The sequence below is a fragment of the Arachis hypogaea genome, chromosome 14 (genome assembly GCF_003086295.3).
Source record: "Arachis hypogaea cultivar Tifrunner chromosome 14, arahy.Tifrunner.gnm2.J5K5, whole genome shotgun sequence".
Taxonomy (NCBI): Eukaryota; Viridiplantae; Streptophyta; class Magnoliopsida; order Fabales; family Fabaceae; genus Arachis; species Arachis hypogaea.
The window spans coordinates 12,214,330-12,454,700 of record NC_092049.1 but is presented as its reverse complement, the minus strand read 5'-3'; the positions used below and the strand labels follow the sequence as shown (position 1 = coordinate 12,454,700).

Below are 240,371 nucleotides of genomic sequence, written 5' to 3'. Positions count from 1 at the left end.
ACCATTTACCAATTTTTCGATCCTCGGCCCAAACCCACCATGACCAGGGGTGGTAGTATGCACCATACCCGCGGGTACCCGACCCTACTCAACCCGATCTGCTGCAGGTAGGGTTGAGTGCAGAGCGGATTTGAACGCGTCTTAGGTAGGGTGCGGGTTGAGTCTCAACCCTACCCGACCAACCTGCACCCTATATATGTATATGTTATAAAAATATGTTATAGAATGGTGTTGAAACAAGGACCTCTTAGTACAAAAGATCTTTACCATTAAGCCAAGATCATCAATTGATAATTTAACTTTTTTGTTTATATAAAAATTAATTCTATTTTAGTGTTATAAAATTAAACATTATATCACAATATTTTATTTATTTATATTATTAATTTAAGCAAAGATTTTTATGTAGAATTGAATATTTAATGGTTATGTAGTTTATGGAACAATTGTGTTGTTTGTGGTATTATTGTGTTGTTTGTATTGAATTTTTAATTTGTATGCTCATTAGGATATATAATAATATTGCATATTTGTGAAAACCTGCAGATAGGTTCTAATACCCTCGAATAAGGTAGAATTAAGTTTTAATAACAAATTTAACTTGTGGGTAGAGCTAACGTTGGGTTTAAACCCTATCCTATCCATTGCCAGTTTGCCATCCCTAACCATGACAATGGCTACTTTGCCGCCGTCAAATTGAAGGTGATTGACAAGTTGAGGGAGAAGCGCCAACCAAGATTTGGAGAAATTTTCTGTGGATACTTTTTTCTCAAAATATGTTATTCATATATTCATAAGTAAAACTTGCACTCATTGAATTTTAGAAAAAAAAAAGATTAACAAGTACATTAATGTAAATGCAACAATACATTGTATAACTTTTTATGGCTAAACGGTCAAAATAGTTTATCAAATTATAATTGTAAAAATTAACTTGGATTAGTTGAGTGTTTAGCTCCCTCGTTTGCTTAAATAAGTGTTAAGAATTTGAATTTTGCCTTGTGTTTGCAGTGATCTGTTGACCAGTGACAAACCTTGAAATAAAGCTCAAATCTATAACGAATTAATCCTTAATTAGTTTGCTGAATTAGAGGATATCGTAGAAAAAAAATTTACGTATAAATCAAATTGAACTCCCAAAATTTTGTTGAATCGAACTAGTACATCAAATTTGCTAATGTGACTTACATTAATTATTCCAACCCCAATTTTTTCCTGAATTTTGTTTGCAATACCTTGAAAAATGAAAGAAATTGGGGGGTCGTTGGCTGAAGAAAGAAAAATAAAATAATATTAAATGTGGAGTCTAAATAATAATAATAATAATAATAATAATAATAATAATAATAATAACACATGTGTGGCTTCACCACTAAAAAAAATTATTTTTAGTGGTCATTTATTTGTTTTTAATGATAATAAATTAAATATAAATAATTTTATAAAAAGAAGAATAAATTAATTGTTAATAGCCTTGTTAAGAGATACTTTCTATTAAGTACCAATTACGATTCAAATCGGATCATGATATCGTTAGTCTCTCTAAATTTGATTACGATATATATATATAACTATAACAATTCATATTTCGTAAAATTAAAAAAAGTATATACATTTTTGTTTTTTATTTCTATTCATATTTCATAAAATTAAAAAAAGTATATACATTTTTGTTTTTTATTTCTATTCATACACTATAGTTAGCAGTCTCATTGCCATCTTTGCCTCATCATTAGTAGTGTCGCTGCCATCAACTTTTAGTACGCTATCTCATCAGAAATGCTATTAGGGGAACATAAGATTTTATATATGTGACGGCTATTTGAATAGATGCAATAGGTAGTTTGGAATCACTTATTGCTTCATTAGTACCATTTATCCATGTCATGTTGAAATCTTTTCCAAACAAAAATGTTCGTGTGTTGCTTATTAATTAACTAGTACTTATTATATATTTATCAGTGGTCCTATCCTTTTTTATATAAATTTCATTATTGAAATTGAACATGTTAGTTTGATCGGGTGTATAAGGAGTTTGGTGGATGACAATGGATCGGAGTCTACCACCATATATGAGTCTGGTATTAATTAAGGGTTATGTTAGGTAATTAATGACTTTCTTGAACAATATGAATAATAGATCCTAAATTTGGTTACTATTAGATATTAATTACTCATGTCACTAATTAAATTTGGAATTACTTTACTTTTTTAATTTCATTGTTCACATTGTTCAACAATATTGTTATCTACCTATACTTTTTCATTAATTAATTAATTAGCCTTGCTTGACCAAATTAAACAAATAACATAATTGACTATATTATTTTATATTTATTATTAGATAGATGTTTTATAATAAAATATAAATTAATAAAAAATTACAAAAAGAGTAAAGAATTAGAAGACGTTGCAACTCTATTCGAGATAAGTTATTAATATCCAAAGAGTTTTAAGAAATTCACCAATTCATTAATTTTTTTCATATTCAATAATATAATGACTCAATACTTTTATTTATATTTCTAACAAATTCTAATGTACTAACCAACTAATTAAGCGACCAAATATTAATTGGGTCTTAACAATACTCCCCCTATTTAAACAATTTTGTCCTCAAGATTAGTTAAAAAAAAAAAAACTCTTTAAATCTCAATTATACATTGGTTTAAAATAAGAAAAAAGGAAGCGCTATAATCAAGCTGGATTTTCAAAAGGCATATGATAGGATTAAGTGGAGTTTTGTGGACTTGTTCTGCAGAAGATGGGTTTTGGGCGTAGGTAGAAAAAGTAGGTTATGGTGTGTGTCAGCACATCTTCTATGTTAGTGTTGATAAATGTTTCACCAGCAAAGCCGTTCAAAATGGAAAGAGGTTTGAGACAAGGTGATCCTCTATCTCCTTTCTTGTTTGTACTTGTTGATGTCCTACATAGAATTATTGAAGTGGTAGTTAGAAATGGCCGGATATCTCCATTATTCGTTGATAGAGACAATATAGAATTGTCACATCTTCAGTTTGCCGATGATACTATGTTGTTCTATCCGCCAGAGGAGGAGACTATAAAGAACTACAAGAGGCTTCTACGGTGCTTCGAATTGATGTCGGAGTTAAATATCAATTTTGACAAATCCAGTTTGATTTCAATCAATTGTGAGCAACAGTGGGTTCGAAGTATGTGCAGTTTGTTAGGGTGCAAGGAAGCTAATCTTTCAGTCAGATACCTTGGAATCCCTCTAGGAGCTAACCTGAGATCGGTCAAGACTTGGAAGCCAATTATTGATAAAGTGGAGTAGAAGCTCAGTTTATGAAAATTTAAGGTACTCAATAAAGCGGAAAAGTTGGTGCTCATCAAAGCAGTATTAAATAGCCTGCCGGTATATTATTTAAACTTATATAAGATGCCAAAGGCTGTTGCAGAGAAACTGATTTATTTACAGAGAAGATTCTTATGGAGTAAGGAGGATGGAAGGAATGGTATGGCATTGGTTAGCATGATAAGTGGTCCAAGCTCCAAAAAAGTTAGGTGGATTAGCGGTCGAAAATGCGATGCTTCGTAACACAGCACTCTTATTTAAGTGGCGGTGGAGATTTTCAAATGAGGAGTGTTCGTTGTGGAAGAAGGTGGTATGCTCATGTAATAACGTTTTCCCTAATAAGCTATTATCCACCCAAACATTACCTACTAGAGGGGGTCCATGGAAGGATATCTATCAGCTACAGATAAAAGAGCAACATATAAGAGACAAGATGATAACTGACTTGTCCATGGAGATTGGTGATGGTAGAAAAACACACTTCTGGGAAGATGTCTGGCTAAGTTGTGGTCCTCTAAAGGATAGGTTTCTAAGACTCTTCTTGGTTTCAATCCAAAAAGGATCTATCATAGGTGTTTGTGGGTTTTGGGATGGGTTAAAGTGGATTTGAAGTTTCCAATGGAGGCGTGAGCTATTCCAATGGGAGTTGAAACTTGTGAATCAATTACACGACACTTTGAGGCCGGTTAAACTAGCTTTTGACAGAGAGGATAGAGTTGTTTGGAAGTTTGACAGGAAAGGTGTATTTTCTACTAACTCTTTTTTGCAGGTGCTACAATCAGAAACGCTTTCGGATGACATAACAATCTATAGCTTTACTAAGACTATTGGAAAGGTTTAGTCCCTCCAAGAGTAGAGCTATTTGTCTGGTTTTTCTTGATAGGCAGGGTGAATACAAAGGAAAGGTTGTGCTGACTCGGAATTCTTAATCAAGGTGATAATGTGTGTGTTTTATGTAATAAGGATGTTGAATATGTTCACTACTTGTTTCTTGGCTATAAATTTACTTGGCAGGTGTGGTGCGCTTGATTATCTTATTTTGGCAGACAATGGTCCTTTCCGGGTACTTTGAAGGAACACTTTCAAAGATGGACAGGTGCTACAAGTAGGAAGAAGGAGCATAAGAAGTGGTTCATAAGTTTTTTCGCGGTTATTTGGAACGTCTGGTTGAAAAGGAACAGGAGGTTGTTTCAGAATACAGGAAAATGCGTTGAAGAAATCATCAACATGACTCTGCTTAATTACAAGGAGTGGAGGTGTGAGGATCCTTTTCGTTATTGATGGCAATACTGGAGATGACATTGGGATAAATTATTGGTTTGAAAAAGTACTAGGTGTTTACAATAGGTGTTGTTTTATTGTTTTTCTGGCTTGTTTGCTCCATTTTTGTGTTGAGCTTCTTTTGTTTCAAAAAAAATTATTAAAGAAATTAAAAAATAAGTAATTTTCAAACAATGATTTCTATCCTACTACATGTAAAACTAAAATTTTTTTATGAGTCCTAAAGTTTAAATGGGTTAACAAAAAATTTATTTGAGCCTTTAAAAAATCCAACAAACTGCTGCCCACATATTTTAAGAAATTAAGTGAAATATAAAATATTGGAGACATCTTAATTTTGCTGGTTTTGTAATTGAAATTGGCCCACTGCATTAGTTCAAATTTGATCAAGGTCCATTAAGAGTTGAGAAAAGTTAGGGTATTTTGCTCCAGCTCTCATTCCCACACTGTATCCACCAAAGAAAAACAAAGAGACTTTATAGTAGTGATGTTGCGCTGGTCGTCGGATGCAAGTCAAAAACAGTGGCAATTTGAGCTCAACCCTCTCATTCCCTTGGGTCATTCCCCATCTGTTCTCTCACCTAACTTCATTCTCGCCGGAATCTCATTCTGTTGATTCCAAGGAAGCACTGCCACGAGTGGTCAAACATGACAGCGAAGGTTTCTGATGCCGCTCACTCCATATTGGGTTGGCCTTGTGATTAGCTCACTAGTTCGCTTAAACAAGTGTCAGGGGTTCGAATTTCGCCTTGTGCATGTAGTAACCCATTGGCTAATGACACACCCTTAAATGGAGCTCCGATCCAAGACGGATTAGTCCTTAACCTGCCGGGTTAGAGGATACTGTTAAAAACAAAAAAAAATCGTAATAGTTATAGAGAAACTCTTGGGGGCTAGTATTTTTAGTATTTTTGGCCATCATTTGACCAGCATAAATACTAAATTGTCTTTAACAAATAAACTTTACTAATTCATGTGTGTAAATTCTGAAAAATATGGGTACAAACTATATTGATTCAAGTGTACAAAATTCTAGTAAATATAAGTATAAACTATATATATGCTTTTTGTGTGTAAAACTCCTATAAATATAGATACAAATTTTCGCTGGCTAAATACTGACAAAAAATGATAAATTTTGTTGGCTATGTAGCATTATTCATAATTAAAATAGGGAGTTAAAATCTGATAGGTGTTAGTTTCTTAAAAAATTGGAAACTTGGTTTAATAAAATTAATGTAATTGATTTATTACATTTAAAGACTAGTTAAAAATTGCTAACTTATTGGTTAAATAACATATTTCTAATTTTACAATGCTTTTAAACAATAATATTACAATAATAAATTTGTTTAAGATATTCCAGTACTTGTTTCCATATCAGCATGCATGCTATAATATGTCCCCTCTAGTTTATGTAAAAGGCAGAGGTCGTACGTCTTCATTGGCAACGATATAACTATTATGTTGCTCTTTTCTTAATATATAAAAATATAATATACCCATTTGTTAAGAATTATGACAGATAAATGAATAAAACCATAATTGAATAAAAAAATAACTTGAGCAATAAAACACATTCACCATTTCGTTTTTTACTACAACGTTAGATCCCCATTTAGTTGACATTATTTCTAATAAAGTATTTAGAAGAGATATAGAGATTAAGCAATATATATTATAAGACAAAAACCGAAAGATAAAGACTAAATTAAGTTTTTTGTATTATGTTTAGCGTGAAGTATTTAATATTCTATTTAGTTGGAATAAGTGCAGTGGTGACTGGTGAGGAGAAGGATTAGTGATAGAATGGAGGTGAGGTTTGAGAAATGAGAATGGTAGAAAGAGTATAATGAAAATTTGAAAACTTAAATGATGGTATTTTCGAAAATAAATGTTAAAAAAAAGTTGTTGTCCCTATTTTTAGGGATTTCAGTCTCCTCTGTCTCTACTTTTTAAGGTACCGAAGGAACTGAAATTTTGTATTATGAAACTGAAATCACTACAAGAATATGGGTGATTAGCTACCACAAAAAGAGTCATAAAATAATCTCTAATTTGACGCAAAATATAATTTGTGACGGATCAGCTACTGCCTAGCAACTAATTCTTTCCTCGTTAATTACAAGTCGCAGATCAGTGAGGCAAACACAATAGTTGCTAATTCATCGGAAAGTTTTTTAGCTACCGAAAAGATAGTCGCAAATCCGTTACTAAAGTAAAAACTAATTCCGTAGAAGAAATAGACTAAAAGGTAGTCGCTAATTAGTGACAAACTCTACTGCAGCAGAATCATCGCTAATTCCAAGCTAACTTCGTAGACAAAATGGAATGCTTAGTTGACGCTAAGCAAGGAATTTTTCGAACCTAATTCGTCACAAGTTGTCCGCTAATATGATCGCAAATCTGTCACATTTTGTAGCAAATCTATAACTAATCTTTGAAAATCCTTAATCAAATTTGTAGGAATTTTTTCGCTAAACCGAAGCTATTCTAAATCAGAAATTAGAGTTATGAAGTAGTCACTAATTTGCTAGGAAATAATTTGTATTTAATTAGTTGAACTACTATCGCAAATGTCATCGCAAATTCTTTTTAACCTAGTAACAAATCAATAAGTATCTCACACTACAAGAAAAATTGAATTTTGTCACGCTTTTAAAGCGTGCCAAAAATGCAAAAAAAATGTAGCGACGAAATAGTGACAATAATATCTCTCACTACTTTACTTTTATTCGATTGAACCCCTAAGTGACTGATTTGCTAGAACATTATCACTCGCTAATTAATTAATTTGTGACAAATAAGCGAGGAAATTTTCCTCACTCTTTTTTTAGCGATAAAAGTCAATTTGCGAGAAACAAACTTACTCGTAAATCTCTCGCTAATCAGTCGCTTTTCTCAAGTTCGGATATTTTATGACCGCTTATTAATTTTGTCATTAGTGCGTCACTAATTTCCGCGAGTTAGTGACGGATTGAGACAAAAATATTTCACGCACAAATTCGTCGCTAATTTATCAAATTCTTGTAGTGAATTTTAGTTCCAATCTTTAACCATCAAACACAAAATTGAGTACTAATCTTTCAATTTCAATTCCACACTCTTAAAACAAACACTACCTAAAAGATCATTTCAAATAAATTATTATTTTGTATCCATGAATATTTAGAACGTTGATAAATCTTCTAAAAAAATAAAACTAACATTTTTACTCAAGAAAAATAAACTCTAGTGAACAAAATTATTTGTACCCTAAAATATTATCCAAAATTTTTATATTATCCTTTTTTAATTATCAATTTTTTATTGAATTTTTACATCTAGACCATCAAATATTGAAAAACCATCAACACAAAAACCTACACCTTAACACATAAGAGCCAACCTATAAAAGATATATCTCAAATAACATAACACACTACTTAACCAATAACCAAAATAACTCATCAATTCAATATCATAGACAATAACAATAATAAGTAAACAACATTCTCGAATTATTAATTACATCATTTAAAGTCTATTAACTAACTAGCATCACAACTACAATGAAATAATCATTCTTCAGACGTACGTTCACCATCTTCATTCTCTTCTATATTTGTTTCTCCACCTTCTAGTTGAGGAATCACAATTTTAAAATTAAGCTTTTTCATCATTTGTTGAAGCAAACGGTTATTGAGTTCAAATCTTTTTTCTGTCTTTTTCAACCTAGTTTTCAAGTCATCGTTCTCTTCTTGCATTTTCTTTATTATTTCTTCATGTTCTGACCTTCGCAACCAATCGGATGGTTGATTACTGGAGTCACGATAACTAGGTCTTTTCTCAACTGTAGTGGATTCTATTCCAAGTCCATAAATTCTTCCTTTTTTAACTTCAGCTATTTCACACCACACATCCATCTTATTTGCTGTTGTATTACTTCCTTTTTCATATGTTTTTTGCGTAGCCCGTTTTATAGCATTCTTAAATTCATCCTGCCAATATCAAAATCAGATTAATTATTACACGAGACAATTAAAAGAATAAACATTATCATTATGCAGACAAAAACCACGCACGTTATACATCACATAATATGATATATAAACACAATCTTATCCTTTTTTTTTTCAATAACAACGGTACTAGCTAGTGAAACCATACACGCAGTAAATTAAAGTATATGTGAAGTGTTTCTTTAAAAACTAAAAATAAAGCATGTTAAGTAACAAAAGAAAAAATAAACCCAAAACTTCACTCATCCTAAATTTAATAAAATGATGATGTAAGGGAGATAATAATTTAATAAGTACCAAAAATAGAACAAGAAAAAAAAGGTAGAATGTAAAAAAAGAAATGGAGAATAGATTCTGCATAATTCTAGACTAACTGGTTTACTTATTAGGCAAATTCTAAGGTATAGATTCAAAAAATTGTCTATATGTATAGATTTTCCGTGTCTCATTTAGATAGGAACACGTATTGTTCTGCTATCTCTATATTTTTTTATTTGACCAATTCGACCTGACCTGATCGAATAAGCAAGGTAGGCTACTTGACCCGGCTACCTGACCCGTTGCGAATAGAGTAGAGATAGGTTCGGGTTTGCTTACGGGTAGGGTCGGGTGTACCCTACCTTACTCTATCCGCACCAGTGAAGGAGGTAAGAGTTGAATCCATAATCTCCCTCATATAATAGCTCCACTAAGCTAATTAGTTAAATTAGTAATTTAAACCATTTGTATATTTATAAAATTAACATAAAATAAAAATAAAACAAAAATAAAATTCATATATCATTTAAAAATCCTAAGACCTAAGTGTCGTTTCTTAAGAACTTGATGATTATGGTATTTGTAATTTTATGTTGGATTTTTTAAGATTTTATTATTATTAATTTTAATTTAAACTTAATTTTTTATTTTATTAATATGTATAAGATTTGGAATGATTGAAATTTATATTTGCTAGAAAAAAATTAATTTTTCTGCAGGTAGGATAAAATAGAGTTTAGAACTTTAGGGTGCGGGTAGAGTTAGGGTTGAGAGATTCTCGATCCACAAGTAAGATAGAGTAGAATTTTAAAAAAGTTTTCAACCTACAAATAGAATTAAGATAGAGTCCAAACCCTTGTTTAACCTACTCATTGTCAGCCCTATCTAGAATTAATAGGAAGAAGAACCTTGACCAAAAGGAATTCTAGCAGTGTCTAATGGAGTTTGGCAAAAATACACTAAAATAAAATTTGTTACATCAATATATTTATAATTTAAAATACCCGAAAAAATATTTATAATTTAAAACTAAAATATTATATATATATATATATATATATATATATATATATATATATATATATATATATATATGGAACACAAAATTTGAGAATTTTCTTTAAAGATAGAAAAAATATTTTTGTTCATTAAAAAAAATATAGAACTTAGAATTTAAAATATAAAAAATAAAAATAAAAAATTCTCAAATTTCACAATATAAGAGTACAAGTGTAACACCCTACCATACAAAGTCTTATGCTTAAGTCATAATTCAGAGATGGCAAGGTATTACGACCTCTAAAACAAAAATTTAGTACGTATAGTAGTATGAATAATTGATTATAACTAGGAGCCTTTGTAGAAAAAGGGGGTAAACAAAAACCGTAACTCGAACGGGCAACACTCCGATCGACAACGTAACGAACCGGGATAAGCTAACGCGAGATCATATATATAAAGAGTGTCAAAAACAAGAATATCAAGACTCAAAACCCAGCTGCGAAGAGAACCGGTCCGGGCATAGCAATATATACATATGATAAAATAAGGAAACCCCAAAGGAAACCCAAAGGGACACAAATACAGAAAACCTATTCTCCAAAAATCCCCTCTAGAAGGAGTCATCATAGTTTGTATTATTTAATGGAGATAAAAGTATCTAAACAAGATATATAACCCAAAACAGAGTCCCGAGAACAAAGGATCTTTGCTAATCCAGAAGTCTCCAGCATGCCTCAACGAGAAGCCTCGCGTCCTGCATCTGAAAACCACAAAATCCGCATGGGTGAGAACCAGAGGTCCCCAGCACGGTAACAGCTTCCACATATATAATACATAATAATAGAGAAAAGCCGAAGGCAATCCTAGAACTTCCTTCAGATAATATCAAAGCTTATAAACAAGCTAAACCGTAAGTGGCAACTGACTAAAGATTCTTCAGTCTAACTAATACTTCCCTTTCCAATTCCTTCAGACCTCCCAACCACCAGCAGGAGTATAATATAGCAAACACAGTTATATCAGACAAGAGATTTACAAATAGGAACAGATAAGGCATTTAGGCAATTAGCAAGTAATATGCAGTCAAATAGGCAATCTCAAACAATTCATGTAGTATGCTTATGATGCATGCCTGTCCCTAGTGGCTGATGATATCATCTGTCGGTTATAGAGCCAACCCGACAAGTCCTGGTAGCTAGCCATTGGACTGTCCCTCTGTCGTGCATCCCCAACTCGAGTTATACTCATCATAAACTTGATCATAATCATGATCCATATCCATCACCCTCACTGGTGAATATTTATCCATCACCATCACTGGTGAATATTTATGGGGGCGAGCTCATCCGGGCCTTTCACAGTGCCCGGCCACACTTACGACATTGGGTTAACAGAGCTTCGAGTCTCAACCTGGAGCACATGGTGGCTAGCCATTGCTACTACCCAGGGAAACCCTCATCTCCAATGGTGGAAGTGCAAACCTTTACAATTCAATCAACATCATATATGCATTTATACTTGGCCATAAACATGGCTCCGCCGTAACACGGCAATAATCTAGCCATCCGGCTCACGGTTAAATCCATAACCAGCCAATTCATTAACAATTACGGCCCTTCGGCCCATGGCACAACAAGCACTTCCACCGCCATTCTCCGCATCTCACATAATCATCTTTGATCCTCAATGATCATTCATTTTTCCCTTGCTTCACTCGCAAGTTACCACATTCACTAGCCCTTTTTCTCATGCTAGGCATATCATAATGATTTAAGACATAAGTGGTGAGATTGGAGGCTTAGAAGTATGAAGTTTGGCTTTTAAAACTCAAAAATCAACTTTGGGATGAAAACAGGGCCACGCGTACGCGCACGCGTGGATGATGCTTTCTCGAAGAACGGCGCATACGCGCCAAGTGCGCCTACGCGCGAGGGGTCATTCTGCTAAAAATTTTCTAAGTTAAAAGCTGCAGAATTCACAGATTCAACCCCCAATCTTCCGACGGTCATAACTCTCTCATTTTAAATCATTTTTCACCCGTTCTTCGAACGGCATGGACATCCCGGATCCAATTTCATTTCTAAACAGAATTGGCATAAATCAAAGATCCGTAGTCCAAGTTATGTCCCGTCAAAGTATGCCCAAAAACCATATTTTCATTCAAAACCACAAAGTGCCATTTTCAAAACAAGCCACTTTCAACTCTTTTCAAAATCAATTAAAACATGCCAATTTCATCCCTTTTCTTTGAAATCAATCAAAGTGTACCAAATTCAACAACAAGCCATCCTCAACTCACGCATTGACATTTTACCAAAATTCTCAAAACTACCTCCAACCATTTTAACACTTCTCAATCAAAAGGCCAAAGGATAAACACAATATTATGTCATACATCCTTCTCATCCCAATTTCTAACAATATCAATTTCCAATCAACCATCATTATACATAATCATCATACTCACCAACAATATGGCACCACCCATCAATTCAACCTCAATCATTCATCAAGCATATATCACAACATGCATTTTCTCACATATCACACAATCAAGGCATCAATATTCATAATCACACATATGATCACATCATATATCTCAACCATTCCACAACATCATCAATTCAATGCCTATCTTAGGGCCTCTAGCCTAAGTATTTCCTACCACATTACATATTAGATACGGGAAACCGAAACCATACCTTAGCCGATTCCCCAAGCTCAACCGGAGCACTTCCAAACCACTTGTCCACAAGCTCTCAAGGTATCAACACCTCCAAGAACAGATTTTATCACACAAAACCCTCTTCCAAGCTTTCCAAAATCACCAATCAAGCTCCAATATTCACATATACACAACCTAAGCCACAATCATCATACCCATACACAACATCTCAATACCCAAACATCATAGAACAACAAATTATACTAGGGTTGAGAATCTTACCACACCCAAGGTCCAAGGAGACAAGATTAACCTTCTCCTTCAAGAGAGTTGGGTCCTATAACATCAAAGAACCCAAAATCTCAACATTTTTGCTCATGAAACTCGAAATCAAGGGCTGGAATTTCGAACAGTAAAACGTGGCTTACCTCAAGATTGATTGTATGGGTTTTGTAGAGCTCTCCGTGGTGAACGCGTGGCCGCAAACGGAGCGGCAATCGGAGCTCTAGATCAAAAGTTATGGTGGTTTGAAGATCAAATGAGAGATAGAACTTGAGAGAGTGTTCTTCCCTCCATGGCCTCCATTTCAGCGTGTTTAGTGTCTCAAATGAGGAGAGAGAGTACTGAAAACTAGGGTTTTGGTTTAGTTATGTTGGGCCAAGGGCCCACTTTGGGTCCGGTTGGCCCGGTTTGGCCCGTTCGGTCCAATCTTGGTCCGATTTCTATAAAATTGGTACCAAAATTCTCGTCTCAATTTCCTCTATCATATTAAGCCATAAAAATAACATTTTTGGATTTCTAGAATAAATTCTCATTTATGGGTTAATTAGCCGTTAATTAACCGGATCTTACAACAAGGAGTACGTACTTTTTTGGGATGTAATATATATAAAAGAATAAAATAGAAACTGACTTTAGGAAGTAAAAATTGTAAGTTAAGTAAAAATTTCTTGATTTTCACTAACGTGAGCTATTTTGTTAGAAGCAAATTCATTGGACATTTTGTGGAAAAAAACCTGTGGGTAGTATTTTTAGCAAAAATGTCTATAATTCTTTTTTTAATCTTTAGTTAAGTTATTCAATCACAAACACAGAATAAAATTAAAACAACTCAACAAAACAAAATAAGTTGAGCTAATAAAATAACATCTAATCATATAAGAGATTTTCTAAAATCACATTCCGGTACACACTAAACTAAATCAAAGCCATGCATTCTCCCTGACCAAACAAAATAAAGCCAAAATTCTAGTTCACAAGCAAGAAATACAAATAAAACACCATATAAGATTATTATCAAAATTCGATCTTGCTAAGACTACTCCACATGCCCATGTATATGAAGACAAGATAAGAAAAAATCATAACATATAAGTTGACACCGAAATGGTACAGAAACAGCAAATATCTTGTTCAACGTAAACCGCTACTACCTCCAACGGTTTGTGCACACTTCCCCACACACAGTAGCGGTTTATGGCCAAACATCAATAAACAGAAACCACGACAGCCTCTAGCGGTTTCTGTGTTCTCCCATTTGCATGTAATCCGCGGCTGGCTATAGCGGATTATGTGTTTTCGTAAATCGCTACTGCCAGTAGCGGTTTCTATAGATATATGAAATAATGTATTTGCGTCTTCATATTTGAAAGAATGTAATTGCATAAATTTGAAGGGCAAACAATTTATTTATGTAAATTGCCCTTAAAATAAAGAATATGAATTAGAAGTCAATTAAAAAGTTAATTTTTTTCAACTAATTTCAATCAATATCAGTCAATTTTTTTAAAATTATATTATTTATCTTAAAAGTTAAACCCTTAAGTCTCTAAAAAATTGAGAATTTTATAATTAAAAATAATTAATGTTAAATAACTAAAAATCAAATTTTTATTATTTTTTATTATTTAATATATAAACAATATTATTTTATCTCAACTAATTTTTTAAGATAAAAATAAAAATTTTATTTATATTTAAAAAACTAAACATCAGTTTAATAATTAATTAATTGACTATTTTAAAAAGAACATTATCACTATTTTTTATTTTTTTTTAGTTTTGATACTAAATTAAATTTAATGCGATATATATAATTGCATATTAAATTTAACAAAATATTTTTTTAACATAATTCTCAAAAAAATAATTTATAATTTAATATAAAAATAAAGATAATATAATAATAGAATCAAATATATTCATTTATATATAATTATTATTAATTTTTCATTACTCAGGAGGCAAATGTCCCCTCTCTTCCTAATCTAGGTTCATCCCTCGTTGGTGGATCTTGTTTTTTCGAGTCACAAATAAAGAGGTTTGGTCTAATCTAAAATTCTATTCGATCGGGGCTAAATTTTGATTAGTGTATGAATTGAAATAAGGATTTAAATCTACTTCTAATTGATAATGCAACATTGTTTATTTTTATGGCCATAGTCTAATATCAGTTGACTGTAGTAGTTTAATTTTGAATTTAAGATTATCTAAATAAAGTTACTATTCCTAGTCATAATAAAATCAGTGCTAATTAATTCATGAGAACTACCCACATCAATGTTTAAGAATTTTTTTTTAAATATTTTAGTTTTCAATAAATTCTGATTATTAATTTATTCTTTAAATTTTTATTTTGTTAGAAAAAATAATCTTTATTTTAAATTATTTATTTATATAAAAATTCATAATTTTATTAAATAACAACAGAAATTAGTTTGATGAATTTTAAAAAAATTACATCATAATTAATTTTTTTGAAAAAATAAAATTAAATATTAGTAATTGACATATAATAATTAAAATTTGTTGATTTAAATATTAGTAACTGACATAGTAATTCAAATTCAACTTTTTTTTTAACATCGAAATGGTCAAATAAAAAATAATTAAGCATATTGAATCAATTAGTTTTTTAAAAATAAAATAAAAATAATTAAATTTGTAACTTTTTGTTTAAATATTTAAAGTTAGTCAAATGAAGTTTGACCAACAATAAAAAATATTATATATCATTTTTTTTATTATTTGATCATAAAAATTTTTTCATGATTTATTTATAATAACTGTTTTTTAATCTTAAAAGAAAGCCGGATAAAAAAAAATCTTAAGAAAAAACATATAATTAACATCAACGGACATACATTTTTTTGTCCAAAAAAACAATAATCTCAACAAAATTTAATAAGGTAATTAACATCACATCACATTACATTATTTTTAAGAGTGAATAGTCAATTTTGTCCCTGAAAGTGTCCTCGATCTCCATTTTCGTCCCCGAAAGTCAAAATTAATCAAAAACGTCCTCGAAAGATACCTCAGTTGTTCACGTTCGTCCTTCCGTCATCTCCGTAGCTGAGATGGCAAACGGTCGCTTACGTGGCTCGTTAAGTGCCAAGGTGGCAGAGAAGCAGAACGACGTCGTTTTGGTTGAATGCGCTACTAGCGTTGAAACGTCGCTATTTTGTCTTCTAAAGAGGGATTCAAACGTTGCGATGCGTTACCCTTGTCTCATATCAACCATCGCTCTGTCTTTCGCTCCAAAACGTGTCGTCTCCCACAAGGTATGCCCTAAGCGTTTGACCGAAGCTCTGCACCTCCCCGACAAGGATCGTTAGTGCTGCTGGACGATTACAGTGGAAAGGCTTTGGCCGTTGAATGCAGAGTTGATGTTATACTGGAGCAGCATTGCTAGTAAAAGAAGGCATTGAGACGTTGAGAGGTAAGGATTGAACTCATAATATGATTTCTAACTTATTCTGTAATGTGGTATATTGTTACTGTAGTGGTGTTAATGTTCGTCTGATTTAAGGTAGGGTTTGGGGTATTAGTGTTGTTTTAGCATTTTCGTGTATGAGATTGTGTTACTTTGTATGGCTCTGTGATGGTAGTCAGGGATGTATGAATTTAGTGATGGTTCTGTTGCATGTTTTTTTTGGGTTAATGGTTGATTGGTACCAACTGGGTGTACTAGGTGGTGATACAGACAGAGTAGTTGTTGCTGGTCATGTTTGTTTATGATGTTTTCGTCTTTGTCATTGTAGATGGAGGGTCCTCCCATGACGTTTGTTTTTCACCATTGTGGGTTGTTTAAGACGTGTGAGGATGGAGACATGGTTTATGAACCTGATAATACAGAGGTATTGATGGATGTTGAGGGAGACACACTTGATGTGTTTTTTGTACGGGGTTACTATAAGGAGTTGGGATACATTGAGGCTGGAAACTGTTCGTGGAAAGTTCCTGGAGTTCCGATTGCATCTGGGTTGAAGAAGTTGGTGACAAATGCTGACTTGATTGCAATGTGCAAGGATTGTAGGAGGAACCAACATTTGATCAACCTATACTTTGAGGACTGCATCTCACAGCCCTGTGTAGTGGACAACATAGGGGAAGGTGTAGCTCTTCTGGAAGCAGGAAGTATTAAGAAGAAGAAGTTCAGTTCCCAGGCCAAGATGCACCACTTCCAACCTGTGAAGACTCCCACAGTGAAGCACCCTCAGCCCAAAAAACCAACCTCTCAGCCCACTAAGGCAGCCTCAAAGCCCAGTAAGCCCAAATCTCAGCCCAGTAAGCCCAATTCTCAGCCCACTAAGCCATCCTCACAGCCCAGTAAGCCCAACAAACCTTACTCTCAGCCCACCAAACCAACACATCAGGCCTCAAAGACCACCTCGAAGCCCATAAAGACTCCCTTGCAGTCAACAAAATTCCACCCTCAACAAACCAAAACCAACACTTAGGGGAAGACAGCCCCACATCATTCCAAAACATCCTCTCAACCAGCCAAGAACCCAGAAAGTAATAAGAAGAAAGGAAATACCAGTGCATGCAGAGTGGCAAAATCTGGAAGATGTGTAAGAGAAGGTCCCATCCAGGAAGAAGATTCTGACTTTCATGACTTGTATGAGAGTACTGAAGATGAGTTGTACAAGCCTCCGTAAGTTCTAGGAGGCAATTTATACAACAGTGACAGTGATAGTGACAGTGGAAAAGCTTCACCAAGAAAGCAAAAGAAAGCTGAAGTCAGGGAGAAGCATGATAAACCACTATTTTATGGTTTATCTTGTGTTTAATTGAGTGGTTTTTATCAACTCTTTACTCACTTATTCATATGATTTGCATGGTTTTACATTTTCCTTCCTAATTTTGTGCTTTGATTGAAAACATGCTTCTTCGGTCTTAAATTTCCTATGTTTAATCCTCTCTTATTACCATTCGATGCCTTGATATGTGTGTTAAGTGTTTTCAGAGATTACAGGACAGGAATGGCTTAGAGGATGGAAAGGAAGCATGCAAAAGTGGAAGGAATACAAGAAACTGAAGGAACTGCTAAAGCTGTCCAGCCTGACCTCTTCGCACTCAAACGGTCATAACTTGAGCTACATAGGCCCAAATGACGCGGTTCTAGTTGCGTTGGAAAGCTAACGTCCGGGGCTTCAAAATAATATATAATTTGCTATAGTGGCCGTACATCTAAGCGACGCGAACACGTGCTCCACGTGGACGCATCGCAGTGACAAAAATCAGCGTGACAGAATTCGCAATCAGCGATTTCTGGACTGTTTCTGGCCCAGTTTTCGGCCCAGAAAACACAGATTAGAGGCTATAAAGTGGGGGAATGCATCCATTTATTCAGAGAACATTCAATATACATAATTTTAGGTTTTATATGTAGTTTTTAGTGAGAGAGGTTCTCTCCTCTCTCTTAGGATTAGGATTTAGAATTTCCATTATGTTTAGGCTACTTTTCTTCATTCCAGGTTCAATGTTCCTTTAATTTAATTTCTCTTCTACTTTTGTTTACTTTATCACTTAGTTATTTATTTTCCCAATGTAATTTATGAATTTTCATGTTAGATTTGATTTCTTTTATTTAATATAATTTGAGGTATTTCATACTTATGATTGTTTTCTTTAATTTATTAATGCTTTCGATTTATCCAAATTATTTTCATTTAATTTAGATTTATTTTCTCCCTTTGGCTTTGGTTAAGTAATTGGTAACGCTTGAGTTATCAAACTCAATAGTTGATTGGAAATTAGGATTGCTGATTGATTTGGATCCCTCTAAAGCTAATCTTTCCATATGAGTTGACTAGGACCGAGGAATCAAGTTAATTAGTCCACTTGACATTCTTTTGTTTAGTAAGGGTTAACTAAGTGGGAGCAAAAATCCAATTCTCATGATACCGGATAAGGATAAATAGGATGGGATTTCCAGTTCTTATACCTTGCCAAGGGTTTTCTTTATAATTATTAATTTATTTTTCTTGCCATTTAAATTACTTGTTCCCTATTTCAAAAACCCAAAAATATACCTTTTTCATAACCAATAATAAATCATACTTCCCTGCAATTCCTTGAGAGACGACCCGAGGTTTAAATACTTCGGTTACAAATTTTATCGGGTTTTCTTACTTGTGACAACCAAATTTTTGTACGAAAGGATTTCTTGCTGGTTCGGAAACTATAGTTACAACGCGATTATATTTTATAAAAATTCTTTACTGGCAAGGAATCAGTTCGTCAAAATGGCGCCGTTGCCGGGAAATTGCAAACATGTGCCTTATTATTGGTTATTGTAAATATTTTTCTTGGTTGTTTTCTTCGTTTTGATCTAAAAATTTTAAGTTTGGTGTCATTTTATTGTTTTTCTCTTTCCTCATTAAATTCAAAAATATATTTTTTTCTTTATTTTAATTGATTTTTTTTTCGAAAATTACAAAAAAAAATTCAGATTTTTATTTTAAAATTTTTTATCTTATCTTATCTTAGTTTTAAATTTCATAATTCAAATCTTTTTCAAAATTCATATCTTTTTCAAAATCTTATCTTATCTTATTTCAAATTCAAATTTCAACTAAATTCCAAACTTTGAAATTCAAAATTCAAAATTTAAATTTTAAATTTTAAAAATCAAACTTTTTCAAAATTTAAATCTTCTTCAAATCTTTATCTTATATAGTTGACTTTTTTCAAAATTTAAATTTCAAAATTTAAAATTCAAATTTCAAATTTCAAATTTCAAAATTCAAATTTCAAAATTTAAAATTCAAAATTTAATTTTCAAATTCAAAAATTTAAATTTTAAAACCTTTTAATTTAAAAACTTATCTTCTCTTACCTAACTTATCTTTTTTTTAATCTTAAAAATCTTTTTCAAACCTTTTCTCTTATTTATTTTATTTTCCTTTGCTTGTTTATTTGTTTTTGTTTTTAATTTTTATTAGTTACTATGAGTTCTCACCCCCGTCGCTTTGAGTTTGGTTCTAATGTTATCAAAAGGAATGGAAGCTATAACAGGAACATGCATCAAGGTCAAAACAATCAAAGATGGAAAGGAGCCACGAGGATCTGGTCAACCCTTTAGGCAACAACACCCTCCAAGATACCATGGACCACGACCATTCCACAATGCATGTCAAGACAATAGTTATGGTGGACCCTTTCATGACAACCAACACCCACCAAACTACTATGGTCAAGAGCCATTCCGAGGTGCATACCAAGATGATAGATATGGTGGACTCCCTTGTAGTTACCAACAAGTCCCATCATATGCTTATGAACCACCTCCACAACATACCTTTGAACCACCAAACTCACAAGCCCCCTTACACCATTCACCTCCATATGACCCTAACCACCCCAACCTCCACTGGATGACAACACCCTTGGTGTTATTCACCAAGGGCAAACAGAGATTCATACCACCCTTGCCTTTATCACTAGTCTCACCTCTACTCTTCAAGCTCTTATATCCCGCATGGACCAATCCTCTACCTCGAATACTCAGCCCTCAAGCTCTGGTGCACCACCACCCTCTATGGAAGACATCAAGGAGGAGTTTGATTTTGTACTAGAACAACTGGAGGAAGCCGTTATTATTAAAGAGGAAGAAGTGGTTGAAGACTTAGGAAATGTTGAACCTCCATGAGAAAGTCAAGTCCTAGAGCCTCCTTCCAAGACGTTTGAAATTGATGTTGAGGAGGGTGTACAACCTCCAAGGTATATCATGGTTGAAAACTTCGAAGGAGATGATCAAGAGATGGATTCAATCATTGAGGAATTCTTATCTACAATTAAACCCTCTCCCATTGGACTAGACATGGAGATCAAAGAAGAAGAAGCACAACCTCCCATGCCTTTGGTAAGTAATGAAGAAGAGATTGAATTGGAAGAAAGTTACCAAGAGGAAGAGGTTGAAATTGAAGAAGTTTGCAAAGAGGTGGAAGTTGTCAAAGAGCACAATGGAGTGGGTAAAATTCATATCCCTTAGCTTTCTCATCCCACTTGAATATGGTTTACTTGAGACAGATGGTCAACTTAGAGCTCTTTGTGGCATTAAAAGTAAGAGGAAAATGCTTAGTGGTAGGAGTTGCCCTGCAAGGTACAATACGGTTGCACACTCCAAGTTGAAGTGCAAGTATTGGTGTAGAGCGCGATTGAATGGGTCTAGGAAGCTGTTTGGATGCCGTAGTGAGAATTCGGATTGCTTACCACCCGGATGGAATCATCATATTCCACTTGAAGACGGGTGTAGAAACAAGATTTGGGATCCAGGCATACATGAGGATCAAATTTGGGAGCTCAAAGCTTATGAAGAACTCTATCAAAGCTTGAGGAATTTACTTGGTATTGATAGAGCTTATTGGAAGTCCAAGCATTGGTGGAAGTTTCAAGACGAGTTCAAGCACAAGCCACCATGACAAGGAGCTCACCAAATGTCCAACTTAAGGACTTTAACTAAAAGTGCTAGGAGGGAGACAACCCACCATGGTATATTCTTTTCTTTTTGTTCTTAGTTTTATTTTATTTTATTTTCATTCGTGTTCAATCATAATTTCTGCATAGTTATCTGCATATAGCCTGCATTTGCATTTGCATACTGCATATAAAAAAAAAGAGAGAAGGGCACGCGATGCGAAAGCGTCGCTGACGCGTCCGCGTCATAAGGTGCATTTGGAAGAAAAGAAAATTGAACAGAAAGTCACGCGAAAGCATGGCTGGAGGCGTGCCTTAGGCACAAACATGCCCACGCGACCGCGTCGCTGACGCGGCCGCGTCATTTTGAAAATATGCCTCCCACGCGAACGCGTGCCTTGCAAAATCGACGTAAAAATATGTTTGGCAGTAAGTTATGATGGAGCTGGGCTAGAATCGTGCTAGAAGCACAAGCCCTATCACGCGAACGAGTGCCCTACGCGTCCGTGTCGTTTTTAAAAATATGGCCACTCACGCGATCACGTCAACCACGCGAACGCGTCACCCTAAATTTTGGCAAAATGAATTTAAAACAGAGAGTTGCGCGAACGCACGGCTGCACTCGCGCCAATCGCACAAATCAGGCCACGCGATCGCGTGACTCACGCGTCCGCGTCACCTGAAAAATATCGCACACCACGCGAACGCGTGACCCATGCGTCCACGTCACATGCGGCGCACAGCTTATCCAAATCAGCCAGATATCATATCTTTTCTTCCCTAATCCTAATTTTTTCTTTTCCCTTCTTATTTCTTTCTTCTTCCTTTTTCCTTATTTATTCTTTCTTACTTTCTTTCTTTTTTCTTCATCTCTTTAACCTTTCATCCCTCTTCACTTCCATTCTATTTTATTTATTTGCATACTTTCATTGATTGCATTTTAATTTTGTGCATATTTTTTTTTTCTAAATTTATTATTTTTCTGTTGGTGTTAAATTTTCTTATTTAACTGTTGCATCTTCTCTTGAATTATCCTGGTGCTTCATGACTTGTTTTATTCTGATTGGGTAATATTATTTAAATCAATGCTAATCTTTTATGATACTTGTACTCCTTTTGCATTGATATGAACTTACACAGACTTTCATTACCCACACTCTCTTCCCCATTGTTGCAAATTTTTGCACCCTTGATTTGCCATGTGCTTCTACTGTTTTCTCATTGCATGTTGTAGCTACCATGTAATTGAGACTCTTATTATTTGGCATTACCCATTCATATTTTATTTGTTTTCTATCATTGTTTTTGGGTTCCTGTTCTTCTTTTTCTCTTCTTTCAGGCTGGCCACCGAAGAAGAAAAAAGGGAGAAACTTCTATATGGAGCTACAGACAAGTCCATCTGCACATTCTTTGGAAAAGCGTCAGTTGGAGCAACCCGTCCACTTGCACATCTTAGCATGCACCGAGGATGGTGCAATCTTTAAGTGTGGGGAGGTCGATACCGATCTCCATGGGTTAGTTATTTCCTTCCCAACACCAATGTTTTATTTTCTTTGTTTGTTCATTGTTGTATTTGCATGTTTGATTGCATATTTGATTGATTTTGTGCATATTTTACCACCACTTGGTTAAAGTAATATTTTCTTTTTCAAGAAACTTTTTATAACATTTCACTAATTTGAATAAATTTTTTAGAAAACTTGTTTGAAGAAATTTTATTTTGGAACATAGTTTAGAGCTCGAACACACAAAATCAGTGAGATTTTGAGCCTATTTGATTGGTTGCATTTTACCAACCAATATTTTATTTTTGCTGTGTGTTGTTCTCTCTAAAATTGTGATCTTTTTCTTACTTAATTCTATATTTCCATGGTTTGATGTATGGATGCACTTATATGATTGATGCCTTGTTTCACTGAGCTTACATACCCATATGGCCTTACCCTTTCATTATCCTTTGCAAACAAATGTTGAGCCTATTATACCCTTTTATTCTTTACTTTAGCACATCATTAACTCTAAGTGGAAAATAATAATATCCTTAATTTGAATCCTTAGTTAGCTTAGACTAGTGAGAGTGCTCATGAATTAAGTGTGGAGAAATTGGGATTGAAAACAGTTGGTTTGAGAATTGGGTGTTGTATATTCTTGAGAAAATGTGAAAAAGAATGTTGAGGACATGTTTATGCATTCAATACTTTAATCATATGCATTGAGAAAAACAAAAGAAAGGAAAAGAAAAATAGAATAAAAAAGAGAGAAAAATAAAAGAAAAAGAGCAAATAAATAAAAGGGGACAAAATGCCCCAAAGTAAAAGCGGTGAAAGCAATGCATATGTACTGTACTTGAAATTAGAATGCATGAATATGTGGAAAACATGGTTAATGGATAGTTAGGTTTTGTACTTTGATTACATGGATTGTCTTCAGTTAGGTGGGAAAAGTTTAAGTTAATTAAGGATTCAGATTTTAGTCCACTTGACCAAATACATTCCTACCTTGACCCTAACCCCATTACAACCCTTAAAAGACCTCTTGATATGTGTATTTTTGCATTAAATTTTTTGTTGATTGTTAGATGAAGAGCAAGCCTTAGAAAGCAAGATTAGTAGAGAATTGAGAGAATCGAACCTTAAACACTTGAATGATTAGAGTGTATACACTTCCGGTGAGGGTTCGACGCTCGATTCCTTGTTCCCGGCTTTCATAAGCTATTTTCTTCTGCAAGTTTACTTGTACTTTATTTTATGATTTGAATTAGTGAAATCCAGTTCATATTTGTTCTTAAAAGATTTGTTTACTTTTAACCAAGTAGGTAGAAACATTTTGCATGTAGTTGCATTCATATAGATATGTTGCATTACATACTATCTACCATTCCTCTTCACTCTCTTATAGCTTCTCTTGAGCTTAGCATGAGGACATGCTAATGTTTAAGTGTGGGGAGGTTGATAAACCACTATTTTATGGTTTATCTTGTGTTTAATTGAGTGGTTTTTATCAACTCTTTACTCACTTATTCATATGATTTGCATGGTTTTACATTTTCCTTCCTAATTATGTGCTTTAATTAAAAACATGCTTCTTCGGTCTTAAATTTCCTATGTTTAATCCTCTCTTATTACCATTCGATGCCTTGATATGTGCGTTAAGTGTTTTCAGAGATTACAGGACAGGAATGGCTTAGAAGATGGAAAGAAAGCATGCAAAAGTAGAAGGAATACAAGAAACTGAAGGAACTGCTAAAGCTGTCCAACCTGACCTCTTCACACTCAAACAGTCATAACTTGAGCTACAGAGATCCAAATGATGCGGTTCCAGTCGGAAAGCTAACGTCCGGGGCTTCGAAATAATATATAATTTGCTATAGTGTCCGTACATCTAAGCGACGGGAACGCGTGCTCCACGCGGACGCGTTGCAGTGACGAAAATTAGCATGACGGAATTCGCAATCAGCGATTTTTGGACTGTTTCTGGCCCAGTTTTCGGCCCAGAAAATACATATTAGAGGCTATAAAGTGGAGAAATACATCCATTCTTTCAGGGAACATTCAATATACATAATTTTAGGTTTTAGATGTAGTTTTTAGAGAGAGAGTTTCTCTCCTCTCTCTTAGGATTAGGATTTAGAATTTCTATTATGTTTAGGCTACTTTTCTTAATTCCAGGTTCAATGTTCCTTTAATTTAATTTCTCTTCTACTTTTGTTTACTTTATCACTTAGTTATTTATTTTTCCAATTTAATTTATAAATTTCCATGTTAGATTTGATTTCTTTTATTTAATATAATTTGAGGTATTTCAGACTTATGATTGTTTTCTTTAATTTATTAATGTTTTTGATTTATCCAAATTATTTTCATTTAATTTAGATTTATTTTCTCCCTTTGGCTTTGGTTAAGTAATTGGTAACGCTTGAGTTATCAAACTCAATAGTTGATTGGAAATTAGGATTGCTGATTGATTTGGATCCCTCTAAAGCTAGTTTTTCCATAGGAGTTGACTAGGACCGAGGAATCAAGTTAATTAGTCCACTTGACTTTCCTTTGTTTAGTAAGGGTTAACTAAGTGGGAGCAAAAATCCAATTCTCATCACACCGGATAAGGATAACTAGGATGGGATTTTCAGTTCTTATACCTTGCAAAGAGTTTTCTTTATAATTATTAATTTATTTTTCTTGCCATTTAAATTACTTGTTCCCTATTTCAAAAACCCAAAAATATACATTTTCCATAACCAATAATAAATCATACTTCCCTGCAATTTCTTGAGAGACGACCCGAGGTATAAATACGTCGGTTACAATTTTTATTGGGTTTTGTTACTTGTGACAACCAAATTTTTATACGAAAGGATTTCTTGCTGGTTCGGAAACTATACTTACAACGCGATTATATTTTATAAAAATTCTTTACTGGCAAGGAATCCGAACGTCAAAGCATAGGCCTCCTAAGTCTAGACTAGGGGATAAAGAAATTGACACTGATGACTCAAGTTATGAGGGTTTCGAAGATGAAGAAATCTCTGAATCTGGTAAGTTCAGGGGGTTTTAGTTGTGCTACTGCTTTAATATTTCATTTGGCCAAATTTTAATGTCTTCCATGTTATGATTTGGTAGATGTAGACGAAGATGATGATGATCTTGGAAGTTTCTCAGATGCTGACTCATGGCATTCAGAGGACTCTAGCAAGGAGTTAGACTCTGATGAGGAGACACCAACTATTTATCCCAAATATAATGAAAAAACCAAATTTGGAAACCTGGAGTTTGAGGTTAGTATGACATTCAAATCAAAAGCTGACTTTATACAAGCCACTAGGGATTACACTATCCAGTGGGGCAGAAATATTTTATTTACAAAGAATGATAGAGTTAGGGTTATAGCTGTTTGTAAGTCAGACGATTGTCCATGGGTGGTTTATTGTGCATGTAACAGTGAAGACTTGTCTTGGCAAATTAAAATGCTAGTTGATAATCACACCTACCCTAGAAAGAGGAAAAATAGAGCTGCCACCCAAACCTGAACACTTAGCAAGCTAGTACCCAAGCTTAGAAAGCACCCCACTATGAAGCATCGAGAGGTGTATGATTGGTTTGTCCGAAAGTGTAATGTGTACCTCAATAGCACATGCATCACCAGGGCACTAAAAGCTGCTAGGAAAATTGTAGAGGGTGATGAGATAGCCCAGTATGGTTTGGTGTGGGATTATGCAAATGAGTTACTTACTAGCAATCCAGGATCTAGAGTGCAAGTTGGTGTCATCCCTATGCCTGAGGGTCCTCCGCTTTTTGATCGGTTCTATGTGTGTCTTGATGCTTGCAAGCGGGGGTTTAAGGCGGGTTGTAGACCTCTAATTGGACTAGATGGAGCGTTTCTGAAGACACTACATGGAGGACAAATACTTACTGCTTGCGGACAAGATGCTAACAATCACATCTTTGTGATTGCTTATGCAATTGTTAGCGTGAAAAAAAGGATAATTGGCAATGGTTTCTTGAACTACTTCATAGTGATCTTGGAGACTACAGAGAGAACAAATGGTGCTTCATCTCAGATATGCAGAAGGTAATGAATTCTGTAAGGACTAATTTGATTTATTTAATATTCTTTAAAGGACTAGTTTGATTTAATGATTACTTTGTTGGGGACTGAAATGATTTAATATCTTTTTGGGTTTGGAATTTTGGTGCAAGGTTTAATCCCTGCTGTGCAGGAAGTGTTTCCAAGAGTTCACCACCGCTTCTGCATGTGGCATTTGTGGCGCAATTTCTCGAAACAGTGGGGTAGTTGTGAGTTAAAAGACCTTGTGTGGGAATGTGCAAGGTCAAGGACAACAGCTGAATTTGATAGAAACATGAAGAGAGTTAAGTTGATCAACGAAAAAGCTTGACAGTATCTTGATAAATGGCCAAAAGAGGCATGGACGAAGGCGCATTTCAGTGAGGTTTCAAAAGTGGATAATATATGCAACAATGCTTGTGAGTCATTCAATGCAAAGATCAAACATGAAAGGAGTAAGCCTATCCTAACCCTGGCTGAGGAAGTTAGAAGAATCATCATGAAGAGTATGGTTGATAACAGGAAGAAGTTGCAGAACTATCAAGGAATTCTCCCTCCTGTTCAGCAAAGAAGGTTGGAAGCTATGACAGTGCTGTCCCACCATTGGGCTCCTCAGTGGTCCGGTGATGAAAAAGAGGAGTTGTACGAAGTCCATGGCTGGCCGACCAATATGGTGGTTGACCTGGGCAAGCACACATGCACCTGCAGGTTTTGGCAACTTACAGGTAACAACTTTCTTCTCTTAATTAATTAACAATGTCTTCATTCATGATAGTATGTTTAGTGTATCAATTTGTTGGCTTGAAAGGAATGCCGTGTATGCATGCAATATCGGCAATACAAGATAAGAATGACAAGAGACCAGAAGAATATTGCCATGAGTGGTTGAGGATGGAAGCGTATAAGCGTACTTACTGTTTCAATGTCAATCCGGTTAAGGGGCAGGATCTATGGGAAAAAATACCACATCCAGCACCAGTCCCACCCCCAGTGAGGCCTAAACCTGGAAGGCCTACAAAGAAGCGAAGAAGGGACAAAAAAGAACAACCGAGTGGGTCAAAGACAAAAATGAAAAGAAAATACAACCCAATCCGGTGCATGTACTGTGGTGAGGTAGGACACAACAAAAGAGGGTGCGCAAAGAAAAAGGTTTTGGATGCTGAGGAACATGCCAAGCAGATGCAGCTACAACTCGCAGTTGTTACCCTGCTACACAAGGTGCTGAACCCGACCTAAATTTTGCCCCTACTGATACTGATATTGGTACAGAAGCTGAGGCACCTTTGCCTTCACTTCCATCACCCACTCAGCCTGACTCAGAGATTGACAGCAGTGAATCGGAATGCATCCCACCAACCCAGGAAACCCTACAGGTAGTATCATCACTCCTCACTCCTAAAAAAAGTTCACAGTAGCCTAATCATGTAACAACTCATTTGGTACTGGATCATACATGATCAATTGATAGGTAGGCCACCTAAGTTGCAAGTGATCAAAAGAAAAGCAAGGGTACCGTCCTCCCCTAAGCATATTGCAACTAGATCTGTGGTTGTTTCTGCTGAGACCATTAAGGGGACAAGTTCTGGAACTGCTAAGCGGCTGGCCAACTTCATGACCTTTGTGCCTACTCCAGGCTTCAAGGCTCCAAGGAAGACTGATGACAAAGTTTGATTTGTTAGGAATGTGTTATGGTTGACTCATTTTGTGTATGGTACAACATTCTGTTTGTTGCTTTTGTGTATGGTAATTTAGTCTACAGACAATGTATTTGTCACTTAAGAACCTTATGACTTTGTTGTGGTATTTCTCTATTTAGACAATGTGACAATTAGCCTTCAATGACAAGTTACTACTAAGATTACTTACTATCTTCATTTTGTTTATGCCTCAACATAATTCATACAAACAGAGACAGAATTAATTGCCAAATTTTATAAAATTAACCACATTTGACATGGAATTGCTTCCAACTACAAATAACTACTCCCATTCAAGTCAACAAATTCAATACACCATTACATGTTCATAGAGGATAACTGGGTTTATTTAGAAGTACATAACAAACAACAAAGTATCATAACTACTACAAACAGGAAAATCATTAGCAGTTTCAACGCTCTAACTTCAGCTACCAAAGTGCCCAACTTCCATGCCACCTTCACCCTCCATTCATCATACTCACCTTCAACCTCCATATCAGCTCCTGCATCTTTCTTTGTACCACATACATCCACTGCATCAAATTCATCATCATCAACCCACTTAAAATAATTACAGTGACTGCCCTTCTGCAATTTCAGATGGGAGCAAACAAAAAAATCAGACAACACCCAACAGCATATAACAACATGAAAAAGCTTTAACTTCTTTTACAATCACTCACCCGATACCTTGGACATCATGGAACAACCTATTCAGATTCTCTGCTGTCCCATATTTCTTAATCACAGTCTTCAACCCACAGAAACATGATCCATCAAGAGAATTCACCCTCCTCCTTCGCATCGAAACACTAGATCCATGACTGTCGTGCGATGCATGTGACAAACCGCCACCACAACCACCATTTCCTATCTCCATCCACTCAGCCAGTCAGGGATTACGACTCCTACTTACCTCTATTGCCACCGAAAGTGATCACGGTGATGTATTTATTGTTCAAATTGGGATTAGGGTTTATACACTCGAAGGACTAATTTGACGTCTTAAACATAACTTATCTTGTCAGCAACAACATGCTACAGCCTGGCGTTTGCCAGCTTCGCACTTAATGGGCCATGTAAGCGGCCGTTTGCCATCTTAGCTACGGAGATAACGGAAGGACGAACGTGAACAACTGAGGTATCTTTTGAGGACGTTTTTGATTAATTTTGACTTTCGGGGACGAAAATGAAGATCGAGGACACTTTCAGGGACGAAATTGACTATTAACTCTTATTTTTAATTAGTGGAAACAAATTTATACTATTTTTGATACTCATCATAATGACAACTACTTCATCTGACAAATACAGAAATAACAGAACAATACGTGTTCCTATTTAAATGAGACACCAAAAATCTATACATATAGACAATTTTCTGAATCTATACCTTAGAATTTACCTACTTATTATCATCATCATACAATAAAAAATGTGTCAGCAAGATCACACCTTGCATTAAGTCATTAACTTCAATAACCAATTTTTTAACTTACAAAAAGCTTAACCTCAATTTGCACAGCAATACAACGTAGATAAAAAGACCAAATTAGACACAGCATACATACTACTAAAATACAACATCTAAAACTTTATTTTACAAATTTAAATGTTTTAAATAATTGCAGAATCAAAGTAAAGTGAGAATTTTAAGATGGATGAAAGTAAATTTTTTAAAAAGGATTAAATATTACAAATTAGATTTAAGTATTATTAATTTTTATTTTTTAAATAAATCAATTATATTAATAAAAGCATGCCCCCATAAACTCTTATTATAAAAACACTACAGTATTGAAGCTAATTACATTTATTTGTCTATCAAATGTAATATTGTTTAATACATACGGAAGAATTTTTTTGTATTTTTTATTCACTATGTTTGCATGATACTGTGGTGCACCACAAAACTTACATTCCTTTAAGTCTTTGCAATTTTTAGCATAAAACAACGTGCAACCATTAACGCAACAATCAATATTTACTGAAGTTAACCTGAGTTTAGAAACTATTTTTTTAGTTTTATAGAAGTTTTTTTTGGATTATATTATCTCTCATGAGTTGAAGCCGTTGATCAATAGATCGCTAAGAAATATTTCCTTCAGATTTAATTGTCATTAATCTAACAGTAAATGAAAGTTTAGTGTGGTTTTCTTCATTAAGATTGTTTAATTTGTATTATAAAATAGAAATCTAAATTTAGTTTTAAAAGGCTAACATATACCATGTAAGTTAATTTTAAAAAGATGAAAAATTTCTTTTAGAATTAGGATTGTTTAATTGTACTAGACATTTGAAATTTGAGTTTGATTATAAAGAGTTTAAAATACAAGTTTGGTGAATTTCATTTCAAAAGTAGTAGATACCGGCAGTTCCGAGAAATGCTGCTGTTTTCTAAACGTATTATGCTTGTAGAGGTATAAAATCATATAACCTGACACTGGATATATTTGAACTACTATATATGCTACTTTAATGTGGGTAACACAAGTTATAACTAGAACAATACACATGATTACATGAGTTTTCTATATATCAAATTGAATTTTATTACGTATTTGCTACAACACAAGATTACATGAGTCTTCTATAAGATTAATTTATTATATTCAAGCTTGTATAATAACGTAACATATTAAAAATTACACAAGAAAGTAACATTATATTATTATATCATTGCATGAGATACTTCAAACAAACAATAATATAAAAAACTACAAACATGATACCCCCAAGCCTTGTACTATCATAACTAATATATACCTTTTGACTTTTTCTTAAATGGAACCTCATGAAGGTGGTTATAGCTGTATTTATAGATGAAAATGCAACCCAAATATTGGTATATGTCATGTTGCTCAATTGAAAAGAATTTGATATATTTTTTACTAACAGTTACAAACTTTGATATTGAATTCTTAAGCATAAAGAATTAACTTTAGACATCTTTATCTAAGTTTTCACTCATCTAATATTCTATATATATGGGCCAATCCGGCCCATATTTTGGAGTAAAAGAAATTATTAAAAAATAACATAGTCGTATACATGCAGAGACATATAACTACACACATCATATGGCCACGCTGCGGAGAACAACGGTTTCAATAGTAAGACCAGGACCAAACCCAAAAAGCACACCCCAATCAAGTCCTTCTCCGGTGGTTTTAAGCCCTCTTTCAAGGGACTGCTTCCTCATCAAATCCATAATGAAGAACACACATGCACTTGACATGTTACCATAATTGCTAAGCACATCTCTAGTGGCTTTCATCTTCTCTGGTTTCAAATTCACCTTCTGTTCAACCTGGTCCAGAATTGCACGTCCACCAGGGTGTGCAATCCAAAATATTGAGTTATAATCAGATATACCCAACGGATCAAAAGCTTTACTGAGTGCTTCGTTGATGTTCTGCGAAATAATATCAGGAACACTCTTGTTAAGATAGAATGTAAGCCCAACTTCACGAAGGAGACCACCGATGGCTCCATGGCTACCAGGGACAAGTTTTTGATCGGTCGAAACAAGCTCAAAGATAGGCTTCTCAACCTCTGGCACAGGATCAGAACCAATGATAATTGCAGCAGCTCCATCCGCAAACAATGCTTGTCCTACAAGACTATCCATGTCTGTCTCACTAGGACCACGGAAAGTGACTGCGGTATTCTCAGAACAAACGATAAGAACACGAGCATCCTTGTTGTTTTCAGCCAAGTCCTTAGCCAAACGAAGAACAGTACCGCCAGCGAAGCAGCCTTGGTGGTACATCATGTACCTCTTGACACATGGGTCGAGCCCTAAGAGTACAATGAGTTCGTAATCAACGCCGGGCAATGCAACGCCGCTGGTAGTGCAGAAGATCAAATGTGTGATCTTAGACATTGGCTGGCCCCATTCCTTGATGGCCTTGGTTGCAGCCTCTTTTCCAACTCTTGGTACCTCCCTGATCATCATGTCTTCCCTTGCATCCAACGACGGTGCCTTGTATGCACACATGTTGGGGTTCTCTTTTAATATCTCTTCTGTTAAGTACATATGTCTGGTCTTGATCATTGTCCTCTCACCTAAAATGATATGTAATTCACATCCATCAATACTCTTTTTCAAGTTTAAAACATCATCCACTTATATTAAAAAAAATATTGAGTTTTGACATTTTAAATTCCGATCAGTTCGCGTATCAAACCTTTCAAATTATTCATGTAGTGATTTAATTTAATTCAGGTTTGATTTTAATAGTTTATCCAAATTTAATTATAGATATAATGTATTAAATCTAATTATATATGAGTAAATAAATAAGTGTGTGAAAGATCAAGAAAGTATATATGACCAAAATAAATTTGTTTATGTTTAGAAACATAGGAAAATAGTAACTTGTTAAGTAGTTATTGTTATTACTATGAGTTGGATACATATCATATTATGGTGCACGGTATAATATGTTAATTGTTGTGTATCAATAATTAATATCAAAGTAAAATGATGAATTTTAGGTTGATAAATAGTTAATTAAACAACATCAAAATATTTGATAACAATACTTACAAATATGTTGGAACTTTTTCTTTAGGTCGGTCATGTGTTCGCTATTAGTTACTCTGAAATAATAATCTGCATATGTACTCTGATCAACACAATTTGGTGGATTCGCTGTACCAATCGCTAACACGGTTGCTGGGCCTTCTGCCCTTTGTTGAACCTTGCGGATGTCATTCACAGCCACCATGTTTTCTTAGCTAAGTTCTTTGGGATAGCTATAAGCTCAGATATGTTCTTTGGAAAAACAAATGTATTTTGATTTGATGAAGACTTAGGCAGGGGGTGGGGGATATTTATATGCTTGAGAGTAGGGACATATGTGGAATTAAATGGATATAGAAAACGTGCTCAACTCAAAAGTGTCGTGATAGTGACAACGATTATTATTTATTTAGTTAACTTCAAAAATGATGTTCTCAAAGAATAACTTCGAAAACGATGTTCTCTGACTTTGAAAGGATAAACCCGCTGCAATTCTGGACCAATAATTTGGAGGCTCGGGGAGGAAATTTCTATTAGGGGACATCACTCTCTTATTCAGTGATTTATTGGAGAAATTTTTTATTGCCTTCTATTTTTTATATTTTAATTTTATTTGTATATTATTTATGCTTTCAATTATCTATTATTTATTATCTGTTATCTATTTTTTATTATATATAATATAAATGTAAACATATTTAGTGTATAATCTTTTATTCTTAAAATATCTTTAGTATATAAATTTATTAAAAGAAAGTTGTGCTTTCTAAATTTTACTTCTATGTTTTATTTTCTAAGATATCTTTTATTATATATAATGTATATAAAATAATATTTTGTTAATTCTAAAACTAAAATATAAGACCTCTTAAAATTTAGAGAGTGTAAAACACTTAATTACCATCTAGGCTAATATATATCATATTTATTGTTAGAAAGTCACTCAAATAAAGACGCTTAAAATATCTTTTTTTTTTAAGATATTTTTAAGTAATTAAAATTCAATACATATAATTTATTAAATCAGGTTATTTTTATCAAAATTAGATCAGATATTTTGATTTGGCCAAAAAATCGATAAACTATACTTTGAACCGGTCTAAATTAATTTTTCTTTTTATAAAAATAACTACAATATCCCTATTATAAAAAATGACTAAAATACTCTTAATATTATTATTATTATTTTATATTTATATAAATTTTAAAAATCTAAATTCTAATCCTTTTCTTTTCTTTATGCCGTTATAAGGTTAGATTTAGGATTTTAAAAATTAATATATTTACATATATAATAAGAATATTTTAGTCATTTTCTATAATAGGATTATTGTAGTCATTTTCTAAAATAAAAGAATATTAATTTAGGTCGGTTCAAGGTTTAGTTTATCGATTTTTTGGCCAAATCAATTTGTTTGATCTAAATTTGACAAAAATAATACAGTTTAATCGATTATATGTATTAAATTTTAATTATTAAAAAATATTTAAAAAAAAAAGATATTATAAGTATCTTTGTCTGAGTGGCTTCCTTATTGTTATTCTATATATTTAATGAATAACACATTAATTAATACACTAATGATTACATATATAATATTAATATTTAGGTATTTTCTCGAATATTAATTTTTATCAATTATTTAGCGAATGGAAAATGTTTACAATATACTTATACGGGTTTATTTCTTTATATATTTATAGTACCTATTCACAAAACTATGTTATTATTTTTTTCCGATCCAAAAATAAATGACCATTTGTATCCATAAAAGATGAAAACGCTAACATATGTACCTGTACTAAATCAAACTAAATTTGTACCCACGCAAAATATCCTCCATGTAATAAAAGTATCCTGTCTTTATAAGTGATGTTATCACTTTTAAATAAATTTCATTATTAAAATTAAACATGATGTAGTTGGACTGGGTGTGTGAGGAGTTTGGTGAATGAGAGTGGAGTCTACCACCATATATGAGTCTGCTGGTCTTATTTAATTGACTATATTAGATGAGTTTAGTAGATGAATTTACTAAGATGGCGGTAACCATATTTGATTAAGATATATAGCATGTCACGCAAAACATAATTGAATATAGAAGACTCATAAAATACTCTTTAAATTTTAAAAGAAATAAAATACTCTCTTTAAGATTAAGGTTCTGTATTCAAAATTAAAATTTGATTATAAAAGACTAAAATACCCTTTTAAAATTAAAGTTATTTAATTTATATTATAAAATAGAAATTTAAATTTAACTTTAAAAGGACTAAAATACCATGTTTGAGCTAATTTTGAAAAGATAAAATTTTTTTTTTAGAATTAGGGTTCTTTAATTGTACTGGACATTAGTAATTTGAATTTGATTATAAAATTAAAAGTCTAAAATATAAGTTTGGTTAATTTATAAATATTAATAAAATACCTCTTTTAAGATTAATTATAAAAGACTAAAATACAATTTTAGAACGAATATACTTTAAATGATTTAGAAAGTGAAACTTTGAATTTTATTTTAAAAAAAAAAACTAAAATACCCCTTTAGGATTAATTTTAAGGATAAACCACGTTGATATTCTACTAAATTTGGTCACTATTCCAAAAGCTTCTTTTAGTGTTAACTTGAATGAGAATAACCCTGATCCCTTCGTTGACATCATCACTACACTACAAGAAATTTAGTCTTTTCCATGCTTTTAAAGCATGTCAAAAAGTGCAAAAAAGCGTAGCGATAGCTTTTCGCCACGCTTTTTGAACTATCGGCACGTTTTTAAAAGGATCACATCTGCAAACGTGTTGGTTGCTCTATCGTCACATTTTTGTTGATTTATCGGCAAGCTTTATTTTTTGCCACGCTTTTATCTATTGGCATGTTTAAAAACGTGGCCGTATGTATAATTCTATAGCCACTCTTTTAAAACGTACCGAAAAGTGTACATACATATAGCCACGCTTTTAGAAGCATGCCCATTGGTTTGGCTTTGGTTACACTTTAAAAGCGTGCCGATAAGAGACATACAGCCACGCTTTTAAATCATGGCTACATCCATATCAAATTTAAAAAAAAAATACTAGTATGGGTAGAATTTTTTTTTAGATTTTTCTAATACAAAATAAACCTGCTTTCATACAAAAGAGATGTTAAAAGATTCATTTTTCATTGATTTGATTTACATGGTATGTACATGTTACAAACATTTGAAAAAGAAGAAAAGAAAAGCCATGACTATGATCAACTTCCAGCAAGCTTTTGCTATTCGAGGTGACACCTTAAGAAATAAGTACTCAGAATTAGTAAAAGGAAAATTTACAATTCCATCACAAAAAGCTAATAACCTAATTCTTAGATATTAGTATCACAAAATTGTCCATCCATTCTGTTGTGAACAGCTTTCACCGCGCGACTACTCTAGCCACCATAGCAGCCCTGTTATCGCTTATTTCCATGTTCAAAAGTGGTTTTTTCATGCAACCTTCAATTTTCCTAAAACACCCCCTCAAAAGCTTATGAAGATGCTAGGGGAAGCCTAAAGAAAATCTTAGTTCCACCTGCAAATGCATATCCAGCAAGGCAGAATTAAATAAATAGAATCAATCATCATAACGTCATGCAAAACATATTTAAAAACAATGTATGAAAAGGAAGTATTTTTTAATTGAGTTTGAACTTGATTATCCATAACCAAAGCACTGTTTATATGAAATCCAACATAAAACCAACTACCTTACCATTTTTCCTTTTTGCTTTTGTGCATTTCAAATGATATAGGTAACTAACTCCTTAATAAAATTAACTATTAAAAATAATGAAAGAGAGGAAACCAGGTTCAATCTTAAAGCATGTATGGCTTGCATCCATATTCGAATGCTGCCAGAGCTGGGAAAGACCTATTCAACCTATTCTATGTAAGTTTTTCACGTTTACCTTTTTTACACCTCATCTCTTCACTTTCAGCATTTGTGGCGGAAAAAGAATGACAGATATTTCAAGCGAACTTTTCCATCTTTGGACAACATATGATATTGAGTAGTTTTTTCGTACTTAGATATTCTAGTAGTGCATTCTTTTGGGGCATTTTCGTGCCTAGATATGCAAAAATATGAACATATCTTGTTACCTGGCTAATCTCTAAGGCTAGGACCTATGTATTTATTCTTTTCCTAAAACATATTCGGGTGCCCTGTAACATGAACCATGGCTCAATCTCTAAGGTTAGACCTATGTTTTAAATTTTGCTCTCTCCTTCTTGAGATTTCTTATCCTCTTCCTTTCATACTCTCTTCTTTCACTGCATTAGGTTTCTTTCCTTTTTACTGTAAAGCTAAATATGAAGTCACCAAACTTAGAGTGATAATTAATAATCACCATGATAAAGTTAGTTTATTCATGTCCAAGGTAATGAATTATCTGAATAAGTTTGATATATGATAAAAGTAAGCCACTTTTTCTCCCTTTAAAGTGATATAAAGAAGACTATTGATTGCCTACTATTCATATATGAGTATTAAGTTCATCAGACTGATATTAAAGTGAATTGTAAATAGCTATACTATGAGAGATTACCTCGCTTACACATGTTGCTGAGGGAACATGATGATATACTATATCACTAGTTATAGAAGCAACAGGAGCTTACTGAAAGGACAAGAATTAAAGAAAAATGAAAAACTGAAAATACATGAATAAATAGAGCATTTTCACCATGAAACATCAGCACCTGAATGAATTGAAGAGGAAGTTATCGGGATAGAACAAACCTTTACAAGAGTTAGACTATAACCAACTCCATAATGATGCTTCAAGAAAGTAAGCTATAAAAAAAACTATAAATAAGAGGAGAAAAAAATGCATAATACAATCATGATACCTAGATGTGCATTCAAAAGTTAAAACTAAATTTCCACCAATTTTGCCACTAGAAATCAAGTCATCATAGGAAAATAACAAAAAAACTGGAAATTTAGAAAGTAACTGCTCATAAAATTTAATGAGTTGCCTAATATGAAATTTAAAATAGGCAAACAGTGCACACACATGGGTGTCGGTGCACATGCACGCGTATGCGCACCATGAGAGGATAGTAGAAAAAGAAATTAACCTAGTTGAGAAAGGAAAGTACAAAGTGGATAAAGGCATATAATAAAATATATACATATATACACAACTTAATCTGCATATATAAATTTTGTCATTGATCCTCATGTTCCATTTCAATCACTAGCTTTCAAATGGACGGTGTAATTGGAGAAAGTGAGAAGTAAATTAAACCTTCCTCGGCATTTCAGAAAACCATTGGCCATGATAGCTATCCGATTATCTAGTTCATCTAATTCATCCATTGAATGAGTTGTTAGTAAGATTATCCTTCCCTTCTTAAATTTTTGTATTAACTATGAAGTCAAACGCATTGAGTATGGATCCATTCCGCTGGGAGGTTCATCAAGAATTATAACATGCCAGGTAAGACCAGGGGATTCCAATTTTTTGTCAATATATGAATACAAAAATAGAGCAAGTGTTTTTTATATGCATACTACTTTATTGTTCCCTATTAATGCAACTCCAAGAGACAATTTCCTCTTCATGCCACCAGAAAGAACTCGCACAACACTGTTAATTTTATCATCCAGGACCACCTGGTCATGCAATAACCATTATTTAGAATCCCATATTGATTTATAATTGAACAGAGTAAGGATAAAAGACAAAAACTTAGGGATAGGAGATGCAGGACAATGTCTACATTGCAAAAGGTTCATCAAAACGTGATCAGAAACTCCTGAAAAATTTAAGATTATATTAATTTCAAATACAGTAGCATTTAGCTAAAAATAAGTCCCACGATAACCTTATAACTTTGAATATTGGGCATAAAACAACCAATTTCCCATAACGTTATTGTAGAATGTAAAACATTTGCAAGAAACATTCCTTTGTCTCCTAACCAACCCCTTTAGCATAGTTGGGGAAATTTTATATGACTTCAAAAAGAAAAGAACTGTTAATATCACCAAACTCACCTCATCAGTCATATGGTGATTATTTTTAAATGCTCTCTGACCTACATAAATTCAATGGTTCACAAATTTAGCATAATGAGTGTAAAAATATAAATAAATTTAAAAAAGTAACTAATGCAACAATAATAAAAAATCAACTCTGGGCATATAGCTATATTTAGATGATGATACTGATTAATAAGGAAAAACTAGAAAAGAGAACAAGTACAAGAGAGAATTTTACTACCTTTGAGTGTTTTCATCTTCACTAAGACCTTTTAATCTTTCTCGCATCTCATTGTAATAAAGATTAAGCATTAGTTAAAAAGATAGCAGACAAGTATGACAAATGTTTAGGGTTTAGTAGAATCAGCAGAGGACACTGAAACCTTATTTGCTCGTCTAACTGGTGCTCCTTATTTATAAGATTTTCTACTTTAGCCTATAGATTTAAAAGAAAAAAATAAAAAATAAAGACAAAAAAATAGTGAGCCAATGATAATAGAAAGTTCCTGGAGGAGAAGTACTGAACATATATTTTTTGCGTGAACAAGGGCGCATGGAGAACGGTGGTGAGGTGGGTGAAGGAGGCAGTGATCGGCGGTAAGTCAGAAAGTGTTTGAGTGTATGTTGAGAGTGAGAGGGAGAGCTTTGGTAAGGGAGGGAGGCGCAATAAGGATGAGAAAAATTAGGGTATTCTAACTTTATATAGGAGGGGTAATAAAGTCCTTTCGGCCACGCTTTTGAAGCATGGCCAAATCTTTAATAAACCGACATCCTCATAAAAGCGTGGCAGTTGATCCTTTTTAGCCACGTTTTTAAAGCTTGACAAAAAAAAGCATGGCTAAATCTCTAAATCAATTGCCACCTTCATAAAAGTGTGACCATTGACCTCTTTTGACTACGTTTTTAAAGCATGACAAGAAAAAAAGTGAGGCGACAAGCCTTTTTTCTTGTAGTGCTAACCCACTCACCTGTGTTGACTACTTCCGCAATCATCACTCTCTTTTTCAACCACAACTTAAAAACTCCTTGCACCATCTACCAATTTTTCGATCCTTGGCCCAAACCCACCATGACCAAGGGTGGCAGTATGCACCATACCCGCGGGTACCCGACCCTACCCAACTCGATCCGCTGCAGGTAGGGTTGAATGCAGAGTGGATTTGAACGCGGGTTAGGTAGGGTGCGGGTTGAGTCTCAACCCTACCCGACCAACCCGCACCCTATATATGTATATGTTATAAAAATATGTTATAGAATGGTGTTAAAACAAGAACCTCTTAGTACAAAAGATCTTTACCATTAAGCCAAGATCATCAATTGATAATTTAAGTTTTTGTTTTTATAAAAATTAATTCTATTTTAGTGATATATAAATAAAACATTATATCACAATATTTTATTTGTTTATATTATTAATTTAAGCAAAGATTTTTATGTAGAATTGAATATTTAATGGTTATGTTGTTTATGGGACAATTGTATTGTTTGTTGTATTATTGTGTTGTTTGTATTGAATTTTTAATTTGTATGTTCATTAGGTTATATAATAATATTGCATATTTGTGAAAACCTGCAGATAGGTTCTAATACCCTCGAATAAGGTAGAATTGAGTTTTAATAACAAATTTAACTTGTGGGTAGAGTTAACGTTGGGTTTAAACCCTATTCTATCCATTGCCAGTTTGCCATCCCTAACCATGACAATGTCTACTTTGCCGCCGTCAAATTGAAGGTGATTGACAAGTTGAGGGAGAAGTGCCAACCAAGATTTGGAGAAATCTTTCTTTCCAATAATGAAAAATGAGACGGCTTTGCTAAATTGGTTCTAAATCGTCATTGTAACGACGAGTGTTGATACTTTGAGGGCCGATTAGAAATTTAAATTGATATTTCTTGAGTTTAAGTATCATTATAAATGTGGAGATCCTGAGGAACTAGAGTATGTCACTTCTCCTTCGCCATGATCCACTTCTGTGTGATGTCAAATAGTTTAAGTTGATGCTGCTACAAGGGTGTTGTTGTTGCCCATGTTGAATTTTGGAAAAAAAAAACGGATTAATAAAAACATTACACTAATATATACATATATATAAAAGGATGGTGAAAATTTTCTGTGGATACTTTTTTCTCAAAATATGTTATTCATATATTCATAAGTAAAACTTGCACACGTTGAATTTTAGAAAAAAAAATAGATTAACAAGTACATTAATGTAAATGCAACAATACATTGTATAACTTTTTATGGCTAAACGGTCAAAATAGTTTATCAAATTATAATTGTAAAAATCAACTTGGATTAATGGAGTGTTTAGCTCCCTCATTTGCTTAAATAAATGTTAAGAATTTGAATTTCGCCTTGTGCTTGCAGTGATCTGTTGACCAGTGACAAAATTTAAATAAAGCTCAAATCTATAACGAATTAATCCTTAATTAGTTTGCTGAATTAGAGGATATTGTAGAAAAAAAATTCACGTATAAATCAAATTGATCTCCCAAAATTTTGTTGAATCGAACTAGTACATCAAATTTGCTAATGTGACTTACATTAATTATTCCAACCCCAATTTTTTCCTGAATTTTGTTTGCAATACCTTGAAAAATGAAAGAAATTGGGGGGTCGTTGGCTGAAGAAAGAAAAATAAAATAATATTAAATGTGGAGTCTAAATAATAATAATAATAATAATAATAATAATAATAATAATATAATAATAATAATAATAATAATAATAATAATAATAATAATAATAACACATGTGTGGCTTCACCACTAAAAAAAATTATTTTTAGTGATCATTTATTTGTTTTTAATGATAATAAATTAAATATAAATAATTTTAATTTTACCTCTTGTTATTTTATAAAAAGAAGAATAAATTAATTGTTAATAGCCTTGTTAAGAGATACTTTCTATTAAGTACCAATTACGATTCAAATCGGATCATTTTTGTTTTTTATTTCTATTCATATTTCATAAAATTAAAAAAAGTATATACATTTTTGTTTTTTATTTCTATTCATACACTATAGTTAGCAGTCTCATTGCCATCTTTGCCTCATCATTAGAACTTTAGAAGTGTCGCTGCCATCAACCCCACCATAGCCACTAGCAGCAACAATAACAACCAATAACAATAATGTCTTCCAAATTAAAGACAACATCGTCAATCTGCGAATTTGCGGCTTTGCAATAACTAGGGATGACAAAATGCAAAATGAGTTCGGTGTATGTAAGGGTAAGAGAAGATGGAGTAGAGGCAAGGGTTGGGGGTAATACTATCATAGCTAATACTTTTTTACTTTATTATAAATGGATCCTCATACGAAGGTGCTTATAATTGTTTTAGATGAAAATGCAACCCAAATATATATTGGAATGTGACATGTTGCTCAAAAGAAAAGAATTTGATTTATACTTTACTAACAGTTACAAGTTTTGATGTTGAATCTTCGCATAAACAAATAACTATAAACAACTTTGTCTAACTTTTCTCTCAATTAATAATATAAGGGCCAATCAAGACCTTATTTTGGAGCCAAAAAAACTATTAAAAAATAATGCAATAATATATTTTCAGAGATAGATATATAATTAAGTGTATTAGATGGCCACACTGCGAAGAACAACGGTTTCAATGGTGAGACCAGGACCAAAACCAAAAAGTACACCCCAATCAAGTCCTTCACCTGTGGTTTTAAGTCCTTCTTCAAGAGACTTCTTCCTCATCAAATCCATGATGAAGAACACACATGCACTTGACATATTACCATAATTGCTAAGCACATCTCTAGTAGCTTTCATTTTTTCTGGTTTCAAGTTCACCTTCTGTTCAACCTGGTCTAAAATTGCACGTCCACCAGGGTGTGCAATCCAAAATATTGAGTTATAATCAGATATGCCCAGTGGATCAAAAGCTTTACTGAGTGCGTCGTTGATATTTTGCGAAATAATATCTGGAACACTCTTGTTAAGATAGAATGTAAGCCCAACTTCACGAAGGAGACCACCGATAGCTCCATGGCTACCAGGGACGAGCTTTTGATCGGTCGAAACAATCTCAAAGATAGGCTTCTCAACCTCTGGCACAGGATCAGAACCAATGATAATCGCAGCAGCTCCATCCGCAAACAATGCTTGTCCTACAAGACTATCCATGTCTGTCTCACTAGGACCACGGAAAGTGACTGCGGTATTCTCAGAACAAACGATAAGAACACGAGCATCCTTATTGTTTTCAGCCAAGTCCTTAGCCAAACGAAGAACAGTACCGCCAGCGAAGCAACCTTGGTGGTACATCATGTACCTCTTGACGCATGGGTCGAGCCCTAAGAGTACGATGAGTTCGTAATCAACGCCAGGCAATGCAACACCGCTGGTGGTGCAGAAGATCAAATGTGTGATTTTAGACATTGGCTGTCCCCATTCTTTGATGGCCTTGGTTGCAGCCTCTTTTCCAACCCTTGGTACCTCCCTGATCATCATATCTTCCCTTGCATCCAACGACGGTGCCTTGTATGCACACATGTTAGGATTCTCTTTCAGTATCTCTTCCGTTAAGTACATATGTCTATTCTTAATCTGTGTTCTTTCACCTGAAATAATAATGTGTAATTCGTATCCATCATTACCTTTGATAAAGTCTAGAAAATGAAATATATAGCAATAATATTATTCTTGAGTTATTTTCGAAGTGACTTAAATCTTTAAGTACCATTTGAATATATAATTTATCCAAATTTGTAATTATAAAAGTAATATTATTATTGAGTAGTTATTACTGTTAATATCAAACGGTGAATATGATATATTGTATAATATGTTAATTTTGCATTTTAATTAATATAAAAGTAAAATGATAATTTTTTTCTTAATAAATATTAAATAAAATAAAGCTAAAACAGTTAATAAAAATACATACAAATGCGCTGAAATTTCTTCTTGAGATCAGTCATGTGCTCGCTATTAGTTACTCTGAAATAGTAATCAGCATATGTACTCTGATCAACACAATTTGATGGATTTGCTGTGCCAATTGCCAATACAGTTGCAGGGCCTTCTGCTCTTTGAACGTTGCGGATCTCACTCACAGACACCATCTTTTCTTAGATGTGTTTTTTGGATAGCAAAGCTTCGCTATGTTCTTTGGGATAGCAAAGCTTATTAGCTATGTGTTTGGTATTTTGGTGAAGAATTAGGCACGGAGAGGGGGGATATTTATATGCATCGATCAGATTAGGGGCATAAGTGGAATTAAATGGAGGAATTATTGGAACATATATATAAAACGTGCTCAACAACTAAAAGTATAGTAAACTCGTAATAATGCTCCTGGATTCAAACCGTCAGCAGATGTATTCTGACTTCTTCGTTGTTTTATTGTCTTACTTTGACTATGATCATGTATCATGGTACATATATATTTGTGTACTTTTAGTATAATTCATGATATTGTCATTATTGTATGTGGATGGCGGCTCAGATTGTTGGCTTAATTCTTTAGTGATTTATGTAGTATCTATTTTTTTTTCTTGCCAAAATATAATATTTTTTATGATATCATTTTTTTTAAATTTAAGTTCATAAAAAAATATAAATAATTATATTTCTAATAATATTTGTTATTTGTTTGTACGTGGTAGAATATAGTATTTGTTATTTAATGTGTGTTTTATTTTTTTTTATTTGTTTGTGAAAATTTTCCTTTAATTTTTTATTGTATCATACTATAGCAACTTTTAGTACGCTATCTCATCAGAAATGCTATTAGGGGAACATAAGATTTTATATATGTGACGGCTATTTGAATAGATGCAATAGGTAGTTTGGAATCACTTATTGCTTCATTAGTACCATTTATCCATGTCATGTTGAAATCTTTTCCAAACAAAAATGTTCGTGTGTTGCTTATTAATTAACTAGTACTTATTATATATTTATCAGTGGTCCTATCATTTTTTTTTATATAAATTTCATTATTGAAATTGAACATGTTAGTTATAAGGATTTTGGTGGATGACAATGGATCGGAGTCTACCACCATATATGAGTCTGGTATTAATTAAGGGTTATGTTACATAATTAATGACTTTCTTGAACAATATGAATAAAGAAAAGTATATGGAATCAAGAGGTGATCAGCCAAAAGTAAACAATTTAATTAATTTATAATTAATTTTATTTATTTTTAATTTATAATATTTGATATTAATTGTTTCTCACCCCAAATTAAAATTCTGAATGATACGTTGGAGAAATAGGGGTAGGGATCACGGAACTTCCAACAATCCTGATTCTTAGTGTATAAAAAAATTTATAAAATATATAAAAGAACATCCATTTAGTATGAAAAAGAAACATTCTGATACTTAGCAGAAGAAACATCCTAATGCCTAGCATAAGTACCATCCACGTAGAGGTTTTAGATTCACCCAAAGGCATTTGGCTGGTACCCTCTTGGTTCCCTAGTATTGTTGTATGAATAATAGATCCTAAATTTGGTTACTATTAGATATTAATTACTCGTGCCACTAATTAAATTTTGGATTAATTTACTTTTTTAACCTCATTGTTTACATTGTTCAACAATATTATTGTTTACCCATACTTTTTTATTAATTAATTAATTAGTCTTGCTTGACCAAATTAAACAAATAACATAATTGACTATATTATTTTATATTTATTATTAGATAGATGTTTTATAATAAAATATAAATTAATAAAAAATTACAAAAAAGTAAAGAATTAGAAAACGTTGCAACTCTATTCGAGATAAGTTAGTACTATCCAAAGAGTTTTAAGAAATTCACCAATTCATTAATTTTTTTCATATACAATAATATAATGACTCAATACTTTTATATATATTTCTAACAAATTCTAATGTACTAATCAACTAATTAAGCGACCAAATATTAATTGGGTCGTAACAATACTCCCCCTATTTAAAGAATTTTGTCCTCAAGGTTAGTAAAAAAAGAAAAGCATTCTTTAAATCTCAATTGTACATTGGCTTAAAATAATAAAAAAAAAGAAGCGCTATAATCAAGCTGAATTTTCAAAAGGCATATGATAGGATCAAGTGGAGTTTTGTGAACATTGTTCTGTAGAAAATGGGTTTTGGATATAGGTGGAGAAAGTGGGTTATGGAGTGAGTCAGCACATCTTCTATGACAGTGTTGATAAATGTTTCACCAGCAAAACCGTTCAAAATGGAAAGAGGTTTGAGATAAGATGATCATCTATCTCCTTTCTTGTTTGTACTTGTTGATGTCCTACATAGATTATTGAAGTGGCAGTTAGAAACGACGGATATCTCCATTATTCATTAGGAGAGACAATATAGAATTGTCATATCTCTAGTTTGCCGATGACACTATGTTGTTCTATTCGCCAGAGGAGGAGACTATTAAAAACTACAAGAGGCTTCTACGGTGCTTCAAATTGATGTCGGGGTTAAATATCAATTTTGACAAATCCAGTTTGATCTCAATTGTAAGACCCGGTTAATTAACGGCTAATTAACCCATATATGAGAATTTATTCTAGAAAGCCAAAAATGATATTTTTATGGCTTAATATGATAGAGGAAATTGAGACGAGAATTTCGGTACCAATTTTATGGAAATCGGACCAAGATTGGACCGAACGGGCCAAACCGGTCCAACCGGACCCAAAGTGGGCCCTTGGCCCAACATAACTAAACCAAAACCCTAGTTTTCAGCACTCTCTCTCCTCACACAACACTAATACACGCTGAAAGAGAGAGGTCATGGAGGGAAGAACACTCTCTCAAGTTCTATCTCTCACTTGATCTTCAAACCACCATAACTTTTGATCTAGAGCTCCGATTGCCGCTCCGTTTGCGGCCACGCGTTCACCGCGGAGAGCTCTACAAAACCCATACAATTAATCTTGAGGTAAGCCACGTTTTACTGTTCGAAATTCCAGCCCTTGATTTCGAGTTTCATGAGTAAAAATGTTGAGATTTTGGGTTCTTTGATGTTATAGGACCCAACTCTCTTGAAAGAGAAGGTTAATCTTGTCTCTTTGGACCTTGGGTGTGGTAATATTCTCAACCCTAGTGTAATTTGTTGTTCTATGAGGTTTGGGCATTGAGATGTTGTGTATGGGTATGATGATTGTGGCTTAGGTTGTGTATATGTGAATATTGGAGCTTGATTGGTAATTTTGGAAAGCTTGGAAGAGGGTTTTGTGTGATAAAATCTGCTCTTGGAGGTGTTGATACCTTGAGAGCTTGTGGACAAGTGGTTTGGAAGTGCTCCGGTTGAGCTTGGGAAATTGGCTAAGGTATGGTTTCGGTTTCCCGTATCTAATATGTAATGTGGTAGGAAATACTTAGGCTAGAGGCCCTAAGATAGGCATTGAATTGATGATGTTGTGGAATGGTTGAGATATATGATGTGATCATATGTGTGATTATGAATATTGATGCCTTGATTGTGTGATATGTGAGAAAATGCATGTTGTGATATATGCTTGATGAATGATTGAGGTTGAATTGATGGGTGGTGCCATATTGTTGGTGAGTATGATGATTATGTATAATGATGGTTGATTGGAAATTGATATTGTTAGAAATTGGGATGAGAAGGATGTATGACATAATATTGTGTTTATCCTTTGGCCTTTTGATTGAGAAGTGTTAAAATGGTTGGAGGTAGTTTTGAGAATTTTGGTAAAATGTCAATGCGTGAGTTGAGGATGGCTTGTTGTTGAATTTGGTACACTTTTATTGATTTCAAAGAAAAGGGATGAAATTGGCATGTTTTAATTGATTTTGAAAAGAGTTGAAAGTGGCTTGTTTTGAAAATGGCACTTTGTGGTTTTGAATGAAAATATGGTTTTTGGGCATACTTTGACGGGACATAACTTGAACTACGGATCTTTGATTTGTGCCAAATCTGTTTAGAAATGAAATTGGATCCGGGATGTCCATGCCGTTCGAAGAACGGGTGAAAAATGATTTAAAATGAGAGAGTTATGACCGTCGGAAGATTGGGGGTTGAATCTGTGAATTCTGCAGCTTTTAACTTAGAAAATTTTTAGCAGAATGACCCCTCGCGCGTAGGCGCACTTGGCGCGTATGCGCCGTTCTTCGAGAAAGCATCATCCACGCGTGCGCGTGGAGTGCGCGTACGCGTGGCCCTGTTTTCATCCCAAAGTTGATTTTTGAGTTTTAAAAGCCAAACTTCATACTTCTAAGCCTCCAATCTCACCACTTATGTCTTAAATCATTATGATATGCCTAGCATGAGGAAAAGGGCTAGTGAATGTGGTAACTTGCGAGTGAAGCAAGGGAAAAATGAATGATCCATGAGGATCAAAGATGATTATGTGAGATATGGAGGATGGCGGTGGAAGTGCTTGTTATGCCATGGGCCGAATGGCCATAATTGTTAATGAATTGGCTGGTTATGGATTTAACCGTGAGCCGGATGGCTGGATTATGCCGTGTGGCGGCGGAGCCATGTTTATGGCTAAGTATAAATGCATATATGCTGTTGAATGAATTGTGAATGTTGGCACTTCCACCATTGGAGATGAGGGTTTCCCTGGGTAGTAGCAGTGGCTAGCCACCACGTGCTCCAGGTTGAGACTCGAAGCTCTTTTGACCCTATGTCGTAAGTGTGGCCGGGCACTGTGAAAGGCCCGGATGAGCTCGCCCCCGTAAATATTCACCAGTGAGGGTGATGGATATGGATCATGATTATGATCAAGTTTATGATGAGTATAACTCGAGTTGGGGATGCACGACAAAGGGACAGTCCAATGGTTAGCTACCAGGACTTGTCGGGTTGGCTCTATAACCAACAGATGATATCATCAGCCACTAGGGACAGGCATGCATCATAAGCATACTACATGAATTGTTTGAGATTGCCTATTTGACTGCATATTACTTGCTAATTGTCTAAATGCCTTATCTGTTCCTATTTGTAAATCTCTTGTCTGATATAACTGTGTTTGCTATATTATACTCCTGCTGGTGGTTGGGAGGTCTGAAGGAATTGAAAAGGGAAGTATTAGTTAGACTGAAGAATCTTTAGTCAGTTGCCACTTACGGTTTAGCTTGTTTATAAGCTTTGATATTATCTGGAGGAAGCTCTAGGATTGCCTTCGGCTTTCCTCTATTATTATGTATTATATATGTGGAAGCTGTTACTGTGCTAGGGACCTCTGGTTCTCACCTATGCGGATTTCGTGGTTTTCAGATGCAGGACGCGAGGCTTCTTGTTGAGGCATGCTGGAGACTTCTGGATTAGCGAAGATCCTTTGTTCTCGGGACTCTGTTTTGGGTTATATATCTTGTTTAGATACTTTTATCTCCATTAAATAATACAAACTGTGATGACTCCTTCTAGAGGGGATTTTTGGAGAATAGGTTTTCTGTATTTGTGTCCCTTTGGGTTTCCTTTGGGGTTTCCTTATTTTATCATATGTATATATTGCTATGCTCGGACCGGTTCTCTGCGCAGCCAGGTTTTGAGTCTTGATATTCTTGTTTTTGACACTCTTTATATATATGATCTCGCGTTAGCTTATCCCGGTTCGTTACGTTATCGATCGGAGTGTTGCCCGTTCGAGTTACGGTTTTTGTTTACCCCCTTTTTCTACAAAGGCTCCTAGTTATAATTAATTATTCATACTACTATACGTACTAAATTTTTGTTTTAGAGGTCGTAATACCTTGCCATCTCTGAATTATGACTTAAGCATAAGACTTTGTATGGTAGGGTGTTACATTATGGTATCAGAGCAGTTCGTTCCTGTAGAGCCTGAGGAATGGACTGACTATGCTTCTGTGCATTCTCTGTGTGTGTGTTATGTGCTACTAGTATATCTGCTTGATATAATTGGCATAAACGTTCATGAGCATGCATTTGGGACTTTGAAGCACTAGACTTCCGATATTGAGACTGATCAACTTAATATTGATTGTTTGGTGTGTATAGGTACCAGATGGCGCCTCGTGGACGCGGTAGAGGCCGTGGGAGAGGACATACGATTGCTCGTGCACCGGAGACTAATCCTAATGACCCGGTGAACTTTATGACTGCGTTGGAGAACATGGCTGCTGCTATGCAAGCCACTGCTGAGGCTCTTGGTCAACAGATGAACAACCATGGTAATGACGGAGGTGGAGTTCAGGGTCCGATGACACTGGCGAACTTTTTGAAGGTTAATCCACCGAAGTTCAAGGGAACTACTAGCCCGACTGAAGCCGATACATGGTTTCAAGCCATGGAACGAGCACTGCAAGCGCAGGTGGTACCTGAAGGGCAGCGTGTAGAGTTCGCTACCTATTTGCTCACTGGGGAAGCGTCGCATTGGTGGCAAGAAATCCGACGCCTCCTGCAGCAGGGTGATGATTATATCACCTGGAATGTCTTCCAAGAGGAGTTCTATAAGAAGTACTTTCCGACTTCTTCTAGGACGGCCAAGGAGCTTGAATTGTTGCAGCTGAAGCAGGGTACTATGTCCGTATCTGAGTATACTGACAAGTTTGAGGAGCTGTTCAGATTCTCTCGTATGTGTCAAGGGACTCCGGTGGAATATGAGGAATGGAAGTGTGTTAAGTTAAGTACGAAGGAGGACTCCGGAGCGATATTTTCAGTTCAGTGGGACCAATGGAGATTAGGACTTTCTCCGAGTTGGTGAACAAGTGTAGGGTTGCTGAAGAGTGTGTGAAGAGGGCAACCGCTGAGAAAGGAAGTCACAAAGGATCATTTTTACAGAACCGAGGGAAGAGCTTTGCACCTAGAGGTCCGCCTTTCAAGAGGGGAGGTTCTTTTAGGAGGCCCAACAACAACTACTCCCAAGGGAAAAGGTTTGGGAAGCAGCCTCAGAATGATCAAGCTTGTACTAGGTGTGGGAGTCACCATCCGGGAGTACCATGCAAGGCCGGATGGGGTTTGTGCTACAATTGTGGAAAGGCGGGGCATAAAGCCGCAAGTTGTCCAGAGAAGCAAAAGCAAGGTGCTGGGAAAGCACAACAGACTGGTCGGGTGTTCACCACCTCAGCTGTGGGTGCAGAGGGATCCGAGACACTCATTCGAGGTAACTGTGAAATGGCTGGTCAAACTTTAAATGCTTTATTTGATTCGGGAGCATCGCATTCATTCATTGCATTTGAGAAAGCCCATGAGTTAGGGTTGAAGATCGTAACCTTAGGTTATGACTTAAAAGTGTATAATGCTACCCATGAAGCCATGGTAACTAGACTAGGATGCCCGAAAGTTTCGTTTAGGTTCAAGCAGCGTGATTTTGTCCATAATCTAATCTGCTTACCGATGATCGGTCTTGATCTTATCTTGGGATTGGACTGGTTATCCGAAAACCATGTCCTGCTTGATTGTTCTACCAAGTCGGTGTACTTTATGCCGGAGGATACAGAAGGGCCGGTTGTGGTGAATAATTATTACTTGAATTCAATGATGGTGAATTGTTCTGGAACCGAATGTCAGGGTATCCTGTTGTTAACTGCGGGTGTTTCGGGTGATGATCAAAGGTTGGATCAGATTCCGGTAATGTGTGAGTTTTCGGAAGTGTTTCCCGATGATGTTGAGGAATTTCCACCTAACCGAGAGGTCGAGTTTGCTATTGAATTGGTGCCTGGGGCGGGACCAATCTCAAGTGCTCCTTATAGGATGTCACCGTTAGAGATGGCCGAGCTAAAGTCTCAGTTAGAGGAATTGTTGGGTAAGAACTTTATCCGACCAAGTGTTTCCCCGTGGGGTGCTCCAGTGTTACTGGTAAAGAAGAAAGATGGAAGTATGCGACTCTGTGTGGATTACAGGCAGCTGAACAAGGTCACCATAAAGAATAAGTACCCATTGCCGAGGATTGATGATCTCATGGATCAATTACAAGGAGCTGGGGTTTTCTCTAAGATCGATTTGCGATCCGGTTATCACCAGATAAGGGTGAGGGGTGAGGATATCCCTAAGACCGCTTTCAGGACTCGTTATGGTCATTACGAGTACACTGTAATGTCCTTTGGGTTGACGAACGCTCCTGCAGTATTCATGGATTACATGAATAGAGTGTTCCGTCCGTTTCTGGATAAATTCGTGGTTGTCTTCATTGACGATATACTAATTTACTCCAAGACTGAAGAAGAGCATGCGGAACACTTGCGGACCGTGTTGCAGATTTTAAAGGAGAAGAAACTCTATGCGAAACTGTCTAAGTGTGAGTTCTGGAAGAGTGAGGTGAAGTTTTTAGGTCACGTGGTGAGTAAGAAGGGAATAGCCATAGATCCAACCAAGGTAGAAGCTGTGATGGATTGGAAGCAACCAACCACAGTAACTGAGATAAGGAGTTTTCTGGGTTTAGCTGGCTATTACCGAAGGTTCATCAAAGGCTTTTCGCAATTAGCTTTGCCGTTGACAAAGTTAACTCGCAAAGACATTCCATTTGTTTGGACTCCTGAGTGCGAGGAGAGCTTTCAGACATTGAAGAAAAAGTTGACCACTGCACCTGTGTTAGTGTTACCTGAGCCGAACGAGCCTTTTGAGGTGTACTGTGATGCATCGTTAAAGGGCCTAGGGTGCGTGCTGATGCAGCATCATAATGTGGTGGCGTATGCCTCACGACAGTTGAGACCTCACGAAGTTAGTTATCCTACGCACGATTTGGAACTCGCTGCGGTTGTGTTTGCCTTGAAGGTGTTGAGGCATTATCTCTATGGGGTTAAGTTCCAAGTCTTCTCCGATCACAAGAGCTTGAAATACCTCTTTGATCAGAAAGAGCTTAATATGAGGCAAAGGAGGTGGATGGAATTGTTGAAAGACTATGACTTTGAGTTAAATTACCATCCTGGAAAGGCAAATATAGTGGCGGATGCGTTAAGTCGAAAGTCGTTATATGCGTCTTGGATGATGCTTCAAGAGGAGAAGTTGCTCAAGGGATTCAAGAGTCTAAAAATTGGTGCTCGAGAAGTATCTGGAACCTTGTGTTTGAGCCGATTAGAAATCTCGAGTGACTTTAAGTCCGAACTCCTAAAGGCTCATGAAAATGATGAAGCGTTATGGAAGGTGTTACCGGCTATCGAGCAAGGAAAACAGTGGAGAGTGTCGGAAGAAAAAGATGGATTATGGAGATTCAAGGGTAGGATCATTGTGCCGGATGTTGGCACTTTGAGGCAAGATATCTTAAAGGAGGCACACAAAAGCGGATTCTCCATTCACCCGGGGAGTACTAATATGTACCATGATTTAAAGGCGATGTTTTGGTGGCCGGGTATGAAGAATGATGTGGCGGAATATGTTTCAAAGTGCTTAACTTGTCAAAAGGTAAAGATTGAACATCAAAGACCTTCCGGGATGTTGCAACCCTTAGAGGTTCCGCAATGGAAGTGGGAAAGTATTGCAATGGACTTTGTGTCGGGATTGCCAAGGACTAGGACTGGTTTTGATGCTATCTGGGTGATCGTGGACCGACTGACGAAGTCAGCTCACTTTTTACCCGTTCGGATGACTTACACCCTTGAGGAGCTAGCTCGGTTATACATAAAGGAGATTGTGAGACTCCATGGTGTACCTGCTACTATAATCTCTGATAGAGATCCTCGTTTCACTTCGAGGTTCTGGGGTGCATTTCAGAAAGCTTTTGGAACTCGATTAAGCTTGAGTACAGCGTACCATCCTCAAACAGATGGTCAATCCGAGAGGACGATCCAAACACTAGAGGATATGTTGAGAGCTTGTGTTTTGGACCAACCGGCGAGTTGGGATCGGTATATGCCGTTAGTAGAGTTTGCATACAATAATAGTTACCATGCGAGCATCGGAATGGCTCCGTATGAGGCTTTGTATGGGAGAAAATGTCAATCTCCACTATATTGGTATGAAGCTGGAGAGAAAGGCTTGTTGGGGCCGGAAATGATAGCTGAGACCACTGAACAAGTCAAGAAAATCCGAGATAGGATGCTTACGGCGCAGAGTCGTCAAAAGAGTTACGCCGATCAAAGGCGGAAGCCCTTAGAATTTGAGGCAGGAGATCATGTTTTCCTGAAAGTTACTCCGACCACAGGAGTAGGTAGAGCGATTAAAGCAAAGAAGTTGAATCCTCGATACATTGGTCCATTTCAGATCTTGGAGAGGATTGGGCCGGTGGCGTATCGGGTGGCTCTACCACCCCATCTTTCAAACCTGCACGACGTATTTCACATGTCGCAGTTTCGAAAGTACACTCCTGATGCTAGCCATGTGTTAGAACCCGAATCGGTTCAGTTAAGAGAAGATTTGACGCTTCCAGTGGCTCCAGTCAGAATTGATGATAATAGAATCAAACGATTGCGTGGAAAAGAGGTTTCATTAGTCAAAGTGGCTTGGAGTCGAGGCGGTGTTGAGGAACACACTTGGGAACTTGAGTCGGAGATGCGAACGGATTATCCGCACTTATTCTCAGGTAATTGAATTTGAATTTGAATTTTGTGGGCAAAATTCCCAATTAGGTGGGTAGAATGTAAGACCCGGTTAATTAACGGCTAATTAACCCATATATGAGAATTTATTCTAGAAAGCCAAAAATGATATTTTTATGGCTTAATATGATAGAGGAAATTGAGACGAGAATTTCGGTACCAATTTTATGGAAATTGGACCAAGATTGGACCGAACGGGCCAAACCGGTCCAACCGGACCCAAAGTGGGCCCTTGGCCCAACATAACTAAACCAAAACCCTAGTTTTCAGCACTCTCTCTCCTCACACAACACTAATACACGCTGAAAAAGAGAGGCCATGGAGGGAAGAACACTCTCTCAAGTTCTATCTCTCACTTGATCTTCAAACCACCATAACTTTTGATCTAGAGCTCCGATTGCCGCTCCGTTTGCGGCCACGCGTTCACCGCAGAGAGCTCTACAAAACCCATACAATTAATCTTGAGGTAAGCCACGTTTTACTGTTCGAAATTCCAGCCCTTGATTTCGAGTTTCATGAGTAAAAATGTTGAGATTTTGGGTTCTTTGATGTTATAGGACCCAACTCTCTTGAAAGAGAAGGTTAATCTTGTCTCTTTGGACCTTGGGTGTGGTAAGATTCTCAACCCTAGTGTAATTTGTTGTTCTATGAGGTTTGGGCATTGAGATGTTGTGTATGGGTATGATGATTGTGGCTTAGGTTGTGTATATGTGAATATTGGAGCTTGATTGGTAATTTTGGAAAGCTTGGAAGAGGGTTTTGTGTGATAAAATCTGCTCTTGGAGGTGTTGATACCTTGAGAGCTTGTGGACAAGTGGTTTGGAAGTGCTCCGGTTGAGCTTGGGAAATTGGCTAAGGTATGGTTTCGGTTTCCCGTATCTAATATGTAATGTGGTAGGAAATACTTAGGCTAGAGGCCCTAAGATAGGCATTGAATTGATGATGTTGTGGAATGGTTGAGATATATGATGTGATCATATGTGTGATTATGAATATTGATGCCTTGATTGTGTGATATGTGAGAAAATGCATGTTGTGATATATGCTTGATGAATGATTGAGGTTGAATTGATGGGTGGTGCCATATTGTTGGTGAGTATGATGATTATGTATAATGATGGTTGATTGGAAATTGATATTGTTAGAAATTGGGATGAGAAGGATGTATGACATAATATTGTGTTTATCCTTTGGCCTTTTGATTGAGAAGTGTTAAAATGGTTGGAGGTAGTTTTGAGAATTTTGGTAAAATGTCAATGCGTGAGTTGAGGATGGCTTGTTGTTGAATTTGGTACACTTTGATTGATTTCAAAGAAAAGGGATGAAATTGGCATGTTTTAATTGATTTTGAAAAGAGTTGAAAGTGGCTTGTTTTGAAAATGGCACTTTGTGGTTTTGAATGAAAATATGGTTTTTGGGCATACTTTGACGGGACATAACTTGAACTACGGATCTTTGATTTGTGCCAAATCTGTTTAGAAATGAAATTGGATTCGGGATGTCCATGCCGTTCGAAGAACGGGTGAAAAATAATTTAAAATGAGAGAGTTATGACCGTCGGAAGATTGGGGGTTGAATCTGTGAATTCTGCAGCTTTTAACTTAGAAAATTTTTAGCAGAATGACCCCTCGCGCGTAGGCGCACTTGGCGCGTATGCGCCGTTCTTCGAGAAAGCATCATCCACGCGTGCGCGTGGAGTGCGCGTACGCGTGGCCCTGTTTTCATCCCAAAGTTGATTTTTGAGTTTTAAAAGCCAAACTTCATACTTCTAAGCCTCCAATCTCACCACTTATGTCTTAAATCATTATGATATGCCTAGCATGAGGAAAAGGGCTAGTGAATGTGGTAACTTGCGAGTGAAGCAAGGGAAAAATGAATGATCCATGAGGATCAAAGATGATTATGTGAGATGTGGAAGATGGCGGTGGAAGTGCTTGTTATGCCATGGGCCGAATGGCCGTAATTGTTAATGAATTGGCTGGTTATGGATTTAACCGTGAGCCGGATGGCTGGATTATGCCGTGTGGCGGCGGAGCCATGTTTATGGCTAAGTATAAATGCATATATGCTGTTGAATGAATTGTGAATGTTGGCACTTCCACCATTGGAGATGAGGGTTTCCCTGGGTAGTAGCAGTGGCTAGCCACCACGTGCTCCAGGTTGAGACTCGAAGCTCTTTTGACCCTATGTCGTAAGTGTGGCCGGGCACTGTGAAAGGCCCGGATGAGCTCGCCCCCGTAAATATTCACCAGTGAGGGTGATGGATATGGATCATGTTTATGATCAAGTTTATGATGAGTATAACTCGAGTTGGGGATGCACGACAGAGGGACAGTCCAATGATTAGCTACCAGGACTTGTCGGGTTGGCTCTATAACCGACAGATGATATCATCAGCTACTAGGGACAGGCATGCATCATAAGCATACTACATGAATTGTTTGAGATTGCCTATTTGACTGCATATTACTTGCTAATTGTCTAAATGCCTTATCTGTTCCTATTTGTAAATCTCTTGTCTGATATAACTGTGTTTGCTATATTATACTCCTGCTGGTGGTTGGGAGGTCTGAAGGAATTGGAAAGGGAAGTATTAGTTAGACTGAAGAATCTTTAGTCAGTTGCCACTTACGGTTTAGCTTGTTTATAAGCTTTGATATTATCTGGAGGAAGCTCTAGGATTGCCTTCGGCTTTCCTCTATTATTATGTATTATATATGTGGAAGCTGTTACTGTGCTGGGGACCTCTGGTTCTCACCCATGCGGATTTCGTGGTTTTCAGATGCAGGACGCGAGGCTTCTCGTTGAGGCATGCTGGAGACTTCTGGATTAGCGAAGATCCTTTGTTCTCGGGACTCTGTTTTGGGTTATATATCTTGTTTAGATACTTTTATCTCCATTAAATAATACAAACTGTGATGACTCCTTCTAGAGGGGATTTTTGGAGAATAGGTTTTCTGTATTTGTGTCCCTTTGGGTTTCCTTTGGGGTTTCCTTATTTTATCATATGTATATATTGCTATGCTCGGACCGGTTCTCTGCGCAGCCGGGTTTTGAGTCTTGATATTCTTGTTTTTGACACTCTTTATATATATGATCTCGCGTTAGCTTATCCCGGTTCGTTACGTTATCGATCGGAGTGTTGCCCGTTCGAGTTACGGTTTTTGTTTACCCCCTTTTTCTACAAAGGCTCCTAGTTATAATTAATTATTCATACTACTATACGTACTAAATTTTTGTTTTAGAGGTCGTAATACCTTGCCATCTCTGAATTATGACTTAAGCATAAGACTTTGTATGGTAGGGTGTTACATCAATCAATTGTGAGCAACAATGGGTTCGAAGTATGTGCAGTTTGATGGGATGCAAGGAAGCTAATCTTTCGGTCAGATATCTTAGAATCCCTCTAGGAGTTAATCCAATATTGGTCAAGACCTGGAAGCCAATTATTGACAAAGTGGAGTAGAAGCTCAGTTTATGAAAATTTAAGGTACTCAATAAAGCGGGAAAGTTGGTGCTCATCAAAGCAGTATTAAATAGCCTGCCGGTATATTATTTAAACTTATATAAGATGCCAAAGGTTGTTGCAGAGAAACTGATTCTTGTGGAGTAAGGAGGATGGAAGGAATGGTATGGCGTTGGTTAGATGAGAAGTGGTCCAAGCTCCAAAAAAGTTAGGTGGATTAGTGGTCGAAAATGCAATGTTTCGTAACACAGCACTCTTATTTAAGTGGTGGTGGAGATTTTCAAAGGAGGAGTGTCCATTGTGAAAGAAGGTGGTATACTCATGTAATAACCTTTTCCCTAATAAGCTATTATCCACCCAAACATTACCTACTAGAGGGGGTCCATCGAAGGATATCTGTCAGCTACAGATAAAAGAGCAACATATAAGAGACAAGATGATAACTGGCTTGTCCATGGAGATTGGTGATGGCAGAAAAACTCACTTCTGGAAAAATGTTTGGCTAAGTTGTGGTCCTCTGAAGGATAGGTTTCTAAGCCTCTTCTTGGTTTCAATCCAAAAAGGATCTATCATAGGTGTTTGTGAGTTTTGGGATGGGTTAGAGTGGATTTGAAATTTCCAATGGAGGCGTGAGCTATTCCAATGGGAGTTGAAACTTGTGAATCAATTACACGACACTTTGAGGCCGGTTAAACTAGCTTCTGACAAAGAGGATAGAGTTGTTTGGAAGTTTGACAGGCAAGGTGTATTTTCTACTAAGTCTTTTTTGCAGGTGCTACAATCAGAAACGCTTTCGGATGACATAACAAGCTTTAGCTTCACTAAGACTATTTGGAAAGGTTTAGTCCCTCCAAGAGTAGAGCTGTTTGTCTGGTTTGTCCTGATAGGCAGGGTGAATACAAAGAAAAGGTTGTGTTGACTCGGAATTGTTAATCAAGGTAATAATGTGTGTGTACTATGTAATAAGGATGTTGAATATGTTCACCACTTGTTTCTTGGCTATAAATTTACTTGGCAGGTGTGGTGCGCTTGATTATCTGATTTTGGCAGACAATGGTCCTTTCCGGGTACTTTGAAGGAACACTTTCAAAACTGGACAGGTGCTACAAGTAGGAAGAAGGAGCATAAGAAGTGGTTCATAAGTTTTTTCGCAGTTATTTGGAACGTCTGGTTCAAAAGGAACAGGAGGTTGTTTTAGAATACAGAAAAATGTGTTGAAGAAATTATCAACATGACTCTGCTTAATTACAAGGAGTGGAGGTGTGAGGATCCCTTTTGTTATTGATGGGAATACTAGAGATGACATTGGGATAAATTATTGGTTTGAAAAAGTACTAGGTGTTTACAACAGGTGTTGTTTTATTATTTTTCTGGCTTGTTTGCTCTATTTTTGTGTTGAGCTTCTTTTGTTTTAAAAAAAAATTATTAAAGAAATTAAAAAGTAAGTAATTTTCAAACAATGATTTCTATCCTACTACATGTAAAACTAAAATTTTTTTCTGAGTCCTAAAGTTTAAATGGGTTAACAAAAAATTTTTTTGAGCCTTTAAAAAATCCTACAAATTGCTGCCCACATATTTTAAGAAATTAAGTGAAACATAAAATATTGGAGACATCCTAATTTTGCTAGTTTTGTAATTGAAATTGGCCCACTGCATTAGTTCAAATTTGATCAAGGTCCATTAAGAGTTGAGGAAAGTTAGGGTATTTTGCTCGAGCTCTCATTCCCACACTGTATCCATCAAAGAAAAACAGAGAGACTCCATAGTAGTGATGTTGCACTGGTCGTCGGATATGAGTCAGAAACAGTGGCAGTTTGAGCTCAACCCTCTCATTCCTTTGTGTCATTCCCCATCTGTTGTCTCACCTAACTTCATTCTCGCCGGAATCTCACTCTGTTGATTCCAAGGAACCACTGCCACGAGTGGTCAAACATGACAGCGAAGGTTTCTGATGCCGCTCGCTCCATGTTGGGTTGGCCACGTGATTAGCTCACTAGTTCGCTTAAACAAGTGTCGGGAGTTCGAATTTCGCCTTGTGCATGTAGTAACCCATTGGCTAGCGGCACACCCTTAAATGGAGCTCCGATCCAAGACGGATTAGTCCTTAACCTACCGGGTTAGAAGATATCGTGAAAAACAAAAAAAAATCGTAATAGTTACAGAGAAACTCTTGGGGGCTAGTATTTTTAGTATTTTTGGCCATCATTTGACCAGCACAAATACTAAATTGTCTTTAACAAATAAACTTTACTAATTCATGTGTGTAAATTCTAAAAAATATGGGTGCAAACTATATTAATTCAAGTGTACAAAACTCTAGTAAATATAGGTATAAACTATATATATGCTTTTTGTAACACCTAACTTTTAGCACCTCATGATCGTACCAAAAGTAAGGCATTACTAACCCATTTTTCTTTATTATCTATTTAATATTGAACCTTTACGTCGGTATCGCGTTTCAGTTTTTAAGAAAATCCCACAAAATTTTGTTTCTATTAATTAAAGCCACATATCAAAGATCTTCAAATAATAATAATCACATAAATACTATTAATAATAAGTTCTATACAAATAAATTCAATATAAAGCTTGAATACAATACCTATCCCTCTAGATAAACTAGAAACTAAAGCAACAAGGGCAAGGGAACTCTATAAAAGTGACAGGAATCATAGGTAAACCTACTAATTGTCCGCAGCTTCATACTGAGTCTTCGAACTTGTGCCACTGAAAGGGTGGAAGATTTTGGGGTGAGAACAAACCACACGTTTTCAGTAGGGACAGAGAATGCCGTGAGTAGAGAAATAAGTTGCAAATAATCACTTTTTAACTTTAAATAATGACCTTTAGAACTCTTTAACACTCACTTTAAAAACTTTGGTTAGTTCTTAGTAAGTTAAGTCATTTAAGAAAATCCCAGTCAACAGTAACAACCGAAACCCGCAACAAACATAATAAGTCGGTTTGTGCAAAAAACACAATCACAGAAAAATACAACAAGCAAGCACAACCAAATGCAAATGTGCAAACATCATGATGCATGTCTATATCTAACGCAGGCCATGAGCTCATTTGTCGGTTGCCTACCCGCTCCCAACATTACCCGGGCACAAGTCCCAGATATGGCTTTTCAGATGCATACATTGTACTTATAAGTCGTACGGCTAGGCCGCATACAGTGTGACTTTCCAAATCAATAAGCGTACATCTGGAAAACAGTTCTCATAGTGTGGGCGTCCCCACTTTACATTTGGCACTAAGGCCCAAACAATGTCACATATGCTCTCCTGTGGCAAACAGTCCCTTAAAGTTTTCCTTTATCTTTGTTTTCTGCTCTCCTGTGGCAGAGATTCCTTTGATTATCTCTCTTTCCTTTACTTTTCATTCTCCTTCTTCTCTTTCTTATCAAGCCAAACTCATATCATAATTTAAACGAAATCTCTTCTCAAAATATTGGATTTAAAACATTATTCTTTTCTTGATAAATTGAATTCAAATAGAATAAATCTTTTCTTAACTAAATAAATCTCAAATAATCTAATTTTCCAAAACCAAATCTTTTAAAATAGCATTTCAAACAAAGTCTCAAAGATTATAAAATTTCGGTAGTATGTCCTGTAAACCCCGCTAAAATCGGTATATAATTAGTCAATAAATCGAATTTTCAATAGGAAAATTAAATATGCAAAACTAATATCAAAATAGGATAGAGCTCGGCAAAACGAGAATTTTGATATCACTTTCGAAAAATTTGGCCCAAAATTGAGCCGAATGGGCGAGCCGGTTGAACCGGGCCCAAACCAGGCCCGCGGGCCCAACCAGCCCAGTATATAAATGAGCTAAAGCTCATTTTCTGCCTTAGAGCACAACAGAAGCAGCGTAAATGCATGGAGAAGAAGAGAATGATTCCAAAACCTAGCTTGATCTTCTTTCTTTGATAACTTTTGATCCGGAGCTCCGATTGATGAGCCGTTTGCGGCCACGCGTCGGGCTCGTTGAGTTCTTCAATTCTATTTAAATAAAACAGTAAGTGAATCGCTTTTTCCTAGCTCCATTTCTGCTGGTATATGAATTTCGGGTTTAAGGGTTGAGAAACTCAATTCCTTGATGATTTTCATGTTTTAGGGGTCCACTAGACTTGATTTCTTGTGGGTATTGCCCAAGGATCAGTGGGTAAAGCTAAGAGATCTTAAACCCTAATGAAATTTCTGAATTTAGGAATTTGGGTATTGAGTTGTTATGTTTGGATGTGTTAATTGTGGTTTAGGTAGTGTGTATGTGAATGTTGATGCTTGTTGGAGGCTTGTTGGTGATCAAGCTTGGTTTGGGGCTGTTTGATTGAGCTTGGAGGGGCTGTAATTTTGAGTTGTGAGGCTGCCTTGGGTGAATTAAGTGATCGGCCAAGGTATGGTTTAAGTTTCGCACGTTTAATATTTACGGTGTTGTGAAAACTTAGGTTAGAGGAACTATAGAATAAGTTGGATTGTTTGTTGTATTTAATGATTAGCCTTGTAATGTTGTTAGAATAGATTTGTTAGTGAATTTATATATTAGAATTATGAGGTGTGAAAGTTATTAATGGTGTGCTCTTATATTTATTTATGATGGATTAGAATTGGTGTTTGTTAATAAGGATGTAGAGTTGTGTTGTGGTGGTATTGTATATGCTGTAACTAATTATGTAATGATCAGAATTGCATGAGACTAAGTTTGGGCTAAACTTGGGAATATAAGGAACTAAAATGGAAAATTTGGGACCTTTTTGTTAAATATACAATTTATGGCAAATTTTTAAAGTTAGGTTGTTAAATCTGTCCAGCAGCAGAAAAGATCAAACAATGCAGCAACTTGTTTGTCTTGCTGCGACTTCTACGAGTTGAGTTTTGGAGCGAAACCAATTTTGTTATAAAATTTGATTAACTTGCTTTATTTCTCTAAAATTTCAGAATTTTAAGAGTTGAGGATTGGGAGCTGTGAATGTTTTAATATTGGTGGTCAAAACTGAAAAGAAACAGATTTCAGCAAGCTATGCATCAACTTCCAATGCTTGTAACTCTTAGAATTAAATAGAAATTAGGTTGCAACTAAGACACACTAGTTTCTGGACGAGCTAGGGGTTCTCAAATCAAAATTTAGCTTAATTGGAGTTTTGTAATAAAAGTTATTCCAATTGAAAGGTACTAAGCTTGTTGGTTTTTAAAACAGATTTTGTCTCATTTTTACTTAACTTCCAGGTAATGTAACTTTTTCATTAAAAATGGTATTGACTCAGAACCAATTGAGAAAGAAACCTGGATGAGTAAAGTTTAACTACATTAATTTTCAAAGTCATTGGACTTAATTTGGATTTTATATTGAATTTTGAATATCACATGCTGCTGTTGTTTTTCTGGTTTTATGCACTACAGAGCAGTCACGGTTTTTCCTTTATTCTTGAAAATCAGAAAATTATGATATTTAGTTTTTTAGAAATCTTATTTCAATATGAACGCCTGGACATAAAGTTTGTACAATTCTGAGTTCATTTACTATATTAGAAACAGAAAAGAAAATAGAGTGTCGAGGATGTCTTAGTGATAGTCATGAGTTCGAGAAGTTAAAGTTCAATCCTCGTGTGATGTGATTGATTTAATGTTAGAGTGGGGTTGATTTTAAGATTGTTTGATATTAAGAAGGATGAGAAGAGTTTGATAAAAAGTTTGGTCAGGACCCGGAAAGGGTAATCAAGATGAATTATAAGGGAATGACGATGAAAAATGTGAAAGGGAGGTTGTTAATAAAAGGAGTTAATATGCCATGGCTTGATGAATGATTAAATAATGATTATGACTATGAAATGGCTTATGAATAATGCTATCTGAGATACGAGTTCCCTAGGTAAGAGCCGTGGCTCGCCATCACGTGTTCCAGGTTGAATCTCGATACTCTGTTGACCCTACGTCGTAAGGGTGACCGGGCACGTATAAATTCCCGGGTATGGATAGCCCCCATTGAGTGATTTTATGAAATATGAATGTGAACTCTTTGCATAGACTCTTGGGGATGCGCGACGGGGGACAGTCTAAGGTTTTCAGACTTGTCGGGTTGGCTGGATAACCGACAGATTGGCCCCATCAGCCATAGGACAGGCATGCATCATATGCATTTGTTTGTATTAATTGCTATGCATTTTCTGGGTATGCCTAATTGATATATATTACCCGCTATTTGTTATACTTGCTATTTGTACTATTTGATCATTACTTGTGCGTGAACTTGTTTGGTTGCTTGTTTCTGTTGCATTCTGAATGATGAAAGGATGGAGGAAACGGAGGAAATGGTTTGGTGTTAGGTTAAGCTTGAACTTGAGTAAGTTAGGCAGATTTAGAATACCTACCCCTGTTTATGGCTTCTGTTTAGTACTTAAGTTGGATAATTGAATAACGGAGTTCTAGGATTGCCTATGGCATTCTCAGGACCGTATTTCTTATGCGCGTGGCACTTTTACCATGCTGAGAACCTCCGGTTCTCATTCCATATTGTATTGTTGTTTTTCAGATGCAGGTCGAGAGGCTCCTCGCTAGACGTCTGGATCTTGGGAAGCGAAGTAGTCCTTGGGTATATTTTGGTTTTTGGTTGTATATATGTATATATTTGTTTAGCTTACTCTCCAAGTAACTTGTGTATGCTGCTCCTCTTAGAGGTTGAGGGAGAGATAGGAGTTTATTTTGGTATTTTGGTATATTTTGGGGATACCTATGTATGTTATATATATATATATATATATATATATATATATATATATATATATATATATATATATATATATATTCTCTGGCCAGCCTTAGCTTCGCAGGCTAAGTCAGGGGCTAGTTATGCTGCTTCCTTGGCTTTCCTTTATTCTTTTGCTTAACTTTATCATGTTCCTATTAGGTTTCTTAGCACGCAAGTAATCCTTTCCTGAGCGTTGCGCTTTTTGTTTTGTGATTTTTGTTTTACCCATTTTTCAAGGCTCCTAGTTAAGTATCTTTTCTCTATTATTATATATATATATTACTATTTTTAGAGGTCGTAATACCTTACTATCTCAGTCTTATGACTTAAGCATAAGATTAAGAATAGTAGGGTGTTACATTATGGTATCAGAGCAGTTCGTTCCTATAGAGCCTGAGGGACGGACTGATTATGCCTCTGGGCATACTCTAAGTGTCTATACATGCTATTTAGGGTATCTAACTGATATATGAGGCATGAATTCTCATGAGCATGCATTTGGGACTTTGAAATGCTAAACTAGAGATATTGAGACTGATCACCTTGATATCACTTGTTTGGTGTGAACAGGAACCAAATGGCATCTCGTGGGCGCAGTCGTGAGCGTAATCGGGATCAAGGACGGAGAGCTAATGAGGTAACCATACCAATAGATAGTTTGACCGATATCGTGACCGCAATGACGAGTGTTGCTGCTGCCATTGGTATTGTTGCGGCCGCGACCATCCGAGTAATGGGTGGAATGGAACCACAAGCTGGAACTGGCAACAATGATGATAATGAATATGAAGGTGGACATAATGCTCTGAATACAGGGGTACCACTTAGTTATCTGGAGCAGGTTAATGTGGGTCAGACAATGGGAGAAAGCTCAAGGAGGGCTGAGGTAGCAAGAAGTAATCACCGAGAACCCTTCACAAAGAAAAAGGGAAAGATTACACCGAGGAGCTAAACTTTCAAAAAGAATCGCTTTGTCGCTTCACATTCTCAGCACTGGAGCAATGACCGAAGGAACGATAACTGTTCGGATCCGAATACTAAAGGGAAAACTAGTACTCAACTGGATGATTTAAGGTGCCCAAGGTGCAAGAAGTACCATCCAAACATACCGTGCAGGGCCGGATTAGGCGTATGTTACAAGTACGAGAAGTCGGGGCATATAGCTCGAGACTGTCCACACAAGAAACGCCAGGATACAGTCGAATCCGATCTTCAAACCCGAGGTAATCATAAGCTAGCAGTTGAGTTTTTAACTACCTTGCGTATCATTAATATATGTATGATCCATTTGTGAAGCACGACAAGTTTTGATGATCGTGGAGTCCGAACTGATGGTTAGTCGAAGACTACTAGTTGTTAAGATAGAGCGATACTTAACTAACTTAGATGAGTGACTAGATTCTTAAAGGATGAGAGTCAGAATGACGCAGTGGAATCAGGGTGGTTAGACTTTTGAAGGTTAAGGATTAAGTGACGTAGTGGAAGCAGGTTGGACCATATCTAAGGAATTAGGAGTGTTGAGGGTTATGCGGAGTTATTGTTTGGAATTTAGTGACGGTGAAACTTTGAGGAAGAGGAGTAGAGCGAACACAACCTTTAGATGTTAATTGTTCAGAGGTAAGTGGAGATGAAACCAAATCTCTATATGAGAGAGTTTCTAAGACAATTCTTGAAGGTATGTCAAAACTTCCATTCCAGAGAGAAGCGAGTTTGCGATAGGCTTAGTACCGGAAATCGGATTAACTTCAATCGCACCACAAGTGAAGACATCATTATAACCGGTAGAATTTAGGATTGAGTGGAAGGGAGTACTAGAAGAGGGAATCACCTAACCAACTATTTCTTTGTGGGAAGCATCGGTTATGCTGGAGAAGAAGGAAGAGAACGGTAGGAAACCTTATGCAGAGAGAGTGTGCTAACGAACCTTCGTGACTCGATCTAATCCTTCTTTTGAAACCTACATTGACATTCGATCCGGAGCTCTTCCTAAATAGCTTGACTACCTTTCTAACTTTACTCCTTGTGCACATGAATATTATTTCTTCCAGGATGAGTCTGAGCTTGTCTTGGTATAAGCGCGTAATCCTTGAATCTTGTGTGCTCGCTATGACTAGAGTTGCCCCTATTCGCAAACCATGTTCTTCAGAATCAGCTGAGACTTCTTTGACTCTGTACGCTCTGTTCTTCCTACCAAAGGTCTCTAATTTGAACTCTTTTCTTGAGATGCACCTAGGTTCCTCTCCTTGTGTATTCCATCATTTCGGTATAATCCTGAACAACCGTGTACAAAATTTCCTTTTTGACTTATTACGAACACCGTTTGTATTGCTCATTCATTTTTCGAGCTTAATGTCCTTTTGAAAATCAACTCGAGCCTATATTAGTATCACGTATAAAATATAGTTGTGACTGTGGAGATGTTGATTCCTTAAGAGCATGACTTTTGGATACGGAAGATGAAGCAGGTAAGCGTGCACCGTCAAAAAGAGTTTTGGAGTTTTAAATTCTTGTCGACCACAAAGCTTATGATTAGTTTAATGCGCTAAAAATACACCGGTTACATAGATACCCGAATATGAAGAGAGCTTTCAAACTCCAAGAGAAGGATTAACCCCAAATCCAGTAATTAGAATACCCGAACTTATTTAACAACTCGGAATTAGTGCGATACATTACCAGAGGGGTTTAGGATACGTGTAAATACAACATCGTGAAGTGGTAACAGATGCCCTGAGTAAGAAATTTTTGGGGAAATGCTTGGATATAAATTTCGGAGAATGGAAGGCTAGATAAGTTGGAACTTTAAATTGGATATTAAGGGTATAGATAAAGGAGTCAAACTAAATCTATTGCGGTTTTAAAACATAGCAAAGACGAAATGCAGGAAGCGTGAGGGGACGATAAAGACCTACCGAGGATGTCGAAGTCTGGCAAACGAAAGGGAACTAAGAAAGGATTTATATGTTTAATGTCGAAATAGAGATTGTAAAGTCAAAGACTTAAGGAGTGCAATAACGGTGATAAGGGGCTACTAAGAGTACTGAAACCGGTTGAATCCAGAAGACACCAAGAGAGCGTTATGTGTTGAGGTCGGAAGTTGAAATAAGAAACTGTTGTTCGAAGCTTACAGGAGAAAATTTTTGAAGTTACCTTGAGATTTCTAAAACCTACCACGAATCAAAGAAGATATTTTGAGCAGACAGAAATGAAGAACGAGGTGGAAATCTATGTGATTACAAGTTTGACGTATGAGAAAGAAATGAAAGACCACCAGAAACTGTTTGAAATGCCACAACCGTCGAAGGTTCTACATTAAAGATAAAAGGGAATAGCCATTGATTTCATAATAGGTTACCGAAGACTAGGACAAAAGGTGATACTGTTAGGGAACTGTGGATCAAGCGACCAAGCCCGTTTTGCCCATCGGAGTAAACCACTTATTGGGGATATCAAAGAGACTATACATCGGGGAGAAGGTGAGACTTCACAGTATGCTAAACACCTTTGAATTAACCGAAAACTGAAATATCAAACGTCTTAGTTCCTGAATTTGACAGCCGAAACAACAGAGGAAGAGTTACGCAAATCTAAGTTAGAATTCTCACTATGAAAGCCGACAAAAAAGTTAGGTGGATCTAAGAAGAAGACTTCTCAAGTTGGAAGAAAGGGGATACCTATTTCTGAAGATCACTTCAATGAACTAGAATCGGATGATCAATCAAAAAAAACTAAAAAGCTAAATCCCTATCACATCGGACCAGTGGCGTATAGGATTGCTTTACTACCACATTGTTCGAACCTGCATGACGTGTTTCATGTATCGCAGCTTCGTAAATACAATTTTGATCCTAGTCATGTCCTAAAGCCGGAATTAATTCAAGTGAGAGAAGATCTGACGTTTCCAATAACTCTCGTTAGAATTGATGATACCAGCATTAAGCGTTTACACGGGAAAGAGACTTTCTTAGTGAAAGTAGCTTGGTGTTGGGCTAGTATTGAAGAATATACCTAGGAGCTTGAGACAGAGATGCGGAAGGACTACCCACACCTCTATTCAGGTAACGCACTCTGAATTTTGAGGACAAAATTCCTAATTAGGTGGGTAGGATGTAAACCCCGCTAAAATCGGTATATAATTAGTCAATAAATCAAATTTTCAATAGGAAAATTAAATATGCAAAACTAATATCAAAATAGGATAGAGCTCGGCAAAACGAGAATTTTGATATCACTTTCGAAAAATTTGGCCCAAAATTGAGCCGAATAGGCGAGCCGGTTGAACCGGACCCAAACCAGGCCCGTGGGCCCAACCAACCCAGTATATAAATGAGCTAAAGCTCATTTTCTGCCTTAGAACATAACAGAAGCAGCGTAAATACATGGAGAAGAAGAGAATGATTCGAAAACCTAGCTTGATCTTCTTACTTTGATAACTTTTGATCCGGAGCTCCGATTGATGAGCCGTTTGCGGCCACGCGTCGGGCTCGTTGAGTTCTTCAATTCTATTCAAATAAAACAGTAAGTGAATCGCTTTTCCCTAGCTCCATTTCTGCTGGTATATGAATTTTGGGTTTAAGGTTTGAGAAACTCAATTCCTTCATGATTTTCATGTTTTAGGGGTCCACTAGACTTGATTTCTTGTGGGTATTGCCCAAGGATCAGTGGGTAAAGGTAAGAGATCTTAAACCCTAATGAAATTTTTGAATTTAGGAATTTGGGTATTGAGTTGTTATGTTTGGATGTGTTAATTGTGGTTTAGGTAGTGTGTATGTGAATGCTGATGCTTGTTGGAGGCTTGTTGGTGATCAAGCTTGGCTTGGGGCTGTTTGATTGAGCTTGGAGGGGCTGTAATTTTGAGTTGTGAGGCTGCCTTGGGTGAATTAAGTGATCGGCCAAGGTATGGTTTAAGTTTCGCACGTTTAATATTTACGGTGTTGTGAAAACTTAGGTTAGAGGAACTATAGAATAAGTTGGATTGTTTTTTGTATTTAATGATTAGCCTTGTAATATTGTTAGAATAGATTTGTTAGTGAATTTATATATTAGAATTATGAGGTGTGAAAGTTATTAATGGTGTGCTCTTATATTTATTTATGATGGATTAGAATTGGTGTTTGTTAATAAGGATGTAGAGTTGTGTTGTGGTGGTATTGTATATGCTGTAACTAATTATGTAATGATCGGAATTGCATGAGACCAAATTTGGGCTAAACTTGGGAATATAAGGAACTAAACTGGAAAATTTGGGACCTTTTTGTTAAATATACAATTTATGGCAAATTTTTAAAGTTAGGTTGTTAAATCTGTCCAGCAGCAGAAAAGATCAAACAGGGCAGCAACTTGTTTGTCTTTCTGCGACTTCTACGAGTTGAGTTTTGGAGCGAAACTAATTTTGTTATAAAATTTGATTAACTCGCTTTATTTCTCTAAAATTTCAGAATTTTAAGAGTTGAGGATTGGGAGCTGTGAATTTTTGAATATTGGTGGTCAAAACTGAAAAGAAACAGATTTCAGCAAGCTATGCATCAACTTCCAATGCTTGTAACTCTTAGAATTAAATAGAAATTGGGTTGCAACCAAGACAAACTTGTTTCTGGATGAGCTAGGGGTTATCAAATCAAAATTTAGCTTAATTGGAGTTTTGTAATAAAAGTTATTCCAATTGAAAGGTACTAAGCTTGTTGGTTTTTAAAACAGATTTTGTCTCATTTTTACTTAACTTCCAGGTAATGTAACTTTTTCATTAAAAATGGTATTGACTCAGAACCAATTGAGAAAGAAACCTGGATGAGTAAATTTTAACTACATTAATTTTCAAAGTCATTGGATTTAATTTGGATTTTATATTAAATTTTGAATATCACATGCTGCTGCTGTTTTTCTGGTTTTATGCACTACAGAGCAGTCACGGTTTTTCCTTTATTCCTGAGGCGAGAAAAATCAGAAAATTATGATATTTAGTTTGTTAGAAAGCTTATTTCAATATGAAGGCCTGGACATAAAGTTTGTGCAATTCCGAATTCATTTACTATATTAGAAACAGAAAAGAAAATAGAGTGTCGAGGATGTCTTAGTGATAGTCATGAGTTCGAGAAGTTAAAGTTCAATCCTCGTGTGATGTGATTGATTTAATGTTAGAGTGGGGTTAATTTTAAGATTGTTTGATATTAAGAAGGATGAGAAGAGTTTGATAAAAAGTTTGGTCAGGACCCGGAAAGGGTAATCAAGATGAATTATAAGGGAATGACGATGAAAAATGTGAAAGGGAGGTTGTTAATAAAAGGAGTTAATATGCCATGGCTTGATGAATGATTAAATAATGATTATGACTATGAAATGGCTTATGAATAATGCTATCTGAGATACGAGTTCCCTAGGTAAGAGCCGTGGCTCGCCATCACGTGTTCCAGGTTGAATCTCGATACTCTGTTGACCCTACGTCGTAAGGGTGACCGGGCACGTATAAATTCCCGGGTATGGATAGCCCCCATTGAGTGATTTTATGAAATATGAATGTGAACTCTATGCATAGACTCTTGAGGATGTGCGACGGGGGACAGTCTAAGGTTTTCAGACTTGTCGGGTTGGCTGGATAACCGACAGATGGGCCTCATCAGCCATAGGACAGGCATGCATCATATGCATTTGTTTGTATTGATTGCTATGCATTTTCTGGGTATGCCTAATTGATATATATTACCTTCTATTTGTTATACTTGCTATTTGTACTATTTGATCATTACTTGTGCGTGAACTTGTTTGGTTGCTTGTTTCTGTTGCATTCTGAATGATGAAAGGATGGAGGAAACGGAGGAAATGGTTTGGTGTTAGGTTAAACTTGAACTTGAGTAAGTTAGGCAGATTTAGAATACCTACCCCTGTTTATGGCTTCTGTTTAGTACTTAAGTTGGATAATTGAATAACGGAGTTCTAGGATTGCCTATGGCATTCTCAGGACCGTATTTCTTATGCGCGTGGCACTTTTACCATGCTGAGAACCTCCGGTTCTCATTCCATATTGTATTGTTGTTTTTCAGATGCACGTCGAGAGGCTCCTCGCTAGACGTCTGGATCTTGGGAAGCGAAGTAGTCCTTGGGTATATTTTGGTTTTTGGTTGTATATATGTATATATTTGTTTAGCTTACTCTCCAAGTAACTTGTGTATGCTGCTCCTCTTAGAGGTTGAGGGAGAGATAGGAGTTTATTTTGGTATATTTTGGGGATACCTATGTATGTTCATATATATATATATATATATATATATATATCCTCTGGCCAGCCTTAGCTTCGCAGGCTAAGTCAGGGGCTAGTTATGCTGTTTCCTTGGCTTTCCTTTATTCTTTTGCTTAACTTTATCATGTTCCTATTAGGTTTCTTAGCACGCAAGTAATCCTTTCCTGAGCGTTGCGCTTTTTGTTTTGCGATTTTTGTTTTACCCATTTTTCAAGGCTCCTAGTTAAGTATCTTTTCTCTATTATTATATATATATTACTATTTTTAGAGGTCGTAATACCTTACTATCTCAGTCTTATGACTTAAGCATAAGATTAAGTATAGTAGGGTGTTACATGTCCTCTAAAATTCAGACTATACCACCTTTCCAGGGTCCCAATCAAACAATCTCTCAATCATTTTGAATATCAAATCCTTTTCAATAATCAGTCTATTTTCAAATATCAAATAATTTTAAATAATCAAATCGTTTTCTTTAAAGCTAAGCCTCTTTTTGTTTCAATAAAATTCAGCTCTCTTTCAAATCTTTTGCTATTAAGACTAAAGGAACAAGCTGCACGTTCATTCAAACCTTACAAAACCTCCCGATCATATTCCTTTTACATTTAACATTAACCAAAACCACCTTTTCATTTATGGTTACAAGAACCCGGACATAACCTCCCTCACTTTCATAACTCCTTAATTCATATGTCATTTAATCAAAGCATAAACATAACGTATTTTCAGCCACAATTCAAACAATCAAGAATTCAGATACGTTCATCAAACTCAATCATTCTCACAGTCAATACTTATTCATCAAATTCAATTAGTCTAGACAAACACAATTTATTTGCAATTACTCAATAAACCTTTTGGCATTCTTAACTTAAAAACTATTAATTATTTTAAGAAATAAAACCCCCTACCTCGATTGTCGAACCTGAAGGTATCAGCAACTAAGGCTGTAGGAAACAGAAGCAGCTTAGCTGAAGAGTAGAATGAGAGACATGAAGAATGGTGAAGAGTGAGAGATAGAGAGAAGAAGGTTCTGTTATTGAACAGAGTGATCAATCAAAATCAAGAGTTAAGATACAAGGGAAGTGCAGCAGCTATTTGTAGCTGGGGGTGGTTCTTCTAGAAGCTTCAGTAACAACTAGTTAGCTAGAAGTAACTGACTAACTGAAACACTAACTACACTAACTAATTGCAACTGACACTAACTAATTGCAGCTGATCATAACTACACAATATACACGTGCTCCTATCATCATCTCTAGTTTTCTTTTCTCTTGTTTTCTGGAACATATACTTCTTGCTCCCTGGACATTTGTATGACTTCAGTTACTCTCAATCTGTCTCTGAAGTGTAGGAACGCCTCAGAAGGGATTGGCTTTTTGAGGATATCAGCTACTTGGACTGTTCCAGGGATATGGTGTACTGTTATATCCTTGCTGTTGACATGATCTCTCACAAAGTGGAGATCAATTTCGAAATGTTTTGACTTGGAGTGCAGGATGGGGTTTGCAGCTAGTAGCACTGCGCTTTGGTTGTCACAGTACAGCAAGGGAGCCTCCTCTGGTGGGAATTGTAGTTCACACAGCAAGTTCTTCACCCAAATCAGTTCGGCTGTCAAGTCTGCCATGCTTCTGTATTTTGCCTCAGTGCTGGATCTTGCCACTGCCGTTTGCTTCTTTGAGGCCCAGGACACTAAGTTTGATCCTAGAAAGACACAGTATCCACTGGTAGATTTCCTATCGTCAGGATCTCCAGCCCAATCCGAATCACAATAGGCAGTGATTCTCATTGAGCTCTGACTTCCATGTTCCTTCTTTAGTTGCAGTGCAAAGTTTGCTGTTCCATTTAAGTATCGAAGCACTCTCTTCACCATTTTCCAGTGACTTTCCAAAGGGGATTGGACAAACTGAGCTAGTTTGTGCACACTATAGGATATCTCAGGCCTTGTTACAGTCAAGTATTGTAGGCTGCCTATTATAGACCTGTAGAGTGCAGGATCATCGAACTTGGCACCTCCACAAGCTGATAATTTGACAGTGGATGGCAGAGCAGTGTGGCAGGGGCTGCAGCCTACCATGTTGGCCTTTCCCATTAGCTCTTTTATATACTTCTGTTGGGTGAGTATTAGATCACCATTGGTTGTTTTTGATACTTGAATTCCAAGAAAATAGTGCAGGCTTCCCATGTCTTTTAGAGAGAACTTGGCATTCAGCTGCTTTATAACCTGTTTGATTGTATCTTCAGATTCTCCTGTGACTATTATGTCATCTACATAAACCAGCACAAACGTTTTTGCTCCATTGAGATTGCTCACGAATACAGACACATTAGACTTGATGGATTTGAAACCAATATCTCTCAGCCCAGTGGCCAGTTTGCAATACCATTCCCTTGGTGCTTGCTTTAGGCCATAAAGGGCTTTTGTCAGTTTGCACACTAGAGAGTCACCCTTTTCATATCCTTGAGGCTGTTTCATGTACACCTCTTCCATCAAATCACCATGTAGGAAGGCATTGTTAACATCAAGTTGCCTTATTAGCCAAGAGTTTGCCAAGGCAATGGACAGAATTATTCTTATTGAGGTAGCTTTCACTACAGGGCTATAGGTTTCTGTGAAGTCAAAGCCTGGCCTTTGAGAATAGCCCTGAGCAACTAACCTTGCTTTGTATCTTTGGAGGGATCCATCAGAGTTATATTTTGCTCTGAAGACCCACTTACTTCCTATGGCTTTTCTGTTTGGTGGTACCGCTTACTTCCTATGGCTTTTCTGAAGACCCACTTACTTCCATGTGTTGTTCTTCATCAAGGCCTCATATTCTAGATCCATTGCTGCTTTCCATTCTGGTCTGCTGAGAGCTTGTTTCACACTCCTTGGTTCCACACTTGCTTGAAAGACTCTTGGCTTAACTATGCCTGCCTTGCTTCTGGTTGTCATGGGATGAGTATTTGTTGTTGCTAGTATTGGAGGAGGTGGTTCAGAACTTGTGAGTACAGTTTCTATGTCATTGATTGGAATTAGAGTTCGGGTTGAGGACACTGCTACTGGCATTTGAGGACTGCTTACTGGTTGTGGTTGAGGAATTGTTGGCTGCTGTGTAGCAGCTGCCACTGTTGATTGCTGAACACTTAAGGGCAATGATCTTGATGAGTTGGTTGGACTTAATTGAGGTGTTGAGATTGGTGACACAGTTGTTGGTGTGGATACTGGTGTTGGCTGAATTATTGAGGCTGAGGCTGGAAGTTTTGGAATGATTGGTAGCTGTGATGTTGTTTGATTAGCTGACTCTACTGATGACTGTCTTTGTTGATTGAGCTCTTTGAAAGGGAATCTGTTTTCAATGAATACCACATCTCTAGTGATTATTGTCTTTCCAGCCTGAGTTAGGCATTTGTAGCCCTTGTGAGTAGTGCTGTAGCCAATGAAAGTGCAAGGTGAGGATCTGAACTCCAATTTGTGTTTGTTATAAGGCCTTTGATGAGGAAAACAAAGGCATCCAAAGACTTTGAGGTCTGTATAAGGTGGCTTTTTGCCAAACAGCTTTTCTGTTGGGGACATTCCATCAAGCACTGGTGTTGGCAACACATTGATTAATTTTGCAGCTGTACTGAATGCTTCTCCCCAGAATTTGGTTGGCATGGAGGCACCAGCCAAGAGTGTGAGGCCCATTTCAACTATATGTCTGTGCTTTCTTTCTGCAGATCCATTTTGTTGATGTACATGGGGACAGGAGAATCTGTGTTGAACCCCTCTTTCTCTTAGGACCTTTGCTAAGCTAACATATTCAGCAGCATTGTCAGATTGTAACATCTTTAGTTTTGTGTTTAATTGCAATTCAATCATTTGTTGGAAGTGATCAAAAACTAATTTTAGTTGAGCTCGAGATTTAATGAGATATAGCCAGGTAAACCTTGAAAATGCATCAATGAAAATTATAAAATACCAATTTCCAGAGCTATCTGCCTGGGGTGCAGGTCCCCAAATATAAGAGTAGACAACTTCTAAGGGTGAGTTGTATATTGTATATGAAGGGGAGAAGGGTAATTGGTGTGACTTTCCAATACAACAAGCTTCACATGTTTCTTTATTAGATGGAAAAGAGAGATTACAGGACTTTAATACTTTTGACACTACATTTTGATTTGCATGTCCTAATCTTGCATGCCAAATCAGAAAATTATTAGACTGCATTAAGGAAGAAGTATAAGCAGAAGGAAGTGTGTTTGCAGCTGTGATGTTTCCAAATTTATAGAGGCCTCTATCAACATTCCCTTGAAGCAACAATTCTCTAGTTCCCTGTGATTTGATGCAGCATTTGTCAGCATAGAATTCAAAAAAGACTCTATTGTCACAACAGAATTGATTAACACTCATCAAATTCTTTGTGATTTCTGGAACATGAAGCAGTTTAGTTAATGTAAGTAACCTGGAGCTCAAATCAGTTTTAAAGCACATTTTACCAACATTATGAATATGCAAACCTGATCCATCTCCAATGACAACTTGCTCATTCCCAGTGTATGCTTCTTTTTCCATGAGATTTTGTGCATCATGAGTAATGTGATGTGTGGCTCCAGAGTCAGGATACCAATTTGGATCTTGTACAGTGGAGGGTGTTGCCAGAACGTTAGTGTAGTTAGCCTTTGGTTGAGTAATCTGACTGCTGCTTCCCTGCACATCATCCTTGTCATACCTATACCAGCAAAATCTTGCTGTGTGGCCAATTCTATCGCATACTTGGCATTGTGGTCTTCTACTTCCCTGCATCATTCTTCCTTGATTGTACTGTCCTCTATTGTAGTCACCATGATTATTGTATTCTTGTGTGAACCTTCCTGCATCTTGAGTCATTCTTTCTGAGTCATATGTGCCTCTGCCGTTTCCTCTGAATGTTCTTCCTGATCTGCCTCGAAAATTGCCTCTAAAGTTTCCTCTTGCAGTTGAATTTTGGGGATAGAGTTGGTTCTGGTTGAATTGTGAGTGCTGAGCTATATTGGCTTGTACAAAGGGTTCCGACTTTCTGAATTTTGCTAACATGCTTTCATGAGCTAGCAATAGAGCTTCTAATTCTCCTACTGTTATGCTGGTTGATCTTGCTAGAACTGAGGTCATCACGTTTCCATATTCTTCAGTTAGACCGTGTAGAATTGTATTGACATGATCGCTCTCTTTCATTGACTCTCCTACAGAAGCCAATGCATCCATAGTGCTCTTTATTGCTAAAACATACTCAGTGACAGAGCTACCTATCTGAATCGTGCTTAACTGGTTCTTCAATTGCATTACTTTGGCCTTGATTTGGGATGAGAAATGATCTTCTAACCTTCTCCAGATCTGATGTGTGAGTGTACACCCAACCATTCTTGTGGTGAATGGTGTTGACATGGAAGCCAGCAGCCATGATTTCAGAAGCGCATCCTGCCGCTTCCACTTCTGAAATTCTGGATTTATAGCACCATTGGGAAGATGAATTTGGGGAATGTCTTCTCCAGTGAGATGGCTCAGCATGTTGTTTCCTTCAATTGTTGACTCTGCTTGATCCTTCCACTGCAAGTAGTTGTTTTCATCCAGCTTCATGGATATGGGAGTCACTACAAAGTTTTGAGCCATGATTCTTGCCTGATCTATGATTCTTGACTGATCTTGATTCTGATTTGGTTGTTCACGGAAGCTATGGAGCCAAGAGCTCTGATACCATGAAGGTATCAGCAACTAAGGCTGTAGGAAACAGAAGCAACTTAGCTGAAGAGTAGAATGAGAGACATGAAGAATGGTGAAGAGTGAGAGATAGAGAGAAGAAGGTTCTGTTATTGAACAGAGTGATCAATCAAAATCAAGAGTTAAGATACAAGGGAAGTGCAGCAGCTATTTGTAGCTGGGGGTGGTTCTTCTAGAAGCTTCAATAACAGCTAGTTAGCTAAAAGTAACTGACTAACTGAAACACTAACTACACTAACTAATTGCAACTGACACTAACTAATTGCAGCTGATCATAACTACACAATATACACGTGCTCCTATCAGAACCCATAAACTAAACGCCTCAAAGAAATCCTTTTCTCTCGACTCGCACCCAGCGGCAGCCGCAACCACAGGTTTATCCACTATCCGCAGCAACAATCGAAACTCTTAATCGCGACATGCAACAACTCTAGTAGTTTGGATAACGGTGACAATGTCAACAATTACAATAACCATTCACTTATCCAACACAAGTTTAATCGGTGAGAATTTACAGAAATCTTACCTTTGTACGAAATCAAAATACTTGAAGCTTCAGAGAAATTTTTTGACCGAGCTGCCGAAGAAGAAAACGTCCGGAATCGTCTGTGCTTTCTAGAATTCTAGTTGGCCAAACTCAAGGAGTAGGGAAACTACGTCATCATCAGCTTCCACCAAACAAAAGTAACACCAACGTGTAGAGGAGGAGGATACAAATATTTTTACCAGATTAAATTTTTTATTGGAGTTACGGATCATAAAAAATCAAAAGTAAAATTTTTGGTGTGGGTCACGGTTCCATGGAAACTCACGTTCTCTCCCTCTGTTCTTTTCTTTCTTTCGGTGGTGATGATAAGAATGAAATGAAGAATGATAATATGGAATAAAAGAAAGGCCAATTCTCCCATGCCTATAACTTGAATGCCGAAATTGCCTAAGTTACTCCTTATAGCAAGATTTAAAAGACACACTTAAAACCGTAACTCTTCTAAAAGCGTCACCTAATGGAAAAAAGTAAATTAGAAGATTTAAGAGAAGAAATAATTAAATTATCAAAATTAATAGATCAAAAATTAATGATTTTAACTAATGTTAATTGTAATGACACCGAATTCTTAAAATCAATACAAAATGATTTTTCTCAAAATCTTAATTTTACTATAAGTTTTATTGAAGGACTTCAAAAACCTGAAAAAACCTATTTTTCACACGGAATTTCTAAAAAATGTTACCATGGAAATGATTCCCCACATCTTTATCATACTTTTAACCCACAATTAAATTCTATAGTAGATATGCTTGAAGAAATATTAGTATCCATAAAATTTCAAAGAAATAAGGAAAAAGAGAATCCCAAAGAAGAAAAATTTCAAAATATAATCAACATAACAGATTTAAAAGTAAAACCACCATTGAAATTATGAATATTGAAGAAAAATTAGAAGAAGTTACAATGCTTTTTAAACAATTAAAAATGGCTCAAGAAAATAATATTATGGAACATGGTTTTCAAATAGAAGAAGAATTAGTAAATTCTGAAAATATAGAAAATAAAGAACACATTCTAGATTATTCAAGTGACGAAGAACCAGCAATTCCAATACAAGTAAAAAATGAAGCTGGAACATCTAGGGATAATCAATCTCAATTTAAATGGGAAACAGGTTTTGATAATTATGCTTTTAAAAAAGGGTTTATAAATAAAGATTCAAAATATACAAAAATACCATCAAAATACGTTCCTAAAATCCAGGAAATGGAAGGAGAAAGAATGCTCGATTTAGACTGTAAAACGAATGAAAAAGAAATTTTCGAAAACTGGTTGAATTCCTTCTTATTAGAAGCCTTTACTAATCCAAAACTTAATGAATTATCTGGAAGAGACATTTGGAATTACATAGGGTTTCATACTAAAGGAGCTATAAGAGATTATATGACATCAATAGAAAACCAAATAATAGAAGAATTAGCAACAAAAATAACAGCTTATGATAAGATATTATATATAATGATGATTCTATATAAAGAATTTTTTGGGAAAAATATTATAGATCATAAACAAGAAGTCTATAATAAAGAATATCAAGAAGCAAAAAACCATTTAGCTAACATTCACATATATGATCTATGTAATGTGGAGTCTTATATATGTGAATATAGAATACATTATTACAAATTAAAAGAGGTATTTTAGAAAAAGAAATAACAATAAAAACAAGAGACAAAAAAGTGATTATTGCCCAAATAAAAAAGAAAATTGTAAGTGTTGGTATTGCCAAGAAGAAGGACACTATGCAAATGAATGTCCGAAAAAGAAGGATAAAAAGGATCTTACTAAACAAATAGAAATTGCTAAGTCTTGTTTCATGGAACCTTTAGAAGAATCTGATGATAACTTAGACTATATTTTTGAATATGTCTCGGAAACAGACTCAGAGACTGAGTAATAATGCTACATTTATTACTATAAAAATAACAGAAAAATTTATAAATGCTTTCATAGATTCTGGAGCAACACAATGCTTTGCTAGTTCAAATATAAAACTTGATTGGAAAAAATTAAAGAAACCATTAAGAGTTAGAATAGCTGACAAATCAATACATAAAATTGATCAAAAAGCAGAGATGGTTGAAATTTTTATTCAAAATTATAGGTTCATTGTTCCATCTATATACATGTTAGATTCTGGAATGGATTTTATCATAGGAAATAACTTTTTAAAGCTATATCATCCATTCATTCAAGAACTAACATATATAGTTTTAAAAGCTCCACACGATTCTTCAATAAATCAAAAATCAAAACGTATAAAAATACCGACTACTACTATAGATAAGATCTTAAAATTTAAAATATTTTCTATATTAGAGATATGTTATTTAAATTTATACTTTCAAATAAATATCCCAAAAAATAATCTTGAAATAAAGATAGTATGCAAATTCAAAAGATTAAAGAATTATGTGAAAAACTTCCAGAACTTTATATTCCAGAAGAAAATGACTACTTAATAGTAGAAACAGATGCTTCAAACATAACCTGGTCAGGATGTCTAAAAGCTAAGAAAGCTATAAAAAGTTTGGAGCAAGGAAAAGAATCACTAGATTCTAAAAATTCCCCAAAGGAATTACTTTGCAGGTATATTTCAGGGACTTTTACTCCAACAGAACAGAGATATACCACTCATGAAAAGGAAACTCTAGCAGCAATTAAATCTCTTAAGAAATGGAAAATTGATTTACTACCCAGAGAATTTACATTAAGGACAGATTCAAGCTACCTAACAGGTTTCATACGATATAATTTAAAAGTTGATTATAATCATGGACGATTGGTAAGATGGCAATTATTTTTGTTACAATATCCAATAAAAATTGAATATATTAAGGGTGACAAAAATGTTATTGCAGATACATTAACAAGAGAATGGAGTTCGTCTACAACGCATTAGATCAGGAAATTCAGAAATACGAACAAGAACTCGAAAAATGCAAGCATTGTCAGCAAATAAGGACACAGATCCAATCCCTCAAGAAGGCCATCGAAGCAATGAAATCAACACAACAACCAAAACCATCAGAGCTCAGCCAACTAAGCGTGGTGGACAAATCAGGTGAAGAAAAAATTCCAGAAAATAAAACAATTGCTGAAATTATCAAAAAATCTACCCAAGATAAAAAATATTATGTAATTTATAATGGCCCCATGAAAGGAGTATATGATGCCTGGGAAAAAGCAGCACCATTTACACATCAATCAAGGATAATTCATAAAGGAGGGTTTTTAACACTGGAAGAAGCAAAGGAATCTTTCAGGGAATATGAAGCTCTTCATCCAGAGCAAACCCTAAAAAGAGCAGAAAAAGCTCCAATTCAAACCCAGAGAACAGGGATAATAAGAAACATTCCTACAAGGGCTGAAATCAAAGAAAAGAAAAGGGTCTGTAGATCAAATCTCAGAGAAACCCTTAATATAGTCCTGAACTGGACTGAAGAAAAAAGAGCAATTTTGGGATATTATCCTATTGCCAAAGAACAGCTAACAAAGCTGGTTATATTTCCAGATGCATCCCCATCGGACACCTATCAGTTTTTCCAGTATGGATTAATTGATACAATTTTAATTTTTAATGATCTAAAAATTATTAGTGAGTTTCCTGCAGGATTCGTTGATGCAGTAAAGAGATTTAAAAATATGATTGACAACGTAAATCCAAGGGATATATCCCTAAAATTTACGAACAGTCAACCTATTTTTAATGAAGAAGAAGAATGCTTGGTTCCAGCACACCAAGTAATATTCATGTCCGTCTTCCCAGGAAATTTTCAACCAATTGATCAAGTTCAAGATTTAACAATCTACAGTCATGAAGGAAGGCTAGCCAGCACACTAGCAAGGGTCTTCGAAAGAACTCAAAAGATAACAAGGGAATCTCACACAAGAATTAATTATAAAAGCAGAAATACTTTGCTTGTGTCTAGTAAAAGGAATGAAATTGAAGAAAGAGAGATGAGACTCTTAGTGGAATTTGAATCAGCATTCTACAACTTATCTGGACTCTTAGAAAAGCTCCCTGAAAGGATAAAGAGGAATCTCTGCTATTTGATAAAAGACAGAGAAGACCACAAGTGCCAGCTATGCGTCTCAGAGTTATCTGAAGAAAGCAATAATAAAACGGAATCAACCCACATGATAAAGGAAGAAGACAACGCATCTGAAGGTCACATAATGAAAGAGGAAGACAGCACATCTGAAGCATCTCTCAACATTATTGCATAGTGACGTAAGCGCTTAGGTCATAGAGCACCAACAATGTAGCTGGTGCAAGATAATAAACAATGACGTAAGCAATGACGTCATAAGAAGGGTAAGGATGGGAATTGTCCATCAGACCCAACCATTATAAATAGGTTGCTTAGGCAATTGTAGAAGGCATCAGACAATAGAAAGCAGAAGGCTAAGAGTACTCATATGCTAGGAGAGCAAGGAGGAAGCTGCCAAGGCGATTCTATAGTCTGAGGAAGAATTCCCTTAGGGGAAAAAAATAGTTCTAAACTCCCCTCTGGAGTTAGTATCTACAATCTCCCCTCTGGAGATAAAAACACCTCATGTAAAATATACTAAATAAAGGAAGTTTTTCTCCAGAAAGGTACATCTTCATCCTAGTCTTTCAATTATGAATTATTTAGAAAGTTTAGAATTAACAGAAGAATCTGATTATTATAGATTAACTGCTTTATTAGATAATGAAAAACAGGCTGTTCTAAAAACAGAATTAAATCTCAAATCAAATGAAAATTTTAATAAACAAAACCTATTAAAAGAAGTTTTTAATAGAAAAAATGTAATATACTATGGAAAAATTCAACTTGAAGCCCTTATAAAGATAAAATCCGCCAATGGAGAACTTGAAATAGCTCTGATAAATGATGAAGAATTGAGTAAACAGATTGAGAAAATTAAGGATCAACAAAAAGATCTAAAATCGGATGGATTCATATTAGTACTATACAAGTCTTAATCAAATCTACATATATGAAAGGAATTAATTCACCAATAAGCTTAGCAATCTGTGACAAAAGAATTACTGATGACCCAATAGATCAAATAATTGGAATTGTTCATGGAAACTTGGCAAACGTAAATGTTAAATTCAATGCCCATCTTGGATACGCCATACCTTTATCAACTAAAAATCTTGGAAGATCTATAAGTTTGGCTTATAAATTTCATAGAAAGAATTTAATGGAACAAGATGATGAACCATTTTCAATTACATATGCAATAAATTATGCTTTAACAAATAGCCATCATAGTATAATATTTAAAAATAGAGAAAGAATTTATGTTGATGAATTATTTCAGAAAATTGTAAAAAAAGAAATACCAAAATATAAAGCTATTGAAAACTCGGTTCTATTATTAAAAGAACCGTCAGGAAAATTAGTTTCATCGAATTTTCAAATAAGAGAATCTAAAATTAATAGCCCTTTAAGTTTATCTAAGTTAAAAATTAAAGAAGAAAATTCTAAAATAAAAGAACTAACAAAAAAGGTCGAAAAATTAAATGAAACCTTAAACACTAAATTATGACAATAAATAAAGAAGAAATATATATCACTTATCAAGATAAGAAACAAGAACTTTTTGAAAGAGAAAACCGTTTGAATTATTTACAGTTTTCTGAAATAAACCAAAGAGCATTTGAAGCTCTAAAAATAATATATGACAAGTTGAAAAGAGAAGTGGAAGAGCTAGAAAAATTAATGAATCTCTAGAAAATAGTGATGAATCGATGATAGAGTTTGCAGAAATTCTAAAATAAATAATGAAGCATATAAAGATTGAAAAACCAGAGAATAAAATAAAAAGAAAAAGGGCGGAAAAATTAAAAAGTAAAATAAAGGAGTATAAAAGGGAATTAAATAATCTTCAGATCGAAATTGATGACCTTATAATAAAAAGAATAGAAATAAGAATAAATATAAACAAGTTGAAATTAAACCTAAGAAATTTATAAATGCCTGGAAAACCATATTATGACTTAAATGAATTAAAGCTGCTGAAAGAAAAAATGGAAAATGAAGTCGATAAATTAAAAAGATATTTAGAAACAACAGAAAGTGTAGAAATAAAAGAAGTTCTTGAGGATTTGAGAAATTATATTAAAGAAAAAGACAAACAGATAAAAGATTTTATATATAATTCATGCAAAAAAGAATATTATAAATTAAAACAAGATTGAAAAACTATAAGGACTAGTAATAAATAATCATACAAAAGAAATAGTAAAAATGGTCAATACTTTAGATTATAAAAATTGCAAATTGTTTAATCGAAGTTTAAAAATTGGTATCAGAGCCAAGTTAACGATTTAGGGTAACACTTTCTCTTTAAGCAACACTTTTAGTGATACGCTTTTAAATCATAACAACCACAAAATAAAAGTGACATCCTTACTATTGCATTCCCCATTTAGTAAGTTAGGCAAGTGTATATAGGCACCATAGCACTCACCTAAAAGAAATGCATCACATTATGTTTATATATGTTTTTATATAAACGAGCCACGTTTCCATTTCTCTACCTTTGATTATATATACATATATATATTTATTTATACCTAGGGATATAAGTATAAAGCATGTTTCAATTTTTTATATATATAAATATATATGTAATGCATATGACTAAAGGCTTCGGCCACTTCTTCTTTTTCTTTTAAATAATAATAATAATAATAATAATAATAATAATAATAATAATAATAATTCTTTCATTTTTTTTAAAATATATTATTATAATAATAAAAATAATTTTAAAATCTTAATAGATTTTAAACTCAAAGTATCATAAAATTTAATTTAATTACTTTTAGAAAAATAATTTTCTTTAAATAAAATAATACATTACTATTTAATTTTTCAAAAATTCGGAGTGTTATATTTTTTGTGTGTAAAACTCCTATAAATATAGATATAATTTTTTGCTAGCTAAATACTGACAAAAAATGATAAATTTTGTTGGCTATGTAGCATTATTCATAATTAGATTAATCTCTACATACAAGTATTTTGTACTTACAAGCTTTACAAGTCTGAAGAGAATGAACCCCTAAACGCGCTGCTTATGTTACGGGCCTTGTTAACAAACTTTTAAATCAATTCAAATCAATTAACGCACAAATATATAACTTCCATTTTTCAAAAGATTTCGTTTCTTTTTTCGAATTTCTCGCTAAATTTGTTGGATCTCCTTCGTGCGTTCTCTCTTTGCTTCGTTTTTTTTCGATTTTCATGGTTTCTGAAATCAAGCTTTGAAATCGTTTTAAAGATAATGGAACTTAAGAAATACACCCAAACGATTACAGAAATACACCCAAACGGTTACAGAGATACATCCAAACAGTTACAGAAAAGATTACAAAAATACACCCAAACAGTTACAGAAATACACCCAAAAAATTACAAAAATACCCCCAAAGGATTTAAGAAATACACCTAAAACAGTGGGAGACAGTATATTTCTTCTTGAAATCTTTTAATGTTTTGCTGGTTAAGGATGAAGCACATGGCAGAGACAATCGAGAAGAAAAACCTAGAAGAACAGTAAAACAGTACCTTGAATAATGTTTCTTCGTTTTTTCTGGTGATTTTTTTATGGAGATTTGTATCTTTTCTTCTTGATTTCTTCTACTCTTCGCGAGGAGTTGGAACGTGTCTGCAGAATCGTAGTTTGTTTCGAATGTCTCTTGAATTTGCATTTTAATTGAGGAAGAAGAGGAAGAGTGAACGTGTTGTGGAAGGTGATTAAGGTGCGTGTTTTTTCTTGGACTTGGAGCAACTTGTATAGCTTGTAAGCCAAAAAAACTTGTACGTATAGTAGACCTCTTCGTAATTAAATAGGGAGTTAAAATCTGATAGGTGTTAGTTTCTTAAAAAATTGGAAAGTGGGTTTAATAAAATTAATGTAATTGATTTATTACATTTAAAAACTAGTTAAAAATTGCTAACTTATTAGTTAAATAACATATTTCTAATTTTACAATTCTTTTAAAAAATAATATTACAATAATAAATTTGTTTAAGATATTCCAGTACTTGTTTCCATATCAGCATGCATGCCATAATATGTCCCCTCTAGTTTATGTAAAAGGCAGAGGTCGTACGTCTTCATTGGCAACGATATAACTATTATGTTTCTCTTTTCTTAATATATAAAAATATAATATATACCCATTTGTTAAGAATTATGACAGATAAATGAATAAAATCATAATTGAATAAAAAAATAACTTGAGCAATAGAACACATTCACCATTTCGTTTTTTTACTACAACGTTAGATCACCATTTAGTTGACCTTATTTCTAATAAAGTATTTAGAAGAGATATAGAGATTAAGCAATATAAATTATAAGACAAAAACTAAAAGATAAAGACTAAATTAAATTTTTTGTATTATGTTTAGCGTGAAGTATTTAATATTCTATTTAGTGGGAATAGGTGCAGTGGTGAGGAGAAGGAGTAGTGATAGAATGGAGGTGAGGTTTGAGAAATGAGAATGGTAGAAAGTGTAGAATTAAAATTTGAAAATTTAGATTGATGATGGTATTTTTGAAAATAAATGTTAAAAAAAGTTTTTGTCCATTATTAGGGATTTCAGTCTCCTCTATCTCTACTTTTTGAGGTACTGAAAGAACTGAAATTTTGTATTATGAAACTGAAATCACTACAAAAATATGGGTGATTAGCTACCACAAAAAGAGTCGTAAAATAATCGCTAATTTGACACAAAATATAATTTGTGACGGATTAGCTACCGCCTAGCAACTAATTCTTTCCTCACTAATTACAAGTCGCAGATCAGTGAGGCAAACACAATAGTCGTTAATTCATCGGAAAGTTTTTTAGCTACCGAAAAGATAGTCGCAAATCCGTCACTAAAGTAAAAGCTAATTCCATAGAAGAAATAGACTAAAAGGTAGTCGCTAATTAGCAACAAACTCTACTGCAACAGAATCATCGCTAATTCCAAGCTAACTTCGTAGACAAAATGGAATGTTTAGTTGACGCTAATTAGCAAGGAATTTTCCGAACCTAATTCGTCACAAGTTGTCCGCTAATATGATCGTAAATCTGTCACATTTTGTAGCAAATCTATAACTAATCTTTGAAAATTCTTAATCAAATTTGTAGGAATTTTGTCGCTAAACCGAAGCTATTCTAAATGAGAAAGTGTAACACCCTAACTATCAAAGTTTACGCTTCCGGCTGCGCTACTCTGATAGCTTTGGTGTTACGACGACTCTAAAAGTATTTAATACTAAAATATGAGCCTGTTTAAAACTTTAAACCGTATAACCGCTCCAAAATACTTTTTGATAGGTAATATACATCCATACATGCAATACAACTTACAAAACTCACAAAGAATACATACATACATATATATATATATATATATATATATATATATATATAGTTTTACAAGCATTAACTAATACAATTCCTATCCCTCTTACAGAATGTATAAAGATAAAGGCGAGGGAACAATAAATAATAACTAAAGCAATACAAAACATCACAACAACAATAACTAGGTAAACTCTTCGTGACTTCTGCGTCCATATCCTAAAAAGGGAAATTTGTAGGGGGATGAGAACATCATCCTCGAAAGGGTTCTCAGTAGAGGGTTTTTGAGAATTACTATAATAGGATACGTGAAGGTAAACCGTTATAGTGATTAATAATAGTCTTATGCATCTTTCCGAAACCAAAGGTTTAATATCAAAATCTAAAATCCTCTCTGAAAGAGAAAGCTATTAATTCCTCAATAAAATAAACCAAAAGCCTTTTTGAAAGTTTTCCTTACACAGTATGAATGACCAAGCTGTTCCACGCATAGGTTCATTAAGTCTATGTTAAACCAATTTAGTTTTTCATACTTTTCTAAGCCAAAAATACAAACCAAACACGGCCTTCGGCCCATCTCATGATCAGTCACGGTCCTAGGCCCAAATAAATCAATCCACAACCAATCCATCACAATCCAACAAAGTTTTAGTCGCAAACACAAGTAGGAAAGCTCAAGCACAAACAAGCAGTTACATCAAGTAGAACAATTAACAGTTGAACACAATTAATCACATAGGCAAACCAAGTACAATATGCACACCCACACACAATGTCACATAGATGCATATGATGAATGCCTGTTCTAGTGGCTGATGAGTCTCATCTGTTGGTTATAAAGCCAACCCGACAAGTCCTGGTAGCTAACCATTGGACTGTCCCTCTGTCGTGCATCCCCAACTCGAGTTATTCACAATCATAATTATAATCACACAACACCCACACTGGTGTTTATCCACGGGGGCGAGCTCATCCGGAACTTTCACAGTGTCCGGCCACACTTACGACATAAGGTCAGCAGAGTATCGAGTCTCAACCTGGAGCACGTGGTGGCTAGCCACTGCTTCTACCCAGGGAAACTCGTATCTCAGATAATTGGAAGGGCAACAATCACTTTATCAACTCAATAATCATCCATATTCATACTCAGCCATCCGGCTCATAAGATATTCCACGATCAGCCATAATTCATTATCATATACGGTCATTCTGGCTCATAACATATTCCATTTCCACTCTCCAACATCATAAAACTCATAAAATCATCATTCAAGCCATAAATCACTTTTCTCAAATCACTTTTCTTTGAAATCAAACTCGCTTCATCCCAGCCTTAACTTCAAAAATACACATTTCTCAAATCACTTCAAACTTATAAGCCATCTTTCTCAAAAGAAATTTTCTCCTTCAAAACAAGTCACATTTCCACAACATCCTTCTAAAACTTCCAAACAATTCAGCAACTAGGCCAAATTAAAATCTCTTTTGAAAGATCAAAAAATCAGTCATCCTAAAACTGAATTCGGTAATAGAAATTTCTCAGCAGAGTCTTAATACTTTAGGGAAGGACAACCTATCTCAATTTCTTAAAATATTCATTGAAACTCTTAAAATCATAGATTCTTGGTTTAATTAAAAAGAAACATAACTTATTATAAAACCGAATCATATAAAGTCACAAGTCCCAATCCAATCCAAAACCAATTCACTTGAAATGGAACCAATCCATTTAAATCAAAACCACTTTCAGGTTCCTTCTTAAAACCAATTCTCTGACTTCCTCCAAAATGTCACAAACGCAATTATTCAATCAAAAGTCCAATTTCCTTTAAAATCACTAAAAGCTCCTTTGGACAAAATCCTTAGGTATAACTGAAAGCATAAGCCCTTTTTATATTTAAAATCAATATTAGAACATAGTACTTTTCTTCAGTGATTCAAAATGGTAAAGTAATTCCTTTCTAATTAAATCGAAATCAAGACATATAGTTTTCTTAAATAAATTAAACTCGAAAACATAACTATTTTCTTAATAAATCAAATTATACAATTTCTCAAATCCAAGCCTTTCTAAATAACTTTTCAGACAAAGTCTAAGATTTTTATAGAAATTTTGGCAGCACCTCCCCCAAAACTTGGACTTTGCCACCCTTTTCGAGTCCCAACCAAAGCATTCCACAATCCTTTTCAACGATTCAAAACCCAAAATCAGTTCAAAATCAAGCTGGATCCAAAAGTGCATTTCCATTTTCATATTTCAAGAAAACCAAATTAAACTCAAATCAATTTCCAACGGATTAAACTTTATTTCAAAGCTTTAAAGAAGCAACTTTAAAGAAACATTTCAAAACCGTCCGTTTCACAAAACCAAATAATGATCGAACCAACCAAGCATTCATATTCATCCAAGACAATCAACATTACATAAGACTTATTTCAATCACTCAAAGATACATTTTTACCACATAATATCCATATATAATAATTCCAATTTATAAAATATGCTTTTCTAAAAAGGCCCCTACCTCGACACATTGAAACCATAACCCAAGCGTGTCAACTGAACTCTTTTCGCTTAGCCCAAAATCTGCGGCAACCGAAGCCTCAGCTCCGCTTGCTTTCACAATAGCAGAAACAGCCTCAATCGCTACATGTACGCTCGGTTACTAATTCCTAACACATTAATATCGCAAAGACTTTAATAGATATAACAAGACATTAACGCGAAGGTTTTCAAAACGTAAAATACTTACTGTCATACAAAAACAAAATAGTGACGGCCTCTGAACCGGTTTGGCGGCAGCCCCAGCATCCACCTCAAGTGGCCGTGGCAACCCGACTCCGGCGACGGTGACTGAAACCAACATGTAGCGACAATAAAACTCCCGGAATCTCAAAAGAAACGAAAACCAAACTCAAAACCCTTACCGACAGTGGATCTCGACGGCGGCAGAGGCATTTTTCGGCGGCAGAGGCTCGACCACCCACCTCCAGGAGCGGCGACGGAGCAGGTGACTGTAGCTGGACGCGGCGGTGGTGGCAGCTTCTGATGGCGACAGGAGCTCCGGAGGCGTCGCAGGTGGCTTACCCCTTTCTCTCGTCGCGTCATCTCTCTCTCTCCTCAGACTTCTCCGGCGATAGCGGCTCGAATGGCAGCGACAACGATGGCTGGAAGCAGCTCTTCCGACGGCGATGGTTGAGGCTCAACGCCAATGGCAGAGCGGTGAGGACGAGCTCCTCTAGCTCGCGTGCGGTAGCTGCTCCCTCGAACCCTCCTTCTCGGCGCTGCTGTCTCTCTCTTCGCAATCGGCAGTGGCAATGATGAGCTTCGACGGTGAGGCGTGGCATGGTGGCGGCGGCGCAGTGGCATCGACAGAGCACGAAGAACTGGAGAACAATCGCCGGTGACTCTGCACAGCGTGGCGGCGGCGAGCTCCCTCCCCCCCATGCCGGCGAACTCTTTTCCTTCTTCTCCCTCAATTTCGTTTTCCTTATTTCCTTTTTGTTTCGCTGTGTCTGTCTTAGGTTTGTTTGTGGGTGTGTGTTTGTCCGTGGGGTGTGGGGGTGAGTGTGAGAGAGATGAGTATAGTGTTAGGGTTTGGGCTGGTGTGCGATAGTTTAGGTATTTTTATTAAAATAGGGTTAGTAGTGTAATTTCATAAAATAATTAGAAAAATAAAATAATAATAAAAAAACAAGTTAAATATAAGATTTCTATCTTTAAAATACCTTCCAATTACCATTTGTAAATTATTTTCATTCAAATGCTAATTTAAAAATTAGAGATAAGTAGATCAACTCTCTTTTATTTATAAAATAAAGTTAAAAATCTAATTTTTAAAACCAAGCATATAAAATATTCACCATTTTTCAATTATAAGAACTATAAGTAATAAATAGGAATTTACTCAATATATATATAAAAATTTCTAAAAATATAATCTTAATTAAATATAATAGATCATAAATGAATAACTTTTCAAAAATCCGGGGTCTTACAAAAAGTAGAGTTATGAAGTAGTCGCTAATTTGCTAGGAAATAATATGTATTTAATTAGTTGAACTACTATCACAAATGTCATCGCAAATTCTTTTTAACCTAGTACAAATCAATAAGTATCTCACACTACAAGAAAAATTGAATTGTGTCACGCTTTTAGCATGCCAAAAATGCAAAAAAATGTAGCGACGGAATAGTGACAATAATATCCCTCACTACTTCACTTTTTTTCGATTGAACCCCTAAGTGACTGATTTGCTAGAACATTGTCACTCGCTAATTAATTAATTTGTGATAAATTAGAAAGGAAATTTTTCTCACTCTTTTTTTAGCTACAAAAATCAATTTGCGAGAAATAAACTTACTCGTAAATCTCTCGCTAATCAGTCGCTTTTCTCAAGTTCGGATATTTTATGACCGTTTATTAATTTTGTCGTTAGTGCGTCACTAATTCCTCACAAGTTAGTGACAGATTGTGACAAAAAATATTTCTCGCAAAAATCCATCGCTAATTTGTCAAATTCTTGTAGTGAATTTTAGTTCCAATCTTTAACCATCAAACACAATATTGAGTACTAATCTTTCAATTTCAATTTCAGTCTCTTAAAACAAACACTACCTAAAAGATCATTTCAAATAAACTATTATTTTGTATCCATGAAAATTTAGAACGTTGATAAATCTACTAAAAAAATAAAACTAACATTTTACTCAAGAAAAATAAACTCTAGTGAACAAAATTATTTGTACCCTAAAATATTATCCAAAATTTTTATATTATCCTTTTTTAATTATCAATTTTTTACTGAATTTTTACATCTAGACCATCAAATATTGAAAAACCATCAACAAAAAATCTACACCTTAACACATAAAAGCCAACCTATAAAAGATATATCTCAAATAACATAACACACTCCTTAACCAATAACCAAAATAACTCATCAATTCAATATCATAGACAATAACAATAATAAGTAAACAACATTCTCGAATTATTAATTACATCATTTAAAGTCTATTAACTAACTAGCATCACAACTACAATGAAATAATCACTCTTCAGACATACATTTACCATCTTCATCCTCTCCTATATTTGTTTCTCCACCTTCTAGTTGAGGAATCACAATTTTAAAATTAAGCTTTTTCATCATTTGTTGAAGCAAACGGTTATTGAGTTCAAATCTTTTTTCTGTCTTTTTCAACCTAATTTTCAAGTCATCGTTCTCTTCTTGCATTTTCTTCATTATTTCTTCATGTTCTGACCTTCGCAACCAATCGGATGGCTGAGAGCTGGCGTCACGATAACTAGGTCTTTTCTCAACTGTAATGGATTCTATTCCAAGTCCATAAATTCTTCCTTTTTTAACTTCGGCTATTTCACACCACACATTCATCTTATTTGGTGTATTACTTTCTGTAACACCCTAACTACCAAAGCTCACGCTTCCGGCTGCGCGACTCTGATAGCTTGGACATTACGACGACACTTATACTATTTAATACTAAAATATGAGCCTGTTTAAAACTTTAAACCGTAATACTGCTCCCAAAAATACTTTCGTTCGATAACGTACATCCATAAATACCATACAACTTACAACTCATAAAGAGTACATCCATATATATACATAAATATATATAAATAACTTTACAAGCATTAGCCAATACAATTCCTATCCCTTTTACAGAATATATCAAGATAATGGCGAGGGTTCAATAAACCATAACTAAAGCAAGACAGAGCATCTCAACAACAACTAAATAAACTCTTCGTGACTTCTGCGCCCATATCCTGAAAGGGGAAAAATGTAAGGGGGTGAGAACATCATCCTCGAAAGGGTTCTCAGTAGAGGGTTTTGGGAATTACTGTAATAGGATACGTGAAGATAAACCGTACTAGTGATTAATAACCGTCTTATGCCTCCTTTTCAAAAACAACGGTTTACAATAAAAGTAAAGTCTGAAAAATCTTTTCTGAAAGAAGAACTGTTCAATTCTCAAAAACTCAAAAGCCTTTCAAAACGGTTTATCTATGCGGAACCAAAATAGCCTTTCATATTTTATTCCAAATCAGAAACACAAAACCGAAATCAACCATCGGTTCATCTCATTTCAACCACGGCCCTAGACCCAAACAATCCAGCTAACAACCAATCACCACAATCCAACCGGGTCCCAGTTGCAAACACAGATAGGAAGTTCAAGCACAAACAAACGGTTACAGCAAGTAGGACAAGTAGCAGTTAATCTCAAATAGTCACGAAGGCAAACCAAGTACAATATGCACACCCAAATAATGTCACATAAATGCATATGATGCATGCCTGTTCCTAATGGCTGATGATATCATCTGTCGGTTATATAGCCAACCCGACACGTCCTGGTAGCTAACCATGGACAGAAACACCCATCGCGGAGCAAGTAGGTTTGAGCTACAACCCCATCGCTACTACCCGCTCAACCCAGAGCCAGTGGAATAACCACTACTGCGGCTACTACCCAGGCGGGTGTTTAAAAGCTCAACCTGGAGCGAGTGGAATCACCACTACTACCGCTACTACCCAGGCGTCACAGTCTCTAACCTGGAGCAAGTGGGACGAACCACAACCCTTGCTACTACCCAGGTATCTCAAGCATATATTCATTCAGTCCCAGCCATGGATCAACATCCATCTCAGCCATCCGGCTTAAATTCATAATTCATAGTCAGCCATACGGCCCATAACTCATTCGGCAATCAGCCATAAATCAATATCATACACAGCCATTCCGGCTCACGGTTCAATCCAGAACCAGCCAATATTCATAATCATACACAGCCATTCCGGCCCATGACAAAACAGCACTTCCACCATCCAACATCATCAAATTCATAAAACCGGCATTTAAGCCATAAATCACTTTTTCTCAAATCGCTTCACTTTGAAATCAAGTTTCAACTCTTTTCAGCCTTGGCTTTAGAAATCTCGTTTCTCAAATCATCTCAGGCTCATAAGCCAAATTTACTCAAAGTGAGTTCCCTTTTTAAAACAAAGCCACTCTCGGCATTCTCTTTCCAAAACTTCCAAAACCATGGCAAGTTAAGGATTTATTTCAAAGTATTCAAAATCACCCATACAACAATGGGATTTTATAACAAAAGTTTCTCGGCAGAGTCCCAAGTCTTTAGGGAAGGTCAACCTATATCAATTCCTTAAAATTCATTAAAACTCTTAAAATCATGGATTCTCGGTTCAAGTAAATAAAACTGAATTTATTATGAAACCGACCATACAAAATCACAAGTTCCAACCCGGTCCAAAAATTAACTCACTTGAAAAGGAACCTGTTCATTTGAATCAAACCACTTTCAGGTTTCTTTTTGGAACCCATTTTTCTAACTCTTCCAAAATGCCTCAAACTTAATTACTCAATCAAAAGTCTATATTCCTTTGAAATCACTAAAAGCTCCTTTTTATATTGAAATCAATATTAGAGCGTCATTCTTTCCTTCAGTGATTCAAACGGTAAAAATAGTTCATTTCTAAATAAGTCAAACTCAAGGCATAAAGTTCACTAAATAAATTAAGCTTGAAAATATAAATATTCTCTTAATAAATCAAATAATACAACTTCTCAAATCCAATCCTTTTTAAATAACTTTTTAAACAAGACTAGGATTTTGTAGAAATTTCGGCAACACCTCCCCTAAAACTTGGACTTTTGCCACCCAGTTCGGGTCCCAACTAAACCGTTTCTCATTCCTTTTCAACAGCTCAAAACTAGAAATCAATTCAAAGCAAGCTAAATCCAACAGTCGCCTCAGTGGCATATCTCAAGAAAACCATTTCAAAGTCAACTCAATATCAACCGATTTAACTCATTTCCAAAGCTTTAAAGAAACGGTTCAGTAACAAATCATTTGTCCAAGATCAAGTCAATTAAAGTAAACCAGGCTGAATTCAAAAGTGCATTCGACTTTTCACATCATCAAATAATTGACTCAAATCAAATCAATCCTCAACGGATTAAACTCAGATTTCAAATCTTTAAAGAATCACTTCAAAACATTACATTTCACAAAGCCGCACAACAATTCAGCCAAGCAAACATCTATAATCATTCGAGTCAATCAAATAATACATAAGGCAGATACAATCACTAAATACACCATATCTCACGTCAGTATCCATATGTAATAATTCCAATAATAAACTATAGTTTTCGGAAAGTGCCCCTACCTCAAAACCCAAATTCCATAACTCAAACGCGTCACAGAGTCCTTTTCACCTCAACCCGAAATCATCAACAACCGCAACCTCAGCTTCAAGCCACATCCGCAATAACCATAGTGACACTAATCGCAACATACAATAATCAGGACTCGACCCCACGTTACCAAGACTCATATTCATTAACCAAACACAACAGAATACTAACGCGAGGCTTTCCGAAACATAAATACTTACTGAACTAGCAAAACGAAGCAGCTGCGATTTCGAATCAACCCGGCAGTAGCTCCGGTAGCGGCCAGAAGCTCCGGTGGATCAACTATGATAACCACGCAACATCAAAACCTTCTCGAAATCCAAAAAGGACAGAAACCACAAATTAAAATCCTTACCGACAGAGCATTTTTCGACGGCAGAGACAGTTTCCTCCACTCTCATCCATAATCAACCACGATGGGGGTGGAAACCGGCAGAGACGGCGGTGGTTCTGACGGAGGCGACACCGGTGACGCGAACAGCGGTTGGGCGCGGTGGCTGGACCCGAGCTGTCACGGATCTGTTCTCAGCGGCCAGTCATGCGACAGCCGTAGCATCAACGGCAGCGAAACTCCAATGGTGGCAGGAACTACCCTCCTCCTCCTTACCCGCTCTGATCTCCCTCTCTCCGGTGGCGGTGAGGCCCCAACAGCGCCGGCACGGCTCATTCACTCCTCCCTGTCGCGTTCATCTCTTCTCCCTTAACTCAGCTCGCGAACAGAGTAGATCCAAGGTGTGATGATGGCACGGCGACGCGGCAACGTGAGCTTGCAGCTGCAGCGCCCAGGTGTGACGGCGACGGCGCAAGACAGCACCCTCTCCTCCTCTTCTCGCGCCAACTTCGATGGATCAACAGTAGTGGAGGCGGCGCGAGTTCTCCCTCTTCTCCATGGCACAGTGGCGGTGGCGACGTGGCGGCGTGAAGGTGGTGGCTTCAGGCCGGCAGAAGCGCGCGATGGAGGTGGCAGCAAAGGCCCCCTCCCCTCCTTCTCCTCCAATCTCCTTTACTCCCCCTTAGATCTCTCTTTCTTTCTTTGTTTTCTGTTTCTTTGTTCATGAAGGAAGGGGAAACCGTGGGTGAAAGGGGAGACAAGGCATGGTTTCAGCTGCTGGGATGAAGGCTTTAGGGTTTTATTATTTTGAAAGTTAGGGTTAGGGGCAAATTGGTAATTTCAAATGAAATTGGGGATAATGTAGTAATTGAAATCTAAATTAAATCCAACACTAATTATATATAGAAAAATATTATTTGCTCATCAATCTTACAAATTATTTTCCATAAAATGCCCAAATCAGAATAATTAGAAATAATATAATTAATCCCTTTATTTTCCAGAGTAACAGTATTAATATTTAAAATATTAATTATTTAATCCAAATCATATAAAAATCCTTATTATTTCACAACTACCAACTTTATAATTCAAATATAGAAAATAATCCAATAATTATAAAATTGGGTAATAATCATAACTTATCTCAAATTCAATAAATCAAAACTTGCCTTAATTACCTTTAATAAAATAATTTCTGAAATTAAGACTATAAATAACCATATAATTTGAGACTTTATCATAAAAAGATTTTTCAAAGGTTCTGGGTCTTACATTTCCTTTTTCATATGCTTTTTGCATAGCCCGTTTTATAGCATTCTTAAATTCATCCTACCAATATCAAAATCAGATTAATTATTATACGAGACAATAAAAAGAATAAAAATTATCATTATGCAGACAAAAACCACGCACGATATACATCACATAATATGATATATAAGCACAATCTTATCCCTTTTTTTTAATAACAACGGTACTAGCTAGTGAAACCATACACGCAGTAAATTAAAGTATATGTGAAGTGTTTCTTTAAAAAAATATATTTATAATTATTATTTTATAAAATATTTATAATAATAATTATTATATATATCTTTTGTTTATTTTTTTAAATAAAAAATTATATACTTTTATTAATTATCCCGTATAATGTACGGAAACATACACTAGTTCTACATAATTTTAAACTAACTGGTTTACTTATTATCATCATCATACAATAAAAAATGTGTCAGCAAGATCACACCTTGCATTAAGTCATTAACTTCAATAACCAATTTTTTAACTTACAAAAAGCTTAATCTCAATTTGCTCAGCAATACAACGTAGATAAAATGTTTTAAATAATTGCAGAATCAAAGTAAAGTGAGAATTTTAACATGGATGAAGGTAAATTTTTTAAAAAGGATTAAATATTACAAATTAGATTTAAGTATTATTAATTTTTATTTTTTAAATAAATCAATTATATTAATAAAAGCATGCCCCCATAAACTCTTATTATAAAAACACTACAGTATTGAAGCTAATTACATGTATTTGTCTATCAAATGCAATATTATTTAATACATACCAAAGAATTTTTTTGTATTTTTTATTCACTATTTTTGCATCATATTGTGGTGCACTACAAAAGTTACATTCCTTTAAGTCTTTGCAATTTTTAGCATAGAACAACGTGCAACCATTAACGCAACAATCAATATTTACTGAAGTAAACCTGAGTTTAGAAACTATTTTTTTAATTTCATAGAAGTTTTTTTTTTGGATTATATTATCTCTCATGAGTTGAAGCCGTTGATCAATAGATCGCTAAAAAATATTTCTTTTAGATTTAGTCAAGTGCAGTCGACTTGAAGTTGATAGTTGAGAGCCGTTAGATAAAAATTTTAGTCAAATAAGTCAAATCATCTAACAGCTTTCAATTATCAACTTCACGTGAAGTCGACTGCACCTGAGTTTTCACCTTATTTATTTATAATACCTATTCATAAAAATGTTATTATTTTTTCCTAACCAAATTGTTTATTTATAGTAAATATCAAGTTAGAGGATATCCAGGAGAATTGTTAGTAGGGCTATCATATGAGTAGGTAGGTCGAGTTTGAACCACCTTATCATAAAGGCGAGTTAAAATGAAATGAAATGAAAATGATTATTTTGTATATTGTTTCTGGAGTAGAGATGAATATTAAAATATAACTTAACTATTTGTATTTTTTTTTATCTGAATTGAGATATTTACTTTGTGAAAGATTTATATGTTGATTAATCAATTTTGATGATATATTGTGTTGATTTTTGAAATTTTTTTGTGTTACTATAAAGATTGATTATATATTTATTATTTTGATAGTGAAAGATTTGATTATTGGATTAGGTCCCGTAAATTTTTTATCTTTTTTTTATGAATTTTTCTACAATAAAAAATCAAGTGTTTAATATTTTAATTTCTGTCATTATTGTATTTGCTGCTTAGAGTTGTCCAAATTATGAAAAAGTTATTTTGATACTGTAATTTTACTGTTAGACAAGTTCTTATCTTAACTTTAATTTTTTCCAACAATTATATAACTTTCCATTCAGGAAAAAAAGATAGTTGGACGTCACGTGTTTCACTGGTATCATCATATCTTCGAACCAAAAATGTTCGTATGTTTTTATAATTAATGATACTTATTGTATATCTATAAGTGATCTTATCATTTTTATATAAATTTCATTAGGGAGCTACTCAAATGAAGATGCAAAAAACATCTTTTTATGAAGATGCTTTGTATAAAAGTGTGATTTATTGATTTGGCCACACTTTAAATAAAAACAACACTTTTATAACATATCAAAATCTAACCCTACACTCCATCATCTAAGGGTCAAAAAGAAAAATCATCACATGAAGATAATTATAATATCTTCATGGGAGTACCCACCATTTCATTATTAAAATTAAACAAGTAGTTTGACTGGGTGCGTGAGGAGTTTGGTGGATGACAATGGAATCTACCACCATATATGAGTCTGGTGGTCTTAATTAATTGACTATATCAGATGAGTTTAATTAGTAGATGAATTTACTAAGACTAAGATGGTGGCAACCATATTTTATTAAGATATATAACATGTTAGGCAAAACATATTTGACTAAGATATTCTACTATTTATGTCCACATCAGCATGCAATAATACATCCCAACTAGTGTATGTATAGTAAGAAGCATATGCTGTTATCATATTCTTCATTGGCAACTATATAAATATTATTATGTTGTTCTTTTCTATATATATATATATATATATATATATATATATATATATATATATATATATATATATATATATATACTTTCTTATGTTGTCGATTTGTCGAGAATTATAGGTAAACGAAAAAAAATTGAGTAGAAGACTCATAAAATACTTTTTAAATTTTAAAAGAACTAAAATATTCTCTTTAAGATTAAGGTTGTGTATTCAAAATTAAAATTTGATTGTAAAAGACTAAAATATCCTTTTAGAATTAAAGTTATTTAATTTGTATTATAAAAAAGAAATTTAAATTTAACTTTAAAAAGACTAAAATACCATGTTTGAGTTAATTTTGAAAAGATAAAAATTTTCTTATAGAATTAGGATTGTTTAATTGTACTGGACATTAAAAATTTGAATTTGATTATAAAATTAAAAGTGTAAAATATAAGTTTGGTTAATTTAAAGAAGATAATAAAATACCTCTTTGAAGATTAATTATAAAAGACTAAAATACACTTTTAGAACCAATATTCTTTAAATGATTTAGAAAGTGCAACTTTGAATTTTATTTAAAAAAAAAACTAAAATACCCCTTTAGGATTAATTTTAAGGATAAACCACGTATCAAACTGATATTCAAAAGTTTATATTGCTAAAAATTGTTGAAATATATGAATGGCAAATATACATTCGAACATTTTCATTCTTAAACTTTGATAATTTTACTCCAAGTAAATTTTTCGTTGAAAATTGAAAAAACAATTTAAAAAAATATAAAAAGTCTTGTGGTCAAATTTTGCTTCGATTTTTGCATGTACATTCTAAATCCAAATTTTGCTTCGATTCTTGCCTGCACATTCTAATTTTATAATTGTTTTCTACTCTCTAAAATATTTTTTTATTTATTGCAACATATACTACAAACAACATTTAAAAAGAGTTGTCTAAAATAGTCAAAAACAACACTTGATATTTGTTGCAAGGAAATTAAACAAGATTGTTGCAACCCTTTCTTTAACCAATACACTTTAAGTTCCCTTTGATCAATTAAAGAACACGTAAGAAGCGTTGTTTTAGTAAATTAAATAGAAAACCTTTATGATATTCATATATTACAGTTGGTAAGAGTTGCTTTTAATCAAAGGTAATGGCTGCATCTACAAAGTCCCCCAAAAGCGTTGCCTTATGTCCAAAAACGTTGTTATAGATTAAAGGCAATTTTTTCTCAATCTTTAAACAATATTTTTTAAATGTTGTCTCAAATAAAAAATATCAGTGACTTATTAGCTGAAAAAATGTGATCATAATAATGGTCATATTTGTTGCATATATAAAACTTTGAAGCATATTGTTGACACGTTGATATTCTACTAAATTTGGTCACTATTCCAAAAGCTTCTTTTAGTGTTAACTTCTTGAATGAGCATAAGTGATTTTGTATAATCTTATAGCCACGCTTTTAAAGTGTGCAAAAAAGTGTACATACAACCACACTTTTAAAAATGTGTTCATTAGTTTGGCTTTGGTTACACTTTGAAAACGTGTTGATAGAAGACATACAGCCACGCTTTTTTAAACGTGCCTAAATGTGAACCTATTGCCACGCTTTTAAAGCGTGACTATATCCTTATCAATTTAAAAAAAAAAATACCAGTATGGGTAGAATTTTTTTTTTTTTTGAGATTTTTCTAATACAAAATAAACATGTTTTCATACAAAAGAGAGGTTAAAAGATTCATTTTTCATTGATTTGATTTACATAATTATGTACATGTTACAAACATTTGAAAAAGAAGAAAATAAAAGCCATGACTATGATCAGCCTCCAGCAAGCTTTTGCTATCCGGGGTGACACCTTAAGAAATAAGTACTTAGAATTAGTAAAAGGAAAATTTACAATTCCATCACAAAAAGCTAATAACCTAATTCTTAGATATCAGTATCACAAAATTGTCTATCCATTCTGTTGTGAACAGCTTTCACCACGGCTACTCTAGCCACCATAGCAACACTGTTATCACTTATTTCCATGTTCAAAAGTGGTTTTTTCATGCAATCTTCAATTTTCCTAAACCCCCTCAAAAGCTTATGAAGATGCCAAGGGAAGCTTAAAGAAAATCTCAGTTCCCACCTGAAATGCATATCCAGCAAGGCAGAATTAAATAAATAGAATCAATCATCATAACGTCATGCAAAACATATTTAAAAATAATGTATGAAAAGGAAGTGTTTTTTAATTGAGTTTGAACTTGATTATCCATAACCAAAGCACTGTTTATATGAAATCCAACATAAAACTAACTATCTTACCTTTTTTCCTTTTTGCCTTTTTGCATTTTAAAAGATATAGGTAATTAACTCCTTAATAAAATTAACTATTAGAAACAATGAAAGAGAGGAAACTAGGTTCAATCTTAAAGCATGTATGGCTTGCATCCAAATTCGTAATGCGGAAATGGATCCTCTCCAGTTTTTTTTACACTTGAGAGAATAAAGTGTGATCTCTAACCTTTAATTTTATAAGTGGGACCAAAAATAAATAGGAGAGAGAGAGCAATGAAGGGTGAGATTAAACACTAGATACCATCCAGTTTTTTTTCTACTGGAGAGGATCCACTCCTTTCGTAATGCTGCTGGAGCTGGGAAAGACCTATTCAACCTATTCTATGTAATTTTTTTACGTTTACCTTTTTTACACCTCATCTCTTCACTTTCAGCGTCTGTGGCTGAAAAAGAATGACATATATTTCAAGCGAACTTTTCCATCTTTGGACAACATATGATATTGAGTAGTTTTTTCGTACTTAGATATTCTATTAGTGCATTCTTTTGGGGAATTTTTGTGCCTAGATATGCAAAAATATGAGCATATCCTGTTACATGGCTAATCTCTAAAGCTAGGACCTATGTGTTATTCTTTTCCTAAAACAGATTCGGGTTCCCTGTAACATGAACCATGGCTCAATCTCTAAGGTTAGACCTATGTTTTAAATTTTGCTCTCTCCTTCCTGAGATTTCTTATCCTTTTTCTTTCATACTCTCTTCTTTCACTGCATTAGGTTTCTTTCCTTTTTACTATAAAGCTAAATATGAAGTCACCAAACTTAGAGTAACAATTAATAATCACGATGGTAAAGTTAGTTTATTCATGTCCAAAGTAATGAATTATCTGAATAAGTTTGATATATGATACAATTAAGCTACTTTTTCTCCCTTTAAAGTGATATAAAGAATACTATTGATTGCCTACTGTTCATATATGAGTATTAAGTTCATCAGACTGATATTAAAGTGAATTACAAATAGCTATACTGTGAGAGATTATCTCGCTTACACAGGTTGCTGAAGGAACATGATGATATACTATATCACTAGCTATAGAAGCAGTAGGATCTGACTGAAAGACAAGAATTAAAGAAAAATGAAAAACTAAAAATACATAAATAAATAAAGCATTTCCGCCATGAAACATCAGCACCTGAATGAATTGAAGAGGAAGTTATCAAGATAGAACAAACCTTTACAAGAGTTAGAGTATAACCAACTCCATAATGATGCTTCAAGAAAGGTGAGCTATCAAAAAATACTATAAATAAGAGGAGAAAAAATGTATAATACAATCATGATACCTAGATGTGCATTTAAAAGTTAAAACTAAATTTCCACCAATTTTTCCACTAGAAATCAAGTCATCATAGGTAAATTAAAAAAACTGGAAATTCAGAAAGTAACTGCACATAAAATTTAATGAGTTGCCTAATATGAAATTCAAAATAGACAAACAATGCACACACATGGGTGTCGGTGCACATGCATGCGTGTGCACACCATGAGGGGATCATAGAAAAAGAAGTTAACCTAGTTGAGAAAGGAAAGTACAAAGTGGATAAAGGCATATAACAAAATATATACATATATACACAACTTAATCTCCATATATAAATTTTGTCATTGATCCTCATATTCCATTTCAATCACTAGCTTTCAAATGAACGGTGTAATTGGAGAAACTGAGAAGTAAATTAAACCTTCCTCAGCATTTCAGAGAACCATTGGCCATGATAGCTATCCAATCATCTAGTTCATCTGATTCATCCATTGAATGAGTTGTTAGTAAGATTATCCTGCCTTTCTTAAATTTTTGTATTAATTGTCAAGTCAAACGCATTGAGTATGGATCCATTCCGCTGGGAGGTTCATCAAGAATTATAACCTGCCAGGTAAGACCAAGGGATTCCAATTTTTTTCAATATACGAATACAAAAAATAAAACAAGTGTTTTTGATATGCATACTACTTTATTGTTCCCTATCAATGCAATTCTAAGAGACAATTTCCTCTTTATGCCACCAGAAAGAACTCTCACAACACAGTTAATGTTATCATCCAGGACCACCTAGTCATGCAATAACCATTATTTAGAATCCCATATTGATTCATAGTTGAACAGAGTAAAGGGGTAAAAGACAAAAATTTAGGGATAGATGCAGGACATTGTCTGCATTGCAAAAGGTTCATCAAAACGTGATCACAAACTCCTGAACAATTTAAGATTATATTAATTTCAAATACAGTAGCATTTAGCTAAAAATTAGTCCCACGGTAACCTTATAACTTTCAATATTGGGCATACAACAGCCAATTTCCCAGAATGTTATTGAAGAATGTAAAACATTTGCAAGAAACATTCCTTTATCTCCTAACCAACCCCTTTAACCCTATATTTATCATAGTTGGGGAAATTTTATATGACCAAAAAAAGAAAAGAACTGTTAATATCACCAAACTCACCTCATCAGTCATATGGTGAATATTTTTAAATGCTCCCTCACCTACATAAAGTCAATGGTTCAAAAATTTAGCATAATGAGTGTAAAAATATAAATAAATTTAAAAAAAAAGTATCCAGTGCAACAATAATAAAAAATCAACTCTAGGTATATAGCTATATTTAGATGATGATACTGATTAACAAGGAAAAATTAGAAAAGAGAACAAGTACAAGAGAGAATTTTACTACCTTTGAGTGTTTTCATCTTCACTAAGACCTCTTAATCTTTCTTGCATCTTACTGCAATAAAGATTAAGGATTAGTTAAAAAGATAGCAGACAAGTATGACAACTGTTTAGGGTATAGTAGAATCAGCAGAGGACACTAAAACCTTATTTGTTCATCTAATTGGTGCTCCTTATTTGTAAGATTTTCTACTCCAGCCTACAGATTTAAAAGAAAAAAATAAAAAATAAAGACCAAAAAATAGCAAGCCAATGATAATAGAAAGTTCTTGGAGGAGAAGGATCTACAGGTGACGGCGAGGTGACCGTAAGACGCAGTGCCAAACAATGATGCGATGGGGAGTCTGCTGGCGAGCAATCTGTAGAACGCGGCGATGAGGTAACTACACGATGCGGTACTAAACAGTGACACGATGGGGAAACCGCCAGCAAGGAATTTGCAGGACACGGTGAAGCTACTGATGCTGGAGGAGAAGATTCTGTTGGTGGTGGCGACGTGACTACAAGATGCGGCGACAAACAAGGACGCGATGGGGAGACCGACGACGAATAGGAACGACGATAAAGGTGAACAGCGGCGCATGTAGAACGGCGGTGAGAGTGGGTGAAGGAGGCGGTGATCGGCAGTAAGTGAGTAAGTGTTTGAGTGTATGTCGAGAGTCAGAAGGAGAGCTTTGATGAGGGAGGGAGGTGCAATAAGGGTGAGAAAAATTAGGGTATTCTAACTTTATATATGAGGGGAATAAAGTCCTTTTTGCCACGCTTTTAAAGCGTGTCCAAATCTCTAATCAACCGCCATCCTCATAAAAGCATGGCAATTGACCCTTTTAGCCACGCTTTTAAAGCGTGACAAAAAAGTGTGGCTAAATCTTTAATCAATCATCACCCTCATAAAACCGTGACCATTGACCTCTTTTGACCATGTTTTTAAAGCGTGGCAAGAAAAAAGTGAGGCGACAGGCCTTTTTTTCGTGTAGTGCTAACCCACTCACCTGTGTTGGCTACTTCCATAATCATCACTCTCTTTTTTCAACCACAACTTAAAAACTCATTGCACCATCTACCAATTTTTCTATCCTCGGCCCAAACCCACCATGACCAGGGGTGGCAGTATGCTCCCTACCTGCGGGTACCTAACCCTACTCAACCCGATCCGCTGCGGGTAGGGTTGAGTGCAGAACGGGTTTGAACGCGGGTTAGGTAGGGTGCGGGTTGAGTTCAACCCTACCCGACCAACCCGCACTCTATATATGTATATGTTATAAAAATATTTAGGTAGCGTTTGTTTTAAGGTATTGAGACAGAGACTGGGAGACTGAGACTCAGTATTATGTTTGTTGGTACAGAGACTGGTACTAAAATTTCTGTCTCTGTCTCCAAAATTTTAGTATTTCAGTACCTCCAAAAAGTAGGGACACAGGAAACTAAAATTTTTAGAGATGGAGACTGAAACTTTAATAACATTTTATACCTAAAATACCTTCATTTCAATTAATTAATTCCAATTTTACCCTTTGTGCAAATTAAATTAGAATTTCATTCTTGTTTCAATTTCTGTCTCTCACTTTGCACCAAACAAAATACTGAGATTTATTTCAATCTCTGTCTCTTAGTCTCTGTCTCTCAATCTCAGTCTTTCCATCTCTGTCTCTCCACCAAATGCTACCTTAGGCTACGTTTGTTTCTAAGAACAAGACAGGACAAGACACTGAGAACAAGACATAAGAGACAGAGACACAAAATTTTGTGTTCTTATATTCTGTTTGGTGATAAACTAGAATAAATTATAAAAATTCAATTTATTCTTATGCTTTTTTCATTCAAAAAATTTGAGATGAAAAATATAATAATAAAAAATATAATTATAAAAAATTAACAAGAATAATGAAAGAAAAAATGAAAAATAAGTTGTGTCCCTTGTTAGTGTCTCCGTGTCCTTCCTGTCAGGATAGACACAAAATACACTAATTCAGTGTCTCTGGACATATTGTCTCTGTCCATGTCTCCTCTGTCAAACACGATTTTGTGTCTCTGTGTCCCTGTCTCAATGTCCTATCTCTTTAAACAAACACAGCGATGGGTGTTGAAACAAGGACCTCTTAGTACAAAAGATCTTTACCATTGAGCCAAGATCATCAATTGATAATTTAACACTTTTGTTTATATAAAAATCAATTCTATTTTAGTGATATATAAATACAACATTATATCATATCACAATATTTTATTTGTTTGTGTTATTAATTTAAGCAAAGATTTTATGTAGAATTGAACATTTAATGGTTATGTTGTTTATGGGACAATTGTGTTGTTTGTGGGATGATTATGTTATTTGTATTGAATTTTTAATTTATATACTCATTAGGTTATATAATAATATTGTATATTTGTGAAAAACCTACAAATAGGGTTTAATACCCGCGAATAAGGTAGAATTGAGTTTTAATAACAAATTTAACTCGTGGGTAGAGTTAACATTAGGTTCAAACCCTACCCTACCTATTGCCAATTTGCCATCCCTAACCATGACAATGTCTACTTTGCTGCCGTCAAATCGAAGGTGATTGACAAGTTGAGGGAGAAGCGCCAACCAAGATTTGGAGAAATCTATCTTTCCAATAATGAAAAATGAGAGGGCTTTGCTAAATTGGTTCTAAATCATCATTGTAACGACGAGTGTTGATACTTTGAGGGCCGATTAGAAATTTAAACTGATATTTCTCATTTTCTTGAGTTTAAGTATTTATAACAATATATAATGACAAAACTTGTTTTGGTGTCTAAAATTTTTTTTCAGTTTTGTCCTTTCTAATAATCTACTCCATTATACATCAGTTATTCACCTTAAAAAACTCTCACTACCTCATCTCTCTTATCACATACATTTATGTTCTCTCTTATCTCATAGATTCACGTAACTTCTATCATTATCTCTTTCTTCCTTTATTATTTCTCACCTCAGATTACTATTACTCCATAATAGAAAAACTTCTTTCTTTTCTTATCCATCTTCTCATGCATTCTTCTCACTTCACCTAAAAATAACATAAAACCTAATATAATTTGCTTTCTATCATTAAATAAAAGTGTAAAACTATGTTTATATGATTGTTTTGATCAATTACAGTTGACAACGTACCAATGAAAGATTCACGTGAAAAGTGGTCAACCGACTTGACAAGACTATGCCAAGCAACAAAGACAAGACATGAGCGAAGAACAGAGGCAGCAACACTTGGCCCAGAAGGCATGCCAGTTACGCAGAGAGTATTAGACGAGGAAAATAAATTGATACATCGAGTGGTTCAACTAATATGACAACACCATTAGAAAATATCACAAACATACCCATAATCACCGCTCATCAATACTCTGTGTCAGGTACTATAAGTTATACTTCCAATTAATAATATTATATTGTTAGTTTATCATTTAATTTAATTTAAATTTTTTTCTACAATATATATATATGATATATATATATATATATATATATATATATATATATATATATATATATATATGTTACTATACTCTTTGTACCATTTATGTATAATTTATCTACTGAATATACTATTAAATTCTCAAAATACATTATTTTTATGCTAATAATAAATTTTTTAAATATTCAGATACTCATAATAATAGTTGGGTTGGTCCAAATAATAGACCAAATAGTGATAAGATGGATAAGAATCTTGTATATTTAATTAATTAATTAATAATAATCTTTTTTTTGTGATTCAATAAATCTTCTATTATTATCCTAAATAATATTGTTATAGATATTAATATTATTATATTATCTTAATATACTTTAAATATTCATAATGTCAATTATTGGGTAATTTAATAATTTTTGAATATAATATTATAAGAATATAAAATTTCCTCACTGTATAACAAAAAAGTTTAGTTGATAATTTTGGTTTTTTTTTATTTTTTCTTCATACAATTTAGTTTATCATTTAATTTAAATTATTTCTACAATATATCTATGTTAATATACTCTTAGTACCATTTATCTATAATTTATATACTGAATGTACTCTTAAATTTTTAACATACACTATTTTTATGGTAATAATAATTTTTTTAAATATTTAGATACTCTTAATAACAGCAGAATTGATCTAACTAACAGATCAAATGATGATAATATAGATAAGAATCCTGTATATTTATTCAATTAATAATAATCTATTTTTTTAAGTTTTGATTTAATAAACTTTTCATTATTATCCTAAATAATATTATTATACATATTATTATATTATCTTAATGTACTTTAAATACTTATAAGGTCAATTATCAGGTAATTTAATGATTTTCGAATATAATATTATAAAAATATAAAATTTTTTACTGTATCATTATAAGAAAATTATTATAATGATATGATCTCTATTATTCAGATGTTCATAATAATAGTGGTCCAAGTAATATTTTAGAATTTTAAATTTCATCTTTTTTCTTTTAATATTGTTCCATTTTTTTTAACGTTTTGTTTAATACACAAAAAATGTTCAAATATTTTTAATAAATATATATAATATTGTAAATTATAAATGATAATTTTTTCACTTAATAAATCTATATGATTACATTTGAATCATTTTTTAAATGGTATCTTTTTACATGAACTCAGACTACTTATCATGTATTTATATTTTATATGTGACTATCTATTTTTTTAGTTATTCAGAGTTTAAATAATGACAATATTAATGAATATTCTATGTATTCTATTGCTTTCAATCAATTTAATTTTGTATGTTTTGTTTTCTATGAAGTAAACTTTCAATTACTATTGATAATGTACAAAATTAATCCATTGAACAATCCTATAATTTTGTTAATTATAATCAAAAGTTATATTAGTTAATTTACTATATTTAAATTATTATTAGCATGCTACCATTTTAATAATCTCTTAGTACTTATAATGTATATGTAATTTAAATGTTAGTCATACAAAATAAATACAATGATTTATTTTTTGAAATATTGTTTTTGTAATGCTAATAATTTAAATATTTCAAAAATAATAAATTAAAAATTATAATATCATGTAAGTAGAATATAAAGTAAAATTAATTATTTTTATAAAATATTTAATTAATTTATTTTCATACACAACAATCTTATAAATTACTTATAACTATTCAAATACGAAATATTGCACATTATTTCAATGCGCTAAATTATGATAAAAAAAACCTTTTAATTCAAAAATGTTAAAGAATCCTTACCGTTTAAATTATTATTATTATATTATTCTGCTAGTATGGTATGTACTCTTAGTACACTTTGATTACTATTTTTTTTATTAGCTCAAAATAAACTTTTAATATATTCTTCTTAAATACCACCAAAAATTTATGAAAAAGATCTGATCAAAGTAGCAGATATGAAGATAATATAACTAGTCAATATTCTACTTTTTATCTTTAAGTTAGTATCGTAACGCATTTTTAATAGATAAATAAATTTTTAAAAAAATTATTAATTTATCCTTATATGTTAGCATATTAATGTATTCATAGTAAACACTAAGTGTAAGCATAATTAATCATAAAAAAATTATTTATTTAAAATCATTACAAGAATCAATATGAAAAAAGTGATAGTGCCTAACAAAATTATTTGAAATCTATATAAAAAAATTTTATAAAAACCAAAATGACACTTAAAATATTTATTTACTAGCTAAAATGAAAAATATGCAAACTTTAACGAAGATGAAAATATAGTTAATTTAAAATAATTTATATTTTGTTGAATCATTTTGGTATAATTCACGCAAATATGACAAAATAAAATAATTAAATAAAATATATTTCAGATAATAAAATGAATAGTAAAAATTAAAATGATAAATCTAGGCGAAAGCATGCAAAATAAAAATTATTAGAAGTAATAGAACAAATAAAATACTAATATTATCATCATGCACTGTATTACTTCGATCAGTAATATCTAAACATTTAAAAATATGAAACAAAATATACAAACTAAAAATTTTAGGCGAAAGCAAAAATTGTCATAACCTATATAAGATAATTAACTAAAAAATGCTATAAAAAATAGATACAACTGTGAACTTTATACAAAAAAAAATTATGATATATAAAGATAGCTTTGCTAAAAAAAATTTTTATGTATTTCAGACTCAAACTATATTGTATTGACTATTTTATCTAAAAAAATAGTTCATAACAGACACAATGTTAACATATAAACAAAAATATATAATGGAACAATAAAATAGTAAACATTTAAAATAATAACAAGTAAAGAATAAAAAAACCAGAACGATAATATCAAGTGAGAATTAAGAAATAAATCAGAACCATAAATATAAAAGTTTTCTATCTCTTTCTATATAGTGTTTTACTTTAAGTAATTATTTTTTATGGATAATATTTAAATACAAACAAAATAGTAAGAAGATTCACATTAGTTATGAAAACTAATATCATCCTTATAGTACGATCGCATTATTCCAAAATATACAACATAAAATAATAAAATATAGTTTAACTAATGTGCAAAAAAAACAAAAGTGAAACTTATATAATAGCAATCAAATATAGAAAGCAATGACAATCTTCTGTTCTAAGGTACTATATTAAATTGTAATTTAAATTTATAATTATTAGTTAAAAACTTGTAATAATATACTATTTTTATTATATTAGTTAAAAATAATATATTTTGATATTATTTTTTAGGGTTACTAACATTAAATTTTGATAATTTAAACAAAAATTTTAATGCTTTATGTCTTAAATTTTTCTTAATAGGACAATAAAATTACTTAACACTCACATAAAATTTTTTAATTATTTTTATACATTTATATATTCAAAAGACACAAAAATGAATTCTTTTAATAACACTTTAACAACTCATAAAAGTTAACAGAGAACAAATAGTTATAGATCAAAGTGATAGACAAGATATAAAATGTGATAATGGTACTTGGTGATAATTAAAGAGAAGGTGGTGGGAGGAGAAAAAGAAAATGAAAAAAGAGAACAAGATAATATAACAATTGTGGTAAGACAATGACAGACATGTATATAGAGAATAATAGTAAGAGAAAATAATAGTGTATGATACAATGAAAAAATATAATAAAGTATAAATTAATAATTTTAAAAAATAATAAAATTAAAGATAATTTAATAAATTAAATATAAAATTTAGAATTATGCATGAAGATAAAGAATGCTTTGAATATAATATTTTATCTTTGTTTCAAATTAAATATTATTAAAAAGATAAATGAATAAACTTATATAATGTTTATAAATAATTACTTTATAAATGTTTATCTTTATTTTGTTATACATAATAATAATAATAATATAATAAAAATTTTAATTATCTTATTTAATTTAAATTTAATCCACTTTTGGGTGATGTCAAATAGTTTAAGTTGATGCTGCTACAAGGGTGTTGTTGTTGCAGATGCATGTTGAATTTTGATAAAAAAAAAAAAAGGCGGATTAATAAAAACATTCCACTAATATATATAAATAAAGAGGATGGTGAAAATTTTTCGTGCATAATTTTTTCTCAAAATGTTATTCATATATTCATAAGTAAAACTTGCACACATTGAATTTTAGAAGAAAAAAAATAGATTAACAAGTACATTAATGTAAATGCAACAACACATTGTATAACTTTTTATGACTAAACGGTCAAAATAGTTTATCAAATTATAATTGTAAAATTCAACTTGGATTAGTTGAGTGTTTAGCTCACTCGTCCGCTTAAATAAGTGTTAAGAGTTCGAATTTCACCTTGTATTTGTAGTGATCTATTGACCAGTAACAAACCTTTAAATAAAGCTCCGAATAAAGTATCGTTTTTGTTCCCAACGTTTGGGGTAAGTCCCAAAGTTGTCCCTAACGTTTCAATCGTCCTATTTAAGTCCTTAACGTTTCAAAATTGACTCAATGTTGTCCTGCCGTTAGGGATCCGTTAACAAAATTGATGGCGGGACAAAATTAAGACGATTTTGAAACGTTAGGGACTTAAATAGGACGAAAACGTTAAGGACAAAAACGATACATAAAAATAAATTTTAATTTAATTTTATCTTTCAATAATATTAATTTTTTACTATATATAGTATTCAATTATTTTTTAATTGTATCTAAATAAATTACACTTAATCACATTACTTTCATTTTAAATAAATTTATTTTTTTATGGGATATTACGGCAAGGGGGGTAATTATATGGGATATTACAATATTGCAATAACTCGGTAGAGGCAGGGGGGGGTGTAATTATATGGGATATTACGGCACGCAATAATATAAAAGTTGCAAACATAATACTATCAAGCGTTATACTATCATACCTAATACTTTTTTACTTTATTATAAATGTATTATACTATTATACCTAATACTTTTTTACTTTATTATAAATGGAACCTCATACGAAGGTACTTATAATTGTTTTTAGATGAAAATGCAAGCCAAATGTAAATTGGTATGTGACATGTTGCTCAAAAGAAAAGAATTTGATTTATATTTTACTAACAGTTACAAATTTTGATGTTGAATTTTCGCATAAATAAATAACTATAGACAACTTTGTCTAAGTTTTCTCTCAATTAATAATATATTGACCAATCAAGACCTTATTTTGGAGCAAAAAAAAAACTATTAAAAAATAACACAATCATATATTTGCAGAGATAGATATATAATTAAGTGTATCAGATGGTCACACTACGAAGAACAACGGTTTCAATGGTGAGGCCAGGACCAAAGCCAAAAAGCACACCCCAATCAAGTCCTTCACCGGTTGTTTTAAGTCCTTCTTCAAGAGACTTCTTCCTCATCAAATCCATGATGAAGAACACACATGCACTTGACATATTACCATAATTACTAAGCACATCTCTAGTAGCTTTCATTTTTTCTGGTTTCAAGTTCACCTTCTGTTCAACCTGGTCCAAAATTGCACGTCCACCAGGATGTGCAATCCAAAATATTGAGTTATAATCAGATATACCCAATGGATCAAAAGCTTTACTGAGTGCGTCGTTGATATTTTGTGAAATAATATCAGGAACACTCTTGTTAAGATAGAATGTAAGCCCAACTTCACGAAGGAGACCACCGATAGCTCCATGGCTGCCAGGGACGAGTTTTTGATCGGTCGAAACAATCTCAAAAATAGGCTTCTCCACCTCTGGCACAGGATCAGAACCAATGATAATCGCAGCAGCTCCATCCGCAAACAATGCTTGTCCTACAAGACTATCCATGTCTGTCTCACTAGGACCACGGAAAGTGACTGCGGTATTCTCAGAACAAACGATAAGAACACGAGCATCCTTGTTGTTTTCAGCCAAGTCCTTAGCCAAACGAAGGACAGTGCCGCCAGCGAAGCAGCCTTGGTGATACATCATGTACCTCTTGACGCATGGGTCGAGCCCTAAGAGTACGATGAGTTCATAATCAACGCCAGGCAATGCAACACCACTGGTGGTGCAGAAGATCAAATGTGTGATTTTAGACATTGGCTGTCCCCATTCTTTGATGGCCTTAGTTGCAGCCTCTTTTCCAACCCTTGGTACCTCCCTGATCATCATATCTTCCCTTGCATCCAACGACGGTGCCTTGTATGCACACATATTAGGATTCTCTTTCAGTATCTCTTCTGTTAAGTACATATGTCTGTTCTTGATCTGTGTTCTTTCACCTGAAATAATCATGTGTAATTTGCAACCATCATTATCTTTGATAAAGTCTAGAAAATGAAATATATAGCAATAATGTTATTTTTGAGTTATTTTTGTAGTGACTTAATTAAATCTTTAAGTACCATTTGAATATATAGTTTATCCAAATTTGTAATTATAAAAATAATGTTATTATTAAGTAGTTATTACTATTAATATCAAACGGTGAATATGATAGGTTGTATAATATGTTAATTTTGCATTTTAATTAATATAAAAGTAAAATGATAAATTTTTTCTTAATAAATATTAAATAAAATAAAGCTAAAACACTTAATAGAAATACATACAAATGCGCTGAAATTTCTTCTTGAGATCAGTCATGTGTTCGCTATTGGTTACTCTGAAATAGTAATCAGCATATGTACTCTGATCAACACAATTTAATGAATTTGCCGTGCCAATTGCCAATACCGTTGCAGGGCCTTCTGCTCTTTGAATGTTGCGGATCTCACTCACAGACACCATCTTTTCTTAGATGTGTTTTTTGGATAGCAAAGCTTCGCTATGTTCTTTGGGATAGCAAAGCTTATTAGCTATGTGTTTGGTATTTTGGTGAAGAATTAGACACGGAGAGGGAGAATATTTATATGCATCAGATTAGGGGCATAAGTGGAATTATAATGGAGGAATTATTGGAACATAATATATATAAAACGTGCTCAACAACTCAAAGTGTAGTAAACTCGTAATAATGTTCCTGGATTCAAACCGTCAGCAGATGTATTCTGACTTCTTCAATTCGTTGTTTTATTGTTTTACTTTGACTATGATTGATTGTGCATGTATCAAGGTATATTTTAGTTTATATAGTGTAGCTTTAGTATAATTATTCATAATATTGTCAATATTGTATGTGGATGGCGGCTCATACTGTTGTCTTAATTCTTTAGTGATTTATGTATCTATTTTTTTTTTCTTGGCAGAATATAATATTTATCATGATACTATTTTTTTTTAATTTAAACTGATAAAAAACACAAATAATTATATTTTTAATAATATTTATCATTCGTTTGTATTTGATAAAATATAATATTTGTTATTGCAGTAATATTAGAGAGATAATATTTAAAATTATCTTATATAATATAATATTTATAATTTCATATATATATAATATCCATAATTATATATTTATTATATCTAAAATTATATCATTATTCTAACAATAATTAATGAACATTAAATAAAATAACTTTAAATTATTTGAATTGAATTTGTATTGTCTCTAAATATTATTGTTGTTATTTAATATGTGTTTTATTTTTTTTATTTGTTTGTGAAAATTTTCCTTTAATTTTTTTGGTGTATCATACTATAGCAACTTTTAGTCCGCTATCTCAGAAATGTTATCAGGGGAACATAAGATTTTATATATGTGACGGCTATTTGAATAGATGCAATAGGTAGTTGGGCATCACTTGCTTCATCAGTACCATTTATCCATGTTATGTTGAAATCTCTTCCAAGCAAAAATGTTCGCGTGTTATTTATTAATTAACTAGTACTTATTGTATATTTATACGTGATCTTATCATTTTTTATATAAATTTCATTATTCAAATTGAACATGTTAGTTTGACTCGGTGTGTGAGGAGTTTGGTGGATGACAATGGAGTCTACCACCACATATGAGTCTGGTATTAATTAATTAGTCTTGCTTGACCAAATTAAACAAATAACATAATTGATTATATTATTTTATATTTATTATTAGATAGATGTTTTATAATAAAATATAAATTAATAAAAAAAATAAAAGATGTTGCAACTCTATTCGAGATGAGTTACTAATTTTCGAAGAATTCAAAAAAATTCACCAATTTATTAATTTTTGTATATTTAATATAATGATTCAATACTCTTATTTATATTTTTAACAAATTTTAATGTGATAATCAACTATTTAAGCGACCCAAAAGTTAGGTCGTAATAATATTCCCCATCAAAATAACCTTGTCTTCAAAGTTGGTAAAAAAAAACATTCTTTAAATCTTAAGTATAATTACTCCTAATTACAATTATTATAAAAATTAAAAAATAAATAATTTTAAAATAATTATTTCTATCTACATATAAAACTAAAATTTTCTCTTAGGTCCCAAAGTTTAAATGGACTAACAAATATTTTATTTGAACCCTTAAAATATCCAACAAAATGTTGCCCCCATATTTCAAGAAATTGAGTGAAGCATAGTGTATCGAATGACATCTTAATTTTGCTATTTTTGTAGTTGAAATTGGCCAGCTATATTAGCCCAAATTTGATCAAGGCCCATCAAGAGTTGGGGGATGTCAGAGCACCTTCCTCTAGCTCTCATTCCCACACTGTAGCCACTAGCCACCAAAGAAAAACAGAGAGATCCCATAAATATGCTATAACAATATTATGAGAAATATTACAATAATAAATATTATAATACTTAAAAAAATATTATAATAAATATTTTATATAATATTTAAAAAATATAGCATTAAGTCTTTTTAATAATATTTTAAAAAATATTATAATAGATTTTTTATAATAATACTTTAAAATTTTTAATTTTATAACATTTATTAATAAATGTTACAAAATTAAAATTTTGAATCAAACTTGTATCAAGATCTCAATTTGGAGAGTAGATACGACTCTTCTAAAACAGAGTGGACTGACTAAAATTTACGAAGGATGTTTGGAAAGGGCTAGTGCCTCCTCGAGTAGAGTTGTTCGCTTGGTTCATTTTGATAGGTCGGATCAATATAAAGGATCGGCTAAGCAAACTGGGAATTCTGCAACAGAATGATAATTTGTGCGTCTTATGTAATAAAGAAGTAGAAAATATAAATCATTTATTTGTTACATGTGAGTACACTTGGTAGGTGTGGAGTGTCTGGATGTTGGAGTTTGCACACTCGTGGATTGCACCCGGTACTTTGAAAGAGCTTTTTGAGAGTTGGAGGTCCATGCGGGTCAGAAAGGAGATGCGCAACTATTGGTTTGTTGGGTTCTTTTCAGCTATATGGAACATCTGGTTACGAAGAAATGAGGTGATTTTTCAGAGCAAGACGACGGGAATTGTAGATTGTGTGGCCCAAACATTTACGTGTGCTACAGAGTGGTGTGATAAGTAACTTGTGTTGTTGATAGTTATGCCGGAGATGACACAGGAGTTACTTGGCTTTTGTTTCTATTTGACTTATCCTGCTCCACTTTTGTGTTGAGCCTTTTTTTCAAAAAAACAGAGTGGACTCAACTCAAAAATTACTTAATGTTTGTATTGAAAAAATACTCAATAATATTAAACCGTGGCAAATAACGTAAAAAATTGCAATAAAAGAAAATGAGCGAAATAAATGAAAAGTTTTAAATGAATAAGAGAGTAAAATTAAAATTAAAAGAAAGCAAAATAACAATAAAATACTTAAAGCAAAAAAAGAAAAAAAAAAACAAAGAAAAATAAAATAAAAATGGGCTCCAGACATTCACATGCACTTACACTCCATGACTTCCTTTACGTTAGTATGCCTGGAAATTTTGCAGAATTTGTGTGACGATGAAATATTCAGATTGAAATCCCTCGTTCTTTAAAAGCTAACTTCTCTAATTTATAAACCATGAAGGGGAATTTGTAAAATGCTTTTTTCTCCCTACCATCTAGCTTCCTCCTTTTTCTTAGGATCTTCATGTCCCACAACCTTGTTTTGACCACAAAAAATTTTAACTTCCAAATTTGACATTCCACATCTTAACTTTTATCTTGTCTTTATGCCTCACATTTTGCATAGTGCTTTTGAATAAAATTACGTGCAGGTATAAATTTTTTGGCACCCAACTCACCTCATAATCAGAGTTATGTTTCCTCATGCTGAATCTTTACTTCGTCGATATTTTTCTGACCATGCATGATTAACCGATTTCGTCTCGGATCTTTCGACTCAATATTTATGAATCCGTATACATAATAATTTTTATATCTATTATACAAATCCGATTTCGTCTAATCTCCCAACGGGTCAAAACTCATACTATATAATAATTTTTAATATTTTTATATTTTAATATGTAATTATTTACTTATTTTATATTTAATATTAAAAATATATTACTATTAATTTAAATACACAAAATATTTTATATCTATTATACAAATTAAATTCAATATATTTAAATACTAAAATTGGTGCAATAAACTAACTTTTCTTTCTCTTCAATATGTTTGCATTGCATAAATTATTTCTCTACTGTTATCATTACAAAAAAAAATTCAATAATATTACAACATTGATTAAAAAATGCAAAAGACTACATAAATGGTCTTCTGAATTTTTTTTAAAGTGGACATGGAATATAATAGACTTTTATAATATACACGAACAGAAATGATAATTGTGAATTCCAATTTTTAAGAAAATGTCTCTCATCTTTAAAGGATATTTTCTCTCTTCAACAAACATATCTCAATATGAAAGTATTTAATTTTGAGAACATGATAAAATAAGATATTGAGAACATAATATAAAAAATAAAAACACAAAAATTAGTATTTTTTCATTTTGTTTGATAGTAAATTAAATATAAATTAGAATAAATAATAAAAAGTCTAATTTATTTTTTTTCTTCATAAAAATTTAAAATAAAAAATAAAATAATAAAAATATAATTATAAAAATTTAATAATAATAAAAAATTTTAATCTCTTATATTTAATACATTTTTTAATTTTCTCTTCCAAAATAATTTAACTAACAATTTAATCTAATATGATAATTATACTTCCCTTTCGTCAGAGAGAATGAGAGAAGGAGAGAGCGGGAGAGAGCGTTTGAGGGTGAAACACGGTGAAGAAGATGGCCATGCCATCGAAAGAGATAAGGGGGAGAGTGTGGGAGGGTTTGCATCAGGTGTGAAGGAGGGATCAAGTAAGGGCGACCTTAGTTCCAGGGTGACTTCCAAGATTTCGTTCCGTGACAAGGTTATTGGTTCTACGGTAGCCACAGGGATAAATCGGGCTGAAGCTCTAGATGAGGATTCCATGGCAGTGGTCACTGGAAAACAAGGAGATCCTATGCCTCCAAGAGTTTGCTTCTCCGAAGAGGCTAGGAACATCCTTTCTGAACCATACAAGGAAGCAATTGTGATTAAGGTTCTTGGAAAAAACCTTAGTTACACGGCCATGTTTCACAAATTGAAAGGGGTATGGAGGATCACCGGTGGATATGAAATCTTGGATGTGGGTTTTGGGTACTTCCTCGTTAAATTTGATCGCATGGACGATCGAGAGAAGGTTTTACTAGGGGGGCCATGGATGATCTTCGGTCACTATATTGCGGTCAAGCCATGGACACCGGATTTTAAACCTTGTGAGGACACTTTCGGGGAGACTATGGTTTGGATTCGAATCTCTGGTTTGAGCATATGGTACTATCAGGATAAAGCCATGATGAGAATCGCTTCTGCTGTGGGAAGACCAGTCAAGGTGGATCTGGCTACTAAGTTGGCGGAAAGGGGAAAATTTGCTCGGGCTTGCGTGCAAATTAATCTTGGTTTGCCGGTGGTCCGGAGTGTGATTGTCGATGAGTTTGAATATAAGGTGGAGTATGAATGCTTACACCTTATTTGTGACAAGTGCAATTGTTTCGGGCATCCAGCAACTGACTGCAGAATGACCCCAATAGATTCGGAAAGGGTGGATCGAAAGGAAACATCAGTGACCGAGACGGCGGCCCGGGTGGTGCAGCCACAGGAAGCTTCAAAAGAGAAAATTTTTGAATTTGGATGCAATCCCAAAGAGTCAGTGATAGTTGCAGAAATTGGGGAGGAATTAGATGATACGTTGCATGGGAAGGAAGTGGGGTCCCAACATTTGGAAAATGAGGCTGGCTGGACCAAAGTCAGCGGCAAAAGGAGAGAAAAATTGAGTCAATCAAACACAGCCCAACAAACATCTAAAGATAAAATGCCGGTGCGCTCAAATCAGAAATTGGACCAGAACCGTGACTTTGGGCTACGTATGAGAGGAGCCGAATCAGGGGTGAAGACCGGGTCGGTTAGCGGATCTAAGGCACGCATGGCATCTTCCAAACAGCAAGGGGTGAAGGGCAAATCTGTCTCCGTTGCGGTGCCGACTTTCACTGCCATTATCAAAAACGGACACAAGAGGTTGCGCCCTTCTTCTTTGCAGAATTCGCCGTCGACTCCGGACTGCCTTGGCGACACCAGCAAGCAGCAAATCGGCAAATTGGAAGGGTTGTCAGTGGAGGGACACAGACAGACTGGGCAACAACCGGACAAGGACAAGCAAGGCTCAGGGGGATATGATGGTGGATCTTCATCATCTCGTTAGGGACTTCAGCTGAGGTTGGTCCTTTTTACAATACAAATTGTTTTATGGATTATTCAGATTTAAGCTTTCTATTTTGGAATATTAGAGGTGCCTCTAATAAATTGGCCCGGGTTCATAGTAAGGAGTTAGCGAATAAATTTCATCCTACTTTTTTCATTCTGTTTGAAACCCATATTGCTTTCGAGAGGATGAAATCTTTTTGGAATAATCTAGGTTACCAGGATGTTGGTATTGTTGAGGCTAATGGTCATAGTGGGGGTATCTGGGTTCTATGTTCTAATTCAAATATTTCTGTGAGAGTATTGGATGTAGTTGATCAATGTATCAGTTTTGAAATCACTATGGGCAATACATCTAGTTACTGCAGTGCGGTGTATGCTAATCCGCATATACATCGGCGTAAAGAACTGTGGGGTGACTTGACAAGGATTGCTAATATGATCCACGGACCTTGGATTGTGTTAGGGGACTTTAATGATGTTTTGTTGCAGAGTGAAGTTAGAGGGGGGCAATTTAGACTTGCCAGAGCAGAACAATTTGCGGAAACATTGGAGGATTGTGGGCTGTTTGATATGGGGGCTATTGGGAGAAGATTCACTTGGTACAGGAAGGTGAAAGGTGGGGTGCAGGTGGCCAAGAAGCTTGATAGAGCAGTCATCAACCAGGACTGGCGACTAATGTTTCCAGAGGCTTATACTGAGGTGCTGGCGCGCCTTCACTCTGATCATTGCCCATTATTCACTAGGTGCAAGATGGCAAAGAGGGCTACCAAGGGCCATCGTCCGTTCAGATTCCAGGCTGCGTGGATGACTCATCATCTTTTTAGGAATGTTGTTGATACAGCTTGGAATAGAGGAGCTCCGGATGTAGTTAAATGTTTGTTGGAGGTTCAAAAAGATGCAACTAGTTTCAATAAAAAGGTTTTTGGCAATATTTTTGTTAAGAAAAGGGAGTTGGAGAGGCTTTTGAATGACGTTCAGATTACTCTGGAAAGTCGAGAGGATCAACAGCTTAGGATCAAAGAGCAAGTTTTGCATCAGGAACTGAATGCTGTCCTTCTTCAAGAAGAGTTGTTGTGGTATCAAAAATCTAGAGAACAATGGGTGAGATGTGGAGACAGAAATACAAAATTTTTTCATCTGCAGACAGTTATCAGGAGAAAGAGGAACAAAATTCATGGGTTATTTTTGGAGGATGGGTCTTGGACCACGGAGACTACGAATCTAGAACTGGCGGCAAATTCTTTCTTTCAAAAGCTCTTTTCTACAAGGGAGGATATTGACCTGGACGCCATGGGGCCTTTTCCTTGCCCGTCTCTTAGTACTGAGGCTTGTCAAAAGTTAGTGGAACCGGTGACGTCTGAAGAGGTTAAAAGAGCTGTGATGACCATGAGTTCATTTAAAGCCCCAGGGCCAGATGGATTTCAAGCAATTTTCTACAAAGAGTTCTGGGACTCTCTTAGCAACGATGTGTGTAGACTGGTCAAGCGAGCCTTTGAGGGTGAGCCATTGAATGCGGCTATTTTCGATACTCTCATTGTTCTAATTCCTAAAGTGGAAGTTCCCTCTTCCTTACGGGAGTTTCGGCCTATTAGCTTATGTAATGTAATTTATAAAATTGTCACAAAGGTTCTAGTTAACAGGTTCAGACCTTTCCTGTCGGAGATCATTGGTCCTTTGCAAGGAGGGTTCATTCCAGGAAGAGGAACCACAGAGAATATTATCATTGCTCAAGAGATTATGCACTTCATGAGGAACACCAAGTCTCGAAAAGGGACCATGGCATTCAAGATTGATTTGGAAAAAGCTTATGACAGGGTAGACTGGCGTTTTCTGGAAGCTACTTTGGTCCGGTTTGGGTTTCCAAAGGCTACCATTAATCTTATATTGAATTGTGTGACTTCCTCTTCGTTGGCAGTTTTGTGGAATGGGAACAGGCTCCAAAATTTCAATCCGAAGAGAGGGTTGAGGCAAGGAGATCCTATGTCTCCTTATCTATTTGTACTCTGTATGGAAATGCTTGCCTGCTTTATCTCTCATAGAGTTTCCCAAGGTTTGTGGAACCCAGTTGCGGTTTCTAGGAATGGACCACGACTCTCTCATTTGATGTTTGCAGATGATCTTTTGCTTTTCTGTAAGGCATCAAAAGCTCAAGTAATAGAGGTCATGCATTGTTTGGACTTGTTTTCTAGAGCGTCAGGTTTAAAGGTAAATCTTCATAAGTCAAAGGCCCAGTGTTCCAAGAGGGTGTCGGAGAGGAGAAAAGAGGTTCTCTCAGGGGTCTCTAACATCCGGTTCTGCAATGATTTGGGTAAATACCTGGGAATTAACATCGGTCATGCCAGAGCTTCCAGGAAGACGGCTCAGGAGATTATTGAAAAAATTTCGAGAAAGCTCTCCAGTTGGAAAGGACGCCTACTGAATAAGGCAGGGAGGCTTTGTCTTGTTAAATCGGTTATGGCCTCTATCCCAGTTTATGAAATGCAAATTTCTCTTCTCCCGAAGTATGCATGTAATAAAATTGATTCCTTGATGAGACAATTCTTGTGGAAAGGCCAAGCGACTGGAAAAGGACTGCCTCTGGTCAGGTGGGAGGTCGCCATAACTCCTAAAAAGGCAGGAGGATTGGGTATTAGGGATACTTCCTGTGCTAACATGGCGCTTCTGGGAAAGTTGGTATGGGATTGTCTAAATAATAGTGAGAAGTTATGGGTGCAGGTTCTGAAGCATAAATATCTCAGGAATCAATCTGGTATGAACGGAAACAGTAGAAATTCTTCATCGGCTACCTGGAAGAACATTGTTAGTGCCTATGAGCATCTCAAGGAAGGGCTTCATTGGAATATTGGAGATGTCCACAAATCAGTTTGGTATGATGAGTGGACTCCTTTTGGTAAGCTTTGCAACCTTGTTCCTTATGTACATATTTCTGAATCAGATTTCATGGTGGCTGACTTGTGGAAAGGGGTGTCTTGGGAGGTTGATAGTCTTACCACGCCTATTCCGCATGAGATTAAGCAGTTTATTTATGGTCTGAGATATCCTAGTTTGACTGAGTTGGAGCCACAGTGGGAGTGGTGGCCTGCAGCAACAAAAAAGTATAGTGCAAGGGAGGGTTACAGATGGTTATTAAAGAAAACATTAAATTGGAATGCCAACAGTAATTGGAACTGGTTGTGGAACACAAACATTCCAGAGAAGTTCAAATTTACTATGTGGCTTAGCTTACATGATGCTCTACCAACTGAGACCTTTCGATTCAAGCGGCATTTAGCTTCTTCAGATATGTGTAAGAGATGTAACAAGGCGCAGGAGACTATGGAACATTGTCTTAGAGACTGTGAACGATCAAAGGCAATCTGGTATATGTTGGATCCTAGTATCCTGGACTCGACGGCTGGTATTGCTCTTGAAGAGTGGTTTCGGAAGGCCTTGGCTAACAATGAGGCGTCCTTTGGTGCAGGGCTTTGGTGGGTATGGAGACATAGGTGCAATGACATATTCAACACTGACAACCCTTGGACAGACCATAAGGTTGTTGCCTTGGCCAGAATTACCGCCAAGGACTTACAGGTTTACAGGAATCGAAGCAATGCCTTTAGGTCTCTCCGAAATTGCCTGTGTTGGGAACCACCGGTAGGCAATAGTTTTAAAGTTAATTGTGATGCAAGCTTGTATATGGATTCAAATTTAGCGGGATTTGGGTGTATTATTAGAGATTCTAAGGGAGATTGGATCTCGGGCTGCTCTGGAAGCATTCCCCCTTGGCCTATAATCAGATGTGAATTATTTGCTGCTTGGAGGGGGCTGGTTTTAGCTTGGGATTGCGGTTTGAGGGATATTATATGTGAAACAGATTGCCTTGACATTCTGCCCATCATGCATGAGCTTACAAGTGGGTATCCATCTGAAGTAACAGATTTGGTTCACAAGATTCAGGAGCTTTTATCTCGTCCTTGGCTTGTTCACGTTGAATGGGTGTCCCGAGAAGCAAATAGAGCTGCGGATTGGATGGCTAAATATGGTGCCAAGAGTAACTCTAATCATGTTATTTGGTCTGAGCCTAGTGTTGATCTCCAACGAATCATCCGCTCGGATTTAGAATAGTTTTTGCTTTGTTTCTTTCCTTGTTTAGTCACCAAAAAAAAAATCTAATATGAATACATGAAAAGTATCATATTAAATAAGTGACATTAGTCAACAAATTATAATTTGAATGATATAATTTCTTTATCTTTATTTATAGGTCTTAAATTTAAATCTCACTCTTAATTTTGAAAGAAGAAAAAAAAGGAAGTAAGTGGCACAAGAAAAAATTTACATTAGGAAAAGGGAGACATGAGAGAAAAAGAATGGATATATAAGGTGGCATTAAAAGAAAATTAACATTTTAATTTAATGAAAATTCATCGAGTGAAATAAAATTAAAACGAAGATAAACTTAGGATAAAAAAATATTAAAAAAATCTTTCGATATCTTTAATACATATATCGTAAGAAAGATTTCTAACTAAAAATTTATATATTAAAAATTCAATTGAGATAATTGAATAATCATAAATTACATATATTTATTTATTTAAAATTAATATTATCTGATATGGTCGTAATACACGAGTTATAACTCGGCATAGTCCATTATAAGCTTGCTCATTCATGAGCTATAACTCGGTCAAGCTGCGATATGGTCGTTATGAACAAGCTATAACTCAGCATAGTTCGTTATAAGCTCGTCCAATCATGAATTATAACTCGGTAAGATAAATGCTTTTCATCATAATCAACGATATAACGGTACACAAGTAAAGATACGTTATCCACCTTTTTATAAGCGACCTTAATGCCAAAAGCGTAACGGACGAACAGCTTATCATATAAAGCAAGGTAAAGTATTCTCTTCAGTATGTTCGAATAATACAATATACTGACTTAAGCTTTGGAGTCCCTTTGCAGGTACACTCCCCTCCTCTCATTTGCTCGTATTGTTTACACCACCTTAAGGAGAAAAGCTCGGATTCAAAGATTGGAGGCCCAACCACTGAGGTCATAGCTCGGCAATCACCCTTGAGAGCCGATCTATTTCGCAAGCAAGAACAATTGGCGCCCACCGTGGGGCCGAAGAAATAAGTCTTTTCTTTTGGTCTTTCCACCTTCACTTATGCTCATGGCAGACGTACCACCTCTTTCACCATTCGAACTTCTGAGGATGGTAACCGAGTTACAACAGGCTAATCAACGTATGGCCGAAGAAAACCAAAGAATGGCTGCCCAGATTACCGAGCTGAACAATGCTCGGATCGAGAATAACGACATTCATCGCCAACAACCAGAAGATAATGAACATCATTCTGACCCTTCTCATGTCTCGGAGACCATCCGAGTTGAGGGAGCTCAACCTGAAGATGAAAACACCGAATCCGACGAGCTCGTGGGTCTTTTCACGCCAGAAGTAATGAACTTTGAGCTACCGCGAAGGTTTATCTTACCACTAACTCTCACGCCTTACGATGGGCTCGGAGATCCGAAGAAGTTCCTCAAGAAATTCCGATCAATAATGATCATTAACGGTGCATCAGATACTGTCTTATGTCGTTGTTTTCCGAATTATTTAGATGGCCCTGCACTTGATTGGCTTTGTGCTTTACCTGCAGGTTCCATCTCACGATTTCAGCAACTGGCCAAGCTATTTGAAGAACACTTCGCCGGATCCGCAATCTATCTGCATGACTCTGACTATCTGAATACCATCAAGCAGGGGCAAAACGAAAGTTTGAAGGACTATATGACTCGCTTCACAAAAGTCGCCATCAACATACCCAACCTCCATCCCGAAGTCCATTTGCATGCAATCAAAAGCGGCCTCCGACCTGGGAAGTTCCAGGAAACAATTGCGGTGGCCAAGTCCAAAACCCTTGCCGAGTTTCTGGAGAAAGCCAAAGGCCAAATCAATATCGAGGAGCTCAGACAAGCTCGGAAGCCTGACAAAAAAGCTTATAGAGATGATGATAAAACTCCAAATAGTAAGAAAGGTTTTAAACTAACACCTCGTTTTGATTCTTATACGCAGTTTAACACTAAGCGGGAGGATATCATCAAAGAGATTCTAAATTCAAAACTCATCAAGCCACCAAGAAAGGCCGGCACCTACCAAGACACTAAGAACGTAGACAAATCTAAATATTGTGCCTTCCACCAGAAGCACGGCCACACCACTGACGACTGTGTGGTAGCAAATGATCTCTTAGAACGATTAGCTCGGCAAGGCCATCTCGATAAGTACATTGGTAGTCACATTCAAAAGCGTTCCACACCTTTCAGGAACGAGGATTCGTCAAAACAACAGCACCGAGGAAAAGAAAGGACAACGTCAAATCAATATGAAAAGCCCCGAGGTATAATCAATTGTATTTTAGGGGGATACGCCGGCGGAGGATCCTCAAGCTCGGCCAGAAAGAGATCTTACCGAGGTATATGCTCGGTAGATGGCTTCCAGCGCGAAGCTACACTCGCAACACAACTCCCCCAAGTGACGTTCACACACGCCGACTTCAATTCAAACATACACAACTTGGACGATCCCGTGGTAATCACCCTTCAATTGGGAGATCTGTTGGTAAGGAAAGTACTTCTGGATCCTGGAAGCAGCGCCGACGTTCTATTCTACTCAACATTCAAAAAAATGAAGCTTAGCGACAACGCCCTCCAGTCAACAGGAGGAGACATTGTCGGCTTCTCGGGTGAGCGAGTGCCGATATTGGGATCAGTGTGGTTACAAACCAAACTGGGTGAGCATCCTCTTTCAAAAACATGTGATATTCAATATTTAGTTGTAGATTGCTTTAGCCCATACAACCTCATACTAGGCCGACCTTTTACTCCCCCAAGTGACGTTCACACACGCCGACTTTAATTCAAACATACACAACTTGGACGATCCCGTGGTAATCACCCTTCAATTGGGAGATCTGTTGGTAAGGAAAGTACTTCTGGATCCCGGAAGCAGCGCCGACGTTCTATTCTACTCAACATTCAAAAAAATGAAGCTTAGCGACAACGCCCTCCAGTCAACAGGAGGAGACATTGTCGGGTTCTCGGGTGAGCGAGTGCCGATATTGGGATCAGTGTGGTTACAAACCAAACTGGGTGAGCATCCTCTTTCAAAAACATGTGATATTCAATATTTAGTTGTAGATTGCTTTAGCCCATACAACCTCATACTAGGCCGACCTTTTTTGAATAAGTTTGGCGCAATTGTATCTACAGTTCACCTATGTGTTAAGTTTCCTTTGCAGGACAACCAGGTTGTAACAATCCATGGGGATCATAAAGAGGCACGCCAATGTTACAACATCAGCATGAAGATACCAACCCGTTCCAAACAACAAGTCAATAACCTCCACCACGTTGCCAACAGCTCGGCGTTAGCCGACCTCGATCCACGTGCCGACTTTCTTGAACGACCTACACTATCAGGAGACTTACAAAAAGTATATTTCCATAATAATCCTAACAAATTTACTTATGTAGGTACATCCCTAGACGCAGTGGAACTAAAAGCCATCACCACCTTTTTACAAACACAAGCCGACCTATTCGCATGGACACCTTCTGATATGCCCGGCATTGATCCACAGATCATCAGCCATAAATTAGCAATAAACCCATCTGCACGACCAGTGCAACAGAAGAAACAAAACCTCGGCGATGAAAAGAAAAAAGCATCATTAGAAGAAACTCAAAAGCTGATCAATGCAGAGTTCATCAAGGAAATCAGATTTACTACCTGGCTGGCAAACGTGGTAATGGTAAGGAAACAAAACGGTAAGTGGCGCATGTGCGTCGACTTTACTGATTTAAACAAAGCATGCCCGAAAGATTCTTATCCTTTACAATCCATAGATTCTTTGGTAGATAACGCCTCCGGTTATGCTACCTTAAGTTTCATGGATGCTTATTCGGGTTATAATCAAATCCTCATGCATCCCTCTGATCAAAGTAAAATAGCATTTATCACTAAATTCGGTAATTGCTGCTATAAAGTTATGCCCTTTGGACTAAAGAATGCAGGGGCAACTTACCAGCGCCTTATGGACAAAGTCTTCGCCAAACAAATCGGCAGAAACATAGAGGTGTATGTCGATGACATGGTCGCCAAAACACAGCTCGGGAAAAACCATATTGACGACTTATTAGAGATCTTTGGCCAAATACGCAACTACATCATGCGTCTAAACCCAGAAAAATGTGCCTTCGCAGTTCAGGGAGGTAATTTCTTAGGTTTCTTACTAACAAACAGGGGCATTGAGGCAAATCCAGACAAATGCCGAGCAATTCTGGAAATGACGAGCCCAAAGACCATCAAGGAAGTCCAACGCCTCACCGGAAGGCTCGCTGCACTATCCAGATTTGTCCCATGCTTAGCTTCAACATCTATTCCTTTTTTCCAAACGATAAAAAAGAAAAACAAATTTCACTGGAACGACGATTGTGAGAGAGCTTTTAAAACACTAAAAAAACTCTCTCACAACCGCCGATCTTACAAAAACCCCCACCAAGGGGAAGATTTATTCCTGTATTTGTCAGTCACTGATTGGGCTATAAGATCTGCTCTTGTTACAGAAAGGGACAAAACCCAGCATCCAATATACTTTATCAGTAAAACTCTTCAACACGCCGAGCTCAATTATCCCAGAATTGAAAAACTGGCTTTAGGACTAGTTTTCTCAGCAAGAAGACTCCGACCTTACTTCCAAAGTCATGTTATCTATGTCAAGACCGACCACCCATTACGCCAAGTGTTACATAAACCAGAAATCACAGGCAGACTTATTAAATGGTCAATAGAATTGTCAGAGTTCGACATCAGATACCAATCAGAGGACCGATTAAGTCCCAATTCTTGGCAGACTTTATTACAGAACTTACTATCCCTTTAGAGGATGATCATACAAAACAATGGATCTTATATGTCGACAGCTCATCGAACACTGAGGGCTGTGGTGCCGGCATACGTCTAGAGTCTGATGATGGCTTTATTCTAAAACATTCCTTACACTTATCTTTCAAGGCTAGCAACAATCAATCCGAATACGAGGCCCTCGTTGCAGGACTCCGACTTTGTTTAGATCTCTGCATTTCCACTCTAAAGGTATACTGTGACTCCTTATTGGTAGTACAACAGGTAAACGACCTCTTCCAAGTAAGAGATCCTCTCCTTTCTAAATACTTATTATTAGTAAAAGATTTGTCTTCAAAGTTCTCAAATTTTGAAATCCAACACATACCAAGAGAACAAAACCAAAGGGCCGATCTCTTATCTAAACTCGACAGCACACAATCCGACTTATCTACACTGCATCAATCCAATATTACATCCCCAAGTGTAAGTCTAACAGACGTATTAAGTGTCACACAGGAACAGGGTTGGCAAGACGATTACATACAATATCTGAAAACAGGTCAAATACCAGATAAGGTCGGCAACATAAAACGATTCCGAAGACAAGCATCTTTTTTCACATTGCTCAACGAGACTTTATACCGCCGAGGATATACTCAGCCGTTGCTAAAATGTCTCAACAAAGACGAAGCTGACCTAGCCCTGTCGGAAGCACATGAGGGCATTTGCGGAACACACACATGAGCTTGGAGTTTAGCTTCAAAAATCCTCCGCGCAGGTTTCTTTTGGTTGACCTTACAACATGATAGCAAGACTAAGGTTCAGACTTGTAAAAATTGCCAGAAACATGCACCACTCATACACCTCCCCGCCGAGCACTTACATTATTCCGACGTAAGTTGGCCTTTCTATCAATGGGGGCTAAACATCCTCGGTCCGTTTCCAACGGCACTGGGGCAGGTAAAATTTTTACTAGTTGCAATTGATTATTTCTCAAAGTGGGTTGAAGCCCAACCTTTAGCCAGAATCACATCACAACAAATAATTTCTTTCACTTGGAAAAATATTATTTGCCGCTTCGGCATTCCTCACCACATCATCACTGACAATGGTCGCCAGTTTGCCGACCATAAATTTTAATCCTTTCTGCAGAACCTTAAGGTCAAACAACATTTTGCCTCCGTTGAACATCCTCAGACAAACGAACTAGCAGAAGCAGCAAACAAGATCATACTACATGCCTTAAAGAAAAAGCTAGATGATGCCAAAGGACTCTGGGCCGAACTAATACCTGAAATCCTTTGGGGATACAACACAACACCTCAATCATCAACAAAGGAGACACCATTTCGCCTAGTATATAGCTCCGAAGCTATGATACCTTTAGAGATATCGCACAGCTCGGTCAGAACTCATCTCGACAACCAAGATGAAGCTCGGCAAGCCGAGCTAGATCTCGTTGAAGAAGTAAGGGAAACAGCAGCACTTCGACAATGCGCGGCCCAACAAACAATTGCCCGAAGACATAACAAATCGGTCAGAAACCGATCATTTCAAATAGGCGACTTGGTCCTTCGAAAGACGGAAACAGCACGACGACCTCCAGCCCATGGAAAACTCGCAGCAACCTGGGACGGCCCCTACCGAGTTAAAGAAGTCCTCGGCAATGGAGCTTACAGACTAGAATCAATGAATGGTACAACACTACCTAATACTTGGAATATTTCCTCTCTAAAGAAGTTCTATAGTTAAAATTCAGGGACAGGCTTGTACTTTTTTTTCCTACTACCAAGATTTTTTCCAAAGGGTTTTGCTTGGAGAGGTTTTAACGAGGCTAGCCTACCTGAACCTTTGTATCCAAAGGATTACCAATATTACTATATGAATAAAATCTATCTCATTATTTTTAACTAAAGTGTACACCAACTCTCTCACTACATCATTCCAATGTTTGCTTTTACAATACAAAATCATAGATACAACTTCACCTATGATCTCAAAACAACGAGTATCCTCGCCTAATTCCAATCCGAGCATTTTCGGCAAACTTTAAAAGGAATATTCTTAACAGAAATTCCCATCAATTACGCAAAGGCCTTTCAAATACTCAAAATCCAAATCGGCCACGAATAAACAAAAATTCAAACGACTCTATTAGCAAGCTACAAAATAGCAACTATCAATATTGTATTACCAATCACATCATCAAACACAAAAAACATAAACAGTTCTAAACAAGAAAGGAAGATTACAATAATATCCTAAACATTCTCTGCCTCATCTTCGGCAACGCCATCATCCTCAACCATTTTTCATCTCGGACGATCTTCCCAGGATCCATCTCAGACAGATCAGCATCTGGCACAAGGAACTTCGCCTGTAAGGATGCCCTTTCAAAACCCTCAACAAACGAATCCAAAATTTCATCACTCTTTTTCTTCTCCATTTCTTTAAGCTTAGCAGTTACCTCAATCAGTCGAGCTTCCATGCTCGCCAAATTAGCTTCTTTCTTTTTCAAATCCTCAACATCATTGGCATAATTCTCTTTGGTCTCCTTCAATTGTTTCTTAGTTTCAGTTAGCTTATTCTGAAGCTCGGAAACAGCACCTTTAGACTTACTCAACTCTTCTTTCAACAACAAAACCTCATTATTCTCCACCAACATCTTCTTATGCTTCAGCTCCTGGCTACGACCTAAACTAGCTAACCTCAAACCAACCACCTACAAAGCACAATAAAAACAAATTATATAAATAACTCCCAACAAAAACTAGAAACATAGCACAACTAAATACATGACCTGCATATACTGCCCAACAGCCATTTCGCCAACCTCATTTGCCAATGATACGTCAGCTTCAGACTGACAATGCTCATCGGCCACAGTCATATAGGGATACTCCTCCCCCATACAGATAAACCCTCACTATGCTCAGCCATTTCATGAAGCTTTTTCTGGTTCACAACAAAAGCATGAATCTCCTCTAAAGAAACCCCTGTTCCTTCTCACTAGTATCCTCGGATAAATCAACCACGCTCGATTTCCTCTTCTTCGCAATCACTTTCCTTCGCCCCTGACGAGGTTGACTAACTTCTCCAGCTCCACCACCTTTTTCGCGATTGGACGATGACACCTTTTTCTCCAAGTTCTTACTTTTAAAACGTGACCTAAGTGAAGCAGCTGAAACCCCAGGATACTTACCCCCTGCAGATTCACAAAACAAAATCGCAACTAAGTAAAGCTCAAACACACAAGTAAAATAATAACATATAGACACAACTCACCCATATATTCTACCACAGCAGCCCTATTTTCCTCCCACTTTAACAGTTCAAACATGGAAATCAAGTCTTTCCGATCAATTTGTTCCACCAAAAACTCAATAATACAAACATTCCTCGGAGTTATAACTTCAGCCCCGAGTATGTTCTGGGGTTCCGAGCACCACCACAACGGAAACCTCTCAGCCAAGAACTCGTCAATATAAAACGGAAACTCCTTTTCAACATTCCTCACCTTTACGTACATCTCTTTAAAGTCCTTGAAAGAGGACTTATACAATTTGAAGATACCAAATCCAAGAGTACTGTTCAGATTAACCCACCCCCCTTTCCAAACTCCCTTAGCTTGAAATAAAAAAAAAACAAATTCACAGAAGGATCCTCCTCAAGAAACTCCATCAATATTTCAAAACATCGCAGAAATGTCCACCCATTGGGATGCAATTGTGAGGGAGCACAGTTTAGTTGCTTCAAAATTTGACATTCAAAAACTGTAAACGGCAATCTCACCCTTAGTTCTTCCAACACACAACTATGCATATAGAAATACTCAAAATCCTGCCCCCTATGATAGACCCTATCCTCACTACTGCATGGCAGCAACTCGACCTGAACTCCAGACCCAGGCCTCACGATTCCACCTGCATCTACCTCCTTCACAGCCGCATCGTCACGAAACAAAGATACCCGACCCTTCACATCCTCACTAACCCAGTCATAAGACCAATCAATCTCCCCTTTCTTCTCCTTCTCAAACCCCATAACCAAACCCAGAAGCAAAAAACAAAGAAGAAAGAAGCAGATGATAAATTACAAAATAAAAGAAAAAGCATGCATACCTCTTTTACTCATTCTGTTTTCAAAGAAGCAACACTAAGGGTCAGGGATAAGCAACTCAGTTCCTAAACCATTAACTTAACCACATTGCAAAGTAACTGCTACCTCAATCACATCAAACGGTGCAGTTGCTTTGGAAAAATAAAAGACTTTAATGATCCATTACTCTTTCTCTCTCCTCCCCAAAACAATGCCATGACTCCCCACGTCACAAACATAATACCTTTTTAATGAAGTACGTTAAACTGGGGGCTCACTCATTAACCTATCCAACCGAGTTATAACTCATCAAGAAGCTCAACCTGCTTCATTAAAAACTCTTCACAGGCCAAACTTGGGAGCTGTGATATGGTCGTAATAAACGAGCTATAACTCGGCGTAGTCTGTTATAAGCTCGCCCATTCATGAGCTATAACTCGGTCAAGCTGCGATATGGTCGTTATGAATAAGCTATAACTCGGCGTAGTCTGTTATAAGCTCGTCCATTCATGAGCTATAACTCGGTAAGATAAATGCTTTTCATCATAACCGACGATATAACGGTACACAAGTAAAGATATGTTATCCACCTTTTTATAAGCGACCTTAATGCCAAAAGCGCAACGGACGAACAGCCTATCATATAAAGCAAGGTAAAGTATTCTCTTCAGTATGTTCGAATAATACAATATACTGACTTAAGCTTTGGAGTCCCTTTGCAGGTACACTCCCCTCCTCTCATTTGCTCGTATTATTTACATCACCTTAAGGAGAAAAGCTCGGATTCAAAGATTGGAGGCCCAGCCACTGAGGTCATAGCTCGGCAATCACCCTTGAGAGCCGATCTATTTCGCAAGCAAGAACATTATCTATTATACAACTTTAACATTTCTAAGAGTTATTTCCATAATAATATGTATTTTTTTATTTTGAATTATTATTTTAAATAAAAATATTCCATTATGTTATATATATTCCATTATGTTTTTTCCTTTATTTTTAGTTCTGTTCCAAAATATCATTCATTCTCATTTGTCTATGCTAAGATATTTTTTTATTTATTTATAATTAATTTAAGTGGATTTTATTATGATTAGGTTATAGTAGTTATAAAAATTTTGTTAAAATTAAAATTATATTTTTTTATATTTAGTAATATTTTTAATTAATACTTTTTAAAAAGTATTATTTTAATTTTAGTAATACCTTTTAAAACATTATTGTTACCTTAATCACGTGAATATAGTCATGCTAGAATGAGTTACACTAGAATGACTATATATATTTTTTTTTCGGCTGTTCAGCATTGGGCTGTTCAGTTAAAGGCATCAATTAAATCCCAAACTGACTATAGGCCCAAAATGTGTTCAAAAAAACGTATTAGCCCGTAGTTCCAAAAATTAAAAATCTTTATACCATAAAAATGCCCAAAAAAAGTTTAGTAAGGATCAGTCAAGTCCTAACGCTTACCCCAAATCAAAATCACACTTCTCGCCGCCGTGCCGCGCCGCCAACGTCGCTAGCCACCGCCGCAGGCAGAGTCGTCTTCTTCTCCTCCCAAGGCCGCGTTTTCGTGAATACTTTGCAGCTGTTGTATCCATCTATGTGTTGTTGCTCTCTCTGTTTAATTCATACATAAGTTCGCTATGGCTGCACATTCCGATTCAAGAAAACGCACTTTGGAAGCTTTGGAGAAAAGGTTTGCTATTGCCAAAGCTGAGATTTTCAACAAAGAGAAAGCAAACAAAATCACCCTCCGAGAACATGTCAAACCATCTCATCCTCATCCTGCACCTTCTGCTTCTCCTAATGCTCAGAAGCCAAATCCTAAACCGAAACCACAACCATCTCCTACACCCAACAAAGGTATTTCAACTTTCACTTTTTTATTTCTTTTTCGGATTTTATTTCCTTCTTTTAATTTATATTTGAACCTCTCTGTATCCTGTTTGACATTTTAGCTGACCATTTTTATTTCTATGCTGTTAGGGAATTTCAGTTTCTTTGGTTATACCTTTATCAAAGGTACTGCATCTTTTTCTTTTTTTGGCTTTTTGGAAAGTTTTATGCAAATATACTGAATTTTGCATTCCAATTTGCATTGACATTATGAAGGCAACGTTTGTATGTATGTATGCAGAAACTGAAGAGGCTGATCCAATATATGCCCAACTTTCTCATGATGTAAACGAAAATCTGCTTAGAACTAATGACAAGGTATTTCATTGATTTGAATTTGTGTCATGCGTGTATGAAAATCCTAATTCAAGCTTCTATCATCAATCTTTTCCTGTAAATTCCAGAGAGTCAACAGTAGAATTCCTCTTAACACTGGGCACTGAGATATAATTGTTGATGCAATGAATAATTTAAGGGTCTTAAAAGAAATTTTTTACATGTTCTGTATCCAATACCATGGAAAGATGCAATTTGAAGGTCTCTTACAAGTTTCTTTGTCTTCAGATTTCAAAAATGGTATACCTCCCTAATTTTTATTTTCTATTGCAGTCTTGTACTGATAGAAGAAGTTCAGTTGATAGCACACTGCACGAGCTTTTTATGAAAGGGGATAATGGCTATAAGTACATGCATGGATCTAGAAGCTACAAAATTGACAACATCATCCATCTTGATTATGTTGTACAAGGACGTTCAATTGCTTCTGGTTCTCAAGCTAGGACTTTACAAATTCATTCAAAACGCTCGAAGAAACACATGTCCATGAAACAGCATAAGAAAAAGGGATCATTAGATCTTCCTCAAGAGTTCCATAAGTAATTTTAATGTCTCTGAAGTATCATTCTTTTTAGCCTGTTGGTGTTAACTGTTATGATTTTAGTTCTGTGATCACGGGCATATTTATTATTCTGAATGAGATGTTCATTTCACTGACCTTTGGGATTCTTTGCTAGAGAAAAATAATGTTTCATCCAGTTGGGAATGATATTCTCCTTGTTCTTCAATAATTATTCACTTTGGTTACAGATTTAACATTTTCAAGCCAATGCGTGAAATGTGGAATGACTATATAGCGAAGCTTCTTAAAGCCACTAGGTACTTGTTTTCCTCTGGTCTGTTGATCAATTAAATAGTTTCTCCAAGGATGGGAGGAACAGTTGATTTAATCGTTTCTTCGCTTGTAGCTGTTATAACCATTAACTGTCAACATTTCAGGATAGATCAATTGGCTCAATGTCTCCTTGGTGCAGATCTACATGGTGCTTTTATTCTAGGTTTGAGAACTCTCTTTATTTTTCAGTTAGTTATGAACTCAATGTTCTGCTGTCAGAAATTCAAAATTGCTAAAACATGTTTTTATTACCTGGTACTGTTCTCATTTTTGTGGCAGTTAATGTGTTACTGTTAATTATGTTGACTTCAAGGGCAGTTATATTGTTGCTAATTTGATATTACATTTATTTTCCTCTAACTAATTGGGTCTTATGTATATTGTTACTATGTATTAAAAATCGTGTTAAAATAGCTTTTGCTGCTAAGGTTATTATCAAAGCCTATGTTTTATTTTCTTGGGAAGAGCTTATGAAGTTCAGTTGAAGCAGTTGCATGCAATTGAAAAAAACATGTTGCTAGGACTTTCTAATTAAATGAATCAAATTTCTAAAGGTCGCCGGTGCCTGTTGTTGAATATGAGTAATTCTTTTTTTATAATAATAAATGTCGAAGCTCTTGGATCAATCTCCCAATATGTAGTTATCTGCTGACTGTACTATATTTATGTATGTATTGCAGTTGTGGAGTGTAAAATCATCCATTTTACTGGAACTTGTGGCATCATGATTCGTGAAACTGCAGAAGCATTTGGGATAATTACTGAAGATAATAAATTCCGAGGTAATTCTTCCACTGTTTACAAATGAAAACAGGACGCTTTATTGGGGCTGATACCCATTGTCCTTCATAATGTTTATATGAATGTAGAAATTCATCTGTAAAGTTGAATTTGTGATGATTTTATTTGTTTCAGTATCTCCTCTGTAATTTATTTCTTTCAAACATATGATTGCTAAATACTTCTTTTCTCTGTGCTATCTTGCAGTTGTCCCCAAAAGAGGGTCTGTGTTTGTATTCCAAGTTGATTGCTTCAAAGTCACCGTCCATGGAGATAAACTCAGTTCGAGAAGGATTGGATTATGATACTACAAATGATCCCTCAACTCTAGGTGAAAACATATTCATCCTACTTAACGCCTTTTCTATCAATCTTTGATGCTGATGCGGTGATGCCTTGATCTTGTTCAATGTTAATGAACCTTGTTACTTTCTGTTACCTTGATTTCTGCAATCTAACTATTCTAAGAGATTTACAATAAAATGATGTGTCTACTATCTTGTGTATTGGTTTTGCAGGGAAAGTCAAATTCGCATGAAAAAAGTCTCTACCGATTCTGTTGTTATGGGATGACTAAATGTTTGTTTTCACATGATTGAGTCCTGAAGCTGGTTTGGAACAAACGGCGAATTGTTAGAGCAGCAGCCGTCTTCGGTTCCAGGGCATCTTCTAACAGAAATGTGAATGTTTTGAGTGTTTGAGCATTTCGCATTGAACTCAGAAGATGATCTTGCAGCTTTGGATCTTTCAAAATCTCAAGTGACTCACTCGAGTATCTTGTCCCAATTATTTCAGTTTGTTTAGAGAACACTACTGCAGTTGTTTCCATCAGAAAACATGGAAATGTCAAATGACCCACAATTTTGCCCCCGAGAATTTGGTATTTTCTAGGTATGGATGCATTTACTTGTGTATAGAACCTCCCATTTTCTTGAGTGATTTTCTGCTCACTTTAGAATTGGAACTAAATATATAGTATTTCAGCAATTGAATTAGCCACTTAATGTTATAATATTTTTTAATTGTTTTTGTTATGTTATTTTATTTCATCTTTAGTTTCAGATTTTGTATCCTATTATGATGTTAAGAAATTATTACCGTTAAAAATCTGGTTGGTTTTGGGGGTGGGGGATAATAGAAATTTACTAATATTTTTGTTTTTAATAATATTACGGGGATATAAATCTTTTGAAATTATGTCGATTTTGTCTTGGCATTATAGATTATGACAAAAAATTAAAGATTTATAAAATCAAACTATAAAAAAGATTATATGAAAAAAAGTTCTATCGACTAAGAAAATCAGGGTCTTCATAGATAAAAAAAATTAAATAATAAGTTTTTTTTTTGTTACTATTTCATGTGAAAGAGTTTATTTTTTTTACTAATAATTAATTTTAACATTTATTATCTAAAACTTGAAAGAATTTAATGTGTATATTTTTACATATGATTAGATATTAAATTTATTGTACAAATAAAAATAATTAATTTTTATATTTGTTATTTAAAAGTAATATTTTTTCTCTATATATATAAAAATATAATTAGATATTAGTATAAAAAATTATATTGATAGTTATAAAATTAACTCAAGATTTTTTTTTTTGAAATAATTCAATCTTGATTCTAATTATTAATCGCATCATTAGTATTTTTTCCAAATTCTACGTCATAAATATTTGAAAGAAGAGAAGTAAAAATATATATTAGAAAATAAGTGGTGAAAATTTAAAATTAAATAAAAAAATTAAAAAGTATGGATATAATAATAAAATATATTTTTATGTAAATAATATTGTAGAATTTTTTTTAAGTATATTCAATTATAAATTTAATATATAATAGAGAGTTTGAAGTATCTTGGGTGCATCATATAAGATAATAGAGAGATTGAACATGATGTAAATCATAGGATCCAAGTAAGTTGGTCAATGGTCAAAATAGGGGAGTGCGTCTGGTTTTATATGTGACAAAAAAGTGCCTTTAAAACTTAAAGGTAAATTATATCGCACTAAGCTAAGTGTTGTAGAGATAAAGATGTTGAGATGAATGAGTGGTCATACACGATTGGATAGGATAAGAAATTAAGATATAAGAGAGAGGGTTGGAGTATCAATTATTGTGGAAAAGATGGTAGAATCGCGTCTCAGGTGGTTCGAACATGTGAGAAGAAGATCGACAAAACACCCCGTCAGGAGGGTGGATGAAATCGAAGAGGGACAAGAGATGAAAGGTAGAGGAAGACCTAAAAAGACCATCTATAGGTGGTCAAACGAGATCTACATGTAAATGGTCTCTCTATAGACATGACACATGATAGATCTCAATGGCGTCGTTTGATTCATGTAGCCAGCCCTACCTAATGGGACAAGGTTTTGTTGTTGTTGTGGTAGTAGTTTTATGAATTTATTTGAATTATATTATTTTATTAATTTTTTTTAAAACAAAAAGGTAGAGAGATATAGAAAAAAAAGAGAGAGAGAAAGATAAAGAAGAAGAGATGGAATTTATTAGTTTTGGAAAAAAAATTTTATTTTAATTGTAATAAAAGAATACTTCGTGACACATTTTGATTTGTCAAATTAGCAATATAAAATATAAATTATAAGTTATATATAGAGTGAAAAGAGTAGAAAAAAATAGAGAATGGTAGATAAGAGGATGGAAGAAGGGAATTTATTAATTTCTGAGAAAATATTTCATCTTATTTTTAATGAGAGAGTGTCATCTGACATATTTTAATTGTTAAATTAGTAATATAATATAATTATATTTAAATATTTTAATTTCAATTTTAATTGTAATTAGCAATATCATATTACATATTTTGATTGTTAAATTTGTAATTAGTTGTTGATAATAATATATAAAAGAGATAGAGTAAGTGTAAGAATAAAAAAAATAGAATGAGTAAAAAAATGAGAGAGATAGATAAAAAAAAATAAAGAACTCTTTAATTTAAAAAAATTAATTTTAATTATAATAAAAAATAATATGTGACACATTTTAATTTTAAAATTAATAATATATAATAAAATAATAAATTACTCAATAATGAAATCAATTCTACTGTTACTTTTTAAAAAAGTTGTTTTGGTCTACAATTTTACCATCATTGAAAATTTATCAAAAAGAGCGTGATTTTTATTTACTTTTGCTGTCCAAAGTGACTAGGCCCATAAATAAATATAATGAGTAAAAATAATAAAACAATATTGATAAATTTATTTAAAAATAAATAAAATTAACCTATATTTATGAAAATGAGTAAATTATTTCTACTCCTGAACATTTAGAATACTAACGAATTTACCAAAAAATGTAATGTTTGAATACATCTAGATATTTTGGTTATATAGTGATTATTTTTATAAGTAGAAATAATAATTTATTCAATTTTAATAATAATAATAATAATTTGGGTGGAGTTTGTCCTCCTCTTGTCTCTTTCAAGTCATGAAACAAGAAAAGAATTATCTTAGTCGTCAAACTTTAGCCCTCCTATTTCGAGTAATACTAATTCCACATATTACAAGAACATGAATAAATAATTATTTCAAATTACAAAAGATTTCGACGCTAATATTTTTATTCATAAAAAATAAAAATTAAAGGTATATCTATAAAAAAATGTTTTTACACACAAAATTATTCGAATCTTACAAAATTTAATAAAATTTTTAAATTATCCTTTAAGACATCGGTGTTGGTGACTTGGTGGGTTCTTGAAGATGAAGGAGGCCTATAAGAACCTGGTTGAAGTAATCCATGGGTGCTGAACCCGATTGATGCTGCTAGTGCTGTTGTTGCCTTGCCGCTTTGTGGAACCGCACTTGTCAGTAAACGAAGGAGAAATTGGGTTCATGTTGTGATGCTGATGAATAACGCTATTCTGATGTTCATTATTGTTGCACTTGTCTTTCTTCTTCTCCTTCGCTTTCACTCGGATGTCGGACCGAGACAGGGACAACCCGAAAAAGAAGCAAGCCGGCTTGTTGGCAGAGAAAAACAATGCTCTTGTTGAGAGTCGAACTCAAGACCTCCCGCTTACTAAACGGGTGCTCTAACCAACTGAGCTACAAGAGCTGCTTAATAAATTTATATTGACTACTCTACTTGACCGCAGTAAAATAGACATAAAATTTCAACTTTAATTTTATTGGCCGATTTTCTCATGATCCAGGCTATCAGCAACATAAATATGCAAAAATGAACCGATCACAGCACAATTAAATAAAATTTTAAAGTTTCTAACCAACTTAAGTTGATCTAGTAGTTAATTCACTAGTTCGCTTAAACAAATATTGAAAATTCGAATTTTGTTTGCAATAATCTATTAACTAGTGACAAATTCCAATTTTAACAGATTAATCTTTAACCTGCCAGATTAAAAGATACCATAGGCAACAAAAAAATTTTAAAAGTTTCTTTTCTTCTCATTACGATGCTAAATTTATGTTAAAAAATGACACTTTAAAAGTAATATACATTTCATTTTTTATTTGTTCAGACACTGCAATAAAAGTTCAATATAAATGTAGAGCATACAAAACCGTGAAATATGTTACAAGCAAAGAATAATAGTTACATAAATCTCTCTCATTTTCTTAATCTTTCAAGGGACAAAGATATGCTTCTTGTATTAATCTTCAATATTCAATTTGTTCTCCCTTCCTTCTAAAACTTGATACATGTCTACTCTATTGATCCACTGGCACTGGATATGGACAATAACTTGCAAATCAATAAAAAACTTTGTAGCATGCCACTAGTCAGTAGTTCCTCAATGATTTGCAATTCAGCTCTCAAAAGTTTTCCAAACCTTCACCTTCATTTCTGCCCTGGGTTTAAGATTCCATAAACATTATCACTCTCCAATATGAGCATGCTCAATCAATTCAACTGGCCATGCACTCTTAACATGTAATGATGTTTAGGAGGCATAAGCACTCTTCCGTTTAAATTATACATTAGTTGATCATTACCCAAAGATATAAAATCTCCAATATGATCTCTGCTGTAAAAAATGGTGCCTGGTGTATTTCATCAACAACAGTTAAAGAGAAATAATTGGCCACTTCTTTAGTCACTTTCTATGTCTGTTTCATCATGCCTCAAATTATTAGGATATGCCCTATCACCATTCATAACTTTTGCTGATTCTTGAATTGAACTGGAAGTACTTTGCCTCATCTTACCAATTAGTATTTCAATGTAATCCAACAATCCCAACCCTAAGAGACGATTCCGCAGCAACTCAATGGTGGTATCGTAAGGCGGTATTCCTTCATCAATCATCATCTCGAAGTACTTACATGCCTCCTCTAGCTTTCCCTTTTTCTTGCATAAACCATGAATCATGACAGAATATGTAGACACAGATGGATAAAACTTATTGTCCCCCATGTTTTCCCAAACTTCAGTTGCCTTGTCAAACCTTCCTATCCTAATCAGCAATTTCAGCACCATGTTATATGTATGGCGATCAGGAAGACAGTTATCATTCACCATTCTAGACGTCAACTTTAGAGCCCTATTGACCTCACAATGGTCACAGTGGAAAGCGAGTATCGCATTGTAACTCCAAGTGTCCGGTTTTACTCCTCTTGAAATCATTTCATCCAACAGCTGATAAGCTTCTTGCACCTTTTCATTCTTACAAAGTTGCTTTATAACACAATTGTATGTAAACACATTAGGCAAAAGGTCATACCTTCTCATTCTATCAAGAACCCTAAAAGCCGAATACATGTCATTTGCGTTGCAGTATGAACGAATGAATATTGAGTAAGTAAAAGCATCTGGCACAACTCCTTTTGACATGATATCATGAAAAATATCTGAAGCTTCATTGACATTACCTCCTTTGCAAAGGGCATCTAACAAATTATTATATGCAAGCAAATCCACTGGACATCCTTGTTCAAGCATTGCATCAAACAGCGCACGGGCCTTTCCTGAATCACCAATCTCACCCCATCCACTTATCAAAATGCTGTAAGTTTTAGCAGTTAACACAAAACAATTCTTAACTTGATCAAAAAAATTTTGAGCTTGCTTGACATGTTTCCTCTTGCATAAAAAGTACAGCAGCTTATCAAAATCATGAATTGTTGGCTTTATTCCAAATTCATCCATCCTCATGAAAGATCGTATTGCTCCGTCTGGCAAATTTGCCTGGCTATATGCTCGGAAAATGAGCCAGAACATCTCGCTTCTGATTTCACAAACAGAATACTCTCTCATTTCTATGAGAAAATCCCAGAGTATGGCAAACTGTTTACAGCTTCCTAAGATATCCACCAAAATGTGGAAGCTCTCAACACTATGTTGGAAACATGGAATTGATTTAGCCCAAAGAAAGAATCTGTGACATGGGAAGCCAAGATTCTTACACCTCTTCAATACCTGTTCAACCAAATCTGTAGATATTTGTGCTGAATATGGATTGAGAGACATTTCTAGATCATGGCGAGGATCTCGGTGATCACTTAGTACACGAGATATTTCATTCACAAGGTCTGGTAATAATGGCCCAGAGACTTGTGTGGTTGGGGAAGCGTGGGCGTGATAGCAGCGGGGCTTGTGATCAATAAGAGGCCAAAAGAAAGATGGTAGGAGTTTGTACTTAGAGGATAGTGCCCGAAAACCCATGTTGCAACTTGTTCATAGGATCTTCAATCCACAACTTTCCGTTGCCCAGCTTAATGGCCCTTGTTCTTTCCTGTTTAGAAATAGGTGTAAACAAAATTATGTTATCACAGTTAAAACCTACTAACAAATTAGGCTTTTTCATAAATGCAACATATATACAAAATGACAAACACAAAGACAGTGAGCAATATTTACCTATTTACATCAATAACTTGAAGCAAATAGATAAGCTCTTACTAGTACAACAGTAATAAAGAAAAATAAAGAATAAAGGTTTTAACTTTTAACCTAATAAAAGAAAATTAGTAAGAAAGGAACACTACAATAGATCATCCATAAAGACAAAAATACAGCATAATAAACCAATATCAATATTTTATATACTTGCAAAGTAGAAGACTAAGCATGTCTCAATTTCAATATTTGGAAACAGGTTTTGAAGCATCAGCATATGAACACAAGCAAAACATGGTAGAGAAGCAGAAAAATTCTAATGTGAACAATTTTCCTTAATTTTGAACAAATTCATCAGCACCAGTCCAACTAAACTAAATAACATGTTTATATCACCAAACATACTAAGCTAAATCGTAGCAAAATTAGAACAGATAGAAGACTCTATTCCACCTACTAATAGCAGCATAAATTCATAAAGCAACTCTTACTATTCATTCAGCATACTGCAGTGACATCAGCTTCTGTTCACTAGAGCTTCAATTCTTTTCATTTCTTTTCTTTTCTTTGTTTTGTTTGATTGATTTCTTGGGCACTTATATGAACCACCAGCAATATTGTCTTGGATTCATTATAACCTCTCCCTCCCAAAACCAGAAGTAATTGAAATATCTTCTTTTCTTGCAATCTACCTTCCTGTTCTCAAACAAATTTCTCTTACTTAGCAACATTCATCTACAAGTCTCTCCTAAATTCACTAATTTTCACCTTACATCATTTTATAAGATCGAACATAACATGGCATTGGTAACAATAACACTCATGGCAGCAACAAACACATTGAGCATCAATTTCATTAGTGTAACACCTGCTAAGATTTTGACACAACCATATAAATGATTATACATATCAAAAGCTAACTTGATGATTCCATGGTGCAGAAGGAAAGAAAAGGGCAGACGCGGCGGTGCTGCGAGGAGAGAAGCAGAAGTGCAGAACAGTTACGCCGAGGCGTAGGCGGCGGCAGCAGCAAACCGGAGAGGCCGAGGCAGAGATGGAGTGAGTTTGGGTAATAATGGAGAACGGAGAAGAGTGAGGACGGGGATGCCACTTTTTGTGAAATTTAAAAAGAATAAAAAAAAGATAAACTATTAAACAGTTAATTAGCTAAGGCGTTAAGGTAATCTCGTTGGAGCTTTTACCCAAGGTTGCAAGAACCGAACCGATTATTAAACCGGTCAAATGACTGGTTCAATAATTCAATAGTCCAACCAGAATCAAACCGTAGTTGAACCGATTTAATTAAATATACAATGAAATTATTAAAAATTCAATACATAATTAATATGCAAATTCAATAATTCGAAACTAATTTCAAAATTTTACAATTTCATATTATAACTTACCTATAGCTTATCATTAAAAATTTACAAAATAAAAAATTTCTAATTAATTTCTAAATTCAAATCAAATAATCAACAATAATACTCATCACATGAACAACAAAAATTCAGAACAAAAAAAATTTAACAATAAAACAAAACATATTTAAGAAGCATATAATCATAACACAAAAGTAAAAACACAGTTCAATTCAATTACAAATTCCTAAACCTGCTGAATATAAGACAACCAAAGCATATAATCATATTTAATTTTTGGGATTCTAATCAATTAATCAACCATATGGTTCTAACTTCTGAATCCAAACTAATCTGAAAACATATCAGCAGCAAAAACTAAATTGAATCCAATTCCAAAGTCAGAATCCAAATTAAATTGAATTCAGAATCACATCAACATTCAACAAATTGAATAAGTAATGTCTCCTGGCTGTTGTTCCTGTTCCATCTCCAACATCCAGCAAAAATAAATTAAGCTTCAACAAAATTAACTCACAAATTAACTCAGCAAAAAAATATTTAACCGAATCATTCAATTCAACCATTATTTCAGAAAATCAGTAACTCAGATTAAGCAAAATTAACAAACACAGAATCAGAAATCAAAAAACCCAGAACACAGAACCCAGAATCAGTATTATTAACAAAAGTACAACACAAGCAATATTAAATTGAAGCAGCAGTGCTTACCGGCGGCGAAGGAGGAAGGAAAGTGACGGCGACGGAGGAAGGGGAAGTGACGGGCTGACGACAACAGAGGAAGGAAAGTGAGCTCGGACAGAGAGCGACAAAGAGCTCGAAGACCTCGGACACACACACACACACACACACACACACAGAGAGGGGGAGGGAGCTCGAAGAGACGACGATCGACCGAGCAACCTTCGCGACGGTGATGCCACGGGGTCAACGCTTCCTTCGTGCGACGATGTCGAAAAAGAGGAAAGATGAAAAGGGTTCGGCGATGAGAAGAGTGCGATGGCACCCACGGTTCCCGCCGGCGGCGACTGCACCCTCTACCGGAGAAGAAGAGTTCGGCGATGGGGGATGGTGATGGTGGGCTGGTGGCTGGGTTTAGGTTAGGGTTAGGTTTCTGATTCTCAGAGACATGATTGAAAGGGGTGGGGTGGCTGTGGTTTTCCTTCTTCCTTCTAAGAGAAATGGCGTCGTAGGAGCTTACATATTCGAACCGGAAATCCTGAAAAAACCCGCCGGTTCACCAACTACCGCCAGTTCAATCGTTTTACAAATCGGTTTTTTACAAGACGGTTTTATGCCCACCAAACTATGTGTGTTTGGATTACCGTTCGTAAACGGAAGTTTATATAAAATTGATTTTACAAACTTGATTTTAATCAAAAGTAAATTTGTGTTAAAGTAATTTATGTTTGATAATTTTTGTATCAAAATGGATTATAGTAAAATAAATGTTGTTTGGCTTGTATCATTTAAAATCACTTTTAAATAAAAAAATTACTAAAATGGACATCAACTTAAAAATTTTTTTATATTATCCTATTATTTTAATTTAGATATTTAAATAGATCTTATTAGTTAATTTTATAACAAAATTAATATTTACTTACTAAAATAAAAATAACATAAAAATAGACAAAATATATTTTTAAATAAAAATAAAAAAATATAAATTATATATATATATAAAAGAATATTTAATCAAATATGTTACATTTTTTAAGTATTAAATGTTACTTTAGTATGTTTTTACATCGTATTCTTATTTTAGTACTCTCAATAATCTTATTTTTAATATTAATTTGGAATCCAACGTTTATAATTTTATTATTATCTATGATTAAATTTTTATTTAATTTATCTTTTTTAATGGAATCATAATCTATATTATAAAAAATTACAATAAAACATAGTATACGAGAATTACAATTATAAAAGAGAGTACTGAAAATAATAAAAAAAATAAATATTTACTTTATAGTGATCGAAACAAATCTAAAAGTTTTTGATGATTTTTTTATATAATATATTTTTAGTATTTTTAGTACTATTTTTTTAGTATGTTATAATTTTTTACTATTATTATTTATAGTTAATTTTTTATTTAATTTACTTTACCTAATAGAATCAATAAATCATATTATAAGAAGATAATAACAAACATAATACACAAAAATCACAATTATAAAAGTGTATAATATCAAACAAACAGTTTAAAAAAATAAAAAATAATAAATAATAGAAAAATAGAGCTCATATAAATAGAAATAATAAGAATTTTATAAATAATACAATAACATATATAAAGGATAAAGTTGGTAAAAGATAAATAAATGGTTAGTATCTATGGCCAAAAGTCCGTTAAGAAAACGCAGAAGCTAAAAATTGTTGCTTCTTGTAAAAGTGATTTTCGCAGCAAAATCACTTCTGCGTTCTAAGAGAAAAAAATTTGACAAACCAAAAGTTAAAACTTTCAAGAAATTTAAATGTGCTTCTTCTCTTTCAACGAATTTCCCAAATCCAGTTGGTTATCATAACATTACTTTTTTACCAATTAAATTATGCAGCTCTAAAATAGAATATACAATTTTACAAGAAAATAAACTCTAAACAAAATATGACTTTAACTTTATGACTCTGATTCTTCTTAAGTATTTTTAAAAATAAATAAATAAATAATAATAATAATAATAATAATAATAATAAGTGCTAGACAATATAGAATAATTAGTTCACTCATTCGTTTAATTAAATATTGGTGATTTATATTTTGTATTGTATGTGCAGTAATTTATTGACCAATAGTAAATTTGTCTTGTAGATCGGGTATATTGTGAAAACAAAAAAACTCTACAACCAAATAAATTACCTAATTAAATTTAATCAAGTTGTTGTAATTGTTTTTCACATCATGTGCCATTTATTATGAGAGCGCTTTTCTTTCATCTTCTTCAAATACGCTCACTCTTACTACTTGTTCTTCTTCTTTATTCTTCTTTCTTTTGCTCACTCTTACTACTTGTTCTTCTTCTATGCTCTTCTTTCTTTTTTTCATCCTTCACTTTCATTATTGTGGTAGTTGTTACCACCACCACTAACTACTCCTCCTTCATTTTTCTCATTTGATTTATTCTTTTTCTTTTTTTTCTTCTGCTAGTTTATTATTATCACCATCATCATCTTCTTCTTATTTTTAGTTAAATATCGTAATTTAATTTAATGATAAGAAAAGTACATTATATTTTTATGTATGATTAAAAAATTTTTGTCCACATAAAAAAATTTAAGAAATTTTTTGTGCCACATTTAAAAAATTTTGATGCTATTCTTTGATAAATTTTGCATAACTAAAAATTTTTCCTCTTCTTTTTCTTCTTGAGTTTAATACCACACAATCAGTTCAGTGATAATAAAACACATTATTTAATTAAAAATGACAAAAAATTTTGGTAAATGACACAAAAAAATCTTTAAAAAATCATAAATCTAAAACTTTAACTTAACCAACAAAATACATTTAAATATGTTTTAGAACAAAAAAATATATCAATGTGTTGTAAATAACACAAAAAGAACTAAACCTCTTATATATGAATTTAATACCATCCAACTAGTTCAATGATAAAAAAAATACATTATTTAGTTAGAAATGACACGGTTAAAAAATTTTGATGTCAAAACAAGAAATTTTATATGTTACGATTAAAAATTTTGGTGTTATTTTTTTAATAAATTCTGCACAATTTAAAATTATCCTTCCTCTTCTTTAGTTTAATACCACACAATCAATTCAATTATAACAAAACACATCATTTAATTAGAAAATGACACCAAACATTTTTTGTAAATGATACAATAAATCTTTAAAGAATTCTCTGTCCAAAACTTTAACTCACACAACCAACAAAATATATTTAAATATGTTTTAAAATAAAAAAATACATCAATTTATTATAAATGACACAAAAATAGCTAAACCTCTTGTATATGAAATTATGAATTCAATGCCACCCAACTAGTTCGGTAAAAAGAAAAATACATCATTTAGATGGAAATGATACGGTTAAAAAATTTCTATGTCACGGTTAAGAAATTTTTGTGCCAAAATAAAAAATTTTCTGTGCCACGATTATGAAAATTTGATATTATTTTTCTGATAAATTTTACACAATTTAAAACTCTCCTTCTTCTTTCACATTGGTTTAGTTATTCTGTTGGTCCCTATAATTTCACTGAATTTTCAATTAAGTTCCTATATTGGTTCCTATACTATATCAGATTTTGTAATTAAGTTCCTATTGTGACAAAAATGTTAGAATCAACAAAATATTCTATTAAACAAAACGAATATGTCTAATACTTGATTAAATATTCTATTTCATTTAATAGAATATTCTGTTAATTCAAATATTTTTGTCACGATAACAACTTAATTACAAAATCTGATATAGTATAGGGATCCAATTAAAAAGAAAAAAAAGTATAGGGACCTAATTGAAAATTGGTGAAACTACAGGATCCGACGAAGTAATTAAACTTTTCACATTCGCATCATTCTTGTTTCTCCCTCTTAACAAGAACCTGTGTCACGGTTAAAAAATTTTGGTGTCAAAATTAAGAAACTTCTTGTGTTATGATTAAAAAATTTCGGTGCTATTTTCTTATAAATATTTTGCATAACTCAAAAATCTTCTTCTTCTTTTTTCTTGTTGTCATCATCTTCTTCTTCTTTTTTTATTCATCTTTCTTTTTATTTTACACTTTCACCCTCTCATAATTTTTCTTATTTTATCCTTTTAACAAGAAAAAAATAAAAAAAATAAGAAAAAATTAAACAAAGAATAAAAAGAAATAAGAAATACATAATGTTACAAAATTACCAGGAAGAGGAGAAGGAAAAGAAAAGAAAAACGCAGCAACAACAGTAGAAATAAGGCTGCGTTTATTTACAGAGACAGGACACTGAGACATGGACACAGAAACACAAAATCATATTTGACAGAAGAGACATGGACAGAGACAGTATGTCCAGAGACACTAAATTAGTGTATTTTGTGTCCATCCTGACAGGAAGGACACAGAGACACTAACAAGAGATACAACTTATTTTTCATTCTTTTTTCATTATTTTTGTTAATTTTTCATAATTATATTTTTTTATTATTATATTTTTCATCTCAAATTTTTTGAATGAAAAAAAATGAGTAAATTAAATTTTCATAATTTGTTCTAGTTTATTATCAAATAGAATACAAGAACACAAAATTTTGTGTCTCTGTCCATTAGTGTCTTGTCCTATCCTGTTCTCAGTGTCTTGTCCTATCATGTTCTCAGAAACAAACGCAGCCTAAAAGAACGATAATAAAGAGGAAACATATGAAAAAAAACAATTTTATATTAAAGAGTGCGGGATACGAATATTTATATTAGTGGAGAGTTGGAGCGTGTTTAATATATGTTTATTAATGAAACTGATTTTTTTTGAATTTGATGTAAAAAAAAAAAAAGCGTGGAAGGATTGATGTGAAAAAATTGTAAGATGATTAATATGGATAAATAGTTTATTTTCCCATTAAAATGTTTTGAATTCTAGTTTTAACAATAACAAAAAGGATTTTGTTCTATGAATATATATAAAATATTATCCAAAAATATAAGGTTTACAACTTTAGTTAAATTTTATAGAAGGTCAGTATAATCATATAATTAGGTTTTATTGAATACATTATTAGTGAATTAAACCTCAAAAGTATAAGTGAAAATATGAACAAAACTTTAATTGCACCCATAATTGGGTCATATATTGAAGGGTGTCACTTTCAAATTAATAATATCATTTCTTTATGATATATCATTTTTAAATTACTCTCAATAAATATTTTTATTACTATGAAAAATTAAATAATGAGAATGAATGGTGATTTAAAAAAAAAAATCGCACAAAAATGAGGAGCAAAACTAATTTTAAAAGTGACAATATTACTTTCTTAAAAAATATTATTTGTACACTAAAATCAGCTATCAATGTATTTATGTATAAATATATGTGTAGTTTGATTTATTTTCAATGTGTATTTATATTTTAGCATATATTTTATACTGGTGATTGACTTTAGTGGCTGAATTTAGTTTACACCTAGTATAACCCTACTTTCTTATATTAAATTTAAGGGTAAAAAACGTATATGAGCCGATGGGAGTTTAAAATTACCTAAATCCGCCAAATAAAATTCTGATACATCATTCTACCAAAGAACAAATTAATGTAATTCGAATTAGATTTGTATGTAATTCGAATTGATATAATTCGAATTACTTGAAAGCATTGACAATACGTAATTCGAATCAATATGTCACGAATTATAAACATAGAGTTCGAATTGTATCAATTCGAATTAGTAGGGAGACGTGCTTTGAAGGGAGTTCGAATCAAGTTGATTCGAATTACTCTATTTTCGAAACTAGTAGTAATTCGAAAAGATATAATTCGAATTACTCCCTTTTCGTAACAAATTCTAATAAATTTTTTAATGAATTTATTTAAATTATACTACAAAAAATATTTAATTCTATGCAAAATAATTTTAAAAAAATAGCTTAAAAAATATTTTTTAAATTATTTTGCATACAATAAAATATTTTTTTGTGGTATAATTTAAATAAATTTATTAAAAAATATTCATGAGCTATCAAGAATGGACAGAAGAGTATTGTATATAATTCGAATTGCTCACCGTATAATTTGAATAAGGCTTGGTTTGGTAAAGCTTTTACTTTTGAAGAGTAGCTTATGAAAAGACTTTTTAAAGGCTATAGCACTTGCGTTTGGTAAAATCACATTAAAAATAGTTTTTAATAAGCACAAGTACTATAATTGTGTTTGGTAAAACAGCTTTTAAAAATTAAAAAAAATATAATAAACATATTTATAACGAAGAATAATATTTTTTTTCAAATTTTAGAGACCAATAATTTAAATATTTATTTGATTTACTCTCTATATTAATATAAATAGAGTTATCATTAGTCAATAATAAAACTTGTACTGATACGTCTATTACCCATTTATATATATTGACTCACTTATACAAATCATAAAAAATGAGACACATATCTCAAGTAAAATTATATGAAGATTGTGTTAGAATTTGTGAAGGTTAGGTTGAGAAATTAGAAATATATGAGGATTCTAACGGCAATATAATGACAGAAAATATGTGTGGAAAAATAAATAAAATATATTTTTAATTGTTTTGTATGGAATAAAATATTTTCTTTAATTTCTAAATTATTATTGACTATGTAGAGTACTTTATTTAAAATTTGAGTACCTAAGTCATCAGAACATTACAAATTTTTATAGTACTCCTAACATTTTTTAAGTCATTTTTTTAAATTGTTTTGCATAGAATAAAATATTTTTTGTAGTATAATTTAAATAAATTTATTAAAAAAATTTATTAAAAAATATTTATAAGCTATTAAAAATGGACAAAAGTGTATTGTATGGAATTCGAATTGATAGCTCATTAATATTTTAAAGAAATCTCGTGATCAGCATTTATGCATTAAAAAAAATTAACAAAAAATTTAATTACGAAAAAATATTTTAATAAATTTATTTAAATTATACCACAAAAAAATATTTTATTGTATGCAAAATAATTTAAAAAATATTTTTTAAGCTATTTTTTAAAAATTATTTTGCATAAAATAAAATATTTTTTGTAGTATAATTTAAATAAATTCATTAAAAAAATTTATTAGAATTTGTTACGAAAAAGGAGTAATTCGAATCAACTTGATTCGAACTCTCTTCAAAGCGCGTCTCCCTACTAATTCGAATTGATACAATTCGAACTCTATGTTTATAATTCGTGACATATTGATTCAAATTACGTGTTGTCAATGCTTTCAAGTAATTCGAATTATATCAATTCGAATTACATACAAATCTAATTCGAATTGTATTGATTCGAATTACATTAATTTGTTCTTTTGTAGAATGATATATCAAAATTTTATTTGGCAGATTTAGGTAATTTTAAACTCTCCTCGGCTCATATACGCTTTTTACCCTAAATTTAAGATTAGTCAAATAAACCGCAAATTACATGTAGAAAATTTGGTACCGCCTTAATTATTGGATCCAATTACTTTTGGTATCAACGAAACATCCAATTAGATGCATTAGATAGAGTCCAAACAACAATTGAAGTGGAGATTAATAAATTAATTAAGAATTAATCAATCAAATCCTAAATTACAATTAACCTTAATTAATTGCCTTTACTCCTTCTTTTCTTTCATATTCTTTATTAACGAACACCAATAGCATAGATGATTAAAGAGAAATCGATGTTATTGTGTGATTTACATTTCATAAATTATCCTTATTTTACGAAGAAGAAGAGAGAGACATACGTGAATGGAAGAACAAGGGTGACAGCACTATGCGAAGACATTGATTGATTTCAATTTCTATTTGTAAGTTGTATAATAAGGTTTGGTTGTATATATGTATTTTAATTTATATATTGAATAAAGCTATATATAAATTGAGTAAATACGATGAGCAAGGTTGGTGTTGCATGCATTCATGCATATGGTGCCTACAATAATGTTCGAAATTGGAATGACGATGACGGTATCCACATCCATGGCGTCATGACAAAACTCTTCGAGAAGCAGAGATTATTGTGAAAATTATCTCGAATAGAAATTTGACTATAGAGAATTTTTTACGTGAAAATGAGGATGAAGACGAAATTTTTTTGAGGCAGGTGCGGGACCTGAGCAGAGATTCCCGCCGCATCCTCGCTAATCTCCGAAATTTATAAATTTACTTAATTGTTCTTAATAATTTATTTCTCATATATATTTTTTAGTCATTTCACATGACATATATATATATATATATATATATATATATATATAGTGAGAGAGACACTTAAAATTCTTAATCCTCATTTGCATAACCCTTATTTAATTCATAAATTCCTAGCGTCATCCATACTCTATCTAACCTCTCTGCAGCCACTCCTTTGTCACTCTCCCGTCTCATCGTATTGTCACCCCTCACCGTTCTATCACCCTCACTGTGTCCTTATCTATATTTATGGTGTTCTTTCCACTCTCTTCTCTGTTGTCGCGTCTCTTACCTCGTCCACTGCTCTGTGTTCTGGCTCGTTATGACGTCTCCCATTGCGTCATTTTAAAAATCACCATCTTATCGTTTAAATTTTTTGTATAAAATTATGCTGTTTTTTGTATAAAATAGATACTTTTAGCTCTATTCCTATGAAAATTAATAATTAGTCAAAATTATCAAAAAAAAATATAAAATAGGGTTTCTACAAAAAATAAAACCCTATAAAAAATGAGAATAAAAAGTAATATTTTCCTACGACAAAAAATAAAAACGAGGATGAAAAACAAAATTTGGAACGGACAGAAAGACATCCCTTGCCCTCGTCCCATTGAGATCCTTACATGGTGACCAATTTTATGTTTTTCACAGCCAAGCATGTTCCTGTCGGAAACGTATGATAGTGAAATTATTCTAAATGAATATCAAAATCAAGTTATTGGAGTAGAATATATATATATATATATTGAAATATAAAATATATATTTTTAAAAAATAAATTATATATTTTATACATAAATAAATAATATTTGATTTAGTGTTAATTTTTTATATACATTTAGTATTTTTATAATAGTCATATTAGGATAAATTTTTCATATACTCTTAGACTAATGAAATATTTTTATAATAATTATATAATCAAATTTTTATGTTTATAAATTAATTTTTCATGTATATACGAAAAGAATTTGGGTAGTTTAATTAAATCTCAAACTCCTATTAACCATTAAATGAATAAATGATATTTTTTTATGTTTATTATTAAGATGCTAGTATTTATAATCGACGATGTATAAAAGTTAAAAATGATTAGCTAATTTTTTTATATTTCTGAAAAATTTGATAATTTTACTACGAAAAGAGAGTGATGCTCTAAATTAGCCTTTAATAATTTTTATATTGGATAAATTAATTCTTAAAAAGATGAAAAAAAAGCATTCATTCTTTAGAGAAATAAATAAATATACAAGGCTGGAAAAACAAATCAAACTAAGTTCAAATAGCATAGACTCTCCATACTCAATTAAGAGGTTGCGGGTTCAAGTTTCTTATAAAAAGTCACAAAAAAAAAAACTAAGTTATTTTTTTTATATAGTTTAATTTTGATACACGATTTTATACTATATCTAATTACATAATATCATATTAACAAAAATAATCACTTTTTACATTGACCGCATAAATAATCATAAAAAAAAAGATATAATTATATAAAATATTTTACATTATAAGTACATCAAAATTAAACTCTTCTTTATAAATCATAAGTGATTATATTTTTTCTGTAATAAATATTTGTTTTATCATATAAAATATATTTAGTACTGAAGTAAATGTAAAGTATATTAAGTGTTCCCCAAAAAATTCTCATCTAGAATGTCTCTGTGTCTTAATAAAATTTTAGAAACACATATAAACTTACTTATTAAAACTTTCTTTGAACTTTGAAGCCTTGAATCTAATTAAAAAGTACATTTTTTTTTTAATTTTTGGTAGTGCTTTATTTGTGAGAAAAACTAAATTGTATAAGGAGAAAACATATAAATTTCATTGGTGAAATTGCGTTGCAGAATCCCTTATCCACTCTGCAATAACCACAAAGTGTGTGATGAATGAATCGATGAACAGCAAAAGGGTGTGAGAAATTGAACATGAATCAAATGGCTTCTTTAACTTGTTCATCATCTTCATCCTTCTCAACAAAGCTTCCTCTTCATTCCTCAACACCTCTAACAAGAAGAAGAAGAAGAAGCACCCACGAGTTTCTAAGAATGGTGACTCGTTCCTGTCTCGATGACAGTTCCGCACTTCTCCGAGCAGCTCAATACACTGTATGCCTATGAAACTTGAATTCCCAGTTCTGCAGCTTTCAAAGTTTGCAACTTTGGAATTTACTCTGTGTGATCAATGTATGGTTTTTCATGCATGCCAATTCAGAATTCACTAGCTTTGTTATCATAATCCCTAGTTTCATGTTTTACTTAGCAATGTTTGTCAAAAATCCTTTCTCTTTTTGTTGGGTTGCTTTCTGTGAATTAGTTGATATAGTACTGCATTCTTTGTTGTTGATGCCTAGTGTTGTAATGTATGCAGCTTTTTGTTGTCCAGATTTTAGGGTTACTAGGCTTATGTTGGGATTAAAACTCCTTTTTTATGCATAATGATTTTCCATATTGTTGGGAGATGAATGATTTTGTAGATATGCTGTTTGATAGGTAGACACATATGTGAAAAGTGGAATGGTTGTAGGATTGGGGTCTGGTCATGCTTCTGGTATGGCAATTCAGCATTTGGGTCACCAGCTTCGTATCGGTAATTTGAAGGACATAGTAGGGATTCCCATGTGAGTTCTTCCTCTTTGGCACTTTACATTTCTTCTTCCCTTCCTTTTTTATATTATCAGTCATTACTATGCTGTTTCAATGATGTTAGTTATTTGAATTAGCCATATTTTGAATTTTGGTCACTTTCCGCCATGGAAATATCTTTATACAATGGGAATTTCGATCGAACCAATGAATCGTTGAACCTTAATGCATCGGTTGTTCCAGGTCTGTTGCAAGTGCAAGCGAGGCAGCAAAGTCTGGGATACCATTGGATACCTACCAAGACAGTACTCAAGTGTGCATAAAAATAATTATCTTCTACATTTTCCTTTAATGTTGAGTGTTTCTTGTTTTAGAGGATCTTGGTTGCCTGAAACTTGAATTTAAGTAAAAGGTGGAAATGTGTAAAGTAAAGTGGATTTTTTTTCTTCTTTTCATTCTATTCCTCTAATACTTGAAATCTTAGTTCATAATCATTAGCAATTGCTCCATTGTAGATTGATTTTGCCTTTGATGATGCTGATGCTATAGAAGAAGGGACACTTGTTGCTATCATTGGGCGCCGTAAACTGCAAAGTGAGGAATCCATAGTGCAGGAGAAGGTGAGACGCAATATATATATATATATATATGTATATGTATATCGCTTTGTTCTACATTTTATTTGTGAATGTCAATTTTCAATAATTGACTCCCCCATTTGTGCAGTCCATACTGTATGCCGCCAATAAACTTGTGTTCATTATTGAAGAAAACCAGTACAAAGGTGGACTGGAAGGTTCTATTCCAGTTTTAATTCATTCTGTAAGCAGCTATACAAATTATTTGCTTCGATATTTTTTTCCTGTATATATTTGCCTTTTCTATTCAAGTTTTTCCTTGTAGCCTACCTGGCTGGCAACCGCCGAAGAGATTGATGATATATTTCTGGGCGATGCCGAGGTTAGCAAACAATTCACTTTATATAAATTTATAAACTATGATTAATGATTTCAGGTGTGAATGGATGCTTTTACCTTAAAAAGTGATGTTGTCATGAAGAGCTCTTTGGAGCAGAATTCGTCTCCCTTTGTTTCTACTTTTTAGTTGATCAACACAGTTTTTTATGCTCCTCTTTTAATTTCTCATTATCTTAGCATCTTAGAAAGTTATCGTTCATAATGAAAACTGTATATTCTGATGTTCTATTTATTCTTTGTTTTTTGCAAATTGAAGGTTTGGAGAAGACCGGCGATAGGACAAGCAGGTCCATTAGGAGGTGACTTCCCCCTAGTCACCAAAGAAGGATGTAATGTTCTTGATCTTATATTTACTTCTCCAATTGCAAGCCTTGGTAAGTTTTACAGTTATCCTACCTCTTTCAAAATCTAGCCTTGTTATTCGTACGAGTCTATTCAGCTGACTTAGTGATCATACCTGCAGCTGAAGTAGCAAAACGCCTTGATACTGTGGATGGTGTTGTCGACCATGGGGTCGTATCTAAAATCCCGTTAGTTTTCTAATCTTAACTTTTATAATCTTTGAAGTTTTGGACAATTGGTTGACAGTGAAACTGATTGAACTAGATAAGATGACGAATATATTGGAAGAATCCGATAGAGCCAAGTGTCTGTTGAGCTCAAAATACTTAGTTGAATGATGTTTTGTTGTTTAACCTTATCTTGTTTCTAGATTCAGGCAATGTTTTTTCCCCACAATGTTGAATCCAAATACTCTATAGTCTATGTCACACTATGTTCATCAAAATTGGTTAAGAATGCAAGCATGTTCAACATCTTTGTTTGCATTACTGTATGATGTGATTGAGAATGTTATTACATTGATTTTATTAGTATTCTTCATAGAAGAAAAGTAATTAAAATAAGCAAGGAAATTGGCATGTTTGGAAACACAAATTGAGTTTCTTGTGTTCATTTTGTGATGCAGATGTACAGTGGTAATTGCTTCTCCAAATGGGATGAAAATTTTGGACAAATTGACCGCAGATATAGTGGGATAGGCTACACTTGTTATAGTTATTTAATACTTATATATACCTCTGCCTTGAGGTTTTGAATGTAAATGTGGTTATAGTTGTTCTTGAAGCCTCTTTTCTTCCCTTTATTTATTCATTTATTTCCGTCCTCCCTCCCAAATATTTGTTATATAAGAGGTATGTTTTTGTAAAGATTATGACATGATTGTGAACTGTAGGATACTAGCATTATTATTGTTTTCTGATACTATGTAGAACTATTGTATTAGAAGATGAATTTTACTTTCTTTGAATTGTTTTTTTTAAAAGAAAAATGTTTATAAAACTCAAATTTTATAACCAATTTATACTCGCTCAACTTTAGGCACAACTTAACTATTAAATCCGAATTCTCGTTAGCCACTTGATTTAGCTCGAGTTGGATCCACCAAAATTAACTAAGTACAGTTGAGATACTAATGGCTTGAATATCAAAAACAAAAAAAAAGAAAGATAAAATTTTTTTTATTGAATACGCCACATAGTAACCACAAGGAACCATCAAAATGTTAGAGGATTAGTAAAATTTATTGTTTTTTTGTAACAATTAGTCATTAATATTTAAAAGTATAGAATAAAAGTATATTGTTAGATTACTAAAATGAAAAAATTGGATTGATGATTAGAAGTGATGGTCAAAAACAATAAATTTTGCTGGCTTTTGAATATTTCTCACCATGAAATAGACAAATTTAGTTCTTTTTTTAATTTTTTTTGGCACAGTAAATGTTAGGCAGGTAATTCTAAACTCTTCTAAAGAATTTTTTTAAAATTTGAACTCCCATTTTGTTCAAAGATAATTGCGCTATACATGTAAAGAAAATAATAAAAAATCGTTAGATAATTTGATATAATTGACTAAATTATTTAACATAACTCATGTTTAAATATTTACTATTATCTTTACTCAAAAATATCTCCATATGAAAAATCACTTTGTTTTTTTTTTTTTTTTTGTCACGAAAAGAATCGGATTTTTTTAACCGTATCTCTTGATCTGACAAGTTAATAATTAATTCGTTGAAAATTAAAACTTTATTTAAAAATTTGTTGTTGGCCAATAAATTATTGTAGGTACAAGTTGAGATTTGAACTCTAAACAAATGAAAATAATGCAGCGGAGGCCTAAGACCAAATGGTAATGATATTGCCTTTTTTTTTTGTAATTGAAATAAACTAAACAAAGAAAAACAAAACAAATGATATGCTTAAATAGAGAGACAATCCTTTTTAAGACTACTCTTAAACTCCTCCCAAGGTGAAGGAAGCTCTACATGAGAAAGTTGTAACTTCATCGCCATCTTTGTCATAGTATCTGCCACCGTGTTTGCATCTCTCATAATCAAACGAAAGTCAACACGCCAATTCCAATGCATGATATCTCTTATTTTGAGCACCAATGGATCAATAAACCCAAAACCATATTGGTGATTAGTAACAAGATTAAATGCTTTCACACAATCCGTCTCACAAATAACATCTTGTTGACCCACATCTCAAACTAAGAGATATTCTCTCTAAATAGCAAACAATTCCCCTTGAAGAATATTGTTACTCTCAATTATTCCCAAACATCCCCTTTGCCAACTCCCATTACAATCTCTAATAACACAAGCAAAACCAACACTATCACTTGAACCAAGATAACTAGCATCACAATTAATCTTGAAAGTACCAATGGATGGAGGATTCCAAAAACTATTTAGAGTAGAGGGAAGGGACATACGTTGTAATTCAAAAATATTCCTAAGCTCCTTTTTTGAAGTTAATGCTAGACAAATCACTTTTTCCGGAAGCCAAGTTTCATGAGGATTAAAGATGTCATTATTTCTTATTTGCCATATCCACCAAAGTCCCGAAAAGGACTTGAACGGATGCTCTCTACTATGATACAAGAACCAGTTCTTCAAATCCAAAGGATGACAAGAAATATCCAATCTATGCCATACAAGCTGAGTTTCTGGGCAATCCCGAATACAATGTAAAACTGATTTCTTGTTAGAAAGACATCTTGGGCACCTATCCGATGATAACATCCCTTTTCTAAAGCGAAAACTTGTAGTAGGAAGAGCCTCCTTAAGACACAACCAAGCCAAAAACTTGTGATTTTTCAGAACAAGCTGACGCCATAGCCAAAGCCAATTCTCCCGCTCCTCCCAACCAAAAAGCTTCTTACACAACCACAAGTAACCATTGCGTGAGTCATACACATTGGTAGCAGACCCAAACCAATACCAACCCACTTCCAGACCTGCTTGCACATCTGGATTGTAAGAGAGAATATTACCTTTCAGAATTTGAGATAAAGGAGAATAAAAAGTATCCAAATGCCACCTACCAACCGACCAAATATCCTGTATCCGGAGATTCGAATCAGAAATGTGAACATAATCCATCTCGTTAGATAACCGTCCTTCTCTCTTCCAGCTAGAAAATAAAAAATTCTGGTTCAAATCCCTAATACACCAAACAAACACATCCTTCAACACTTTCAAAATTTTGCAAAAACTCCTCCAAATGGGAGAGCTCTTGTTATTAGGACAACTAAAACAGTTATATATAGAGATGATCGGTATTTGACATCCAACAATTGGACCCATAACTTGTTTGACTGTTGGAAAAAAAGTCCAAATTAGCTTCCCAAGAAGAGTAATATTCACACAACTTCATATTTTTTTGGGATAATGAGTACCTTCCAACTAACAAGATTCAATCCTCTTCTATCAACTTATCCTTTCCAAAAAAAATTCTTTATCATAGACTCCAATAATATTGCCTCTTAATCAAGCTGCCCCATTCTCAAATCTCAGCTGAGATTGAGATAAGATTTCTTTTTGGACACGGTGAGAGCTGGGCTCTCCCGGCCCACACCCAGGAAGGACTCGAAAACCAGACCCACCCAACCCGACATTTTCTAATTCAAATTACCTTTCCCTCTCACCATCGCTCATCTCTCTCACACTCTGACTACTGAACCTCGCCATAAACAACGCTGCTCACTCCCCTGGCCAGCGCTACGAACATGATTGGATGAGGTTTAAAAAACCTAGTGTGGGTGTGTGAGTTGTGTAATGACAAAAAAAAACACTTGAAAATAATCAGATTTTGTTCAGTGTGGGAAGAGTGAGCCCAAGCCGAAGCCCAACAATAAAACAAAAGCAGCCCAGAACGCATTAATACATGACCTGTTTCATTTCCGTTACTGTCAGTAAAAAAAAAAAAAAGTGTTTCATTTAATCATTTGTGTCTTTCACTCATCAAATAGCTCAGACACGAATCACTCCCTCTTCGGTTCTTTCTGATCTGAATCTTCTGTGCGCAAAGCTGCTGCTTCTTCTTCGTTCAGATCTGCGTCTGCACCAAACTCTGTAACAATGGCGGCACCGGACCACCTCTTCAACCTTCGTAATAACTTCTACCTTGGCGCATACCAAGCCGCCATCAACAGCAGCGACGTCTCAAACCTCTCACCGGACGACGTCGTCGAGAGGGACTCGCTGGTGCATCGCTGCTACATCGCACTCGGCCAGCTCCAGTTCGTCATCTCCGAGATCGACCAGAACGCCCCCACTCCTCTCCAAGCCGTCAAGCTCCTCGCCCTCTACTTCTCCGGCGCCTCACAAAAGGTTCATCCTCAATTTATCGCCGAAATCTCCGTAGATCTCGCCAGTTTATCGTGGTTTTGATTTGTTTGGTTGTTGGTGCAGGAATCTGCGATCTCGAGCCTCAAGGAGTGGCTGGCGGATCCAGCAATCGGGAACAACCCTACGCTGAGGTTGATCGCAGGGACGATTTTCTTGCACGAGCAGGACTTCAACGAGGCTCTTAAGTACACCAATGCCGGAGGAACAATGGAATTGTAATTCCTCTTTTTCGTGAATCTCTTATTTGTGAAATGTTTAGTTCCTGTTCAATTTTGTACGGAACAATTTAATCCAGAAACATGTTAAGTTTGTTGTTGTTGCCGTTTTTATTTTATTAAATTTGGGGGAATAGTGTTGATTTCGATAAGTGGACAAATTGAATTGGATATTAGTTGTGACTTGTGTATGATGTGGTTGTTTGTATCTTCATTTAAGAGGATCTGATTCATTCTATTAGTTTATGGATCGTGTGAGTTTGTTGTGTCAACTTTGGATCTTTGGTTTCAGGCATGCATTGAATGTGCAGATCTTTATTAAGATGCATAGGTCTGATTTTGCTGAGAGGCAGCTCAGGATGATGCAGCAGATTGATGAGGATCACACCCTCACACAGCTTGCCAATGCATGGCTAGATTTGGCTGTGGTAAGAAATCAAATTTGAAAAAATTAATTTGATGAATTTGGTAATCATTTTATGAATTTGGTGTGGTTGGTATTATATCAGGGCGGGTCAAAGATCCAGGAGGCACATCTCATCTTCCAGGATTTGTCTGAGAGGTATCAGTCCACCAGTTTGCTCTTGAATGGGAAGGCTGTTTGCTGCATGCACATGGGTAACTTTGACGAAGCTGAAACCCTTTTGGTTGAAGCACTGAACAAGGCAAGTTTTAGCTGGTTGATTTCATATATCTCCTTGAAGTTCTGCAATTGCTGTTAATTCATATTGCTTGTTTCTGTTAACTTTATTCACTTCAGAATGAATCTGAATAGTTTTTCTTGTATGATTTGCATAAATTGTTGAATGAATGAATGAATGTTGCCAGAAATTTCTCACTTCATCTCTAACTGAATATTCATATATTCTCTCTGGTGATTCTTGGCTTCTAGACTTTATAGGGCTTTAAGAAATGTTACAATAGCGATTGACAAGACTTTTTTTTTTCTTGGGGGAGAAAAAGACAAATTTTGTATGTAGTTAACAAAGTTTTTTGTGATCTTTACAGGATGCCAGGGATCCAGAAACTCTAGCTAATCTAGTTGTATGCTGTCTTCACCTTGGCAAGCCATCTTCTAAATCATTCAGGTAAACTGTCAGAACACCTTTATTCTCTGTTTCCTTCTCTGAATGAGTGGTTGCGTCTTTAGTGGAGCCCTTTTTTGGCTTTCCCCATCTGTAGTATATCTCCTTGTATTTCAATCGAAATCAAGCTAGAATTGATATAGAGGGATGAATCACTTGCACCTTAAGAAGTGTTATTCAATAATCAACCTAGCAGGTAATATTTGTAGTTTGAATATGTACACAATAGCTGGTGTCCTTAGTCACAGGCTCATAGCATTTTAGCGTAAAATGGTAGTACTTGGTGATGAATGTAAGGAAGTAGGAGTTCAAAAATCAATTGGATGAATTGCTTTATAAGATTCAATTCTTTACTCCATAAGTCGTTTAAAGTACCCGAATATGGTGCTAAGATTTATATAAATTCAGGTGATTGAAATCTTTTTAAGTTTATATTGGTGTGGTCTGGCTACATACCCTAGGGCATATCTGTGTGCTTGAAGTGGGAAATCTAATGTAGCGGTTATTCATGTTCCAGACTGGTTATATTTGAAGTTTACATTTAATTAAACAATAATTTTATGGTTGACATACTGATATTGTAGAAGCCAATCAGCACTGTGATTCTCTGTCTATCCTATTTTCATCCCATTGGTGTGTCAATGCTGAACTTGTTAGATTAAGATAAAGATTATTAACATATTATTCAATGATAGTATTAAATTAAAACAACAGCATTATACTAAGATACTGCATAGTTCACGGGACTGAAATAAATTCTAGCTCATATTATGAGAGGATATTCCACTAATGAGTGGTTGGTTTGTTTTGCAGTCAGCTGAAACTTTCACACCCGGACCATGTACTGGTTAAACGAGTAACAACAGCCGAAGAAAGCTTTGATAGAGCGCTGCAATCATTTTCTTGATGAGTTAATGATTGATTTCTTGAGATTCGAATGGTGTGCCGTCTTCCTATGCAATTGTTACACCTAATCATGGCTATTGTATTGGTTACAGAATTTTATTTTATCGTACAATGTGTTTCATATTATTAGAACGTAATTAGTTGGGAAATGTCATAGGATCCAAATTTGATGACAATGTTTTGTTTACTTGAGTCTTGATGTGTAAAAGCTACAGCTCATTAATTTTGAATCTACTTCATTTTCATCTTGTACATTTTACAGTAAAAGTAAGAAATATCATTGGGTAAAACGGAATTGCAGTGATCTAATTTGTGAACTGTGAGCATTTGGTTTTCCCCAGTTAACAAGGAAACAACTACTTGGTTTGAGTGGTTCAGCAACAAATGAACATGGAGCTCGAGGAATTTTGGGCATCATTGCTAGACAACAATATTTAATAGCAGTGAGTATATATAGTTGTATTTCGTATTATGTCTGATGCCTTGTTTTTCATGTTTACTAGTAGTCTTGGATTGAAATTATATTACTTCCTTTGATATGGTTGCAATTATTTATGCAAATAAAAGCTAGGTTTGCACAAATGGAATTTTGATAGCTGCATACATTCCAAATTCTAAAACCCTACATGCTCTCTCTCTCTCTCTCTCTCTCTCTCTCTCTCTCTCTCTCTCTCTCTCTCTCTCTCATATTTAACATGATGCCATACTTGATATGGAAAAATTATTAGCATCAGAATTTATCAATAACTAATTAATTATCTATTTTTGTAAATATTACTTTAAATATGTAAATAACTAATAATCTATGATGCACGGATACGGGACATGACACGACACGGGACACGTCGACACGCGAATTTTAAAATCTTACATGACACGGGGACACGTATATATATAAAATATAAAGTATTTTTTAGATAAATTGTAATGATATTTTGATATTTTATTGATATTAAAATATAAATTAAAATTTTTAATTATTTTTAATGTCTTATTTTAATTATATCAAGTATTTAAAATATTTTTGTTTTAATAAATAATAATATATATTATATATAAATTTATTTTAAGAATATATGTTAAGAATAAGACTGGACACGCGGACACGTGATGGTATTTAGATGTGTCCGGTGAAGAATTTTTTATTTTTTATTAAGACACGGTTGGACACAGCAGACACGCGTGTCAGACGAGTGTCGTGTCTGAAATGTGTCCGACATGTAGACACGATAACTCAGCGAAGTGTCTGTCCTTCATAGTTAATAATTAATCTTTGGTACATTAAGGGCACTTTTTAACGGCACTGCAATTAGAAAGTTTACATAGAAAATGCAAAACAAATGTAAATTTTTAAGTTTTTTTATGCATTAAAAATATCAGTTTTTTTTACTTTTATTCTCTTAAACCATGGTGGTCTTAGAGCATTTTTTAACTAAATCCTTAAAATGATTACAATTATTTACGAGCAAGGCATTAAAACTTTGAACATAATAAATATATAAGGGAAAAACACTTTCAAAGATTATAAGACCATCTCCAGTAGGGAACTCATCACAGTTCCTGTTTATGGTCCACTTGTCATAAAAAGTAACTCCACATCAGCTTTTGCGTCATAAACAATAAATAGGAACTCAAAGCATCTCTCTTCTCCATTAGGAGGAACTAACTTTAGTCCCTATTGTGGTCCCACTTAATTAATTAATTAAAATACTTAAAATTAATATAATTAATTTTTTCAATAATATTATTTAAATTTATAAATTTAAAAATAATTCATTATTAAAAGATATTAATATTAAATAAATTCATATATAATAATAATACACAATATATAATTCGAGATTATACTAATTTATAGTTTTGTGTTTACAACTGCTAATTTTAATAATATCATTAGCATTTTAAATTTTAAAAATAAAAATAACCAACTCAACTAAAAATTATTTTATAAGGTATAAAAATTAAATTTATTTTTTAATGTAAGTAAAATTAATTAATTATAATTTAATATAATAATATAAATAATATTCAATATTAATTATAATATAAATAATTAATATAAATTATTAATTAAATAAAAACTTAATTATTTAATCTAATTAATAATTTAATTAATTATTATTTAAATAATTAATATAAATTATTAATTAAATAAAAATATAATTATTTAATATAATTTTTATTATAATTATTATTAATTTAATTATTATTTAATTATTTAATTATTTCAGATTTTATATTATTATTTTTTTATAATAACTTGGCAAATGGCAAGTTATTATTGTTTAATTTGAGTCCCTGCTTAGAGGGACTCCCTTACCTTAATCCTTGTGCGGGAACTCACTCCTTCTCTCCTCCAATGGTTAGAGTTCCTGTATATCAGAAAAAAGTCAAAGAGGAACTCACCATTGGAGGTGCTCTAAATACGGAATAACAAAATCAATGATGCAAAAACTGTCGGCAAAATGAAAGATCAATTCGTGGGCTCGAGTTGCTCTATCCAGCGGAGACACATTGAGCCACAGATTTCTGTTTCAACCTTTCACGTGCAAACTGTCATACACTCTTAATACCAGACCAATTTGTTGACCCACAAAGAATATGAATAGACACGAAGAAGCTCTTTTATTTATTTCTTATGAAAATAGCTATTTTCTTGGCCAATAAAGAATAAGCTAAATTCTATTTTGTGTTTATTGTTTGGCTGCTTTTTCGGTGATCAGGACCTCTCAATGTCTACGTTAACACGAAAATCATAATCTCGTTTAATATTTTTAATTTTAATTATGGAAAGCTATAATGCAAGCATACTTTTCTTTTTGTGTTTCAACTTGAAATAAATCTACAAATTTAAGTAAATTCTGGTCAATGCTGCATTAGCCAGAGCATTCATTATATTATTGAATCATTGTGTGGTTGAATTACATGTAAGTATAATAATGAATGAAGCTACCAACCCTCTCTATATGAACAAAAAATCAGCCTAACATACATGTATGAGAGCAATCAAAGGGGCAGCTGATATGGTTTGCTATGCTAAAAAGCTTTCTAGAATGCTTCAGATTGCAGAGGCGATCCCGTAACCGTCACGGTGGTATTTCTGCCACTTCCATGCAACCTGCAAACTCTTCTCGAGGTCAGTGTGTTGTGCAGTCCAATTCAGTTCGACTCTGATCTTTGTTGGATCGCTATACACCTCGGCATAGTCACCCGGCCGGCGTGGAAGATAGTCTACCTTAATGTCCACCCCGGTAGCCTTCTTGCAAGCATCCACAAACTCCTTGACTGATCTACCTGAAAAAGAAAAAAAAAACCGCCCAGCATGAGAATCTTGAGATAACCAAGAAAACCGAGTTTGATTTCTCAAGAAAATTTATGCAGAGTGGTTCATATCCAAAGTGCTAACTAAAACCTACCCTTTCCGGTGCCAACATTGTAGATCCCAACTTTACCAGGTTCTGCCTTTTGAAGAGCTTTTACATGAGCATCAACCAAGTCAGTTACGTCAATATAATCCCGAATGCATGTTCCATCTGGTGTTTTATAATCTGTTCCTTTAACCTGCAAAGTCACAGCAAACAAAATGAACAAAGGAAAGATGAAAGCGACAATTATTTGGAAACGGAGACAGTAAAGATGAAAAATTTGACAAGCACAACTACTCTGGTACTGCAGGAATCTTATGTTCATCAAATAAATAGTAAACTCATCATGAGTTAGATTACTTTGGAAAGCATCACTGGCTATGCATCGAATGTTAAGTATGAATTATCGATTCTCCGAACTATGCATCAAAGGTTTAGTTCCATGATCAATCCCCTAACACGGACGGATTTTATATTTTTCTGACTTAAGTAAATAATTTACAATTCCGTTTCAGACGATTAAATAGTGACAATGGCCGGCGGCATACCTTTAAGCCAGATGTAATACTACGAGCTGCATCAAAGCAGGCACCTGAAATACGACCATGCTCACGTAGTTCAGGTCTTGGAGCCTCACCTAATCTGCCCTCGGGATCAGATCCAATCACATTGAAGTATCTAGATGGCAAAAGAAAGTTATCAACGATAAACATCTAAGCAAAACCTAAATTATTAAATTTCTACCTAATATGCATGACATTTGAACCATGCACACCTTGCATGGTTTCAGCAAAAACAAGATATACTAAGAATCATTGATAATGATGGGAAAACAGGAATGTAATATAAAAGACAAACCTCAAAATCATTACTGCCATCTTCGAATTTTTGGAAAAATCAATGATAATATCTTCTGCCATCTTCTTGGCTTTTCCATATGGATTAATCGGATGCTGAAATTGGAAAATACCCATATCTATCAAAGACATTACAAGAAGCCAAAGAAAAAAAGCGAAGATTTGTCGACCAAAGTCCTTAAATCAGACCACATTTAGATTCCAACCTGTTCTGTTTCTTCTGTAATGGGCATCTTTTCGGGTTCCCCATATGTGGCGCATGTGCTAGAATATATCAATGTCTTCACACCATACTTGGCCATATTCTCCACTACCAACAAAGTATTTGATGTAATATTATGATAATACCTGACACAAAAGTAAGTTCATTAAATAAACAAAAGTATAACAGAAAAAAATGAATTTTACATCAAAGCATCTCATCTACATCTCATAAAAATAACTTATTAGTAGTGATTCACATCCCTAAAGAAAAGCTTCAAGTACTTACTTAAGAGGATCCATTGTGCTTTCTCCGACATACGCGACAGCAGCAAAGTGCATGACAGCATCGAATTTATTCTCCGAGAATATTTTATCAACCTGATTCCTAGTTAAGTATACAATCTTTTTGGCATTCTCTAACATGTACTTCAATCAGAATTAAAAGCAACACCAAAAGAAACCTTGTAACAAGGAAAGATAGTAAGGATACAGATTTTGGATCTCCCAAGTCAGCATATATAAATTGAAGCCTTCCAGGTTCCGAAAATAAGTTTTGAAGAACCCTCACAGCACCCAAATTTCCACGTGAAAGGTTATCCTGCAATGATGAACATTCATTATGTCCAATGCACAAACAATAGTGAGCGGGTTGACCTTATCCGATAAGATTTGAATATTTTGAAGACACATACCACTATGGTGACACGGTAATTGTCTTTCAGGAGTCGCAGAGCGGCATGTGAACCGATATAGCCGGCACCCCCTGTCACCAAAACGTGAATGACCCCTGGTTCACGGATGGAAAACTGGAGAAAAAGGAAAAGGAGAAGAACAAATAAGATGACGGAATAACTTAGATTTAGATAGAAATATAACACGAAACTAAAACCAAAAAGAACAATCAATAACAAAAAACAAAAAAGGGACAAAAGAAAACTGGAAAGAACTTTGTCTATCTTCTACAAATTTCTTCTTAAGGATGACCCTCTATTATTCATTCCTCTGGTTTCTTTTAAAATTTATCCATCCGAATCAACAATGCTGGAAGTTAGAAGAACAATATATTCACTTTAAGGTATTTTTTTCATTAGCAAAAGTCGACTGCCAAATAAGCATTTATGCAGCTATGACATTGAATTCCAATAAAACTTCATCAACATAAACCGTAAATGTCACATTATAGGGTTACCGGACTAGGTGAATTCAACGATGGAGATCTCTTGATCATGATAATGCATAATGTTGTTAATGCTGCAGCAAGCAAAATTTTTCCAAAATAATTGCCCTTCCTTTTTGGATCCGCATAGTCCATGCCTAAAAGAAAAACAAACACAAGTAAGAATATATATAAACTTCAATTATAAGTAAAAAGAAATTATTTAGTAAACAACCAAGCAACATGAAATAAACTACAGAAATTTCGCAATTGACAACTTATGCATTGTCAATTACAAACATGATGGTATAAACATGCATCCCACCTACCCTATACCTAGAAAAGGATCTTTTCAATTCTTAAACTTAAAATTGATGACGCTCTAAGTATCCAAGCTTCATTCAATATAAATATAGAGATGGCATGCCCTAATCTGTGCTCTAATTGGGCAGACATAATCATACCTCCCAACGACATAGCTCGGGTTGCCCTTGGCTGACTTCGGGACCTACCAATATTTAGCATTTGCAAAATCAATAAGGTTTTCCTCCCCAATATCAGTGATCACATCAAGCTCCACTCCCCTGGAAAAACAGACAGTATAAGTTTTATGATTATTATTATTTTCAAAAACAAATACAAAACCAAGAACACAGTTCAAAATATGATATCAAAATGTTCAGACACTAAAGACCATATACAACTTTTGCAAACAAAAGAAACCCCCCACCAATAAATATGTGAAAACACAAAGCTGATGCTGATGGAAGACAAAGTAGCTAGAAATGTAAGATCCATAGAACCCCAGAAGAAGAAAATCTTAAAGCAAACTAATGAAAGCTGAAAATCCCCCTCTTCATATTTCACAACAACATTGCAAAAGGCATGCACAAAATCATCCACCACCACAAAAAAAGAGACGAGACAATTTCCAAGGTTTGAAAAAACAAAGCATCAAAAGTGTATCCAGAACTACCTACAGGAAAACAGTTTCAAAAATTTCAAAAGAGGAACAAACTGTTTCAACAAGCCAAATCAAAGCAATTCCCAAGATCCAACAAATGAAAGGGGAACCAAAATTGAAAGTGCTTATCACTTCAACAAAATTTCAGTAGTAATCATTAATCAACAATTCAAGTTCAGCAACCCCTTCACCACCATCCCCCCAAAATAAAAAGAGATGTTCTGTAACCATCAGAAACCTAGAAAAAATTTGAAGATCAAGCGCCAACCAGCAACAGTATACACACAACCATTTCGGGAAGGAAAGAAATAAGTGAGGGGCTTCTAGTTCAGTACCCAACAAACAGAGGTAGATAAAAAAGAACACTTTTCACAACAATTGTTGTTGGAAGGAGAATTTTATTAAGAAAAAGGATAAATTTAAAGTAACCCTCTATAGAGTTGCCCAGAAGAGCAGAAGATCTTGCAGAGTGAAAAAGAATGAAACTTTAACGGTTTTGTGCACCCATTCAGAGTAAGGGAATAGAAAGTACCAAATTTTGGGCAGACCCAGAAGAAAAAAAAAAAATAGAGAATGTGAAGGTAGAAGCAGGGAAGGTGTAGCCGGTGCTGGAGAGAGAGAGAGAGAGAGAGAGAGAAGAAGAAAAGAAGAAGAGAGGGTCTCCTAAATAGGTGTCTGCGTCCATGTTGTCAAAGAGTTACAGGCGAAGACAGAGTCCACAATCCACACTCCACACCCAACACCATCGTATTCCATTTTTCCATACACTTCTATTTTTCTTCAAAATAAAATAAAAAAAATAATACTCTCAACTCTAAAATCTAAATCAATCTCTATCAAATTTTTTTAGTTGGACATTTTATTTTTTGACAAATTTTTTAAAACTTATCCCCGTATCAGATTATTCATCTATATCGAGGAACAGATATAAAACCTTTAAAATTTATTAAAATTATCATTTTTTTAACTAAATAATAATAAAAATTAATTTATTTAATTTTGTACTAAATTTTGATGTAAAAATTAATGTCTAATAAATATAAGATTAAAAATTGATTGGATGATTAAAATTTTTTGAGAATTAAATTGTACAACTAAAAGTTTTTTTAAGATTGATTTGAGATATTATTAAAAAATATTGTTTTTAAAAGGATTAACTTTTTTAGAGGATTACGTTATTTTTTGTATGAATACTGTTATTATATCTTTTTGCCATACAAGTTATACAAGTCACTTATATATTACGCGTATGAAATTACGTTGTTCTTCTTTGTATTTCGCGTTCCTCCTCCTCCTCTTTCTTCTTCTTCTTTTTTTTTTTTTGTATTTTTCCTCTTTTTTTTTCTCATGTTTCATCTTCATCGTCTTTTTTTTATTACTGTTATTATTGCTGCATTTTTTCATCCTCCTCTTTCTATTGATTTTGTAACATTATGTATTTTTTTTTTCTTTATTTAATTTTTTTCTCCTAAAAAGAATTATGAGAATATGAAATAAGAAGAAAAAGAAGCAGCAGAAGATAAGGAGGAGAAAGAAGAAGAGTTTTGAATTATGATACATGCACCAAAAATTTTTAAACAATACACTCGAATATCTTCGAGTTACACCCAAATTTGTTGCAAATATAGAAAAGTGTTTCCTCTAATGCTGTATTTTTTCTTCTTTTTTTTCTTATTTCTTTCTTTCTTTTAGTTGAATGAATGTAAGTTTATCCTCTTCAAAGTAATTTTGCAGCATTATGTGTTTTTTCTTCTTCTTTGTTTGATTTTTTTTGTTTTTATTCTTGTTAAAAGAGTAAAACAAGAAGAAACTTGAGAAGGTAAAATAAAAAGAAAAAGATGAATAAGAAAAAAAGAAGAAGATGATGATAATGATAAAAAAAGAAGAAGAAGCAGCAGAAGATAAGGATGAGGAGAGGAAGAGTTTTGAATTATGCAGAACTTATCAGCACACATACACCAAAAATTCTTAAATAATACACTCGAATATCTTCGAGTTAGCAAATACAAAAAAATGTTTCTTCTAATACTGCATTTTTCTTTTTCTTCTTCTTCTTTTCCTTATTTCCTTCTTTCTTTTAGTTGAATGAATGTAAATTCATCATCTTCAAAGTAATTTTGCAGCATTATGTGTTTCTTCTCCTTCTTTATTTGATTTTTTTTTGTTTTTATTCTTGTTAAAAGAATAAAACAAGAAGAAACTTGGGAAGGTAAAATAAAAAGAAAAAAAGAAAAAAAGAAGAAGAAGATGGTGATGATGATAAAAAAAAAGGAAGAAGACACAGCAGAAGATGAGGAGGAGGAAGAGGAAGAATTTTGAATTATGCAAAACTTATCAGCACACATACACCAAAAATTCTTAAACAATACACTCGAATATCTTCGAGTTACATCCAAATATCTTCATGTTATACCCAAATTTGCTGTAAATACAGAAAAATGTTTCTTCTAATGCTGCATTTTTTTCTTCTTCTTTTTTTTTCTTATTTCTTTCTTTCTTTTAGTTAAATGAATGTAAGTTCATCCTCTTCCAAGTAATTTTGCAACATTATGTGTTTCTTCTTCTTCTTTATTTGATTTTTTTATTTTTATTCTTGTTAAAAGAGTAAAACAAAAAGAAACTTGAGAAAATAAAACAAAAAAAAGATGAATAAGTAAAAAAAAGAAGATGATGATGAAAAAGAAGAAGAAGAAGCAGCAGAAGATGAGAACGAGGGAGAATAAGAGTTTTGAATTATGCAGAACTTATAAGTATATATACACCGAAAATTCTTAAACAATACACTCAAATATCTTCGTATTACACCCAAATATCTTCGTGTTACACTCAAATTTGCTGCAAATAAAGAAAAATATTTTTTTAATGCAGAACTTTTACGTTACATTCAATTTAAACCATCAACGATGAAACATTATTTACCTACAGAATCATAAACTACTAACGAAAAAATTAATTATAATCGAACCACACCTCAACCACTTGATTGAATTCAAAACAATAATCAATTTCGTTCTGGTTCAATTGATAATCTGAACTTAAATTATTCATTATCTTTAACGAGATAACTAATGATGGAGGAGAAGGAGGAAATAAAAGAAAGAAGGAAAAGAAATTCCGATAAAAAAAAAGGAGGAAGATCAAGGAGGAGGAGGTGGTATTGATAACGACGATAACGAAAGATAAATTAACAAAGAAGAAGAACGTGCAGTAACGACACGAAAAAGAACATGCGCGCGTTAATATAAATGACATGTATAGACTTGTATAAAAAAATGACTTGTATGTAGAGAATAATTATTTTTTTTTATTTTGGACTTGGATTAATTTATTTTTAATACAGTGACTAAAAATTAGCTTGTAACACAAATAATCATCAAGTTAGTTGTATCTTTTTTTATAATATTAGCTAAATTAATTTTTAATGAAAAATAAATTGGTCTCTTGTGTACTAAAATTTAGAATTACTTTTTCAACTAAACTATTATTGTTTTAGAGATTAATTTGTTCAATAAAAATTTATTAAGGACGTATAGGATCAAGATTAACTATGTTTGGATTGATTTTAAAGTAAATTAAGTTATGTTCGGTAATATGTTCTAAAATTGATTTTTACAACCGATAATCAGTAATTGGGTAAGAAAATTGAACATTTTTATTGTGATGTAATTAATTTTAACTCCTTAATAATCAACTGAAAAACCAAATATACATGGTAATCCACCTAATTATGTTTGGTCAAAGGAATTAATTTTGGTTGCATTCCACTAATTAAGTTTCCAAACAGGAACCAAGAGAGTGTAACCGTTAATCATTCAATAAAATAATTCCTTAATGGATCATGGTTGATGGCCTGTTTGGATAGGTTCATAAGTGACTTTTTTTTAATTTTTAATTTATGAAAAAATGTAGAGGGTTCGAATCCCGTCTTGTGCATGCAGCAACTCATTGGCTAGCGGCAGACCTTTAAATGGAGCTCAGATCCGCGACGGATTAGTCCTTGATCTGTCGGGTTGGGAGATACCGTGAGAAACCAAAAAAATGTCTGGTATAATTTTTAAAACAAAATTGTAATTTTTTAAAAAGCTATTTTGGTGCTTAAGGAGAAGTTAAAAAAAATAACTTTTTTTCATAATAAAATTTTTTTTATCATTTTTTTCTTAAAATAAGTACTTTTAGAATTAAAAAATCAAACACAAAAATAATTTATTTATAAGCTATTTTTAATATAAACATTTATTATTTAAACTATTTCTTTAAAAATAACTTAATTAAGTTGTTTATCCAAACTGAACCTTAGTAAAACTTTCAGCACCAATTACTTCGTATTGTTGTGCACGCTAAGATTTTCTAAGACATGAAATTAGTAAAATTGAAAGAGATATATTACATCATTTTTTTTTGTGATGAGAAATAAAGAAACAAAGAGCTAAGTTAAATCACATTTCAATAGGTGGTCAGGTGTAATCAAGTTTCTCGAGGTTAAAGCTAAGTTTCCTTATCACAGCTATTTTCAGTCTCAGATTTAGCCCTAGTGTTTACAATTTTGTTAGCATCAGGGTGAATAAGAAAAAAATTAAGAGAATCTGTTGCAATTTAGCCCTAATAGAAGAAAGGCTTGTAAACATTTCGTTGTGCTGCTGAAAATATTAGATGAATATATGGCTCTAGATTTATTAAAATTAACTTTCATTTCTAAGGCATTATAAAAATTATTCGAGGTCTATACAGGCACGGATTTAAGGGGCTAAGTAGTGGTCTTCGCTTCCCTAATAAATTTTAATCTCATATATTATTATAATAGATTAATAGTCAAATTCGTGTTTGAAAGATCGCTAATTTTTTAAATTAATTTTCAAATAATTTTTTTAGTTATAATAAATTTTTAAATTTAAAATTTTAAAAAATTTAAAAGATTTAAATTTTAAAATAATTATTATATTATTTAGTGAAATTTAAAATATTAAATTTGTAAATATATAATCAACAATAATTTGATAAACTCATTTAAATAAAAAATTTTACTATAAAAAACTTGCAATTTAAAAATGTAAAACTTTAAAATACAAATGACAAAATAATTTGATAATAATTCAACTATTTTTATTATTTTATTAAATAAAAAAGAAAAAATCTCAAAACTTGCAATTTAAAAATGTAAAACTTTAAAATACAAATGAAAAAATAACTCATCCAAATATTTATAATAATGTAAACTCATTATTCCAGAAACCGTCATATCGGATAATGGGACACAATTCACCGACAAGAAGTTCAATGAATTCTTCTCAGGACTAGGAATCAAGCAAAGGTTCTCCTCAGTCGAGCACCTCCAAAGCAACGACCAAGTAGAAGCAGCCAACAAAGTCATCTTGAAAGGGCTAAAGAAACAACTTGAAGGGAAGAAGGGCTCATGGGCAGACGAGTTAGCCTCAGTCTTATGGTCTTACAGAACTTCCCCCCAATCATCCACCGGCAAAATCCCCTTCTGACTCACAGACGGGGTCGACGCAGTCATCCCAGTCGAAATAGGGGAGCCGAGTCCAAGATTACTTCTCGGAGGAGGAAGCGAGGCAGCCGAGAAAGACCTAGTTGACGAAACAAGACAGATGGCACACCTGACAGAGACAACAATCAAGCAAAGGATAGCCCTAAGGTACAACGGCAAAATACTAAAAAGAAGTCTTGGGGAAGGCGACCTGGTCATACGACGCAACAACATAGGATCGCCAACCCCGGGAGAAGGCAAGTTGGCCGCAAACTGGAAAGGACCTTACAGAGTAAGAGAAGTCATCGGCAAGGGCGCATATAAGCTAGAGAGGTTGGATGGAAGCGAGGTACTAAGGACATGGAACATGGCAAACCGAAAAAGGTTTTACTCATAGGAAAAAGCGACCTCACGACCTGACGACCCCGCCACCTCCACTTTAATTTTCCTGCCATATTTCTCTCTTTCTTCCTTACTTCTACTCCTTTTAATTATGTATTACGTCATTTCCTTCGTTTTAAGTTTTACGTATGCATATACAATAACTTTGTATTTTGCAAGATATACGACAATACGACAAAAACAACGAGTGGTCGACCTAACAGAAACTCGGGACTAATCACCCTGGGAACCTAAGGGACCCAAAGCTAAAGCACAACTTAAAAAGCAACAGGCAACAAAAACGGCAAATACCATAAAACGGTAAACCAAAAATCAAAGAAGGCCACGACGGCTCGGATAAGCAAAACAATAAAGAAAGTAAAGCCACAACGGCCCGAGCAAGCAAACTAACAAATACAAACGGCCTAGTCAAAATAAAGTACCAAAGTATTCATTACAATCAAAAGGCGCCTCAAACAGGCCCAAAGGTAAAAGCAATAAAATACAAGAAGCAAGGCAAGGAATACAAAAGCTGAAAGAGGTATCCATCTCAAGGCTTGAGGATATCAATGATCTTCCCGTTCTCAACCGTCTTGAGAGCTCAAACCTGAGAAAGATCGAGGTCGGGAGCCAGCACAGCCACCTGAAGCATAATCCCCTCCTCAGTCAGCTTCACGGCCTCCCAGGCCCCCTTTGCAATCTCCTTGTTTTTCTTCTTCAAGGTGGCTATCTCCTGACGAGAAGTCATTGCCGAGCTCTCCGCCAACTTCAGCTTTTCCTCCAAATCCTTGACCTTCTTCTCAGCAGCGGCAGTCTCAGCACGAGAAGTATTCAAATCTTTCATCAAGGTGAGGTCCCGCTCCACCAACCTGTTAATCTCCTTGGCATCCTCCTCAGTCTTCTTCCCCAGCTCAGTCAATTTCGTTTTCAGAGACTCCTCCCAAGATCTTGAATCCGTCAGATCCTTCTGGGAGTTCCGAAGTTTCCCTTCCAAAATGTGAATATTTCCCAAGACAGGTTCCACCTTCTTGGCAATAGTAGCAGCTCGGAGAAGGTTGCGATAGATCCATCTCGCCTGGCCGGAGAGGTCGGCATCCCGAAAAAACTCTTCAATGCCAAGAAGCAATTGGGACTCGATAAAACTCCCAGCATCGAAGTTCTTTTCCATGACGGAAAGAGCCTTCCCCGAGTCCCGCTTCCTCTTCTTCGGGTTGCCGACAACCTTCAGGTCGTCATCACAATACCCCAGATCCTTCTCCTCAAAAGGAACCTCCTCCTCCACACTTGGATTCCCCGGGGCATTTTCAGGAGGGACCTCGGTCGTCTCCGCCTGACCTTGGTCAGCCCCGTCAACCCGACCACTACCTTCCCCGGCATCCTCCTGGCCATGACTAGACGAAGGAGTCGCCGAGGAGTCCTCACCACCCTCATCACCCTCTTGAATGAGGTTCATCAACTCAGCCAGGGTAGTCTTTCCGCCAGCCATGGAAACTGCAAGCAAAAAGCAAAGGTGTGAGCAATAGAAAAGTAAAACACTAAACAAAAATGCAAGAAAAACAAAGAACTCACCAACATACGACCGACCGGTCTCCCGATCCCCATAACCATATGAGGATTAAGATTTTTCTCGCTAAAAATGGCCAACAGGATGTCGGCGATGTTACGCTCTTCCGAGCTCAACCAATCATAGGATATTTTTATTAAGTAATTGGATCCCGCCCCAAAGCTCCAATAAGTCGGGATCCGCCTTTCCCCCTCGGCTGATGACCCTCAATTGGTCTGCCCTTGAAAAAAGTTGACTTAAAATCATGAAAGGAGTCCTCAAAAATGCCAAAGATCCTGCGACCTTGTTGAGCCCTGAAGGACATATACCCCTTTTTCGTCTTCCCCTGCCGAGAAGGGTTCGTAAGAAGGAAAATGTAGAGAAAAACGTTCACAGAGATCGGGAGCTCCAGATACTCACAAGCCATCTCGAAGCATCGGATGGCAGCCCAGCTGTTCGAGTGCAGTTGCGACAGAGCAACATCACAACGGTTTAGCAAACTCATGACAAAGGGAGAAAAAGGTAAACGAACTCCCAAGGTTGTGAACATGGGTTTATAAACCCACAACCAGTCAACAACTCGCGGAGCTGCCAAGTTCTTTTGGCAAGCACGCTCCCGATCAGCAGGAACATAAACTTGGTACAATGCTTCCTCGGGGCCACCTCCACACAAGAGCCCAGCCTGGCGCAGATCCTAGAGGCTCTCCCGGGTGACCTTGGAGAGGGTGTCTTTCACATCAGAAGTAACCCAGGCATAATGATCAACGAAATCGGCTAGCGGCCGCTGAGCTAGGTTCGGAAGTACGGGGCGCTCAACCATACCTACAGCGGGGGCACCACTTAGTCAGAACGGGAGGTCGGAAACCCTTAAAGCAGTAAAAACAAGCTGCAACTAAAACCACCTCCTGGACACCCCTACGCTAACCCAGAACTTAAGCTAAACCCAGAAAAACCCAGTGGCGCCCCCTCTAAAGGAAGAAACAGCAAAAAGCAAAAGAAACCCATGCATGCACAAAAAACGCACGAAAACACCAAGGGAAACCAGAAAGCAAAAAAAAAAAAAAACTGTAACAACGTACCAGGAAAATGTAGAATTTGTAAAAGTTGAAGGAAGAATCCAAAGGATCGAAGCAGCAGCAAAAGCAGGGAAGAGAATAGAAGCAGCAGCAGTATGAGAAAATAGAGGAAAAAGAAAAGAAGAATGGAGTTATGAGGGAGTTGTAAAATAAAAAGAGGGCAAAAGGCGTAACCGTCGAGGAGGAGCGCCAAAAGGTAGGGGCACATTCGTCAATTCATGCGAATTTCAAATCATGAAATGATGGGCATTTAATTCCCAGCGCAGAAGCCAAGGAGGCAGCATCCAGGGAAAAGCGAGATGACCACGCGTGGGGAACACGAACGACATCAGCGAGCTCCCGAGAAGAGGGATACGTCTCGACTCGGCGAGTAAGTCAAACGCGCCCAGCCACGAGCTTCAAACCTCAAGACTGGCGCGTTGGGGGCACTATTACGGACTCACACGGTCCAACCCAATTACCCGGCGGGTCGGGAACACCGCTCCGATCCAAGCCCGAACCACCCTCCATGATAAGAAAACCCGACCGGTCGGACCCCCGCGCCCGGCCCGAAGTACGCACGACTTGCCACTACACGGCTCAAGTCACCGCGTCCAGCAAACCGGTCGGGTCGGCATCCTCAGGGCAGCACCCGAAACTCCGACCCGAAGTCCGGAACGACCTACTCCCCCCACGTGGACTAGGACAGCTCACGGAAGCTTCTTGGCCAGTGGGCTAGGTCATTTATGGGCCCACCCAGCACAGTATATAAGGGGAGAGGTCAGTTCTCCCCCCAAGGTACGTAACACCTTACCTAATTTGGCTATCACCTCGTACGGACACTGACTTGCTCGTCGGAGTGTCCTTGCAGGTGGCCACCCCCCGCGTCACTCCACCTCCGGCGTCTTCAGCTCACCATTCATACCTCTACATATACTCCGAGTCAACCCAGGGTCTCGTCCACTCGCCCTCTCGTCATCACCCGACCTATCGAGGACCCGAGATCTCCAAGTAACGAACAAAATCAAAGTAATGTGATTAAGTAATTTACTTAAATGTGATTAAAAAATAATTGAATAACTATGTACAGTAAAAGATTGATATTAGTGAAGGATAAAATTAAAATTTATTTCTATGTATCGTTTTTGTCCCAACCGTTTTCGTCTTATTTAAGTTCCTAACGTTTCAAAATCGTCTTAATTTTGTCCCGCCGTTAATTTCTTTAACATATTTCTAACGGCAGGAAAACATTGAGTCAATTTTGAAACGTTAGGGACTTAAATAGAACGATTCAAATGTTAGGGACAACTTTGAGACTTACCCCAAACGTTGAGGACAAAAGCGCTACTTTACTCATTTTTAAAATTTTAGGGATGAAAATGACTTACGTTTGGACTTTCAGGGACTATTTTGATTATAAATATCTTTCTTACATGTCAAGTGACACGTGACGTACGTGCTAGGTGTCATTGACCTGACACGTCAACCAATCATCTGGTGACACGTGGCACTTAACGTGGCATGTCATTATCTAGCTAATGGAAAGACCAATTTGACTTACGTTTTATCTTTCAAGAACTAATATGACTAAAAAAATCATTTGAGAACTAATTTGAAGAATCGATGATCTTTCAGGGATGAATTTGGCTATTAACCCTTATTATAATAGATACATTATATAGAGTAAAATTTAATAGTGTAATAATAGTAAAAAGAATTGATATTCTTTATGTATTATTAGGGTTTAAAATTCTCTACATGCATTTATATTATTTATATTTTTTATTTGATTTAGAGGTTTTTTTTACATTTTTTTAAAATTAATTTTAATATCAATAATCATATAAAAAATATTTTAATATTATTTATAATAATATTATTCTTTTTCTAATTTTATTTAGTTGTTTCTTTTTTATTATTTTTTTATTAATTTTTACTCCTATTATTATATAAAAATATTTTAAATTCACATAACAAAATTATTAGTGTAATTAATTTATATTATTTTATGTTATATTTTTAATGATATAAAATATAAAAATATAATTTATTGTCACATAAAAATATAATTTATCGTCGAGAGATGGAAAAGAAAATTTGATTAAGAGACTTTAACTACTTTTTTTTTTTGTCGAATTAGCTTAAATTAATTAAATAATTCATAATAAAATTAAACTATTGGTGATTATATTGAGATTGTAAAATTATCTGATAATATTAAATTTAATAGCAGATTAAAGCAATAAAAATATATAATAGTTGTGTAATTATCTATTATAAAAAAAATACTTCTGTATCCAAAATCTATACAAAATAGTTTTACATAAAAATTTGGGTAAAAATTTCTTACAAGTAATGAGAAATAGGCTAAAAAGGGAAAAGGAAATACATTATTAAACTATAATTCAAATTCAATCTTTTTTGTCGGACAATATAAGTTTATATCTTATAATTGATAATACAAATAAATAAAGAAACGAGATTTATTATATTTTGTAATACTAAATACATAAAATATCAAACTCTAACGAAAGATTAATACATACTAGATCATGAAAAAAGTAAAATAATGCAAATATTTCTTTGGGTGAGTGTTACTAGCTATGATTTCTACTATAGTGATCCATGAAATTTCTTATATTTTATGTTGATTAAAAAGTTTAGCTTGATAATTGATATATTTACTGCGTAAAAGATTTTATCTAATAATTAGATTTATATATTTAGTTATTTCTATTAATATAATATGCTATATATAATTAAATATTTATATAAAATTTTTTATTAGAGCTTAAATAAGATTTGTTTATAAAATTTTATTTTTAGGTTTTAATTTCCCAAAACATATTTTTTCTATTCTGATCTTATCAAAATTTAAGAATTATTTATTTTAATATACATAGTTAATCTTTACTAATTGTTTTTTTTTTTTTTAAAGGATGATTGGATGAACATAAAGATTTGAAAGTTGAGAGGAACGTTTAAAGAAATAGCCAATAAGAAGCAGCCACCTATTACGTACTTTGAGCGTCGAACGCGGGGCGGGACAGAGTCACAGGTTGCATGCCCCTCGCAATCCAGTACGCTCGGGACCACCTTCTTCTCGTGGGTCCCTTCATGTTCTTCTTTCTTTTTTTTCATTTATTTATTTTTGGAATATTTTTAGTTGGAAAGGTGCTTCATAACTACACTCGAACATAACAGTGGCAATCATATGCTACTTTCTCTTGCCACGTTATTCCACAACACTTTTCTCTTTATACACCCCCAAAAATGGATACATTATTAGATCATTTATTTCTTTTTTTGCATTGCCTTTTGAATTTTCCGTAAATTCCGTTTCAATTTCTGTCTATTTTATGAAAGGATAATCTGTTCTTTTACGATTAAAAAATAATATCCGATCTCTAATCATCATTTTTGTTAGATGTACATATTAGACTCAGATGTATAGAGTGATACAAATTATCATTTCTTAATCGTAGAAGAGCGGATATTTTTTCTTAAAATGGACAGAGATCATAATAAAATTTTACTCTTGAATTTAAGTTTTTCTTGAATAATTTATTTCAATATAACTATGATTTATAAATATTTAATTGGCCTGAGTTATTTTATTTCTAATTTTAAAAATGAAAACTATATATGATATATAAAAAAAGTGCAAATTTTTTTTGGAAATTTATTTAACAGGTAAATACCAAATCAATATCCGAAAGATTTTGACGTTGATAAAATAGTACCTGACTTTTGTTATTGACAAATAATCTCTGAAAGATTCTAAAATTTGACAAGCGTGCCCCCGAACTCACCGGAGCACATCTCTAGCAAATACGCTGTTAACGTGGCTACCGTATTTTACTGAGATGGCAAAACCCCTCCCCAACCCTAATCCCTCCCCTCCCCAACGAACTCTCCCCCTTCTCATTCTCACACATACACTAAAAATTACCGGCAACAAACTACTAAGAATCATACTCTATATGAGAATGGCTAAATGCTAGTGTAAAAGGTTCCCCCTCTTAGTTTCTATTATAAAATGAAAACTTGAAAATCTGTTCATAAGCTTTACAACTAAAGGTAAAGATCTCTCATCTAACCATATTTCCTATTTCATTATTAAGAAAGTACCAAACCCAAAAGGATCCTTTTATATCCAATACCAAACCCTAAACACAATTCAATCTCTTTCAAAGTGAGTCAGAGATCATTGCTTTAATGGCTAAATGCTTACCCCACAACAATTTTAGAAAAAAATGAGAAGCCACAAATTATATTCCTTCTTGTTATTGTTGTTCTTGTTCTTTTGAGAAGGTTGAAAAGCACGGCACGCAGAGGCAGAGGCAGAGAAGGCAAGTCACGGTGGAGCCAAGACGGCTGCTTCAACACCAACAGAAGAGGCACGGCAAGGTAGCGACTGGCGGCGAGCAGCAAGCAGATACAAACGGCAAATGGAGGTGAGCAGTGAGCTGTTGCGAGCACGAGCTGTTGCGAGCTGGTGCGAGCAGCGATTGGCGGCGGGGAGACGAGGCACAGCTATTGGCGAGAGGCACGGAGACAAGGCCGATGAGTGAGGCGCCGCTGCTGTGTGTCCTGTTCTTCTGCTTGACCGCATGGAGAGAACGAGACGGTGCAGGGACGACGTGACAAGACGGCGACTATTCGGCTCTGTGAGAGTGAGAAGTTGAGGCGTCGTTTTGGCCCGTCTTAGAGTGAGAGAGTGAGAGTGTATTGGGGAGGAGGAGGGGAGAAGGGTTGGGATTTTTTCACTTATTATTGATTTAATTTAATTATTAATTACATCTAAGTAATTAGTCTAGGAATGCTGCCATCTCAACAAAACACGGTGGCCACGTCAGCAGCGTGGTCGTCGGAGATGTGCTCCGATGAGATCGGGGGCACGCTTGTCAATTTTAAAATCTTTCAGGGATTATTTTGTCAATAACAAAAGTCAGGTACCATTTTGTCAGCATCAGAATCTTTCGAAGATACCGATTTGGTATTTACCTCTTTATTTAATTTAAATAAAAATTCATTTAAAAAGGTAAGAGATAGCAATAAAAAAATATTTATGTGTATTTAAGTTGTATAAAATGATATAATATACAAGGACATTTATAGATGATAAAAGAATCGAAATAATAAAAATGTAATATCGTATAATAAATATATAGATATGCTAATGAATGCTACAAACTCAAGTGGCAACTTAAGTTTGAAACTTATTTAAAACAATGAACTAAAGAGAAACTGTAGAAACTGACAGAACGGGGGCATATGGACCTGCAAGAACGGAGCACAGATAGAACTGCCAAAAAAAAGTGCCGACGAAACCACTGGAAAGAAGTACATACAGAACGGCCGAAAGAGAGCGCAGACAAAACTGCCGAAATAGTGGCAAATAGCCGAAAAGATGGTGAGCTATCGGAAAAATGGTGAACTGCTGAAAAACTATCGAAAAGGTGACAAATTGTCATAAAGATGGCAAATTGCTAGAAAACTCCCAAATAGGTGGCAACTTGCAAAGAGATGGCAATTGTCAGAGGATATTAAAATGTCGAAAGGTGACGAAAAGTATCTAGTTTCTCCATAAAAATAAGTAAATATTCTACAAAACTAAAAAACAACAAGATCGGAGTGAAAATCATGAAAATGGAGAACAAAATAAAAAAGAGGACACCCAAAAAATCTTAGGAGGGATTCAACCAGAGGTGCCACGTCAATTGACACATCAACTACCATGTCACTAGTCACTACAAGAAAAACGCTGAGTACTGTCAAATTTTTCGGCGGATTTACCAAAAAAATCCGACGGTATAAACATCGCCGGTAATTGTTTACCGGCAGATTTTTCGTCCGCCGCTAATTACCGTCGGAATATTTCTGTTGGTAATTTTCACCATCGGATTTTCTCTCGATAAATCCGATGGTAATATATTATTAATTAATAATTAAATTAATAACTATAGGCAGATTTAACCAACGATAAATCCGATGGTAAACTTAAATTTTAAAACTTTTTAAAAAAATTGTTTAAAAATTAATATATAATTTTAAGAGGTAAATACCAAATCGGTACCCGAAAGATTCTAGCGCTGACAAAATGGTACCTGACTTTTGTTATTGACAAAATAGTTCCCGAAAGATTTTAAAATTTGACAAAATCACCCCTAACATGAAAAGATGATGTCACAGTGCACGGAAAATACTAATGTAGCCGTCGAAAGAGAGCTCCGACGACGTTAAAAAGCTCCTCCTCCTTCTTCTTCCCACCACCAACCCATTCTTCTTCGGCGCTGATGAGGGAGGACGCACGGGAAGAAAGGGTTGAAGTGCTGGTCGAGCTGGCACCTTCTTAACCACGATGCTAGAGAGTGTGGGGTGTGAGGTAGCATAGGCGGGAGGCTTCGAGGTCACCGTAGATTCCAGTGATGCCGCACTCTTCACGTAGTTTTTCGTCGTCATCGGAAAAGGAGAAAAAAGACAAGTGTTGGTGCTGTTGTGGCTTGGGGATTGGAGAGTTGTGGTTGTAGAAGCTAGCGGCACGTGTTGTGGTGGTGGCGGTGGGTTTAGGGAGGGTTTTGTTGTGGAAGAGAGGGAAAGAAGAGGATTTGGAGATATAGTTGGTGGTGGTGGAGGTGGCGCGCAGCAGTTGATGCGAGAGGAGAAAAGAGATTTGAAAGTGAAGCAGCGGCCATGAGAAAACGTGTCGTCCTCCTCCATTATGCCATAGTGGGTCGTGCTCTCTTGCGTCGCCGTCACATGCGTCCTGCCTCCCTCGCAGGCGCCGGAGAATGGGTTGGTGGTAGGAAGAAGGAGGAGGAGGAGGAGGAGAAGAAGAAGAAGAAGAAGAAGAAGAAGAAGGGATTGGTGGTAGTTTTAACGTCGTCGGAGCTCTCTTCCAACGGTCACATTAGCATTTTCCGTTCACTGTGACATCATCTTTTCATATTAGGGTGATTTTGTCAAATTTTAAAATCTTGCGAGGACTATTTTGTCAATAACAAAAGTCAGGTACCATTTTGTCAGCGCCAGAATCTTTCGGATACCGATTTGGTATTTATCTCTAATTTTAAATATTTAAATTCAATAATTTCTAAATTAATGAATCAGAAAATATAATATTAATAAGCTCAAAAAAATTAACTCGGATAATAATAAATTTAGAAAATTGACAACAATAAAAAATAAATTAATAAAATGGTTAATGCCCTCAATAATAAATCAAATAATTAACAATAATCAACTAATTAACTCAGAAAATAATTATAAAAAAAGTAATTTATGCATATTAAACAACTGATTTCGAAACTTGAGAATAAAATGTTTAATGATAAAATATAAATGTAATTCATGCATATTATTTATAGTAAGTAAGATTTTAGCAGTATAATACAATAAAATTCCGGCATGACGACCTTTATAATAGTTGAAACCAACCGTTGAAGTAAGTCAAGAAAAACATAAATCAAGTTCAATTTTCTATTTTTATTGCTACACTTTGGTAAGAAAAGTTGGTATTTAATAGAGATAACCAACCATCTCAAATTCTCAACTACGAAATTTAGAACCCGTTTGAAAAGTAGCAGAAGTTACTTTTTTTTTTTTTTACTTTTGGATTATGAAAAGTCACAATTTGCGTGTTTGGCATCATTTTAGAAAAAGCTTTTAACTTCTCGAAAAGTTAATTTACAGCTTTTTGAAGAAGTAGAAATATATGATTTCTCTACTTTTCGATAAGTCATTCTACCACTTACTTAAAAAAAATTTAATTTCAAAACCAAAAAAAATCTACTTTCCTTTTTCACTCTGTGAAAAATATTGACTCTTCACCACCATTTTCACGTAAGGTCTGCTAGAAGTACTGGCCTTCCACCATAATTCCACCATCATTCTTAAGCAATGTTCTAAACCTCACCATTTTCACGTAATGATTCATCTGATAGAAGTATTGATGATCTTCCACCACTATTTTCAGACAATATTACATTTGAACAACTTACTGCATATATTCTTTCTAAGTATTTTTTATCATTTTATCACTCTTTTTATTATTAAATTTGTATTTAACTGTAGTATGAAATTTCAGTTTTAATTTTATTTTTGTCATATGTGATTTTATAGCTTGCTATTATTTTCATAGTTAATTATAGCAAATTCTTGACCTCAATAAAAGAGAAGAGAGTTCTAATAGGAGTAAAAAAAATAAAAAACGGCAACAAAATATACATTGACACACATTTTATATTTATTTTTTATTTTCATCTACCATATCATACCCAATATGAGTGATTAAGTTATGTAAAATCAACATTTAATATTGGAAAGTATTTGTTATCATCGTTATTTTAATATTCATTCTCTTCTGTAAAAAAATTTATTTTTTGAGTTATTTATCCAAACGCTAAAACTTTAAAATAAGTACTTTTATAACTAAATATCCAAATACAAAATAACTTATTTATAAAGTGCTATTAATAAAAGTCCTTAAACTCTTTTTTCAAAAAAAATTATTTAAGTTATTTACCCAAACTCAGTACGGTTATACAAGTGCAGTAGTATCCAAAACTACATCACGAATGACCCTAGGCTTAATTATAATTTCTTTTTAAGTTTTAATTTTGCTACAAAACCTCAAGAATTTTGCTCAGTAGCAATTCACTACAATGTTCCAGCTTCTTTCAAATTATAATAAACTAATTCTATTGATAGCAGTCAACATAATTTTCCAAGAAGCTAAACAATGAAATTATTAAAATAAATAAGATAAAAATTCAATACTTGGACGGTATGCATTGACATTGGCTCCAAGTTCTATCAAAGTTTTGGCAACATTATTAAAGCTCAGGATTCATGCATGCAACAATCAAGAGGGTTTTTCCTTCCCAGTTTATTCACTGCATAATAAAAAATTCAACCCAAGAATATAAACAAATAAAAGGAAAAAAAAATCAAAACCAACAACAAAATCCAAATTGATCCAATCCAAATAATCATCATTTTCATCATCATGATCTCTTGATCACACCTACAATAACAAAATTAAGAAGAAAAATCACATTATAAGGTCAATTTTGGCAAAACATCATTACCTCGAGACCTGCACAATCTCTGAACAATAAACAGAATTTATAATAATAAATACAAAATCATTAAAATAAAATTTAAAATCAGAATTATAAATAAAATTTTAAACACAAAATTATCAAAATAATTAAAAAAATTCTTAAATCAAAACCAAATTAAAAAACCTTAAATCTAAACTAATACATGAACTAAATTTAAAAAAAAATAATAATAAAAAGAAGGAGAATGACAGCATATTTAGAGACAGGAAGGAGACAACTCCCGCAAAATGGTGGCAGCATAGACAGCAAAGTGGTGGTGGCAGTGACCAACCGTAAAGTTGCATTATTAGAATTTTTTTAAAAATAAATTAAAAAAATAATAGAAAGAAGGAGGAGGACAACATACCTGGAGGGAGGAAGGAGGCAGCTCCGATGACCTAGGGAGCAGCGGCGACAATGGTGCAGCAGTGGCGGCGATAACAGTGGCGGGAGTGACGAAAACAGTGGCAATAGAGCGACCAACACAACGCAAGGATTCCACGCAGCCTTTAAACATTGATGGTGGTGGCCGATGCCGGTGGAGGGGTTGTTAGAGGTGGTTTAGAGAGAGAGAGAGAGAGAGAGAGAGAGAGAGAGAGAGAGAAGGTTCGTGGTTTGAATTTAGGGCAAAATTACCGATAGATAAAACCGACAGTAATGCTTAGCGAATGACCAAAACGCAGCGTTGTACTAATTCGAATTACCGGTAGATTTATCTGTCGGTAAATTCGATGGTAATGATTGTTCCATTTTTTCTTTTTTTTTCCCTCCAATAATTACCGGCGAATTTACCATCGGAAAAACGCATCCGACGGTAATCTTTTTATCCGACGAATTTATTACCAATTCTGTCGGTATATCCACCGATAAATTCGATACTAACATCTGACGGTAAATTCGATAGTATTCAACATTTTTCTTGTAGTGAGCATAGAAGCCACGTGAGAGGACGCGTGAGCCCCGTCAACAACTGACTCAACCCCAGTCAACAACTGACTCAGCCTTAGTCAACATGCAATCAACAAGAAAGCATGTCAAGCAGAGGTGCAGGTTGCTTGTCAAGTTAGGTAGAGGCGCTAGCAATAACGAGTGCACGATCTTGACCATTTAGATGGCGAAGCAGATCTAATGGTGGAGATTGAATCTGGAGATCTGAGTTTGAGGGATGGTGGCAACCACTTTAGGAGGCACGTGAAAGCTCCTACAGCAATAGGGTTTGGTTTGTTGCACTTGCAACAGAGAGACAAACATCATATCATGGTGTGATCAGTGGTGGAAAAAGATGCTGGAAATATGATTGAAAAGGGTGAAAACATTGCGGGTAGAGGTGAACAACAAAGAGGTCTCTAGTGACGTGTGGAAGCGTGTGCGACAGTGGATAACGATCGTGTTTGGTTCATTAGACTTGAAAATATAAGAGAAAAGATGGACTAATTAGTGAGGTGAGAAAAAAAAAATGAAAACAATGATAAAAGAAAAAGAAAAAAAACACGGAAGAAAAATATAAAAAATACGATAATTTTACTAAAAGAGAAATAACATATCCTCTTCAAGGAGGATACTATAAAAAGAGAACAGTAAGAAAAAAAGATTTTTGTATATGTAAGTTGTGTGAAATAATAAATATTAAAAAATATTTATAAATAATAAGAGAATTAAAATAATAAAAATATATTTTATAATAAATACTAATTAATTATAATATCTAATAAAAATAATTTATTAAATATGCCGTTAGAAACGAAAATTAGGGTAATGCTAGGAAGACAAAAAATACAGCAAGAACTTGTCTTATTTAGCATTCATTAATTGTCTCAACAATTAATAAATGCTAAATAAGACAAGTTATGGCTGTTTTTGGTTAATTTTCTTTGGTTACCAAATATTTCCGATTATATATAATCTTTATACAGATTGATAAAGAATATATGCACACATGAATAATTATAGATTTTTTTACTTAAATAAATGAAACAAAAACCAATTTTACTTAATTTCTCTAAAACAAATTTTTAAACTTGTTTTCTCTTTTTTTAATATTATGTAAATTGTCTTAGAGTGATAAGGGTTATAAAATATATTAAAATGACACCCTAGGACGATTTATACATGTATTGCTTAAGAGGATTAAGTGTAAATCATCACAGGACTGGCAGAGTTACATTTACACGTAAATCGTCCTTCCCTGCCACGATTCACGTGAAGTTGGGCTACAGCATAAAGGCCTGCCATGATTCACGTTCAAAAGCATAACATGGGTAGCTTGGTACGATTTATGGTCTTTTTGAAGACTCTCAAAACCCAGAGACGATTAATGCTTGAAGATTTACCCTAAGGTGGCTGTCGCGAGTTATTGCTTCAATCTTCCCTCAACACACAATGGCGAGTTACGTTGGGGTGGGAGGAGAGCCACTATATTCGGCTAGATTTGGGAGAGAAGGGTTGGGAGGAAGATAGCCCACACTGGTGGAAGAGGTGGCAGTAAGCGGAGGGTTCGGAGGTTCACTGGCGACAGTGCGGCGGTGGCGGGGCCAGATCCACCATTGTCCAGCGTAGTGAGGCACAAAGCGGTGAGTTGTGCGGCGGAGTGGGAAGAATCCGTCTTGCGAGAAGGATGGCGGCCAACCACGGAGATATGTACCGCCTTAACGGTATTGCACATGTTGTCGGATTTATCGACGAAGAGGTTAGTCATCAGAATGTAAATTTAGTTGAGTTAGTTGATGTCATGACTATTTTGACTACACTGATATATTGATGAATATTAGTTTGAATATGCATGTTAGAACATTTTTTAATAAGGATTTTGTGGGTTTTACTGTTAGTGATTTCGTAGGTTCTTAGTTGGGTTAAACGATGTTAGAGTTTGAATTTTTTAATGAGGCATGGATAAAGTGGTCGATAATTTTATGGTTGTGATGTTAGCGCGGTGATAAATTTTTTCTTGTGCTGCTAAAAATGTGAACTTTTGCTGAATAGGATAACTTAGCCTTTTTAGTTTCAAAAGCTTGTTGGATAAACCTTTTATACTTAGTAATTCTTTTTTTGTATAATCACCCGTTAACTTGTTTTTTAATATTTATTTTTCATCAGTCAACTCGATGTATTAGGAGCGTTCATAGGCAACAGAAGATAATAATGCATGATCGTATACAACTATACTTAGATCGTGCTAATTTACTGCATGTTGCGAGGTTGAATGATTATTGGTTCAAGCTTGATGAGCCGCTGATCAGTGCATTCATGGAGCAATGGCGTCCTGAGACGCATATATTCCATATGCCGTTCGGAGAGTGCACGATAACACTACAAGATGTGGCATATCAGTTTGACCTCCCTATTGACGGACATGCAGTGAGCGGGTGTCTCAATGACTTCGAGCACTTGATGGAGGGAGGGAAGCCTGTCTGGGTGTGGTTTGGAGAGCTATTCGGCGAACTTCCACCAGAGCTATTCTTCATCAAGGTCCAGAGTGGAAAAGTGTCGAGGGTACTGCTGTGTTTGACTGCTTGCATGGGTTTGTGCTCCCCCGGCACGTGTGGTTTCTTCCTCGCCATCGCTTTCATCACCAATGATTGGTGGCTCCAAACCCGACCCATCATCGCTTATAGCCTCCGCAAATAGATCTCTCTCTCTTATCTCCATGAATGCTGGTGCACCATCTACTACAGGTGCTGCTCCCATTGCAACTGCGAGCTGTCCGAAGCTATGCCTATCACCCAAGTCATTTGCCGGAATGGGCAAATCAAGTGCAAATGATGGGGATGAAACAAAGGGAGTCACCGGTTGTCCAGCTGGAATGGCGGTGGAACTCCCTTCTATGACGCTAGTTGGCGGATTCAGAGTGGATCGACCAAAGCTACCTTCTCCATCTACCATTCTGGCAAACAACTTCATAGTGCCCAAGTCGAAAAATCTTGCTTGATATTGGAATATAACTCGCATGTCGTCATCGCCCAGCATCTCGTACCTTTCAAACTTAACATAACCTTGCCTCAGTGATATAAGAATACGAAAAAATAATTGCTCCACACGTTTTTTGCCACACTTTCCTGCCTTCTGTAATATACTACTATATAATTCTATCAAAGTCGTTGACGGATTTACAAACACACCTATCTACTTTTTACTAAAGACGACAACATCTTCACTTGTATTTTCATTAATCTTTCCTCGATGATGAATTAACAAAAATATACTCTGAGCCATCTTTCCCTAAATTCACAAAACTTCAAGTGTGATTCGTTTACGTTACAATCGTTTATTTATAGAGTTTTTATCATCATAAATCGTTCTAGGCTCATTAAGGTTACCATGTTGGATGTGAATCGTGGCTGGCCTATTAGGTTTAGCAAATATAACGTAAATCGCGCCAGAGTTGTTAGGGTTCTAGATGCACATTAATCGTGACAGGTCTTTGTGCTTTAATCCAAAATCACGTAAATCCTAATAGAGTGGCACGATTTATAGTCAACTTGCAACCACATGAGCACCCTGACATGATTTATGGAGGTTTCGAATGTGACAATACATGCATAAATCGTCCTAAGATGCCATGTTTAATATATTTTATAATCCTTATCATCCTAGGACGATTTACATCGTATTAGAAAAAAAAAAAACACGTTTAAAAATTTGTTTTAAGAAATCAAGTAAAATTAATTTTTATTTCATTTATTTAAGTAAAAAAGCCATAACTATATTTTGCGTCCTTTACAACTTTATATCAAAATAAAAATATATTGTCATTCAAAATTATTTATTTGCTGAATGCGGTACTGTGCTTTAGATGTTCTATGTCTTAATTTGATAAAATTTTTATTTTTTTAAAATAATTTATAAAGAGTAGTTTTTTAAACGGTATACATTTATATTTAATAAATTAAATTAAAAATAATTTTTGATAAACACAAGTGATAATAAGTACATTTAGTAAATTAGTTTTTAATATTTAAAAATAATATAATAGATATAAATAAAGAATTAAATTTAAATATTAATTAATATATAAAATTATATTAAAATTTTTAATTTTGATAAATAAAAATTATTTTTAAAAAAATTTATCTTAGATACTTTTAAAACTATTTTTATCTTTTAAAAATTGTAAGGATATATATATATATTTTATCTTTTAAAACTATTTTTATCTTTTAAATTTTTTTTATCAAATCAAGTCTATTAATGTTGGCCAGCTCATTAATTTGTAAAGGGATGCTTCCATAAAGATACATAAAATGTCTTTTTTAGAGATATTTTTTAATAATTAAAATTTAACATATATAATCACTTAAATTATGTTATTTTTGTCAAAATTAAGTCAAATAAATTAATTTAATCGAAAAATAGTAAATCAAATTTTGAATCGGTCTAAATTAATATTTTTTTATAAAAAGTGACTACAATACCCCTATTATATAAAATGACTAAAATACTCTTATTATATATATATATATATATATTAATTTTGAGAATCTTAAATTCTAACTCTTTTCTTCTCTGTCGTTATAGGGTTAGAATTTAAAATTTTCAATATATATATATATATAGGGATATTTTAGTTGTGTTTTATAATAGGGATATTGTAGTAATTTTTTATAAAAAAATATTAATTTATACCGATTTAAAATTTAATTTATTAATTTTTTTTGCTAAACTGATTTGTCCACTCTAATTTTTAATAAAGAATAATACAATTTAATTGATTATATGTGTTAAATTTTAATTTTTAAAAAATATCTTTAAAAAAAGACATTTTTAATATCTTTATCTAAGTGGCTCCCATTTATAAAAGGTGTATATACGATTGAAAATGTGCTTGTTGGAGCATGCATTAAAGCTGAAGCATCCACAAATTGCTTGGTGCATGTATGTATATATATGCATGTAGTTAATTATTTGAAGTTAAAATTAAAAGAATCTCAACAAACAAATAATAGGGTATACAAAACGTAGATAATTCAAATATTACACACTATATGAACGTACGTGACAATGCAACTGCTACTAGTATTCTGCATGGAGAAAGTAACAAAGTATCTTAGCATAAGTAGAAAATAATTTTTTTTTCATATAAAATTTGTTACTTAGGCAGAATGTCATTCGCTTAGTTATTAAACTTCAATTATATAAATCCAAAGTAGTGGTAGTACTATATAGTATATACCGTGTCTCTAAAATAATCATCATTATTAGTTTGTTTTGGGATTGACAATTTCGCATTGATAAAGTTTAGAGAACCAACACTTTTATTAAAATTTGGCCAGCGCTTAATCAGTAAAAAAAAAGTGAATAATACCACACCATTGAATGAAATCTCACACCATTAAAAATACCAATAATAACTAATTGATAGCTACAAATCACAAAATTTACTGGTCTCTAACACTCTTCACATTGCATTAGATTCAAATCAGTGTAACAAAAAAAAAAAAGATAATAAACATTATGTTTGTGGCAAAATATCATTTGAGGTTCTTCTATCTAACTTCCAATGCAAAAAAAAAATTATATACTCCCACTCTTATTACGCTAATGATATATTTTCGAAGATAAACGCTATTGAAAAAGAGCCTTAAATGTTAAAAATGCAAAATTTTTTCATTATCCATATAAAAAGAAAAAAAATCATCAAGAGAAAGAATAGTAGAATTTTTTTTTTACCAAAACGAAGAGAATAAAATAATGATAAATTTGACTTAAAAAAAGATTGCTCTTAATCGTTACTTTTTTTTTATTAAGAGTGTTGCATTTCTTGTTAATTATTGTTACGGTGGGTAACCAGAGATTAGTGAGCCGGATGGCGTTGGTTGGCCCAAACGTGTGAGGGAGGCGACTTTCGAGTGAACCTGAAACTCGGTGTTCCTCCGTCCGACTTGTACGTGTGGAAGAATGGGGGGTGGTACCTGCAAAGACACTCCGATGCCTAAGTTAGCAAGAGTGTGAGCAAGTTAGAGAATATTGGACTTAGTGATACCTGAGGGAAGTCAGGGTATTTATAGTGGTGAGCCAATAACTACCGCTGGAGTAGTGCCACCTTTTTAGGTGGATAACCGTTCCCATATCTTAGGGAGGTTAAGATATGGCTTTATGAGGTGGTTAGAGAGTTTCTAGGGGCAGTTACTCATTCGAATGAGTGTTATCTGCCAGCTAACCCTCGTATCCGACTTCTTTGGAGCAGGTCGTGTTTAGCACCGACTTCTTGGGATGAAGGCTGGTACTGGGTGAGGGCCAACCCTTTGGGTTGGGCCTATTTGCTTGGATCCTGGACCTTTATTATTGGGCCAGGGTATGAACAGTGCCCCTACTCGAGCCCAATTTCTTTTTTAGGATTGGGGTTCGAGTACTCAACTCGGGGTCGTAGCCGATTTGCGAGAGGACCGACGTGATGACTTAGGAACCGACGTGATTTTTCTTGACCTTTCGGTTCTGACGGTTGCGTCTAATCAAGCGTCGTGTCCGTTGGGTATGCGTAGGGATTTAATGGCCTTGGTAACGGTGCACCTTTATTAAGGATTGCCCCAGTTTTACCATTGTGCCCCTAACGTCTTTATAAATACTTTCCCTCTCTTTCGTTGTTTCGTTTCTGCAATCTTTCAAATTTCCCTTTCATTTGTTCGTGCTGCGTTCTTGCGTTTCAAAGGCTTTTATTTCCTCCAGTCTTGATTTCAGACTTAAAGGTTAGCTTTTTCCCCTTCTGTAACATGCGTTCTATTTGCGTGTCTTTATCTTGTAGGTAGATTTGGTTTGTAGGCTTTAGTTCCGTACCCCTTCCCTTAGAGACCGTGTGTTGATTTTCCTTTTCTTTTGTAGGTTTCTTGTCACCCTTTTTTAAGAAAAGAAATGGCTTTCGTAGACGCTCTCTCCCAGTGGGTTGATGTTACGGTCCTAGGGGAGGAGCCCTCGGTTGATACTGAATTTATCACCCACCTGCGTACTCACTATAGAATTTGTACTTCTGAAGAAGATGAGCCGAAGTACGAGTTGATAGTCCCGGGTCCAGAAGACCGGGTTTGTTTCGGGAGGGCCGACGAGACGGCCCCTCATTTCTTTTTTATGTATGAGAGCATGGTTACTCGTTTGGGCGTTTTTCTCCCCTTTTCAGAGTTTGAAATGTCTGTGTTGCATCATTGCCGGGTTGCCCCCACCCAGCTTCACCCCAACTCTTGGGGTTTTTTGAAAATTTACCAATTCATCAGCCAGGCCTTAGAGTTTCCGACTTCTCTGAGGATTTTCTTCTATCTCTTCCATATGACCAAGCCCTTCAGTGGGTTAAATAATAAGCAACAGTGGGTGTCCTTCCGTGCCATTCAAGGTCGGAGGCTTTTTACCCTTTTTGACGAGTCCTTTCATGATTTCAAAAACTATTTTTTCAAAGTTCAAGCAGTAGAGGGTCACCACCCCTTTTTCCTGGATGATGATTCTTCTCCCCGGTTCCCTTTATATTGGCTAGAGGCCTCTCCCTGCGAGAAATATGGTCTGGACGACTTGGATGAGGTGGAGGCGGCCATTGTGGGGTTCCTCCGAGAAGTGTGGGGGAGGGCCCCATATTTGGATACCAAAAAGTTTCTCCAGGGGTCGCCGACCTTTGTCCAGTCACAACTAGGTAGCTTTTTGCGTTTTTCATTTATCTCCGACTTGCAATTTCTTTTACCGACTTGTTTGATTTTTAGCTGCCAATTTGTTTTTGTAGAGATGGCAAAGAAAAATGCTCAAGAGTCTTTCCAGAGGGTTCAGGAAGCCAAGGCGAAGTCTCGCGCCAGATCCGGTGGTGCTAGGGTGGCTGTCTCTCCTTCTCCTCCTCCTCGGAATGTTGGGACTTCCTCCCAACCTATTGTGATTTCTTCCTCTGCCTCCTCTCTGCCACCCCCTTCCGCCCGACCTACTCCCGAACCAGAGCTAAAGAAGCGCAAGACCTTGGAGTCCGGCGCTTCTGGTGAGGCGGACGCTCTTGCGTTCGTCCGAAAGAACATCTATCCTCATGCTCGTATGAGTATGGATGATGTTTCTGTTCGGCACTACCTTACCACTGTGGTTGAGGAGAGTCTCAAGACGGCGGGGGTTTGTGGCAAACTCTTGGATATATTTGAGAAGACTCCCATCAGTTCCTTAGGGACGACCTCGAGGGTCGAGGAGCTGGAGGGTAGGCTTCGCATATATCAGGAGCATGAGAAGGAGTTGGAGGGGAAAGTCGCCAAACTGAAGGAGGAGAGGGACAGCCTCCGAGAGAAGGGGTAGAAGTTGCAGGCCCAATGCAACATGGAGGTAGATTTGAGGAAAGCAGCGCAAGCCAGCTACAATAGTTTATTTGCTGATCTTGTGTCTGTAAAGAACGACTTGCTGAATGCTCGGAAGGCTTACACCGAGTTGGAGGACTCTATTGCGGATGGTGCTGATGAGGCCTGGAGGATTTTCAAGGAACAGGTCGGCGTTATTGCTCCTGACTTGGACCTTTCTCCTTTGGACCCTGATAAGATTGTTATTGATAGTGCCATCGTGGATCCTCCTGTCCCCATAGTGGAGTCTGAGTCTGATTTAAAGACTCGGAGGCAGAGGATCGTAGAGTCCCCTCCTCGCTCTAAGGACGCTCCGAGTTCCTCTACCATTCTCCCGACTTCCTCTTCGACTCCTGCTCCTGGCGTTCCCCCTGACTCTGCTGGTGGTGATCCTCTTAAAAAGTGATTTTGGCTATTGGGGCCCGGCCTGTGGGCCCCTCTTTTTAAACTCTTTATATTTATTTGTTGGTGTTTTGAACAATTTTTTGGCCTTTTAAGGCCGTAAACAAAACAATGATGCCCTTTTTTAATAAGGGTTTAATTTGGCGTTAAATAAATGCCCTTTTTGGATAAGGGTTTTGAGTTACCTTATGTGCGCATGCTTTTTCTGTTCGTGGTTCTTTTGACTCTTCGATCTTTTCTAGAAAAACTTTTCTTTGAGGCTTGCCTGCTTTTCTGAATTTCAAGGCAGCCTTACTATTTTTCTTAGTTTTTCCTTATCTCTTTTTGTTATTCTTTAGTACTCAATTTTGTTTTATTGAGTTTTTCGTGGCTTAGGCTACTTTTGCGATTCATTTTAACTTTACTCGGCTTCGTTTTCCGACTCATGAGTCAGATTGTTTCCGAGTTTATCATGATCGACTTCTATAGACTCTTTACGCCGATTTGTACCTCGTCGTTTTATCCTGACGACCATCTTGGTCGGTTCATGGGATTTTCACGTTTTGTCGAGCTTAAATCGGCGCGTTTCGTGGAAAGAGAATAAAAAGGGAATTTACAAGAGATATTTAAGATGAAAAAGATCTTTATTAATCGAGGAGGTACCTTATTGCTACTAAGGGCTTTTGATAATTTATTTCCCTTAGTCCCTACTATGATGCCTCATTAAAAACCCCTCTCCAGAAAAAACCCTTTAATTCGGGGAAAAAATCATGAAGCTGGGAAAAGAGTACATCAGGGAGTAGAGTTTTCTTTTAACTGTAGTACCTTTTCATATTACAAGCATGCCATGACCTCGGTAACTCGGTGTCGCCTAAATCGGTCACCTTATAATAGCCCTTTCCTAAGACCTCCTTGACCTTGTATGGTCCTTTCCAATTAGCGGCGAGCTTTCCCTCCCCTGATTTGTTGACTCCAATGTCGTTTCTGATCAAGACTAAGTCGTCAGGGGTGAAACTCCTTCGAATGACTTTTTTGTTGTACCTTGTAGTCATCCTTTGTTTCAACGCTGCTTCTCTTATCTGAGCTTCTTCTCGGACTTCAGGGAGCAAGTCGAGCTCTTCTTTGTGCCCCTGTATATTCCTGATCTCGTCGTGGAAAATCACTCTTGGGCTTTGCTCATTGACCTCTATTGGGATCATGGCTTCTACGCCATAGACTAGTCGGAAGGGTGTTTCTCCAGTGGCGGATTGGGGGGTTGTTCTGTAAGCCCATAGTACTTGTTGGAGCTCTTCAGCCCAAGCTCCTTTCGCCTCTTGTAATCTTTTCTTCAGCCCCGCCAGTATGACTTTGTTGGCTGCTTCGGCTTGCCCATTGGCTTGTGGATGTTCCACTGAGGTGAACTGGTGTTTTATGTTCATACTGGCTACTAGGCTTCTAAAGGTGGAGTCGGTGAACTGGGTTCCGTTATCCGTGGTAATGCAATAAGGTATCCCATACCTTGTGATTATATTTTTGTAGAGGAACCTCCGACTTCTTTGTGCAGTGATAGTGGCCAGTAGTTCTGCTTCTATCCACTTTGTGAAATAATCTATTCCCACTATTAGGTATTTAACTTGTCCTGGCGCCTGGGGAAAGGGACCTAATAAATCCATTCCCCATTTTGCAAAGGGCCATGGAGAAGTGATACTAATGAGCTCTTCTGGGGGAGCCACGTGGAAATTTGCATGCATCTGACATGGCTGGCACTTTTTCACAAATTCTGTGGCATCTTTCTGTAAGGTTGGCCAGTAGAATCCAGCTCGGATCACTTTCCTGGCCAATGACCTGGCTCCGAGATGGTTCCCGCAGATTCCGCTATGTACTTCCTCCAATACCTCGGTGACTCTTGAGGTCGGTACACACTTTAACAATGGTGTTGATATCCCCCTTCTATAGAGAACATTTTTCACCAAGGTATAGTGTTGTGCTCCCCTTCGGATTTTCTGGGCTTCTTTTTCCTCCTTGGGGAGGATGTCGAATTTTAGGTATTCGACTAAGGGGTTCATCCATCCGAGGTTTAAGCCGACCACTTCGAAGACTTCTAGTGTGTCTTCCGTTTTTACCACTGAAGGTTCCTGGAGAGTCTCTTGAATCAAGCTTCTGTTATTTCCTCCCGGCTTGGTACTTGCTAGCTTGGATAGGGCGTCTGCTCTGCTGTTTAGATCCCGAGTTATGTGTTTTACCTCGGTTTCTGCAAAGTGCCTCAGGAGCTCCGAAGCCTTTTCCAAGTACCTTTTCATATTTGGGTCCTTTGCCTGATATTCCCCACTTATTTGGGAGGTCACCACTTGGGAGTCGCTGTATACCATCACTTTCATAGCACCGACCTCTTCAGCCAGCTTCAATCCTGCGATCAAGGCTTCGTATTCTGCCTGATTATTTGAGGCTGGGAATTCAAACTTGAGGGAAACCTCTATCTGGGTTCTCCTTTCGTCTACCAATATTATGCCTGCGCCGCTCCCTGCTTTATTGGAGGATCCATCCACATAGAGTTCCCAGGTAGTCGGCTTGTCCTCTTGGTCCCCTGCGTATTCTGCAATGAAGTCGGCGAGGCACTGGGCTTTAATCGCCGTCCGAGTCTCGTACTTCAAGTCGAACTCGGAGAGCTCTATTGCCCATTGGACCATTCTTCCTGCAACATCCGTTTTTTGGAGGATTTGCTTCATGGGTTGGTTTGTGCGGACTCTTATTGTGTGAGCTTGAAAGTAAGGCCGCAGCCTTCGCGAGGCTATTACTAAGGAGTAGGCAAACTTTTCTAATTTGTGATACCTTAGCTCAGGGCCCTGTAGAACTTTACTGATGAAGTAGATTGGGTGCTGACTGACCTCATCTTCTCTTATCAAGGCTGCTGAGACGGCCTTGTCTGCCACGGATAGGTATAGGACGAGGTCTTTTCCGGCTATAGGTCGGGTCAAGATAGGAGGTTGGCTTAAGAACCTTTTGAACTCCTGGAACGCCTCCTCGCATTCGGGAGTCCACTCAAACTGGTGCCCCTTTTTCAATAGGGAGAACAGTGGAAGGGATCTTAATGCTGATCCTGCCAGAAATCTGGAGAGAGCTGCTAGTCGGCCGTTCAGCTGTTGGACCTCTCGCAAACAAGTCGGGCTTTTCATTTCTAGGATAGCTCTACACTTGTCGGGATTGGCTTCGATCCCTCTTTGTGTTAGCATGAATCCTAGAAATTTTCCTGCCTCCACTGCGAAGGCGCACTTTGCAGGGTTTAGTCTCATCCCGTGCAACCTTATGGTGTCAAAGACTTGCGAGAGGTCGGTTAGGAGGTCGACTTCCTCCTTGGTTTTTATTAACATATCGTCGACATATGCTTCCATTAAGCTCCCTAAGTGGGGGGGCAAACACCTTATTCATCAGCCTCTGATATGTGGCCCCTGCATTTTTCAACCCAAATGGCATGACCACGTAGCAATAGTTGGCTCTGGGCGTGATGAATGATGTTTTTTCCTGGTCTGGTTCGTACATCGGGATTTGGTTATATCCTGAGTAGGCGTCCATGAATGATAGATATTGATACCCCGAGCTAGAGTCCACTAGGGCGTCAATACTTGGTAGTGGATAAGGGTCCTTGGGACATGCCTTATTTAAGTCGGTGTAGTCGACGCACATTCTCCATTTACCATTTTGTTTTTCGACTAGCACTATATTGGCTAGCCATGTTGGATATTTGACTTCTCTGATGAAGCCGGCTTCTAGGAGCGCCTGCACTTGCTCTTCTACTACTAGGGCTCGCTCTGGGCCGAGCTTGCGTCTTCTTTGTTGCACGGGTCGGGACCCTGAGTAGACCGAGAGCTTGTGAGACATGAGCTCGGGATCTATCCCAGGTATGTTGGAGGCCTTCCAGGCGAAGAGATCTGAGTTGTCTCTTAGGAGCTTAATCAACCCTTGTCTTAGGGTTTCCCCTAGGTTGGCTCCTATGTGAGTGTTTTTCCCTTCCTCTTCGCCGACCTGAATCTCCTCAGTTTTTCCTCCGGGCTGTGGTCGCAGCTCTTCTTTAACCCTTGCTCCCCCGAGTTCTATTGTGTGAACTTCTTTGCCTTTTCCTCTCAGGTTTAGGCTTTCATTGTAGCACTTCCTTGCCAGCTTCTGATCTCCCCTCACCGTTGCTATCCTTGACGAGGTCGGGAACTTCATGCAGAGGTGGGGTGTCGATACCACCGCTCCGAGTCGGTTAAGGGTAGCTCTGCCGATTAGAGCATTATAGGCCGATCCCTCATCGATGACTATGAAGTCTATACTCAGAGTCTTTGATTTTTCCCCCTTTCCAAAGGTGGTGTGGAGGGGCAAAAATCCTAGTGGCTTTATTGGCGTGTCACCTAATCCGTACAAGGTGTCGGGGTAGGCTCTTAACTCTTTCTCATCTAAACCTAGTTTGTCGAAGGCGGGCTTGAATAGGATGTCCGCCGAGCTTCCTTGGTCTACTAGTGTTCTGTGTAGATGGGCATTTGCCAGGATCATGGTGATTACCACTGGGTCGTCGTGCCCAGGGATTATTCCTCGTCCATCTTCCTTTGTGAATGAAATGGTTGGGAGGTCGGAGGACCCCTCTTCAACCTGGTAAACTCTCTTGAGGTGTCTCTTACGAGAGGATTTCGTGAGTCCCCCTCCTGCAAACCCTCCTGAGATCATATGAATATGTCTCTCCGGAGTTTGTGGTGGTGGGTCTCTTTTGTCCATATCATCTCGCTTTCTTTTTCCATGACTGTCCGATCTTTCTATGAGATATCTGTCAAGCCGACCTTCTCTGGCCAGCTTTTCTATCACATTTTTAAGGTCGTAACAGTCGTTTGTAGAGTGCCCATATATCTTGTGGTACTCACAGTAATCACCGCGGCTCCCCCCTTTTTTATTTTTAATGGGTCTGGGGGGAGGCAGCCTTTCAGTATTGCAAATTTCTCTGTATACGTCCACTACGGGAACTTTCAATGGAGTATAAGAGTGATATTTCCTTGGCCTATCGAGGCCGAGCTCTTCCTTCTTCTTCGCTTCCCTCTCCCTCTCTTTCGTTGAGGGAGGGTGCCCGAGTCGCAAACTCGGGTTTCTTAGCCTAGCGTTTTCTTCCATATTGATGTACTTTTCAGCTCTTTCCTGTACATCATTTAAAGAGGCGGGGTGTCTTTTTGATATGGATTGTGAGAAGGGACCTTCTCTAAGACCATTGACTAGCCCCATGATGACTGCTTCGGTGGGCAGGTCTTGAATCTCCAAACATGCTTTGTTGAATCTTTCCATATAGGCCCGTAAGGGCTCCCCGACTTCCTGTTTTATTCCCAGGAGACTTGGTGCATGCTTTACTTTGTCCTTCTGGATGGAGAACCTCATCAAGAATTTTCTTGAGAGGTCTTCAAAACTGGTAATTGACCTCGGAGGGAGGCTGTCGAACCACTTCATCGCTGCTTTTGACAAGGTTGTCGGGAAAGCTTTGCATCGCGTAGCGTCAGAAGCGTCGGTCAGGTACATCCGACTTTTGAAGTTGCTCAGGTGATGCTTGGGATCAGTGGTTCCATCATAGAGGTCCATATCGGGGCTCCTAAAGTTTCTCGAAACTTTTGCCCTCATTATGTCCTCGCTAAACGGATCTTTCTCTCCTAAGGGAGAATGTTCTTTATCGTCGTGGGAATTCCGACCTTTGAGGGAGGATTCTAACTTTAAGAGTTTTCTTTCTAACTCTTTTCGTCGCTCCATCTCCTCTTTTAGGCTCTTTTCAGCTTCCCTTTGTCGTTCCCGCTCCTGTTCTAGCTGCTCGAGGCGGCTATGAATTAATCCCATAAGTTCACTAGCGTGGGAGGGTCCTTCTTTTTCTGATTCGCGCCCCTCCGAGGAGTTCACCTTCGGATTTTTTATTCCAGAGGTGCCTTCCCTATGTTGGTCATTGACTTCCTGGTGGAGGGTCTGATCTGCCTCATTGTTTCCGGTGTTCAAATTCTCTTGTTCGGAATCTGTCTCCACATGACCCTCTTCAGGGGATCTTTCCGCCATCACTGGTTGATCTCTCGGGTCCCCGGCAACGGCGCCAATGTTACGGTGGGTAACCAGAGATTAGTGAGCCGGATGGCGTTGGTTGGCCCAAACGTGTGAGGGAGGCGACTATCGAGTGAACCTGAAACTCGGTGTTCCTCCGTCCGACTTGTACGTGTGGAAGAATGGGGGGTGGTACCTGCAAAGACACTCCGATGCCTAAGTTAGCAAGAGTGTGAGCAAGTTAGAGAATATTGGACTTAGTGATACCTGAGGGAAGTCAGGGTATTTATAGTGGTGAGCCAATAACCACCGCTGGAGTAGTGCCACCTTTTTAGGTGGATAACCGTTCCCATATCTTAGGGAGGTTAAGATATGGCTTTATGAGGTGGTTAGAGAGTTTCTAGGGGCAGTTACTCATTCGAATGAGTGTTATCTGCCAGCTAACCCTCGTATCCGACTTCTTTGGAGCAGGTCGTGTTCAGCACCGACTTCTTGGGATGAAGGCTAGGGTTGACCTATTTGCTTGGATCCTGGACCTTTATTATTGGGCCAGGGTATGAACAATTATGTTATATAAACAAATCTTAATTATTTATTTATTATATTTGATATCAATGATTTAGATTTAGTATTTAAGATTTACGAATGTCGCATTCTTTATTTTTTTCGGAGCACATCAGCATTTGTCAAATAAAAAAGATGAACATTTTAAAAGAAGAGAATAGAAAATTGGTGAGAGAAATAGAAAAAAAAAAAAAAACTACCAAGAAGATAGAAAGAAGTGGAAGGAAAATTAAAACAAAGAATAACATATTTTGTTGTCAACTTACCTGTGGTGTGAAAGAAAAAATTAAACTGCTACTTAATTGGGTATTTGATTATATTGGGTTTATCTTGTATAAACATACAGAATCTCTGTTGAATATGAAGTAAAATGACAAGTAGCGACATTTAATTTGCCCAATTTAATTCTACATATATATATCAACATTATTTTTATAAATACATATATCATTTTCCGTCTAACTACTTTTAATTAAATTGGTGTACCATACAGTGAAATATATGATCCATTAACCTAAAAAAAGATTTTTAATTTGTTGAGTAAATTAAAAACTAATACAACTAGTCATCACTCTTTTTCTTTCTTCAGTTTTTGTTTTGGTGAACTTTGCCATTTCCAATTTTCTGATTAATTTTTTTTCCCTCCTCATGTTTCAAACTTTCATTTATTTGTCACACCCCTCCTAACCTATCCCATAATAATGTTAATATGCTATACAGAAAAAGTCAAACAAAAAAACCTTGATATCATATCACAACGTGCATGATGGTTATTTGGTTCCTAACTATAATTCCCATTATTAATCATAGAATCATATGAACCTTCACATTTCATGAATGCCAAGTTTTGAGGCCTTTTTTCTTTATTAATATATAAGAACTGTCTTACTAAATTCATAAGACACTAAACTATTGATAATAACAACAGGCAGAAACTTCAACTCCTTATTTTTTTTTTTTTTAGTTCCTCATTCTTTCTTTACTACAATTGAAACATATAGTAACATCAATTATTTATTTCGTTTGACACCGTGTTAAATCGTTTGAGATCATTTTAATACAATAAAACAATTGTAAGTTTTTTTATTTTAACCTTTTTTTCCTTAATTAATCAAGCCAAGAACATGACACTCCTTTATCCACCTTGGAAGGAAACCATTATATATATATATTTTTCATGGTCAAATCCAATCTTGTCATAATGGAAAAGAGTTAATATATTTATGTGCACATTAAATGGTACACAGCCTTTTTTTTTTTTTTTTTTTTGGTCATATACACAGCCTTGTTTTTATGTCCATAATATTTTGTGGGCACATTAAAGATAGGTGGCAATATTTTGGTATACAAGGAAATACGGCAAAGTCCTACGACTTTCCATATCATACGTCATGTGAAAAATGATTAATTAATATATGAATAATACAACCAAAATAATAATAATAATAATAATGAAATTAGGTGGAGTTTGAATTTTCAATGCCTAACTTTGTTTACAATCCTTGTGGTTAGTGAGTGATCTAGTTGAGGTAGCAAGAAGCTGTTGGACTTTTTCTTTTGTACTCTTTCAATTGTGTTTCATATTCGAAAGAGACAACTCACTTTCTCTTCATCATCATATAATAAATAAACAAATAAATAAATATATTCCAATATTCAAAGCAACTTCAAGCTTTTTTTTAATATTTATTTATGGGATACTTCAAGTTGAATCTTAACTAAGTATTTGTGATCAAATTTCTTTTTCAAGTTATTAAGAGGAGATGCTATTTATTATCAAGTGTTTTTTGCTTTATATTTGACATGGGATTTGTGTTAAAGGCGAGAATGTAGGATCAAATTCTTCATCGATCTCCTATATATATATATATATATGATTTTTTTTCTTTAAAAATATGATAATGTATTTATAATTATTAAATTGATTTAAATAGTTGGGATTAAACTACTTATAAATTTAAATTACGTGATCAGCATTTAAATATTTTGTTGTACTAATCTTCCGTCATTATAAGATAGGCGCATTTTCGCTGGCAATTTTTTTTTTTATGATGAGCAGAATTGAAAAATTGAATTATGGTAAGATCTTTACATACGGCATTTTTTGATGCAGTCGCCGCTAATATTGCGACACACGAAGGGATCCTTCTTCCGCATACTTGTTTTCGGCGATAAAGAAAAAAGCTGCGAAATTTTTCGCTGTTACTCTCCATGTATCTTGTAGTGCGTAAATTTCAATTCATCACTAATTCCCCATCTTGATTTGAATTTAAAAAGTAATTTAATGTTAACTATTTAAATTAATTTAATGATTATAAATACATTTTTATATTTTCAAATAAAAATTTTATTCTCATTGAATATATCCCTATATATATATTGCTAAGCTGCTCTACGAGTAAGAAATTGCCTAGTAAACACACTTCTCTCAAATTCACATGCATTCACTATTTAGTACAATTTTCAACGTAACAGATCTAACTAAATTCTCTAAGTCAAACAATTAGTAATAATAAAAAGTATGAATTTTATTAATTAAGCTATTCACAAAATCTTTTAAGTGTAAGACTAATCTTCTCTAAAGAGGAAAAATACTTAAGATTATAATCGCTTCAGATACAAGATTTTAAATCTATAGTACCTTCCTTTAAAAACATATACTAGTAAGTAGTAATTCACGTCCCTGTGCTAAAGTTTTTAATGGATGTGCTTCTAGCAACTTATTTTAAAGAGTTTTTTGTATAATCTAATTAGTTACTTCAAATGATAAATTAGGGTACATCTACTTTGTATTTTTTTTCAGTGATTTTTATTTTTATAATTCTGTAAAAAAAATAAATAACAATTTATTTTTTTATGTTTTCACATCTTGTTTTTATTTTTTCTTCCCAAAATCCTAACGAATTAAAAACACTGAAAATGAAATTAAACACAGCCTTTATTCAGCCAATAGAAATTATTGTTTGATGTGTCATTTTAAGGGGAAAAAAAGTTCTAACTAAATATATGATATTAGAAAAGATTATGGTAAGCATAGGACAGAATTAGGTGCTTTGAAAAATTCCAAGTTGATGTGACATGTGAGGATAAGTTCTAAGTTGTTAGTAGAAAGAGACTTGATTTTGAATAATGCCAAATCAAAGTCCACTGCAAGATATTTCATTAGAAAAAAGGAAATTGCTGTGAAATTGTATGGGAAAATTCTTAAAATAGATACATAAAGAGAAAGATTTAGAATGTTTACTCACTTTTCCATGCATGTATTTTATTATCTACTAATAATACAACTAAGAAAATTGATTATGTCAAATATATTTTGGTGGTAATAATCTAAGATTACGAACAAATAGGTTGAAGATTAAATCCCCTTTACATTTATATGCAAGTTGGTATATTTTAATATTTTCTTAGAGATAATTATTTATGAAAGGAATTAATAATCTTTTGATCTATATAGTTAACCTTTTATCTAATGTGAGAAGACTTTGTAGTAGTAATTACTTTTGACTTTTTTTCTTTCAACAATTTTTTTTTGGAATTCAACGAGATCAAAGGCCTAAGATTACATAATTATGGGTATCATTATCCCTTTGTGATCATCATCAAAAAGAAGCCTAACACTACTTAGAGAATGATCAAGAAAGTTGAGAGTTGAACCCAGACCCAGCATTTTAAGAGGCAGTGAATTTGTCATCTCAATTAATCGTAGCTGCTTCTATGGTTTTTTTTTTTGTGTTACATGCTTCTATGATTTTTGAATTAAGAATCAACTAACAAGCAGCCCTTTTATGGGCTTCATGCTAATAATTAAGATTTTTGGTACTTAATTCAATCTTGTTTTTGGTAGGATTCAATTTTTGTTAGGAATTCCAATCTTTTTACCTCTATAACCCAATTCCAATGGATGTCCTATTTTTCCAATTGGGCTTTCTAAACCAAAAGAGCTAGGGTTTTGTTTCACACAAATCCAGTCCATTCAAAGAAAGGAAGGAGCCTTGAAAAAAAAAAAGGAAAGTCCTGACAAAAAACAGAAGAACAAAAAAGAAAAGAATTGTAAAATTATCAAACTGCATTCGGCCAAAAATTAGTTTATATAAGGTTAAATACGATTTTGGTCTCTAAGACTCCGTTTGATTGATGTATAGAATGAGACATAGACACAAAGACACAGATATTAAAGACATAGATATAAAATATTTGTGTTTATGTATTGTGTTTGGTAAAAATAATGAACAAGACACATAAATATTTTAAAAAGACTAAATTATCCTTCATTTAAAAAAGATTTGGGAAGATAGGAAGACAAATTTTGAAAATTTAAAAATTGAATAAGGATAAAAGAGTAAAAAATTAGTGTCTCACAAGTTGTGTCTCAGTGTCTCACCAAATTGGAAGTACATAAATTTAGTGTCTCTGTGTCGATCCATGTCCTCCCGTGTCTTTCAAAAATCCGTGTCTCACCAAACCAAACAGCAGACATGTGTCACCATGAGACATGGACATCAACCAAACATTATGGAAGGTATATGCTAAAAACTTATTTCGTCTCCATTTTTTTTTTTTTTTGCATACAAAATCGTTCCTAAGGTTTAAAACCATGTTTTAAAATCGTACTTTTTATTTAAATATTAAAATTTTGGAACAAATTATCTATAACAAAAAAAATTATAAAATAAAAAAAAATAAGAGAAAGAGATTGTTTCTGCTCCTGCGAAGGGGAAAGAAAATAAGAAGAAGGGGGAAGGAAAAAAGAAGTTGTCTACGATCTACCTCTGCCTCCGGTTCCACCGCCACCTCCGTACGATTTTGGTCTCTAAGGTAAGGACGATTTTAAAACCAAGTTAAACATTAGGGACGATTTTGTATGTAAAAAAAGGTTGGGAACAAAAAAAATTTTCAGTTTATACCTTAGGGACCAAAATCGTACTTATCTTTATTTATGGTGATGTGTAATTTTGTGACTCGACTCGGTGATGAATGCATTCATGGTGGGTTAGGGCTTCTCGCTATAGACGAGAAACTGACGCTGACAATTCGCTTGGTACGAGAAGACGAGGAGGAGCCATGTGTTCCAGGGCCTGCACAGGCTCCCTGCCACTCCTGCAAAAGGCTTTCGTTGACCCGCAAGAAGCAGGGACTGCGTCACGAGGTATAATTTGTGTATATATTCATGAATGTGTTATAATTTGTGCTAAATACTTGTGTATTTTATAATACATATGCATGTATAACAAGGATACATATTGTTCCTGCGTGGTAAGCCGAGCTTGAAGTATAACTCGTCCTATTCAGAGATTGAGTTTTCTTTTGCCTGAGGTGGAAGAGGTATATGCTGGCTTCAAGAAAAACGGTGGTGGAGGACACCTGCAAAGGCACTCCGATGCTCAAGTTAATGAGAGTAGAAGATGAATATAATATTATCCAGAGTAAATAACATCCCATTTCCAAATAGGTCTTGTTGTGTTTTATAAGATTGTTGCGTTAGTGAACGGTTATTGATATCTCCGTAATGTTTAAGGAGTTTCGGCTAATTATTTGGCAACCACGTCTTAGTGGGCCATTGGGGCTGTTTAGAGATTTGTGGGGAGAGATTTTTGCCCTTGGTTCAGGTTGGTACATGGTTATATGCTTTTGTTCGGATTCCAAATTTATAGGCTGCTGTTAGTTTGAGTTATGAGTAACGGATCATATCCCGCAAGTATGACTTGTGGAATTGTTTTACTATAAACAGGTTGAACTTTTAATCTATAATTCGGAATTAAGATAGTGGTAGCCCCCAAACTTGACTTGTTTATTGAAAGTTTTTGGGGACAAAGAAAAATTTGAATTTTAGTGGGAAAGTGTCCCTGTAAAAATGAGTTTGGGATTTATTATTAAAATGAAATTTCGAAAAAGTGGTTTTGTTTTATTAAAAAATGAAATAAAAGAAAGAGAAAATAACTAAAAAGACATATACAATGAATACTTGTTGGGAAATAGAGTCAGTTATCAATGTGAATAGGACCGTTTATATGTGCAAAATTAACAGTCTCGATTGGCTAGGGTGTTGGCTGGTGTTTCTGAGGTCGTGGATTTGGTGGGTTAGTGGGTGTTTGTAAGAAAGGCTGAAGTTACAACGTTCGTGTGTTTGTTTGCTAGTTTATTGATGTTTGAGAATTTTTGTTGAAGATGAGCAAAAGAGGTTAGTATATTTGTTTTTGGTTTTCCTTTTGTAGTGCATTTTATATTTTATTTTTCTGTGACATGGAAAAAGGTAAAGGGGGATCAAAAAAGAAAAAGAGCTTTGAGAGGGAAAGAGACAAGACAGATGGTTGAGGAAGGGGATAAGGTTGTGGAGGATATATACGTTTGGGATCTAAATGATCCCTTTTTGTGAGTTGCGGATTCATTGAAGGAATGGGTATCTGTTTTTTTTTTATGACCATAACATATCTCAATTAGGTCCTTCATCTTCTTGGGTTAGGGGTGAGGAAACTTTGAAAATTAGGTTTTTACCATGTTCTGTTGCTGATCGTATATATCATTGAGGTGATGGGTTTGAATATTTCTTTATGTATAGCTGCGTACTTGTAGAGTTGGGTGTTAGGTTTCCTTTTTCAGATTTTAAATGTGGGGTGTTGATGCAATTGAAATGTGCACCTTTTCAGTTGCACTTTAATTCTTGGGTGTTTGTAAGGGCATTTGAAATATTGATGGAGTATCTCAAAATAGAACCTTCGTTGGAAATATGTTTTGCTTTATTTTAGTGTAAAGGTGTAAAAAGGGGACGTTGGTTAAACTTGGCTAGTGCCCCGAGCTGAGCTATATTTAGTTTATATAAGTCTTCTTTCAAGGGATTTTTAAGTCAATGTATCTGAAGGTTAGTGCTACTGAAGATGAGTTTCTATGGTACGTAGATGAGTGTTTATTAGAAAGATTTTCGCTATGTTGGTGTTCGCGGCCTCGACAAATATTGGGTATGGATATGATGGAGTATAGAAATGAGATGGTGGTTGAATTTCTGGTGAATAATGTGTCATCCTCGGAGTTTTTATCTGTTGCGGAGCTTCTTGAGTGGGAGTCGGATAGGGATGTGGTGTCCGAGTATATAGGTAAGTTTAGATTTATATCGGACTGTCATATTTGTAGATATGATATATAACGCGTGTTTGGTTTTGTTTTGCAGTTGAGAAGGCTCCCAAGGTGACTTCCAGCAGTTTGCGAGCTTTCTTTCGGACGAAAAATGTGGAGAAAGAGGGGTCAATTAGTTAGGTAAGGGCTGAAGAGGGGCCGAGGTGAACCAAGTGTCACCGGCTAGGAAAGTTAGTTACAAAAGGAAGAGGGAGAATGTTAGTAAGGGTAAGGTGGTGGACTTGACCGAGAATAAGCTCTATGAGAAAGAGATTGACTTGGAGCAGGTGGAGAAATTTACTGAGCATCAAAGGGTGTTGCATGGCTATAAGGGTAATGGGGATTTGACTTCGTTGTGGAGTGGTCATTTTCCTTTTGTTTTGGTTGCTAATGAGTATGGACAGAGCTTGTCTGATGTTAAGCTCGTCCATGATGTTGGTGTTCCATAGTATTTACAGGTGAAATGGAGTTTATTTTTTTGTGTTATTTGTTTTTGAGCTATGTGAGGCTTATGTTTGATTTGTTTTGTAGGTGATGGGAGCATGATTGATATTAATTGGTCGGACACAAGAGTTGAAACAAGCTAGGGATGGGTTTGATAAGGCCAGCATGGAGCAGTTTACGCAGGAGAACTTAGAGAAGGATAACAAGTTTCGGGAGGCTTTGGAAAAGATTAAGTTGCTGGAGGAAAAATCAAGTAAAATGGATGGAAAGCTTTCGAAGTTAGAGAGGGACAAGATTAGTTTGGAAGCTAGGGTGGTTGTGCTGGGAGTTAAGAAAAAAGAGTTAGAAACCAAAAAGGAGGATTATGATTTGGAGATGTTTGTGGCTAGTTTGAGAGAGCAATAGAGCAAGTGAAGTTGCTAGCTCCCAAAGTTGATGTATCTGCCATGGATATATGCATGGTTGTTGTTGATGGAGAATTGGTTGAGGATGAAGACAAGGATGAGGAAGGACATGGTGAGAACCGTGTGGCGCTATGAAGGCAAATTTGTAATATGAATAGCTAACATAACTTTTAGTTGTTTCTTTTGTGGATTTTGAAGACTATTGGCTTTAGCCAAGAAACATAGTTTGTTTGATGGTTTGTTTGTGACTGCTCAGTTGGTATTTGTTTGATGGATATGTTTAAGTTTTGAGTCTTGTGTGGTAATATTTAGTAACGGATACGGTTTGAAAGTATAAGTTTTGCTTTTTGATTATTCGTCATGCTATACGTAATTATTTTCACAAGTACATGACTTATGAGTTTTTGCAAAGAATTGTATGATTTGGTATAGAGATGTATCCGAGTAGAAAGTGGTAATACAAGTATTGAAACAAGAGATTGTACACATTTGTAATGAAAAGAAGACCTTTGTAATTTGGAAGGTGGGGGGGGGGTGTCTTGTTAAAACCTCAGCAAAACCCAACTTAGTGATAAAATCTGGTAGTAGAAAAAAGAGTACATCACCGAACCCATCTTATAGACTTAACTATAGTAAAGCTTCGGGGATGAGATATTCCAAGTATTTGGAAGGTTTGTGCATTCTAATATTTGAAGTTTGTATGCTCCTCGGCCGAGGACCTTTGATACTCGAAAAGGGCCTTTCCAGCTTGCACTTAGTTTTCCATGTCCTCGTGGTTTGCGTGCCTCCTCTATTTGTCTGAGGACGAGGTCCCATTCTTGGAATGACCTTGGTTTAATTTGTTTGTTGTATTTCTGAGCTATAGCTCGTTGAGTTACAAGTTGCTGGAGTAGTGATTTGTCACGAGCTTCTTCTATGAGATCAAGCTCGGTTGCTCTGAGCTCGGCGTTTTCTTCATCATTAGTGCCTTGAGTTCGAATGGATTGAAAAGATAATTCAACTGGTAACTTGGCATCATATCCGTATACTAGTCTGAAAGGAGTTTCTTTTGTTAATGATTGTTATGTGGTGTTATTGCTCCACAGTACTTCTGGGATGAGCTCGGTCCATTGTCCTTTGGAATCTTCATGCTTCTTTCGAAGTGCCTGCAATATAACCTTATTGGCAGCCTTAGCTAAACCATTGGTTTATGGGTGTTCTACTGATGAGAATTGTTGAATGATTCTAAAATTTTGCAAAAAAATTGTGAATTTTTTATTTATAAATTGTCTGCCATTATCAGTTATGATGGAATGAGGTATACCAAATCTACATAATATGTATTTCCACACAAAAGATATCACTTTTCAGAATTGATTTTTGCTAGAGGTATAGCCTTTATCAATTTCGTAAAGTAATCAATAACAACAACTAAAAATTTAACCTGTCTTAGAGCTGGAGGAAAAGAACTGAGGATATCTAGCCCCCACTTACTGAAGAACTAACTTACCTCTGATGTGTGTAGTTGTTCGACTGGGTTGTAGATAATTGGTTCATGACGTTGGCAATAATCATAGTGTTTTACTTTGTTCATGCAGTCTTTTTGTAGTGTTGGCCAATAGTAAGTTGTTAGACTTCCTTAATTGTCCTTGGGCTCCTCATATCTAGGATAGCTTGGCATTTTTCAGGGTTTGCTTCTATTCCTCGACAAGTGAGCATGAAGCTGAGGAACTTTTCCCCGTGTCCTCCAAAGGCACATTTTTCTGGGTTGAGTTTCATATTGTATAGTCGGAGTTGTTGGAAAATTTCTTTTAAGTCGCTGATGTGATCGGAGCTGGAGGTTGTTTTTGCTACCATGTCATCGACATATACTTCTATGTTTTAGCCAGTTTGGTTTGAAAAGATTTTGTCCATTAGCCTTTGGTAAGTTGCACCTGCATTTTTTAGTCCGAGTGGCATAACTTTATAACAAAAATTACCATGGTCAATAATAAAAACAGTCTTATCCTGGTCAGCTGAATACATTAGTATTTGGTTATAACCAAAATAAGCGTGCATGAAACTTAATTATTGAAAATCGGATGAGTTATCAACTAATTTGTCAATACATGGGAGGGGATATGCGTCTTTTGGACATCCCTTGTTGAGATCTGTATAGTCCACGCACATTCTCCACTTACCATTATGTTTTTTTACCATGACCACATTGGCTAGCCATGTTGTGAATCTAAGTTCCTTTATGAATCCGGCATTGAGAAGCTTTTGTATTTCTTCTAGGGAGGCTTCCCTTTTGTCTGTGCTGAGGTGGCATTTTTTCTGTGCTATAGGTCAGATTGATAGGTTGATAGCCAGTCGATGACAGATGACGTTTGGGTCTATTTCTGGCATGTCTGCTGGGGTCTAAGTAAAGAGGTCGGTGTTTTGTTTTAATAGTGTGATGAGGTGTTTCTTCTCTTTCTCTTTTAGAGTGTCTCCGATATAGGTATATTTTCCTTCTTCGGCCGCTAATTGAACTTTTGTCAGGTTGTCTGTGGGCATAGGTCGGTCTTGATTGTTAGTCCGAGGATCCAAGTCTGCCAAAGGTGGTATGTGTTCTGAGTTATAGACTGCTTGTATGTATTGTTGGTCTGCTTGTCTTGAGAAATTTGCTTTTAGGCTTGCGTTATAGCATCGTCTAGCTTCTTTTTGGTCGCCGTGGATTGTGATAACTTTGTTATCCTGTGAAGGAAACTTAATACACAAATACACAGTAGATACAATAGCATGGAAAGAGTTTAAAGAAGGTCTACCTAAAATGATATTATATGGGCTTTTGCAGTCCACAACCAAGTATTGAATGTCTAAAGTTTTACAATCAGGATAGTTACCTAGTGTAGTTTGTAACCATATATAGCCTCAGATTGGAACGCGCTCACCAGAGAAACCTGTCAGTTCTCCTGATGACGGTTGGAGAGCTTTGTCACTTAACTTCATTTTCTGGTATGTGGAATAGAAGAGCACATTAGCGCTGCTTCCTGGGTCCATGAGAACCTTTTTCACCAAGGGTTCATGTCAATTGCTTTGTAATTTGCAAGAGTGAATGTGATTTCTGGTCTGTCTGTGTTGGTGGTATAGGTCGGGCCTGGACTGGTTACAGATATCATGGTTCGGTAAGATCTTTTCCTTGCTGAATTGGTGCTTCCGCCACTTGCAAAACCACCAGAAATATAGTTTATAATACGACAGGGTGGATTGACGTTATCGTCTACCTTTTTTCCTTTGTCTCTGGGATTGTCAATTGTTTTAGAGTGTTAGCCGAGGTCTTCAGTATTCCGTCTTTGTCCTCGGCTGTCAATGTATTTGTCTAGAAGGCCTTGCCGAGCTAGCTTCTCGAGGAGATCTTTTGCTATAACACAGTCATTCGTGGTGTGTCCATATTTTTTATGGAAAGTGCAATACTTGGGCTTGTCCACGATGGTTGATCCTGGTATGTCCCAACTTTTTTTGGAGGCATGATTAGTTTGGAGTGTAAGATGTCCTTAATGATGTCTTCTCTTTTTGTATTAAAAGAGGTATAATTGTTGAACTTTGGTGTGAGTTTCAATGGTCTCTGATCCGTCCTAGTGCTTTGATGTTTGTTGCATTTGTCGTCTTCTTTATTAGGATTGGGCATTTCTGTTTTCTAGATTTGTCGGAACTCTTCTATTTCTATCTAGCTTGTTGCTTTTTCCTGGAACTCAGCTAAAGTTTTTAGCTTTGTGATAACTATGGTTTCTTGAAATTTTTCGAGACGGAGTCTGCTCTTTAAGTCATGCAGGTGGACTATTGGGTTTAAATTGGGTATTTCCATGGTTTCTTCAACGAACCTGGTCATATAGTCTTTGAGACTTTCGTGTTGTCCCTGCTTTATGGTGCTAAGGTAATCTGAGTTATGCACGTAGATCTTAGATGCAGCAAAGTTGTTGACAAAAAGGTCGGCTAGCTCGTCGAAGCTTGAAACAGATCCTTCAGGTAAGTTAGAGAACCAGATTAGGACAGCACCGTCCAGAAAAGTGGGGAATGTGCGACAAAGGATTGGATCAGATGCTTTGTTCATAAACATCATCGTGTAGAATTTAGTAACATGGATGTTGGGATCTCCTATTCCTTCGTAGGGCTTCAAAGTCATTGGTAGTGTGTAATTTTTGGGCATTTGGAAACTCATAATCTCCTTCGAGAAAGGGTTGGTCCTTTTCACTGTCATTTTTGAGGAGGTCATTATTATATATTTGGCTTCCGACGTATATTCTTCTTGGTCCTCTTTGTTCTCGGTGTTTTTTATATTCTCCCCCTTACTTTTTCTGTTTTGCTTTTGATGTAATAAGTCGGCCATTTTTTTATTTTCTGTTCACAGGGATTTGTTGATGGCCAAGAGTTCGGCCGGAGTGAGAGGAGAAGGAGCATTGCTTTGCTCGTCCGTCATAGATTATAACCTGCCAAAAGAAAAACTCTAAAGCAGTTTGTGAAGGATATTGGGGTTAAGAAAATTCGGACCCCATGGTGGATGCCAAATGTTTCTGTGTGGTAAGCCAAACTTGAAGTATAACTCGTCCTTTTCAGGGATTGAGTTTTCCTTCTGTAAGGCCCACATCGGTTGGAGAGGGGAACGAAGCATGCCTTATAAGGGTGTGGATACCTCTCCCTAGCATGACGCGTTTTGACGAGTGAGTGTGGGGGCTTCGGCTATCATCCCTATCGTCAAAGGCAAAACCGTGAGGCCTTGTGTGCCAAAGCGGACAATATCGTGCTAGCGAGTGGTCTGGGCTGTTACAGATGGTATCAGAGCCAGAGCTCGGATCGATGTGCCAGCGAGGGCGCTGGGCTCCCTTAGGGGGGTGGATTGTAAGGCCCACATCGGTTGGAGAGGGGAACGAAGCATGCCTTATAAGAGTGTGGATACCTCTCCCTAGCATGACGCGTTTTGACGAGTGAGTGTGGGGGGTTTCGGCTATCATCCCTATCGTCAAAGGCAAAACCGTGAGGCCTTGTGTGCCAAAGCGGACAATATCGTGCTAGCGAGTGGTCTGGGCTGTTACACCTTCGCTTGAGGTGGAAGAGGTATACGCTGGCTTCAAGAGAAATGGCAGCGGCGGGAACCTGCAAAGGCACTCTGACGCTCAAGTTAGTGAGAGTAGAAGATGAATATAATATTATCCAGAGTGAATAACATACCATTTCCAAAGAGATCTTGTTGTGTTTTATAAGATTGTTGCGTTAGTGAATGGTTATTGATATCTCCATAATGTTTAAGGAGTTTGGGCTAATTATTTAGCAACCACATCTTAATGGGCCGTTGGGGCTTGTTTAGAAATTTGTGGGGAGAGATTTTTGCACTTGGTTCAAGTTGGTATGTGGTTATATGCTTTGTTTGGATTTCGAGTTTATAGGTTGCCGTTAGGTTGAGTTATGAGTAACGAATCACAAATTAATATGATGAAGCTGCTGAAAAAATTGGACTTCATTGTAAGCCAATTAATTCCCAATCAAAGTGTTACAATATTTATCTTTCATTATTATTTAGAAATATGATTTAATAAAATTAATTATTTTCTCTTAATATGTTAATGGTTCCATCAATTCTCATCTTAGATATAAAAAAAAATTAAAATTTTGAGCTAATTACTTTACTTATTAAAATATTTATAATAAATAAAAAAAATTATTATTTTCACACAAAGATGACTCATTCTTAAAATTTTATTATACTCTTTATTAATTAAATAAATTTTTATTTTTATTTATTATATTTTATATCAATAATTTATATTTAAAATATAAAAAATTTAAAATTTGTTAATTTATTTATTACTTCAAATATCGTATTTCTTATTTGTTTAGAATATATTAGTATTTGTCGATATTTGGACGTCAAAAATATTATGTATAAATATATAATATTTAATTTATTTTTAATATTTATTTTGTATTTCAATATATATTTAATTTGTTGCATAAAATTTAAATTTAAAATAAGTAAAAAAATAAAGAATGAGTAATGAGAAAATAGAAGCAGAAAGAGTAATGGCGAATGGGCTTTCAATATTTCTTAGCCATAGAAACTGAGTAAATAGTTATTTCTGATATAAAAGATTACGATGCTGATAATATTGACCATAACTAATTTCAATAAACTTTGTAACCACAAAAAATATATTCTGTTTAACATTTCTAACCAAACATTGAGATGCGCCGTTAGTAGTTTAGCTTCCTACGTGGTAAGTATCCTTCTAGCTTAGCTTAATAGACATCTCAACGTGGCATTATCTCTTGATTTTTCCATAATTACCCTATATGCTTCTTCTTCGTAAGTTTGTATTCTTCGAAAATTTGAAACCCTAGTTATGAAAGCATGAAGAAACTGTTTCAAAACATAAAGAGATTGTGCACTATTGTAGATACTTGAGGAAAGTCACCAAAATTCACCATAATAAGCAACGCTGGAAATTCTAGAACCTTCATTGTTGGAACTCGAGGTCTGCAGCTTCGGAGAACACTGATTCTAGTTCTAAATGAAAGAAGTGGGCCTCGGTAGCCTTTGTTCCGGTTCCAGAGAAGTTGTCATCATCGGTGGCCTCGGGCGGCACCATTCTGGTTGGAGAAGAAGCTCACGCTGTTCACCGGCGACAGTAGAATACTAAGGGTGAGAAAGAGGGGTTGTTGATGGCGGTTGCATCAATTGGCGCCATTAGGACTGGAGAGTGAGGTTTGAGTGTGAGGTTGTTGGTGGTGTTAAGGGACGACGCCATTGTGGTTGAAGATTGAGCTCTAGCGGTAGTTGTTGGCGACATGACCCTCTTCTGCCATCACCACTGGATTCCAACGACGAATAAAATCACACTAACCATAGAAAGTAGCTCTCTTTATATTGTGTCGTCTCTCCTCTGTGTTTCCTCGTACTTTCATAACAAGGGTTTTAAATTTTTGGAGAATACACATTTATAAAGAAAAAGCACATAGGATCATTATAATAAAATCAAGAGATAATGCCACGTTAGAATGTTCATTATGTCGAGGTGAAAAGGTACTTGCCACGTAGGAAGCCAAACTAATGATACATTTCAAAAATTGATGTTTGGTTAGAAATGTCAAATGGAGTAAATATTTTATGATTACAAAATTTATTTTAAATTAGTCGTGCTCAATATTGTCAGCACCTCAATCTTTCATAATTACAAAATTTATTTAAATTAGTCATGGTTAATATTGTTAACGTTTTAATCTTTCATAACCAAAAATGACTATTTATTCCATGAAAGCTCAATTGTACCTAACACAAAAAAAAGGGTTAATAGTCATCTAATGTTTTCGAATTTCTCAACTCTCATACTCCAAGGCTTCTGAACCCTAAACCCGTGTCAGCTTTTTTTCTTAAAAAAAAATTAATTTCTTCTAAATTTTCCTAACTAACGAGATATTTCTTTAAAAAAAAAAAAATTAAAATTCATCTTGTCATTAGCGAGATTTTTTTTAAAATTTTTTAATAACACATCTCGCTATATGCGGGGCATATGAATTTTGATTTTTTTTCTTTAAATCTTCTTGCTAATGGCGAAAAGGCTAAAACCACCATATCAAAATACATCACCCTTCAACTCTATCTCTAAGCATAACTCCAAAAATTAATCTATATCAAAAATTTTTGGCTTCTACACCTTTCTCATTTTTCCTCTGTCCTTACAAAGGTGGTGTAAATCGAAACTTCACTAAAAAAAATTAAATAAGTAAAAGATAAAATGATAACAAGATTTAAATAATAAAATAATCGAACTTAGTTCTATAAAATCAGTCGACTCATTTAAAATCATAATATCAAAAAATTTTAAGAATAAACTTAAATAAAAATTAAATTCTGGCTCTTATAATGCTTCCCTTCGCAAAAACTGCCACTACATTTCAAATAATATATATAGGGCAATTCACTTAAATAAATCATTTGGAGAAGAAATTTACTCAATTATAACTTTATAAATACCAACACGCAAATGTAATTTTTCATATTACTATAAAAATCGCTACTGGCAGTAGTGGTTTAGGAGAGCATGTAAATCGCTACTCACAGCCGCGGTTTACGTGAATTGGAATTTTGAACAGAAACTGCTATAAATAGCAGCAGTTTCTGTGGAAGCTAGGCATGTGCATAAACCGCTACAGGCAGTAACGGTTTATGTGTTGGGAAGCTTGAACATAAATTGCTAGAGGCAGTAGTGGCTTACGTTGAGTGTGTGTATAAAAACCGTGGAAATTCTAGAGTGGATTTTGAATTTGGGTAGAGAGAAGAAATTCTAGAGAGAGGGAGGAGCACTTTGAGAGCAGATTCGAGGTTTCTCAGTGCTGACCTTCAGTTGGACATCATGGCAAACAAACAGAGCTTGTATCGACTGAACAGTGTTGTCCATATTGCCGATGCCATTGTTAATGAGGTTAGCTTTATTTTATTTTTCTGACCATTAGCATTTGTTAAATAGAATATAGTATGTAGGGTATAGGAGCTAGAATTTATAATTTAACCTTTATAATTAAGTATTAGACTTTGCTACTTAGGATGAAGAATGTAGTAGGGGTGTACATATAAAAACCAAAATATCGATAACCGGTTAAAAAATCATAACCATATTTTGGTTAACTAACTCAACTAAACAAATTTAAAACCATATCCATGTTTTTCAAAATTAGTTAAGGAAAACCAAACTAGTTTAAAAACCGGGTTTTGTGCGGTTAAACAAAACTAGAACCAAATTTTAAAAACTTTTATTTTAAAATTCTAACTTTAATTATTCGATTTTTAAACATTTTTTTAAGAAACCAATTTTTTGGTCCATAAATTGTTTTTTGTCGCAAATGTGTGTATTTTTTATAATCGATTAAAAACTGGCTTTCTAATTTTATAACCGGTTTTTTAATTATTTAATAAATTAAAGATTTAACAATTTGATTTGTTAATTGAATAATAATTTAATTATTTAATTGTTTAATTGTTTCGTTGTTTAGTTATGGTATTATTTATTTATTCAGTGTAATTAATTAGGATTTTTCCGTGTAGAAAGTAGAATTTAACTGCTTCGTGTATATCTTTCCTGCATGGTGCAGCCAAGTAGGTGTATCTACAGCGTGAGGCAGCAACAAAATATGCCTATGCATGCAGGATCATACCTTATTTAGAGAGGGCTGGTTTGTACCACTTGATCAGGCTAAACAGTCGTTGGTTTTGGTTAGATGAGCCTATGGTCAGTGTGTTCATTGAGAGGTGGCATCTCGAGACGCACACTTTTCATATGCCTTTTGGAGAGTGCACAGTGACGCTGCAAGATGTGGCATTTGAGGTTGGGTTGCCTGTCGATGGGAAGGCCGTTAGTGGTTGCTTGGCAGACTTTGAAAAATTCATGGAGGGTGGCTGACCAGCTTGGGAATGGTTTCAGGAGTTATTCAGTGAGCTGCCACCTCCGAATAAGGTTAAGCAGATGACAGTCCACTTCACATGGTTCTATGAGAGGTCTATGGTGTTACCAGTAGATGCGACCGAGAATACTGTTCGTGTAACACCCTACCACACAGAGCCTTATGCTTAAGTCATAAGACAGAGGTGGCGAGGTATTACGACCTCTAAGAATAAAATTTAGTACATATAGTAGTGCGAAAAATGTTTATAACTAGGAGCCTTTGAAGAAAAATGGATAGAACAAAACTGTTAAATTGAAAAGCGCAACACTCCGATCGATAATGTAACCAAACAGACAAAGGATAGACTAGCGCGAAACCATAAACAAAAGAGTGCCAAAGGTACAAATATCAAAACTCAAGACATATATTTTTCTCAAATAAATGAAACTCGAAAAGATAACTATTTTCTTAATAAATCAAATAATAAAGTTTCTTAAATCCCAAGCCTTTCTAAATAACTTTTCTTTAAAAATCAAATTCAATTCATCTCAGTCTTAACTTCAAAATCCGCATTCTCAAATCATTTCTAGCTTATAAGCCACATCGGTTGGGGAGGAGAATGAAGCATGCCTTATAAGGATGTGGATACCTCTCCCTAACATGACGCATTTTGACGAGTGAGTGTGGGGGGATTCGGCTATCATCCCTATCGTCAAAGGCAAAATCGTGAGGTCTTGTGTGCCAAAGCGGACAATATCATGCTAGTGGATGGTCTGGGCTGTTACAATTCGCATATACGAACATGCCTATATCATGATGTTGTTATCCACTCAGTTATTTAAGGACAAGAGTGCGAACCGGGTTCATATTCGGTGGTTGCCCTTTGTGGCGAGTCTTGATGACATGGGCAGTTATAGTTGGGGGTCCGCTGCGTTGGCATGGTTGTATCGATGCATGTGTTGGGTGGTAAATAGAAATGTTACCAACTTGGCGAGTCCTCTTCAGCTGCTACAGAGTTGGATATTCTGGCGGTTTTCCTCGTTGAGGCCCTCTGGGTTTGAGGATTTTTCATTTCTGTTGGCATCCAGGTATTCTTTATTTGTTTGAAGTTTGTAAAATATTATATGTTGTGTAATACATTAATTTTATAACCGATGACTATCATTCAGGTGGGCCGTATACTTACCACTAAACAATGGAAATGAGCAAAGGGTTATAAACTATCGCATTGCGTTAGATCGATTGACTGCTCAAGATGTAAGTATCATGTCCGTAGTTGGTTTTATTAGTTGCGGTTCATCATTCTGACTATATACACATTCTGTTATGACATTCGAGGATGTTGAATTTTCAGACTGTATGAGAGACTTACTCTGCCCTCGACGTACTTGTTGTGGTTCATCCTGAGATTCTTATGGAGGAGCATTGTCGGTTATGGCGAGCGGTTACCAGCTTGATATACTTGATGCATGAGCATCTTTCTTATCTTTTCCTAGTGAATTTGCATTCAATTTGTTGAGTTTAATCAAGAATTAATTATCTTTTAGCCACTATGGATGCTACTTTGAGTCTTGTGCAATTCTATTTATTTTAGGTAGCATTCGGATGGAAAGGAATCCTGCACAAATGGAAGGAGCACAAGAATTGAAGGAGATGACCATCAAGGAGCGACGCGTGCGCGTACCTGACGCATACGCGTGATTTGGAGATTTGCACAGCGACGCGTGCGCGTACCTGACGCGTACGCGTGACACGCGAAGAAGACCATCGACGTGTACGCGTGACGTGCGCCACATGCAGGAAACGCAGAAAACGCTCATTATTTAATTCTGATTTAAACTTTAATTTTAAAATAGGAAAGATATTATTTTTAGTTTTAGAAATTAGATTTTAAATTAATTAAAATTAGATATAAAAAAGAAAAGAAACTTCTCTTATGGGGGATTCCACTTTTCATTCCACCTCAGCCCAATTTACAGAATCCTAGTTTTCACTCTTTTCCATGAGCAACTAAACCTCTACTGTTAAGGTTAGGAGCTCTGTCTATTGTATGGATTGATACTATTATTTTTCTATTTTAATTCATGTATTGATTTATATTTCAAGAATTGTTTTCGTTCTTTATTTTATGAATTTGGGTGGAACGGAAGTATGACACTCTTTCTAATTGAGTTCTTGTATAATTTGAAAAAGCTTTTTACTTGAACAACAGCTTGAAAATAATTTCTCCTAAATTCTAATTATCTGGACTTAAATCCTCTTATATTTGGGTAATTAGTATTTTTGTGGCATAATAACTAGAATTAAACTTCACCCCCTAATTAGAATTAATTGACCAAGGAATTGGCAGTTGATGAAAGTTAGAGGAGACTAGAAAGGTCTAAGGAATTAGGGTCTAGTCACATATAGTTTGCCATAAATTAAATATTGCATGATTAAAATAAATTAATAAGAAAAGTCAATCCAGAAAATAGATAACTATGAAGCCTTAACTGTTTCTCCATATATTATTTTCAACTTATTTACTTGCCTGCCTTCTGATCTTCTGAATCTACTGTTTAATACTTTTGAACTCTCAAACATTATTTTCTGCTTGTCTAACTAAATAAATTAATCAACCATTGTTGCTTAGTCCATCAATCCTCGTGGGATCGACCCTCACTCACCTGAGGTATTACTTGGTACGACCCAGTGCACTTGTCGGTTAGTTTGTGGGTTATAAAATCCGCACCAAGTTTTTGGCGTCATTACCGGGAATTAACTGTGATTGACAACTACTTGTTGTTTGATTCCTTAGATTAGATAATTTTTCGTTTAATTGGTTTTATTTTAGTATTATTAATTTTGTTTTTCATTTTTTTCCTATATTTTTCTTCCTGTTCGTTCATCAAGCCCTGTTTCGTTTTATTTTTTTATTTCGTTAACTTCAGTTGTGATTGTTTCTACCTTCCTTCGTTTTTCTTTTCTTTATTTTAGTTCATTTTTGTTTTGTCTTCTTTATTTTCTTTTAATATTTTTATTTTTCTTATTTCATTAGTCTCATTTAAATTTTAAGCGTTGTTATTTTCAAAAAAAAATATTTAATAATAATTTAATACTAATATTTTTTTTTTATTTCTAAAATTAAGTTTGGTGTTCCCTAATTAGTCTTATTTCATTTTTTTTATTTAATTCGCCTAATAATTTCAAAATTTTTAGTTTAAATTTTTATAGTAATTTTTGAATTTTAGTGTTTGTTTTATTCAATATTTTTATCTCTTTACACAGGTTACCTCACTGGGAATTCTCTATACTTTGACGTAGAGAGTTCTATCTTTTCTTATCTTCTATTTGTTTATGCGCAGGAACAGAGACAAGGAATATCTTTTAGACTTTGATCCTGAATCTGAAAGAACTTTCAGGCGGCGTTTGTAACAAGCAAAACTTTACAAGGCTGCAGAATCCACTATGGAACCTAACAATGCTGCTAATGCCAATGTGGCAAATCCGAATGAGAATGAGAAACAAAGGAGAGTACTTGGGTCTTACTCTGCTCCTACTGCAGATCTTTATGAAAAAACCATTGTGGTACCTCCTATAGCTGCGAACAACTTTGAGTTGAAGCCACAATTGGTCACCCTGGTGCAACAAAACTGCCAGTATCATGGTCTTCTCCACGAAGACCCAAATTAATTTATTTTTAATTTTCTGCAGATTTGTGATACTGTGAACACAAATGGAGTGAACCCTGAGGTGTACAAACTCATGCTCTTCCCATTTGCTCTGAGGGATGGAGCAAAGTTATGGCTAGATTCCCAACCCAAGGAGAGTTTGGATACTTGGGACAAGGTTGCATTGTTACTGAGTTTCTTACTAAATTTTTCTCAGGAAAGAAGCTGACTAAGTTTAGGGTGGAGGTTCAGACCTTCAGGCAGAAGGATGGTGAAACTCTTTATGAAGCTTGGGAGAGATACAAGCTACTGACTAGGCAATGTCCTCCAGACAAGTTCTTCAAATGGACCCAACTAGATATCTTTTATGAAGGTTTGGGTGAAATGTCCAAGATGTATTTAGATAATTCTGCAGGTGGTTTATTGCACAAGAAGAAGACACCGGAGGAGACTATTGAGCTTATTGAATTGGTTGCTAGCAACCAATATTTATACTCATCTAACAGGAATCTTGTGAACTCTGAGGCTCCTCAGAAGAGAGGTGTGTTGGAAATGGAAGCTGTTAATGCTATTCTTGCTCAGAACAAGCTTATGTCTCAGCAAATAAATTTACTTACTCAGCAGATAGGTGGCATGCAAGTCTCAGCTATCAACACCTAAAATCCACCTCAAGAGGTCTCTTATGGCATGACAGGTAATTTTGTACAAAATAAGAATTATGATTATGCTCAATCTTTTTCTGAACATGTGAATTACATGGGGAGTGATCCTAGAAACCTCAATAATGATCCATACTCTAAGACATACAATCTTAGGTGGATGGACCAACCTCAGAGATTTCAGAATTTCAACAATAATTCTCAGGGCGATCCAACAGAACAATCATAATAACTGCCAATTTCAGTCTCATCAACAACAACCACCTCAGCAGACAAACTCTCAATTCCAACAAGATTCTAATTGGGAGATGATGAGGAGTTTTATGCAGGAAACCAGAGCCTCCATTAGAAACTTAGAGGTGCAAATGGGACAACTGAGCAAGCAAATACCTGAGAGGTCTGCAAATACAATTCAAAACTTGGAGATTCAGATGGGTCAATTAGCCACAAAAGTTAATAAAATTGATCAGAGGACCACTAATAGCCTTCCTGGTAATACCATTACAAATCCAAGAAAGGAATGCAAGGCTATCACCTTGATAAGTGGACAAGTGGTAAGTACGGAAGCACAAGTTAATGAGGAGCCAGTTAAAAAAGAAGCTCCAGAAGAGAAGAAGGAAGAAGTAGAGCACGTCCCTCCAAAGCATGCAGACAACCCATTCCCAGACTCTCTTGACACTTATCCTACATTACCAAAGGCTCCTGAGTACAAGCCTAAAATACCATATCCTCAGAGACTTCAAAAGGATACCAAGGACAAGCAGTTTTCAAAGTTCTTGGAAGTCTTCAGAAAGTTGCAAATCAATATTTCTTTTGCTGAGGTTTTGGATCAAATGCCTCTCTATGTCAAATTCATGAAGGAGTTGTTGTCAAAGAAGAAGCCTTTAAAGGGAGATGAGACAGTGGTCCTGACTAAGGAATGTAGTGCCATAATTCAGAATAACTTGCCAAGGAATATGCCAGATCTAGGGAGTTTTCAAATTTCACGCACCATTAGGAGCACAACCTTTGAGAAAGTATAATATGATCTGGGAGCAAGCATCAATTTAATGCCCTTGTCTGTGATGAAGAAGTTGCAAATCCAAGAGGCACAACCCACAAAGATAGCATTACAGATGGCAGACAAATCTATGAAGCCTACATACGGATTAGTGGAGAATATCTTGGTCAAAGTGGGTAAGTTCTTCCTCCCAGCAAATTTTGTGATTCTTGACACGGGGGAGGATGAGAATGCCTCCATAATTTTAGGAAGACCATTCCTAGCCACTGGAAGAGCTCTGATTGATGTGGAATAAGGTGAATTAGTGCTTAGAGTACATAATGAGCAACTAGTCTTTCAAGTTTTCAAAGATGTACATTCAGCAGGTGAAGAAGAGAGGTGCATGCAGACTGAGCTTATTGATCCAAACCTTCAAAAATCTCCTGATGATGCACAGCAGAATTTGCAGCTCAAACCTCCCTTTGTAACAATCAATAAAATTCCTCCTGACATCAAACCTAAGTTTGGTGTTGGAAATGCATCATCCACCAAGGGAGAGGGTCCTAAAAAGAAAGTACCCAGAGGATGGAGAAACAAAAAGATCCCCACTGAAGGTTTCTCCCCAGGAAAGAAAGTGGTGTTAATTAGCAATCCAGTGTGGATTTATACAGTGAACAGAATCCTCTCCTGGAGCATATTGAGCTACTTTATGGAGACACAGGAAAGTAGTTCAAAGTAAGGGGTGAAGAGCTGAGCCCCTATGATCCTCCTCCTTAGAGGAGCTGACCATCAAGCTAGTGACATTAAAGAAGCGCTTGTCGGGAGGCAACTCGATAATTTCGTATCCTTAATTATTTTTCCTAGTAGTGATTTTCTTAGTTATTTGATTTTTTTTTTTTGAGTTTTTACTGTTTTTCTTTCATTTTACGTGTGTTCTGATCATGCAGCTATTTTAGAACAGGAACCGAACACTTTCTAAAAAAAAAGGGGGGTGTTCGACGTGCAAGCATCCCTGATGCATGTGCGTCATGAGTGAGTTCGCACCACCAAGGAATTGACCGAAGAGTTGGGCCGGAGTGGTGCTGGATGCGTGCCTTGTCCACAAGCAAGATGACGCGCACGCGTCCCTCACGCGTACGCGTCGTTTGCGATTTCAGCCCATCACGCGGACGCGTCCTTGACGCGCATGCGTGACCATGTAAAATCGGCGTAAAAGGTGTTTGGCCAGAGAGTTATGATGGTGGGTCTGGAACTGTGCTGGGCGCACAAGCCCCATCACGCGTACGCGTCCCTGACCCGTGCGTGCCGTTTTTCCATCCTGGCCATTCACGCGTACGCGTACGCATGCATTACGCGTACGCGTGCATTACACGTACGCGTCGCATGCGATGCCCAATTAAACCCCCTCAGTGCTTGATTTCAAATCATCCACCCCCAAATCCTAATTCTCTCTTGTTCTTTTATCCTTTTATTTTTTTTTCATCATACTATTTGTTTTTGTTTTTTAGTTCTTCTTTGCTTGAGGACAAGCAAACCTTTAAAGTTTGGTGTTGTCGCTTCGCTGATGGTTTTTCTGTTTAATTCTATGGTACCAAAGGGAGGCGAATCATCTTCACGAAGAAGCACAGCCTGAAGAATAAAACGGCCACTAGGATAACTAAGGTGGTTGAATTTCTTTAATTCTATATTCCTTCCCGCTCTTACTATGTTATGTTCCGGTTTTCTGCTATTTTGTCTCGTTTATTGCATGATCCTGTAGTAGATAAATTCCTAGGTTCTAGTTTAGTTCTGTTATTTTCAAAATTTCTGTTAGTTGCTTTAATTCTGAAAGGTGTCTCATGTATTGCCCACTGAGCTTGAAATCAAAAAGAAAGAAGAAAAGGGGATGTAATGCATGAGAAATTGAGTTTATTTTTTTAAGAGTAGTCTCATTTAATCAAATGTGGTGGTGTTCTCTGTGATTTTGAATGCATGACATAAACCATGCATGTTTGAATTTGAATCAAGGAATGTTGACGTATAAGGAAAAGGAATTTAGAGAAGTATTATGAATTTTATGAAAATTAGTGACAGTTAACCCTTGAAGCAAAAGCAAAAGTAAAAAAAAAAAATAAATAAAAAAAGAGCGAGAAAAGAGGATATAAAAGCAAGGTCCAAGACTCTGAGCATCAATGACTAGGGAGGTCAGACATGATTAAAAGCTCAAAGAGTTGTTTCCCTAGTCATATGCTTGTGGTGTTCTTTTGTCAAGTAATCCTTGAGACAGAACATTTAAAGTCGAGATCAACTGCAATTAGTAGAGTATGCCAAAGGCTTTGAGCACCACTTTCTGGGAATAGCTGGAAAAAAATTCAGAACTTCAAAAGAGTTTCCCAGTTAAGTGCTTGTGGTGTTCTTGTGTCAATTAACCCTTGAGACAGAACATTTAAAGTCACGGTTAGGCTCAAGGTGCAAAGCACCAGTTAATTGAGAATTAAGGGATATCTGCTGTGTTCAATGATTCAACTGAGGTATAAAGATCAGAGAACTCATAATATGATCTGGATTCTAATTCCGCATGACATTCACATTCCTCTGATTCAAAGGAGAGTGAGATGCCAAAACTGTTCAGAATTGCAATAGATAAATCCCACTTTAAGAAGAGACACAAGCATAACTAAACTCTCATTTCTCATGCAAATTCACATCTTAATCTTGTATTAGTTTTGGTTGCTTGAGGACAAGCAACAATTCAAGTTTGGTGTTGTGATGCGTGAGCATCTTTCTTATCTTTTCCTAGTGAATTTGCATTCAATTGTTGAGTTTAATCAAGAATTAATTATCTTTTAGCCACTATGGATGCTACTTTGAGTCTTGTGCAATTTTGTTTATTTTAGGTAGCATTCGGATGGAAAAAAAGCCTGCACAAACTGAAGGAGCACAAAAATTGAAGGAGATGACCATCGAGGAGCGACGCGTGCGCGTACCTGACGCGTTTGCATGATTTGGAGATATGCACAGTGACGCGTGCGCGTACCTGACGCGTCGCGTGACACGCGAAGAAGACCATCGATGCGTACGCGTGACTGACGCGTACGCGTGACGTGCGGCACATGTAGAAAATGCAGAAAACGCTGATTATTTAATTCTAATTTAAAACTTTAATTTTAAAATAGGAAAATATATTATTTTTAGTTTTAGAAATTAGATTTTAAATTAATTAGATTAGATATAAAAGAGAAAAGAAACTTCTCTTCTGGGAGGAATTCCACTTTTCATTCCACCTCAGCCCAATTTACAGAATCCTAGTTTTCACTCTTTTCCATAAGCAACTAAACCTCCACTGTTAAGGTTAGGAGCTCTGTCTGTTGTATGGATTGATACTATTATTTTTTTATTTTAATTCATGTATTGATTTATATTTCAAGAATTGTTTTCATTCTTTATTTTATGAATTTGGGTGGAACGGAAGTATGACCCTCTTTCTAATTGAGTTCTTGTATAACTTGAAAAAGCTCTTTACTTGAACAACAGCTTGAAAATAATTTCTCCTAAATTCTAATTATCTGGACTTAACGGGATACGTGACATATAATCCTCTTATATTTGGGTAATTAGGATTTTTGTGGCATAATAACTAGAATTAAATTTCACCCCTTAATTGTAATTAATTGACCAAGGAATTGGCGGTTGATGAAAGTTAGAGGAGACTAGAAAGGTCTAAGGAATTAGGGTCTAGTCACATATAGTTTGCCATGAATTAAATCTTGCATGATTAAAATAAATTAATAAAAAAAGTCAATTCGGAAAGTAGATAACTCTGAAGCCTTAACTGTTTTTCCATATATTATTTTCAACTTATTTACTTGCCTGCCTTCTGATCTTCTGAATCTATTGTTTAATACTTTTGAACTCTCAAACACTATTTTCTGCTTGTCTAACTAAGTAAATTAATCAGCCATTGTTGCTTAGTCCATCAATCCTCGTGGGATCGACCCTCACTCACCTGAGGTATTACTTAGTACGATCTGGTGCACTTGCCGATTAGTTTGTGGTTAGAATTTCCGCACCAATACTTTACTGTCATTGAGTGGCATCAAGTTGATAGGGTGGTCCCACAGCTTGGCGGTGTGCAGCATGTTTCCGAGAGGGCTTTGAACACAGACTAGCTGTATGCTAAGGACGGGAGGGGTGGAGATAGGATTGATCACCCATCTAGTACACCTTGAATACCTCAGACATGCTGTAAACTTTGTCAACATATGTGGCCCAATCTAGACGCGATTGAGACAGCATACAATTGCATGGCAACAGGGGTAGTACAGGGCCTGAAAGTGGCCACAGTCGTAGGTACGATCTCTAGGAGAAACTCGATAGGTACCCAACGAGAAGTTACCTGTAGGAGTAGTCTCTGCCATGGTATACTCAGACTGATACCTGTCGAACAGTGTCACCGTGAAGCACCTTGAATCCTTCAAGTTCCACTCAATGGCTTTCACAAGCGTCTAGCAAAACCGATGCCCAGATCCCAGTTGTGCCTCTGCCGTCTGACCCCGAACAACAAACAACTCTGCAAGTCGTAGATATCTTGACTTCACCAACGACATCACTGGTAGATTCCTGGTGCCCTTCAAAACAGAGTTGACACACTTAGATATGTTAGTCGTCATGTGACCATATCGTCTACCGCCATTCTTGTGCTATGTCCACCTCTCATACTCCATCCTGTTTGCCCAATCACACATAACCAGATTTTTTGTTCTCATAATATCAAACCAATACTCAAACTCGGCCTCTGTCTTCGCATAAGCAGCATTCACCAATAGTCTCCTTGCATCCTGTCCCTTGAAGCTTAGAGTAAAATTGGCAGCAACATGCCGAATGCAAAATGTTTGATAAGCATGAGGAGGTCACCAACCACTATGAGGTGCCTTTAGTGTAGCCTTGATGCCATTGTGCCTGTTAGATATCACCAGAATACTCGGTTGTGGAGTCACATATCTTCTCAAGTTGGTTAGAAAGTATGCCCAAGATTCTGCATTTTCTCCTTCCACAAGTGCAAACGCAATGGGCAAGATGTTCGAGTTTCTGTCTTGAGCAGTAGCCAACAACAAAGTCTCTCCATACTTGCCATACAAGTACGTACCGCGATGCTGACTAGCGATTTACAGTGTCAAAAAGCCTCAGTATAGGAAAAAAATGTCCAAAAAAGACTATGAAAGTAGATAGTTGATTCATCAACCTGATCACCCACTCTAACCAGAGAGGTCTTCAGCAGAGCAATCGTACCCTCCATAGTGGACGTTAGCCCAAGGATCCAACGGGGAAACTTGCCATAAGACTCCTTCCAGTCGCCATAGATCTGTGATACTGCCTTCTGCTTCGCCATCCAGACCTTCCTATAGCTAGGCCTGAAACCATAGGTTGCCTCAGTTGCTTCTTGCAACACCTTAATCATAACCGACGCATCGACTCTGACCAACGAAAAGATCCTTGCACATATGACATGATAATCAAGCTGTCTGTGGTCACTCGATATCGATGTGGCCAAACACGTGTGCAGTCTATTGTACATCCTAACTTCCCAAGTGCTCTTCCTTTGTCGCAGCGTGATACAAATCGTCTATGTGCACCCTTTTCCAAACTCCTTGCATCTCCCGTGGTATTTGAGATGGTCTGACTCCATCACCCTGTACTCAACTCCACGTTGGATGCTGTAATCTTTTACACTCAACACAGCTTCCTCCTCACTCTGGAAAGATTGGCCAATCTGAAATTTCGTTAGAGCGGTTGCATCATGCAGACCCTGACCCGCAAAGGTTGACTCGACATCCCGCTGTTGGCCTGTGGCTTCCAAGTTCAAGGTTGACAAGTGTAGAGGATATTGTTGTGTGCCAGAACCCAATGCTCCAGGAGGTGTATGTGTATTGCTCGGAATATCATCATCGCTGTCTCCAACAATGTCAACCGGCTCATCATTCGAATCATCGTCTCACATCGCATTTTCAACTTAATTTGGTCCAGCCTCAACTTCAAAATCAGGAACACCATGAGGCACACTAGCAGTACCAACCGCAGCAAGTGGAGGATCAGGGATCGGACATGAAAGTGCTACCACAGACATTGATGTTGAGGCACCACCCATCGTCGTTGACTGAGGATTTGACACTGATGCCCCAGAGCTGTTGATGCCATCTTCCAACTTTGCAAACAACTCGAGTATTCTAACCTCAGTTAAACTCCATCGACAGTGAAACAACACCTGCATATCTTAATCGGTTCCTATCACAAATGTCTCATACTTCACACTGGCTGATACAACGGCAATGGGAATCTTGTAGAACAACTTCTTTACCCACTTTGTTCCCACACACACCCAACTTCTGTAATATGCTATTTTTTTATCTCTGCCAATGTACTTGACGACTGAATAAAAAGACTAAGCGGTTCCCTATCTGTAAATTTAACACCGTGCCTTTTGCTTTTTTGAATTTTTCCAGAGCAATGCACTAGAGGCAGAAAACTCTTCTTACCATCCATTTGTGAGAAATGACACTCTTCTTCTTCCTCAATGCCTTGGAGGGGTATATATAGCCAACCACCATACACACACACACTCAACGTAAACCGCTTATGCTTCCAGCGGTTTATGTTCAAGCTTTCCAACACATAAACCGCTACTGCCTATAGCGATTTATGCACATGTCCAGCTTCCACATAAACCACTGCTGCCTATAGTAGTTTCTATTTAAAACCCCAATTCACGTAAATCGTAGCTGCTAGTAGCAGTTTACGTTCTTCCCTAAACTGCTACTACTAGTAGCGATTTCTATAATAATATGAAAAATTGCATTTCAGTATTGCCATTTCAAAATTGTAATTGAGTAAATTTTTTTTCAAATGATTTATTTAAGTGAATTGTCTATATATATATATATATATATATATATATATATATATATATATATATATATATATATATATATATATATATATAATTTTTACCATCTTTTCACAAGGTGGTTTATGTATTTCACCAACTTAACATCCAATCCAATCACTGTTTTTAGAAGAATAAGGCAGGACAATTTTTAAAGAGTTTTACAATGAATTTATAATTTTAAATAAAAAAACAACATTAAGTAACCTTTTTAAAAGTTATAACAGTAAATTAATAGTCTGAAATGAAATAAAGAGTTGAAACGTATTTAAAAACTTGTTCATTATAAAATTAAATAATAAACTTGTCCATCATAGGAGACAAAAGTTCTCGTCGATTAAGAATAATATGATTTCTGTAGATTAAAAAAATTAAATAATAAATCTTTTAGTTATTATTAGGGGTGTCAAAAATCCCCAGGCAGCGGGGATCCCCGCGGGAACCGCCCCGAACGGGGCCCGATGGCGGAGAATTTTCCCTGCGGGGACGGGGATGGGGGACAAAATTCCCCCGAAGTAGATGCGGGGACCCGAGCGGGGATCCCCGTCCCCGTCCTCGTATTCCCCACAATCCTCGAATATATTAAATTACTTAAATACCCTTAAGAATTTAGTTTTTATTTTGGTTTTTTAGTCATTTCACTTTACAGATATATATATATATATATATATATATATATATATATATATATATATATATATATATATATATATATATATATATATTGAAAAGTGAAAACCCTAATTTCTTCTCTTCCCAGAATCCCAATTCGCATAGAGGCATAGAGCGCCGTGCATTGCAGCTCCCTCACCCTGCTCCAGTGCTCCTCGCGAAACCCTTCTTCCTACAGAGGCATCCACCCAGTGCTCCTCGCGAAACCCATCTTCCCAGAGGCATAGAGCGCCGCGCATTGCAACTTTCTCACCCTGCTCCAGTGCTCCTCGCGAAACCCTTCCTCTCTACGCCCTTCCTCTGTGTTCTCTCCCTCGTCCCAGCCAGCCACCTCCGACCACCATCGTCACGACCTCCAACCACCATCGTCACCGCACCGCCTCGTGCGCCATCTTCCGTTCGCCCTCTTTCGCATCGGTCGCCGCTCTTCTCTTCACCAGCGTCTCTACCTCTTCGGCCATTTCTGTGATTCTGTCTTATCCCTGGTAAGAGTCACTACTCCCCTTTTCTTCTTATATTTTGGCATTTCACTTTAGGTTTTATGTTTTTTTTCTGTCTGCTGTTGGAACAAACCATTTTTTTGCAACAAATGGAGAAACTCTTTTTAAATGCAGTGTTTGCTTGCTTAAGCATTTTCCTTTCATTGTAAGTTAAATATTATTAACAAAAGGATATTTCTAATAATTTTTATTCTCAGTTTTTATTCATAGGTATGTACAATGAACTAATGCTGATACAATGAACGTGTCGTCTTATTACTCTGAAACAAATCGCACTGAATTAGTATACTACAATGAACTAATAATTCTACTACCCCTTTTCATCGTGTGGTACGATTATTCATTATTCTGGAAACAATAATTTCTGTACAGAGTATACTGGCATATATAATTCAAATTAAACATATGTACAAAATGCATTAGTTAGAAATGGTCAGAATTGATTCTATCGATTATGGTTCAATAAATTAGGAATTCTGTGGCAACTTTTAGCACTGATGGTAGGAGCTGAAGTAAAGTATGCAGCTATCATTTCATTATCCATTCCCTAAACACATTCATGCACGGTTATATATATATATGGTGATCCAATGCATTATTCAATATTCCCAATGTAGTTATATATATAAAACCTACTTTCCCTCAAATCAAGTTCTGTAGTCCACTGTTGGATGTAGTCCAATTTCATTAGCTAATCCATCAACTAGAATTTTTGATTTTGTTAATTTATTTTGACTATGCCACTTATTTAGTTATTATTTCATCAGTTTTCTTATTAGATTCTATCTATCAGTCTTTAGCTATGTTGTACAAATTATTATTATGTATAAATTTTTAGTTTGATACTATTTTGCTAGTTTTAGTTTTCTAGTCATTTAACTTGAGTCTTGTCTTCTTCAATTGTTCTTTTGCTATTTCTGTTTTTTATATATCTTTGTTTCTTGTTAATTTATTTCTAATTTTATAATTTAATTTATTAATAATTCTGAGTTGCTTTTGAGCTGCTTTATTGTGGCTTGTTTTAATTTATTGTTTATGTATTCATTTTTAATTTAGTATTTCTGTATTAAAAATTACTGTATAGGATGGATAGCTTTAGCTCAACTCCTATTAAAAATAATAATGAGATAGAACCAACTCAAGATGATGAGGGTCAAGCAATTGAAGCACATATTCAAGGAACACAAGAGGAAGGACAAGAAGAAACACAAGAGGGAGGACAAGAAGTTAGCCAAGAAGTGCAAAACAGTCCTAACAAAAAAGGATTAACATCTGAGGCTTGGAAATATTTTAGGAGGGAGAAAATAGATGGAAAGTGGAAGGCAATATGTAAATATTGTGAAAGAAAGATTGGAGGTGACACGAAGCAAGGAACTAAGCACTTGCATGATCACATTAGAATTTGCCCGATTCATACTGTTAGGGGACCAAAGCAGTCAATATTAAAAACAGTGCAACAATCATCAGGTTCTACAGGAACGGGAAGGCCAATGGATTCACTTTTGGTTGGAAACTTCACATTTAGTCAAGAGGCAGCACGACGAGCACTCACAAAATGGGTTATTAGGGATGAACACCCTATGTCATTTGTTGAGCAAGTGGGTTTTCATGAGTTTATGGCTGAGACTCAACCTTTGTTCAAATTTTATACAAGAAATACATTGAAAAATGATGTTGAGAAGATGTATGAAGCTGAAAAGGCAAAGCTTCTAAAATTGTTGGAGAAAAATTCAAGCCGCATTGCTATAACTACTGACATGTGGAGTGTTGATTGTCAAAACAAAGGCTATATGGCGATTACGGCTCACTTTATTGATGATGATTGGAACTTGCAATGTCGACTTATAAGGTATTATTTATACTTTTAGCATCTTTTAAATATTTATTTTTTAATGTCATAATTGTTTATTATATTTACATTATTCTAGGTTTGCATATGTGCCTGCACCTCATACTGCTGAAGTTCTTAGTGATGCTTTGGTGAATTCTTTGTATGATTGGAACATAGATAGAAAATTATCAACTTTAACGGTTGATAATTGTAGTACAAATGATGCCATGATTCATCTTCTGCTTGATAAGATTTCACCATCTAATTTTGTTAAGAGAGGGGAATTTTTTCACATGTGTTGTTGTGCTCACATTGTTAATCTGATTGTGAAAGATGGCACGAATGCAATATATGGTTCTATTGAAAAAATCAGAGATAGTGTTTCTTTTTGGGTTGCAACACAGAAGAGGGAAGAAAAATTTGTAGAGACTTGTAGGCAATTGAATATTAATTATAGGAGAAAGCTTGCACTTGATTGTAGAACTAGATGGAATTCAACTTATCTAATACTTGCTTCTGCTTTGCCATATAGAGAAGTTTTTGAGCGTTTAAGACACCGTGAATCTCTGTATAAAGTTGTACCATCTGATGATGAGTGGGAAATGGCAAATGAACTTGTTGATAAATTAGAAGTCTTTTATAGTGTGACTGAATTATTCTTTGGCACTTTATATCCAACGACAAATTTGTACTTTTCCAAGGTGTGTGAAATGAGATTGACATTGAATGAGTGGTTGTGTAGTTCAAATGAGATAGTTCATAGAATGGCAACAAATATGATTAGTAAGTTTGAAAAGTATTGGGATCAAATTAATGAAGTCATGGCTATGGGAGCTATCTTAGACCCCTAGGTATAAGATGAAGTTATTGAAATTTTTTCCCTAAAATATATGGATCTCAAAGTGAGAATCATCTGAGCAAGGTGAAGAAAATGATGGAAGAATTAGTATGTGAATATCAACTTAAGGCTAGGGTTAAAAGAAGAGCAACAAATGATGATAATTCAGCTTCTACTTTGGATGTTGGACATGATGAAGGATCTTCAAAGAGAAAATTTAACTCTATCTACTTGCAATTTGTGGAAGATACATCTGAAGACTGCGCCGCGAAAACTGAGTTGGATTTCTATTTGGAAGAGAGTGTTATGGTAGATAAAACAAATTTGGAAAAATTTGACATTTTGGGCTACTAGAAAAATATTGGAGTGAAATATCCAACTTTACAAAAGATTGCAAGAGATTTTTTAGCCATTCCTATTTCTACTGTTGCCTCAGAGTCTGCTTTTAGCACCGGTGGTCGAGTTATACATCCACATCGCAATACATTGGATTGTGAACTTGTTGAGGCGTTAATTTGCACTCGGCACTGGATACACTCTTCAGGTAAAAGTACTAATAACTCAAACTTTATTTCGTATTAAATTTCAATTTCATGTTAAATTTAACTCTTGTAAATTGTTGGTTGATATAATATAGATAAATCAGGGTCGAAAATTCCAATTCCTTGGGACTATGTGATGGATATGGGGATTTAGGAGTTTAGGTAATTATTTTTTTATTATGTCAAATTCATATTAAATATATGATATTCTTGTTTATGATGTATGTTAACATATTCATATTTGTGTTGTATTTTAACAGAGAATATGGAGTTGTTTGTTGGAAGTTGAAGACTTTATTTTATGGCTTTTTTTAAGAATGGAAGTCGTATTTTAAAATTTCATTTTATGGATTATGATTTCTTATTTTATATTTCTTGATTTGTAAGTTGTAATCTTGGATAAGATATGTATGTTTGTGTGTTGTAATAATGTTTTGTCATTTTTTTTATATTTTTTAAATTTTTTATTGTAATTTTCATATAAATATTCAACATAAAGAGATGGGGAATGGGACCCGCGGGGAACACGGGAAACGCGGAGAATGGGGATGGGGGCAATTATCTCCCCACGGCGGGGATTGGGACGGGGACGGGGACAAAATCTAAGGGTGGGGACGGGGAGCAGGGAGGCATCCCCCGCCCCTGCCCCGCCCCATTGACATCCCTAGTTAT

The 240,371-nt window shown here is 34.9% G+C and overlaps 9 protein-coding genes, 3 long non-coding RNA genes and 3 other non-coding genes across 21 annotated transcripts; 6 read left to right on the top strand and 9 right to left on the bottom strand.

The window, feature by feature from the left end:
* The first annotated feature begins 26,297 nt into the window (after window positions 1-26,297).
* On the top strand, window positions 26,298-28,462 carry LOC112742252 (uncharacterized). The gene is made up of 5 exons (XM_025791490.1): window positions 26,298-26,797; window positions 26,946-27,021; window positions 27,126-27,516; window positions 27,971-28,123; window positions 28,260-28,462. Exons 1-5 carry the CDS (start codon window positions 26,298-26,300, stop codon window positions 28,460-28,462), a joined length of 1,323 nt encoding a protein of 440 aa, XP_025647275.1.
* Window positions 28,463-31,348: 2,886 nt separating this feature from the next.
* LOC112741542 (stilbene synthase 3-like) lies at window positions 31,349-33,302 on the bottom strand. The gene is made up of 2 exons (XM_025790569.3): window positions 33,044-33,302; window positions 31,349-32,559 (listed from the first exon to the last, which is right to left on the bottom strand). The coding sequence occupies exons 1-2, from the start codon at window positions 33,222-33,224 to the stop codon at window positions 31,568-31,570; spliced, it is 1,173 nt and encodes a 390-aa protein (XP_025646354.1). The 5' UTR covers window positions 33,225-33,302; the 3' UTR covers window positions 31,349-31,567.
* A 2,860-nt stretch (window positions 33,303-36,162) lies between these two features.
* LOC112741545 (uncharacterized) lies at window positions 36,163-39,704 on the bottom strand. Its single transcript, XR_011870638.1, has 5 exons — window positions 39,271-39,704; window positions 39,045-39,085; window positions 37,782-38,660; window positions 37,588-37,659; window positions 36,163-36,572 (listed from the first exon to the last, which is right to left on the bottom strand). It is a non-coding gene; the product is annotated as an uncharacterized lncRNA (long non-coding RNA).
* Window positions 39,705-42,415: 2,711 nt separating this feature from the next.
* On the bottom strand, window positions 42,416-44,233 carry LOC112741543 (stilbene synthase 3-like). The gene is made up of 2 exons (XM_025790570.2): window positions 43,951-44,233; window positions 42,416-43,624 (listed from the first exon to the last, which is right to left on the bottom strand). Exons 1-2 carry the CDS (start codon window positions 44,126-44,128, stop codon window positions 42,633-42,635), a joined length of 1,170 nt encoding a protein of 389 aa, XP_025646355.1. The 5' UTR covers window positions 44,129-44,233; the 3' UTR covers window positions 42,416-42,632.
* Window positions 44,234-69,083: 24,850 nt separating this feature from the next.
* Window positions 69,084-72,028, top strand: LOC112741548 (uncharacterized). The gene is made up of 4 exons (XR_003171501.3): window positions 69,084-69,225; window positions 69,325-69,378; window positions 69,467-69,604; window positions 71,745-72,028. It is a non-coding gene; the product is annotated as an uncharacterized lncRNA (long non-coding RNA).
* Window positions 72,029-101,633: 29,605 nt separating this feature from the next.
* Window positions 101,634-105,628, bottom strand: LOC112741547 (uncharacterized). Of its 2 annotated transcripts, XR_011870637.1 has the most exons (6): window positions 105,214-105,628; window positions 105,072-105,124; window positions 104,930-104,980; window positions 104,701-104,741; window positions 103,938-104,122; window positions 101,634-102,040 (listed from the first exon to the last, which is right to left on the bottom strand). It is a non-coding gene; the product is annotated as an uncharacterized lncRNA (long non-coding RNA). The 2 variants fall into 2 exon arrangements; XR_003813377.2 differs by lacking the exon at window positions 101,634-102,040 and having other exon boundaries at window positions 103,633-104,122.
* Window positions 105,629-113,451: 7,823 nt separating this feature from the next.
* On the bottom strand, window positions 113,452-115,481 carry LOC112741544 (stilbene synthase 3-like). The gene is made up of 2 exons (XM_025790571.2): window positions 114,991-115,481; window positions 113,452-114,660 (listed from the first exon to the last, which is right to left on the bottom strand). The coding sequence occupies exons 1-2, from the start codon at window positions 115,166-115,168 to the stop codon at window positions 113,669-113,671; spliced, it is 1,170 nt and encodes a 389-aa protein (XP_025646356.1). The 5' UTR covers window positions 115,169-115,481; the 3' UTR covers window positions 113,452-113,668.
* Window positions 115,482-126,192: 10,711 nt separating this feature from the next.
* LOC112742249 (uncharacterized) lies at window positions 126,193-127,938 on the top strand. Its single transcript, XM_025791487.1, has one exon. The coding sequence runs from the start codon at window positions 126,193-126,195 to the stop codon at window positions 127,936-127,938; it is 1,746 nt and encodes a 581-aa protein (XP_025647272.1).
* Window positions 127,939-135,465: 7,527 nt separating this feature from the next.
* On the top strand, window positions 135,466-138,914 carry LOC112741541 (ribonuclease MRP protein subunit POP4). Its single transcript, XR_011870635.1, has 9 exons — window positions 135,466-135,891; window positions 136,015-136,050; window positions 136,166-136,242; window positions 136,534-136,799; window positions 137,011-137,079; window positions 137,200-137,258; window positions 137,776-137,877; window positions 138,083-138,206; window positions 138,394-138,914. It is a non-coding gene; the product is annotated as a ribonuclease MRP protein subunit POP4 (transcript).
* Window positions 138,915-141,890: 2,976 nt separating this feature from the next.
* On the bottom strand, window positions 141,891-141,964 carry TRNAT-AGU (transfer RNA threonine (anticodon AGU)). The gene has a single exon. It is a non-coding gene; the product is annotated as a tRNA-Thr (tRNA).
* Window positions 141,965-142,350: 386 nt separating this feature from the next.
* Window positions 142,351-147,406, bottom strand: LOC112741540 (pentatricopeptide repeat-containing protein At1g52640, mitochondrial). Its single transcript, XM_025790566.2, has 3 exons — window positions 146,800-147,406; window positions 145,198-145,402; window positions 142,351-144,602 (listed from the first exon to the last, which is right to left on the bottom strand). The coding sequence occupies exon 3, from the start codon at window positions 144,530-144,532 to the stop codon at window positions 142,961-142,963; it is 1,572 nt and encodes a 523-aa protein (XP_025646351.1). The 5' UTR covers window positions 144,533-144,602; window positions 145,198-145,402; window positions 146,800-147,406; the 3' UTR covers window positions 142,351-142,960.
* A 9,151-nt stretch (window positions 147,407-156,557) lies between these two features.
* On the top strand, window positions 156,558-159,831 carry LOC112741539 (probable ribose-5-phosphate isomerase 4, chloroplastic). 4 transcript variants are annotated; one of them, XM_025790561.2, is made up of 9 exons: window positions 156,558-157,068; window positions 157,453-157,580; window positions 157,789-157,858; window positions 158,061-158,165; window positions 158,272-158,367; window positions 158,449-158,505; window positions 158,779-158,896; window positions 158,986-159,052; window positions 159,490-159,831. In XM_025790561.2, the coding sequence occupies exons 1-9, from the start codon at window positions 156,889-156,891 to the stop codon at window positions 159,560-159,562; spliced, it is 894 nt and encodes a 297-aa protein (XP_025646346.1). In that variant the 5' UTR covers window positions 156,558-156,888; the 3' UTR covers window positions 159,563-159,831. The 4 variants fall into 4 exon arrangements, with proteins under 4 accessions (XP_025646346.1, XP_025646349.1, XP_025646347.1 ...); XM_025790564.3 differs by having other exon boundaries at window positions 156,677-157,068; window positions 157,487-157,580; XM_025790562.3 differs by having other exon boundaries at window positions 156,684-157,146.
* A 2,450-nt stretch (window positions 159,832-162,281) lies between these two features.
* Window positions 162,282-165,679, top strand: LOC112741538 (coatomer subunit epsilon-1). Its single transcript, XM_025790560.2, has 6 exons — window positions 162,282-163,203; window positions 163,285-163,436; window positions 163,729-163,864; window positions 163,946-164,101; window positions 164,445-164,524; window positions 165,335-165,679. The coding sequence occupies exons 1-6, from the start codon at window positions 162,952-162,954 to the stop codon at window positions 165,426-165,428; spliced, it is 870 nt and encodes a 289-aa protein (XP_025646345.1). The 5' UTR covers window positions 162,282-162,951; the 3' UTR covers window positions 165,429-165,679.
* Window positions 165,680-168,276: 2,597 nt separating this feature from the next.
* LOC112741537 (UDP-arabinose 4-epimerase 1) lies at window positions 168,277-172,811 on the bottom strand. Of its 3 annotated transcripts, none has more exons than XM_025790557.3 (11): window positions 172,506-172,811; window positions 171,474-171,593; window positions 171,043-171,167; window positions 170,546-170,659; window positions 170,344-170,451; window positions 170,140-170,231; window positions 169,856-169,997; window positions 169,651-169,745; window positions 169,341-169,470; window positions 168,844-168,988; window positions 168,277-168,721 (listed from the first exon to the last, which is right to left on the bottom strand). In XM_025790557.3, exons 2-11 carry the CDS (start codon window positions 171,532-171,534, stop codon window positions 168,486-168,488), a joined length of 1,248 nt encoding a protein of 415 aa, XP_025646342.1. In that variant the 5' UTR covers window positions 171,535-171,593; window positions 172,506-172,811; the 3' UTR covers window positions 168,277-168,485. The 3 variants fall into 3 exon arrangements, with proteins under 3 accessions (XP_025646342.1, XP_072069868.1, XP_025646343.1); XM_072213767.1 differs by having other exon boundaries at window positions 172,212-172,737; XM_025790558.3 differs by having other exon boundaries at window positions 172,309-172,737.
* A 54,179-nt stretch (window positions 172,812-226,990) lies between these two features.
* LOC112745712 (small nucleolar RNA R71) lies at window positions 226,991-227,097 on the bottom strand. Its single transcript, XR_003173626.1, has one exon. It is a non-coding gene; the product is annotated as a small nucleolar RNA R71 (small nucleolar RNA).
* Between the last annotated feature and the right edge of the window lie 13,274 nt (window positions 227,098-240,371).

Coding starts and splice junctions, on each gene's coding strand:
- LOC112742252 (XM_025791490.1), top strand. CDS start 26,298: ATGAAGCATCGAGAGGTGTATGATTGGTTTGTCCGAAAGTGTAATGTG. Junction 26,798..26,945: donor TCATCTCAGATATGCAGAAG/GTAATGAATTCT, acceptor CCTGCTGTGCAG/GAAGTGTTTCCAAGAGTTCA. Junction 27,022..27,125: donor CTCGAAACAGTGGGGTAGTT/GTGAGTTAAAAG, acceptor AAAGCTTGACAG/TATCTTGATAAATGGCCAAA.
- LOC112741540 (XM_025790566.2), bottom strand. CDS start 144,532: ATGGGTTTTCGGGCACTATCCTCTAAGTACAAACTCCTACCATCTTTC.
- LOC112741543 (XM_025790570.2), bottom strand. CDS start 44,128: ATGGTGTCTGTGAGTGAGATCCGCAACGTTCAAAGAGCAGAAGGCCCT. Junction 43,625..43,950: donor GAAGAAATTTCAGCGCATTT/GTATGTATTTTT, acceptor TTATTATTTCAG/GTGAAAGAACACAGATTAAG.
- LOC112741537 (XM_025790557.3), bottom strand. CDS start 171,534: ATGCTAAATATTGGTAGGTCCCGAAGTCAGCCAAGGGCAACCCGAGCT. Junction 170,232..170,343: donor ACTTGGGAGATCCAAAATCT/GTATCCTTACTA, acceptor ACTAGGAATCAG/GTTGATAAAATATTCTCGGA. Junction 169,746..169,855: donor TTACAGAAGAAACAGAACAG/GTTGGAATCTAA, acceptor TTCCAATTTCAG/CATCCGATTAATCCATATGG.
- LOC112741544 (XM_025790571.2), bottom strand. CDS start 115,168: ATGGTGTCTGTGAGTGAGATCCGCAACATTCAAAGAGCAGAAGGCCCT. Junction 114,661..114,990: donor GAAGAAATTTCAGCGCATTT/GTATGTATTTCT, acceptor TGATTATTTCAG/GTGAAAGAACACAGATCAAG.
- LOC112741542 (XM_025790569.3), bottom strand. CDS start 33,224: ATGGTGGCTGTGAATGACATCCGCAAGGTTCAACAAAGGGCAGAAGGC. Junction 32,560..33,043: donor GAAAAAGTTCCAACATATTT/GTAAGTATTGTT, acceptor ATATCATTTTAG/GTGAGAGGACAATGATCAAG.
- LOC112742249 (XM_025791487.1), top strand. CDS start 126,193: ATGGCAGACGTACCACCTCTTTCACCATTCGAACTTCTGAGGATGGTA.
- LOC112741538 (XM_025790560.2), top strand. CDS start 162,952: ATGGCGGCACCGGACCACCTCTTCAACCTTCGTAATAACTTCTACCTT. Junction 163,865..163,945: donor CATGGCTAGATTTGGCTGTG/GTAAGAAATCAA, acceptor GTATTATATCAG/GGCGGGTCAAAGATCCAGGA. Junction 164,102..164,444: donor TGGTTGAAGCACTGAACAAG/GCAAGTTTTAGC, acceptor TGATCTTTACAG/GATGCCAGGGATCCAGAAAC.
- LOC112741539 (XM_025790561.2), top strand. CDS start 156,889: ATGAATCAAATGGCTTCTTTAACTTGTTCATCATCTTCATCCTTCTCA. Junction 157,581..157,788: donor GACATAGTAGGGATTCCCAT/GTGAGTTCTTCC, acceptor CGGTTGTTCCAG/GTCTGTTGCAAGTGCAAGCG. Junction 158,166..158,271: donor AATCCATAGTGCAGGAGAAG/GTGAGACGCAAT, acceptor CCATTTGTGCAG/TCCATACTGTATGCCGCCAA.